The following is a 288,358-nucleotide window of genomic DNA, read 5'->3' on the forward strand; positions in this document are numbered from 1 at the left end:
ACCAAGCGGATGTTGTTGACTCGTTCCGGTTTTGGGCGCGCGCGTCTTGAACACCAGTTGGTACACGCCGCGCCGGCTCCGCTGCTCGGCGCGGCATTCATTTTTCTTTTTCGCTTCTGCTGAACCTCGCGTGGCCTTGGCGTCGAATCGTTTCATCATTAAGTAGAAATGATGGCGATTGACCTCTACAAGACTGCAACCAATCTGTCAGGTGCAATTTCATAAAGAAAACGAAAGAAGTCTTTGAAATTATGAAATGTTTATTTTGCTCTATATAAATGCTCGTTCCGGGCTTCTGCATTCATTCAAAGTTGTGGCACCAGGTAAGCAGCAGTCGTTGCCGTACGATGCTCCAGCGGATGCCATCAGCTGAAAGAAAGTAAATTACAAGCATGTATCATTTTGGTATATTGACCTAACAGGAGTATTTCGTGTAGAGGCGAAACGTGCGTAAGTGGTGAATGAGCGGCATTACAGATAAATTCACTTTTACGTACATTTCACAGCAAAGACTCCTCCCAAACAATGCCATAAAATCTGAACATCCGATTTTCAAGCACCCCTCCTTTCCCGGGCATTATTTCCTGCACTTTAAGTGCACAAATACACGGGTGACTGCGCGTTTCCAAAACAACTTGGCCTCAGTCGACACAATGGTACGCCAAGTACACAAAAGTGGCTACAACACAGGCTCAGCGAGACCATGTTACACGCTCGCAGAATGCCTTCTAATCGCACTCAAGTCAGACTCGTGGGTGCAAAGCCTGTTTTCAGTCGCTCAGAATACGTAAATGTCTTGTTCTTGAGCTCCTCCGTGTTATCTTTTACGCGTCCTGCCGGCGCATGCAACACTCCCGTGTTTTCACTCTCGGCAATCGCTCGTCGCGTTTTCGAGAAGCGTGAGGACCGAAATAAGGTATACGTTGTTGCAGGGCTATAAAATGCGTCACAAACTTGTCCCACTAAAGTTCAGTACACGTAAAACTAACTCACTATGGCCGGCTTGCTTTTTTGCTAACACCTTCACAACCCCGGGCGCGGCGAGCAAGCCTCAAGATATTCCAAAATGTTACCAAATAAATTACAATACTTCTTCGGGTCAGAGAATGCGTCACGAACTTCTAGCAGTAAGATTCAGTACACGCGAAACTAACTGCCGCACACAGCCGAGCTGCTTTTCGCTAACTGCGTCAATAAGCCGGGCGCGGCAACCGTGCTTCTAAACTACCCCAAATATAACGACGTTAGTTACAATAATGTTGGGGGCCACAGAATGCTCGAAAACTTGTCTGTCTTAGGCGCTACGACGTAGTACACGCATGTAGTACACGCGCAAATGCGTCACACGGCCGAACCGGTTTTCGCTTACTGCGTCAATAAGCCGGGCGCGGCAAGCGTGCCCAAAAACTACCGGAATAAGTTACAGTAATGTTGGGGCTCATAGAAAGCGTCGCAAACATCTCCCAGGACGAGGCATTAACTCAAATTAACTGCGCCAGGACGGCGGAGCTATTTTTCGCTAACTGCGCCACTCGAACTAAGCCTAACTGTGCTTAAAATGCGCCGCACACTGTCAAACACAATATCTCACCTTGCCGTAGTCCAGTAGTGCGGTGGTGCCGTGTCGAAATGCAGACGATACGCAAGAAAAGCATAGAGAAGGCCAGGAGCCCAAAAACATGGGCTATATCCTAAACAGACGGGTCGCCGAGCACGCGAGCTTCGCACGTATACCCTGCCTCGCTCACTCCTTCGGCTTGTCTGGCGCATGACGTATGCACGCGCCTCTGGCGTGCCGCTAGCTTGTTGCTAGGCAACGCAACAAAAAGTTGCAACGTATAAGTTCATTTACACGCAAAACTTTTTCACTTTTAGTGTGAAGGAATAAAAAAAATAAAAGGTTGTCTGGAAGTTTATTTCACATTCTTTTTTTTTTCTGATGCTCGCGTCAACTAACGGATGTTGTTGAAACTAGGCGTGACGTGTTTCCTGTTGCCAGTTTTTGAAGAGTGTCCCCTCTTGTTGAATTTCTTTCTCTATGGCAACACTGTGAACGACAAAACTAACTTTTATTGGGCGAACCTGTGCCCACAAAACAGGCTACACTTATAGCGCAACGATAGCGGCGAACACGCTCGGCGATCGTCGAAAATCTGATAAGCGGGTCAAGCGCGTCGGCTTTTATAGATCAGTCATTGAATGTTCCAGATTAACCGTTGGGACCCGCATGCCTTCTACAAAGTTCTACACCATTCGTGTCAAGCGATGAAATCAGATAACACAAGGTTCGGCGACAACAGACAGCGGATAGAAGCATCGATAACTTTCCAGAAACTTCGGATACATGCAGGCGCGTCCCGCACTGTGCGATAACATTTGTTAGGCGGCAAAACGTGTTGCCCGATAAAGACAAGTACACGTGTCAATATCACTATCTCTTGTCTTATTTTCATGAGCTCTATTTCATGCTGCCTCTTCCTGTTTTCGTCCTGGTGCTTCTTCTCTACCACTCTTTCTTTCCTTTCGTGCTCCATTACCTCGCGCTTGTTCTCTTCCTCCCTTTCTTCCCTCTCCCGACATGTCTTTTCCTAGGCGTCCGTGAGCTCGTCTTCATCGAAACCCAATTTGTCAATCGCCGTAGGAATTTCGGGCTTCCTCAAATTATGGTCAATATCCATACCAAGCTCTACAGCCAAGAGCAACAGCTCCTCTTTTCTTAACACTGTAATATCTATGCTTTTCGAGAGCTGACCACAACTACCCCTCATTTGCCGCACACCCGGTGCCGATCAACCACAGCTAATTGCCTGATATAACCCTGCCCTTATCGTCGGGCAAAACATCGTCGCTCAAGCACTCACCCAAACTCGAGCTTGCGAAGGTTGTGTCTTCCGAAACCACGTTTCCAGGTCCGGCTATCCCCGATCATGGAAGTGCCTTCTGCTGCTCTTCCTCCCAGGTTCCTAGAGTCCTCCCATCGTCCAAGACTCCACGGCATTATTACCACGGTTGTGCCTCCCTGAGCCACGAAGAGGAAGTCTGCAAATCCCAGATCCGCAGAAGTCACTCTCCTGTCCGCAATTTCCCTGGATCTTGTGAAGTTCGTGTCTTCCGCAACCACTTACACAGGTCCGCCGATCCCAGATCGTGAGGACTGCCTTCTTGATCCGCCCGCTGCCACTAGTTGATTGTGGATTAGGGTGGCGTTAGCGCAAGGAATTCACCAAGTCCATCGACTGCTACGTCAAGTTGTAAGAATGAAGGAAAATTTGTTTGTTGGCTTAGTAACACGGCTCCAGTTACGGAAGCTCACTACACGCAGGAGTAAATGAAACGTATGAGTTTCCATCAGGACCATCTGTCCACAGCTCTAAATGTCTGCCCTTTTAATACCATCGTTTTCCTTAGGAGAGTCGACTAGGGAATCGGTCAAGACTATTCCACAGACAATCACAATTGTTGACTCCGTTGCGATACCGCGCCCATGCTCCCAACACTCCGCAGTAACTCCGCCTCCGAAGCTCGGTGGTATAGATATGCGGTAGGATCGCAACCTCAGAATCCAGGCTTTCCATCGTTGTTTGGTAGCATTGGATGGGGCCCCCTTTCATCCTTAGTTCAGGCTGTCAGGTAATGGTTAAGGTTGGTGGCCTCTTGTTGACACGTCAAGAGTCGGTCTCCACGCTGCGTTGACGTCTGTTTAGGCGCTGGGCGGATGGGCGGGAGTTTCCCTTGTGACAAACGTCCAATTAACGCATTTGTGGTCTTGAGACATAACACCGATTTCTGTATTATTTTGCTGCAGCAATACACGTGTGAATACTTTGAGAGTGGGGCAACCTTGGGCACCACTCCGAAGAAAATCTCAAGCGCGCATACACATCTGAAAGCCTTCAAGAAAATCTCTGTGACGAAAGAGGCAGTAGCAATTTCTTGACGTGAAACGTCTTTAAAATCGGTTAGAGGGAGTCCCTTGCTCAAACCGATGTAACGAAAACATGTTATACCATTATTGTTTATATCTTTGCAATCATCCTACCCGTGCACCCACCTTACGTTGGTGTTGTGTAGAGGATAGAAAACATTACTCAATGGCGTATGTGTCGCGCGCGCAGATTACGCCCTTGTCGCGCCACGCATGATGCAATCGTAGCTAAATTGGGCTCGGAGCTCATAGAGGCATAGCTCGGCAGGACGTTTTTCGATCCCAGCTTAAGGACTCGCTTTTGAGAAAGCTGTTAAGAACGGCCAGCTGCAGTGCAAGTTTCGCCAACCAGTTGCCACTGTGGAAGCAACATCTCGGGAGCATCGCCGCCAACCTCTAGCCACGGCGTGGCGAAGTCGCCTTTGTGTCGATATCAATACGCGCATCCTCCACTCTCCGTCGGTTCAGCTAGGATGCGTTGTGACTGAAGGAGTTCGACGAAGCAGGCTTTGTGCGCAACACGACAAAGCGGACCTGATCTCCTACGGGCGGGGAAGCTGCCGCGGGAACGCCTACGGACACTCCTTCTCACGCACCGACCGAGACGCAAGACAACGCGCTACCCGGAACGGCTCCGAGTTCTATGAAATTCGTGTGGTGTCGGTTTCGGACCCTAAACACCTGTGTGTATGCGTGTGTGCGTGTGCGTGTGTGTGTAAACCATGCCGCGGAGAGGCGGCTAGTTTGCGATGACTAAACGAACGTTCGCATCACCTTGTATCGGGAGAGGACCGAGTGTTTAAAAACCGCTGTTGTGCGGCTGCTCAGGTCACTCTCTCTCAAGTAGTCATGTTAGACTGATGTACTTTCCCAAACAGTCATGTTAGACTGATATAAATACCGTAAATAAACCCATATTCCTCGTTCTCGATGAGAAGTAGTCCTTCCCTTCATCAACGTCCTCAGCGTGGAGAAGTTGGACGTCGGAATGGACCAGCTACCTTCTAATTCATGCCCGACTCCAACCTTGACAACGGATCACGAGCGATGGGATTGAGCCCCCAGTCATAACAACTGGTGGCAGCGGTGGGATGGACTTTGCGACGTGGTGCTGTGACTGCGGTGAGTGCTTGGTTCTTGCTTTGACTCTCTAGGCTTCATTTTGTGGTTGTTCTGTTTAGAACAGTAAAGAGGCTAGATAGTTGAGTGTTAGCTAGGTTGTGTTTTCCTAGCTAGAGTTAGAGAGCAGGGTCAAGGCAGCAAAGCAGCAATCATGGAGTTAAGGACACTGCTGAGAGACGAGTTGTTGATTGTTGGGGAGGAACTGGGCCTAGATATACGCAAGGAAATGCTAAAATCGGAATTATTGCAGCTAATTTCCGAACAGGCCAGTGAGGAAGAAATTGAAATGGGGTTTGAACTTCTGAAAAAGAGAGAAGAACGAGAGAGAAAAGAACAAGAGAGAGAGGAACGCGATAGAGATCGCGAGCTAAGAAAAATGCAACTTGAACTTGAAAGCAACTGTTTGGAGTTGTCTGAAGGAAGTGAAGGCGCTCTGGGACGATCAAGTGAGGCAGAATTATACCGCATGGACAGGCTATTAAAGCCATTTGAGGTCGGGACCGACATAGGCTTGTTCCTATGCAATTTTGAAAGGACTTGCGAGAAGATAAACTTCGGTCTGAGTACATGGCCACAGCGGTTGCTGTCTATGTTGCCGTGTGAGGCGGCGGAAGTAATCACCAGACTGAGTGCACAGGATGCATATGATTATGCAAAAGTTAATGCTAGTCTCCTGAAGAAATACCGCCTTTCAGCCGAAGCTTTTCGGCAAAGGTTTAGGAGCACAGGCAAAAAATATAGCGAGGGGTATCCGGAGTTTGCATATAGCTTAAAGCCCAACCTAGTCGAGTGGCTGAAAAGCGCGGAAGCGTACGACAGCAGAGACATGATCATAGAATGCATGTGTCTAGAGCAGTTTTACAAAACCATACCCCAAGCTGTGAAACTGTGGGGGCAAGACAGAGGGAATGTAAACACTGTGGAAAGGGCTGCTGAATTAGCCGAAGAGTACGCAACCCGTAGAAAGTTGAACGCCGAGGACGGAAATTGGGACGGTCGAAATGGACCGCGGAAACCATTTCCGTTCAAAAGGGGTTCTCAGACTAGACGATCGGAGCCTGTAGACGTGGAGGAAAAGCCCACAGAAAAGAGCGAGGAGAAACTTAACGGGGAAACCGCACAAAAGAAACAGAAAAGAAAATTCGAATCTTTTAGGCCGATCCGCTGTTATAAATGCCACAAACTGTGACATATAGCTGTAAACTGCGGGAAGCCTAGCGTAGTTTTTTCCTGCGTAGAGGAAAAAGACGAGAATATGGAACTTTAAGCCCCTATCTTCACCACCTGCAAGTTAATGGCAAACCATGCCGAGTGCTAAGAGACAGTGCCGCCACGATGGACATTGTCCATCCGTCTTACGTGACGGTAGATGACTTCACCGGAGAAGTAGCATGGATCAAACAGGTTGTAGAAGAACACAGCGTATGTCTGCCCACGGCCAAAGTAAAAATCTGTGGACCATTCGGGGACCTAGAGACCGAGGCTGCAGTTTCCAAATTTTTGTCACTGCAGTACCCTTACATCTTTTCGAATCGCTCAAATCAGTTACTGCTTGAAAAAGGGCTTAAACTGGGAGAGGGCGTAGTACAGGCATTGACCCGAGGCCAAGTTCGTAAAATCGCGTCGCTTTCGGCTGAAAATGCACAAGCTGCTCCAGCGGAAGCTGAAAAGGCGATAACTTCAATACCCGAATCCGAGCTAGGCTTGAGGGATGAAAAATCAGTCGAAGAGAGCTTGCCAGCTGACCAGCTCAATGAGAGCGTATCACTAGAGTGTCAAAGTTCAAGCCTGCAGGAAGAGCGAGCTGACGCAAACGTAAGCGAGACAGGGTCTTTATTATCACCGACCTCAAAGAACTTTGATCAGCTCTTACGTGTGGATAGAGAGTCCTTGGCAGCCGAGCAAAAGAATGATGAGAGCTTCGCTAAATTACATGACAGAGCCAAAGAAGGCATTGCTAGGCGCAACGTGACGATACATGAGAGAGGAGGATCGTTGTATCGGAACTACAGAGATTGAAAGGGTAGGATTTCAGATCAGTTAGTTGTACCTACTAAGGGGAGGACCTTTTGAGTCTCTCTCAAGGAAATGGGTGGTCCGGCCACCTAGGCATAAACAAATCAAAGGAAAGATTGCTTATGGAATACTACTGGTCTGGCTGTTTCAAAGACGTAGAAAACTTTGTAAGATCATGCGACGCCTGGCAGCGTTCTGGTAAACCAGGAGAGACATGGAAAGCTCCACTGAAGGTAGTGTCCTTAATAACAGAGCCTTTCAGACGACTTGTAATAGACAATGTAGGGCATCTTCCAAAAACAAAATCGGGCTACAGGTACTTGTTTACCATGCTGTGTCCCGCTACAAAGTTTCCAGAAGCAATCCCTCTGAAAGAGCTCAGCTCCACCGAAGTAGTAGACGCGCTTTTGACAGTGTTTGCCCGAGTTGGGTTTCCAGCCGAAATTCAGGCAGATCAAGGGTCAGTATTCACGAGCGCACTGACTTCCACATTCTTGCAGAAGTGCAGGGTAAAGTTAATACACCGTTCTGTCTATCACCCTCAGTCAAACAGTGTAGAGAGGTGGCATTCGGTGCTTAAGCGAGTTTTGCGTGCGCTCTGTTACGAGCACAAGGAGAACTGGGAGAACTGTCTGCCGGCAACTTTGTTCGCTTTGGGAACGGTTCCACATGAAGCGACAGGGTTCTCGCCAGCAGAACTAGTGTATGGAAGGACACTCCGTTCTCCACTAAGAATGTTAAGAGAGATGTGGGAGGAAAGAGGGGAGAGTCCAACAGTGGTTGAATACGTGCTAAAATTGCTGGAACGGCTAAGTGCAACCCATGAACTAGTTGGAAAGAACATGGGAGTAGCTCGAAAGAACGACAAATTCTATTACGACAAGAATGTGAGGCTTCGTACGTTTAACGCCGGAGACCAGGTAATGATCTCAAACCTTCAAGAAAGAACAAGCTTGAAGTTCACTGGGACGGACCCGTTAAAGTGTTGCACAAACTTTCAGATACTAACTATGCTCTGAAAATGCCCGGTCGCAGGAAGGAAGTGAAAATATATCACTGTAATTTGATGAAGCCGTATGTAGAGCGAAGCGGAGTCGTTAACTATACCATCAAAGAGCAGGATGACACTAGTACCAAGTTTAAGGAGTATAGCGCGACCTCCAACTCTGAAATCGGCCTAGAAGAAGTAGTAGAACACAAGGTAAGGTCGCACGCTCTATGACACGAGCAGCTAGATGAACTAAAAGAGGCGTTAGGGGAATATATCGACACGTTCAGCGATCGGCCAGGTAGAACCAAACTAATAACGCATAAAATAGAGCTGACATCAACCGAACCAATAAGATCAAAGCCTTACATGGTGTCTCCAAGACAGAGAGAGATTATGGAGGTAGAGATACAGCACATGCTAGAGTTGGGAGTTATTGAGCCCGCTAAGGGTGACTACACGTCAACGCTAATACTGGTAGAAACCCCTAACAAGCACCCTCGTCCGTGTGTTGACTACAGGAAGTTAAATGCCATCACTAGGGATCAGCTGTACCCGATACCCAACATTGAGGAACGAGTTGAAAGAGTTAGCGCTGCTAAATACATTTCAACTATAGATCTCGTAGGGGGGTACTGGCAAGTTCTCCTTTCAGAAAGTGCCAGCCGCTATGCCGCATTCATCTCCCCTGTAGGCACTTTTCGCCCTCTCGCACTCAGCTTCGGGCTGAAGAACGTGCCGTTTAGCTTCTCTAAGTTAATGGATATTGTCCTAAAAGACTTGCAGGAGTTCGCCTTGCCCTATCTTGATGATATACCAATTTTTTCGGACAGCTGGGAACAACACGTATCGCACCTCAAACAGGTGTTCTCACGGTTGAGGAAAGCCGGCTTAACGATGAAAGCGGAAAAGTGTAGATTTGGTTGTTCATAGGTTACTTATCTGGGCCATGTTGTCGGCCAAGGCACGAGACGGCCGGCCGAGCAGAAAACAGCTACGATTGGACAATTTTCTCAGCCGCGCACGAAAACAGGCCTTCGTTCATTTTTGGGACTTGTGGGGTACTATCAACGGTACATTCCAAATTACTCGAAAATGGCAAGTCCATTAACGGACGCCCTCCGAAAGGGAACACCGAGTAACGTACACTGGGATAAGGACAAAGAGGACGCTTTCCAAAGTTGGAAAATGCTATTGGTTTCTCGTCCTGTGCTTCGCGCGCCAGACTACACAAGGAGGAGGAGGAGGAGAAACTTTATTATTGCAGAAACCGTTGCGCGGTTTATTCCTGGGTGGTTCCGTCTGACAGGGCTCCACTGGCGATCGCGGCTCGCCGGGCCTGGTCGAGGGTCGCCAGTTGGCTTCCCAGGTCCAGTTCGGAGAGTCTCGCCTCCCAAGACCACGTAGTGAGTGTGTGTGTTGTGACTCGTGGCGAAATTGCGTCGCCCGGACGGTCGGTGCATTCGTGTGTTATGTGCGCGAGTGTCGCTGTGTGGTTGCTACACCAGGGACATGTTCGGGACGTATAACTGTCTGGGTAGATTGCGTGTAGACGAGACAAGTGTGGGTATGTGTTAGTTTGCAGGCGGCGCCAGTCCCTTGCCTGGAGTTTATTGAGAGCTTTGTGTGGGGGAGCGTATTGCGTTCTTCCGAGCCGTTGGTCCTGTAGTATTTGTTGACCTGTCGTTAATAACTCGTGGGTCGCTCGTCGGTCTGTCGGGGGCTGAAGAACGGTGTGGTCTGCCGCTCGGCTAGTGAGACCTCGAGCTGCGCAGTCCGCTTCTTCGTTGCCCCGCAGGCCTTCGTGCCCGGGGCACCAGACGATACCATGGGTCCATTGTAGTGTGCGACCCAGGATTCGAATGGCTTGTATAGGGAGTGTTCCATTCAGGTATAAACCACAAGCCGCTTGTGAGTCAGTAAGGACACGGGCGGACCTTCCCTTGCTCTCGGCGTCGCGAAGTGCGAGAGCGATTGCTGCTGCTTCTGCTGCTGCGCTGCATGTGGCGCGGATGGAGGCTGAGGCTACCAGGTTCCCCTGATTGACAACGACGATTGTGTATTTGAGCCCGCAACGAGGCGACGAGGGATACGGGCTAGCGTCCGTGTAGTACGTATCCGGGTCTCTGAAATAACGTTCATGCAACATGCGGGCACGCGCTGCTCTTCTCTCCTGATTGTGGGTGGGGTGCATGTTCTTGGGGATAGGGTCTACTACAATGTTCTCTCTAATGTGGTTAGGCAAGAGTTGTGTTTCTTCTTTGCAGTACTGAGGTGTCAGCGGGTACCCTAGCCGTTGAAGAAGGTGTCTTCCCTGTTGAGTCTTGTTGAGGCGCTCCCTCTGCGCTATGAGCGTGGCACTTGCTAGCTCCTCAAAGGTGTTGTATACGCCTAGCGCTAGTAATTTCTTTGTGCTTGTGCTTGACGGTAGCTGTAAGGCCGTTTTGTACGCGGTTCTTATAAGAGTGTCCATGCGTTCTGTCTCGCTTTTGCGCTTGACTTGATACGGTAGCGCGTACGTGACACGGCTGATGACGAGGGCTTGTACCAGTCTTAAGGTTTCGTCCTCTGTGAAACCATCTTTGCTGCGCGCTACTCTGGCGATGAGTGATGCGGTGCTTCTTATAACGTGATTTAATTTCTCTGAGGCTAGCTTTATGCCGTTGTTCTCCTGGATGTGCATACCTAGTATGCGTGCGGTCGGGACGCGCTTTATAGGTTGGCCGGCAATCTCGAGATGTATTGGCGGGGCTCGATGTTCCTTAGTTTGCTTAGGCCGGACTTGAAGGTACTCCGACTTGTTTGGGGCACACCTCATTCCTGCTGTGGTTAGGTATGACTCGATGTATCCGATAGCTGCGAGTAACGTGTTTTCTCTGTCGCCGTATGAACCCTTGGTTGCCCATAGAGTGATATCGTCGGCATAGAAGGCACATCCGAGTTTTGGGATGTTTTCCAGTTGTAAAGCAAGTTTTCTAAGTCCGATGTTGAAGAGGAAAGGAGATAATATTGACCCTTGTGGAGTACCCTTCTGCGGTAGATCATATATGTCCGATTGTACGCCTGCTATGCCGATGCGAGCTTTGCGGTGGCTGAGAAAAGCCACGACATAATGGTATACTGGCTCTCCGCATCCTATGGCGGCGAGGCCATCTAGGATGGTTTCGTGTGCTATATTATCAAATGCTTTTTCTACGTCGAGGGCTAGGAGTATGTTGTTGTTGCTGCCCGGTTGTGGGTTGAGGACCTCTTCCTTGAGGAGGAGGAAGACATCCTGTGATGACACGCCTTTCCGAAATCCGTACATGCAATTGGGGTGTAGACCATGTTCTTCCATGTGTTGTTCCATTCGAGTGAGTACAATTCGTTCAAGAAGCTTGCCTAGGCAAGACGTAAGCGAGATCGGTCGTAATTGATCGAGCCTGCGCGGTTTTCCAGGTTTGGGTATAAGGACTATGTGAGCTGTAGTCCATTCCTCGGGTAATGTTCCGCCCGGTGCCCATATTTCTTGGTTCAGCTGCTTTGTAAGGGCTCGCAGGGTTTCATCGCTTAGGTTTCTCAAGACGGCGTTGGTGATTCCGTCGGGACCCGGTGCCGTGTTTTTCTTGAAGCTCTGTGCTGCCGCGTATACCTCCGCATACGTGATGGGTGCATCAAGTATCTCGTTCGGATCTCCCGGATATTGAGGGTATGGTTTCGGATGCCCGGTCCGGATTCCCGTGTACGTTTGCTGGAGTTCCTGTATGAGTTCATCCTCGGTTCCCGGATATTCGCCAACGAGTTTTTGTAGGGTTGTGTTTGTTTCTGTTTTGGTATTTGAAGGATCGATGATGCTGCGGAGTATGTTCCATGTCTTTTTGGTGCTTAGCGTGCCTTTAAGCGAATCGCAGAACGTGCGCCAATTGTCCCTGTGAACCTTCAGGGCATAATTGTTGGCCTGTTTAGTGACGTTTGAAATCCTAAGTCTAAGTTTGCGATTTAGCTTCTGTTTTCGCCATCTTCTTGTGAGGCCTCTGCATGCTTCCCATAAGTGTATTAGATGGTTGTCGATTGCCGGCGTGTCGGTATCGGTTTGGTACACTTTAGTGTTGGCGTCATATAGTTCTTTGATGCGTTTGGCCCACTCCTTGATCGTGGTTAAGCGGCCTTGATGTTCCGGGAAGGGCAGACTTGTATCTAAATCGAGCTGTTGCCTCTCCCTAAACTTAGGCCAATTTGTAATTTTGGCCTGCCCTAGTGGTCGGCGTAGTTTGGCCGAGGCGTTGGTGATTTCGATAATGTAGTGATCGCTACCCAGTGAGTCGTCTAGGACCCTCCAGCTTGTTCCCACGGTATCGTTGGTGATGGTGAGATCAGGAGTCGTGTCCCTGCTGGCACTGTTTCCTATTCGAGTAGGCGTACCTGGTACTGTAATTAGTGTGTATTCGTGGCGCTCTATGGCTTCTAAGAGCTTGGCGCCCTTGGTGTCTGCTTTCGAGTAGCCCCACGTGTTGTGCTTTGCATTGAAATCTCCGGTTATAATTAGGCGATCGCGGTGCTCCAGCATTCCCTGTAGGTGCCGGAACAATGACGCGAAGTCAGCCTTTCTGTCGCGGGGGGGAGTGTATACGTTGCATACGACTTGTTTAGGGCTTCCCTTCTTGACAGGCCATATCGTGGTGATGAGATGTGGGATCTCCTCACCGGGGCGCACTGTGAGGGTTGTTGCCAAATCTTTGCGGACGAGCGTGGCCACCCTACGGTAGCTGGGGTTGTACTGTATTTTATACCCCATAATTGGCTTCGGTTGCTCTCCCGCCTCTTGCAAGCGGATAATATCCGGGGGTACTAGCGCCGCCTGTACGTATAGCGAGAGGGATGCGTGCTTGCTTTTAATGTACCTACAGTTCCAAGACCAGATCGTGATGCTTTCGGTTTCTATTTGAGGTTTACGGGCCATGATGGGACTTAGAGGGTATTGTGCTGTCTGTGTCGGAAGTTAGCATGCTACCGTCATCTGTCTGAGAGGGTATTTTGCTACTTTTTCGTTTACGCTTGGGTTCCTTGGTTAGGGATTCGTTAACGTATTTCTTTTCTTCTTGGAATTCCTTAAAGAACTGTTGAAATTGTTGCTGTATTTGTTGTATTATTTGTTGTTGTGATTGTTGCAGTGCTTGTTGCATTTGGTCCTGGGTTACCAGGTTGCTCTCAGACGGTGAGTGCGCCTGAGGCTGCTTTGGCTGTGTTGTTTGGGGGGAGGGGAGCAGTTGTGTTTGTAGTGGCGGATGTCCGGTGAGAGTGCTTAGCTGTGGTAATTGAGATTGTGGCGATCGCTCACAGGTCGCAGCGTGTGCCGATTCAAGCATGGCTACTCTTTTCATTAAAGTTTCGATTTTGTGCTCGTAGTCGATTAGACGCTGTTTTTGCTGTGTATTTTCCTCAATGACTCTCTGGTAATCTGGATTTTGTGCGATCGGTGTGGATGTGTTTCGTGGCTTGGGAGAGACGACTTCCGCCCAGCTTACCTCGTGTGAAGGCTTCTGCTTCCTTGCCAGAGGCGACGGGTTCCTTTTGGGTGTCGGTGGTGCCCGATGCTCGCGGCTCGCTGACCGGGAACGGGAGCGGGATTGGGAGCGGGAGCGTTCCTCAGTATTGACCGGCCGGCCGCGAGTGTCCGCCCTGTAGGTCTCTTCTTCGTCTTCCGAGGCGAACCATCGTGGGGCTTTCGACTTCATCGGGGCTGATGGTGGTGTGGGTCGGGGTCGAACCGGTTTGAGTCGCTGCTTGCACGAATGGACACCGGTTGGGTGGGCCTCCCCGCACGAGGCGCAGTTTATCTCGCATTTGTGTCCGTCGGTTGGGTTAAGCAGTCCGCACAATCTACAGATGGGTCTGTCTGGGTTTGGGCACACGTCGGTACGGTGGCCTTTTTCCCTGCAGATCTTGCAGACTTGGAGCGTCGGTCTAAATGGGTAGCAACGGAGTTCACCTCCGTAGTAGTACACAAATCGTGGTAGATGGGGACCAATAAAGGTAAGCGCGGCACTTTGAGTGACACCGATCATCCTGGCTGTAAAGATTTCCACGCCTTGTGTTCTCACTCTGAGGTGGGCCATGAGGGTTTCAGTGGTTGTGTGTAACGGTATTCCATGTACCACTCCTCTGAAGGCGCCTTCTCCTTGAGCGGTGTATGCACGCACTGCATGATTTCTGCCACTAAGCGTTAAGGTGTGGATGTGCCTTGCTTTTTCGGCGACCTCTTCGTACTGGGTCGATAGGATGGCTATGTTGGATCCCGGGTTGATTCTCAGTATGAATTTGTCATTCCTGAACTCGTTGTGGCATGCGTCGATGATCGCTCGTGCAAGTGTATGAGTGAGCACGTTTCTTAATGGCAGACCTTGGTTTGGACGAATGATTATTTTGTAGTCATTTTTCGGAAGCGGCGGAGGTCTAGCGACTCTCCGCGTTGTTGATGTCTTAGTGGTAGTTTCGGGGTCTTGGGGCTTCACACTACCGCGTCCTCCTGGGGCCCTCGGTGGTCGGATTTCCACGGGGGTGGCGTCGATGCGGTCCTTATAACGTTAGGAAGCTGGTGAAAGCGTTTCGTGTCGTTTTCTGTTGAAAACACCATAGAAAACTCACGAAACTACGGAGCCCGACGCGAGCCGGTGTTGACACTGTGGTCTTCCTACACAAAGGAATTCATAGTTCAATGCGACGCAAGCGATAGAGGTATGGGCGTGGTACATAGTCAGGTCGGCGGGGATAACGAGGAGCATCCTATCCTCTGTGCCAGCCGTAAACTAAATGTTATAGAGGAAGCCTACAGCTCTTCAGAGAAGGAATGCTCTTGTTTAGTTTGGGCCGCCCAGAAGTTGTGTTACTTGTACGGAGCGAAGTTCTTCTTCGAGACTGACCATTGTCCTCTGACGTGGCTCAATCAAATGTCACACAAAAATGGCCGCTTGCTCCGATGGAGCCTCACTCTCCAAGAGTACAACTTCTCCGTTAGATATAAGAAGGGAAAGTTTCATAGCAATGCGGATGGTTTGAGCAGGCTAATTTGAATTCTGCGTTTGAGGGTCCCGCCTAAATTTTAGGGTTACTAGTGTTAATTTTGTTAAGCCAAGAAGATCCCCTCTCATTTAGCAGGATTCGCCCCATGATTGCTGAATTTGTCAGCACGAAATTGCTTCAGAAATTGGCATAGCGAAATGCAGCATTTTTTTCTGCACCTATGTTTTCTTTTTTGAAGGCTAGCGGGACTAAAGTGGGGGCCAATGTACGTCATCTCGGCGCAGTGCCGTGTTGTGGGGATCATATTGCAGTTGCCTGTCCTTGTTGGATGTTTGGGGCGGTGACATCAATACACAAGTGGTCGCTGCGAGCCAAGGCATCAATCATCCCCTGGCCACCAACCGTTCTCTTCCTGCCCAGCGGTTGTCAGCGCTAGACAGTCGAGATTTTCCGGGCCATGGAGGCGCTGTTAAGAACGGCCAGCTGCAGCACAAGTTTTGCCAACCAGTTGCGACTGTGGAAGCAACATGTCGGGAGCATCGCCGCCAACCTCTAGCCACGGCGTGGCGAAGTCGACTTTGTGTCGATATCAATACGCTCATCCTAATGAATCCTTACCAACTAGCTCAGCTTTCTGTCGTTCTAAGCTCCACTCTCCGTCGGTTCAGCTAGGACGCGTTGTGACTGAAAGGATTTGACGAAGCAGGCTTTGTGCGCAACACGACAACGCGGACCTGATCTCCTACGGGCGGGGAAGCTGCCGCGGGAACGCCTACGGACACTCCTTCTCACGCACCGACCGAGACGCAAGACAACGCGCTACCCGGAACGGCTCCGAGTTCTATGAAATTCGTGTGGTGTCGGTTTCGGACCCTAAACATCTGTGTGTGTGCGTGTGTGTGTGTAAACCGTGCCGCGGAGAGGCGGCTAGTTTGCGATGACTAAACGAACGTTCGCATCACCTTGTATCGAGAGAGGAGCGAGTGTTTAAAAACCGCTGTTGTGCGGCTGCACGGGTCACTCTCTCGCAAGCAGTCATGTTAGACTGATGTACTTTCCCAAACAGTTATGTTAGACTGATATAAATACTGTCCATAAACCCATATTCCTCGTTCTCGATGAGAAGCAGTCCTTCCCTTCATCAACGTCCTCAGCGTGGATAAGTTGAACGACGGCATGGGCCAGTTACCTTCTAATTCATGCCTGACTTCAACCTTGACAACGGATCACGAGCGATGGGATTGAGCCCCCAATCATAAGAGAGCTCATTCAGCCATAGCAGAGGCATAATCCAGCAAACTCACACCTGCGCTCACCAAGAATTATAAGGCCTCTATGGATGTGGCCGTTCTTGAAGGAATTTCGTGCTTGCTCGGCTATGGCCTCCGTGCGTTCGGCCCGTATGGTCCACAATTAGCAAGAATACACTTGGGCAGCAAAACAGAAGGATATTCAGCCCTCTTGACCACTGCCGAATGTGCCCTAAAAGCGCAGGAGCCCGGATCATCTACGAGTGTGGTGAGCTCGAGCGGCGTCCAGTGATGCCACCAGCACGTGAGTCACCTTTTATTTTTTACCTTGTTAACACTCGGCACAACAACGGATCCGCTACGAATAAGGGGTGAGCACGTTTACAAAATTAGACCGTAAGACATTTCCTGGTTGTAACGTAAGTTAGGCATGTCACATTTCCAATGCGTGAATAAATGCAACTTGTGTATTTGGTTACGTTGTTTCTGCACCCTATTGCCCATACGCAGTCTATAGCACACACAAGACGTTTCACGCACGCCACTGGGGCTGCGTCCCTAATACCTGCTTACCCGATATTTTTTCCCTTCCAGTCGCCTCGCGTGAAACAGCCTATTGGTACGGGCAACAGAGTTAAATGCAGAAATAAAATTTCACTTGAACTCTGTTCATTATACGGAGCAAACTAAAAAAAGCTCGTTAAAACACAACTTGTATTTCTGTAAGGGTTCGTGCGTAAATAGGTGCCATGCTTCTTCTCCATTTTATATACGCCGGCACGCCACAACATCCTATCGCCACAAGTGTTAAAGCTTAAGCGAACTCGTAGCGATTCGTTTTCATGATGTTCACAGCGCTCACATATTAGAGAAAAAAAAGGACAGGCAGAGGGAACGAGTGTTGACTTCTAAATTCACTCTACTTCCAACTAACTTTATTTTTATTAAGAAATAGATATATACACTAGTTGAAACAAACCAAGGCAAGATACGCGTCTCATATTATACATGAAATGACCTGATTAAGGCTTAAGCGTAATTTAGTCGAGTTACATCCGTAGCTTCAATATACTCTGTAATGAAGTAAAAATTTTAGCTTATGCAGGTAATGTAGCGTTCTCCTGTACGCATAAGTCCAGTGTTGAAAAGGTAGTATCGACAATAGAAGATCTTGGCAGCGTATCAGGAGCACGAATGATCTCCTCAAAAAGTTTAGGCTTACGGTTTGGCTCATGGCGATATACACCAGAACAGTTTGCAGGCATTAAGTCGACTGATGTCCCGCCAAAGTATCTTGGCGTGCCGCTAGACGCGTATAAATTAAGCGCACACTATTGGAAAGAACGGGATTCAGCCCTACAAAGTTACGCCCAGACATTTGTTCCACAACGACTTTCTATTTTTGGGAAAGCCGAAGCCTGCAGTAAGTTCTTGGCAACAAAAATGTACTATGTATTGCAAGTTATTCATTGTGCAAGTCTATACATCCAACGCTTTCACCGTATCTTTGCAATCTTCGTATGGTCTTCAACTTTTGAGCCAATGAAGCGAGACAATATATTTAGGCCTGTTAGTGAAGGTTGGCTGGGCTCAGTACATCTTTATGTGTGGCAAATAGTGTCTCGTTTCTTCTTTTTTCGCAATACTTCGCATCCTATAATTGGGTCATACAGGCAAGTCACACTTGTTAATGCGTCACCTGATTTAGTTGTTTCTTCAAATTTTTCTCCGCGTTTATGCTTCTGGGGGTTCGTGCAAGAAGTTTACTTGGTGGTTCGCTTACTGACAGTTCGGTTTTCCACTGAATACTTGTACTCTGTGTCGCGCAAAACGTTGTACAAATATTTACTGTCCATGCTATTTCCGCCTGCATTTTACCGATCACTATACACTAAATGTCCAAGCCACGATTTACTAAAGCGAGTTCTCAAAATGTATATATGTCCCCTTGCTGCAAAACATTCTTTTATAAACTTCATAGTGAAACCATACCGGTAAAAACATGCCTACAAAAAAGGGTATCTTTGTCTCTTCTGTTAACTGTCGCCTTTGTGACGTCCCAGAGACAATTCAACATTGTTTTATTAGCTGCACCGACGCCATCCTATTTTGGGATGTCCTCCAATGGTCTTTAAAGAAAGACTTTGAGATAAACGCTCATACTGTGCGATACCTGCTGCCAACCTCTGATAATAGTGCACCTTTCGATATGTTTGTTTTTTTTTCTCATGGGAAAGCACAGTTTGTGGAAAACGCGAATGATGGACCGAAACGCCGTAACGGTGGTACCTACAAGGCTACATTTTATCCAAATGACCCTACACCTAAAACATGTTAATGATGGACTCTATATACAACGGGACTGGTACCCTATTTTGGTGAGGTGCTTATCCTTACCACCCTTCTAAAATGAAACCAACGTTTCTATTCACAGTATGAACGCTGTCTTTTCTGTGTGTGACTTTCATTGTGCCCTCCGTTCTCTGACTATGCTGAACTGGTGAATGTCGGGTTGAACGCTGCTATAATAAATACCGTGAAAGAAAAAAAAAAGACACGTCCTCAGAATTCCTTCCAAACCACCCACGTTATTCAAATTCATGTTTCGACAGCGCAACGGAAAGGGCGTTATAATATACAACGTGGATGCCGCAATTACTTGCAGTCTAACCGTAGCCGTTATCACCGAGGAGGCAGAGGGGGCACTGTCCCAACCTCCCCACTGTCAGAAGTGGAGGAGCAATGCGTGCCATTTCCATCCCTACGCCCTCCCGCCTTTCTTTCGCAAGCGGGAATTTTCAGCTTCCCGCTGGAAAAATCCAACAAAACAACAGCTGAGGCCAATATTTTTTTCTGAATGCATTATCCACGTGTTCAATGCTTTTCATTATTAAGTATTCCCTGTTTGGGGATCGAGTATTGCCTTTCGTACTTCATCGCGAAGAGTAGATTTTAATGAAGAAAAAGGAGGAGAGGTTGGCCTGGAGAGCGTGTCTCTAGCCTGATACTCTTCACTGGGGAAAGGGGAAGTGGGAAATACAGGGAAAGGTAGGCGGCCGGTGATTATGTTATGACACAATGAGCTACTATATACAGGTTGTCCAATATGTGGATGTGCACTGTAGAAGCAATACACGCAAGAGTAATCTTGTCCACACAAAAAGTTATCGCGCAAACACATATCTCACTGACTGCACGTCTCACAGGTTCTAGAGGCGATTGTCTAAACCAGTCTCACTTTAAAAATTCAACAGTGACTTCATGGCACGTTGGGCACAGTCAACTCTTTTCCACGTGCCCAAAAGCTTTTCTTCCGAAAAGCGGCGGGAGTCCAAGCAGTCAACAGTAGACTTGAATGTTCTCCGATCGGCCGCATATTGAGGGTGCGTGCAAAGTACGTGAGCTATTGTCTCGGGAGTGTGGCAGGCGCTACAGTCAGGGTCCCGTGCTTGTCCAATCTTGTGAAGGTATCGGTGAGTGTATGCCACACCCAGCTGTAATCGATGAATGAGGGTTTCCTGCCCTCTCCGCAACCGAAGTGGAAGATCGTAAACCAGTGTCAAGTCTATGGAGGTGATCTTGCTGATGTTCGAGGTTGTCCCAATGTCGCGCCATAGAAGCTTTGATGGAGTTATGAATCAAGGCGTTAATGGCATAAAGGGAAAAATGATTTTCTATAATGTTTCCGTCAGTGTGCGCCTTTTTTGCTTCCGCGTCAGCCTGTTCATTTCCAGCTATTCCACAGTGGCTTGGAATCCACTGCAGTAAGATGGTATGCCTGGAATGAGACGCCTCAGCAAGCAGAGACTTGATATCATAAACCAGAGGACTATATGCGGTTCTGTCATTCATATAACTACTGATGAGTTGCAGTGCTGGTTTGGAGTCACAGAACACTGCCCACTTCTCGAAGCTTTGTTGCACTATGCAGTGAATTGCTTCTCGAACTCCGGTCAACTCAGCTGCTGCAGACGACGTTCTGTGTCCTATCTTGAACCGCTGTGCGATCCCCATTCCAGGCACCGTGTAAGCCATCGCTGGAGAGGTCTGTGTCACGGAACAATCCATACATGTAAGCATTGTATTATAACGCGAAGTGCTTGAGCCCAGCAAGCGGCATTTTTGACTTCTCCGTTATTCGATGGGCTGAGAGTCTAACCGCTGGCTTTGCCATCGTCCAGAGTGGAACTTCGGTTATGTCATGCGGTTTGAAGTCCGACGGCAATAAGCCTTGCTGCGACGACACGGCTTCTAAGTAGGCGGTGACAGGCCGTATGCTTGTGACGTTCGTCAGTGAATGATTCCTGTGTCTAGTCAGCAGACTTAGATGCACTCGCAATGGCTCATGTTGCAGATAAACTCCAGCTGGGCACGCACGTGCCTCTGCAATAGTGCCCCAAGTAGACGCACATCGTGGCAGTTCTAGGCAAATTCACAGTGCGCGAGCCTTGGCGCTTTCAAGTGTGCCTACAGCAGTTTTACTAAACTGAGAAAGTACAGGCGCACTGTAGCGGAGGTAGCCAACAAAAAGTGCCTGGTAGAGCTGCAGAAGAGATGATTTGGATGGCCCACATGATTTTCCAGACATATGTCGAATGATTTGAGTAAAGTTGCCCAGCTTTTTCTTTATGAAGATGTGCTTCGACCAAGATAAGTCACGGTCGATGATGACTCCGAGAAACTTGTAGTGGGTTACCGAAGGTATAATCTTCCCATCAATCATGACGGGGTAGCAGGCCATTGACCTCCGTGTAAATGCCGTGGTTACACTTTTTTTCGGTGAGAGCTGCAGTCCGCGAGTGTTTAGGTATGTCTATGTTATTGACACCACGCGCTGCAGCTTCGTTAGCGCTTGCAAGCGCGTTAAGCTCGTGGTCCATATAGAGATGGTATCTCCGTACACAGAGACCGAGACTGTGCCTGCGTGCTTTGACCAGTCCCCCCCCCCCCCACCAATGAGAACGACATTAAATAAAGTTGAGCTCAGCACACCTCCTTGCGGCACCCCACGATAGACGGGGTGGTTCCTTGTTTCACCGTCTGGAGTTGTCATGGATATCGTTCTCTCCTGAAGTTAGCTGGATATCTACTGATGCATACGGCCACCAATGCCACATTCTTCAAGGGCACTTAAAATTGCATCATGTAGAACATTGTCAAACGCACCCTTAATATCAAGAAAGACAGCAGCTGTCAATCGACGGCGACGTTTCTGACGTTGAACGGTTGTTGCTAGGTCAATGACGGTGTCGATTGACGACTTACCCTTTCGGAAATATGTCATTGTGTCTGGTTATATATTACGCTTCTCCAAAAACCACCTCAGGCGCGTCAAAACCATGCGTTCAATGGTTTTACCTATGCAACTGGCAAGTGTCACAGGTCTGAAGCAAAGCATGGCATGGGGTTTCTTGCCTGGTTTCAAAATTGCCACGATCTTGCTTGTCTTTCAGTGTGCAGGGACAGTTCCCGAGGACCAAAAGAGATTCTATAAAGCCAGAAACCCTTCAGTCGCTCGAGGGGCTAGATGGCGCAAGGTAGAATAGGTAATGTCATCAGGCCCAGGCGCACTTGAGTGTCTTGAAGAGGAAATGGCTGCAAGTAGCTCTTGCAGCCTGAATAGGAGGTCGAGACGATCGTCTATTGTTGGAGGAGCGCACCTGAGTAGCGAAGCTACCGCTGTTGTAGATCCGGAGAGGTGCATGCAGAAATCCTCCACGATTTCCTTCTCACTGCACGTCTGGATGATAGCCAAAGCTCGGAAGTGACGTAGTTGTTGTGGAGAAGATGGTAGTGCTCGTACAACTTGCTATATTGTGGACAACGGGCTTCTTGGGTCTAGGCTGGTGCAAAAGGGCCCTCAATGTTGTCTGTCGAGCTCATCTGAGTATCTTGGAATTTTCTTTTGTACACGTCGCGACGTCCTCAAGTCTGATATCGATTTATTCGCCTGTATTTCCTCTCGGCACGACGTCGGACTGCCCGCAGCTCTTGATATATAATGTCAACGGATGTTCTTGAATTTGATGTTTGGATGATGCATGTTTTTGCATGCATTGCTGCTGTACTGCGCCATTCGATCTCTTTAGGAGAAATTAAACAGTTGCAGGATTCTTCTAGCTTGTTTTGAAAAGCTTTCCAGACAGTGCATCGCGTATGACAACTTGGGAGTCCTGTAAACCATCTCACTTATACATAAGTGGGTAGGTGCTCACCACCATATGTTTCAGCATCTGTGCACCAGGCAGCAGAAGACGAAAGGCATCGTGACGCGATAGCTAAAACGAGACATCTGCTGTACGTTGTGCCGCGAAAAAATGTTGGTGAGCCGTCGCTCAAGATGTCAAGACCTTTGATTCTTGTGAAGTTAAGAAGTTGTCTTTCTGTACTATTTGTGACCCTACTACCCCAAAGATGGTGGTGGGCGTTGAAGTCTCCTACAATAATGTGAGGCCCTTGGCTGGAGTCAAGAACAAGTTTTAGGTGTCCAGAATCAAATCTTGCCCTAGGAGAAATATAACCACTGATGATCGAGATTGTCCGGCGCCTTAGCTTCAATGTCATAGAAACGTAGTCGTTGTTGTTATGCACCGGAACTTGGTTTAGCGAATACGTGAGGTCACATCGCTCTTAGTAAAACTTTTCTAGGATTTCTACATGTCTCAGACGCGAATCGTTCGTATCCAGAGAGTCTAAATGGCGATGTGACATTCGGCTCGCATATCACGATAACTGGAAATTTATGTTTGTGCACTCTCTGTTTAAAATCTCCAAGGCGACCCCGTAGACCTCGTGCATTCCACTGAAATATTGCAGAATGGCTTACCCTTTCTTGAAGTGATAACCTTGAAGTTGATGATGCCATGGCGTTTGTTAGTTTTTATATAGCAGCAAGTGCTGGTTCTAGTGCGCCAAGAATATGGACCGCAGCCTTGGCAACGGGCGTCTTAACTCCTATAAGCAGCATTCGCAAGGAACGAATCAACTGTGCGAACATTGCCTTGATTTTCCCCATCTGACGATGAAGGTTCATGTTCACGCTGGCGTTCCGGCTGCGCTTCTGTACTCCGAAATGGCAGGGAAGGCCATATAGTAGTGTCTTTGGTGTTCAGAAGAGTAGACGTAGTTAAAGGTGGCCCTGGCGTTTGAGGAATAGCAGGAGCGCACGACAGCTTTTCAGGGAGCACAGGTTGTCCTGACCTCGATGATGATCTCCTTCTGTGATTACGTGAGCGCCTCTGGCGGCTGTGTACCTTGCTGGCCGCTTCTCTGTATGTAGATGTATCTCGCACCATTTTCCTTAGCACGGACCTTTCAGTCTTTAATTTTGGACAGACCTTTGAGGCCGCCTCGTGTGGCCCATCGCAGTTAGGACACTTCAAGTCCGAGCCAGCACACGTCAGCTCATCGTGATCACCACCCCAGCGGGGACATGTCATCTTGTTCACGCACACAGCACTTACATGGTCAATTTTCTGGCATTTGCGGCACTGCAATGGCATATGGATGTATGGACGGACAGGATGCCTCACATTAATTTTTCTGTTGTGCTTGATAAATCAGGCCAGATTGGTGTACTTACTTTAAATTTCCGCAAGGCATTTGACACAGTTCCCCACAGTAAACTTATTTATAAACTGGAAAGTATTGGCGTGCCTATTTACCTTGTTAATTGGATTAATGCTTATTTAAAACACAGGACACAGTACATAGAGGTTAGTGGTTGTAGATCTGAAGTCCTTCCAGTGACGCCAGGTGTACCCCAAGGAAGCGTTTTAGGCCCGCTGCTCTTTTTAATTTATATTATAGATTTGCCGGCTGCTATTTCCGAAGATGTCTCTGTCAGGCTTTTTGCAGATGACTGCATTCTTTTTAAGAGCATTAACGAGCGTAACGATCATTACCTCTTGCAAAACTGGATATTAGCCGTTCATATCAATGGTGGCTTAAATATAATATGCAACTTAACCTAGATAGAACTGTCATCTTGCGAATTTTGCACAAAAAGCAGGTTCTTCCCGTTCTCTTACAGCCTTCTAAATCATTCGATTATGGAGGTCACACATCATAAATACTTAGGGGTTACAATAACAAACCACTTAACTTGGTCTGCGCATATTGAAGACATTTGTTCCTCATCATTTTCCAAGCTGTGCTTTCTGAGGCGGAAGCTTAGAGGCGCTCCAAGTAAGCTTAAGCGTCTTGCATACATAACATTTGTTAGATCAAAATTAGAGTACGCGCTGGTCTTCTGTGGCCCGTTCATAAAGAAGGACATTTACCAGCTTCAGATGGTGCAAAAGAAAGCGATTAGGTTTATTTATAACAAATACAGGAGGCTTGATTCATCTACGACACTAATAAAAACAAATGACATCCAACTACTTCAAGTACGTAGGAAAATGTCCCGTTTGTTGTTCATGCATAACCTTTTAGCACATAAACTAAACATTTCGCATCCCACAGTACTTAAACAGCTGTCGTCTAGACGAACACACCACACAGGAAGTCATTTACTGGAGCCAATTTTTGCAAGAACTGAAACCTTCAAACACAGTTTTTTCCCGAGGATCATTTCAGACTGGAACTATCTTCATGGGGCCATTTTCCAGTCTCCGAATTTTGTTAAAGCTGAAGAAGAGCATTTGTTTGAGTGAATGAGTGCTGTATATGTGCCTATATATGTGTATATGTATAAATATTCTTAGGTAGGAAGACGCAGACGAAAAGCTATATACAAGTATATTAACAAGGGAATACGCCGCACTTGCCCTAGAGGCAACAGCCCGCGTTAGCCTCCAATCGTCGTCGTCGTCTTCTCACTGCTCGCCTCTTCGTCATTGTAAACACTGTTCCGTAGCGCTACCCCGGCGGCAAAAGCGCCGTCCCGGAGTGACTATAGACCGGACTCGGAGGCAGTGTAGTAGGCCTTGAGCCTCCTGACGTGCACGACATCACTAGATGCCAGAGTAGAGGACGAGGTTGAACACACAGGAGCGATTTCGTACGTCACAGGCGTCACCTGGTGCAGCACATGGTAAGGCCCTGTGTATCGCGCAAGGAGCTTTTCTGAAAGTCCGACGTGACGAGAGGGCAACCACAGGACCACGAGCGCACCAAGCGAAAACTGTACGTCACGGTGGCGGGCGTTGTACGGACGTTGCTGAGTGGTTTGCGACGCCGTCAGTCGAGAACGGGCAACCTGGCGGGCATGGTCGGCGAGGGCGATGGCGTCGCGCGCATACTCGCTTGTTGAGATCGCAGCAGGAGGAAGTGCCGTGTCAAGGGGCAAGGTCGGTTCGCGACCGTAAAATAGGTAAAATGGAAAAAATCCGGCGGTGTCATGCCGGGACGAATTCTACGCAAATGTGACGTAAGGAAGGGCAACGTCCCAGTCGTGGTGGTCCTTCGTAACGTACTTGGACAGCATGTCGGTAAGAGTATGGTTTAACCGCTCTGTCAGGCCATTGGTTTGAGGATGGTATGAGGTAGTCAGCTTGTGTTGAATAGAGCAGGAATGCACAATGTCGGCGATAACTTTCGAGAGGAAGTTACGACCACGGTCAGTAAACAGCTGTAGCGGGGCGCCATGCACTAAGATAATGTCACGCAAGAGAAAGTCCGCGACGTCAGTGGCACAACTGGTAGGGAGAGCCCGCGTAATAGCGTATCGGGTGGCGTAATCAGTTGCGACGGCGACCCATTTGTTCCCAGAGGATGACGTGGGAAAGGGACCGAGGAGGTCTAATCCAACACGAAAGAACGGTTCCACAGGGACGGTGATCGGCTGGAGATGACCGGAAGTTAGCACCTGAGGTGTTTTCCGACGCTGGCAGGGATCACAGGCAGCAACATAGCGTCGGACGGAGCGAGCGAGACCAGCCCAATAGAAGTGGCGGCGGACGCGGTCGTACGTGCGGGTTACCCCAAGATGTCCTGCAGTGGGTGCGTCATGCATCTCAAAGAGCACAGTCTGTCGTAGTTGTTTTGGCACGACAAGAAGAAGATCAGGGCCATCAGGGAGGAAGTTCCTTCGGTACAGAATCCCGCCCTGGAGGACATATCGGCGTACGGATGCGTCGGTAGGTGTAGAGCGCAGACGCTCGATGAGTACTCGCAGCGATAGGTCTCGGTACTGCTCATCGGTGATGTTAGCGAAGGCAGACACAGAGAAAATGCCCTCGGTGGTACTACTGTCGGCGTCGTCAGGCTTGTCTACCGGGTAGCGAGACAGGCAGTCAGCGTCCTTGTCTAGTAGGCCAGATTTGTAGGTGACAGAGAACGAATATTCTTGGAGGCGTAAGGCCCAGCGGCCAAGTCTTCCTGCAGGATCTTTCAGTGAGCATAACCAGCAAAGCGCGGGATGTTCTGTGACAACGGAAAAGGGTCGGCCATATAAGTACGGGCGGAACTTCGCAACCGCGCAAACTAGGGCCACACACTCACGCTCAGTCATGGAATAGTTGCGCTCCGAGGGTGAGAGGAGCCTGCTGGCGTAAGCGATAACACGGTCGTGGCCGTGCTGGCGTTGTGCCAGTACTGCGCCATTTCTGTGACCGCTGGAATCAGTACGTACTTCGGTAGGCGCAGAAGGATTGAAATGGGCCAGAACGGGAGGCGTTGTGAGAAGGTCGATTAGATGCCAGAATGCAGAGGCCTCGCTATCAACCCACTGGAAAGGGGCGTCTTTTTTCAAAAGCTTGGTTAGTGGTCGTGCTATGGCGGCGAAATTTTTCACTAAACGGCGGAAGTACGAACAAAGGCCGATGAAGCTGCGCACATCCTTGATACACTTCGGAACAGGGAAGTGCGTAACAGCATGGATCTTGCCTGGGTCCGGTTGCACTCCGTTCGCGTCAACGAGATGCCCAAGGACAGTAATCTGGCGACGGCCGAATTGGCACTTAGATGTGTTGAGTTACAGATCGGCTCGACGAAAAACGTCCAGGACAGCTGAGAGGCGCTCGAGGTGCGTAGCGAAGGTTGGGAAGAATACTATAACGCCGTCCAAGTAGCGCAAGCATGTGGACCATTTGAAACCGTGAATAAGGGAGTCCATCATGCGTTGAAAAGTGGCAGGAGTGTTACATGGACCGAACAGCAACACTTTTAACTGATAAAAACCGTCGGGCGTTACAAAAGCAGCCTTCTCGCGGTCGAGATCGTCCACGGCAATCTGCCAGTAGCCGGAGCCGACTGGTCAATATAGGAGAAGTAGCGAGCACCATGGAGGCAGACAAGGGCGTAATCAATCCGAGGTAGGTGACACACGTCCTTTTTGGTAACCCTGTTAAGGTGCCGATAATCCACGCAAAAGTGCCATGAGCCATCCTTATTTTTTACCAGTACAACAGGTGACCCCATGGACTACATGACGGTTCAATAATGTTCTTGGCAAGCATTTTGCGAACTTCGGCGTGAATAACTTGACGCTCAGCCGGTGACACTCGATACGGGCGGCGATGAATAGGAGGGGCATCGCCGGTATTAATGCGATGTTTAACAGCTGTAGTTTGAGCGAAAGGACGATCGTTAAAGTAAAAGATATCGTGGTAGGAAAATGGAACGCGGTAGAGCTCACGAGCATGCTCGGACGGCATGCCGGGCGCAATCATTTTCTGTAAGTCGGCGATGGTACAAGTTGCCGATTGCGATGGTAGAGGAGGATCAGCTGAATTGTCATCTACTGCAATAGAAGCTACTGAGTGATCCTCGAGTGAGCAAAACTGGGCAAGAGACATCCCGCGTAGCAGCAGTTGTGTCGTCAAGCCAAAATTGACCACTGGCAGGCAGACGCAATTCGCCGTAATAGATAAAACTGTATGAGATGCTGTGATTCCGTGTGTAAGTAGAACGTCTTGCATTGGAGCCGCGATGTAGTGAGCGTCGGGCACTGGTAGGTATGACACTAAGTCAACGTAAGTCAGTGCGGAATGTGGCAAGCGAAGAAGTCGACGGAACTGAGGCGAGTAGGGTGTTGTTCAGCGGGATCCGGAAAAGGCAGGTCGAGGCGGAGAGTACTGGCGGAAAAATCGATGAGAGCAGAATGTGCGGAGAGGAAGTCTAAGCCGAGGATGATGTCGTGGGGACAGTGGGCGATGACTGTAAATAGCACGATAGTGGAGCGATCGGCGAAGGAGACGCGGGCGGCACACATACCAATTACGGGGGCTGTTCCGCCATCGGCGACACGGACGGCAGGTGTCGTGGCGGGCGTGATTATTTTCTTCAGGCGGTTGCGAAGGTCAGCGCTCATGACCGACAAATGCACCGTCGACTTGCACGTCAAGAAGATTCAGATGAGTGGGCAACGTCAGTAGAAGATTTGGCGGCGTATGGAGCAATGCAGCGTCACCTCGAGGCGCTGCATCGTACAGTTTTCCGGCTGGGAGCAGCGCCTAAGGGAGTCGGCGAAGAGGAGCGACGGGGCTGGGGAAAGCGAGATTGTCGTCGTTCGGGCGAAGGCGGACGAGAATAGGGGCGGTTCGGCGCAGGAGAATCAGTGGCGGCGTTATCGGCGCGTGCGACATAGGGACGAGAAGGGCCACCTGGGGGGCGAGAGTAGTCAGTACAAGTAGACCGGGTCGGGGAACTCCAACGACTGCGACAGTGCCGAGAAATGAGCCTGATTCGACGGCAGTGAAAACAAACGGGCTCGTCGTCAGCAGTGCGCCATTCATATGGGTTGCGGAAACGTGGTGGGTAATAAGATGTGGGACAGGGCGGAATCGATGAAGCCAGGTGGTTATCAGGGTTATTGCCCGAGCAGATGGTGTAAAGACCCATGTTTGCGAATTCCTGGTGGACAACTGCCTGGATCAGGGTAACCGTGACTGCAGGTGCTATTGGAGGGGCTGGAGTCGAAGGCAGCCGGATAGGCGGCCTCGATCTCACGCCGGACGATCCGGGTAACATCGCCAGTGTTGGTGGGACGAGGAGCGTCGGCGCAGGAAGATGTCGTTGGGGTGTTCGGCAGACGGGCAAACTGCTGCTCAATACATCGGCATTTAGCGAGTTCCAGGCGGCGGCACTCTTTTATAACTGCATTCACCGTCGCCACGTTGTTGAAAACGAGCAAGTTAAAGGCGTCATCGGCAATGCCTTTGAGTATTTGGGAGACCTTGTCGGACTCAGTCGTATGGGCGTCAACTTTGCGGCACAGAGCCAAGACGTCCTGAATGTACGTGACGTAGGTCTCCGTTGACGTCTGCACGCGGCCGGATAACGCCTTCTGCGCGACAAATTGGTGACCGTATGAGTTGCCGAACAAGTCGCGAAACTTTTGCTTAAGCGAATCCCAACTGGTGAGCTCATCTTCGTGCGTCCGAAACCAAACTCGAGGTGTGCCACCGAGGTAAAAAACCTCGTTGGCTAGCATGATAGCAGGGTCCCACCGGTTATTGCGGCTGACGTGTTCGTACAGGCTGATCCAGTCATCGACGTCTTCCCCATCTTTTCCAGAGAATACGCCAGAATCTGGGGAGCGCGGAGAGCGATGTAGGTCGTCGAAGTGGCCGCAGGTGTCGGAGTCTGCGGAGTCGAGTTGTCGTGGCCGGAAGCCATGAAGGAAATGTCGACGTACCGTCGACTGCAAACCTCCGTGACGAGGTACAGGGAACGTCCACCTCCACTAGATATGTTTCGTAGGAAGACGCAGACGAAAAGCTAGGTACAAGTGTATTTACAAGGGAATTCGCCGCACTTGGCCATGAGGCAAGAGCCCGCGCTAGCCTCCAATCGTCGTCGTCGCCTTCTCACTGCTCGCCTCTTCATCATCGTAAACACTGTTCCGTAGCAATATGTATATGTGTATGTGTATACATTTTTTCTGCTTGTTCATTAGCGGCAATCTCTTAAACTGCTGTTCTTTTCTTGTTCTTTTTATGTCACAGTGCATTTCCATGCCTTCTATAGCCTCTCCTGCATGGGCCATAACTGTTGGCCTGCAGTACTTTGAAATAAATAAATAAATAAATAACCCGCTTTTACATGTGTTTATAAGGTCTCTCCCTCAAAAATAAGCTTTATGCATCTCGACCGTAAAAAAAATTGTATATCTGTGATATGGACAGTTGAGGAGATGAGTGTTGGTGTAGCGCCCTTATCAATATCTGCATCCACATCGTAGATAGCACCGGCGGTGGTGCTGCATCCATGTACGATGAATAAGTGGACAAGTATATTTCCTAGCTGAGTTACAGCTTTCAAATTGTCGAGTATGGTTCGTGTAGTCACATCAACCGTAAGTATATTTCTTCTTGGATTAATTCGGACCTCTCCGATTTGCCCTGGAGCCAGCCTCTCGAGATAGGCAGAGAAAGTTTGCCTATTGATGGAAGGGAGGTTGCCCGTATAGCAGCGATTGGGATGTAGGCGATTGTGTGCGCTTGCTGTGAGGTCTGCTTATTGTAGCTAAGCTCAATCACGCTTGATGTCCTAAGAAATTTCCTCTTCAACCGGCGATTTGTGGCCTCGGTATATCCACCGTCAGAATCCATATCACGTCGACGTCTGAGCAGCTCGATGACCTTGGCAGAGTCACGTTCACGTGGTCGGGCGCCGCAGACCGACTTACAGCTTGGAGGCCCGCCCCCAACCATGGCGGCTGAGGATGCGGAACGTCCGTCATTGCTTTAGATACTGTACCAGCCACGGGGGCGTCGGTACGCACAAATTTAACTGAAAAACCAGAGCTGGCAGTGCGCAAAAGACTGGCGCAGGGCAGTTCCCGCCGTAACAACTTTCATGTTGCGCATCTTGCATCGTGCCCAGATTTTCATTTGTCTTATAAACTTATACATCAAGTAATATTAGTTCTTTAATTATTAAAATTGTAGCAAATGGCCTGTTTTTATATGCGCTGTACTACTGATATTGTGTGGGGTCAGGGACGTTTGTCAGACAGTCATGGCCTTTTCTCAGTGTATCTTCTTGAGATCTTATATAATTTTGTACGCCGTGGATCACTATGGCGGACAAAAGAAAGGTACCACGTATGTGAGTGATACCTCGGTCATGTTGTACGCTACGTAAGTGCACTTGTTTGAAGCACAGACGTATCTGCAGAGACCATATTTCAGTGACATGCTGTTCGCGTTGCGCGGGCGCGGGAATTTCATCATGCGCCATCCTTTCAATAAATCATTTGCCAGTTGGCGCTTTGTGTGCCTGAGTGTTTCTGCCTAGCGTTTGTCTCTTTGGCACACTAAAATCATGTTTTCCAAATCGCACCAACTTGCCCAAAAAGCACTTTCATTGTGGGTCGCCATGTGTGACTAATGTGGTTTGCTCCCCTCCCCCTCCACACACACATTCGAGAAATAATTGTTACGCCACTGAGACTAACGCAACGTTTTTCCAGCGTTGTAGGAATCATTACGAGTAGAGTTGTATGTACAGGGAAGAATGATACATCGCGAATCGTGTTTAACTGTTCGCTACTGGTGGCCAGCACGCGATTACACGATGATCCCCACCTCGCAGCAGCCGGGAACTCAGTCTGAGTCCATCTGGCAAAAAGTCATTTCAAACATGCTTTTTTCCAGCAAATGTTCTTCGTGTTTCTTTTGTTTTGTTTTGTTTTTAACCTCTCCGCGGCGCAGATGTGTACTCCCTGCCCTGCTAAGTCTACTCGGCAAGACTCCAACGCCAAACTCGGGGGAAACCAGACAAGGAGGCTAGGTTCGCGTTGTACGCCTTAGCGACTGTGTAGCTAGATAATATTGTCAGGGCTCTCAGGAACCCGCAGTCTGCAGGACTATCCCACATTGCAAACCAAATTATAGCCATTGCGAGGGCACTGCTGTAAGGATCGGCGCACCAAGCCGCCACCCACGATTAAACGGTATCTGGCTTCGGCCCCGTTTACCCTTACGCTGCCTACGAAATCTGTTCCCTTTATTGAGCGCGAAACTCACCAATAGAAACGTGGGAATGGGCGAAGTAATCTTCGCTTGAAAGTAAGGTGCTCTCTACGCAACAACTAACGCGCGCTTTCTCACACTCTTTGGCGCCGGTTTCCTACGCGCGTGGCGTGTACAAAGGGCGACGGGCCGGGGAGGACAGTGAAGGCATTTCCAGGCGACAGCGCAACATTTCGCGTCCCAGTGAAAAACTGTTCAGAGCACATTTATAGCCCGTATGTTTTCCTATTATTTATGCACATGAAGTTCAAGTAGCACATGGCAGTCACGCAAGTGCAAAAATATCGATAATGAGATAAACCACTGCCCGTTCTCCTGCTTCCATGACAGCCGAAATTTTCCCACTGATGATTAGCCTCAAGCATTGCTTGTGGCGATGAACCAGCATACTAATGTTTCTTATAATTAGACGGAACACGGACAATGGCAGCACGGTATCGTTAGCTGGATTATAACTTGTGAGCGTCTGGCGTCCCTGCAGGCACAAAAAACAGTAAAGTGCAAGCACAAGTTCCCCTTCCCGCTTTACATTTTGACCATAGTGCCAGCGGCGATCGACCGTGAAAGGCTCGAAAACACTCGCGTTCGCGCTTCAGCGCTCAGGTATTGCCTTTTGAGAGAAAGCTATATCTGTACGGACTGACAATTATGCGTTGACCTTCATCATGGCATGTGGACGCGGCGAAATATTATAAGGATAAAAACGACTCCAAACGGCAAAAAAGAAGAAAGTACTGGCTTCGCGGTTGACGTCTCGTTTGGCGCAGCGAACGCTTATTATTCACCGCCGTGATGTGCATAGCGAAGGAGATTGAAGCATTCGCCGCATGGCAAGAGGTGCTTAGCGGCGCCCAACTGTACCCCAGCGTCGAGCCTGATATCGGCGCTCGATGAGGAAATTATGCAGAGCAAGTCATTCAGGCGTGAAAGCGGGGTGTCTGACAGTCGTTTCTGGCCTTTCAAGACCACGCGTGATTGCGCCGGGGCTTAAAGAACACCCTTGGCTGACCGTCAAGACGAGCGCTGCAGTCGGCAAACCCACACCACCGTCACTTGGGGCGGATCTAGGGAAAAAAGCTAACATTGACACGTGTACTTTTTCACCTTTCTCGGGTGATCGCTTTTTTACCGGCTAAACAAGGTTAACTGTTATCGCTCAGCGCAGACGCGCCTGCATGTATCGGAAATCACTGGAATGTTATAGATAGTACTATCCGCTGTCTGTATTCACCGAACCTGGTGTAATCTGACTGTATGCACGACGCAAATTGTGTAGTACTTTCTGGGAGACACGCGAGCGCCAGTGATTACCCTGGAAACTTATGCCTCGTGCATAAAAGCCGATGCGATTGCCCCACAGGTCAGATTTTAGACGATCGCGGACTGTGTTCTCCGCTATCGTCGCGCTTTGAGTGTAGCCTGTTTTTCTGGGCACAAGTTCGCCCAATAAACAGCTAGTTTGGCCATTTACAGTTTCCCTACTGTGTTCTTGACCGTCACTACGCCGTGACAATATTAGGATAAGCAGTTTCTTTTTTTACATCGGAGTTGTCTGAAGCTAGCTTCCAGCGTTTCGTAATGTGCGTAGGCAAAAACGATGGCGGCGTCTATAGAGCTAAAATAGATTAAGCACAATGTGAAATCGTACAGCTGCGTTTGGGGAGTCCAGCTGTGCCAAAGCGGTGATGGATGATGGTTTGATGCGTTGCGATCTACGCAAACAACCACAGCGCTGCCGTCGCACCCTATGCCTTGCCGATGACGGGCAAGAGCCTTGCCGTGGAATGTGTCGACGCATGGGCCGTACAGATTGGGGAATGGATCATTGTTGCCACCGTATACGTTCATCTCGCAACATCAAACAGGGAGCTTGAAGAATTTATGATCCGACACATTTGGGTGGATCCCACCGATGTATACTCCTATCCCATCGTCATTGTGGGTGGGTTTTACGTCAATGTGTCTCGTGCCGACGGAAAATGATTCTTGGCGCTTTTCGTCGAATAGTTTGGCCTTCAAGGTTACATTCATGCTTCTCAGGTTGTCCGAAGAATTGACGGGAACATATAGTATAGTGTGCCGCGGCGGGCCACCTGAAGCCTTCACTGTTCACGCACTTCCTGAGATGACCCGCCAAGGATCCTCCTTTGTGCATTGCGCTTCGCCGAAGGCATGAAATCGTCGTCACTGTCATCGCTACTCGTCGTATATAGTTCAATGCGACCATTGGCGGTGTCATCATTTTGGCTGTTCCGCTTCCTTGAGGCCGACGTTGAAGGCAATGCCATGTCGGGATTACGTAGAACTGGGTGCTGCAGGTTAGTACATAGGTAAGCACTGCAGCTTCTGCAATGCTTGTGTGGGATGCTCATGAATAAATACAGCAGTCGAGAGGTCATTGTGGCGGCGTGGTAGAAAAGTTCAAGCGAGTTTCTCATGCCACCTTTCCTCGCCTACGCGCTCCTATGTATACACACTGTCTGAACAACGCCCCGATGCAGCGTGCCAGACAGCAGCCACAGCAGCAGCAATTCAAAAGTCGAATTGGCAATGAAAGGTACTCTTTGAACCACGCCCCAAATAAATAAGGCTGAGCCAATGAGAGGGCGACAAAAGGATGACTGCACATCCACTTGTTGGCCTTCTGTGCCCAAGCTCCGGAACTCTCACACCTGCAGACCCGAACACGTCAAATGCGAAACTCTTGCAAATCAACGGCTCCTTTATTTGTGGTATGTCAACCAGATAAAAGCAGAGCAGAGTCAAAAATGTACGTACCGCTGCCTACGGACCGCGTATATCCATATTTTCCGCCATTCTAGCTGGCGAAGCCGCAATGGAAACGAATAGTACCGGCCTCACCAATTTATTTCATGCTTGAATCCAAAACACTATATGCATCTTCGGATTTGGTAGCCCATCATACTTTGTCAATACAAGACAGAAGAAGCAATGGATCATAATCAACCAATGTAGCTGGTGGATGTGCCTGCTGCGCCCGCCCCAGCGGACAGATGCCATTGCATCTCGGCGCGGCGCCACCATCGCGGCGCCACCAGCCCTTCGACTCATTACGAATAATCAGAACTTCCGCTCTGCATCTGTAGATAAATTATCATTTCCTAAGAAGCACCCCCTCATGATTCCTACAATTAACCCATGGCCCTCAGTCCCCAGCAGCCGCGCAGCACCTGGCCAAGGCGGCGGTCAGACTTGTAACACAGCAAAGGGTGCTAAAAATCTCTGGATCCGGACAGGCCACAAATGGAAACTGACCTTGTCAACCTTCAACACCCGAACTCTGCCGAGTGAGGCTAGCTTAGCAGGACTCATTGAGGAACTATCAGACATTGTTTTGGATATTATCGGCCTTAGTGAGAAGAACGGCCATGTCCTCTGCTACAGAGGTTTTCCAGATAAGAAGCAATGCGGGTAAAATTCTTAATCGATAAGGACATAGCGAGCAACATTAACGAATTCTACAGCATTAGTGAGAGGGTAGCAGTAGTCGTAATTAACCTAATAAGAGGTATAGAATAATGATAGTACATGGCTAGCTCCAACATCCACTCGCGATGATGATGAGGTCGATCAGTTTTATGAAGGTGCTGAATTAGCGATACGAAAAGTGTAAACTCTGCATACTGCAGTAAGGGGCGACTTCAATGTCAAAGTGGGGGAAAAGCAGGCTGTTAGACCAGCAATTGGCAACTACGGTGGGGATTCGAGGAACAATAGAGGAGAGGTGCTGGTATAGTTCGCAGAAAGGAATAAACTGAGCATACTGAACACCTTCTTCAGGAAGCATAGCAGCAGTATGTGGACCTGTAAACACCCTAATGGTGAAACAAGAAATGCTTTCTACCAATCCGAGCACATTGCAGGATGTAGAAGTATTAGGTAGGGTAAAGTGCAGTGATCATAGGTTATTGAGCGCTAGGATTGACCTCAATTTGAAGAGAGAAAAAGAAAAAATTGGTCAAGAACAAACAGGCCAACGTAAATGCACTAAGACAAATTCAGGCTGGTATTTGCAAACAAATGCGCAACCTTAGAACAGAGAGATCAAGATCGCATACAGGTAATGAATCAAACCGTAACTAGGATTGCTTCAGAGGCAGCAATTGAAGTGGGAGGCAAGGCACCAAGGCAACCAGTAGGCCAGCTCTCCCAAGTAAAAAAGGACCTAATAAAGAAGCGACAAAGAATGAAAGTGCCCAACTCAAGAGATAAGATAGAATTTGCGGAACTGTCAAAACTGATCAACAAAGTGAAAATAAGGAATATTCGAAATTATAACGTGAGAAGGACTGAGGAAGCTGTAAGAAATGGATGCAGCCTGAAATCAGTGAGAACGAAACTTGGTATACTACGAACCAAGATGTATGTGCTAAACGATAAGCAAGGTAATATCATCAGCAATCTCGAAGATATAGAAAAAGCAGCGGAACAGTTCAATACTGAGCTGTGCAGTACCTAGAAGAGCCACATTACCTCTATTCGAAGCGGTAATGAACAGGTTGCAGAGACTTCTCCTATAAATGGGATGAGGACAGAACGGCCTTGCAAGACATGAAACGGGGAAAAGTGGTAGGAGAAGATGAAATAACAGTCGATTTAACCAAAAATAGAGGAGCCATAATTATTGAAAAACTGGTGGCTCTATACGAAGTTTCTATCGACTTCAATGCCTCTAGAAAACCTGAAGGAGGCAAAAATTACACTAATCCAAAAAAAGGGAGGCGTTAATGAATTGAAAAATTATAGGCCTATTAGCGCACTTCCCGTATTATATAAAATTTTCACGAAGATAACCATGAGAAGGAAATTCACAGAAGAATAAAAAATGGGATGGAGTGCATACGGCATTGTCAGCTCCTGACCGGAAGCTTACCATTATCATTGAAGAGGAACGTATACAATCCGTGCATTTTACCGGTGTTGACATGTGGGGTAGAGAGTTGGAGCAGCTTGAGAACAAGTTAAGGAGTGCGCAAAGAGCGATGGAGCGAGGAGTGCTAGGCATAAGGTTAAGAGACAGAAAGAGCGGTTTCGATCATTGAGCTAACGGGTATAGACGATATTCTAATTGACATTAAGAGAAAAAAAATGGAGCTGTGGAGGTCCTGTAATGCGCAGGTTAGATAACCGGCGGTTGATTAGGATTACAGAATGGGTGCCAAGAGAAGGTAAGAGCAGTCGAGGACGGCAGAAGACTAGGTGGGGCGATTGAATTAGGAAACTCGCGGGGGCTAGTTGGAATAGGTTGGCGCAGGAAAGGGGTATTTGGAGGTCGCAGGATAAAGACCTTCGTCCTACAGTGGACATAAAATAGGCTGACGATTGTTATGATGATGATGATGATGAAGAAGCACTGACCAGTGAACACCTGTATTCTGAAATTCATTTTATTTGTCCTATAGAACGAAAGGAGAAAAGTTGCCTAGGTGAAAAGATTTATCAAAATCTTGTGTTACTAGACACCGCCGGAAAAGTTGTGAAAGCAGCTAGAAAGAACCACCACCTTAAAATTTCCCTATATTGTGTTGCGCCTTCTTTCACTGTGCATTAGTTTGCGAGCATAAAATTAACGCTGGGCTTCCACCGAAGTTAGCGGCACATATTTGTACTTGGAACGTCCGATGGTCTGATGTCCCCTGGAATTGCAGAATGTTCGCCAGCCAGGACCATTGACACTTCTTTCAATAGCGAAAACGTGATATTTATGCCCGAGACAGATTGACGTTTTGACGTAACGCTGTCAGCAACAGGTCCATTGAGGATGGCAGTGAAAATTTTCTGAACAGCTGAAATGAGCCTCACATTTCGGCTCAGAATTGCGTCCAGGGTCGTAGCCGCGCGAAAGAGGGGGGAGGGGAACTGCCCCCTTTCCACCTTGAAATTACTTTGTACCAAGATCTTGCCTGCGCAGAGCACCCTCTATTGGTTATTCCCCATCCACGTCCCCACTCAAGATTACCCCCCTTCTTTAAAAAAATCCTCGGGTGCACCCAAGGATTCCAGTTTCTCGATGTCGGCTAAAACGTGAAGTGAGCACACAAGCATACTAAATCACCTTCAAGTTAACTACGCGACGAGCAGTTCGCGCCCACCCCCCTCACAGTGAGGCTCTAGTGTGCTTCAAAGCTGTTAATAACAGCATTTACCCAGGCAAAGTCTTTTTGGTATTAATTGGCTGTCTTTACAAGTTCCTCCACTGGATTATAACATTATATAAAAAGGAGACTAGGGAAAAAAACGTGAAAAGGCACTTTAGGCCATGGAAACTTAATATAGGCCGCCAACATCAAGATACGTTTTTATAGGCATGATAAAGGTGCCACTAAGCGCTTGTTGACCCACAATGTGTGCTTACCTGTTAAATGGGCAGAATAAGGACGTAAGGAAAAAGTAGGCATGCAATTTAAAGTCCTGGTCCCTAGACGTGACCGTGCTCTACAAGTCTGGACTAAAGCACGCAGATATATGTTCCGTGCCCCTATTTATCGGCCACCGCAGACCAATTGACGTTATCTTTCTAGAAGTAATATGCGCAGACGATTACGCTGATAAAAAGCGAGAAGACGCGTAACTATGAAGTTTAATCAAGTATTTGATCATAAGAGCGGGGCGACAGGCGTTGCCATGAGGCATTTGCGTGCGCAAGCAAAATGACAATGCACGCACAGCCAAAATGTCGTACATCTTAGTAATAAAAACTTAATTTCCCTTTAACCTCTCGTTTCATTCATAATTTATCATGAAACATTCATGTCAATGAGTTCATTACAAGCCGAACTTTATGCTAAGGAACTCGTCACCACATGTGTTGCATTTCATTTTAATCCTTCAAGACGCTCGTTTAGCAGGTCTATGCCTTGGTTATTAATTTCATCGAAGTAAGGAAGCGTTGTCTTCACGCTTGTGTAGAACGCTCGAAGCCTAGGAAATCGGTCCCTCCGAAGCACAGGCAGCTGAAATAAGGCAAGAAAAAGCCATGTCATTTCATAAAACTTTCTATCGTGCTAGCTGGTTCAATAAAAGACATAAGTTAATTGCGCCAAGTACAAAGTCTACGTCCTTATTTGCTTTGCGCAGTCTATTTTACTGCGACAGCAGTTAAGTGCTCGAAATTGGGCTTGTCTTATCCGTTCCGTTTGTCTGTCGGTCCATTCCGCTGCGCTGACAATGATCGTTGTCGTCAGCGACGACACGCAAGGACAATTTCTGTCGTCGTTAGGCGACCTCATCATCTTCAAGTTTGCCAATGCCACAGCGCAAAGAAAAAGAAAACTTCTGCGCAACCCACGCCTTGAAGCAGTGTGCGTTTGGGAGTCGAACGCGCTCACCATTGAGCACTCGCACTTGTTTGTTTCCCACTTGAATACCAATCAAGATAAGCTTTAGTGACTACAAAACGCTCGTTTTATATGTGTCAGAAACATGTAACACTGATATCGGGCGCAGATCGCGCACCAACGGTGCTATGCCCCTGTAATGCAAGGTTTCCACTTCGCACAGACTCTGAGAGCTGTCATTTCTGTGCATGCATTTCGGAGGCCAGAACCAGTGCTGTAGTGGACGAGGATTACATTATGTGGTACCACACCGAAAATTTCATTGACAAGATTTCGATGTGTATCCGTGCAGTTCTTCGCTGTCATGCTCGTGAAAACAGCGTCGGCAGCACAAAGGAGGAGTACATGGAACTTATCATGCGACTTGAACCGCCTCGAACAAAAAGAAAAGGAATAGCCTTTTTTTAGACTAAAATAAGCGTTTGGCCAAACAGCTGAGAATAAAAGGTTCCACGAATCTATACATTTCACCTACATAAACAGAGCCTGTTCAAACTGTAAAAGTCTGAGAGTACCAATTCTATCCGTGTGCGTAGTTCAAATTCAACAACTACTCAGAAAGAAACGAAGTTTCAGGGCTCATCAGGGTTCCCTATTATTAATTGACATAGGTAAACGTACTCCTTCATAGACTTCATAGACTCTCTCTGTTAAGGTCCTCGATCATTTGTTGTAACCCGTTTGCAGTGTTGCTGAATAGAACAATGTCATCTGGCAACCGAAGGTCGCTGAGATATTCGCCGTCGATCCTTACTCCTAAACCTTCCCCGTTTAATAGCTTGAATACTTCTTCCAAGCACGCAGCGAATAGCATTGGAGAGTTTGCCCCTCCTTGATTGACCCCTTTGTTTCTTTCTTTCTGCACAGGAACAGAAACAGGAGCAAAAGCAAAAGGCTTATAGCCTGACAAAGGCCTTTGCACCAGATACATTGCGGCACGCAGGCCAGCATGCACACTATGAAGAAAAAGCAAACACACATACGCAAATATATTTGAACACACGAGAAAAAGACGCTCTCAAAAATATTTTTTCAAATTTGTACTTGTTTAGCAAACGTGAAAATGATAAAATGTACACAATATAACGACCTTAATTACAGATACACATACTATTACAGTACAACACTTGTGCTGTCAAACCATTCATGTCAAGGTATAGTTGCTTAACACACGTAATTTGAATAAAAATAACAACATGCATGGCACGCCAGATAACAAATATATATATATATATATATATATATATATATATATATATATATATAGAGAGAGAGAGAGAGAGAGAGAGAGAGAGAGAGATGTCTTGCTACTTTTCTTGTGTAGAATTAAGGTAGCTGTGGAATCTCTGTAGATGTTTTCCATGACATTTACGTAAACTGTCTGTACTCCTTGATTAGGTAATGCCTTTATGACTGCTGGTATCTCTACTGAATCAAATGTCCTTTCGTAATCTATGAAAGCCATTACCTGATTTATGACGCGAATGGGATCCTTTGTAGAGTATCCCTTTCTGAAGCCCGCCTTTACCCTTGGTTAACTAAAGTCCAGTGTTGCCCCGATTCTATTGCAGATTAGCTCGGTGAATATTTTATATTATACTGAAAGTACGCTAATGAACCTAAAATTTTTCAATTCTTTAACGCCTCCCTTTTTGTGGATTTGTATAATCTTTGCATTCTTCCAGCTTTCTGGGACCCTTGAAGTCTATAGACACTTCGTATTGATATCCGCCAATTCTTTAGTCATTATGCCTTCTCCAACTTTGATTAAATCGACTGTTATTCCATCTTGTCCAGCCACTTTTCCCCGTTTCATGTCCTGCAAGGCCCTTCTGACTTCATTGCTAATTATAGGAGTAGTTTTTGCAACCTGTTATTGCTGCTTCGAATGGAGATATCGTGGCTCCTCTGGGTCCTATACTGTCAGTAGAGACCGTTTTATCGGTGAGGAGGAGCGTAGCCTCGAACCAGCGCACCACGCCGCTCTCCTTCTCCCACTGGTATGTGCGGATTGCGTTTTCTCCCAGCGGCAGCTTGGAAAGGTAGCGGTTTAATTGCGAATTAGTGCGATTCTTACGTGTTCTGTCTGGGATTTCTGCGATGTCAGATGACTCAAGGTCGACGGACTACAACTCTGCTGCATTCGGCTGCAAAAAGAACTTTCAGGAGCAAAGCTGAAGTGCACCTTCAGCAGCAGTGACGTCGGGGACACCGTTGCTGCAACAGCAGAGAAGCGTCCGCTTTGTGCTGCCAGCATAAGCAGACAGTACTTGACGTCATCGCGTGTATGTTAAGAAGGTTTTGTTCCCAGTGCGCACTCGGCGACGAACTCTGAATTCGGCACCCATGATGAAATTGGGATATGGAAGAAAGGTGCGCATTCGAGTCGGTCAACTATTGCGAATTGATGAAGTTAACTATATATTCGTACACGTACATTAAACTTATTCTGTTTAAATGTGTTCTAATATTGTCGTGCTTTGCAATCAAGGATGATGATAAGTGCAACCAAGTTAAGGATGATAGCTCTCGCTTGGGGTCGATTGCCAAGCAGCTGGCGGAGAGTTTGGAGAGGCTTCGCGCGCTCGCTCCTAGAGAACCGGAAGTCGACGACACGATGTGCCATCATGACGTAGAGCGAGTGAAGGCGGAGCTTAGCCCCGATCACTCGGCGAACGAGATCAGGAGAAAATGCATGACTATGGAGGACAGTAACTTGTAATCGTCCGTAGCTCTCTTAATATGAGACGTTTCACACAGGTTGTGGTGCGAATGATTAGCTTTAGCTGTACCCTGCGCGTCTACAAAATATGTCCAAACCATTTCAGGGGCCCTTTAATGCGTAAGCATTATTTGGCGAGTACCGCAGCTCTGTCACAAGAAATGATTAATGCCTTGTATCTGCACAAAAACGCCTAATTTGCGAAGTTAAGCCATTTAATTGTTTATAATAGTGTAAATTCAGACGATTGGTAACTTTATAAGGGATTAGAAACAATTAAAACTAATAAAAAATTAGAGATAATAGGGCTCCATGGAAAATGCATGGGGAAGCTTTCCGTAGGGGTAGGCCAACAGGAATTCGGCGCTTCAATTCGGCAACTTCAAATTTGAGGGTGGGCTAACTACAATTTTGGGACAAGCCAACTTGAAATTTGGGGGTGGACCAACCTAAAATTTGGGTGTGGGCCACCCCCGAATTTCCAAGTTGGCCCACCTGCAAATTTCAAGTTCGCCCATCCCCAGATTTCATTTGGCCCATCCCCAAGCTTGAAGCTGACGCGCACCCAAAATTTAAGTTGGTCCACTCCCAAACATCAATTAGCCCACCCCCAAATTTAAGTTTGCCCACCCCTACTTAAGCTTGCCCCTGTATTTTCTATGGGCCCTATGTATCCATATGTGCATTCTCTCCAGTAATTTATTTTGTTGCTTGAAATTGTTTCTAGTCGCTTATAAAGCTACCAATCATCTACATTTACACTATTATAATGATTAGATGTTATCAAAAATGACGCGTTGTTGTGCACGTACCGGGCATTACACTTTTCGTGTGAAGGATCTGGGGTAGTCGTCAAGATAAGCTTATGCATACAGCGAAGTTCATCATTAAAACGATTTCATGCTCACAAAAAATTAATGCGTCACATATTATTGTAGCTAAATTGCCTCATCGCAAGCAAAATAGTTATGTAAGAAAAACAAATATTTTTGTGCAATTTTTCATCGTATAACCGAAAATGCACTCGAGTTCCATGCATATTCCGCGGCTGCCTATATGCTGGGTCCGCACTCTGCCCCGGCAATATGGCCGTCGGTGGCTTCACTCGCTCCTGTAGGCGGCCGCTGCGGTTGCCACTCCAGAAGTTTTAGTACATAACCTCATAGAGTTTCCTACAAAAACGTTTGTAGGAAACTCTATGCATAACCTCCTTGGGCTTAGCGCCATCTTTGTAACGAGGGAACAATTCGGGCGGAAAAAAAAACAATATGACGACTTATTCGTTAAAAACAAGTGATGTCATTTTGTTGTCAAAGGCGCGAAATTTGTTTTGGTGGTCTGCCATTAGAGCTGTATATTCAAATGCCTCATCATTCTGTTTGATGGGCGTTTCGAGCTTTCAGCGTGGAAAGCGATGCAGCAAGTGGTCAGCCGCACGGGTGTCGAAATCGAACCCCTTCACAGCGGATACTTTCTTTGGAGGCGGACCAAAGCTTTGCGCGTAGAGTGCTGGTCCCCGTCAGACGCCAAGCCCACGAAAACAGCGCAGCCTGACGAAAACAGCTAAAGTAAATTCATATGGCGGTTGAAACTCCCTAATTTTGACTTAACTCAAATTCATGCAAACGTCGACAAGCAAAACAACAGAGCGTGTGACAGGGGCGTACTCGTCGAACAGGCGAATTTTAACAGCTCGCCCTTCTGCACACTTCAAGAGCTACATCATTGCAAATGATGTGTTGGGCACTGGAGCCAGCTATGCTGAATTGGAATAGGGGGGAGAAAAATAAATTGGAAGCATTAATCAGAAACGCCATCAGGGCTGCGCTTGGTCTGCCTATGACTACGTCAAACGATATGTTGTTACGACTGGGTTAATTTGCATAATAATTTAGATAAAATTACCGAGGCTCAACGTACCGCACAGAGGGAGCGGTTGCTAGGTACACCAGCGGGTAGGTATATCTTAGAGTCAATTGAAGAATCGGTGGCTGTGCCGCACGATAGAGCGCCCCTACACGAGTTGAACGTGAACCTTAGGGCAAATATCATGGTTCTTCCGTTTCCGCGGAATGTGCACACCGTGCACAATGTAGGGAGGCGGGTCGCGAGAGCTACGGCTTTGTTGCGAGAGGCAAAGGAACATGAGGAGCAGTCTGCGTTTGTTGACGCCGCATGAGTTAATGTTAAAAGTGCTTATTCGGTGGTGGTGGTAGATGGCAAAGGGAGCGTTAAAAATGCTGCTTACATTTATACCAAAGATCCGGGGGTTGCGGAACAGGTGGCTATTGCTCTAGCACTAATTGATTCAAGAAGAGTTTTGGTGTTTAGTGGCTCGCGATCTGCGATTAAAGCCTTCTCGAGAGGACTTGTTGCGGAACCGGCTAACAGACTGCTGCAGGGTAGGGATAGCACTTCACATACAGTTACTTGGTTCCCGGCGCACATGGGGACAGTGGAGGGAGCCCCGCGTAACCTCAACGAGGTGGCGCACAGGGAGTCACGAGGATTAGTGTGCCATGTACTCCCTGAAGGGGCTGGATCTCCCGCTCCTGAGTACAGGGACCAGCTGTTAACCTACAACGAAATCAGCAAGCACTATTACCTAGGGCGCAGGGCATTCCCCCTGCCACATTCTAAATTAAATAGGCCACAGGCGGTTACATTAAGGCTTCTGCAGACACGTACGTACCCTAACCCGGTCATCATGAATAAAATTAATCCGGACTGCGGGGTTTCCGTCTATTGTAGTAAGTGTTGGGGTTTGCTCGATTTAGAACACATGCTGTGGCGCTGCTTGGCGTTGGCCGGTGATGGTTCTCGAGGTGAACAGTGGTGGCAGCATATGCTGCACAGTGAAGTGCTGGCGGACCAACTCAGGGCTGTCCAGAGGGCCCGTGTGACGGCAGAGGGGCTCGGCCTCTCTGTACCGACGTGGGAGCGGCCCGCATCAGTCCCAGACTGATCCCTCAGGACATAAACAATGTTATTCATACCATACTGGAAAAGGGGATTTATTTTAAGTATAAAGTAAAATCGAGTTGTCTTCTCTTTTCTCGCCATGCTTGTATAAAATTGGTTCGATATTTATTTTCTTTGAATGAATCAAACTGTGTCTCGCTCTACTTGAGCAACGCTTTTGTGTTTTTATTTCCCATTGGGTGTTCCCTCCTGACATAGCCGCGCTGCAATCGCTGCTCCCATAACCAACCTTGCTGATGTCGGTGACAACTTGTTAAAAAAATTAAATTAAGGGGTTTTAAGTGCCAAAACAACGATCTCCTTATGAGGCATGCAGTAGTGGGGGACTCCGGAAATTCGGACTACCCGGGGTTCTTTAATGTGCTCATAAATCTAAGTACACGGCTGTTTTCGCATTTCGCCCGCATTTAAATGCGGCCGCCGTGGCCGGGATTTCACGACCTCGTGCTCAGCCGCCCAACACCATAGTCACTAAGCAACCACAGCTGGTTTGTCTGCTGATAGCAGTTGTTTAGTGCGAGTGACAAATGTGGTTAATAAGGTTTTCGACCGCGAAATATGCGAAATGGGATTTATTCCATTAGTAAGCAAGAGGTAGAGGATTGTTAAATGTTTGTCACAATTCACCGAGTTGAAAGAAAATCGCCGTCGACTCGCAGCTCTTAATTGGCTGTTTAAGTTCTTCATTTTTCCAGAGAATTGCACAGCGCTGTCGCATGACAAACTTTCAAGTCTGTCATTCGGAGTCAGCATAGGTAATAATATCGTTGACCTCGGGACGACGTCCTTATAACGTGAGAATGACGCTGACAAAAACACCACCGGCGACGGAGTATAAACACACATTAATACGGCCCAAAGTCTGAGCCCTTTATATGTACACCATCACTGCCAGTGCATGTTGAAATCTCACCTCCTGGCACAGAGTGAGGTGCGCCAACAATGTGAGGTCCGCTAGAGTGAGCGAGTCGCCTACGGCGTAGCCGCCGTCCTTGCCCACGTGATTCTGCAGGCCACCCAGGACGTTTTCTTCGAAAGCTGCGAATTCCTCTGGCGTTGGATGCTTGAGGTCGAAAAACCTTGGCTTCTGCATGAAAACAAACGATGATATACGGCGTCTGGCACACGGTGTCAACCTTTATTATCCATCCTCCATGCATCTTGTACAAAAACGAGGACGAACAAAATTCATCGACGCACATGCGCCAGTTACGACGACAGTCAATTCTTTGAGGAGAATCACTTTATTATTTACACGTTAACACGATTTCACACGTGGCTAAGCAACAGGAGCGGAACAGCATTAGTAACAACATCAAAATTTTGGCATGCACGGAGTAAAGTGTGCGAACATGACCTTCGAACACAGCAAGTGGACACGCCGTCACGTTCCGCTCAATCGGCTATGCAGTGAAGCAGGGGCAGCGTGTGCACCTTCTGCTGCAGGCATGAGCGCACAAACTGCTGCATTTGCCGGCTTGTTCAGCTAGTTGTACAAGCGTAACCGTGTCGTTCGCACACGGTGGTGAGTAGAGCGGGCTGGGGGCAACGGACATCAAACTTGAACCTGCAAAGGCCGACTTGCTCATCTCGCGCAACATCGAGGTGCGCCGCCTGCGACGCTATGCTGGCAGCGCCATGTCGGCCCGTGTAGTGGGACACCTGTCTGCAAGGACACAGTTTCTGGGACGAAGCAATAGCTGCCTCGCGTGCTGAGTCACGCCTACATGCCGTCCCGCGTAAAAGCAAAATTTTACAAGTTTCCAACCATCAAGAAAACGACCCGTCTTTTCTTTTGTTCTTGGCTATCTGCTGCTGATTTTCTATTTCAGTTATAACAACATAAATACGTGACGTCATTCACACGAAAGATCAAAAGAACTTACGAAGAAAGCGAAGTAGTGGGGCTGTATGGTGCTGGTCACGGTTGCCAGCACTTGGTCCACCTGTGCTCGAAGCTTGGGGCATGATGGGCACAGAGTTGATGACGGTGCATACTTGTTGATCAGGTAGTAAGCGATCGCAGAGCTGCGTTGTTAAATAACGATATAAATGCAACACGTGGGGCGTGGCCCTGAAGCATATAACATGGAAGATGAGTTGAAATGGCTGGGTGATCCGAACAATTTCAACAACTCTCCGAGACCTTCTTATTTCGATGGCAATTATACGAACACTCCGAGCGCATTTCTGCCGTCGGCGTCGCCATGAGGTTCGTATAAAGTCCAAGGACGATGAAATCTTCGCCGAGCGCCGTACACTGTATGTGCGAGGGAAAGCGTGCGAGGGTGAGCCGGTGAACGCGGCTCATTCGCGTGTGTGCGAGTGAGGAAGGCGCACCGGATAAGGCCCCTTAAACTAGGCCGGAAGCGCGCCGTCTCCTGTCGCGCGCGAGGCACGGGGCTTCGCCACTTCTGCGAAGTGGCGAAGTGCGCGTCCGCACGGGCCTCATCTTCAAAGCGATCTGCGATTTTTGCAGGGTGCGCGTAGTGCCGGTATCTTCGTAAACGCTGTGCTTTCGACGTTTCTTTCGCATTGAAGTGAGAGATACAAGAAGGTCAATTTGATCGCTGCTGCTTCCGCGATTCCTCATTCCAGGATTCTGACAGCGAGTTTTCGCGCTCATCGAGCGAGATGTGTTCACGTTTACCTGTGCGCGCGTGACACCGTGCTTGTTAACTTAGAACACGTTAGCGGGCTAGTTCGTTCGAATCCATGATAGAATGTGTAAGCGCGACTGGACGACAAAGTAGAAAAAAAAAACAGACACAGAGAGACACCGCTGTCTCTGTATGTCCGATTCTGTATACGCCTTCGTTCAGTCGCGCTTACATATTATATCTTTGTTAATTTAGTTAGTAAGCGAATGTTCACAAGTTTATACGGTCGATAAATCTACTATCCTTACTTCGTATAGCTATCTACTAAAATGCTATCGCAATCGGTGCTTTGCCTTTCGGGAGAAACTTCGATTTTTTTATTTGTGAACTCTAAGCATTAGGCACGGTACACTGTAACCAGTGCAAGGATGAAACTTTCATCTAAATAAATAAGCTATCTGTACGATAACCCCGTGTCTTTTGGCATGCAACTTTTCATTGAGGTCACCTTTTGGTACTTCATCCATAAATGAAGCAGCTCAAGCTAAGTAGGGACCTTCCTCCCAGCAGCGTGATCAGCATAATGTAAAGCTGGCTTCATTTTATTGAGTTTATTCTACGCATGAAGCTCAGCCCGTTGTCCAACAATACATTATCATTTATTTCCTCATACGCTGTTCTGAAATAGGGCTCTACGATCCACAAAACTCGCCGTAAAAAAGCGTGTTTTCGTTCCTTTTGATTGCCGATTAAAGGGTATCCACACTAACGGCAGTGCTAAGTTTATGAAGCTATAGTGGATGCTATGTTATTTTAAACCCGGTAACACTGCCCTGATTCAACGGAGCAGCTTCACAGGTGAAATCTGCAATCCACAGATAGACATTCTGAATTAAGCGAAAGTCATTCTAAATGAGACTCCAACGCACGCCATGTGTTCCACCGTAGTGCGAAGACAATTGCTTTCTTTACCACCGGCCGAAACTAATTTTCTCGTGTAGCGCTTAGCATGCCTGGCAGTGTGCGCAGGAAAATTACAGTCTGGGGTTTTACGTGCCAAAACCGCCATATGATTAAGGTGCACGCAAGTGGGGGACTCTGGATTAATTTCAACTCCTTGGGTTCTTTAACAGGCCCGCAATGCACGGCACTCGGGTGTTTTTTTTTTTTTCATTTCGGCCCCACCTAAGTGCGGCCGTCGCGGCCAGCATTCAAACCCTCAGACTAGGAAGCGCAACGCTCAAGCCACTGCACCATCAGATCCTGCGTCTGCGGAGACCTGCGCGCACTTAGAAGGCCACCGGAAATTCTTCATCAGAAAGAAAACGTAAGACGCTTCCTGCCTTTGCGCTGCTCCTAACGTTCATTTCAGATCCATTTTAGACCGGTGACATGGAAGTCAACATCAAATACCGTGCGCTCACCCTCGTAGATAGCGTAGCATTGAACGTGTGAAATCGGTGTGACTACTGTCTGTATGTGCTTCGCCGTGGAGCGACAAGATCAACCAAGGTTGTCATGAAGCATATGAACTTTGACAGGGCTTTCTTATTCACTCGCTCATATTTGTAAAGGCGTCGAGAATGCGATCACCTGCGCCACGCTCCATGTAGAAAATGATAATACGTGCGGGCATGGCAACGTCAACTGCGCGCTGTTGGCAGCAACGCAAGTGGCACAGCGAGCGTGTGCCCACGAAGAGTTCACAGGGACAGTGCAAAGTACTCTGACAGTAGAACCAACTGCGAAGTTACCGGAATCATGTGGGTACGAACAGTTGTAGAACGAGATGATGCTAAGGTAATGTATTCTGAGGAAGTGAAGCACCTAAAAACACAGTAACAGAACTCGACCACTGCAGCGACACACAAATGACCCGAGTTCGTGGTGGAACTAAGTAGCCACGAATAGGAAGCACTAAAAAAAATGTTCATGAGCATCTTTATGAGCATCGAGAGCGAGGCATGTAACCATGCACAGAGTAACCGGCACATCTTAGGATCAGAAAGACAAGCAAGTGCTTGCTTTGCTTGGCTTCAGTTTATCGTACAAATTAATCGTGTGCGCATAGAAAATACGCAAACGTTCATATGTGGCACGTGTAGTAAAGTTGCTGATTACAAAAGAAAATGCACGATATAACTTATACCAAAAATTCCCATGACTCGCCCATGACTCACCTTTCGTACAGGATGAATCCATTGTCGTCTATGGTCGGCGCCTTGTGGTAAGGGTTCAGCTGAAAGCAAAAGAAATTCCGCTTGTTTCTTGTGCAGTCCCATTTACGAAAGCACAGCAAAAGCACTCGCCCCCGGATTCGTGAGTCGTGACTCGCCTTGAAGGCATGCGCGCTTCTCATTTTTTCCGATGTAGACAAGTCGTAGAGTCGATCTTATATTATTAGGGACAAAGGGGCTAACGCCCACAGGGCGCGTTTACAGAGTTCGTTTGTATCTACTTCTATTGGAGGACAGTTAGACAAATCGCTGTTGCCTGGGTGACAGCGGTGTGGCAACTCGCTCTAAAATTTCTACCTCATTTGTTACTGTCTCAACCTTGCCGCTACGCAAGCATGAAGTTTCCTCATCATCAGATTATCAGTTCATCTCTAAACATAGTTACAAAACGTTGCTGAAAATCTCCTAGGCCCTAAGCAATACTGCTAGTTCTGGGCCAATGCAAATTCATAAAGAACACCATTGCAACTTAACAGGTAATGTGATAGTATTGTTATAGTAGGATACAACTTAAAGAAACAGCAGTTGGCAGCCAAGGCACACGGACCGCACGGTATTGTTACTCCACCAGCCAATCACAGTAGCAAACAAAATCGTCGTAATGCGACCATTTCAAAATGGCGTCGTATTTAATATCTCCGGAGCCTCTGCTGTTCTTGAAGTATTTTCATCGGCAGGTGCTATGAGGTGTACAACAGACACGGACAAAGTGCATGAAGTCTGAGCCTTTCACTCTTCAAAAGTCGGCGGCAGAGTACATTACGCTGCTGACCCCGTTTTACTGATGAAAGTTCACTGCCAACGGAAGTTAAATTTGACAATAAATAGTTGCAGCGAAGCATGCGTTTCATTAAGTTCAATAAAGAATTATTCTTTCATCATTGCACTATAATAGACGAGTGGAAACCTACAAAATAATGCGCTTATAATTTTATTTTTGTGGTTACCGCCTTATTTAGGTAACAGAGAAAGTTTGAAGTCCAAACTATTTGCAGCCTCGCGGAGGAAGAGTAGCTCGCGGTTATGAGGGCGTAGGCGGGGCTTCACTGCAGACCTCAGTTCTATCCAACTATAGCAATGTTAACACGATATCAATAAAATTGTTAAAGCACAAGAGTAATACCTAGAATAGCAAAAATTAGTTAACATTACACTATTGAAACACACTCATTATGAAATATAACTTGTTTAAGAACTTACGAAAATCTTGGACTATCTTTTATCGTCTTCAAAAGGTTATTCCGTATTTTTGTTCCAATGTAGGCTTCTCTGCGCCTTGCCTACAAGTTGGTAACAGGTGGTCCTTTAAAATTTCTGTTATTGTGTTATTGTGTCTGTGTGGCCTTAGAAAATGGTACTTGGAAGGGGATTATTGTCGAAACGTGTGGCATGAACTGAGCACGCTGTTTTGAAGTTCCTAACTATGAGGAACACCATAATAATAATTTTTTTTCATATTAGTTCTGTGTATTCCGTATAACCAGAGAAGGACATAATTCAGAGCGCTCTTTTCCCAATCTTGATCATCGGATCTACGTAAGATGAATACGTATGCTCCCATGTCTCAATACAAGACGTTAAATGACTATGCAAAATACGAAAATAAATCATTCGCACTGTACATGTGGGGAAACGCCGAAGCACCTGATACGAAGTAAAACATGTGTGACTGAGGTGGCTGCAAACATTTGCTATATGAGCCCTGTAACAAAGGGATGGATCTAACGTTAAACCGGGATATTTGTATTCTCGAGCTTCTGTAATTGTTATCGCTGTCTTCGAAGTTATTGGTGGTATTTTACCTCTATTGGACGAAACTATAATTTACATTGTTTTGGATGTATTTACATGCATTGACATCCAGATGAGAATAAAATATTGGTAAAATTATGTTAGCGTGTATGAAATATGCCTATAATGGCTGGTCAAATACTTTTTCACTATGGTAACTGGCGCATCAGTTCTGAGGAATCTGCAAAGGAAACACGTGCTGGCTTCTCGGAAGGGAAACTCAGAGTCCTCCCATTCTGTGAAGAGAGAAGTCCAGCGAAGCTGGCGCTATGGTTGGTTTTGCTATGTTGAGGTTTCCGTATGTTCGGGATTTGCAAAGTTGAATTTCACTATTATTAGTTTAGTATTGGGCGAACAAAGAGATACTTAAAGATCCCGGGTGCCATGACCATTGTAATCACAGCCTTGCGATCATTGTGATACACGGCAAGTGGTTGCGCCTTCACTGTGTTAACGTTCTTTCCGAAGGTTGCGTCAATGCGCGATCGGTGACGAGGGGTGAGTACGGTGGCATCGGTGAAACACTTGAGGCCAAAGCGCTCCAACGTACAGGTATCCACGCCCCGTCTGGTCTCATCGACATTGAAATCTCCCACGGTGACGATGGATGTATGGTCGGCGGGCCTAATCTTCTCGAAGACATGCACCGTAAATGTTTCGATCGCGATAAGTCACACACCGTATCTTGTTCCACGTCTTCGGAGGACATGCACTCCCGCACCCGCGGCCGCTTCGTGCTGTTGCGCATAACGTACGCCGCCGATCGTGGCCGAGTCTCCGGCGAACCAAAAACGGTCACACACACGACTGTTTTATTTTAGCGCGGCTACGCCAATCACGGTGCGCGCTTTAGTGCGCCGCACAGGCCGAAGAGCGCGCGCCGCGGTATTGTGCAATGTCGGGGGAGAGACTGCGCTCGTGGCGAGGAGAATACAAACCTTGGAAAAGAGGCGTCTGCGGTGGAGAAGAGTCAAAATTGCTGGCCTATGCCCACAGACACGAGATTCGCCAGAACTTAGCCATAAAGAGCTTCGCTGTGAAAACTTAGCAGTTGAGGAAAAAATTCGTCCAGGAATTTTTCCTCATCTGTGAAGCTTTTATTCTAACAAGCCCGTGCGGGTTTCCTTTGTAGGTTGCTGCTACGTTCGGCTGCGTGACACTTGTTTAGTTCATGTGAAAAGCAGCACGGAAAGCGACGGAACGTAGCCGGCGGGTAGCGGCAGATCAAAGAACGCTTTATTGCTTGGTGTTGTTAGTTTCATAAGTTTCATAACAGAAAAGGGTCACGTGACTGGACATGATAGCAAGAGTGCGACACATGTAATCTGTCTTGCTTATGCTATACATCAGCACGCGGGCTTGATAACGTTACATCACGCGTACTTGATAACGCTACATCCCTTCCCCCTAAGCTGGAGTAAGCGAGACAATCTGGGGGCTTCCGTAGGCGAGTCGAACGATGTGGTGACTGTTGGTCTTCGGCGGCTTGAGAGCCGACATCCCGTGCGTCCGAACCATCATGAGCTGCGGCCTGCTCGGCACTACACTGAGCTTCGTCGCCGGTCTGGACTTCGCTCGGCTTGCTAGGTGACGACCCTGTGCAGAACCGTGGCCGGAGTTGGTCTACGTGGCGCCGCTGCGGTCCCTCCGGTGTTTCCAGTGTAACCATGCGTACTCCCGTCCTGGACACTACTGTCGCCGGCATCCACTTCCGAGCAGACTGAAACTGGCGTGACCATACTTGACTGCCAGGTTGATATCGTGTTGGTTCTTTTGCTGCTCCTTGAACAGGTTCGCCGGAACCATCATTTTCTGTCACCTTTGTCAGTGAAGCTGTCAGCCTGGTTCGGGGACGGAAGCCCAACAGCAGTTCTGCGGGCGATTTTCCTCCTTCCAATGGTGTCGTTCTATAACGAAATAAAAACTTGATTAGTCGCTCCTGCAATGTACCTGCCGGATTCTTTCGAAGGCCTTCCTTTACTGTCCGTACAGCCCATTCCGCCAACCCATTTGACTGAGGATGGTATGGGGCTGTTCTGATGTGGTTCACTTGGCTTTCCTTCAAGAAACTGGACATTGTGGCACTTGAAAACTGTGGTCCGTTATCGGATACTAAGCAGTAGGGCAGGCCAAAACATGCGAAAACACCTTGAAGTACTTGAATGCTTGTCTCCGCTGTGCCGGTCTTCAAAGGTATGGCCTCAATCCACTTCGTCTCGGCATCCACCAACACTAAAACTTGGCAGCCACTGATGGGGCCCGCGAAGTTCATATGCAACCTGTACCATGGTTTGTTGCTCGCCGGCCATGGAGACGGAACTTCAGCAGCCGGCATGGGCCAACATTGTATACACTGAAGGCAGCTTTTAGCCAACACTTCCATGTCCCTATCTAGTCCAGGATACCAAAATAACGCTCGCGCTTCATGGCACTGATACCGGGGTAACTTTCGTGCAGTTCTTTTAGCATGCACCGTCGCGCCGCCTCTGGCAGCACTACTCGATGGCACCAGTAAAGCAGATCCTGACAGGCCGTGAGCTCGTTACGGCGAGAAAAGTACGGCATCAGGTGTTGCTGTGCTACCGATAACTGCCGCGGCCAGCCATGTGTGATCCACCCCCTGATCTGATGAAGCGTATCGTCCGATCGGCTCAGGCCCGCTAATTGCTGAGCGGAAAGGGTCATGCAATTTAGGCTCCGCATATAAAGTACGTATTCCATGGGTTCTTGCCCTCCTCGGTCACCTAAGCACGGCATTGGTAGGCGACTGAGAGCGTCTGAGTTGAGCGTCTGCGTTGAGCAATCCCAAAAAGGATTTTAGCTGGCTTACCGTCTCCGGTCTTGGTGCGTCGGTGATGGCTTCCATATTCTCAGGAGGGTGTAGGCCAGTTGCGTCGATCTTGTGGCCCAAGAACGAAACTTGCTTCTCGAGGAACCTGCATTTGTCACGGTTCAACTTGAGTCCATTGTCGCGCGGCCGCCCGAGGACATGCCGGAGAATTGAGTTCTGCTTTTCGGCTATAATGATGTCATCCAAGTACACCTTGACGCGAGAGAGGCCTTGCCGAACGGATTCGAGGCGGCGCTGGAACAAAGCCGGAGCCGATGCAATGCCGGACGCGAGGCGGTTGTATGCAAACGAACCTTTGTGTGTGTGTTCAACACGGCCATTTCTCGTGCCTCGTCGTCCAGTGGAAGTTGATTATACGCATGCCGCAAATCCAAAGTGCTGAACAACTCCCCCTCGTACGAAGATGTCCTCAATTTTCGGCAATGGCTACTCTTCCAGATGTGCCGCCTGATTAACGGTTAGTTTGAAGTCGCCACACAGTCTAATATCACCGTTTTGCTTCACTACGGGCACGAAGGGCGTAGCCCACTCGGAAACTCTCACTAGTGAAAGCACTCCCTCCTGTACATGGCGGTCAATTTCTGCAGACACCATTTCCCGAAGCGCGTACGGCACTGGTCGAGCCTTGAGAAAGCGTGATACAGCGGCCTCCTTTTTGTGTAGTTTCACGGGCGGCCCCTTGCAACACCCCAACTTCTCCTCGAAAATTTCTGGAAATTTGGCCAAAAGTTTCGCTGTCGCTGCGTCGCAGTGAACCACATTTACGCTCTGCGGCGCGCATTCTTCCAGTAGCGCCATGCCAGCATTCCGGAAGGCTTGGATGGTGTTTCGGCCGCACAACAGAGGCCCGTCGCAATCCACTAGCACCAGCGAGCTGTCTACTTGCGTATTATCGCATTCGACTTTCATGGCCACTCGGCCAAGGACCGGCAGAGACCCCAGGAAGCATGTCAGCCGCAGTGAAGTCTTCTCCAGTGTCGGCAACCATTCGCGATGGTTTTCGAATACCGTCCTTGGAATTACGCTGATAGCGGATCCTGTATCCACCAACATGCACAGTTTCCGGCCTTCCCAGATGAAATCCCTTTCGAATGGCCGTGCGGACTCGTTACTACTGTAGCTGTGAGCACCAAAGCGTAGAGCATTTCTTCTCCACTTTCGTCACTGCTGTCTAGCTCTTTCACAGCGTACGTTCCTGGGGGGTTAGCGCGACCACTAGAGCACATCCTTGCCAGGTGTCCCTTCCTGCCGCACTTGTAGCACGTCGCTTTCTTGTGTCTGCACACTTCCGAAACATGGTTCGAGCCACATCTCCGGCATTGAGTAGCCTCGGTCATGGATCCAAGCCCACGTCCGGACTTCTGCGGATTTATCCTACGCTTCCGTATGAAGTTCGCAGCACCGTTATCGTTGAAGCTCCTGTCTTGCATTGCCCGGACATTTGCTTCTGTGGTTTCCGCTGCTAGAGCGAAAGCTTCTGCCTCCGCCAAAGTCAACTTCTTCTGAGACAACATGTGTCGTCGAGCTTGTTCGTCATGGATTCCGCAGACAATCCGATCCTGCAACATGCGATCCAAAAACTTATCGAAACTGCAATCTTTTGCAAGACGTCTCAGGTTGGTTATGTAGTCCCGTACCTTTTCGCCTTCTGCTTGGTTCCGCGTGAAAAAAAGCATAGCTCGCTGCTATCTCATTGACTTGGGGATCGAAGTGGTTGTCCAGGTGCTGTACGACGGCCTCATAGCTCAGGTGGTTCACAGATTCTGACTGGCACTGGCCTTGAAGTACGCGAACCACGTTGTCACTTAGTGCTGACACAAGAAGCGCACGCTGTTTCCCTGGATCTTTGATGCTGTGGCCCTCAAAAAAGGCCTCCAAACGGACTCGGTAAGTGTTCCAGCTACTGGTCGTGTCGTCGAACTCAGGGGGCCTGGCTGTCATCGTGCAGCCAGTCCTATCCCATCCTCGTCGCCACTGAAGTGACGGAACGTAGCCGGCGGGTAGTGGCAGATCAAAGAACGCTTTATTGCTTGGTGTTGCTAGTTTTATAACGAAACAGAAAAGGGTCACATGACTGGACATGATAGCAAGAGTGCGACACGTGTAATCTGTCTTACTTATGCTATACATCAGCACGCGGGCTTGATAACGTTACATCACGCGTGCCTGATAACACTACAAGCACGACATATTCAAGAGCCACAAAACTTGCAGAACAACATTTGAATATTAGTTTTGCAATGTAATCATTTATGTACCGAAACACAATGTATATATATTATACCTTTAAATATTCTCACGATGTAGTGACGGTGGAGAAGCAGACAATAGCAAAAGTTTGTAGCAATGAGATGTTCATAGGGCGAACCTACATGTGCCCAGAAAAACAAGTGACATTCAATGCGCAATGATAACGGCGAGCACGATCGGCGATCGTCGAAAATCCGATCAGCGGGTCAAACGCGTCGGCTTGTATGCATATATCGTTGAAGGTTCCAGCGTAATAGCTGATTCCCGCGTACCTTCCAGAAAGCACTACACAATTCGCGTCGGGCTTACAATCAGATTACACGAGGTTCTACTGCAACAGGCAGCGGATAGAACCATCGACTACATTCAAGAAACTTCCAATACATGCAGGCGCGTCCTGCACCAAGCGATAAAGTTTAACCTTTGTTAGCCGGCGAAAAGCGTTCACTTGAGAAAGATAATTCAGTACACCTGTCAGTGCCCTCTAAAAGGGCATCGTCCCAAAGCTGCAAACACAAAAGCGACAAACAAAAGTACCTGTAGTAAAGAAAAAACATCAATGAAAAAAATTAAATTATGGGGTTTTACGTGCCAAAACCACCATCTGATCATGAGGCACGCCGTAGCGGATGACTCTAGAAATTTGGACCACCTGGGATTGTTTAACGTGCACCTAAATCTAAGTACACAAGTGTCTTCGCATTTCGCCCCCATCGAAATGCGGCCGCCGTGGCTTGGATTCGATCCCGCGATTTCGTAATTAGCAGCCTAACAGCATAGCCACTAAGCAACCGCAGCGGTTAAAGCAACAAAAAAACAGTCACTGAAGTTTGTCAGCGGGCGTAGAAAGGCTCAAGTGCACCATGTGGAGGACCTCGGGTCATGTGCGACGCCGCTGTGATTGCGAAATGCCGTCTGGCACGACTTCATATTCAAGTGCACCAATAAATCTGGAGATCTTGTAGGGCCCGAAACAGTGTCGCAAAAGTTTCCCATTAAGTTCTCTTTCGCGTATCGGGGTCAAAACCAAACACATTCACCGGGCTGGTATTCCACATAGTGTTGTCAAAGATTATGTTGTCCGTATTTTACTGGCCCTTGACGCACAACGGTGGACGAGTTGTCGTGCTTCTTCGGCGCTCTGCAGATAGGCGGCTACATCGAGACATCTCTTCGTCAATAACGTGTGGCAACACGGCGCTAAGAGTCGTCGTCGCGTTCCTTCCGTAAAAGAGCTTGAACGGCGTGGTCTGCGTTCTTTCTTGCACTGCCGTGTTCAAAACGAAAGTTACGCACGGAAGGACGGGATCTCTGGTCTCTTGTTCGACGTCCACGTACATGCATATCGTGTAAGCGAGGGTCTTATTGCGGGGCTCTGTAAGACCATTTGTCTGCGGGGGATAGGCTAGGCGGTTCTCCTCCGGTGGTTTGTCTGGCTGTATTGCAGGATGGTTTGAGTAAGCTGCGCCGTAAAAGCTGCTCCTCTGTCGGTGATCAGGACTTCAGGGACACTATTTTGTAATATGATGTCTTTGGCCGTGGTACTTTTGTAGGGCTTTTGTTTCAGTGTAACGGGTAACGTAGTTGGTAACCACAACGATTCACTTATTGCCAGATCTTGACGTCGGAAATGGGGGCACGCCGTAGGCAGTCAGCATCAAAGTGCTTCCGTCCGGACTTGTGGATGACGGTGATGTCCCTTTCCTTGAGCCTGGGACTCCATCTTGCGAGTTGCCTTGAAGGGTCCTTAAGTTTCCCAGCCAACATAAGAAATGGTCGTCGGTTACGAATTTGAAAAGACTCCCGTATAGGTAAGCGTGCACTTTCGTGTAAGCCCAAATGATGGCAAGATATTATTTTCCCATCGTGGAATAACTGGTTTCTCCTTTCGACAGCAACCGACATGCGTAAGCAATGACCCTTTCAAATTCATCCTTCATTTGGACTAGGACGGCGCCGAGGCTAGACTATTTGAGCTTGTGTGGATTTCGGTATCGGTGTTTTCATCGAAGTGGGCGAACACTGGAGGTGACTACAGGCATCGTTTGAGCTCTTGGAATGCTTCGATTTGCGGAATTTGCCACTTGCACTCGACAACAGGTTTTGTAAGATATGTCAATGGTTTGGCAATGCGTCAAAAGGTTGACGAAGCGTCTATAAGGGATACACAGGTCAACGAATATGCACACTCCATTCTTGTAGACGGGCTGTAGAAAGCCAGCGATGGCAGATGTCTTCATCGGATCGGATCAACCTTCTGATTTGCTGATAACGTGACCAAAGAATATTAGCTTATCGTAAACGCAGTTACACTTGAGGGAGCCCTGATGACTTCATGACCTTTAGTACTGTCCAAGCCACCTGAGGTGATCGTTTAAATGCCCGGCAACGACAATGACGTCATCCAAGTAAACGATACATGTCTGCCACTTCAACCCTGCTCACACCTTGTCCATCACGCGCTGGACTGTTCCAGGCGGCGAGCACAGCCCGAATGGCACTACCTTGCACCCGTAGAGGCCGTCCGGCGTGACGAAGGTTTGTTCCCTCTCATGGACTTCTATTTGCCAGTAGCCCGTCTTGAGATCCATTGATGAGAAATACTTCGCGTTGCAGAGCTGGTCCAATGCGTCGTGCATCCGTGGGAGGGGGTACACGTCCTTCTTCGTAATCTTGTTCAGGCAACAATAATCCAGGCAGAAACACAGGCTTCTGTCCTCTTTCCTCACCAATTCTACAAGAGACGCCCACAGGCTCGTTGAAGACTGGATGGCTTCGTCGCGTAGCACTTCATCGACTTGTTTTATGGCTTCTTGTTCACACGCCGAAATTCGGTACGGCCTCTGACATAGTGAGTGAGCGCATTCTTTGGTTATTATGCGATGCTTAGCAACTGGTGTTTGTGGAATGCTCGATGACACCGAAAAGCAGTATTTGTATTGTCGCAGGAGATTTTTGAGCTGTTGCTGCGTACTCATGGCGAGACTCGAATTCATGTCAAAGACTGGTTCGGGAACTATGGCCGTGGGGTAGATATGGCGGAAATATGGCCGCGGGGGTAGATGTGGCAGAACCCGAGAGGACAAACGCATTGCTGGTTTTCTCAATTTCCTCCATGCGTGCGACCATCGTGCCTTTCAGAGGTGTGTATACTCCTGGCTGAAGTTTGACAGCATTACTTTCGCTTATCCTCTTTCCAATCGAGCTATTCTTCTTGCGACGAAAATTTCGGCGTCTACCAATTTATGTTTCTCGCCCTAGATGGCGCCTTCTACGTCTCCCGGTGTTTTAGTGCCTACGGAGATGATGATACGTGAGCGAATTGGCATGCTGACTTGACCTTCGAGCCCGCTGAAGCCATTGTGACTGCGAGAGCTCTCCAAAGGTGCCTTGATGTTCGGATAGTGTTATTGCTTTCGACTTCAGGTCGATGATTGCGCCGTATTAGCTCCGTAAGTTCAGGCCGAGAATTACGTCTCGCGAGCATTGTTGGAGGACAGCGAATGTCACAGGGTAGGTCCGGTCATTAACTTTAATTCCTGTAGTGTAGATTCTAGTCACCGCTATCAGGCGTCCTCCAGTTGTTCGAATTTGAGGGCCGTCCTATGCAGTCTTGACTTTCTTCAACTTGGCGGTGAATTAGTCGAATTAGGCGGAAGGGGGCAGAGCACCACGTCTTGAATGGACAGCTCAGCGATGTTGTTCTTCCAGCTGGCCCTTTTCTTGACCGCGACACCGGACGCACAATCCACGGAACCGCAGCAGTGCCTTACTTGGATCGACCGGCCCGAAAATTGGACACAGCGGCCACGTCTGGAATGCTGCCGCCACGTCTGCTGGTGACTGGGTTGGTCTGCACGTGACGAAGCTATCACGAAGGAACGCCACAATATCTACCGCCACTTCATCGTGCCCTACTGAGGCAAAGCACCAAGTCTGCAATGGAGAGCTCACCGATTCCAGGTTGGTTACCTTGACTGCTATATAGCCGCGTAAAAACCGACAACCATTTTCTTGTCGTAGTGTTGTGCCCAAGTGAGTGGTATGTTACTTGTAAAAGCTGCAAAAGCTTATGAAATAGTTCTTTTGTGGAATTTTGTTGCTTCTGTCGGGGGTGGTTGAGTCGAATCCTGGGCCTGATAATGAATAGGTCCTGACAAATGTCTTGCATACTGTCCAAAGAATTGAGTCAGGCCAGGGCGATATTTGTAATGAACTTCGTGCTTAAGAAGTTGGCAGGTGCCCATTGACGTGGAGCTGAGACAACTATCGGCTCGAATTCGCATGCTAGAGGTCAACTCTGCTGCTCAAAAAAATAGCAAGGTTTCGCCCGTCGAGATGCCCGAAGCTGTTCTCGGCATTTCCGACAAACTGAAGTCGATTGAATCGTGCTGCGACGATGCCGAAAATCGCCTCCGCTGCTCTAATATGCTTTTCTTCTGCCTACCTGATGCCACTGACGAAACATGGGTATCTGCAGAGGAAAAAAATAATAAAGTTATGGACGGAAACCATGGGAGTAGCTATCGAAGCGTCTCAAACAGAGCGTGCACACCGTCTCGGGAAGTACCGCGAAAATAAATGCAGGCCTATCATTTTGAAATTCGTGCTATTTAAGGACAAACAGCGCATTTTGGAAAAGGGGCAAGAATTCAAGGGCACTGCTTACGCTGTACGTGAACATTTTTCATTCAAAACTCTGGTAGCTACAACAAACCTGCTTGAGTACACTAATTCTCGGACTGGGACTTATAATCTAAACGTAGACAAACTGCGAGTAGGCGATATTACCTACGTGTTTGATGCGTTATCAGGGGAGATTGTTCGATCTTCAAGATAGCTCATTCTTAAGGAGGCAGCTAGCACAAACAAAGATTTCAACTCTGCACATAGTAAACATGTATCATCACGATTATGTTTTTCACGCACTAACATCCGTAGTATACTGTCAAAACGCACTCAACTAAGCTCATACCTTGATAATTGTGGTTGTGATATATTAGCACTCACATAAACGTGGCTAAACCCTAATATTACTGACCCTGAAGATCTGCCTGGTGATAACGACTACGTCATCTACCGCAAAGATAGAGAGCACAAAAGAGGAGGCGGTGTCCTAATAGCCATCAGAAAGCGTATAGCTCCCCGTCTTGTTAACGTACCCAGTGCTTCAGAAAAATTCTGGATCTGCATTTAGTCGCCGTCAGCTAATTTATTAGTAGGTATTGGTTGCACACCTCCAGAAAACTCCGATTTCTTCATCTCTCATTTGCACGATAACCTCAGGGCCATTAGTGTCAAAATTCCAAAAGAAGCTAATATACTTTTGATGGGCGACTTCAACTATCTGGATATTGACTGGTCGAACCTGACATCTAGCTCTCGCTGCTGCAAAGAATTCATCTAACTTTGGATTCCTCGCTCACGCAGTTAGCAAACCAACCCACCAACCCGTGAAACAAATATTCTTGACCTTGTTTTGACGTCAAGCCCCGAGACCTTAAGTGCCATTTCTACTAGCGAGGCATTCAACTCCTTAATTTAACAGTCAACATACCATCACATGCACGGCACCTTGCATCCACCTTCAACTATAAAAAGCTAATTGGAATGCCAATAACATTGGTCTTCAAGAATTATCCTCTTCATTCGTTCCTACTTTCTCTTCCAGAACAGTGAATGGAAACTGAACATTGTTTAAAGAAAAGCTTCTGAAACGAATTCATGATCACATACCTCAAATTTCATTCCGGGTTAGCATATACAAACCGTGGTAACATAGATGACTGCACGAACTAAAGAATAAAAAGAAGCGCTTGTTCAAAGCAGCGCAAAACTCGAGCTCCGCCTCGTTGGCATTGAAGCAAAAGTGCCGTGAAAAACAATACTGCCACGCCATTCGTAAAGCGAAACATCAATTTTATCCCATGACCTTCAATCTCTTATACATAAAACCCGAAAAAATTCTGGCGCACAATCTCCCCACATTACACGAAGGCCCGTATAGCTCTACAGGATGACGGCGGAATTTTAATTTCTGACGAAAAAAGTGCTACCATTTTTAAAAATTATTTCACTTCAGTGCTCACCTACAAAGATCATTCTAGTCATCATCCCACCGCTGAAATTGGCTACAGATATATGACCTGTATCAAACTAACCGTTGAAGGCATCACGTCTTTAATCAGCAACATTAAAATGTCCACTAGCCCTAGTGCTGGCGGAATTAACGCCGAAATTCTTTAACTCACGATAGCCTCAAGCAGCTTAATACTCTGACACATTTTTCAGCAGTCTCATTCGACAGGCGAACTTCCATTCGATTGGAAAATTGGCAAAGTCATTCCAGTGCTCAAATATGGCGACAAGAATAATATCAGTATCTACCGGTCCATACCTCTAACAAGTATTGCATGTAAGATACTAAAACATATCATTGCATCAAATGTCGCGCAGCATCTTGAAGAAAACAGATTCTTTTACGCTCAGCATCATGGTTTTAGAAAAGGGCTATCCTGCGATACGCAACTTTTGGAATTTACTCATGTAGTTTTATCTAATATGAACGATGATCATCAGGCGCATTGTGTTTTCATTGACTTTTCAAAGGCCTTTGATCGCGTACCATATTTTTGTTTAATTTCCAAACTCTCCTCGTTAAACGTCGATTCTTTAACACTATCAGGGATTATAATTTTTTTTTTCATTTCGCAAACAGTTCACTTGTATAAATGATTGCTCGTCATCCCTCTCTGAGGTATCGTCTGGTGTTCCCCAGGTCAGTGTCTTAGGCCCTATACTATTTCTAATATATATTGTTACGTGTGGGAAAACACAGATGAAAGAGGCTATATACACGGTATTTACACTGGAGCCAGATCACCAGGCCGACACTCGCCCGCGCCAAGGGCACAGACCCACTTCGTCGTCGTTCTCGCGGCGGCTCGTCCCTTGAGCATCGCTCGATGATATCGTAATACCACCCCCCGGCGGCAAAAGCGCCGTCACGGTGCTGTTAAATATCCAAGGCGCGTCGAGAGTTGTAGGGTTTGAGTCGGGCGACGTGGACAATGTCACTGGTTGTCACAGCGGAGGACGTAGTGGGCGTGGCTAGAGCAATTTCGTAGGTGACATCGGTTACATGGCGAAGCACGCGATATGGGCCTGTGTAGCAGGAAAGCAGTTTTTCATAAGGGCCAACTTTACGCGATGGTGACCAAAGCAACACGAGGGTGCCGGGCACAAAACGGACATCACGGTGAGGGAGGTCGTAGCGTTGCTTCTGCTTGTCTTGAGACACTTGTAGACGAGCGCGCGCAAGTTGACGAGCATGGTCAGCATGGGCGATTGCATCCCGGGCATAATCGCTATTTGAAGCTGTGGTGGACGGAAGCACAGTGTCCAGTGGTAGCGTCGGTTCACGGCCATACATGACGTAAAAAGGCGAAAAGCCAGCAGTTTAGAGACGGGAAGAGTTATACGCAAATGTAATGTAAGGTAGAGCCTGGTCCCAGTCACGGTGGTCGTCTGAAACGTATTGGGATAGCATGTCTGTAAGGGTGCGGTTCAAACGCTCAGTGAGGCCGTTCGTTTGGGGGTGGCAGGAGGTAGTAAATCTGTTCTGTATTGAGCAGGCACGCATGATGTCGTCAATGACTTTGGCCAAAAAGGTGTGGCCGCGGTCTGTAAGCAGTTGACGCAGAGCACCACGCATCAAAATGATATCATGTAGAAGGAAGTCCGCAACATCAGTTGCGCAACTGGTCGGAAGAGCAGGGGTTACGGCGTAGCGGGTCGCGTAGTCCGCCGCGACTGCAACCCACTTGTTTCCTGATGTGGATTCCAGAAATGGGCGGTCTAAGCCGACACGATGGAAGGGCTCGGCAGGGATGTCGAGCGGCTGCAGGTAACCACCTGGGGGCTTGGAAGGCTTCTTACGTCGTTGGCAAAGTTCACAAGCGGCGACGTAACGTCGTACGGAATGGGCAAAGCCCGGCCAGAAAAAACGGCGACGTACACGGTCATATGTTCGAGATACGCCGATGTGTCCTGCCGTTGGTGCGTCGTGGAGCTCTTCTAGAACGGTTGAGCGGAGGTGTTTAGGTATGACAAGTAGGAACTCAGAGCCGTCCAGATGAGGGTTACGACGGTACAGAGTACCGTCGCGGAGGACGAAGAGGCGTACAGTGGCGTCGGCCGGAGAGTGTTCAAAACGGTCGATGAGTGCTCTGATGTAGGCGTCACGACGTTGCTCGTCGGCGAAATGAAGCAGCTGCGACACAGAGCAAGCAGCACTGGTAATATTGGAGGAGTCAGGGTTGTCAACAGGGTAATGCGAAAAACTGTCAGCGTCTTGGTGCAGGCGGCCAGATTTCTAGACCACGGAATATGAAAATTCTTGTAGTCTCAAAGCCCATCGACCAAGCCGGCCTGTAGGATCTTTTAGGGATGAGAGCCAGCAGAGAGCATGATGGTCAGTGACTACGGAAAAAGGACGACCGTAGAGGTAAGGACAGAACTTCGCAACCGCCCAGACTACAGCAAGGCATCCTCGTTTCGTAATGGAATAGTTGCGCTCCGATGGCGTGAGGAGGCGGCTTGCATAAGCAATAACGCGATCCTGGCCACGCTGACATTGGGCTAAGCGGCACCTACGCCATGACCGCTGGCATCTGTACGCAATTCTGTAGGCGCATCAGGGTCGAAGTGGGCGAGAATGGGTGGTGAGGAGAGATGAGTGACGAGACGAGAGAAGGCGGCGGCTTCTGCAGTTCCCCACGAGAATTGTACGCCTTTCTTCAAAAGATTAGTGAGGGGCCTAGCAATTGCCGCAAAATCTTGAACAAAACGACGAAATTACGAGCATAGCCCGACAAAACTTCGAACGTCTGCGGCTGTCTTCGGAACCGGAAAGTCTCGGACAGCACGAGTTTTGTCGGAATCGGGTTGTACTCCAGAAGCGTCTACGAGATGGCCCAGAACAGTAATTTGGCGGCGGCCGAAACGACATTTGGACGAGTTAAAGGGAAGTTGAAACACTTTTCGAAAAAAATGAGTTCTCTGCGGCATTCTACAGTTTTGAGTCCCCTGAACATGAATATCTGGTTCAAAAACGGTGGAAACAAACGCAAGCGGCTGTTTTTTCAAGAAAACGCGCACCAGCGCCTCAGGACAGCGCGCGAACGACGCTGTTGCCCGTGATTGGTCGGGGCCGCTGTGACGTCAATCGCGGCAGTCGCCGGTCGGCGCCGCCGCATGCCGCCGTTTCAGAGCGTAGCACGCTGTTCTGTTCTGGCTTCATAGCTGAGTTGTAAGCATTATGAAACGTTCTCGCTGTCTCGGACAGCTTGTATATTCGCCGTACATGTTCGAACCGACAACCGATACGGAAAACGATGGCGGCAATGGCGGTAACGGCGGCAACGACGATCTTGAGTGTGCCAACAGCGAGAGTTATTTGTGCACCTTCTCGCGCGTTAGAATTCTTAGCTGGTACAAATGTTTTTTTTTTCATGTAGCTGCACGTTCCAATGACGGGAGAGAAAATGCGCTAAAGTGACACTGAGAACTTGCTGCTGGAAGAATGCCGAAGCACTAACTTCTTAGATTGTAAGCACGGGTGCAATTCCGCGATGTCAAGCACCTTGCCACTGCTTGTCTAAAGTCCCGTGGTTTTCTTAGTGTTGATACACGATTGCGAACATAAGTGCCGCGTTTCAAACAGCGCACATGCAGTTCTGCGAGGTACAGTCACGGAAGTTGCTTATCATACACATCCAGAGATGGCCAGAGGTATTATATGTGCAATATTCATACTATGGTTCGACTACTTTGCGATTGTGGCTCGATCAAGAATCGGTATGCGTGCTCCATGCTAGTGTCGACATAAAAATATTAGGCTGTTTTAGCACCGCCGTGTGGTAAACACGATAACTAAAACCGTACGTCGAATGTCACTAGGCAAGGCTGTACTCCATTTCATACCTCAGGTGCAACGCTGTGGAAGCTACGCACGAAGACCGCTCACCAAAATTTATTACTGCGCGCGTTTCCGTCTATGCTTCGCAGAGTGCCAGCGGCGTTTGCTCGCGCGAGCATGCACGTGAACCTGCCGCGACGGGCAGCTTCACGAAAGAACATTTTACGAAAATCGCAAAAGAAAACAAACGTGAGCGGCGGCGGCGGCAGATCTCTTGTAGCGTCGTTCAGTAAAGCGCAGGACGGAAAAAGGCATGTCAGTACATGCCAGCACGCCGGTCCGGCAGCTCGGTCGCCGCGAATGACGTCACTCTCGCCGGTTCTCTCCTCTGGCAGCCACCTCACCGGGCGCTCCGGGAAGCGATGGGGGCGTGTCCGCGGGGGTGATTTAGAAAGCGATTTCCGCCCCTTATATTAACAAAACGAAGGGAAAAAATTCGGAACCGTAAATTATTAGGTCTGTTCTTCCCAATCCCAGTAATTCATGGAAATTGAAAACCGTTTCAGCTTCCCTTTAAGTTGCAGCTTCGCCTTTCGAAATACATCAAGCATAGCTGTTAGACGCTCGAGGTGAGTGCCGAACGTGGGCGAGAAGACGATGACGACGTCGAGGTAGCAGAGACGTGTGTACCATTTGAAACCACGGAGCAAGGAGTCCATCATACGCTCAAAGGTGGCAGGGGCGTAGCATAATCCAAACGGCATTACTTTCAATTGGTATAGGCCATCAGGTGTCATGAACGCGGTTTTTTCTCTGTCCATATCGTCAACAGCGAGCTGCCAGTATCCAGAACGAAGATTAATAGAAGAGAAATAGCTGGAACCGTGGAGGCAGTCAAGGGCGTCGTCTATACGTGGGAGCGGGTAGACGTCCTTCTTAGTAATGTTGTTCAGATGGCGGCAGTCTACACAGAAGCGCCACGTACCATCCTTCTTCTTAACCAACACTGCAGGTGACGCCCAGGGACTCGAAGAAGGCTTAATGATGTTTTTGTCTAGCATTTTGTTGACTTCACTTTGAATTACTCGGCGTTCCGACGCAGAAACTCGATATGGTCGTCGGTGAATAGGAGTAGCATCGCCAGTAAGAATGCGATGCTTGACCGCGAGCGTCTGGCCTAAAGGGCGATCGTCGAAGTCGAAAATATCTCTGTAGGACGATAATACTTGGTAAAGGTCTTCAGCCTGCGCAGAAGACAGATCCGTCGCAACCATTTTCTGTATCTTGGGATTGGCGGCCGAGGCTAGCACGATGGGCCTGCTAAGCTCGCAAAAAGCATCGGTCGATAAAGTTGCCACGTGATGGTCGCCGAGACAATCAACGTTGGCAAGGCAAATACCTTCCGGTAGAATATGCTTTGCCAATCCAAAGTTAAAGATAGGCATGAAAGTGCGGTTCGCAGTAAAAGTAAGTATACTGTGAGGCACGGTAAGGTCATACTGTTGTGGAATGTCGGGCAGAGGAGTGACGAGGTACTCGCCATCAGGAATTGGTGGGAAAGACAACAGTTAAATGTAGGCTATGGACTTTGGTGGCACGCGAATAAAGCCGGTGGGGCGTAGGCGGCACTGAGGTGTGTCAGAAGGTTCTGCGAGAATCGGCAACTCAAGGCGAAGGGTACTGGAAGAGCAGTCAACAAGAGCAGAATGGGCGGAGAGAAAATCGAGGCCGAGAATGAGGTCGTGGGGGCAATGAGTAATCACGGTGAAGAGGACAGGAGTGTAGCGACCGGCGATGCTGACACGTGCCGTACACAAGCCGATTATAAGCACAGTACCGCCATCCGCAACGCGGACGACGCGTGCCGACGCTGGGGTGAGGAGCTTGTTCAGTCGTCGTCGGAAGGCAGCACTCATAATAGAAAGATGCGCACCTGTATCGATGAGTGCCGTGACAGGATAGCCATCAACGTCAACGTCAAGAAGGTTTTGGTTCGTGTATAACGTGAGCAGAGGATTTGAGGGCAGGGTGGACAAGGCAGCTTCACCTCCAAAAGCTGCAGTGCCTAGTTTTCCGGCTGGACCCGGGAGGCGATAGGCGACGGAGAGAAGCGACGGGGTTGGGGCGAACGAGACTGATGGCGTCGAGGTGAGGGAGAGCGGCTGTAGCGAAGGCTCGGGGCAGGAGCATCAGCAGCAATGGGTACATTGCGGGTGGCATAGGGAACAGAAGGTCCAAAGGGGCCGTAATGAGCGGCGGTGTATATCCGAGGAGGTGGTGGCCATCGGTTGCGGCAGTGACGAGCGACGTGGCCGATGCGACAGCAGTGGAAGCAGATCGGCCTGTCATCAGGGGTACGCCATCCGGACGGGTTGCGGCGAGATGTGGCAGAAAAGGACTGCCGGGGACGAGGACGGCTGCTAGAGAACTGCGGAACCGTGGGTGGAGACGATGAAGACATGGAGTTGAGACCCATGTTCTCAAATTCTTGCCTGACGACGGCCTAAATCAGCGCAATCGTGGTTGCTGGTGGATCGGGAGGCGTCGTGGAGAAGGCTGGCGAACAGGCGGCCTCGAGTTCGCGGCGAACAATACGGATGACGTCGTCACAGGGTGTGGTCTGACGCGGTCGACCCTCACATGTCGACGTAGCAGCAGTGTTGGGTAGCCGCGTGACGTGATGTGTGATACGGCGGCTCTTAGCTTGTTCATGACGACGGCATTCTTTGATGACGGCGTCGATAGTCGAGACGTGACCGAAAACAAGCAAATTTAAAGCATCGTCGGCGATGCCTTTTAGCACATGCGACACTTTATCTGCTTCAGACATCGTATCGTCAGCTTTGCGGCAGAGAGCCAAGAGGTCGAGGATGTATGAAACTTACGGCTGTGTAGATGTCTGAACGCGAGACGCAAGAGCCTTTCTCGCGGCAGCCTTGCGCCCAATGTGGTCGCCGAACAGTTCCCTGAGCTTTTCTTTGAAACTGTCCCAACTGTTTATCTCGTCGTCATGCGTTTGGTGCCACACGCGTGGGGTGCCGCCGAGATGAAAGATGACATTGGCGAGCACGATCGTTGGATCCCACCTGTTATTAGCACTGGCGTGTTCGTAGAGCTTGATTCATTCGTCAACGTCCTCTACCTCAAGGCCAGCGAACACACCAGGGTAGCGATGTTGGGCAACCGTGACTATTGGAGCAGTCGAACAAGCCGAAGCCATTGCAGAGGCTGTCTCGTCACCGGGAGGCATGGTGACAAGCTCAATGTACCGACCACTCCGGAGTTAATTGGTGAGGACGGGGATCGCTGACCTCCATCAGAATGTTACGTGTGGGAAAACACAGATGAAAGAGGCTATATACAGGGTATTTTCACTGGAGCCAGACCACCAGGCCGACACTCGCCCGCGCCAAGGGCACAGACCCACTTCGTCGTCGTTCTCGCGGCGGCTCGTCCCTTGAGCATCGCTCGATGATATCGTAATAATATTAACGACCTACCTACAGATATTACATCTACCATTCGTAGGTTTGTTTGCAGATGATTGAGTTATTTACCGTATTTCTGATCCAACTGATCATTTTGCGCTACAGAAAGGTCTAGATCGTGTAACAAAATGGTGCGCTAAATGGCTATTGGCAGTACACACTGACAAATGTAAACTAGTAACTTTCAGCCGAACACTATCAAACTCCGCGTTCACCTACTCGCTTAACAATCACCCAGTCTCAGCGGCATCTTCATACAAATACCTCGGTATCCACTTTACTCCTAAGCTTTCCTGGACGACACACATAAATAAAACCGTAGCTAAGGCTTCACATACTCTCGGATATCTAAAACGAAATCTTCATGGTGCGCCACCTGAGGCATGAAAACTAGCTTACTTAACGTTTGTTCACCCGCAACTTGAATTTGCATCGCCTCTCTGGTTACCCTACCAAGCATACTTAACACACTCCCTTGAATCCGTTAAAAACCGTGCTGCGCGCTTCATCGCTCGCGATTATAGCCGACATTCCAGCGTGACTAACATCAAGATGACGCTATAATTTCCACCTTTAGAATCACGTCGAACGGTTTTACTGATTTGATTATTTCATAAAATGGTGTCCAGCTGTCATAGAAACACGCTGCCCTTGTCTCAGCCATGCCGTGCATCACATCGTCTTCATAATCACAGTAGCTTTCTGCGCATTATTGGTTATACTAAAGCATTTACCATGTCGGCTGTCCTGCGTGCAATAAACCATTGGAATGGCCTTCCTGATGACGTCACAAACACCAGAGACGCTAACGCATTTAGAGACAGGATAACCGCCATACTTACATAATATCTTTGGTTTTGTGTGCTGTTGCCAAAACAAAATGTTTTCTAATGTTGCATTACACGTATTAAAATGTGCTCTTGTTTAGTTCTGAGCGACATTGTGTTCCGTCTTTGCACCACTGAATCGCTATGCACCACTGAATGTTGTTTTTTTCCCTGTCACGTTTGCTTCCGCTCATACGGTGTATATACACCGATGCGTGCGAAAATAAAATGTATAGTTGAAAGTGAAGCGCTGTCTCTGTGTGTCTGTTTCTTTCTACGTCCTCGTTCAGTCGCGCTTATACACTCTATCAAGGGGTATATAGCCTCGTTCTAAAACCTAAAATTTGCATAACTGCTATCCTTTATTTTCGGAGTATATTGTCTGGTGTTTGTCGCTAACAGATGTATAACGTTTTTCTTCAATCGTTGTATTTGCTCTTATGCTTTTGCGATTTCAAAGTATATTGTCCTACTCACACAATACTCCCTTGTAAAGGAGCCTGTGAGTTATTTGAACAAAATAAATCTTGTGTTTACAAGAGCGGTGACTTCGTGGCCGTCGAGAAGCACGTTAAGGTCAGTGGTTTTTTGTCTGGCGCTGCAGTTAGGGTGAGGCATCGGGTCAGGGCTGCGTCGCGTTGTCCCAGTGATGCCACCTCGTGTCGTCAAGTCCCCATTAGAAAGCGTTTTCTTGTCCTTGAGGCTTCGTTTATGTGGCGCCGTGTCATCGCTACGTCGGAGGGAGGGCGCTTGCGGCGTCTTCATCGGCGGCGGAGCACCTTCGGCATTTTGACGAACAACAACCATACCTCCATTTGTTGCCGCTTTTAGTTTCACAAATATGGGCCAGCGGACCGGCTACGGGTAGAGCCCGTGTATGATCGGTGCTGCGGCGAGTGGTAACGACCTGGCGACGGCGAGCGGGAAGTTTGTCAAGGTCTCCACTGAGTGGCTGCGAGGTAGTCGGCGATGTCTCGTGGTGGTTCTCGCAGCTGTAGACGCTGCGCGTTGGCAGCAAACCCTCGTAGTCCCATCTCGCGCTACGGACACCGGCGGCATACGAGGGCAGCTTCTCCGCTGTGGTCGATGGTCCGGAGCGGACGGAGGTCCGGAGCGCGCCATACGTCCGTCTTCCTTGGGACGTTGCCCAGATTCACAGGCGGGCAGGCTGCCGCCTCCAGCCTGGTGACATGTCCCTGGCATGGGCGGCGTGGAGGCGGATCTTGGCGGCGAGCAACGGCGGCGAAGGTCATCGCTCCAGGCTGGGAATGTGTTGATTCCGGATAGACTTGGGGAACTTCCAATGACCGCTGGATTTGGGACCCAATGACCCCACTAAGTCAGCAATTCAGGTCACCTGAGGCTGCGACCTTGGGAGCATCCTATGTTGATCCTCGCGCACAATTGCTCGGATGGACTCACGCAAATCATTGCTGCCAAATGCTTGGACCTCGTATTTCGGCGTAACCATTTGGCGATCATATATTGTCTGCTGAGCATTTCCAGCGCTTTCTCGTTGGCCGTGGTTTCCGATGAAAATTTCGCGACAGTCTTCGGTGGGTTACGAATTACTCCCGCGAACAGGTATTGCTTCACGACCCTCATCGGGGATGAATTTTCTTTTCTCCTGACATGCCAGGGTCTGCCTGACGAAACAAGCGGCTTACCCTTCAGTGAAGATAGCGACTTTTTCGTTAGGTAGCTGCGTCCGAAGTTCTGAGAAGACTTTAGCCTATTCTCTCCGCACTACGCTCGCCTGAAGAAAGCTGCTGCGAAACAGGTCCCTTGACGTTAAGGTTCACTGTCGATTTTCAAACCATATGTTTGAGCAGAGTCATCCTTGCAGTTCCAGTTGTAGAATGTCGCGACTCTTTCGTAGGTCTCTAGCGAGATTTCTGGGCCTTCAGCCGCGAAAGGTCGCTGGCCCCCGATGTTGTCGCAGCAGAACAGGCAACGATAGAGTTGTCATCGCGCCTACTCACTTGGTGTTGGTCTTTCTGGCCGGCTCGGGTGGAAGTCCGTGCTCCGGGGTGGATTTAATAGCCAGCGGCTAGCTCGATGGTCCACGCCGACGTTAGTGATGTCTTCCCGGTTAGGGCTTCTTCACGCATCTCCGTGGGTGTCCGGAACGTGAACGATGATACACCTCCACCATATTTTATGTTGTAGTGACGGGGAACAAATAAGCAGTAGTGAAACCTTTGAGCAATGAAAACTGCTTATTGGGCGAACCTGTGCCCAGAAACACAAGTAACACAAGTGCAATGATAGTGGCGAGCACAGCTGGCGATTGTCGAAAATCTGATGAGTGGGTCAAGTGCGTCGACTTTTATACATGAATCGTCGAAGGTTCCGGCGTAATCGCTGGTGTCCGCGTGCCTTCCCGAAAGCACTACACAATGCGCGTCGTGTAAACAATCAGATTACACAAGGTTCGGCGACAGTAGAAACGGATGAACCATCGATAACATTCGAGAAACTTCCAATGCATGCAGGCGCTTCCTGTACCGAGCGGTAAGGTTTAACATTTGTTAGCCGGTGAAAAGCGGTCACAGGAGAAATATAATCAATGTCACGTGTCAATGGGCAAGTGCCAATTTCATTGACCACGTGTTGGTTTTCTGCTTTCAAGTGACAAGGTTTATGCTTTCTTTTAATGCGAAGCATTCTTGTCGAATGTAGCGTACCTCTTTTTTTTTGTCATCTGCCATCCGTTTTACGAATTTAATGGGCCGATCCCGAAGGCTATACAGTACAACGAGCTAGTGCAGTCCTTGGGCCGATTCCCAAGGGTAGTGTCAAGCGCAGTCTTAAAATGTGAGCCAATCCCGAAGATAGCGGCCGCAGTGCCGAAGGGCCCCGAAAGGCAAACGCTTATCGCTTGACACATCCGCTCTCTACTTCCCGGAAAGCGCGCCAGGCTTCTTCCACAAGTGGCGTGGAATCCCTACGCATCTAGAAATCGAAGTGACGATATATGCCAGACGCCGTAGTGACGTCAGGACTCTTCGTGAGAGAGGCGCTCACTTCTTCCCGCTTCATTGCACCTTGGGAACTGCGTCTCCACGCCGCTATACTGGACCGTCTCCCGCCAGGATGCCAAGTCCCAAGAAGTTTCTTAGCCAAGCCTAGCTTCAGGAATGTAAGCCTAAGCGCGCCGAGCCCGTAGAAACGGCTCGGACGCTTGAGGACCGCGCTGCCCTGGTGGAACTAAGGCGGATCGCCGAAAATGCACGCGATGCCACCAAAGCAGGGAAAATGGAGTTGACCATGGTGATGATGATGATGACGTTATGGTGGGGGTGGTCCTCTTTTATCGCGCGTACTCACTAAGACCAAGGATCAGGCGTCAGGAAGTTGCTTAAGACGATTCTATTTGAAAAAGAGAAACTGAAATTAAAAGGAAAAACAAAAGGAAATATTATGCACATCCCGCGTACTGTGAAAATCAGAGACGATGAGCAGAACAAGAACAAGTTAAAGCGGGAGCCAACGTTTCTACATATTGACTTGTCTTTTTTCACGCGCGACTGCCACTCGAGGCACTTTGCGTGTATTCGCGGGCTTGTTTCCCGCCTAGAAAAACTCTTTTATGTAGCACGTATTCAGCAACACAAAGCTGTATCGGGAGTTTTTCGTGTTGCTCTACAATTTTCTCATTGACGCTTTTCATCTAATTATAATATTGCAGAAGTGCATTAACAAACTAGGGCTAATTATTTAATTAGGTAGAATGAAAAAAACTATTCCGAGTATCTGCACGCGACGGCAAGCAACATTACCGTTGTTCTGTGCAGCTGCGGGGCATTCGCTTATTTATTTATTTATTTATTTATTTATTTATTTATTTATTTATTTATTTACCTCAAAATACCTCTGTTGCGGGGTTTTACATGAGCAATGGTTAACCGTAAGTAGAAACAATTCAACAACAGAAAAGAAACACTAAATACAAGAATGCAACACTATGAATAACAAATACAGACAAGTAGTACATACAACACATCCAGCAGTAAAATAACTAAATGTATATATAAGTAATGTTCAGCACATTAAAAAAATTTAGTTCACTTGATGTATACGTATAAAGCTTTCGATGCAGCGTTTTACAACCTGGAGAGAGAGAGCAGTGCATAACACTATTTAATAATGTCAGCCAGAAGAGCTTTACATTTATCGGGGTCGGTATTGTTTACAGCATCGACGGGTAACTGGTTCCAATCCTTTGCCGTTTGGACGAAAAATGAAGTCATATGCGCAATAGTATGGGCTTGTGAGGGATGAACAGCTTTTTGGTGACTTATGCGAAGTGATAGTCGATGAGCGGGAGTGATGACGGCGGAGTTAATCGACGGGTGATAAAATTTGTGAAAAGTCGAAAGCCTCTCAATTTTGCGGCGGCATTCAAAACTGAGAAGGTTGGCCCGGGATTTTAGTGCTGTGACGTTAGTTAGATAAGAGCAATCTGAACCTTGCAGCGCGATTTTGGACCGATTCGAACATGTTTGAAAAGTTAATCTGATGGGGGTCCCAAACTGCTCTGGCGTACTCGAGTTTAGGTTGTACTAGCGTTTGGTAAGCAAGTATTTTCAGAGAGGACGGGGAGTGATGCAACTTCCGACGTAAATAAGCGAGGGTGCGGTTAGCATCGTTTGTGATGTTAACTATGTGAGCCGACCGTGTAAGATCACCAAATAGGCAGATGCCAAGATATTTATTTGAGTTTAGGGAAGATATTTGGGAACCGTAAATTGTGCAACATATTGTGGAATACGACGACTGACGGTGGAAGGGAATGAGTGCAGATTTCTTTGTGTCGAGGAACATCAACCACATGCCGCACCATTTTTCGACGTGATGCAGATCATTTTGGAGCTTGGTAGAGTCAAGTTTGTTGTTGATGCTGCGGTAGATAACAGCCATCGGCGAATAATCGAATGTTACAGGAGATATTATTGGGAAGATCATTTATATAAATTAGGAAAAGTGAAAGGCCCTGAACCGTGCCCTGGGGCACGCCCAAGACAACCGGTGCGTTACGAGGCGCACGGTTGTTAGCCCACACAAACTGTTGATGATTAGTAAGGAAGTCACGCACCCAGTTTAGGACAAGCGGGTTAAATGCGACAGTTTAACTAGAAGGCGTTGATGAGCAACTTTGTCAAAAGCTTTCTCAAAATCTAAAAAGAGTCCGTCGACGGGCACGTTAACGTCTAGGCTGGAGCTGATATTGTTAATGAACAGGGCTAGTTCGGTAGAGCGTGAGCGATCTTATAGAAATCCATGTTGGCAGGGATGAAAAAATTTACGGTTGTTAGAAATTTCATAATGTGTGAATAAATTATGCGCTCCATTATTTTTGAAGGGGCACTTGTAATCGCTATGGGGCGATAGTTCTCTTGCGATGGTTTAGGGCCGTTCTTGTGCATAGGAATTATTTTGCCAACCTTCCAGTCATGAGGTGCAATGCCGGTCACGGGGCATGGCTGGAAAACCTGCGATAAAAGAGCGCTGGAAATGCACTTTGTATGTTTTAGGATATCTGCACTGATGCAATCGATTCCAACTGACGATGTAAGTCTCAGGCGCTCGATTATTTTTATTATTCCGTTAGCTTCAATTTTTATGCCACGCATGTCATGGTGATCAGAGTAGGGATAATCTGGGAGATCGCCTACAGGCTCCCCGGTAAACACTGAAGAGAAGGTAGAGTTTAGTATTACAGCGACGTCCTCGTGTCGCACGGGAAAGTTGAGGTCATCACTGAGTGATATAAGCGGACAAGGCTTAGGGTTGATAACTTGACAGGACTGTTTCGTAGGATAGCCGGTAAAGTGGATGATAGGAAGGAACGTTTAGTTTTGGTTTTGGTTTTGGTAGCGAGAGAGTCGAATTCCTTTTCAGTGATGTGGTACCTATTCCATGCGGAAAGTGTGTTAGATTGTTTTGCCGAACGAAATTGTCTTTTCATCTTGTTCTTCAGTCGCTATAACGCGTTGTTAAACCACGGTAAAGCTCGTTCTGTTACGGTGATTGTGTTGACATATGAATCAACTAATTCTTTTATTTTATTTTTGAACTCGACTGAACGTTGAGAAAAGTTGTTGATAAAAATCTATAGAAAACTCGTTTAATTCCTTGTTAATGGCGCCATAGTCACCTTTATCATAAAGTGTTAATGTCTTTGTTTGCTTTTTAATGTGTGTTTGGTCACAAGAATATGTACCGTGAAGTACTGCGTGATCACTGAGACCACGTAAGTGCTTGAGTGGCGGAATTTGATCGGGGTGGGTTGTGAGCACGAGGTCTAGTATGTGGGTGAATGTGCGCTTTCTCTTGTAGTCTTTGTGCCAAGCTGAAATAGGTTAAAAATGAGGCATGTGTTAATAAAATCGCTTTCGATGAAACGTTCCGACGCCGCGAGGGCGAGATCGTTCCACGTTATTGATGGAAAATTGAAATCGCCAAGTAATATTAACACTGAGCGGGGGTACAGTACAAGCAGACAATATAGCGCATCATGGAATTTGTTGAAGAAGGCACAGTCAGCGTCTGGAGGTCGGTAACACGGGCCGATAATCAGAGGTGAGTGGAAAACTTCGAACGTATGAAAATGATTTCTAGGTCACTATGGTTAACAAGTTGATAACAGCGTAAGCTACGGTGAGTTGCAATTAGGACGCCCCCACTTCGCCTGTTAACGCAGTCGCGCCGAAAGATGTTGAAGACTGGTAAGCAAGAAGCGATTTCGGATTCGATAACGGAATAATGCAACCATGTTTAAGTTAGTGCAATTATTTTGTTTCTGTAGTGTCAATTATGTTACGCAAAGAATCAAGCTTCGGTAATATACTCCGAATATTAATGTAAAGGAAAGCAAAGAGTTACGGTTGTTTTCTTGCAAGAGTGACGGCCTTTAGCTACGAGTGACAAGCAACAACTTTCCAAGAAGCGTGGTCGTACAACAACGTCGAAATTCCCATGCTTAGCTTGCTGTAGCGTATACTTGAAGAGTTTGCCCTGTGCGCTTGCGAACTCGAGTATTTGCTCAAGGACCAACCGAATGGCTGGAGAAGTCTTTGGAAACGCTGTATGAAGAACCCTTCAGTTTTCTGGCACTTGATAGAAGAGTCTCCTTAAGCTTGAAGTGCGTAAATTTCACGACGATAGGTATGTTCGCATTTGGCTGGAAAGACCCAAGCTGATGTGCCCGGTCAATATCCGCTGGCTGCACGTGAATTTCGAGCTTCTCAGCGCACAGCTTAGTTACTAGTTTTTCGTATCGCTCCCTCGTCTCCCGAGTCGAGTCATCAAAGCCAAAGAAAACGAGGTTCAACCGACGTGCCCTGTCTTCGTGATCATCCGTTCCTGCAGCTAGGCTAGCGATTTTCGACGCGCTCCCTTCCGAGAGGGCCCGGTATTAGTTACTTGTTCTTTCATTGTTGTGATGGATGAGCAATCGTCTTCAGTTTTAGTGAGTCTTTTATTGATTTCGACAAAACGTTTATCGAGTTCCGAAAGCTTAGAGCGAACGGATTTCAATATCGCGCTTAAGTAAATTTGAGTGCGCTGATGAAAATGGAAGACGGCGCTTGTGAGACCGAGAAACATAATGCCAACATACATGCTTGCTTGAGAACGAGCGCTCCAAGTCTAAGAAATGCAGTTGGGGTTATGTCTCCTCCATCTCACAAGAACCTTCTTCCATTTTCATCAGCGCACTCAAAGTTACTTAAGCGCGGTATTGCAAGATCTTGCATGAAGGCGACCCTCAGGAGGTCTTGTGACCACCAAGTAGATGTAAGCTTCGAATTGCAAGCAGCCAGGCTGAAGCGCGCAGGCTTCCCGTTACCACTTTTGTCTAGAATCGCTGAAAGCCTCGCAACAAGCCTTCAAAGAAAGCAGTCGGCAGCTTCTCAATCTGAGAATCACTCACGACAAATGGTTGCGGTTATCCCACAGGTGCACCAGGTTGCGCATAATCTCAAGAAGATAGTCAGCAAGGCCGGCGTTAGGCTGTCGTTCCCTGCCAGAAATAAGTTAGGTAGTCCGTGCCACCAAGTCAATCGGGTGACCGAGAACAGTAAAATAAGTTGTAAAAAGCAGCGCAGACAGAGGTTTGTTGTTGAGTGTTGTGACTGTGTGGTCTATGAGATTCTTCTTTCATGCAAGCGTTTCTACATCGGTCAAACGGGGTGGTGCATCAATGATTGCATGCGCGAACACTCAAACAAGGTTCAAAAACAAGCTAGAGATAGTCGATTATCACTGCATCGCAATGAATGCGGCTACAAGCCATCTTTGAAAGATGTGACCTATTTGTCAAAATACCGCGGTGACCACGCACGTCTTATTTCCGAAACCTAAATTTCACATTGATAATAGTGGCGAAACATGTGTTAGCCCTCCTCCATTTCTCTCCTTCCGTAGGAGATAGCCTTCCTATCTCATGGATTGCAATTTCTGCCCAGCACATGATGGATTCCTGTTGTTTTTGCGCTTTGAGATAGTGGCAGAGAACATATATGCTGACTGAAAGAATAAAGACACTTGGTTGTTAGCGCTGTGGTCTGTGTCTCTCTCTTCGTCCAGTTGTTCAGCGCTGTTTACTGCTCGTAATCAAGAACCAAGCAACCCAAATGCGTGCTCTTCCACTTTCTCTCACCTTTAAATACTCCGGTGTCACGTGGTCCCCTTTGAACATATCCAGGTTCCGTAGCTCCAGGTCAACTCCGACGTGTCTGGCCACCATGCGCACGAATGCGCAGGGCGGGCTGCCGTACTGGTTGTACAGAGCCACGGGCATGCCGGAGACCGAGAGCGCGCGACACTCGACAATCCGCTCTTCTATATATAGGCTCAGATAAATAATATCCTGGCAACGTATTGCGAATACTGCGGCACAGCGGAGCGTCTCTCTGCACCGTGCTACGAGCAACGACGTTTCTGCGACCGCTGGTGCAAAAGAAATGCACCGGAGCGAAAGCGGTCGGTGAGGGCGACAGACGGGTATCCGCTACCGTTCGCCCTGAGAAACCAGTTCACTGAGTGCGGCACGTGTATGTCGCGCTTTCCGGCAGTGTGTGCACCGGCGATTACGGCGAGCAGAGGCCGTGAATAGCGTGGTATCGCGGTCAGCGACCTCTCTTATTTCGCAAGCAAATAAAGCAGCGCGGGTCGCGCTTTCCAAGTGATTGCCGCCACCGCGTTGCTTTTGTGGAACGGCGAGGTCATTTTCTGTTAATTGTGCTATCCATTTTGTGCGTTTATAGTTGAGAGCTTTTAGTAAAAATGTCAGTGCGTGTGGCCTCTCGTTTTTTCGTTTCTCTTTGTTTTGCGTCCCTAGAATCGATTTCTCTTAGCTGCAAGAAGTAGCCATATTAAAAAGTGCGGCTTCGATAATAAAATTTCGGTGCTGTAGATAAAATCTCCGACGCTCGGAATCCCACATGCGCGAACAGGAACCGAGGTACTCGAATATAGGTCCGCGAGGAATGTTCAAAGGATCCCCAACACCTCGACAAATCGCAGTTCCTCTCCTACTGTCTCAAGAAAGCAATCTTGACGGGACGACGGTCCTCACCACTGCAACAACATTGGATCGGCCCTGCAAAGTGTTGATAGGACGCCCCCTCCCCCTCCCCCCGTTTATTAGGCTCAAACTCTGTGCCCGTTTCTTCGTTGTTGTTGTTGTTCAAGAAAGTTCACGTCTGTTGTTAACACAGAAGGAGAGAATAAAACGCGACTATTCCTGAATTTATCTACAATGAGATGGAAGCCACCGAAACCGGTGCTTCACAAGCGCAACAAAGCCTAGCTGGCCCCATGTACTGGCTCTCGCGATCCCCAGATCAGCCCGGCGCCACACTTCGCTCCGTTCGCAGAGTACCTCACTAGACCGATTGTCCACTTGAATATGACTATAGATCTGGGCTCAAATTTTTCATTAGGGAGTATCAGGATCGTCGGTGACTTTTTTTTTTCTTTTTTGTCAGCAGAGAGCTTTCCTTGGTTCTTTCACCCATGCCCTATATATAAATATATATATATATATATATATATATATATATATATATATATATATATATATATATATATATATATATATATATATATATATATAGCTTAACATACAGCATGTATACATTTCACAGCATGCCCTTGTTTAATATACCATGTTTATGTAGTTGCAGGATGCCCTATTCGCAGTTTCGACTTTTGGGCCTCTTTCTGTAATTATACTATTCACGATGTACTGTAAATACGAAGTAAAAACTTTGAAAACTTCGGAATCCGTTCTCGTGGTAGGACCCTCATCCCGGTCATTTGCTTGTTCTAAGTGGTCCCGCGTGCTCCCTAGTAGTAGTAGTGAAAACTTTATTGAAAATGTCCGGCGATTTGGGCGGGGTGGGGCCATAAGCACCCCAGCCTAGGTGACGGCCTCGAGTCCTTGGACTCGGGCGGCATCCTCGGCGTGCCGGACGGCCCACAGTTGATCGGCGAGGTCGTGGCTGAGCAGGGCCGCCTCCCAACGCGCCCCTCGGTTCGAGACTGCCATTTCTATCCCGTTCATCGGGGATTCCTGCTGCTGGCTACCGGCGCATGCCCACAGCATGTGCTGCAGCGTCGCTCTGGCTCCGCACGCTTTACAGTCGTCGGACGGATAAATGTCGGGGTATGTCGCCGGATTAGGATATGTGTGTGTCTGCAATTGCCTCCAGGCAACCGCCTGTTTCTTGTTTAGTTTGGCGTGCGGTGGTGGGTATTTACATCTGTTCAATCTGTAGTGTTGCTTGATGTCTCTGAAAGTGGTCATGCGATCCCCCCACGTCCACTCCCGCATCGCTCTCGCGGTGGGCGCGACGTCGGGATTGCGTGCTCCCTCTCCAGGAAAAAATTTCTAGCCAGGTCACTATAGGCCAATTGGTGGTTGGAATTTCGCCGCCCATACGAGGGCGCCGATGCCACAGCACGTGCCCAGAATATATACCAGAATAAAAGACATTCGCTGCGGATGTAGTTCCCTCAAGCTAAGACTTCTAGATATCGCATTTGCAAACTTAAAATAAATATTTAGTCAAAGCTTAAAACGTTCATGGCTGTGGGGGACGTGGCGAAAAAATGCAATGGGTGACAAAGCGAATGCATCTCTCGGGTCGATTACGAGCCTTCGTGAAATCGTCTTAAGCGTTACAGGAGTTGTGCGCATGAGCGAGCAGCCGCACGATGCAGTCGCGCGAGAGCGTCGAGGTGTCTAAATATTTTCACGTGGTTGTTACGGTCGAGAACACAGAAGCAAAACTGTAAATGACGAAACTAACTCCTTATTGCGCGAACCTGTGCCCAGAAAAAGAGGCTACATTCAAAGCACAGCGATAGCGGCGAACAGAGTCAGCGATCATCGAAAATCTGATCTGCCGGTAAAGCGCGTCGGCTTTTATACAACAGTCATCGAACTTTCCACAACAATCACTGGTGTCCGCTTATGTTCCAGAAAGTACTACAGAATTCGCGTCACGCATACAGTCAGATTACACAAGCTTTGATGGCTGCAGACACCGGATAGAACCATCAATAACATTCGAGAAACTTTCCATACATGCAGGCGCGTTTTGCGCTAAGCGATAATTTGGTAGGTGAAATGCGGTCCCCGAGAAAAGGATAAGTACACGTGTCAATGGCCCCCTCTTAAGAAGCACCGTCCCGATGCAACAATCAAGAGCGCAAAAAAATAAAGCTCATGCAGTGATCAATGATCGTACACCAGTGGAACCCCACCGCGTTGGAGGTGCGTCGCATCAAGACCACCACCTCCATCGTCCTGTTCGACGCAATGAGGGTGCCGAACGTTGTCATGTGTGGAGCGGGCATGCTGCCCTGCTCTCTATACAAAAGGCAAGTTGATGTGTGCAACGGTTGTGAGGAACTGGGCCGTAGGGCCGATGTATGTCCGACCCCGAGTGTGAAGAAGTGCAGAGGATGCGGAGCCGCGTCCCCCACTGAAGGCCACCAGTGTGAGGCGAAATGCGGCATATGCGGAGGCCCTCACCCAACGGCTAATCGTAAGTGCGAGCAACGCTTCCAAACGCAGGAGAGATATCACGACACAGGACACTACTACGCGCGCTCCTGACATTCGCCGAGGCTGTCGGCCTCGCCGACCGCCTTTAGCTCCATCGCATTTTCGCGGCGTGCTGCTGTTTCTGGTGCACTTTCTCTCCCTCTACTTTCATTCCCTACCCCCTGTGCAGCGCGGTTGAGGTGTCCTCGGCTGAGAGACAGTTACTGCGCTGCACTTTACCCCAACCTTTCCTTCCCATCAACAAGAATCTCATTCTCTCTCCAAACGCAGTATGTCGTCATGCAGAGACGCCGAAGGCGCCGGCGGAAGAAAACTGGCGACGCCAAGGGCGGCAACACCTGTGGCGGCAACGCGGCACGCGAGATAAGCCAGGCACTGACGTCAGCGCTACGAAGAGGAGCTCTTCGAGGGGGCGCTCCCGCTCACGCGGTCTTTCCCGCTCTAGAGCGCGCTCCCGCTCACGTGGGCGCTCCATGCAACGAGGGCGCTCTCAATCTAGGGGCCGCTCCAAGTCCAAGGTGCGCATCGCAGGAGGTCCCACCTGGGCCGACAAAGTGAAACAGACGAAGCAGACGGGCCGGACGCAACACGCCGCCGCACAGGAGAGCGAGCGGGCGCACGATCCCAGGATCGCGCAGTTGATGAACGAAAACGCCAGTCTCAAGGAGGAAATCCGGAGAATGAAGGCCGACTTTGAGGCCTTCCGAAACGCCAGCGCCATCCAAGCGGCCGCGCCAAGGCAAACATCTACGGAAGAAGGGGTCACAGCAAGAGCAGTCAACCGCAGAGCCACCTCCTCCCGGGGTACTGTTGAGGACGTGAGCACAGCGGAGGTCCTTGGACCGCATTCAAATATCCTTTACCGAGCTGGTACAGAGTAAACAGGCCCTTCTACTCAGAGTGCAACTGCTTTAGAACGAGCTTGCCAAGCGATGTGAACTACACTACCGCGACGCGGCCAGGACGGAGGTGGTGTCCAGTGAAATGCTACAAGACAACCAGCAGTCGTGGGCTGACGAGCAAGATGGCATCTCAGCCCAGCTCCGGTCCAACATGCCCAACCGTGGCCAGACCGGATAGTAAGCTCATCGTGTGGCAGTGGAACTGCGCCAGCTTCCGGAGGCGCAGGCCTCAACTGGTGCAGTTCATCAAGACCCAGTAGCCGCAAGAGAGGCCCCACGTCATTTTGCTACAGGAAACGGGAATGGAAACGATTTCCCTCCAGGGGTACCGAGCTGTCTCCTCGTTGTCGGAGAACGGGCTCGGCATCGCGATACTTATTGCAAATAAGTGCGCCTTCAAGGAGCACGATCTCCGTCTTGGCAACACCAAGCTGGAAGCGTTGCCCGTCGAGATCATACCAAACAGTTGGCTCACGAAAAGTGTCTACGTTATCAATGTGTACTGCTCTCCTAGGGACATATATTATTTGGGAGCTCAAAGAGAAATATAAAAGAAAGGTGCTCCAGCCTGTGCCACTGAGTATAACAGGCTTAAACCGATAGTAAAATAAATGATGAGGGCGTATGCCAAATGGAATTTATTTTTTTTTAAAAAAGGGGGAGGGAGCACTACCACAAGGCGAAACCAGAACCAGGGAACGGACGGCACAGCGGGATTTATTGGGTGAATACAGCTGTTACAGTAGTATTTTAAGTCTTGGTCTTGACTTACAAATGTGATGGTTTCAAAATTGTGTTGTCACTGGTGGTTGGGCTTGTATAGCAGTGGGCTTTTTCATAGGTTATGATGGCACCTGGGTCTTTAGGTGAGTCTGGGTTGAGTTGGCTGGATCTTCTCTGAAGGAGGGCTGGAATGGAAGAACTGGGCAGAAATAATTAGTAGATTGAAAAACATATAATAAAAGATAGAGAAGAGGAAAAGAAATAAGTAATGAATGTGATTTTTTTCTTTTTTTAATATATATATAAGGCTTAACATTATCGTCGGGAGGGGAGACTCCACATCGCTTGGTCAGTGGCCCTTTGACAAGTAGTCAACCCTTTTTTTTCTTTTTTTTTCTCCATCGAGTGTGAGATGGACGTTAGTACTTTTAATGGAATTGGAGTGGATGACGAGTCCAGCCCGAGGTGCAATGCAGACGCACTACCCAGGTGACCCCGTCTACCTTCTACAGCCTAACAACCAAGGCATCGTCCAAGGCTAGGGAGACGCCGCTTGTTATGGCTGGAGATTTCAACGCGCCGCACGAAGCCTGGGGCTATATGAGAAGCATTCCCAAAGGCTGCAGACTCCTGCAGGCAGCGACTGACAGCTCCCTAGAACTAATAACCGACCCCCATTACCCCACGCGCATGGGAAACTCGGTCTCGAGAGACACCACCCCAGACCTGGCCTTCGTCAAGAACGCGCCGGGAGCGGAGTGGCACAACTTACAAGAGAACCTGAGAAGTGACAACTACATCGTGTAAATCTCCCTACCGGTCAGCGCGGCCCCGCAGAGGGCCTTCGAAATAGTCGACTGGGACGCCTTCCGAAAGGGAAGGAAGGACGACCACGAAAAATACGAGTCGTTTGCGGACCTCGTAGCGCAGCTCAAGAAGGATGTAGCTGCGGTCACCAGGACCATCGAAACGGACCTCTAGCTCGACCGCATGGACGCTCGATTGGCGCACCTGCTCGAAGCCAAGAATTCCCTCACGGCCAGATGGAAGACGCAGAAGCTGAATCGCAACCTCCGGAGGAGGATCGCGGCCCTCAACCGCGAGATCGAATCGCACTGCAAAGAGCTGGGCCAGCAGCAATGGAACGAAGTATGCGCGTTCGTCGACGGCCAGATGCGTGCGGGAGGCAAGTGGAACCTCGTCAAGCAGTTATTGGACAACACGCAGTTCAAGAGAAACCACACTCTGGCCATCGATAGGCTGGTCCACAAGCTCAATAGGGAAGGCGCATCTATGAACGAACTGATGGCCGAAGTCGCGCGTCGCTACCTCCCCATGGGACAGTCCGTGCCAGAAGATTACACGGCCTATGGCGGCAAGGCGGACGAGGAGCTCGACGCCCCCTTCTCCGTCTCGGAAGTCAGAGCGGCCCTTCAAGGCCTCAACGGAAGATCGGCGCCCGGGCCGGATGGAATCTCGAACAGACTCCTTCAAAATTTAGACGACGGCTTGATCGAACTGCTCACCATGGAAATTAACGATGTCTGGGAGGCCGGCATCGTACCGGATACCTGGAAGGAAGCCACGGTGATCCTAATTCCGAAGCCAGGCAAGACGCCAGCCATAGACAGTCTGCGACCCATTTCGCTCACGTCCTGCGTGGGCAAGGTGGCGGAACATGTCATCCACAGCAGAATATCGAGCCATGTCGAGGAACGACACCTCCTCCCGCCAAATATGGTCGGCTTCAGACCCTCGCTGTCCACTCAAGAGGTCATGTTGCTGATCAAGAGGCAGATAGTCGACATGGTCACTAGAGACGTCCGAGGCATCTTGGCGCTGGACATCGCCAAGGCCTTCGACACGGTCAAGCACAAGCACCTCCTCGACTCTGTCACGAGATTGAGCCTCGGCGAACGCTTTCACACGTACGTGAATTCTTTCCTAAGGGATCGCAAGACCACGATCAAATTGGGCCAGATCAAGTCGGACGGATACGCGCTGGGAGCCTGCGGCACGCCGCAGGGTGCGGTGTTATCTCCACTGCTCTTCAACATCTCCATGAGAGATCTATCAGTCCGACTTGACCGAATCGGGGCCGTCAATCTCAATCACGCTATCTACGCAGACGACATCACCGTCTGGTGTGGCGGTGGGTCGGACGCAGCGGTGGAGCGGGCCCTGCAAGAGGCCTTGCACGTCACGGAAGAATTCCTCGAGGGCACGGGACTGGTCCTCTCGCCGACTAAGTCGGAACTCTTGCTGTATCGACCCGACAGAAAAGGCCGCAAGTTCGACACGACGCTGGACCAAGTACCGATCGAACTCAGAACGAAGACGGGTCAGCGCATCCAGAGGGTGGATTCTCTCAGGGTGCTCGGACTGGTCCTCAATGCAAAGGGCAGCAACGCGCAAACGATCGCGCGCCTGAGTGCGAAGACGGAGAACATGCTCAGACTCGTTTCGCGCGTGACGAGCAGGAGGGGGGGCATCAGCGAAGCCAACCTCATAAGGATCCACCACGCCTTCCTCATGAGCCATATCAACTACGTGGCTTCTGCGCTAAACTGGTCACGGTCGGAGGAGAACAAGATCGACGCACTCATGAGGAAGAGTATTAAACAAGTCCTCGGCATCCCCATGACGACCAACACGGAGAAGTTGATGCAACTCGGGGTCCACAACACCCTGAGCGAAGTCATCGAAGCGCAGAAAGCGGCACAGATCGTTCTCCTCTCTACCACCAAGGCCGGCCGCCGAATACTCGAGATGGCGGGTGTGGCAGCCATGGCGGAGGAGTCGTGCACCGTCCTGCTATGCCAGGGTGAAAGGGAAGCCTTTCGAGTCTCCCCCTTCCCGAGGAACGTTCATCCACAACACAACGAGGCCCGGCGCGCAGCCAGAGCCCGAGCACTCATCAAGACTGCCCTGCAGAAACCAGACCTCGCGTCCTTTGTCGACGCGGTGCGGTATCCCGGATCAAACTCGTACGTGGCCACGGTGGTTGACCCCCAGGGCAAGATCCTGAATGTGGCGTCTATCCAACGCTCGACGGCGTCCGTCGCAGAGCAAGTCGCACTGGCGGTGGCTATGTGTGAACCTGGGCGCACGCAGATCTTCACGGACTCCAGGTCGGCGGTGATGGCCTTTCTCGCCGGCTCGGTCTCGGCCGAGGCTGCGGTGGTGCTGAGGACCCGCAAGACAGGCACGGCCCGTCATGTCATCACTTGGTTCCCGGCTCACATGGGCAGGAACGTCTCCCCCGGCTCGATCAACCCTAATGAGCTGGCCCACGACCAGGCGCGAGGTCTCATCAACCAAGCCAGTCCGAGAGGCCCGGCTTCGCAGGGGATCGACCGAACCACGGACCCGCTGCTTACTTTCCACGAGACCACTACTCACTACCAGCTGGGACGCAGGCAGTATCCGGCTCCTCACCCGAAGCTAGGCAGACCCCAGGCCTCGGTGCTGATAATGCAGCAGACGGGCTCCTTTCTGTCTCGCTCAAGGCTGAGCCACTACACTCCGGGTGTGGATCCCCGCTGCCCAGACTGCGGCGAGGAACGGTCCACCTTGAACCACATGCTGTGGCAATGTCCTGCGTTTCGCCACTCGCCTTTCAACAGGCAAGAAGACTGGGATGAAGCCGTCAAGAGCGACGACCTTCAAGTCCAGCTTCGGGCTGTCCAAAGGGCCTGCGACAGGGCTGAAGATCACGGTCTTCCGACCCCGGTGCGGGTGTGGCCCGCGACTACGACAACGTAGTCCCTTAGGACCAATTAAAGTTTCTTGTCTGTCTGTCTGTCTGTCTGTCTGTCTGTCTGTCTGTCATGCAGTGAAGAGAAATAACAAGCAAACAGAGAAACAAAGTCCCAGAGTTAGCGTTGGTAGGAGGGCCTAAGGCGCACAACATGGACTATTTCAGGCCGTGAGCGGCGCCGCTGTGATTTCGAAATGCCGCCTGGCACAACCTCATAGTCCAGTGCGCCAATGCGTCGGATGATTTTATAGGGTCCGAAATAGCGTCGCAAAAGTGTCTTGCTAAGTCCTCATCGGGGTATTGGGGTCCAAACCCAAACACGGTCACCGGGCTCGTACTCGACGTAGCGTCGTCGGAGGTTGTAGTGCCGGCTGTTGGTCCTCTGCTGATTCTTGATGCGCAGGCGGTCGAGCTGACGGGCTTCTTCAGCGCGCTAGACATAGGTGGTGATGTCAAGACTCTCTTTGTCGGTGACGTGCGGCGGTGTGGCGTCACCGACGAGGTCGACGATCATGTGCTCGAGGTCGACGTACATTGCTAGCATGTCGGCGAGGGTCCTGTTCAGCCGCTCCGTTAAGCCATTCGTCTGCGGGTGGTAGGCAGTTGTCCTCCTGTACCTTGTCTGGTTGTATCACCAATGGCGCAGTAACGGGTGGGGGTGGAGGGGGGTCATGAACTCCGGGTACCAGTTGCCAGGTGGCGGAGGGGGGTGCCATATATGTCCGAAAACCCTCTCTTTCCGCCTGCTTGATTAGGCGTGAATGGTGAAGAATGCTCCCGTAACCAGCAGCCCGAGATCATGTACCCGATGTACCAGATGTTTAGCGCAGCAGAATTGTCGGCTGCAGCTTCATCAACATACTACGTAATAATTGCACGAATGTGCGGACTAAAAAATGTAATTCGCTAAGTGGTCGCTAAACTACTCACCTTAGCGCAACGTTTCATGTGCGGTGCGCTCGTACGGTGCTCTCAATGCCCACCATGGTTTGTGTGTGATCAGTATGTATACAGTGTTCCATTTATCAGCTTTGTATCATTTGTATAAGTTTTGTATCAGTTTCGCGGTGTTGAATAAAAACACTGTCTCCTAAACCTAGCTAACCGTCTCTTTGTCATTTTGTTGTTGTTACGGTGGCATGTCCCACAGGGCGGGGTATTCAGCTCTATTCTCTATGCCCTAACTATGATTGTCTTTGCTGAAATATTGCCCATGACAATTCACCTACCCATGTACGCTGATGATATTTGTCTTTGGTATTCTGCGGTGACTCCTCTTCAAGTACGCGCAAGAATTCAGCGGGCTTGCTCGTACCTCCGCAAACAAGGCCTAGCGTGTCCATCGAAATATGCGCGTTAATCGTGTTTACGCGCAAACCCATGACACCATACCCTGTTTCTCTCAATAGACAGGGTATCAAATACAAGAAGTCTCACCGCTTCGTAGGTGTGTTTATTCACAGGGAGATTTCACGGTGCCCCCACTGCACTTACCTGAAGCGGAGCCTAACTTCTATTGTACATATAGTGAGGTTCCAGTGCGGAAAAACCCGGGGCACGTCGGTGCGGTCCATGCTGCAGCTGTACAGAGCACTGTTTCTGGGCGTCTTACGGTACAGCTTGTGGGTTTTGGCGAACACATGTAAAATAAACATTCGTACCCTCGAAAGTTTGCAAGTTCAGGCTCTACGGAAATGTCTTGAGTTTCCACGACGGTACCTCGACTTAATCCACTATCATGATTGCTAGAGGCTGCTTGGTTCCAAGGTATATAACGATTGACAACCTTAGAGCACACATTCGACATCTGTGTCACGTACCTAGTCACTATGTTGCTGTTTTGCCAGGACAAAGACCTCCAGCCACATCATTTTCCCTACTTGTTGCGACGCTCCAAGGCTGCCTTCCATCCGGCTTTACACCAGCAGCAAGACCACTGTATACCCCTCCGGTGCCTACGACAGCCACAAGTACGCCTCACGATTCCGGGAATTACGAAGATGGCCCGTCAATAAACAGTGGCTCTACGTCAGTTCACACTGTCATTAGTGAACGAGGCATATTAACAAAGAACGCACATTTACACCGACGTATCTGTCTCAGCCACCAGCTCCACAGGCACTGCCATCATCCCTGCCGTACAAGTCACAATTACGTTCAAAGTGTCCCATATAACGACCTGTACGGCAACAGAACTTGCCTCTTTACGTGTTCCTGAGATATTCGCAGTCGATCCCTACGCCTAAGCCTTCCCAGTTTAATAGCTTGAATACTTCTTCCAACTGCGCAGTGAATAGCATAGGAGAGATCGTTTCTCCCTGTCTGACCCCTTTCTTTATAGGTATCTTCCTGCTTTTCTTGTGTAGAATTAAGGTAGCTGTAGAACCTCTGCAGATATTTTCCAGGGTATTTACGTAAGCGTTCTGTACTCCTTGATTACGTAATGCCTCTATGACTACTGATATCTCTACTGAATCAAATGCCTTTTCGTAATCTATGAAAGCCATATAGAGAGGCTTATTGTACTCTGCGGATTTCTCGATAACTTGATTAATGGCATGGATGTGATCCATTGCAGAGTATCCCTTCTTGAAGCCGGCCTGTTCCCTTGGTTTACTAAAGTCCAATGTTGCCCTTATTCTATGGGAGAATATTTTGCTAAATGTTTTATATAGTACTGGGAGTAAGGTACTGGGCCTATAATTTTTCAATTCTTTAACGTCTCCCTTTTTGTGGATTAGTATAATGTTTGCATTCTTCCAGTTTTCTGGGACTCTTGCAGTCGACAGACACTTTGTATAAAGAGCCGCCAGTTTTGCAAGCATTATGTCTCCTCCATCTTTGATGAAAAAGAATGTTATTCCATCTTCTCCTGCCGCTCTTCCTCATTTCATGCCTTGCAAGGCCCTTCTGACCTCATCGCTAGTTATAGGAGGAGCTTCTGTATCCTGTCCATTACTGTTTCTAATGGAGGTATCCCGACACCTCTGGTTATTGTACAGGTCAGTATAGAATTCTTCCGCTTCTTTCACTATATCTTCGAGATTGCTGATGATATTACCCTGCTTATCTTTCAGTGCATACATCTTGGCTGGTCCTATGCCAAGTTTCTTTCTCACTGATTTCAGGCTGCGTCCATCTTTTACGGCTTCTTCAGTCTTTCTCACGTTATAGCATCGTATATCACTTATTTCGCCTTGTGATCAGTTTTGACAGTCCCGCGAATTCTATCTAATCTCTTAAGTTGGACACTTTCATTCTTTGTGCTTTCTTTATTAGGTCCTTTGTTACTTGGGAGAGCTTTCTGCCTACTGGTTGCCTTGATTCCCACTTCAATTGCTGCCTCTGAAGCCAGCCTAGTTACGGTTTCATTCATTAGCTCTATGTCATCATCATCTCTCTAATCTAAGACTGTAAATTTGTTTGCAAGTACCAGCCCGAATTTGTCTGCTTTTACCCTTACTGCCTCAAGGTTGACCTGTTTCTTCTTGAGCAATTTTGCTCTTTCTCTCTTCAAATTGAGGTGAATCCTCGCCCTCACTAACCTATGATCACTGCACTTTACCTTATCTATCACTTCTACATCCTGCACTATGTTGGGATCAGCAGAAAGTATGAAATCAATTTCATTTCTTGTTTCACCATTAGGGCTTTTCCAGGTCCACTTTCTGCTGCTGCGCTTCGGCGAAAACGTGCGTCTTTTTGCGATGACGGCCTGGAGTGCTGGAGCACGCCGGTCTACTGCAGCGCCATCTGTCGCTGCAGCCTGGAGTGGTTGCTGGCAAAAGGAAAAGTAATGGTGCAACACAGGGCCTCCGGTATTTGCAGTTATGGTTGTCGCGGAGGTCATGCATGCACTTTTGGAGCTAGCGGATTGCTTGCTGTGGTTTTTTCCTGCCGCGTTCGCAGATCCCTTATGTGCACGGCAAGCTATGGGTTTTCAAATGTACTGTGTGTGCGTGTGTGTGTGCATTGAGGTTCCTGCATAACGATCACACTACTCCGGGCTGCTTCAGATGGGGCACATTCAGAACATTGGCTGTATTCATGCCCTTCGGCGCCCTTTTACCGATCCCTTTTACGGAGCCAAATATGTAAACGTCAGCGGCAGTATTCGTCGCAGATCAGGTTTTTTCATTATTATTATTATTCAGTGCAACCTGGGGGGCGACCGCTTTTCAGGCTGATACAAAATGAAAAGAATCCCGTGAAACCAACCAGGCACAGTGCAGGTGCTCTTTCTGGGCTTTTCATCCTTGTGTCTTTAGAAATACTAATAACATATGCGTGCTTACCGAACGGAACGAGCAGACGAGTGTGGTTTGTCTTCTGCAACCGAAACGCTGAGCAGACGACCAGGAACACTGCATGATCTGTGGTCGGAAATGTGCAAGCATAGACAGCGTTATCAATGCATCTTAACAGTTTCTATTAGTTTTTTTTTAATTATAAGAATTTCGGTTGTGTTTTGAGAGCGCTTTAGTTTATAAATGCGGAGTTTTTGCACAACATGTTTAAATTTAGCGCGCTGGGCACGCTGGTCGATCGCAGCGCCGAACTGGTGGCGTCATCGCAGAAGTGTCCCCAGTTCTCTCATTGTTTTTCCGCCGTTTATCGGTACCGACGACCATACTAGTGAGAAACTCTATGCCGACGACACACTTCCCCATTCCAGACACCATAGTAGTAGTGCTTTCATTGCCAAACGACTCGAACGGCGCGCGCTCGCTCGGAGGCAGTCACATGACTAGATCATTTTCACACGCCAAAATGTGCCAAGACGAGATGTGCGGTCGACCAGCGGATCGCCATCGCCAACAGCGCTGTTTTGGTCGCTTCGCGATGGTTTCGTGTTTTTGACTGCGTAGGTCGTAGCAGAAGTTCTGTGGCAGAAGCTGCAGAAGAGGATTGTCGTTCCACGAACGCCTCAAACGACGCGACATTCGAGGTGATCGCGGCCGTTTAATCGCCTGCTATGAGGCTGATATCTGCCTGGAAACCTTTGGGCAGCGCTTGGGTGCAGAAGTCGCGCCGCTGCTACTCGGTCACCGCTAATGGCGAGTACCTGCGCGGCTACGTGAGCGACATGATGGTGCGCTTTCGCGTCGCCCTGCGGACCCTGTGGCCCCGTGGTCGAGTGGCCGTCCGCCGGGGCCAGGGTCCGCCCGTTCTATCCCGTTACCTCCAGCGCTGGGCGAAGCACACGCGAGCGGCCGACCTGCGGAGACACGCCGCCCGTCAGCTGTTCGCCGGCGCTCGCCTGCCGCTGATGGGACTCACAGGCGTCTGTCTCATCAACAAACCGTCGCTGGTCACTAGCGAAGAGGAGCTAGAGAGCGTCTGCGTCGCCCTGCGGGTAAGTTGCCTAGCTGTCAAGCACAGATCGCAACTGCCCGTGACGTAGTTTCGGTTCCGTGTGTAAAACCGTAGGTGCCCTCGTCGAGACACGGCGAGATTCACGCTAGTTTTTGCGTGACAGCTCAAGAACGCTGCACCAGCTGCATATTCTTGATCGTGCAGCGTCAATTTCGTCGCGGAAGTCAGGTTTGGGACTCATCGCGATGAGGCTGAACAAAGGCGTAGTTATAGGCAACATCATCACTGAAGCAAAATTGGCAAGACCATGTAGGCGCTCATCGCTTTCGTGCATGTTGCAGAGATCGGGGTCAGTTTCACTAGCTTAGTGCGCTGAAGCTAATGCAAACGTGCGAATACATTGTGCTGCACACATTGTAGCGTACATCTTGAAACATTTTTATTAGATCGACTTTTATGAAAAGTTTGAATATTAGGTGCAAAATATTGCAGTTAAACGAGTTGTAAAGTAGAAGGCTAGGTGTTTGCTCACAGTGTATTTCTCAAATGGCTGGATCAAGTATGCTAGACTTGAAGTCATTGATGTGTTCATATCTGACCTACTATATTCATTTTTTCTGCAGCTCAGACTTATTCATGATTCTGACAAGGCAAGAAATGTGTTGAAACGAAATTTTCAAAGAACCTAATTCATTCATTAATAAATCCTGAAGGAGTTAGATCCAATGGCCATTGCAACAACTTAACCATTACGCTTTTGTAATGAAACCGTTGAGTATCGTGCGGTTTTATATTGAATTAATGAATGCTATATTTAGACAATATATTGTCTGGAATGTAGGGGCTAAAGCCAGATGCAACTGCCTGACAAAGGCCGCCCTACCCGTAGATTACTCAGAGGGTGGAACATCATGAAAATACAGTGCAACAAAGAAACAAGAAAAAGAACAAAATGTATGCAGCAAGCAATCAAGTATACAAAGAAGTAAGATAGTTACACTTTATACATAATATATCATAACAAGCGAATAATACTGATCAGTGTTACAAAACATTATATAGCAAATAGGAGAAAAAATGTAAGAAAAAACAACTAAAATGAAAAGTTATCGAGACCGCAAGGACAGTTAAGTACCATTAGGGACTTAACAAAAAATAATGCCTAACCTTTTTCTTTTTGGATGAGCAGATCTGCATTCCTGAATCATAGTAGCGATTTCTGGATTATTATTGAAGAAATGAGGTACTAAATAGGGCGAGTGTCTGGGTACCATATATTTGGTTTTAAAAATAGGTGTTCTAAGTCTGTTATGCCTAAGGGTATATTTTGAGTTGTCGGATGACAAAAATGTGAACAGGGTATTTGGGTCATGCAGAATTTCCCTATGTGTATATACATAGCAAGCCTTAGTTGGAATAGATGATCTGTTGCGAATATGTTTAGCTTGGAAAAGTATGGTGCAGTGTGGTCACTACGTTGAAGGTCTTCTATGCAATGCACAGCTCTTTTTTTTGTAGGATTATTAACTTATCTAAATTTGTCTTTGTAGTTGTACCCCAGATTAGTAGACAATAGTGTATACGTGAATGAACAAGGGCATAGTATAGCTGTAGTTTTAAACATTTTGGCACCAAGGTTCTGGTATTATACAATATAGAAATTAACCTGCACATATTTGCCTGTACCTTGTTTACATGTGGTGTCCAGCTCAAGTTTTCTTCAAGGACGACACCTAGAAACTTATACATAGAAACACGTTCGATAGCACAATTTTTAAATCTAATACAGGTACTATAGTCATCAGGCTTATTACAGCTTTTGAAAATAGTATACTTAGTCTTTTTTGCATTTAGTTGAAGTTGATTACAATGCTACCAGTTTGAAAGATTAGTTAACCATCTATTAGCTGCCTTTTCAAGTTCAAATAAGTGTTTACCTGTAAAAAAAATACTTGTGTCGTCTGCATAGAGAATTATATCAGGAGTTCGCGGTATGCTCACGAGATTATTTATATAAAGAATAAAGAATAATGGTCCAAGGATGGAGCCTTGCGGTACGTCATATTTTATCGGCTGTAATTGGGAATGGTAACCATTTAGGCTAGTAAGTTGCACCCTGTCGGATAGATAACTGCATATCAGGTTTAATACCAAACCTCTAACACCGTAGTGTGGGAGTTTGTAAAACAAAATGGGATGCTTAATAGAATCGAACACCTTTTTAAAGTCTAGAAATAATCCAAGAATGTATTGCTTATTATCAATATTATTAACAAATTTTTTTTAATATCTAAGAGCGCCGCTTCGGTTTATCTTTTCACAGAAGCCAAATTGCTGCTTGGAAAGCGTTTGGTGGTTGCCAATAAACTTCATTAATCATGATTTTAATGTATACTTTAGCACATTAGAAAATAAAGGTAGCACATATATAGACCAATAGTTATTCAAGTCATTATGAGAGCCACCTTTGTGAATGACGACTACTCTGGCTATCTTCATGCCTTCAGGAAAGGTACCCGTGGTGAAAGCTTGATTGCAGATGTGCTGAAGTGGGCCACATGGTAATTCAGCAACATGTTTAACTGGGTCAGCCTTAACATCATTATAGCGAGCGGCAGCATTTTTATTTAACGATTTCAGGTATGTAACTTTGTCTAATTCACTACATGAAGTCAAGAAAACAGATTGCGAGCAGGAAGAAGAAATGTATTGTTGGCAGTCATTTGTTGTATTATTTGTCTGACCTGCTGCACCAGAAGTTAGGAAATGATTATTGAATTTGTCCGCTAGCTCGGCTTCAGTGAACTCAACACCGTCAATGGTTAGTGTCGTAGAAAGGCTAGCCTTTGTTTTCCCTATGAGCAGACATGCCAAGTTCCAAGCTTTTCTGGGATTATAGGAGACCCCAGGAAATCTTACCTGATAATATTGAATACGAGCTCTCTTCAAATCTGAGTTTAATTTGTTGCAAACTTTTTTGTATGATGACTCAACAATTGATTTTCGTCAATAAACTCTATTACATGCCCATGAAGCCCTCTTTCAATAAGTTATGTTTGATGTCGACGCAATTAGTCTGATGTTGTCGATTGTATACCCTGCCCCTTGCTTTTTAAGTAATGGAATAATTTTGGCGATCTTCCATTTTTGTGGAATCCATTCATTCCTAATAGAGTAGTTTGGCAACTTCAGAAGCTCACTTGGAGCTTCTTGGAAGAAAATCTTTAACATTGCATTTGTTATTCCGTCCGGGCCAAGCGCAGTAGTTGGCAACCGTAACATGACCTGAGCTACTTCCAAATAGGATCTCTTTGTAGTCCGAGAATGCAGGAGTAAAAACAGAAGTTTGAAGGCACGCTGTGAACCGGCTCTCCAATCCTTTAGCCAATAGCTCTAAGGACTCCTGCATTTCCCGTGAGGTATAGACGATGGAGTCTACATTAACGCTCATTGGGAGTCTGTTTCTATAACGAAGGTAATTAAATAAAGCATGTATGTTTTTGGATTTAGATAGACAATCTAAATGTTTTTTATTGTACTCATCTTTTGCGTGTTTAACGGTATGTTTGAAGGTTGCCGAAATAAATTGATAATCTTTTCAATTTTGTGGGCTCTGATTTTGTAGGGTTTTTTTCCAAGCAGCTTTCCTTTGATAAAATCGTGTGCATTCACTGTTCCACCAAGGACTAGATGAGGTACGCTTAGCTGTATCAACATCATACAGTTCCTCCAGAGTCTCATTTAGGCGCAGTTGAGCGTCTACACCCCGGACAATGCCTTTAGTGCATGCTAGATAAGGAGGAATAAACTCACTCACCAGGACAGATGCAAAAGTTGTACACTTTAGGAGGTCTGCAACACAAGTTGAATCTGATGGCCTATAAGCTATCCCACCTCTTCCAAGTTGTTTGACATCACTTATCATCTGGAAGTGACACGTCATGGCTTGGAGCTCGGCCTGGACAGCCTGTGGGTTGTTCAGTCAGATGTATCCACTGCTCGAGGGTATCAGTGTGACAGGGATGCTGCTAACACCACTGCAGAAGAAAGATTGCAAAGGCAAATCATCAGGAGAAAGGGAGGCTGACCAAGGGCTGGGCCCTTGCCCAGGAGAGCTTTTAGACATCAGTACTGCTTCAATCACTAGGTCAGTCCTACAATAATAAGTAAGATAACTATGTCAAATCCACCCAAAACACAGCCAAACCACCAAGCAAGCTCCAGCTTGGGCGCACCGCACCGGGGAACGAGGTTCTGTCAGAATGCTGCTGTTAGGCATGCTAACCCAGCGAGAGATCCTGGACAGCAGCCTTGGAAGCTTCGATTCTTCTTCTCTAGCTGTGGAAGACAACGATGATGCCCGAGCCATTGCTGATGATGATAGTTGTTGATTATTATAGTTTCCTCCTGCTAATGAATAGCTCATACCCCTTTAAGCAAAGTGCGGCAAAGGAGCCAGCTGTGGAAGGAGACGAGGACGACCGACATGTGAACAGTGGCACAAGCGCATTTGTGCTGAGGGGCACCATTGAGCTAGTTTATGGGCTGTTCGTGGGCGATGGAAATTCCCTCGCCATATACAGCTTCGCTGTAGAAACAATGTGTTATACCTTAAAAATTAGCTATACTAACAAATTAGATATACCATCAAATTAATCTTGGCAACGCCGCGGGGCTGGTAAGCATCTAATTTTCTTGCTAGAAGTCTTTACATAGTTCCTAAGCAGACGACGCAAGCACCTGGCAGTGGTCGGTAGTGATGCAGATATGAAAAAAGTCCCAGACCCTTACACAACTGCTGATCTTTTATTGTGCCATGTTGGGCCTAGGCAGAAAGGTGCAGCGCTCACTCAACAATGGCTAGTTCATTGGCAGACTCTCTACCTGCCTTGTCGCTCTTGCTCGCATGATTTGAGCAATTGCAAGAATGCCAACGTGTTGCGTGGCCATTGGGTGTTAGAACACATACTCAAACATGAGTGATAGTGGTGCAGTGCACAATGCTGCGTGGACAAAGGCAGAACACATACTTCCTGTCCCAGCTTTCAGGGGGCTGCATGCACTGTGCTGGAGCAGGTAAGCACAAGGCAGACCAGCCAACCTGCACAAAGCATGTGAACTGCTCTTGACGAAGCTGCACAGGCTACATTTAGCGAACATAGACACATACCCATGTAAGATCTGGTTGCCAAATTCTTTCTCTGGATGACTGTGAGCTCAGTTTTGTGAAAGTGCATTGTTTGTTATAGAATACCATGCATTCGACAGATCAGATCGCTAGAAATATAAACAAATGCATTCATACTGCTTTCATAGCGCACATTCATAGAGGGCTTATTTTCACTGCTACTTTTCGTTTGTTGCCAGTAAAATGATGAAACGAGAACTCCAGATAAAAAAAAAGATTCCCAGATTTTAAATACAGTAATCGAATGCAAAACATAATGTGAGTCAGTGCACATGAGATGCTGATGCTGGTGATGCCCAATAGGCTGAGGCGTGCTTTGTCGTTTTGCTATTGCCTACTGTTCTAAGGCCAGCTGTGACTGCACACAAAAAACAATGATAAGTTGTACTTAGGGCCGATTTTCTCTAGTAATCATTTTTAAATGGAGGATCATCTTCGAGCCATTTTGTGTCTCTGCATTGGACACCTCGAAGTAGATGAATGGAAGCCTTTCTGACACAGCTCCAAAAATGCTGTCAGCAGGAACCGCATGCTGCATTTGTCAGGAAGGAGAATCATGATGCAGCTATGGCATAGATGTGATGGCAAGCAATGCTAGAATGTGATGCCGCCAAAGAAAAATGGGCAGAACTTTACATGCGCTCTGTGCCGAGCATCAGCTACTTCCCATCTTTTACGACAGATGGCAATAGTTACCTGCTCAGTCTAGATTACCTAAGGTCCCTTAACATGGTCACCTCGATGCTCTCCTCATCTCTGAGCAGAGATGGAACGCATTGAAGCTCTGCTCGTTGGACAGCCAGATACAGGAAACCGGCTTGACTCTTGACAAGAATGCTTCACATTAAAATAAGATTGCGGGCGTGCATGGCCTCAGCACAGGCCACAAAGCATCTGGCAGTATACTAACTGTATGGCTGGCATATATGCAAGACCTGTTCGTTTATACGCAAGAATGGTACAGGCAAGGGAAGCAGACGACCCAATCGCTGGTTCTCTACACTCTAAGTCGTGTGTCACTTTCAGCGAGCGGTAGTGGCCGCATTGTTTTAAGTTTTGGTATGACAAACATAGATTTTTTAGAGCGTTTTGCGATGCATCCACTTCAAGGTTAAAATTTTTACCAAAAGCTACTGTATGTTTTAGTTATTTGAAACTGAGCTTTTCACGCAACCAAAAATTTCATTGCAGTTGTCCTTTAAGAGCTGGTTTGCAAGAGCTAACATTGCAGCGTGAGCAATGTTTGCACGTGGATGTTTTTGCTTCTTAGTGGTGCAGTGTATACTTCATTGGTGCAAAGTAAGCAAGATAAGTGCTGGCCTGACTTGTGTGAAAAAAGAAGCCAGCAAAAGGCTGTGTGTCTGTACCAACTGGCAGATTCAAGCACACATAGTTGCCATGGCAAGTTATCCTATTATTTCAGTTGCCTGCATGCACCACCATTTACTATGTCAGCTAGCAATGATTGTACATCACTGAATGCCATGTGTGCAGGAGATACGGGTTCCTGCCGTACCATTCTGATGAGTTCACATGGTGTCAGTTATTTATCAAAAGATAGGGTCATGGGCTTTAAAGAAAAAAAAAAAAGCTGAATAATCTAGTTTGTTTACCTGTCCTATATAAGAAGCAAAATTGGGGCTGTAAAGGTGTTTATTAGCCACCAGCGGTTGGGCCGACCATGAGCACTGGGGACGGGTTTCCAGCACGAGCAGTGTTTCACGAGAACAGCACTGAAAGGATGGCCCACTGTAGTGTTCCTCTTCTTTGCTACAGGACAGTTATTCATGAGACAAGGTTAGTACAGGCATTGTGGAGCCAACATACAGTGCCATCATGTGGTAATCGATACTATATTTATGGCATGTGAAGCAGATGGCAGCTGGGAGAAAAATTGTATTGTCAGCCAGCATCTTTAGCTGCCGTCTTAAAAAACTCTACATTTAAGTGGCCTTTCAAGCTTTAAACATCTGAGAGGCTTGTGCATAAATTTGATGGAACTAAGGCAAAGGAACGAGACACTGAGTCCACTGTCACGGGAACATTCAAAGTACAAGCAAACATAACCTCCTGTGTTGTGAATTGCTCACGCCGAGCATCACATGTTCTATTTGTCGCTCGCCCCTATCATGTTAATTTTTCGAATAGGGATTTTCACACATGCTGTAAAAACACAGGTGGTGCCAAGGTGCATACAGGAAGTGCCGAAGTGCAATCCTGGTCCCAAATTCTCGCCTTGCATAAGCAGTTTTAATTGTGTACGTCTAACGGTACAGCTTTTTAAAAAATGTCTATATATTTCATTTAGTTTCTTGACTCTCTTATTACAGAAACTGCAAATTTGTATGAAATTGGCTGAATTTGGAACTAGCACACATGCATTATGTGGGGTTAGTGTCATATGCACTGACAAATAAAATGCATAGCATACATTAAAGCAGCTTGATGTCAAGTATATTCATTTATACTGAATTTACCTGTTTGCCAGTGGAATGAAATGTGACTTATGTTTGGAGCTAACGGTACTGGACATAACCTTCAAAGGGTGGTTGCTCACATGAATGCCATCAAGAGTGGGCAGGCCCATTCGACTCCCAAGTGCATCAGGTTTGTCCTCCCATTTGTGGAATGCTGTTCAGCTTACCTTGCATTTATTTCGAAAATTGTCACATTGTAGTGATGGTGAAGAACACAGTAGCAACAACTTTGAATCATGTAACCAACCCTTTATTGGGTGAACTTGTGCCCGGCAAAACAAGTAACACTCAGGCATCATGATAGCGGTGAGCAAAGTCTGCAGTCATTGAAAATCTGATCAGTGGGTCAAGTGCATCGGCTTTTATACAAGACTCAGCGAAGGTTCCAGCGTAATCGCTGGTGCCCACCTGCGTTTCAGAAATTATTGCCTAATTTGCGTTGCGCGTACAGTCAGATTACAGGTGACAGCAAACAATGGATAGAACTATCAATAGCACTTGAGAAACTTCCGATACATGCAGCTGCGTCCTGTGCCCAGCGATAATGTTTTAAAATTAAAAAGGTTTGCGGCCACTGACCAAGTGAAACGAAAAAAAAGACGTTTCGGAACCCGTACGGGTTCCTTGTTCACTACTATACCACTACTCGTCTTGTCCGCCTCATTGTTCGCCTCATTGGCTTCATTGTAAAAAGTGTGGTAAAGCTCATTTCTGTAAGTGGGACTGGTAGCAACATTGTCATAGCAACCATGCCTAGTCTGGCATTGTGCACAGAGTTGACGCGTGGAACGCTGACAGCATATGTTTACGCAACTTCTTGTTTGATGCTGAATCATGACAACCCAGCAACGCCAACTCATTTGCATGGTACACGAGTGCTGCAGAGGCAAGGCAAGAATAAGAAAGCCCTGGGGACTGGATGCGACAGAAACAGTAGAAGGAGCGTGGTCCAGCAGTGTTCTCATCTAGCCTTCAAGGGACACTAAAGCGAAAAAAGATTTCTTCTGTATTGGTATATAATAAACAAGTTTTGCACCATGACCACACAAGAAAGGAGACAACATTGGCACCCGTGTTGTCTCCTTATGTGTGTGGTCTTAGCGCAAAACTCGTTTATTATGTTGGATAACCAACTAGCCCAGCAGTTCACTCTTCTGTATTAGTAAATTACCCTTCTGCAACACTAAAACACCACTCTTGTCATGAAGAAGATAAGCCAGGAAGGATGCAACAAAGGAATGACGGGTGGCAACGGCTGCTTTGAAGTTCCCGCTCCAGCTCACTATGATGTCATGGATTTTGATGGTGTCTGCTAGAGCCTAGTTAATTATCAGTAAACATAGACTACATTGTGTTCTAAAGGAGCCAAAAATTGAATATAGAAAGCTTCAGGAACTTTTACTGAGACAACGTGGCCCAACTACAAAAAAAAATATGCGTGAAATTTAGGACTTCACATTGACGCAGTGGTGTTGCGCTTTGGCATAAAATTAAAGAAACATAACTTTGACCGTCATTTTCTCTCCTGATAATCAACCTGCTATGAAAAAAAAGCAAGTAGTTTTCAAAGTATTCTTTTTGATTCTAAATTGATTTATCGTTTCTCCTTAGTGTCTCATTAAAAAAGAGAAGGAGACGTCATAGCCTCTCCTGTTTTGTTTCATTCTTCCATGTTTGTAGCACTGGTTCAAATAGCCTATGATTGTTGTGCATTCGTGTTGACTGACAGAGAAGAGGTTGGACATGCAGGAGTTGGCCGTGACAATGAGCCAGCAGCAGGTGGTGGCTGAGGTGCCAGACAAGGCACCAGTCAAGCTAAGTGACCTGGAGCTAGGCGCAGTACTGGGCAAAGGCGCCAATGCTGTTGTGTACAGTGGCCGCTGGAGGGCGCCTGTCAGCAGCCAGCCGCTTCCAGTGACAACCAATGACGGCAAAGCTGCCAGTGCTCCTGTGCTCGCAGCTGCTACCAAAGAGGCAGACTCAGGTAATTGAAGAAACCTGCAATTCAAGTGCTCCGTAGTGTGGTGATACATATATGGTTGCCGTATATAGCTAGTTTTCTGCTAGACTTTGTTAAGGAGAACAAAATCTTATGTGTAGACTAGCTAGCTAGGCAAGTTGTTATATATTAACATGAAAGTGAAAGGCACGAATAACACAGTACATATATATAGCGAAACCTCATTAAACCATAGTGGGTCGGAGCGTGGAAAAAGTACATACTAAACGGTAGTACTGCTTAACCAAAATAGCATGAGATCGCCCACTTACCTGTCAAAAATGGAACTCGGAAAGAGTGCAATGAAAGGGCAGAAACATGTAGTATTTATTCACTTAGTGCAACAAAAGTCTGCTGTTTTCATTTTCGTTTGATGCTGTGGCGATCTAGCAGCGGCCTCTAACTTGCTGAAGCTGCTAGCCACCCTTTTCAGCCAGCCCCCTCTTCTCAGCAAACACTCACATGGCAGATTTCTCGTTGGTGCTGCATATTCTCCGTGCATGATTGCGGCAGTGCTGCAGAAGTCACAGGGTGCATTTTCCATTGCGGGGTGCTGTTCTTGCTACTGTTGGGCCTAAATTGCTCGTGCTGTCGTTTTTCGTGTCGTCCTCATCACTGTCGTTGGCGACATTTCGGCAACAACAGAGACAATGATGGCAAAAGGCCGAACCTCGTAGCCGACATCTTCTCGCGGTCACAGCAGCATCGCCGAGCAACTCCTTCGCATTCCAAAAGTCACATACTGTAGTCAACAGTAGATGCCTGGCATGTGCCAGCGCCGACTTCTTCGTGCCACATTTGATAGCCCGAACGATGTCCAATTTTTCTTCTATGCTGAGCACCCGGTGCTTTTTTTCCAAGTTTCGGCATGATGTGAGTCCTTGCTTGCACGACGCCGAAATGATGTTGATGCGTATTCACGCACAAATGCACAGGATGCTTGGAGGTCGTTGTTCTGATCTCTGAGGCTTGTTGTTCTGAGGGGCCGCCCGATGGGGACGACGCACCGCCTTGATTGCGCGACGAAAAGTGGAAACACTATGCCATAACCAGTACGTACGTAATAAGCTGGCACAGTTTATGCGGATACAAAACATATTACGTTCAATGGCCGTGAGTCAGGGATTTCACTTTACTACTTTTAAAATGAAACTACTGTTTAAGTGGGTACGGTTTAACGAGGTTTTACTGTAGTAATAATATCCTGTGTGGCTTAGCCATTGTACTTCTGAAATTAACTTTACTTGTGAGTCTGCACTTGTCTTCTTCCGCTGTCCCTTGCCATTCAAGCTGCTCACCTTCATGTAAACTCTTATTTATGTATAAGCTGCTTCCCCCATTTTATACCGTAAAGCAAACTTTCAAATGAAAAAAGAAAGCTTCCTAAAGCCAACAATGCACCTCCTCGGACAGCCCAGCGGCGCCAACAAGGCTAGTTACGTTCGGCGGACCGAGAATTGTTAGTTGCTTCGCTGTCGCCTTCACGGTCTACTAGGAGCAAGAGAACTCCTGGAAAAGGGTGTTTTGTGGTGCTTTCTCACTGGCCCCAGAAGTTGTCACAGTCAATTGACAGACGCGGCAGCTAGTTGCAGGGTCGGCTCTGGAATTAAGAGACGCCTGCTTGGGTCAAGCGTGTCAACCCCTGTCTATGAGGACCTGCTCACCTCGGTGTGTGAACCCCCCCCCCCCCCCTCCCAAAGGCGGGTCGACTACAATGACTTTAGACGCTCCCATTGGACGAAGGTTGAATGGCAGTCTTCCCTCACCTAGGGATCTAGAGAGGACACAGGGTTTTTAAGCAGCCATTTGCAGCTGTTTGGTGTGCTTTCTTTTTCAGTCATGCTAGAATGATGCACACTCCATATGAAAATATATAGTCTTTGTATTCCAGGAAAAAAATGTTGAAGCTTGTCCATATGTACTGCAAAAAAATGGGAGAAAAAGCGTATTAACCGAAAGAAATCTGACCCGAAATTACAAAAAAAATTTGGCAGACTCAAATGTAGTTGACATCTACGGAAGGGAAAGCGCAGCGCGAATTATTACAGCACAAAATACTAATGCCTAGCGAGCTGGCTGAGCTTAAGCAGCCCTGAGAAATGCGTTGTCATTTTTGCAGCTTCCGTTCACGCTTCTCGAATTCAGCCTGGGTCAGTAGATTCTTCAGGCGGGGCATTCGGGTGATAAGTTCTCACATGCCCACTGAGTGAGAATCAAGAATCGTTCTGGCTATGCCAACACACATCAAATTGGTTGGGCCCAAGCAACCCAAAAGGTGCTTTGTTGTTTTCCTATAGCACAGTGTTTTAAGACAGCGATGGGAAACCAAAACAAAATTGAGCTAGTGGCTGAGGCCAGAGTATGATGCCTCCAGAGTGAAACATGACTCTCAGTTCATGCTGCCTGCAGCAGGGAACGGCAGTGTCTTTGAATTATTGCCTGTTAAAAGCATGCAGTAGGCTACCAATGGCACTATGCCACATGCACTGTGAAACCAGTTGGTGAAGATGCATATCACAATAGTTTGGCGGCGGGGATAGCTGTGAAAATGACATTTCATCACCTGCGATGAGATTTGTGGGTACTGGAAGAGAAAACAGAGTGTATTACAGCAGTTTTTCGTCGACACGGGTAGTTAACACAGGTAAAAAGCTATTGTGGTGGGTGCACGCTGCTCTCAATCACACGTCTCGCACTTTTTGTTGTTCACATGGGATCTAGTGTCCAGAAAATGCATCATACGATCCCAGTTTGGTGTTGTAATGAAGGTTGTTGCCAAAAGATTGTCAAAAAAGAAGCATAACTGAATGGGTAATTTTTTGTGTTCTTGATCTCAAACGTTGACGCTGGGAAATCGTACGGGATGGGATCGTGTACACGAGGTTCTACTGTATTTGCATTTGTATTGCAGTTAAAAGTATTTTATATAATTTGTCGTAGAATAGGTCGTTTTGGGGCCAACCAGCAATTTCAAAGAACTCTCATGCAATAAAAATAATTTTATGGCAATGCCATTTTGGGAATTCACTATCCACATCACTGCAATTATTCTTGATTTTTCTTGCTGACATTGCCTTTGAGGCAAAGGCTACTGGCCTGGTTCACCACGTGGTTATGATTGCAAGAGGACTGCTTGAATTCCAAAACAGCTGGCATCAGCCGAGACTGTTGTGGCATAAGATGGGTGATACTTGGCCAAGCAGTGGTTGGACGTCGTAAGTTCCTTGATCTTTGTGAATGCTGCTTCCTGTTCGTGCTGCCAAGTCCAGCTAGTATTCTTATTTAGAAGAGTGCGTATCGGTGCTGTAGTTTCCAAGACTTGTGGTATAAACCTGGAAAGATGATTTATCATCCCAAGTAGATGTCTGACACCTGCAAGGTCTGTGGGAGGTGCCATTGCATGAACTGCATAAATCTTACCAGGATCTGGCTCGATGCCTGGTGCTGAGACAATGGCACCTAGAAATGAAACTTCTTGAAGCAACAGCAGCATGAAGCAACACTTCTTTTGGTTTAAAGTGATACCTGTAGATGCAAGACAAGTCAACACTTGCTCAAGCCTTGCATCATGTTTCTGCTTGGTATGTCCAAACACAAAAACATCATCAATCATATTAACGACGCCGTTCTGACCTTCGAGAATCTGTGCCATTTGTTTTTGAAAATACTCCGAGGCTGACGTGATGCCGAAAGGCAATCGGCAGAAACAATAGCGACTGATAGGTGTGATGAAAGTTGTCAGTTCATGAGAATCTACTGACAACTTGACTTGGTGAAAGCCTGCAGTCACATGCAGCTTCGAAAAAACAGCTGCACCGCCAGGAAGACCAAGTACTTGTTCAACTGTAGGCAGAATGTGATGCTCTCTGAGAACCACTTGGTTCAGTCGAGTGAGGTCAACACACAGACTGTACTTTCCATTCTTCTTACGTACCACTACCAAACCGGCACACCACGGAGTTGGTTCATGAATACGACAAATGGCGCCATCGCCTTCAAGTTTCTTCATTTCTTGCCGAACGATTTCACGCAGCGAGATAGGTAACCGTCGAGGGCACTGAGTAAGAATGGTACAGCTTCTTGCTTCAAGTGAATTGTGTACTCATCTCGAAGTGTGCCGAGGCAACGGAACAGTTCGGCATGAAGCGTTGGCTCAGGTGTGTTCATAGCACCAAGGAATTTGACGACCTCAAGGGCCTGGATAACCGGTAGACCCAGTAATGGTACAGAAAGGGATTCAATTATGTAAAGATACTGAGAGCTTGTCTTCCCTTGCCAAAATAGACGTGCCAGATATCAGCCATGTACATGAAGAGGTCGTGCTCCGGGTCCTGTCAAGACTGCATCAACGTTGTCGAGCTCGGCCGGGACTCCAGGCAAGTCACTTGGGTCTGCAGAAACCTCAGCTCCTGAGTCTACTTTGAATTTAGTTGGGTAATTGTTGACTGTGACATTCACGAACTTGGCTTTGGCAGGTGACACCAGAGCATGCAGCTTTATAGCACTGAGTTCGCCGTGCTTCGACTTTGTGGAACCACACACTTCAGTGAAAGCAAAAGTTTCAGACCAAGTTCCGTGCTGGGCACTCTGAGCACATGTGAAATGCGCGACCGCAGAAGGGACAAACTGCGGCTTTGCGGTAGCTCCATTCCAACTTTGCGTCCATTGAGTGAGCTGTTTTGGCATCAAGACACTGTCGCGAAGTGAACTTTCAAGCTTTTGCGGCATCAATATTGACAACGGCTTGCCAGGTAGCTATGCGAGTGAGCGTTTCTTATCAGCGTCCTCGGATGACAAGCTTGTGTCCAAGCTTCTTTGAGAGAGAGCTTCGGGGAGCGGCACAGCTGGTCTGAGAGACACGCATCCCGCAAGCCAACAACGAACCTGCCGCGAACCAAGCCTTCTTCCACTGCCGATGATGGGTAGTTGCATCGTTTTACTAACTTGCAGAGTTCGGCATAAAATGTGTTAAGGGTTCACAAGTACACTTCATGTGATCAATTGTGGCTGAATAAGGGAAGCTGGCTTCTGCGAGGGAAGTTGCCAGAGCAATGACCACTTCCTTTATCAGCTGGCTGCTGGGAACAAGGAGTCTGGAAGTGTTCAAAAGGAGGGACTAGCGAGTTCTTAGATATAGTGGTGATGAAAATAAAAGGATGGTAAAGAACTCTCACGTTAAGTGGGTGGTGTCATTCCTGTAGGCCTATTTTGTCTAGGAAACCGGAAGCATGCAGAAAAAGGCCTTGGGCAGTGAAAAAACAAGTTACGAATAAAAACTAATAAAAGAAGTTGTATCAAAAGAGTAAAATCCGTCAATAGAAAAACAGTTATCAGTGCAAGAATATGCTTTGTACAATGTTGAGATAAAGAAAAGGAAGATTGACTAAGATAAAGCTAACAAAGAAAAATATTCTAAAATCAGTGAAGGCTGATGATGAAATGAAGGTAAGGAATTAGTAAAAATAACATGCCTTGCAAGTACCCCTTAAGGCACTACACACAATTGTGCATTACAAGATAGTGCTCAAAACATCTGATTGGACAAGTTTGTGTAATATGAATGAAATGTTTAACTGAAGTAAGCTGGAAGGTAGGCAGCCGAAGGAGGGGGAGGGGGGGAGGTTGTTTGCCCTTGGTGTTAGTATGTCATTGTGTAGCAGGTTTTCCTCTTTCATTCTTTTCACAATGTTTTACTGTGGGCATATTTTTTTAAGTGGCTAAGTAGGCGCTTTTCATTCATACTATACAGGAAAAAGTTCATGTTCTTATACCTGACATTCCTGAGAGTCTTTATGTCAAGTCTGCATTCTGTAAACATGACAGAACTCGCTGAAGAACTGAAAATTCCTAAATCATTCTGTGACTCTACACTTTTCATGATTCTCTCCTTACTTCGTATAACTGTCTATGCATTCACTATCGCAATCGATGGTTCGCCTTTCGGGCGAAACTGCGACTTTTTGTTCAGTGGATGCATGAGCCAGGCGTCTACGGCATCATGTTCAATGAAGCAATCGGATGTATCTCACTCATTGCAGCCATGTCTTGTCCTGTGGTGCATGCACTAGAATGCAGCATGAGAAGACCTCGTTCAATTTGTCGACTCGCGCAGGGACAGCGATGCTGTCGATGCCAATGTAACTGAGCCCATCCTGACATGGAAAGTACTCGGTGAACGGGTTATAAAAATGCGGAGAGGCCTAGAACGCGACCTCGGCTGGTGCGTTGCCATAGTGAAAGATGGCTGTAGCCACATAGTGTCAGAGATATGTGGTGCTGTGCCTGAAATTAAGTGGTGTGCCCCAAACACAGTTCACTCTCCGTGCACACTCAATTTATATTTATGCAAGTCATCGCACATTTGAGGTGTAAGGAATGCAGTAGAGATTATGAAGGAGATAACTTCCTTTTCCACAAAGACAAATTGGTTTTCAAATTGTAGTGATGAAAGTGTAGTGATCTAATGAAGCCAACAGACAATGAAACCAAGGAAAGCAGGGACTAATTTGGTAAACTTTTAAACTTAAACGTAGAAGTAATGATCAGGAGAGAAAAGAAAGTTCATAATATTTTATACCCCATTTAGTTTTCGTGGTTTATCCTCTCCGGCTGCCAAATATTCCTGTTCATCAAATATTGATTTTGACCACATTTGTTGACCTCTCCGATTGGCGAGGGCGTAGAGGGCTTTAGTCACGTAGCCAAGCGAGTGTCGAAACTGGATGACACTGCCGGGCCGTTCGACCCATCTCGTCTCGCAAAGGCCGTTAAGTTGGTGGTCAAGTCTGCTTTTCAGCTATTTTGGTGACATGGTGAAAAGGGAACCTAATTTTCAAGGACAATATTAATTGACAAAGACAATTTTCAATGAACAGGAATATTTGGCTGCCAGAGAGGATAAACCATGAAAAATAAATGGGCTGTAAAAAATTATGAACTTTCTTTTCTCTCCTGATCATTACTTCTACATTTAAGTTTAAAAGTTTACCCAATTTCCCCTTGCTTTCCTTGGTTTCATTGTCTGGTGGCTTCATTACATCACTACACTTTCACCATCACAATTTGAAAACCAAGCACCTCATTTCCGAATTCTTCTAGCTCATTTTTAGTTTATACAACACCATGATTGTTGCGTTTTTGTACAGTCTTCCAAGAGCCTTATAAATGTGGCTCTACTGTATTCGGTTATATTATATGTTTTATGCTGCCGTATACCTTTCTCACTTGTACGGTAGATCTTGTTCGTTACACTTGCATAACTAATTTTCCATCCTTTTGAAATCAAGGGCTATCAACATCAATTAAAATGCAAATTGAAAGTGTCTTGCATGCATTGTTGCTTGTTCACGTTTGCCTATGTTTCTCCAAAATGTACATTTGGGACTTCAAAACGCTTGGGAACTGGCTATGGAGCGATATCCCATTCCACTCCTACGTAACTACGCAAAATATGAGGGGCATTCAATAGAGATTCCCCCTGACCCACTTCCATTTCTCACAGGAAAGTTGAAACTGCACATGTGTAGTGATATAAGTCTCTATAGGTTACGTGCCAATATGCAACCCTTAACTAATAGGGGTCTCTCTTTTACGGGCACTGAAGAGGTGCAAGGTGTGATAATGAACCCAGTGGAACGCAGAGCAGCCATCAGTTTCCTTTACTTGAGAGGCCACACACGGAGGGATGCGTTCATTGAGATGAAAGAGGTTCATGGGGAGTATTCACCACCATAATGGTATAGTAAAAAACTGGCATCATCAATTCAAACGTGGTTGGACTTGGTGGAAGCAGCTCCAATTGCATGGTGACCTCACTCTGCTATCAATCAACACGCCATCCAGCACTAACCAACACGCCAAGCGTTCTAGAAAATCATCGTGCAACAGTCGAGACCTAGCTCAAAATGTCAGGATTCCAAGGAAAAAAATCATTCAAGACCATCTTCATACATGCAAGACATCTGCTTGCTGTGTCCTGTGGCTGCTGACACCCTTCCAGAAGCAGGAATGAATCGAATGCCCCCAGGCTCTTTTGACAATGTGCAATGAAAACCAGGAGTTCTTTTTCAAGCGTCTGATCGCACAGGAAGAAAGCAAGGCCCATCACTGTGATCCAGAAACTGATGTTTAATCGATGCAATGGAAGCATCTGGGCTCACGGACCCCAAAGATGGCACACGCTCATCCCTCGGCAGGCAAGGTCACGCTTACAATCTTTTCGGACCAGCATGGTGTAGTCGTGATGCATTTGCTAGTAAGGGTGTGCGAAGGGTGGTTTTTGAGACTGATTCGAATACAAATCGAATAGTACCGGAAGCAAATCGAATCGAATATCGAATACTTTTCAAATAGTTGTTGAATAATGAATAAACATTATCTCAAATAATATAAAACGACATTCACATCCCAGTATTGTTAAAGTTAGCAAGTTTTGAACATCCATAGCATGTTATGAAGCATTCTTTAGCAAAAGCACAAATGGGGCATTAGGAACAAAAGTAGTTTCTTTGCATGCACAGTGCCCTTCAGAGAGCACGAATGACCACTGAAAAGCGTCTAAAGTATAGCTACCTAAGTGATGTACCTACCCGGCTCTACTACGGAAGTTGATGTTTTATATCTGTAGTATGACCACCGAGGAAAGAACGTGCCTTACTTTTGCTCCAATTTTACATTTATTGTTTATTTGGTCGCGGTTCACATTTTGAAATATTAGAAAATTATTCGCATTTACGACTAGTGACTACTCGATTGAAGGTCTGAATCAAATAGGACACTATTCAATTTGTTATTTGAAAGTCTGGAACATTTGCACACTTCTATTTACTAGCAAAGGGTACCATGATTACTGGTGCATACTACGTTTCACTGCAGAGGAGGCTACCAAAGACAACAGGCAAGCTCGCCAAAGGTGCCCACATTTTGCAAGACAATGCTCCAGTTCACAACTCACATGTTGTCTAGATTGAAGCATGCTGCAGCGGGTTTTAAATTATGTTGCATCCCCCTTACTCACCCAATCTTGCACTATCAAACTTCCACCTGTTTCCAATAGTGAAGTCATTTTTGAAGGGCAAGCATTTCCCAGATAGTGAGACTCTGATTTCCAAAGTCACAATGTTGATTTTAGAGCAACCTGTCACCTTCTACAAGGCGAGGTAATTAAAGTTGCGTAAAGAAATGGAAGAAGCGTGTGTCCCTACGTAGCACTTATGTAGAGGAGGACTAATAACTTTCCCAAGTTCCGTTGCTTTCAGTCCGCAGGTAGTGGGTAGGCGGAAATCTTGAATGAACGCCCCTCGCAGGTGTTCGAATTACTTCTTTCTTGCTCCTATTTCAACTTATGCTGATGGTACAAGCTACACAACAAATGTTGTTACAGATATTTGTTATAAAATGCACAAAAGAAGGCTGGATTTGCCGAGAAACTCTGTTAGTGTATGACACATTGCTGCAGTGGCCTTAGTTTTTGAATTGTTGCTCTTGTATCGTACAATCTTTTGCTCATTGCTTCATGTATATTGTACTAGAATGGGTCAGTGTGTTGTACTTATAGTGAAACAAGGGGAGAAACGTGGTCGCTTCTGTGGTGGCGCCACCAGGCAGCCACTGCAATTGACCGGTGTGCCTAGCGGGCGAAATTTATATATGTATTGGAAAAATTTCCGCATTTATAAACTAAAACACACTCAAAACACAATTGAAATTATTATGATGTGCAAAAATAAATAATAAAACTGTTATGATACATCAAGACGCCGTCTAAGCTTGCACGTTTCCAATCACAGATCATGCTGTGTTCTTGATCCCAGTGTTTGGTTGCAGAAGACAAACAAACACCCTTCTGCTCGTTCCGTTTGGTAAGCATGCACATGTTTTTGTTATCAAAGTATTTCGAAACATACGAGGATGAGAAGCCCGGAAGGAGCACCTGCACTGTGCCAGGTGGGTTGCACAAGATCCCCTTCATGCTGCATCAGCCTGATGTGCAGTCGCCAGGTTTTGCTGAGGAAAAAACAATAATGCTCTGTGACAAATGCTGCCACCATCGTTTAGACGTTTCGCTCTGCAAGAGGGCACCGAAGGGCAAACATGCAGCCCGTGTGGCCCATCAGAAGAAGCCCGGAGTTGTTCTAATCAGTATGCTGGAACTGCAGTGCATACGTACACAAACACACGCATGCACACACACTTTCAAACCCGGCACTTGCTGCACACAAATGTGCAAATGTGTCAGGAAAAACCACAGCAAGCAATCGATGAGCTCCGCATGGACATGCATGACCTCCACGACAGCCATAACCACTGATCCCAAAAGCCCTTTGTTGCACCATTATGGCTCCGCTTGCCAGTAATGGCTCCAGGCTGCAGCGACAGACAATGCTGCAGTAGAGTGGAGTGCTCAAGTGCCCCCCAGTCTGGCATTGCTAAAAGAGCCTGGTTTTGACCGCCGGACAGCACGCTGCTTAATTTCAGTGCACCATACATACTTCATGCTGCTATAACTTGGTGCAATTTCTGTTTGACTGGTGGAGCATTAGAATGGGGAAAATATGCTCTGCTAAGGGAAAGCATAAGCTGTTACTAATATTGTCCTCTGTTCTATGCATTGGCTTGCTTTTCTCATGGGCACTGAAATGTAACCTTGCGTACATTTTGCGCAGATATTGAGCAGACACAGAAAAAGGCATCAACAGCAGTGGACTCTGTAGAACCCGTGAAGCACATGCAAGGTGGGTGAAATATCCTCTTTATTTTAATGAATATTTTGTCCTTATTTAAATAATAATATTGTTGCTTAGTGATGGAGGAAAAAGACAATGCTGAAGGAAGACGACGATTGGGGGCATGGCCATGTGCATGCATGTTTAGTCAGCCAGCTTGACTATCTGTATACAGTTTGTAATACAATGTGCCTATATTTACTGCATTCTACCAGTGCTAACATACGGGGCAGAAACTTGGAGGTCAACAACGAAGCTCGAGAACAAGTGAAGGACCGTGGAAAGAGCAATGGAACGAAAAATGTCAGGGGTGACATTAAGAAAGATGAGAGCAGCAGTGTGGTTGAGAGAGCAAACCGGGATAGCCGATATTGTAGTTGACATTCAGAGAAAAAAATGGAGCTGGCCAGGCCATGTAATGCGTAGTGTAGATAACTGGTGGACCATTAGAGTTTCAGAATGGGTGCCATGGGAGGGGAGTGCAGTCAAGAACAGCGTAATGCTAGGCAGGGCTATGAAATTGTGAAATTTGCAGGCGCAAGTCGGAATTGCCTAACGCAAGACAGGGGTAATTGAAGATTGCAGGGAGAGGCCTTCGTCCTGCAGTGGACTTGAAGATAGCCTGCTGCTGATGATGCTATTTACTGCATTCCTTAATATATTGTTATGTAGGAAGACACCGACGAAAAGCTATTTACAAGTATATTTACAAGGCAATACGCCGCAGTTGGCCTAGAGGCAGCAGCCCGCACTAGCTTCCAATCGTCGTCGTCGTCTTCTTACTGCTCGGCTCTTCGTCACTGGAAATACTATCCTGTAGCACTACCCCCGGCGGCAAAAGCGCCGTCCCGGAGTGACTAAAGGCCGGACTCTGAAGCAGTGTAGTAGCTCTTGAGCCTACTGACGTGCACGACATCACTAGATGCCAGAGTAGATGACGAGGTTGAGCTCACAGGAGCAATTTCGTACGTCACAGGCGTCACCTGGCGCAGCACGCGGTAGGGCCCTGTGTATCGCGAAAGGAGCTTTTCTGAAAGTCCGACGTGACGAGAGGGCGACCACAGGAGCACGAGTGCACCAGGCGAAAACTGTATGTCACGGTGGCGGGCGTTGTACTGGCGCTGCTGCATGGTTTGCGAGTCCGTCAGTCGAGCACGGGCCAACTGGCGTGCATGGTCGGTGAGGGCGATGATGTCGCGCGCATACTTGGTTGTTGAGGTCGCAGCAGGAGGAAGTACCGTGTCTAGGGGCAAGGTCGGTTCGCGACCGTAGAGTAGATAAAATGGAGAAAATCCGGCGGTGTCGTGCCGGGAAGAATTATAAGCAAATGTGACGTAAGGAAGGGCAACGTCCCAGTCTTGGTGGTCCTTCGAAACGTACTTGGACAGCATGTCGGTAAGAGTACGGTTTAACCGCTCTGTCAGGCCATTGGTTTGAGGATGGTATGAAGTAGTCAGCTTGTGTTGAATAGAGCAGGAACGCACAATGTCGGCGATAACTTTCGAGAGGAAGTTACAACCATGGTCAGTAAGCAGCTGTCGCGGGGCGCCATGGACTAAGATAATGTCACGCAAGAGAAAATCCGCGACGTCAGTGGCGCAACTGCTAGGGAGAGCCCGCGTGATAGCTTATCGGGTGGCGTAATCAGTTGCGACGGCTACCCATTTGTTCCCAGAGGATGACGTGGGAAAGGGACCGAGGAAGTCTAATCCAACACGAAAGAACGGTTCCACAGGGACGGTGATCGGCTGGAGATGACCGGAAGGTAGCACCTGAGGTGTTTTCCGACGCTGGCAGGGATCACAGGCAGCAACATAGCGTCAGACGGAGCGAGCGAGACCAGGCCAATAGAAGCGGCGGCGGACGCGGTCGTTCGTGCGGGTTACCCCAAGATGTCCTGCAGTGGGTGCGTCATGCATCTCAAAGAGCACAGTCTGTCGTAGATGTTTTGGCACAACAAGAAGAAGATCAGGGCCATCAGGGAGGAAGTTCCTTCGGTACAGAATCCCGCCCTGGAGGACATATCGGCGAACGGATGCGTCGGTAGGTGTAGAGCGCAGACGCTCGATGAGTACTCGCAGTGATAGGTCTCGGTACTGCTCATCGGCGATGTTAGCGAAGGCAGACACAGAGAAAATGCCGTCGGCGGTACTACTGTCGGCGGCGTCAGGCTCGTCTACCGGGTAGCGAGACAGGCAGTCAGCGTCCTTGTATAGTTGGCCGGATTTGTAGGTGACAAAGAACGAATATTCTTGGAGGCGTAAGGCCCAGCGACCAAGTCTTCCTGTAGGGTCTTTCAATGAGCATAACCAACAAAGCGCGTGATGGTCTGTGATAATGGAAAAGGGTCGGCCATATAAGTATGGGCGGAACTTCGCAACCGCCCAAACTAGGGCCAGACACTCACACTCAGTGATGGAATAGTTGCGCATCTGCGAGCGAGAGGAGCCTGCTGGCGTAAGCGATAACACGGTCGTGGCCACGCTGGCATTGTGCCAGTACTGCGCCAATTCCGTGACCGCTGGCATCAGTACAGACTTCGGTAGGCGCAGAAGGACCGAAATGGGCCAGAACGGGAGGCGTTGTGAGAAGGTCGATTAGAAGCGAGAATGCAGAAGCCTCGTTATCGCCCCACTGGAAAGGGGCGTCCTTTTTCAAAAGCTCGGTTAGTGGTCGTGCTATGGCCGCGAAATTTTCCACGAAACGGCGGAAGTACGAGCAATGGCCGATGAAGCTGCGCACATCCTTGACACACTTCGGAACAGGGAAGTGCGTAACAGCATGGATCTTGCCTGGGTCTGGTTGCACTCCGTTCGCGTCAACGAGATGTCCAAGGACGGTAATCTGGCGACGGCCGAATTGGCACTTCGATGCGTTGAGTTGCAGACCGGCTCGCCGAAAAACGTCCAGGACTGCTGAGAGGCGCTCGAGGTGCGTAGCGAATGTTGGGGAGAATACTATAACGTCGTCCAAGTAGCACAGGCATGTGGACCATTTGAAACCATGAAGAAGGGAGTCCATCATTCGTTTAAAAGTGGCAGGAGTGTTACATAGGCCGAACGGCATCACCTTGAATTGATAAAGACCGTCGGGTGTTACAAAGGCAGTCTTGTCGCGGTCGAGATCGACCACGGCAATCTGCCAATAGCCAGAGCGAAGGTCAATAGAGGAGAAATAGCGAGCACCGTGGAGGCAGTCAAGGGCGTCATCAATTCGAGGTAGGGGATACACGTCCTTTTTGGTAACCCTGTTAAGGTGCCGATAATCCACGCAACAGCGCCATGAGCCATCCTTCTTTTTTACCAGCACAACAGGTGATGCCCATGGACTACATGACGGTTCAATAATGTTCTTGGCAAGCACTTTGCGAACTTCGGTGTGAATAACTTGACGCTCAGCTGGTGATACTCGATACGGGCGGCGATGAATAGGAGGGGCATCGCCGGTATTAATGCGATGTTTAACAGCTGTTGTTTGGGCCAAAGGACGATCGTTAAAGTCAGAAATATCTTGGTAGCAAATCAGAACGCGGTAGAGTGCACGAGCGTGCTCGGACGGCATGTCGGGTGCAATCATTTTCTGTAAGTTGGCGATGGTACAAGTTGCCGACTGCGATGGTAGAGGAGGATCGGTTGAATTGTCGTCTACTGAAATCGATGCTACAGAGTGATCCTCGAATGAACAAAGTTGGGCCAGAGACATCCCGCGTGGCAGCACTTGTGTCGTCAAGCCAAAATTGACCACTGGCAGGCAGACGCAATTCGACGTAATAGATAAAACTGTATGAGGTACTGTGATCCCATGTGTAAGGAGGACGTCTTGCACAGGAGCCGCGATGTAGTGACCGTCGGGCACTGGTGGGGATGACACGAAGTCAACGTAAGTCAGTGCCGAAGGTGGCAAGCGAACGAAGTCGACGGAACTGAGGCGAGTAGGCTGTTGTTCAGCGGGTTCCAGAACAGACAGGTCGAGGCGGAGAGTACTGGCGGAGCAATCGATGAGAGCAGAATGTGCGGAGAGGAAGTCTAGGCCGAGGATGATGTCGTGGGGACAGTGAGCAATGACTGTGAATAGCACGGTAGTGGAGCGATCGGCGAAGGAGACGCGGGCGGCACACATACCAATTACAGGGGCTGTTCCGCCATCGGCGACATGGACAACAGGCGTCGTGGCGGGCGTGATTATTTTCCTCAGCTGGTTACGAAGGTCAGCGCTCATTACTGACAAATACGCCCCAGTGTCTATGAGAGCAGATACAGGAACACCTTCGACTTGCACGTCAAGAAGGTTCTGATGAGTTCGCAACGTCAGGAGAGGATTTGGCGGCGTAGGGAGCAATGCAGCGTCACCTCGAGGCGCTGCATCGTCTAGTTTTCCGGCTGGGAGCGGCGTCCGAAGGGAGTCGGCGAATAGGAGCGACGAGGCTGGGGGGAGCGAGATTGTCGTCGTTGGGGAGAAGGCGAGCGAGAATAGGGGCGGTTCGGCGCAGGAGAATCGGTGGCGGCATTATCTGAGCGGGCAGCATAGGGACGAGAAAGGCCACCTGGGGAGCGAGAGTAGGCAGTATATGTAGACTGGTTCAGGGAACTCAAGCGACTGCGACAGTGCCGAGAAATGTGCCCAATTCGATGGCAGTGAAAACAAATGGGCTTGTCGTCTGCAGTGCGCCATTCAGAGGGGTTGCGGAAACGTGGTGGGTAAGAAGGTGCGGGACGGGGTGGAATCGAAGAAGCCGAGTGGGTATCAGGGCGATGGGCCGAGCAGATGGTGTGAATACCCATGTTGGCGAACTCCTGGCGGACAACTGCCTGGATCAGGGAAACAGTGACTGCAGGTGTATCGGAGGGGCTGGAGTCGAACGCAGCCGGATAGGCGGCCTCGATCTCACGCCAGACAATCCTGGTAACATCGCCAGTGTTGTTGGGACGAGGAGCGTCGGCACAGGAAGATGTCGCTGGGGCGTTGGGCAGACGGGCAAACTGTTGGTCGATACGTCGGCTTTTAGCGAGTTCCAGGCGGCAGCACTCTTTTATAACTGCATCCACCATCGCCACATTGTTAAATACGAGCAAATTGAAGGCATCATCGGCAATGCCTTTGAAAATGTGGGAGACCTTGTCGGACTCAGTCATGTGTGCGTCAACTTTGCGGCATAGAGCCAAGACGTCCTGAATGTACATGATGTAGGCCTCCGTTGACGTCTGCACACGACCGGAAAGCGCCTTCTGCGCGGCAAGTTGGTGACCGTAGGGGTTGCCGAACAACTCTCGAAGCTTTTGCTTAAGCGAATCCCAACTGGTCAGCTCATCTTCGTGCGTCCGATACCAAACTCGAGGTGTGCCACCGAGGTAAAAGACTACGTTGGTGAGCATGATAGTAGGGTCCCACCGGTTATTGGGGACTTGTTCGTACAGGCTGATCCAGTCCTCGACGTCTTCCCCATCTTTTGTCGAGAATACGCCAGGATCACGAGGAGCGGAGAAGGTGATGTAGGTCGTCGAAGTGGCAGCAGGTGTCGGAGTCGGGTTGTCGTCGCCGGGAGCCATGAAGGAAGGCTCGACGTACCGTCCACTGCGAAGCTCCGTGACGAGGTACAGGGAACGTCCACCTCCACCAGATATGTTACGTAGGAAGACATCGACAAAAAGCTATTTACAAGTATATTTACAAGGCAATACGCCGCAGTTGGCCAAGAGGCAACAGCCCGCGCTAGCTTCCAATCGTCGTCGTCGTCTTCTTACTGCTCGGCTCTTCGTCATTGGAAATATTATCCCGTAGCAATATTAATTGAAATGCTCGGTATTGCGGCTGGCAATGGAGCTTCAGAGAGAATGTTGCACCACAGCGTTAAGCCTCACATGCCGCAGATGTCACAGCATATTAGTCTTTATGCTGTACTTTCGCGCAGTGTCTTGCTTGGTGGGGCCTTCCTTATAAGCTTCTTTAAAGACCAACTTTCATCGCCAAGTCAAGCATGCGGTAGAAGCTGCAAGTAGCCATTATAAAATGTCGCGACTACACTCAATATCAGAAGCATGGAACTACACTTAAACCTCAATGTAACGAAATAATTAAAATTGGCAATTTGCTTTGTTATATAGAAATTTCGTTATATTGAAATTCAACCTTTTATGTAAATAAGTACAGTCGCCGATAGATTTTTCTTACACGGGAAGGAGCCACAATATTTTCCTAATTATCAGGCAATTGAAAAAAGCAAATTTGAATGAGGAAACAATTAATTTTGATAAATTTGGGAGCCAGCGACAACTGATACGGTTTTGTGCCACATACGTCAATGATATCTTCTCAGCGGTAAGAATTAAGTGAAGCCAGCCACACTTTCACGTGTGCTCTGCCCCCGGGGCTCATGGTGTCGCCCGCATTGGGACAACGCTATCAGGAAAAGCGCCAGCAGTGGGTAGCGAATGCTTCGTCTGCCTCTCGCTCCAACGGGTCACCGAAACTCGAGAGCACACAACCTCTAATAGTAAACTTGCCGTAAGACAATTTACATAGTGCCACGCCATCTCAGGACACCCACTCTTTGCATGCGCGGCAGATTACCTCTAAAACAGGGTGTGCAGCTGCATATGTGCTCAGCCATACTTACAGCCATGCGCAGCCACGGCCAAGACAGAGATGCATGCCAACTTCTCCCGCGCTCTCACACACGCTTGATCACGTTAGTGCGAGCTCGTTCCTCTCCCCCCCTTTCCCATTGCTCGCGTGAGAAGGCATCACTTGTGAAGCCATCACCTTTTCTTCTCTCACCCTTGCACATTTTCACTCGCACCTAAAGCACACAGTGTGCTGCGTGCGATAGGATCTTATCGCACTTGGATGGTCGCTTCGGTGGTCACTCTTTGTTGCGCAGCACATAATTTGAGAGGTGCATTTGCAAGCAGCCACATGTAATTCAATCATTTGACCATCTGTGTTGGCGGAAGTTTCTATTGCCTCGGCATTCCTTTTCGGCAGCAGTAAAATTTTATTACAATCAAATAGCATACAAGCACGCTTTGTTACATTGAGGTTCTAAATAGGTGGTTAAATATTTCCTTATATCAAGAATTTAATTGTATTGAAGTTTGTTGTATCAAGGTTTAACTGTACCTGTGGAATAAACCCAATGTGCGGCTGACACACACTCAGTGAAAGACAAGGAAAAAAATGCACCAACAGGCTGGCATTAACTGAACAATCTTGCTGTTTCATGAGCTGTGGCGCTGCGGACATCTGTGATGACGACCACACCAGTGTGGTATACAGGGCTGTTTTGGCAGTTGAAAAATTGCACATTTTAATGTAAAAATTACGGTCGCCTTGAGGCTGTCTATTGAAAATTAACTTCTAAAATAACCAATATTATGGACTTTTCGAATGATCAAGAAATGTTTTCTATAGGATTGCATGCAAAGCTGACAAGACCAATTATTTAGGTACTCACACGTCGTCCTTTTTACCTGTTTTAAGTGGCGTCTCACAAGGGAGCGTATTAGGCCTATTTTTGTTCAAAGTCTATATTAATGACATTGTTAATATTGATAATACCATAAAATTTGGGATACACACGGACGACACTAGTAAGCGTCTATCAAGCTCAGATGCAGATGAGTCAATTACTAGGTTCAATACTTTACTACAATTATTTCTTTGGTCCAATAAAAATTTAATAATGGTTAGCACAACAAAATCAAAAGTTATAATTTTCCAATACATAAATAAAAAAATCCATCACAGCCACTTGCATATGCCGGTCAGGAAATCAATATTGTCAGTGAACACAAAATTCTTGGTGTCACGTTTTCTTACCGCAGTTGGGATCAGCATATCAGCAACGCGTGTAAAACGGCTGCTTCTATAGTTGGTGTACTTGCTTGCTGTCGACGTCTCCTCCCGACGCAGGTTAAGATAGAGGTGTATCACGCCCTATATGTATCACGCCCTATATGTATCACGCCCTATGTGTATCACGCCCTAAGTACACGGGTGTAAACACCCGTGTACTTAGATTTAGGTGCAGGTTAAAGAACCGCAGATGGTTGAAATTTCCGGAGTCCTCCACTACGGCGTGCCTCATAGTCAGAAAGTTATTTTGGCACGTAAAACCCATAATTAAATTAATTAACGCCCTTCTCACACCAAACCTAACCTCTTGCAATCTAGAGTGGCCAACTATGACTAAAGCAAACATTGCAAAAATTCAGGTTTTACAAAACAAGAATATTCGCCGTGTAGCTAATCTCGATTATATGTCGTCAATAAGACCTGCATTAAATAAGTACCGTATTTCCACTGTTGAACACACGTATGCGATTCATACTTTGCGTTCCTTTTATTTTGCTTCTGATGTGTTTAAGAAGTTTTTAACAAATATTGCATGCTTAACACCTTGAATTCGTACTGCATGTGCAAGAAACATTGATATCTGGTATGTTGCAAAGTTTCGAAATACACTATAAACACCAAACATTGAACTACAGTTGAACCATACTTAACCGGTATAAGCATGCTATGAATTTGCTGTTGCATGAACTATGCATGTACTTTGTAAACACAGGTTAATAGTATTGCTGTGTTCATGTTCTATCGTACTTGAAGGGTTATTGGCCAGGTGCTTAGTTATTTTTATTTTGTTACTTTACTTTATTCACACATTATCTGAAAATTGAAAATTTTATGTTGTACTAGAAGTGTTTTCCTAAAGTCAAGAACCAATGTATGCAATAGTCAGTTAATGGTTTATGTTTTTTTAATTAATGTACAATTATCTCTGTTGCCATCTGCCTTGTAGGGGTTTCCTGGCCTTGTCAAGCTGCTACTAGCAGCTTTTAGCCGGCAAACTTCTCCAGAACGTTATTTATTTTTTCTTTGTTTTCTCTCCTCACTTTCTCGGAAATAAAGTGAATTGAATTCACTTTTGAATAACCATAAATTCCAATTAGGCAGCTGAATTATTGGGAGTCGACTTAACATGGATTTATCCAATCTTTACGTTTGTGGCTTGTTTACTGCACTTTATTGGCCTTAATGGGCCTAAGTTTCTCGGCAATCTTTTTGGTCTAAATGCACAAGGCAATAACGTCCTGCAAACCTGAATAATCAGTTCGAGTTCAGTCACTTATAATAAAATATTTTGTTAAAAATTATCAGTTTGTAAAGGCACAAAGCTGTTTGAAGTTAGAAGGGTGAAGTTTATTGCAAATCCATGCAGACTAATCATTATTCCCATACTGGTTGTTTGCCGCATACGACAAGCGCCAGAGTTCCGTCTGGTGAATTCTGTTGGAAACTGTGATGGATCCTGAAAGATGGACCTCGTCTAGCAGTGCTATGAAGATTGAGTGTTTGGTTGGTTGAGCTTGACCCTCCAAAGCAACACGGGGTCAGGCAGGAAATGCATGACATTGTAAACCAGAATAGTGCACTGAAAGCGGAAAACGAAAGGCTCGTTCAGAAGTGTGAAGAATTGGGGCAATACCAGCACTTCAATAATGTATAAATGAAAGAAGCACTGGTGGGAGATGATCCTGTGTACACGATAAAAGAAATTGGGGAAAGTGTGGGCGAGATTGTCGAAGAAGCCCATCTTCACACGTGTCACTGGGTATGTGGCTCGCAACATTATAGCTCGTTTTGTGCGATGGAGCAAACGCAATGCATTCTTGTCAAAAGGAAGAAAACAAAGGATGGACAGCTCAGTGCTTGGAAGTAAGGCGAGGATGCCCGTTTGCGTAAACGGGAATCTCACGCAAGTTTAAGGGGCTGCTTTCAGCCGCAATCCAAAAAAAGAAAGCTGCAAACTGGAAATTGTTTTTTCTTCCGATATTAGTGACCATCTGCCAGTCTTTCTACTGACTACTAGATATGAAAATAATGCTGATGAGCAGGTATCTTTTCTATGAAACTTAAGTGATAGCTCATGCGAGGTATTCGTTAACTTAGTTTAAGGGTATGATTGGAGCGTTATATCAGAGTAGAGCGATATTGACATTGCATATGATATGTTTTTTCACATTGTTTATAGCTGTTTTGACAAACAATTCCCACTCAAGAAAAGTTTGGTGCGTAGAAATAAAAAATACAGAAAGCCTTGGATAAACAACAGTCTATATCAATGTATAAAGGTTAAGAATAAGTTATACCACGAATTCCTCAGTTGCTGGGATCCTGAAGTATCTTGTAGATACAAAAAATTCCGAAATTCTCTGAACAATGATTTAAGAAAAGTTAACAATAATTACAACACAGCAAAATTTGAGAACATTTATGACAACCCTAAGAAGGTGTGGAAAATGGTAAATGCACTAACAAATAGAAAGAAACAGTTTGGTGATATTGACACGTGTACTTCATTATCTTTGTCGGGCCACCACTTCTCACCACCCAACAAATGTTATCACACAGCGCAGGACACGCCTGCATGTAAAAGAAGTTTCTGGAATGTTATCAATGGTTCCATCCGCTGTCTTTCCCCGGAACTTGTGTAATCTGATTACATGTATGCGTGACGCGAATAGTGTAGAACTTTGTGAAAGACACGCGGGTCCCAGCGGTTACTCTGGAACATTCGACGACTGATCTAAAAGCCGACGCGCTTGACCCACTGATAAGATTTTTGACGATCGCCGAGTGTGTTCGCCGCCACTGTTGTTCTTTGAGTATAGCCTGCTTTTGAGGGCACATGTTCGCCCAATAAAATGCCAGTTTCTATAATCATAGTTTGGCTGCCTTCTTCACCTTCACTACTACGTGACAATATAAAAGAAATAACTGTAAACAGTAGAACTATTTGTGGTGAGGCTCCAACTAACTCAATGAATGCTCATTTCATATATGAAGGATGTTATGAAGAGCCTAATGCCGCTGATTGTGAGACTTATGTTACAGCTATACCCATGTTAAAACAAACAATATTCATGCAACCAACTTCTCCTACCGAAGTGGAAGCGTCCATAAGGCTGCTGAAAAGTAATATTGCCCCTGGAATTGACGAAATTGGCTCTAAAGAATTAAAAGAATATATCTCACCTTGTTTTGAGGACAATTGCTCACATTATTAATCTCATGCTAACAACCGGTGTTTTCCCACAGAAACTTAAGATAGCACGAGTACCGAATTTACATGATTGTAAGTCGACTCGAATGTAAATCGACTCCCCCATATCGCGTGAGAGGAAAAAAAAAGGGGGGGGAGCATACCCGAGGACGCGTTCGATAACGAAAAATTATTAGTAGCTGACATGGTCACTGGACTACTCGTCTTCACTAGTGCTGCCATCGTCATTGTTGCTGCGGTCCCACAGCGCGTCGTCGTCCAGCGAAATTTCACATTTGGCAAATGACCGCACCACAACATCTTGTGGAACAGCGGCCCACGCCGAATGCACCCAACCACACGCAGCCATCGGGGAGGCTCTTTTGACTGGTCCGGTTGGTGTAATTGTAATTGCTCCACCATCAGTATACTCCGTATACTGATGGTGGAGCAATCCTTAAAAGGCAAAGATCCGGGCTTGTTACATGACCATGTCACACTTCAGTGACAAGGACCGATCACGCATTTCAGTGACGTATGACGCAAGCTTACAGCTCCGGAAAGTGTCCACACTTCGGCATGTAAGAAATTCCTCACTTGCCATCACAGGTGAAAATTTCACTTCGCTGCTGTCGCCACTCTCTCACCACCCATTCAGAAACATCGCACTTGCGACCCGCTGCGCAGTGATTTGTTTCTTTGGCGTAAAGGATGGCAGCCCTCGTGAACGTTGCTGTGAACAAGTGCCGAATGATTGGTGGGTTTGGAGCACTCATGACGACTGAGGAAGCATAGAAGTAGCACGTAGCCGGCAGTCGAGTGGAACGCGTCAAACCAATGCCTTTCGTTAAACTATGGAGAAAGCTAAGCGCAACGGGGAAAGAGAAACCCACGAACGGTGTCTGCTCATCTATGAACTACTGATACTCCCTGCAAGTGCCACCGTTCTGAGGATGCCGCCGCGAATGGAACAGTGGCACTTCCATCAACTTTCGACACCCCCCAGAATGTTGTGTGCACTGTGAAACTCAAAAATGTTGAAAAACCCTCCCGAAAAGCAAACAAACACGCGGGATAGCGAAAAGCTACGGGTAGGGCCATAGAGCAAACATAAAATTGTAGCTACGTTGTAGCTCCGGTTGGTCTCGCTTTTTTGGCAGTACCATGTTTTGGTTTCGATATTAAGTCAACTTCATATTTCCAAATTTTAAAGAAGTGATCGACTTACAATCGTGTAAATACGGTAACAGCTATATTTAAAGGGACACTAAAGGTTACTATGAAGTCAAATTAAAGTGATAAAGCAATGCTCTAGAACGTCTAAGGCGTCAATATAATTGCGAACAGAGCTTTAGTAACCGAGAAAATGAGGTAAATGCATGACACGATTTGAGACCCCCCCAGCAACATTCCGGTACTAGCCCAATGACGAAGGCACTCCTCATCATAATTTATGTCACTAGTACTCAACTACTCGTATTAAAAATATCATTTCATAGGTTATAAGACGGAAGAAAATGCTATTTGTCTACTTTTGTTCGATTCTAAGAAAAAATAACATTTTGACGTTGCCCTTCAGTAGTGTGGGTGGTCGAAAGGTTTTGTTTTCACTCGACTCCACGTGTTCGATTCTGTGCCGTGTGCACTTTGGAGTTTCAGTTGTTTCATTATCGCGTCGTGCTGTGCTGGTTCTGCTGGCTCGCGAAATTTGCATTTGGAACAAGCAGTGAGAATGCCACGTCCATGTGATGTTGTGGGATGCGCGAACAGTCCGCGGAACTTGGCCAAGGGCAGTTGCAGCGGCGAATCCAATGTTACTTATCACTGTGTGCCAATGAGTGAACCTCTCTGTTCGAAGTGATTAAGTGCTGTACCTCTGCCACAGCGCGTCGGCAAAGAGCCAAAAAATCGCATGGTGTGCTCGCTGTACTTTCGTCCAGAGGATTACGAGTTCAACGCCGACTTACTGAAGTTGTGTGGAGTGCCTTTCAAAGCAATGCTTTCCCTAGCGCTGTTCCATCGGTCTTGCCTGCATTCTCCGAAGCGCAAGAACAACTGCAGGTCGAAGACGGGGCAGTGAATGCAGCATTTGGTTTTCACGAAAGAAAAGCTAGGAATGTGCAAATATATACAGCCATAACATGCAGTTGCTATCGTAGTAGTACGCAACGATGCTGGCAGTGCGAGCCCTCAGCAGCAGCTCACATTCATCAGTGCTTAAATTGCTAAAGTCGAGCCCAGCATCGTGAGCCAGTGTGTCATTGTCAGGGCCGTCCATTGCAACAAGCATCAAAGTTGGCATCATAAAATAAAGAACCAGCTTATTGTCGCGCGCTTTCCCTTCCGCTAGCCACCATAGTTCCACTTTAGCGTTGCTGTCGGCTCTGTCTTGGCTCTGTTTCTGGCCGTGCATTTGCGTTTTGCGCAGAAAAGCCGTAGTGCCGTCTGCGGGTGCCGTTTTACTCCCCGACGGCGCAACGTCACTATGAGACCATGTCATCACCACTCCTCAATCGGAAGGCGAACAATTTGAACTGTGCTAGAGGTACACGGATGCTTCCGAACGCATTTTTTCTTAAAATAAGTATCTTCTTCGCATGAAACAAGCATTTCGAGATTTCTGGGATGGTGCTTCAACAGTCCACGTTGGCTTAATATTAACCTTTAGTGTCCCTTTAAAGGAGGCGTTACAAATAATTTATCAAATTACCGACCGATATCGGTGCTCCCCATTTTCTTGAAAATTTCTGAAAGTGTGATTAACCAAAGGCTGATTTCTTTTTTTGACAAACACAAAATCTTGTCTAGTAGCCAATATGGATTTCAAAAAAACAGATCAACTGAAGAAGTGTTGTGTTGTATTAAAGATAGCATACTTATAAACACTGACGGTAAAAAGTTAACACTTGGTTTATTTCTAGACTTAAAGAAAGAATTTGACTCAATAAAGTACAATATCCTACTGCACAAACTTTCTAGATACGGGGTGCGGGGAGTTGTACTAGAGCTCGTTAAAAACTACTTGAGTGACCGCTATCAAATCAGCAAATAAAAGACACCACATCATCAAAGCTAAAGTTAACACAAAGGTCAATATTAGGGCCATTTTTATTTCTTGTTTACATTAATGGCATTGTAACTATAGCCAACTCTGCTGAACTTATTATGTATGCCGATGACACTAACATCTTTTTTAAGTCCACATATCTAACTGATTTAGAAAGAAGGGCACAACATCCCTTTCGGCCTGGCTCCGGGAAAATAGGCTGCAGCTTAATTAACATAGCGAAAACAAAGTACATACATAATTTTAGAACGACAGAAAGCTGAGCTAGTTGGTAAGGATTCATTATGCAAAAAAAGAGGTGAGATTAAGTGCCTTAACAGTTATCTCTCACGTAGACCGGCACATGTACCCGACTGACACGTGGTGATACCATTCCTGAGCTTGTGCAGATGAGTTTAGTCTCTTCTTTCTTTTTTCACCTCAGTGCTCCCTTCAGTTGATAGTCGGCGTTCGTGTTGTCCACTTCTCTACTGTTGTGTCCTGTCTGCATGCCTCACCTCTTTTTTGCATAATGAATACGTACATAATATTTCGTGCACTTAGCAAACCACTAAGTAGGGAAGTAGTTTTAACTTTTGAAGGGCAGCAGATAACCAGGGTTAAGGAGCAAAAGTTTCTTGGTGTTTGCTTCCAAGAGCACCTTTCATGGAATGTACACATTACCGTATTTACTTGCATAATTATCCCACCCCTGAATTTTGTCGTCAAAATTCTATTTTTTTCTTTCTTGTCTAATAATCGCACCCTGAACTTGTCGCCGCAATATGTTGTGCACCAAGTCTAGCTAATGATGATCGCGCTTACCATCTGTCAAATGCTACGTGAACGACTTTTGAAGACATACCAAGCGGTCTGCACGCACCCAACATTCTTAAGCAGATGCACAATTTCATTCCTCTCATCACTTTCCGCACTTCTATGAAAAAAAAATCTGCAACCAAACTTGCCTCGGCTTTAGTATTTGTAGGCTTCATAATGGTTTTGGTCAACAACAACAACAACAACATAAAGGGCACCTTTCAATTCTTCTCGTCCGCACTCTTGGGCACGCAAAAAATCGCGAGTGGCAACGATAGTGGCCACATTTACACTGATACGTTTGAAGTGTACCCTATTCATATGCTGATGCTCGTAATGCAGCTAAGATATTCGCCCACCCTTAGCAGAGCGAAACATGCTGTATTAGGACAACAGTGAAGACAAATGCTGCAGTTACCGCAGCATGCCTGCCATGTGTTTCTATGTCACTGGCAGCTAAGCGCACCCGTCTCCGTTTCTGTCCCCTCAAAGAGGACATGGCTACGTTATTGTTGCAAACTTGCCGATATTAACAGTATTGTTACGGGAAGGGAGAAGCGGGCGTCTATGCACAGACGGCTTTTAATGGCTGAACCAACAAGCATAGAGCAGCGATAACACTAAACTCTTCTTCGTCTCCAAGGCCACCATTAGCGTCCTCTTCTTTCCACATTACCGACTGTGACAACACCCCCATTGGAAAAAGCGCCTTATTGGTGCGGCTCATCAGTCTGAGAAAGGTAAGGTTTGAGACGGCTGACGTGGATGATGCACTGTGGCATCCAGCAGAGACACTTCATATGCGACAGGGGTCACCTGGTGAAGAATGCGGTAAGGGCCATAGTAGCGCGAGAGGAATTTCTCCAAAAGACCAACACACCGAGTTGGATACCAAACTAGCACAAGAGCACCTGGTTCGTAGTCCACGTCGTGATGGCACTGATCATAAAAGCACTTCTCGCGTTTCTGTGAAACATAAAGACGAATGCGGGCAATCTGTCGTGCTTGGGTCGCTGTGGCTGTGACATCCCGAGTGTACTATGTCGGCAAGTCGAGTGTGATCAAAAGGAGAGTCTCGACAGGCAAAGTCGACTCAGGGCCAAAGAAGAGATAGAAGGGTGAATAGCCAGCTGTGTCATGGCACAAGGAATTGTAGGCAAACGTGACAAATGGTGGAGCAATGTCCCAATCGCGATGATCGGAGGAAACATGAATTGCTAGCATGTCAGTTAATGTGCGGTTCAGGCATTTGGTAAGACCGTTAGTTTGAGAATGGTAAGCTTGGTGGTAAGTAAGTTTGTGTTCAGTAGCACATGATCGAAGTAGGTCGTCTATGACTTTGGCAAGAAAGTATCTTCCGCGATTTGTGCGAAGTTGACAAAGGTGCACCGAGGTGTAAAATTATGTCGTGAAGCAAGAAAGCAGCGACGTCTGTAGCGCAGCTGGTCGGTAGGGCTCTAGTAATGGCATAGCGAGTTGTATAGTCCGTAGCGACGGCAATCTACCTATTTCCGTCATTTGATATAGGGAATGGTCCGAAAAGATCAATGCTAACGCGAAAAAGATGGTCGGTCGCTATATCCAAAGGCTGCAGCAGAGCGGCAGGAGGCACAGCTGGTCTTTTCCAGCGTTGACACGACTCACACACAGCAACATAGTGCCGGACGGAGCGGTTGAGATGGGGACAGAAAAACCGTCGCCGAATTCGGTCATAGGTCCGCGTGACGCCAAGGTGTCCAGCGGTGGGAACATCGTGCAGTTGCTTCAGTACAATCTGTTGCAGATGAGACGGAATGATGGTTAGGAGCTCGGGCCCGTCAGGGTGCTGTAACGATTCATTGCGTCATTGTTCAGCACCAATGTCTTTCAAGGTGGAGAGCGAAAGAATGCAGATCGGTGCGACATCCACTAACCCGTCCGGTGCACTGACGAGATGAAGAGACAGGCAGTCGGCATCCTGATGTAGACTACCGACTTGTAGACCACAGTGTATGTGTATTCCTGCAGCCGTAGGGTCCAGCGACCAAGGCGTCCGGTGCGATCCTTGAGGAAGGAAAGCCAACAAAGGGCATGGTGATCAGTTGTAATTGTAAATGGTCGACCATATATGTAGGGTCAGAGCTTGCCCACCGCCCAAATGAGGGTGAGACACTTGCGCTCGGTGGGAGAGAGGAGGTGGCTGGCGTAGGCGATAACGCAGTTGCGCCCACACTGGCATTGAGCTAAAATTGCGCCGATGCTGTAGCCACTGGCATCAGTGCAGATTTCTGTCTGAGCGGAGGCGTCAAAATGGGCGAGAACAGGAGGTGTGGTGAGCCACGTGATGAGCTGCGAGAAAGCAGACACTTGTTCAGAGCCCCAACAGAAAGGAACGTCTTTCTTCAGGAGGTCAGTCAGGGGACGGGCAACATAGGCGAAATTTTCAACAAACCTGCAGAAGTAAGAGCAAAGGCCAATAAAGCTGCGAACATCTTTGGCACAAGTTGGTACGGAGAAATTATGCACAGCATGAACTTTAGCGGAGTCGGGGCGAATGCCTGACGAACAGATGAGATGTCCGAGCATGGCTATTTGGTGGTAACCGAAGTGGCACCTGGAAGAGTTGAGCTGCAAGCCAGCGGTGTGAAAAACAGAAAGAACAGATGAAAGTCTTTCAAGATGAGTCGGAAAAGTGGAAGAGAATACGATGACACCATCCAAGTAGCACAAACAGATGGACCATTTCAAACCACGCAAGGGCATGTCTATTATCTGTTCAAAGGTTCCCGGGACATTGCACAAGCCAAAAGGCATTACCCGGAACTGATATAGGCCGTCTGGTGTGACGAATGCAGTCTTTTCACGGTCCATTTCATCCACGGCAATTTGCCAATATCCAGAGCGAAGGTCTATAGATGAAAAATAAGTGGCGCCATGGAGACAGTCCAGAGCATCGTCAATGCGGGGAAGTGAATATGCATCCTTCTTGGTGATCGCGTTTAGATGATGATAGTCAACGCAGAATCGCCAGCTGTTATCCTTCTTTTTGACGAAAACGACAGGGGAAGCCCATAGCCTGGAAGAGTGTTCAATAATCCTTTTGGCAAGCATCTTGTCAACCTCGCCCTGGATAACTTGTCGCTCAGAGGGCGACACCCGGTATGGGCGTCAGCGAAGAGGTGCTGCATCGCCGGTATTTATACGATGCTTCATGACCATAGTTTGACACAAAGGGCGATTGTTCAGGTCGAAAATGTCGGAGTAGGACTCGAGGAGGCCATGGATCTCTGCAGCTTGTTGGGTTGAGTGGTCCGGTGCAATCATCTTTGTAAAGTCGTCAGTCGGGCAGATGCAGAAGGCGCAGAATGGGCATCGGTCAAGGACGGCGCAACAGATAGAACGGAAATGTGGCACTTGTGTGACGATGACAACGTGGCAAGAGACATGCCTCAAAGAAGTACTTGTGGGCACTGTCCAAAATCTAGGATGGGAAGACATGCCTGATTGTCCGCAACAGAAATGATGGTGTGTGGGAAGAGACATTGTAAGAAAGCAGGACTGAAGTCGCAGGAGTAAGGACATAGTCTCCATCAGGTACAGGTTGGCAGGTTAAAACAGGGATGCAGGTTGCTGCTAGAGATGGCAGGCGAATAAAATAAACGGAACAAAGCTGAGTTGGAGCTTGAGCAGGAACATCAATGGGAACAGGTAGGGGTACGTCAAGTTGTAGAACACTGGCTGAACAGTCAATCAGAGCAAAATGGGTGGCCAAAAAGTCGGGTCCGAGGATCACATTGTGAAGGCAACATTCGAGCACACTAAACAAAACGGACGTGTGGCAACCAGCGACACTGGCATGAGCTGTGCACATTCCAAGCACAGCTGGCGTTCCACCATTGGCGAGCTGGAGCAGTCAAGTCGGAGCAGGAATAAGTACTTCCTTCAAACGCGCTCGAAACATCACACGCATGATGGAAATTTCGGCTGTAGTGTCGATGAGTGCTGTAACGGGCAAACCGTCCAAGTCCAGAAGGTTCCGATCAGTAGGCAGGGTCAGCAAAGGAATTTCAGGCCGGGGTTCTAGAGCAGCGTCACCTCCAGGAGCTGCCCCAGTTAGTTGCCCATCGGAGAGCGGTGATGGTAAGCTGGGGATGGAAAGCGATGCAGCTCGGGCGAATGGGAGCGGCGACTATGTGGTGATGGCAAGCGACTAGTTGCGGTGGCTCGAGCATTGTCAGGTGCGTCTTCAACCTCGGTGGAGAGTGATGGTGGGCGAGGATTCAGTGGGGAGCGGCGGTTGGCGGGATAGCTTGTTCGAGAGTGGGCTGGCCAGGAACTTTGACAGTGGCGAGAGATGTGGCCCACATGTCCACAGTAAAAGCAGATGGGTCTATCGTCATGTGTGCGCCATTCGGCCGGGTTGCGATAGCTCGGATATGGACCGTATTGGCTCCAATGAGCAGGGGCAGAGGCAGCAGACGAAGCAAAGTCAGGACGGCTGGTGGAGCAGATGAACGGAAGGCCCACATTGGCAAGTTCTCGGTGAATGACCGACTGGATAAAAGACACAAGCGGTCAGGAATTGTCAAAGCACTGCATCACTGGCGTGGCAGGGGACGCTGCTTCGATTTCTCGCTGAACGATAGTACGACGTTCTCGAGAGGAGGTGGGCTCAAGCAGTGGACAAATGTCTTCGAATGTTGATGAAACTGCGGTATTGGGTAGACGCGTAAACTGTTGAACTAGGCTGCGACTCTTCGCTTCTTCAAAACGAAGCAATAGGGCGGTAGTTAGATGTTAGACGCTTATCTGCCTTCTTTAAAACAGGAATTATTTTGGCCTTTTTCAAAGAACTGGGATAGATTCCTGTTTTAAAGATAAGGTTCACTATGTGACAGATGATTTCAGATATTAGGTACGCTATCATTTTTATGAGAGATGGGCTGAAGTCATCAAGACCAGGCCCTGTATTTTTTAGACTGGAAATGACTGTGAATATGTCTTCAGGTTTCGCAGGATGAAGGAAAAAGCTATAAGGTACACGGGGGTAAGTCTCGGTCAATGAATCATCGCACCCTTCATTATCTGCACAGAAGAAATTAATGAAGGAGTTTGCAATGTCCAAGGAATTATCAAAAAGAAGATCCCCCGATTGTATCATAGTTATTTCGGAATTATCATTGAATCGACCTAAAAAAGTGTTTAATACTTTCCATTGCTTTTTGACATTATTGCCTGCAAACTTAATTCCATTTTCATAATACGTCATTTTGCCTGTTTGAGTAGATTTCCTAGTAAGTTAGAATATTTATTATACCTCTCGTGAAGTGCAGTGTTAAATGGCTGTTTTTTTGTTTTTCTGTAAAGGTTATCTTTTTTCCTTAAGCAATTTAGCAAACTGGTGGATAACCACAGGTTACGAGGAGCTGAAAACAGTTTTTTACAATTCATTAGTACCGTGGAATCTCAAATAGCATTAGAAATTATTTGTGAGAATGTGTTACAGGCAGTTTCAGGGTTATCACATACCATTACTGGTGACCAGTCTGAAGCGGCAATTAATTGATTAAAAATTGACGAATTAAACTTCTTTCTGGTGAAGCTTGCATCGGTAATGCCAGCAGTAGAAGTTAAGCACACGAATGTTGAGTAATGATCAGTTGTTGAAGCTTCGACAACACCACAGTGAGGGTTAGTAAGAAGATTGGATGATATGTGGTCGATAAGCGTGCCCTGTTTATTCGTGGGACGTGTTGGAACAGTAATTACGTTTTCATATCCAAACCCATTTAAGCATCTAACGTAATCATTAAGTAGTGGGTTGGATGTATCTAAAAGGTTAATATTAATATCGCCCATGATAATGACATTTTTCTGTTCGAATGTAAATTATGCAGCAAATTACCTAGGGCTAAGCAGAACACGCTTCCAGATGATGAGGGTGAATGATAGATGCAGCCAACTATTAGGTTTTTCTTATCTTGTGAAAAAAATGTATCGTCAAATTCGACCCAGACACATTCACAGTTCGCCTCGTTGAGTGTCACGTCAGATCGCCTATGAAAATGCGATTCTGAGGATACAAAAATAGCAGCACCACCATGATTACTGTCATCACGGTGCCAGTATTCAGATTACGAAGGAAAGCTGTACAAGTTATTGTGAGATGCGGAGAGCCTGGTGTCAGTAATGCAAATGACAGACAAATTATGGCGGGTAGAGGATAATAATTTGGCAGTGTGAGGAAAAATAAGCCTCAAGTTCTTCAGGTAAAAAGTACGAAGCCATTGGACACAACTTAAAAATTGAAAGTTGGAAGGCTTATGCAGAGTTAGGTAATGATAGATAGATCAGAATCGATGCGAAATACCCGACTATCTGGATATTTCTGTACTTTGATCTGACAATTTTTCGTCCAGATGAACTACCAACCTTTTTCCTTTAAGGCAAGCGTCCTGGAGAACAAATGCTTATTGTCTGGCAATAGATGCTCATTGACAAATATCGCCCGCAAGTGCTCTCCTGAAAACCCTATTCTTCGGGTATTCAGTAGAGCTCTTCACGCCTTCTTCATGAATTCAGTTTTTTTTGCTCAAGAGCAAAACTGCATGATTATATTCTTTGGACCAGACTTTGCTGATACGCGATGTGGGTTTCTCCTCCCATACTCTTGGGACAAAGGATCGACAGCACAGTAGTGCAAACAATCACAAGGGCATTTATTGCACCTTTCATAGATCAATGCCTGCTAGCCGAGTTGCTATCCCCAAAACATGCCGATGGGCGCGCGACAAATCTAGAAGTCCGACTCACCGCGACCGGATAGCGAGCGAATATGTTCACCCCATGCTGGATCCCAACACCTGGTTGTTCGCACGTACGGTCACGCGAACAGAGGCGCATTCCAAGGCGGCCACGCGAGACGGTCTCGCAGAAGCATGGATCGGCGCACGCGCGGCACGGCACGTCCATGCTGCTTGCTGTTCCGAACCCAACAGAGAGCGCCTTGTCTTTCGACGCCCAAGTAACCCGCCTCTCGGCGGCGTGAGCAGCGCTACACTCGCGCCATCTCTCGTACTGCGCCTCAACCACTCCGATCGTGGCAAGCGCCAGGCCACGCCGCGAAGCCGGATTACAGGAGACACGCTATGCAGGAAAAATATCAGGGGACGCGCGAGAGTCGCGCATGCCCACAGCGATGAACTGTGTCGACATCAGTGGCTGAGACTGTACAGTTGGTTTTGTTGCTGATGGCAGTCAGTATTGCAGTACTATCCTCCCCCTAGGTACAGGGCACCCCCTTTATTTTCAAGATATTTAATCTTGAGTTTTGCTCAAGGTCAGCGACTTTCCTATGAAGGGCCTCGTTTTCTGCTTTCAGAGATCGATTTGCCGCAGGTAACTCAAGCTGTTGAAATCGGGTTGACTCGACTACTTCGTTTAGGAGCTTTAGGCTATCATCCATGCGAGCAACTTCAGTTCTCATTGCACCAACGTCTAAGCCTGTGTCCTGAAGCTTAGTTTGTATGCTAATAACAAGCCGGTCGACTAATTCATTCAACCAATGTTTGAATATAGCTTCTAGATCGCCCATTCGCTTACAAAGTTCAGCATTTGTCGGCATTACGAGGATGGCTAAATAGTGAACACAATGTGAGCACAGAAGCAGGGAAAAATGATAGCAACAACAATAGTAGCAGCAGCACTTGCAGGAATTGACAAATTCTAAAAATTATCGAGAATAAAAGCAACCGACCTGTGAAACCAAGGAAGTTTGCTTAGATGCGTGCTTGAGAATGCAACTGCAGTGATGCTCTCGCTGGAATGGCTTTTATGGCAGGAATCCGGACTGTGTAGAGTGCAGCTTGGGGGTGGTTTCAGCGGAGTGCGCGTCGAGACCAGCAGGGTAGTCGGTGCCACGCAGTCACATGTAGATGCAAGGATGACCAGCCAGGTAGTCACCGCAGCTATCCAAGGGACAGCCGACGCAGCTAGCCTGTGAAACCAAGGAAGTTTGCTTAGATGCGTGCTTGAGAATGCAACTGCTGCTGCTACAACAGTGATGCTCTCGCTGGGATGGCTTTTAACACAGCGTTTGAGAGAGTGATTAGTGTAACATAAATATATTATAAATTGTTTTTTTTCCTTTTCTTTCTATTTGACTTGCATGCATGCACGCTCATGGTCATATGCTGCATTTTAGTGTACTATGGTAATTTACATGTACAACCTTTACTTTACTGCTTGTTGACAGGGAGAGGAAAGGGGAAGAGGGAGAAAAGGGGAACAGTTATTATTTCACCGTCTATATTAGTAAACCAACTGTAACCCAATAATTTGTCAATTTCTATTGATCTAAGTTCCTGTGTAAACTCATGTTTAATGTGTGAAAATATGTAACGTTATGTGTGTTCACTCACTGCCAATGAACTGCCACTAAATAATGCATAATACACGCATATTTTACGGGTACAGGGGCCCCTGTCAGGCACTGTGTGCCCTTTGCTCTGGCACCTTTCTTGAGATTGTACTCAAGATTCATTCACTCATTCATTCCTGATGCAAATTGGCCTGTGTGTGTGCGTGGGTGTTGCAGAGTTTTCCCCTGCGGCTGCCATGAAGGAGTTGGCAAGTGATGGGCCCCCCTTTGACCTGGCCGTCAAGGTCCTCTTCAACTACTATGCAGCCTCCAATGCAGCCTCCATCTGGGACTCGCTGCAGAAGGAGTGCCTGCCCGTGCTGGTCAACCAGCTGCTGCCCGCAGGCTCGTGAGTGTCTGGACAGAGCCGCACCTGTTCCTCGTGCAGTGCCAGTTGTGCCAGTATCACTTGTGTACATTTGCTAGAGTGAATGCCTGTAAGTGCTCTTTCTCCAGGAGCAGGGACAGTGTGGAATTCTATCACCACAGGATATTTTCACTTCCAGTGGTATTGTGCAAAAACTTGACTATTTCTTTGGTATTTAATGTTATAGTGCATTATACTATTTTTGTGTTGTTTTGACTAAGTGCTTTTTCTTCCTTGACTTTGCAGAAAGGCTGTAGATATTTTTTCAATGTTCTTTAATGTTTTGTAGTTTCCTTTTATGTTGTCATTTATATAGTGCTTTCTTTTACCTCCTGGCTGGACCGCTGTATTGGTCTGCTGTAATATATAAATAAAATAAGATAGACAGTTGTAGTAACTGTTTATTTCGTACATCTTATGCATTCACTCTCTAATCGTCTCTAGTAATCCTTAGAAAGAATATGGACAGCATCATGCTCATTTGCATGGAAAATCGGCACCTCCCAAGCACCATGTTTATTTGACTGTAAACCGACTAAAAAAAAAAAACGGTGGGATAAAGCTCGTGGGTTGGCTTAGATTCGAGGATTTGGCCCGTACGGCTGTCCGGTCACATCAAGCGCACATTGCTAGGGCAGGTGGCAAGCTAGATTCCATCTGCATGGGAGGACATCCTGGCTGCTGTCATCATGTGCATGTTTAGGAAGTGTTGTATCACTACTCATTGCTCTCCTCCATTGTGGGAGGAGGAGATCAATGAGGAATCCAATGATTTTGACATGGATGATGATAAGTTACTGGTTGCATGCAGTAAGCTATAGCATATTCATTGCTAGTGTCACGTGTCCGAAATAAACATTGTTTGAGACTTCAAAAGGCTAGTCCTTTTTTTTTTGGTTGGCTTACACTGTAGGATTTTTTATTCTTTTAGGCTTTTAGATTTCCAGGTATCGGCTTAGACCCGAGTAAATATGGTAGTTGCAGTGCCTATTTGCACGAAAAGTAATAGTGACCACGGATATAATGTTAGGGGGCAACTTTTCGTCTCTCAAAAAAAGAAAAATTTGTATTACGATTATAATTGTGAAGTGGTACTGCAGAGAAATGGGAAACAACGCATAAAAGCGGGCATTTTATTCATCGCTACTATGAGTTGCTGTCACAATATGCAGTGTAAAGACATGTGCATGCACAATTTACTCGTTGTCATTGCTGACGTCACTCTTGTGAATGGCGTTGTCCGCCATGGCACCAAGGTTATTGGGCAGGCAGTACTTCAGAAGTGCTTGCGGCACATTCAGTACGGCAAAGCTGTGTTTGAATTTTTGTTGGAACACAGCTTCGTACACAGTAGTGATGGTGCCTAGTGGTTTAACTCACTGCAGTTTGAAGTTAGTTCAGTGAGCTTTTCTCACTGCAGCTATACAAGTTACTGGAGATCGACAAACCCCACTAAATGGCTTGTATTCTCAGATAAGCATTGCACATTGTGGTTTTCACACGAAATTCGATCAAATTTACACCGTGTGACACCCATATCAGCTCTGCCAAATTCAGCACCTCGGCTTGTACACCTTAAGACTCCATATCCTTGTCAAGAGGTACAAAACAAACAACTGTTGCTGCTTCACTTTGCATGCATATTGTCAATATAATTATGCCTGAATCATGCTTGCCTGTCAGTATAATTATGCCTATAATCATGCCATGACAAACATTTCACAACAACATCCACTGACGGCTCCTTTGACTGCCAATTACAGGGCCAGTAGGCCTAGCTCAGCAGACATTGTGGCCAGTGATGCTTGCATTCCAGCCTAAGTCGTTAAAAGAGTGCCTATTTCACCAACATGATTAAGTATTGGACACTTATGTCTTGCAAAAATAAATCCTATTGGTTTACTCGGTGCCATCAATGCAAAGAACAAACATGCAAGCTAAGTGAGCAGCCTCGCTGAGACGGTTGGTGTGTGCTGTCACCTGCGGAAGGCCTTCGCATCGCGGCTGCCCATGTTGCCAGTGGCTTAGTACCGGGCACTGCTTTGCAGAACAGGTGCACTTTCAAGGTAATTTTATTCCATTAGTAGTTGTTTCAGGTCAGAAACAAATCGTACCCTATTTTTGTGACACCATGATCAGCAATGCAGGTGAACACCTGAACCGGGGGGATCAGAGCGGCGAGAAACTGCCTTACTAATGCTACCTCTTTGGAGGGAACGTCGGAGAACATCACACGCTAGCTGCGCTGTCATTGGCTGCGACCAAATGATGGTGTGGTTGTCGGATGAGTCGAACGATGAAAATCTGCCCAGTTTGTTGCATGCTGAACATCCAGCCCAGCACTATGGCACGGCTAAACGCTTCGGATCTGGTCGCGCCATATCGGAAGCTGAACTATATCGTATGTCTTCTACTTTAGAAGTGGCCACGGGAAAAAAAATTTTCTAAATTTTACCCTGCATAACGAACACATCCTCCAACTTCGCGTAAATTTTTCTGCGAAGAAAGTGCGCTCATTAGGTGAGTAAATATATGGCACATCTTATGAAAAATAAAAGGTGGAAATACTGATGAAGAGGTGGAAGTTGCGAAGATGTTTTTAATTGATGTGATACTGGCTGTGCAATTGTAATTGTTAAGAATGAAATGTGCACTGTTATCCTATAAAAGTTCAAGACACACCGTATTTACTTGCATAATGATAGCAGTCACGTAATGATCGCACCCCTGAATTTTGTCGGCAAAATTCTATTTTTTTTTTTTCTTTCCCACGTAATGATCACACCCAGAACTAGTCACAGCGATATGTCGGTGCAAAGTCTAGCTGATGGTGATCGTGCTTACCATCTGTCGAATGCTATGCGAACGACTATTCAAGATTTACCAAGTGGTCTGCACGCACTGAACAGATTCTTAAGCAGATGCCCCGTTTCGTTCCTTTCATCACTTTCTGCACTTCCAAGAACAAAAAATCTACAACCAAACTTGCCTTGGCTTTATTATTTGTAAGCTTTATAATGGTTGTGGTCAACAACAACAGCAAAAAAACGTCTTTTGGTTCCTCTCGTCTGCACTCTTAGGCACGCAACAAATCACGGGCACCAACGACAGTAGCCACATTTGCATTGATACGTTAGAAGTGTACCCTATCCATACGCTAGCACTTGTAACACAGCTAAGACATTCGCCAACCCTTAGCAGAAACGTCCCATATTAGGATTGTAGTGAAGACAAATGCTGCAGTTTTCGCAGCATGCCCGCCACGTGTTTTTGTCACTGGCAGCTAAACGTGCCCATCTCTGTTTCTGTCCCCTCAAAGTGGACATGGCTACATTATTGCTGCAAACTTGCCAATATTAATGGTATTGTTCATTACTAATATGGCAGAAACTGTTTCAGTGCACGTAATGTACTCACGAGAAAAAAATATTGTGTTCGGTGTGTTTGGCTTGCTCTGTCTTTTGTTTTGATGTCCCACACGTATCGGCAAAGTATCGGTTGTCTTTACACATTAAGGCTATGGGGCTATTGGCGGTGATGTGAAGCTGTCAGAATTACCGAGTATGTCCGTATTATCGCTGTCGAATTTATCGGTTGGTGACTGTATGTGAAACAGACAACAAAAGCATGCCTGTGTAAGCATCTTTTTTCACTTTTACTTTTCTACATTAAAAGGGTTGAATGTTTCTAGAGCAATCTGTGCTGCTGCTTGGTGAACAACAGGTGGCGCTGCCGTTTGCCCCCCCACGCAAATGTAGTGGAGATGCCAGTGGCATTTGCGGACTCGGTGTCCCTGCTGCCTGGTGCCACCGTGCTCTGGCCCAGCGCACTGTCTCCTCGCCTGCACCCCCAAGGCTGCGGGCGCAATGCCACCCTCTACCTGGTGATGCGCAGGTGAGGCCCCTCCCTTCATGACAGATGATAATTGACCTCTTCGAAAAAAAAAAAAAAATCTGTGCGAAGCTGACAAGATGGACACTGACCCTCTACTAAATGATTTATTGAGCTGACAAGATTACTATATGTATTTGAATAAGCGAGGTTATTTCCCCAGAATCCTTAGCCTCAAAGTTACCCGCGCTTTATGTGCGAGGCTGATAGATTCAATTGCAGTTTCAATATGGCGGCAGCAGCATCATATTTCCGGTGGTCTACATTTAACACCATAGCACAGATTGTAGCAACTAATAAATTCTGGCAGGTGAGGCATATCATATTTTTGTGCATATAATCCTGCACTAAGACTTAGAAAAATTTAACAGCAATGGACCATGCTGCCATGAAGACACGCCACAAGCCAAAATTTATGCTGCCATAAAGTAGCACCTGAAGACAAAATTCACTTATACAATAGAACCTCGTTAAAACGATCTCGTTCCTTAGAATTTCTCAGCGCTAACGTTGGCATTTGAGAACACAAAAAAATGGCTGGATACAGTTATGCTTTAGTTTTACGATTTCATATATTCCTCGAAAACACGATTTTTCAGCACCAACGTTCAGCACATCGCCGAACTGCAATCTCGTATGTTTTCTGGCCACTACATCCCATGTAAACAAGAGAATGCACAAGGCACGCTTGATTGAAAGCAGTAGGTGCCCTCCGCGGCAGCTGGCATCGCTTCCTCTAGCACAGCCGTGGCTGTGCAGGGCTGTCAGTACGCCTTACCTTGAAGATAAATCTGCGGCGCACGTAATGGTTAGACAAGCCAAGGTAGTTGTGGTTTTATTTGCGCTGTCTTTCCGCTCCTTCAGTAGTGGAGTTCGCTTAATCTCAAGCTTCAGAGATGCGTTAAAGGGAGAGGCAGTTGAAGCATTCGCTTTCCCCTGCCAGTGCTCTTCATGAAAGTGTCATCCCACTGCAGGCAGCACTATCAGCCACAGCGGTGGAGTGAACATGAAAGCTTCGCAGTCTTTCTCGCTTCTTGCCACCAATGCGAAGATATTGTCTATATGGCATGGAACCATATATTTTTGGTCGCCGACTCTCAAGTTCAGCAAAATAAGATTTCTTTTCTCATTGAAATTCCTTTTTATTTTCTGATTTCCCAACAACAATAAAAATTTTACTTTCCTTCTGTTTAAGAAAAATCTATCAGTGACTGCACTTATTTATAAGCATGAAAGATAAAATTTAAGTACAGTCAGAACTTGGGATAACGAAATTCTGCAACAATGCAGTTCTTGTGACAACAAAATAGAGTTAAACCTCCATATAACAAACTTCAATATAACAATATTTTGCTGCAGCAGTAAAGAAATATCAAGAGAGTAAATGAAAGCTTCTGCGGACTCAGATGGTCGAATGGTTAAATTACAAGTGGCTGCTTGTGAACACACCTCTCAAATTGCGTACTGCGCGACCAAGAGCGACCGCCAAAGCGGAGCAGAGTCATGTTCCGTATAAAGTCCAAGTGCAGCAAGATAGATCCTATTGATCTCCGCGCGCTGTAGGCTTTGAGTGCGAGTGAGTGTGAGTCTAGGAGGATGGTAACTTGACAAGTGCCATCTTCCTGCCAGCAAGGAGAAAGGTGGGAGTGGAGCGAGCTCACAGCAATGCGATCAAGCATGTAAGAGGAGGGTGGGAGGAGGGAGTGGTGGGCGGGAGTGGTACTCCTGCGCCAATTGCGCCATTTTGATACAAATGCCAATTCTTGTGCCAAACTGTTCCAAACACAGAAAATTGACCGAAATTGCACCATGCTGCACCAGAATGGCTTTGGCGTGTGTGCCTCTGGCAGTGGCTGCAAACAGCGAGCGGATTCGTTCTTCGAAAAAGGGTGCAGTTGTTCGCATTCCGGACACCGTGCAGTGGCGGCTCCCGCACAGTTTCTCATAATTTTCCCACTTATAACACTGGACATTTCGATGCTTCCGGTAAGTGGTCGGTGCATGCACTGCCAGTCCCTGCTGTCGTCGCTGCTGTCAGAAAAGCCAGGGCGGCTGTATTTAATGGCGCGGCACTCCCTAGCTGAGGCGCAACACAAAGGAAAGTAGACTGAGGATGCTGTGAGCGCAGCTCTTGGACTACGTTCACACTTGCTCTTGAAGCAGCTGGAAGTAGAGACAACCTTAAATATTCGCCTGCCTAAGTGGCAAAATGGGTGGAAAACTAGGTGGCGAGCTCAATCGGCCTCAGACCTATTTTTTTGCTACGTCGAAGTGGAAAGTCGTTCCACTTCACCTAAAGCTGCACTAACACGTAAACAGCCGATCGTAAATTTTAACATGACACTAAACGTGTCGGCTGTGATGCTGATCGACGCAATCAAATACTACCCTGTGCTCTATGACAAGAGTCACCCACTTTACAAGAACAAGTCTTTCAGCATTACTTACTCGCGATAGTGCTCAACGTTGCGGGGCTGGAGGAGTGCCAACATAGCGCTAGCGTGACCGAAATTTTTTGCGAAGCCGGTTGAATCCACCACAGCTGCCACTTCCCAGTTGTATGCTTCTTTCGTTGTTCATTGTCCTCTTCTAGGAAACAACTAGCTAAAAGTATCAAAACTATTCCTTCTTTCTTTTCCATAGCAGAAGAAAGTTAGACTGCATGCGAAGTTGCGTGAAATGATCGCTATTAATGATGGATGGGTCAGCGAATCAACATACTGCTTGAAATGTTAGGACGAAGGGTGATCATTCCAGTCTCTCGCTGTACGTGGAAAAAACGAATGAAGATGGGATGATGTGCGCGCATGCGGAGGGTACACTGACTTTGAATGATTGGTCCGGGATGAATGGTGGTGATCTGGCAATATGATGCTGTTACCAATCGGGGCATGATAAAACTTGTGATATAGAATGAGCCTGGACACTTGATGTCTCACTCCTGGTCTAGGAAGATTCGCATTAGATTTTAGCACTGTGACACTAGTATATGAAGAATAATTATAGAAGATAAATCGGGCTGCGTGGTTTTGGATAGATTCAAGCATGTTAGAAAGATTAGTATGATGAGGGTCCCAAATTGAGCATGCGTATTCAAGTTTGGGCCTTACCACAGATTTGTAGGCAAGAGTTTTTAGCGGAGGAGGGGCAAATTTCAGATGTTGCTGGAGAAAGCCTAAGGTGCGGTTAGCCTCGTTAGTTATTTTAGCAATGTGAGAGGACCATGAAAGATCTTGCGTTAAGATAAGCCCTAAGTATTTATAACAGGTCACAGATGATATTATTGAATTACCTAAGAGATATGAGGGTGCTACATAAGAATGCTGATGATTGACAGAGATTAATGAGGTTTTATTTACATTTAAGGACATTAACCATGTCTTACACCATTTTTCAACTGTTTGTAAGTCACGCTGCGGGACAGAGATATCTGAGCTAATGTTAATGGGTCGGTAAATAACACAGTCGTCTGCAAATAGGCGTATGTTAGAAGATATGTCATTAGGAAGGTCATTAATGTAGATTAAAAAGAGGAGGGGGCCAAAAACAGAACCTTGAGGAACCCCAGAAAGCACAGGAGACAGAGGGGATGAAAAGTTATTTGCAAAAACGAACTGTTGCCGGCCGGTCAGAAAGCTGCGCAACCAATTATAAATTAGGCGATTGAGATTCAGGACTGAAAGTTCCAAGAAAAGATGGTTGTGGGGTACCTTAGCAAAAGCTTTCTCAAAGTCTAAAAACAATGAGTCTATGGGTACATTAAGGTCTAATTGGGAACTGGTGTCATTTATAAAGAGTGCAAGTTGAGTATCACAAGATAAATTCTTAAGAAATCCGTGCTGACTATGATGAAAAAAGTTGTTAGAAATTAGAAATCTCATGATGTGGGAAAAGATGACATGCTCCATCAGTTTGGAACAAACGCTGGTAATGGAAATTGGCCGGTAGTCAAGACATGACGTTGAAGAAGGTATTTCGGGGACTGGAATGATCTCACCTGTCTTCCAGTCCTGCGGCACCACTCCAGACGAGAGTGACTGTTGAAAAGTGTGTGATAAGATGACACTAGTGACATCTTCTGTATTTTTAAGCACTTTCACGTTAATTTCGTCAATGCCAGCCGATGTAGTTAGCTTCAAAGATTCTATTAGTCTGCAAATGCCATCAGGTTCAAATGTGATGGCTGGCATGAGAGGATATTGAGGGTTAGGGAAATAAGGAAGATTGCCTTCAGATTCTTTTGTAAAAACTGAACAGAATGTTGAATTAAGTGTTGTTGCAAGTTCAGTATCAGGGATAGGGACGCCGTTTTGGTGAAGTATTTTTATCGATTTCTTTGGGCATGGATTGACAACCTTCCAGAATTGACAAGGATTATTACGTAGCATATCAGGAAGTGAGGTTGAAAAGAATGATCGCTTAGTTTTGTTAGCTTGTGACTGAAACATTTTGTTAATGCAGCGGTACTTTTTCCATGCGCATGACACGTTAGCTTGCTTGGCGATACGATAAAGCTTTTTCTTTTTATTGTTCAGGCGTTTTAATGCGTTATTAAACCAAGGGGATGAGGGCCGTTCAGTTACAGTGATGGTAGGAATATGGGCTTTCGTTAGTTCTTGCATTTTGGATTTAAACATTAACCAGTTATCTTCAACAGAACGACAATTAAATGTTTCAAGAAAGGAGTAACTGAACTGAGTTAACTTTTCATTGAACGCGACATAATCCCCTCTGTCGTAGAGCGTTATGATCTTTCTATTTTGGGGGGTATGCTATATGCTAAATGTGAACATCTTTGAGATGCCGGAAAAGATTTTCCGCCCCACTTTGGTCTTTCCACCTTCTTTCTGCTTACCTAGTGTGAACGTAGCCTTAGGAGTCCGTGTGACGAGAGTCGGCGTCCCTCGTGACTGAGCGAATGAGCACAATCAAGAATGAAGGAGTGAACGCAGAGAGCAGTGGGAGATGCAAGACAGTGATAGCGAAGAAAGTGCGAGGAGGAAAGCAGAGGAGGAGGAGGGTGCAGTGGAACCATGAGGCGGAATAGAGGAGGAGGGTATGGCGAAAGCGTGAGAAGAAAAAGTTGCAGTTTTGCCAGCCATACAAAGTAAGGATAGTAGTTTTATCAGCCATATAGACTTGTAAATATAAGCATACTAAGTAAATGAAGCACGGTGTCACGCATGTCCAAGCAAACATGAACACAGCTCACTCGATGACCACGAAAACTCGCTGTCAGAACGCTGCAGTTAGGAAACATGGCAACAGCATCAAGCGATTCGACGCTCGTGCTGCCGGTCCCACCTGCGCGAACTAACCTGCAAAAACACAGTGCAGCATGGACTCTATACCCGTCGCAGATGGTTTTCAAGATACAGCAGCCCAGCCGGGCGTGTGCGGCTGCCCGAGCCGCCCAGAGCAGAATGCGTCCCCTTCCTTTCGAAGCCTTGCGCGCGACGGAAGACGGTGCACTTGCTTCCCGCTTTGTTGTGTGTGCAAGATTGAGCCGCAATTGCCAGCTGACCCTCGCATGCTTTCACTCGCACATACGGCATACGGCGCACTGCATCAGTTTTATCGCCCTTGGGCTTTATACGGAACTTCACACTGATGCCGATGGCAGAAATGCGCCTGGAGCACCCGTGTAATTCCTATCGCAATACCGTATTTATTCGCATAATGATCGTGCTCGCGTAATGATCGCACCACTGAATTTTGTCGTCAAAATTAAATTTATTTCTTTCCCATGTAATGATCGCACCCTACACTTGTTGCAGCAATATGTCGTGTGCCAAGTCTAGCTAATGATGATTGCGCTTACCATCTGTCGAATGCTATGCGAATGGCTCTTGAAGGCATACCAAGCGGTCTGCACACACCCAACATTCTTAAGCAGATGCCCCATTTCATTCCTTTCATCACTTTCCGCACTTCCATGAAAAAAAAAAAAGCTACAACCAAACTTGCCTCGGCTTTATTATTTGTAGGCTTCATAATGGTTTTGGTCAACAACAACATAAAGGGCGCTTTTCGATTCTTCTCATGTGCACTCGTGGGCACGCAACAAATCGCGAGCGGCAACGATAGTGGCCACGTTTACACTGATATGTTAGAAGTGTACCCTATTCATATGCCAACGCTTGTAACGCAGCCAAAATATTCGCCCACCCTTAGTGGAAACGTGTCGTATTAGGATAGCAGTGAAGACAAATGCCGCAGTTTCCACAGCATGCCTGCCATGTGTTTCTATGTCACTGGCAGCTAAGCATGCCCATCTCTGTTTCTGTCCCCTCAAAGTGGACATGGCTACGTTATTGTCCCAAACTTGCCGATATTAACGACATTATTCATCACTTATGCGGAAGAAACTGTCAATGTGCGTAATGTACTCACGAGAAGAAAATAATTGCGTTCGGCGCGTTCAGCTTGCTCCGCCGGCCGCCATTTTTGTTTTGGTGTCCCACTCTGACAGCGGCAGCCGCCTGTTTGTCATCCCGCAGCAAATGCGGGATGAAAAAAGGAAATGTTTCTTTTCGTGGGAAATTTAACCCGTGTTAATGATCGCACCCCTGAATTTGCATCAATTTTTTTTACAGAAAAGTGCGACCATTATGCGAGTAAATACGGTAAATGCTTAGCACCGCACAAGATGGGCTCTGCTGCGATGATGGCTACGAGGTGGTGCCAGATTAGCGCACTTCGTCAGGTCATCGATGACGCCACCGATACTGTATATGCAAACAAAGCGCTGCATGAGTAGAGGTTTGTTTGCAGTGGCTGCTGTGCATTGCGCTCATGTGTCACCCATGCGCTGCCTCTCGCGATCTCCTGATTAGCGAGGTAGTCGCATCACATTTCACTCCATTTGCAACGTGCCACATGAGACAAATTATCTGCGCCAGCCAGTATATCATGAAATGAAAACAGATATGCAGCTGTGCTCAAATTTTGCATTAGGGAGTATCGTAATCGTCCTTGAATTTTTTTGGTTTTTCTCTCACATCCACTGCTTCATTATCTTGTTGCCACTGTGGCCTCTGGTTTTGCTCTGGTACCATTGGTATAACTAGAAACGCGTACTATAACGAACACCTTTTATAGGCAGTTACAGTCAACAACTGATTTTTTGGACATGCCCTATGATTCGGACGCCTTCATGGAACAGTCACGTACCCCATAGAACCAATGTATAAGAACATCTGGAATTTCAGATGCAAAACTTTTCGCCATCTGATTTTCCAGACTTTCTCGCTGTTTATGCAGGTCCGAAACAGTATTAATTGAAGCCACTTGCATTTGGATTATATCATAGCCTCAAACTGGTGATCTCGCACGCCAAAATGTGTAGAAATCATCATATTCCTTGTACACATCTGTTAGCCATGTGTCCGCTGTGGTACAAATCTGTGAGTGTGGAACAATTGTTTGAGATCACATTTCTATGTTTGCTTAATTTTCTTATAATTTGTTATGGCAAAGGTGAGTGCTGTGCCCTGTTTTCACTGCTGATGGGGATGTCGGGGCTCTGTCAAGCTGCGATTAGGCAGGTTTTGTTTCCCGGTCACCTTTCTTTATTTTTTTTCACTGTGACTTTATTGTTTTGGTGTAAATGAATCGATTGATTGATTTTCTTTGAGAGCTGTTCGAATGGCTGTTTATCCTGGCGCTCAGGTACCACTGCAGCCTGGCAGAGTACGTGCGGACTGGGGCAGCTGGCAAGGATCCCCAGGTACGGCTGAGCCTCCTCTGCCAACTGCTTGAGGCTGTCTGCCACCTAAGACAGCATGGCGTGGCCCACCGTGATCTCAAGGCTGACAACCTGCTACTTGACCTTTCTAAGGGTAGGTGGTCATTTCTGGATGCTGTGTCTGGTCATGTGTCATGTCAGTGGTCCCATTGCTTGTGTCACGACAGGCAAGCATGGAACACTCCTGCAGCCTCGACCTTTACAAAAAGTTTAGATTGTAGGTCAACAGTGAGAAGCCTATTAAACTAGCTTTAAACTAATTTTCTGTGCTGTTAGGCTGCAAAAAAGTGTTGAACACCTTTTTGCATGAACATATAAAACTAAATGGCTGCTGTCATGCATATGTACAGCTGGATAAATGTACTGCAGGTACAGCATGTCCGAAGCTGGTCCTGTCAGACTTCGGCAGCTGCCTTGCCGACACCAACCTGCGACTTCACTTTGTCTCGCCCGAGGTCAACCGGGGCGGCAACCCAGCTCTCATGCCCCCTGAGGCAAGTGTTGTCTTTGTGAATGCTTCGAGAGAACCGGCTTTGCGCCACCGAGGTGTTGTGCTCCAAGTAAAGGATAGCAGGGGAGACAGCCTGAATCAAAATTCTTTGTTAACAATGAAGCTTGCAAGCTAGAAAAAGCTTATATTCTTGGGCCTACATTTAGTTAAAAGGGTAGGTTCAAGCATGGCATGTTATTGCTGAGTAGATATGCAAGGAGATGGGAAGCATGGAAACCAAAGGTTTTTGCTTTCATGCATGCGGGCACGTTGGTCATCGGCACAGCGTCTATGCAATCTAGATATTGTGATGGTTATAAAAGCAGGAGCTAAACAATTCTTTATGAGATGTTTGAGCGAGAGAGGAAGGAAAAAAAAATGTGTGCAGGCTTAAATGTTAAAGCGGTAAATTAAATGCTGGGAAAGTGTGAAAGACGCAGCAGGGCTAGGCTATAGTGTCAGCCATCATTCTTTATTTCGAACCCTGTGGCACTTCGTTGTCTTCATTCAGACCCTCTCCAACTTCTTCGCAACGTCGATGTACAAATGGTATGGAGAATGAAGGACCGTGCATAATGAGATGTACTGCATGGGATGCATTTCATTGCCAAGAATTCATTGGCGGTCCACTTACTTTTGGGCTGCGATGCATGGAATGGTGTTTCATGAGAGAAGTGGAACAACCGCGCATTTTTATGACAAGTTCAACAATGCATACAGTCGATGACCGATAATTCGGATTCCACGGGGAACATAAATAAGTGCGAACTATCGCATGTCAGAAAAAACAGATGCATCCAAAGAAGATAATTTTATTTACATATTAAGGCCCATGTGCAAGGAATAAGTGGTCTATTCATTGCTGCACGCACTTCCGCTTAGGTGCAGCAAAGTATGTCTGTATCTCTGCAAGTTTTGTGCACTTGCTGTACGCCAGTCCAAGGACTGCAAATGCTTGAGTCTGCATGTGAAGGCTCCGGAGCACACGGCACATCATCATCATCCGAGTTAGAATCGCTGTTTGATGGTGGGAGAACTTGCTAATTTATTTCGTCATCGTTTAGTTCGGCACACAACAACACCGTGCTGTTGACATTTGCAAAGTCTTCAAATGTAATGGCAACAGAAATCGGCACACCGCAGCCTAGCAGGTTATCAGTGATGTCTGCATTTGAGCACATTGTTGTAGGTGGCAAGTTCAGGATCTTCATTTGTGGAGTCATTTGGACTGTGACTCAAGGTCATTCCAAGTCGAACTACGAGGCCTGTCGATAAATTCATGAGAAAGACTTCTTGGAGCCAGCAAAGAGCTGTCTGAAATGCAAACTATACAAACAAGCACAGAATAGTGGAACGTTGTCCAAAAAGTAAACTCAAACAGAATGGCGAGAGCAGGCCATGCACGGGATTGCTGGGATACGATATGATAATCGCGATGTTGATGCAAGCTATAATTCAAGCAAAGCCTCCAAGATTGGCATTGAAGTTAAATCTCCGAGGCGTAGTGCTGCGACCAAGGTAAGGCCTCAGGGATTACCGTGTAACATGTAATCTCTGAGGCCATACTTGATGCCTTGTCAAGGTTGCCAAAGGAAATCATAGCGGCAGAGTCGGCGTACGCTATAGCCACGGTTAGAGTGCGGATAAACGAATGTAGAGCTGGCGGCTGTCCGAAATATTGCTTGTCTTTATGCATTCAGTCTGTGGGGCCATTGGCGGTGCCACAAAGCTGTTCGAATTACCAAACATGTCCAGCTTATATTGGCATCCAAATTATCCGTCGGCAACTGTATCTTGAAATTGGTGCCATCCTTAGAATTCGTTTCAATTGTATATGCCTTGCTAACGTTGTATATGCCTTGCCAGCATTTCTGGTGGCATGGCGTGACTAAAGTTGAGAGACGAGTTTTCTTTTGTTTTGCCTTCAGTTGTGGTTCCCTTTTTGGTTGCGGTTCACACATTCCCATACACTGGGGCATGCACAGCTGTGATGTGGGTATGGCCACGCGTGGTGCTTCTTTTCACGCTAACTGCTCAGCCATTTCTTCTTCTGATGAAACGTGTTTTCAAGACAGCATATTGATAGCCATAAATTTCGCTATGCATTTTTCTTGATCTCTTACTGTGTAACGTATTTGTGTGCATACTGTTGGTGTTGGAAGTAAAGTGTTCTTTAGACAAAATATTGCTGGCAATAAGTTTTTGCTGTATTTATGCGTTTTTAGTCATCTCGTACTGTACTTATTTACCAAATTGATGAGATGTGATTGAAAATGTTGTGAATGACGTTGATAAATGACCGATAACAGCATTTGAAACAACCTTGGATTCGTGAAGACCTGTTTTAACAAGGAAGAGAGCCTTAAAATAAATTTTTAAAAAATGAAGAAAGAAAGGTTGTGACCATGACAACGCTTCTGCACACCAAAGATTGCATCAACCTTTATGCCAACCCTATCAAACAGTGGCACTGGGAACGAGCAGCTGTGCCTTTTTCTCACTGCGTCAGCAGTTTCTGGCATACATCTTCGGTCCCTGTCACACGGGCAGTGGCACAATCTTGTAACGCTGCCCTCTCTGAGCCGTTACCAAGACTCTGACCCAGGTTTACACGTTCATGTAATATACATAATGCAATGATGATGTTTAATGTTACAGGTGTGGGGACGCGTTATCATGTCGATTAAAAAAATGTTTGCAGGCTTTTCCTGTTTTTGTCGGAGAAAAAGGACCACACGAGACCTATTTTGCTATACAGTCGAACCCGGCTATATCGAACTCGCAAAAAAACGCCTATCAGTTCGATATAGAGCATAATTCGATATAAGCCTGCTAAATAATTGGATGTCATAAAAGCACATACCATTTATAAAATCACTTTATTGATGAAACTAGCTTAGTTTCGCACGAAATAGTCCTGCATTTTCTTCTGCTTGGGCAATTTCGCTGCGTGCGAGGCACGCACTTCCCCACGTTGTCTAAGGAGTCGGAGCAGCTGAGGCCGCAACATTCCGCATTCGCGCAGAAGCACCGGACAGTGCGAGCGCACCAATCACTTCGGAGGATGTGGGCCAAAGACGGTCGTTGCTTTCCTCGTAGTGCCCATTTTCACTTGTGCTCGGCACGATTTCGGCAATGTAGTCTTCGTTTCCGGGCTCTCCCGTGGTCGCGACACCATCATTTGCGCTCACAAACTCGTCCACCGTTGATTCGTCAACAGCTTCCGGAAATTCTGACAGCTCGCTCCAAACTTCGGCAACAACGACAACGGCTTCGTCGCATTAATCAGAATTTACAGTCATCACCGAGCACGCGGAAGTCGGTACGGCTGAAGCTATTTTGGATGAACCACTCGTACACGGCCGTGCACGGACGGGCACTACGGGCACCGGGTCGCGAGTTAGGTCGCTTTAGCCCTAATTTCCCCCTTCAAGATCGAGCCGAGAGTGCACCTCGGAATCTTGTACGTTGCGGGGACATCCGACTTGTCACCGCGTTCGACCCGGTTTATGATTTCGAGCTTCCCGACGAAAGGCGAATTCTGCCGCTTCATGACGGCAACACTGCGGGAGAAGGCGCACACAATGAATCAGATAAGCAGCGAGACAACTCGCACTTTCGCCATCTTGCACGACGAGGGCACAAGAGCTTCTGATTGGCTGTCTGAGCAAGCGCTGCGGGCGGGCGGGCCAGGATCATTTTTTGTAGGGGGGTGTCGGCGGCTCCGAGGTAGCGCGGTCACGTAGGGAGAGCGGTTGGATGGAGCCGCGCCGCCGGGTTTTTCCCGTCACGGCGAGGGAAAGCCAACTTCCGGGGGCACTTTCCGCCGCTTGACGTTCGATATATCGGGAGTCGCTACTAGTTTTGTTCGATGTATGCGTAATTTTTGCTATATATACTCATTGTAACTATACCGTGTCCAGAAATTGTTCGATATATGGAATAATTCGATGTAAACGGGTTCGATATAGTCGGGTTCGACTGTATATGTTATCAGTCATTTTTTGACGTATCTACAACATCTTTATGGACATCTTATTGAATAAGTAAGGTAATAAATGTTTGTTCACTAAAATTAAATGTTACAGTAAAAGCTCATTCATTCTAATTCCGTGGGGATGCTATGAAAATTCGAATTATGCAAAATTCGAACTAATGAAAGTCGGAGAAAAAAATGGCTCAGTGAAGGCGCATATATAGTCCGAGCGTGCTTGGCGCGCGCGTGCACGCACACACGCTACGTCACGTTGGCGAGGCAACAACGTCTATAGTTCGAAGCACTGGCACAGCCACTGTAACCGGACACGGTCAACGCGGTCTGACGTGCCCGACGTTGAGATGGCTTTTGCACCATCCACGCATTCATCGCGCCGACACTCAAAGACAACCGTTCAAAGCGGTGCGCAGGTTGGGGGATCACACTATGCATGCCAACAGCGCGTGTGTTGAAGTCTAGAGGGGACGGCATTTCCGCTGGCGCAGTGCAAGTGGCGTAGTGTCACTGGCCGCAATGCGTGCGCCGGAAACGTCGGACTGTGACACACGCCTTTGCACCTCCGACACTCGCTACAGGAACAAGAGCTGCACTTTAAAGTGCACTTGCGAAATGCACCACAACCAGTTCCGACGTTGGACTTCATTATACTTTCGTAGCTGCACTGTCCAAACACGTATCCCAGCGATGCTTTCCTTTGAGTAACAGCCATGAATCTCAAAGGCTATGCCTTTTGGTACTGCGAGCGCCCATAAACGTCATGGCTGCTATGTTTTAATCGTTACCTGATGCCACTTTTCGGCAGAACACTTCGTAAAGAAAGTGCATAGCCTCCAAGATGTAACATGAAAAAAATAAAGAAAATATAAATAAATAAAAGCATGCAGTGCCGTGTTCAAGCTTTTATTCTGAATATCTTGAGAGAGGGAGAGAACCAACCTGCAACAGAGGCATTGGCCATGCCTGGCCATTACCCCCTGAACAGCTTTCAGGCGTGTGTGTCACGTGATGTGACGTCGACGACGTCGCTATGCGCCGGCTGGGAGGGCCGCAAGCGCTTGCTGCACGCTCACCTTGCAAGAACTGATGTCACATACAGGTTCCTCGACCGCCACGTCCGCATGATTTATCAGGGTAATTGTAATAATGAATACTATTAAGGGAATTATACATATTTATTGATCACAGCAGACGCTGTCTGTAAACATATTTACCGCTACACAATGTCCACGGCTAAAATGGTAGACAGCAAACGATATTGCGCTGTAATATAGACACATGTTGCCTTTAATACTGTGTACTATAAAATCATAACTGGCAGCCACAAGAAGTCATTGCACTGATAAGAGGCATGCACAGTAACAATACCCGAAAATACCCCGCAGGGGTATCTGTGTCAGCAGGCATTTGGTGTGTTGCGACACCACGTACCCGAGCACACGAGGTTTGGACCCCCCCACATGTAGCCGTGTGCGGCTTAGCCGTGTCCGGGGAAAGGGGATCCTGGGGGTTGAGCCGATGCCGGGTGTTCGGACGTTTAAGGCCCCCCGGTGGAGGTAATATACCTCTTTGGCCTCTGCTTCACGTAGACGGCACTCCCGGACTGACCCACCCGGGGGGAATCGGCAGGCGCCTCTTCCTGTCTCTCTCTCCTCAAATCTTCATCTTTCTCTCTCACTTTCTGGCCTTTCCTGTCTTCTTCTCTCTTCTATTTACTTCCTTTCTCCTTGGTGGCAAGGATTAACCTTGTGTGGCTATCCTACCTTGGGTACACCATATTTGGTTATAGTGACGGCGTACGACTGGCATCGTGCAGACTTGTACATAAGCTCTGCCGCGTCCCCTCGTTGGGCTCCATGGTGGGCGGTCGGCACTGTTGCCTAAGTTTTATGTATTTTCATGGCAACTTCTTTCCCCCTACTTCCGGATCGCCCTTAGAAACGAGGCCGCACCGAAGATGTCTTTCAGTTTTTCGGATGCCAAATCCAGAACTTCCGCCGCTTCCATGTTATTCACTCTGAAAAGTCAGATAAACCAGTGCGAACCATTTCACCATTCCTTGTTTCAAAGTCCTTGACTGATGTCTTTGGTTCAGGTTACAAGGCGTCGAGGATGGCAAGCGGTGACCTCCTTTTGGAGCTCCATGATCAGAAGCAATATGAGAAACTACCGAAACAAGTGTCATTTTGGGAGACCCACGTAACAGTAACCCCACACCGTACAATGAATACCACCCTCGGTGTGGTGTCGGACGATGATTTGCTTGAGCTGACTGAAGCGGAACGCCTGGAGGGCTTCAGTGAGCAAAATATGATCAATGTCAGAAGAATTAAGATAAGGCCGGATGGCAAAGAGATTCAGACAAAGCACCTAATAATCACCTTTGGTTCAAGTGTCCTGCCCGAGTCAATCGAGGCCGGGTACATCAAGCTCCGTGTTAGGCCATACGTGCCAAATCCCCTTCGATGTTTCAAATGCCAGCGTTTCGGCCACAGTTCGCAGAGTTGCCGAGGTCTGAAGCTTGCGAGAACTCTTTGCATTGTGTAAATTGCGATGGGGAGCACACCGCGTGCTCACACTTGTGCCCGTCTTGGTAAAAAGAAATTGTCATGATCAAAGTAAAAGAAAATATATCTTTCAAGGAGGCACGTAGGCGGACTTCATACCTGCCTAAGAGCAGCTTTGCCGATGTGACGCGTCAGGGGGCAGTGACACAACGGCTTCCGGCGGCTCTCTAACCCACAAGCAGTAAGTTGGCAGTTACGCCAGCTGCCCCCGCGGTGGTCACAGCTAGGCCTGCTCCACCACCCCAGCAAAAGGGGCCATCCACTTCCGGGCAGGTGGTCTCAAAGGTCTCATCCAGTGTTCCGAGACCTTCACGTCCAGCAGATGCTCGGAAGAGCGTGCGTCCAGCCCTTCGCAAAAGGCGATGGACACAACCACCAGCAAGACGGTGCCACCAGCGCCTAAGGAGCAGTGAGGCTCTCTCGATCACTCAAAAAAAGACAAAACTCGCGTCGCGGCACCTTCAAAGGGCCCATGAACTAATCTCAACCTCTTAAACACACAGCACCAAATCCAGAACTCCAAGAATTTATCATAATGGAAACACAAATACTACAGTGGAATGTACGAGGACGTCTACATAACCTCGATGACATTAGAGAGGTACTACACAAACATAATGCAAGGTTGCTGTATGTTCAAGAGACACATCTTAAACCCACACAGACAAACTTTCTACGTCAGTACATAATCTATCGCAAAGACCGCAACGAGGCCAATGCCTCCGGCGGTGTTGCAATAGTCGTGGACAAGTCTGTAGCTTGTCAACAGGTCGCCCTCCAGACACCCCTTGAGGCAATGTCAGTTCGGGCAATCTTTTTTAACAAACTGGTGACTGTGTGATCGATATACATACCGTCCAACTGTCATCTGAGAAAAACTGATTTCTATAACCTAATTAATCAGCTTCCAGACCCCTGCATACTCGTGGAAGATTTTAATGCCCACAACACGATGTGGGGAGATTCGCGATGCAATGTTAAAGGTTGATTCATTGAAAATTTTCTTCTGACCTATAGTGCCTGCTTGTTTAATAAGAAAGAGCTGACGTATTACCATGTCCAACACAATGCGTATTCAGTAATAGATATAGCAGTCGGTTCTTCTTCTCTTCTGCCTCACCTAGAATGGTCCATGATCAATAAATTGTATGGAAGTGACCACTTTGCTGTAACTTTAAACCTGATAACTCTGCATGAGAAACCTCTGCATATTCCTCGATGGAAATTAGCATTGGCGGATTTGGAGCATCTTAAAGAATAGTCTTATTTACCACAAGATTTTATAAATGATTTTACTATAGGTGATGCTGTTGCATATTTTACCGCTTTTATTATCGATGCAGCCGAAAGTTTGTCCTGCAGACGAATGGTGGTTCACTTACAAGACGTGTTTCCTGGTGAACGAAGGCTGTAGATAGGCATGAAAGAGACAGAACAAGGCATGGGGCGTATTGTGCAGATTGCCTAATGCTGAAAATCTAACTCATTTTAAAGAAATTAAATCACAGGGGAGGCGGACACGACGTCAGGCAAAGAAAGAAAGTTGGGTGAGGTTCCTCCCCGGCATTAATTCATACATACAGGAGGCAAAAGTGTGGAATGGCTTAAGAAAGCAAAAAGGGCAACAAATCCATCCATTACCTCTGGTGATCGACCAGGCAGATTGCAAGACCAGGCAGACTCTCTCGGGGAACAATTTGAGCGTGTATCGAGCTCAATCTACTATTCTCAATGTTTCCTTAAATACAAAGAAATAGAACTTAAGCCATTTGTACGTAAATGCAGGCACGTCGAAGTGTATAACCGGCCATTGAGTATTGCCGAGTTGAGAGCTGCCTTGATCTCATGCAAGAGCACTGCACCAGGACTTCACTGAGTCATGTATGACATGATCAAAAACACACACACTGCTCACACTCTTCAACACTATTTGGGCTGCCAGATACCTTCCACACACTTGGAAAGAAGCAATTGTGGTCCCTGTTTTGAAGCAGGGGAAAGACACATCCATGGCAACAAGTTATCACCCGATAGCTCTTACAAGCTGCCTGTGTAAGCTTTTTGAAAAAATGATTAATCGCAGACTTATACATTTCCTTGAACTCAACAATATACTTGATCCCTATCAGTGGTGCTTCAGAGAAGGCCGGTCGACAACAGATCATCTTGTGCGCATTGGAGTATATATCCACGATGCATTTGTACGTAAACAGTTTTTCCTATCAATATTCCTCGATATGGAGAATGCGTATGACACAACATGTTATGGGATCTTGAAAGACTTGTCGAGAATGGGCATCTGTGGAAATATGCTGAAAATAGTTGAAAGCTATTTGTTAAATAGTTGCTTCCACATGAAAATCGGCAATGTGTTGTTGTGACCTTTTACACAAAAAACTGGTGTACCCCAGGGAGGCGTGCTTGGTTGCACGCACTTTATTGTGAAGATGCACACGTTTCGTGCTTCATTACCACCTGTCATTTTTATTCTGCCTATGTGGACGACATTCATATCGGCTTGAAATCCTGTAACCTCGCAGTATGCAAGAGACAGGTACAGCAGGGCTTGAACAAGATGTCCAAGTGGACATACAAAAACGGATTTAAAATCAACCCCCACAAAAGTTCTTGTGTTCGTTTTAAAAGAAAGAGAGGTTTGGTTCCAGATCCTTGTGTTCAACTGTGTGGACATCAAATACCTATCAACAAAGAATATAAATTTCTATGTATTATACTTGACTATAAGCTCACTTTCGTTTCACACATTAAATATCTTAAAGAAAAATGTCTAAGGACAATGAACTTACTTAAAATTCTATCCCACACAACATGGGGTAGCGACAGGAAGTGTCTGATGAATGTTTATCAGAGCCTAATTCGATCACGATTGCACTATGGTGCTGCCGTATATAACTCTGCCGCTCCAAGCACACTAAAGGTTCTGGATCCTGTCCATCATCTAGGTATCCGCATAGCCACTGGCGCTTTCAGGACAAGCCCTATTGAAAGCTTATACGCAGAATCAAATGAGTGGTCACTCCATCTGCAGAGAACTTACATCAGCCTCACATATTTCCTGAAACTACAGTGAAATCGTCAACATCCATGTTTTAATACCACTAATGATATGACACTTTTCCATAATCGTCCCTCTGTAAGACGGCCTTTCTTGCTGCGTGTGAGGGAGCTTAGTGATGAAATGCATGTCCCACTCCCCGAGCTTTGCTTAATGCATCCAACCAAGCTGTTACCACCTTGGGAGTGGCAGGTGGTAGAATGTGACATATCCCTAGAATACAGATTGACGTTTCGGTGCCCAATACGGGTGCCTTGTTCACTGAACAAGGCACCCGTGAACAAGGCGCCCGTATTGGACGCCGAAACGTCAATCTGTATTTTGAATTTTTTCAGTTGGCTAGTGTACGTATATTCAGCCATGTTCTTTCCTCGCCAGACGAGTTTTCGTCAAACCCTAGACATCCTTTCTAGAAGTTACAAAGCACGCACCAGAGATCGAAATCCGAATGCATTTCCTAGAACTCCAGCACAAGCACTCCTGCACAGTGTTCTGCACAAATGCTTCGAAGTCAAATGCCGGCTTGTCCTATGCAGCTGTCAGCCCATCCTTCTTGGAATCTGATGTACTGCATCCCGAAACAAGTATCTTTACGGTCGAGGCCTACGCACTGTTGTCTGCTGTGAAGCATATAAGAAAATAAAAGCTTCTGAAAGCAGCTATATATACAGACTCCCTAAGCGTCGTGAAGGCCCTGATGTCACTCTATACACACAAAAATCCAGTATTTAATGAACTCTATTCCATCTTGCGCAAAGCATACATATCTAACCCGTATATCATTATATGCTGGGTGCCTGGCCATAGGGGCATCGAGGGTAACATTCTGGTGGATGAGATGGCCACGTCCATCGCATCGCAAGCTGTTAACCCTACTGCTGCAGTCCCTGTCACAGATCTAAAATCCTTCTTACAAAGGAAACTTCGAAACCACTGGCAACGCGTGTGGGACGCAGAAATAAATAATAAACTGCAATATGTAAAGCCACAGTTAGGTTCTTGGCCCTCCTCAACGAAATCACGGTGAACAAATGTCCTATTCTGTTGTCTCAGAATAGCATACACCTTTGGCACTCATAATTTTCTACTTACTGGAAATGAACCTCCAACCTATGGTAGATGCGGGGAGAGGCTGACCATCCTCCACGTCCTCCTGGAGTGTTGGGAGGCCGAAGCTGAGAGAAAGGAATATTTTCCACTGGCATACCGTTATTACATCCCCCTTCACCCGGCCATGTTTCTTGGCCAAGAACCGCTATTTAACATCAAAGCAGTCCTCGGTTTCTTGAATGATGTTGTCTTACATGTTATAAGCCCATTAAATTCGTGGAGCATCCTTGTTCCGCTGCAATAATTGTTTTGCATAGCACATGCCTCCAGGCCCTTGCGTTTCAAGGGCTATAAGGAGGCATTAATGCTCTAGCCAACTTTAGAATCTGATATATGTTATACATTGTATCATTCTTTTGAAATGCATCTTAATGTTCATAGTACACCTCATATGTCCTTGCCATAATCTCATTATGCAGATATTACGCACTTTAGAGTGACTATTTTTATGGCGCCTTTACAGCCACATCACACTGATTTCATAGAACTGATAACTACACTGCGAACTCATTACCATGGGCATCGCGCTCTTTGGCCATACTTGGCCCTGTGCCATTAAACATCAAACATTAATTCATACAATACCCGAAAATAGCCATTTGTTTTTAAAGTGCGCATTAGAAGCCGCAGTATAATGACAGAAAGCAGAACATAGCACACTGCAATGCCAAAGCCATGCCAAAAGTTAGAACACGAGAACCATACTGCCATTTTAATTGTAGGTTAGACAAAAATATTATTTCACTCATTTATCAGATTGAAAAATGCTGCACTTCAAAGGCATCAAACAGAACACACTGCATTTCAGAGTCAAAAACATGCAAGAAAACCACTGTCCATTAAACACACTGGTAGCCAAATTGTGCACTATAGTAGAATAAATAAGTGACGCAAAGAACCACTTATTGCACTGCTACAGGTAGGGGCATCCACTAGAAATCCCAATGCACAAACCAAATTACACAATATCTGTGCATGCACTCTGCACAAGAAAAGCACACACAGCCACAAGTTATCGCAAATAAGTCATTCACCAACCACAGCAAGAACTGTCTGAGGTTTAGTTCAATGAGAAAAAAGGAAATGCCGAAAACACTACGATTTCTAATTACAAGACAGCGAACTGCCGTTTAAATCTAAGCTAGAAAATATGCATGACACAAACAAAAGAAGGCTTATTGTACTGCAACAGACAGAAGTTGGCCGAAGAAATCACATCAGAAAACTGCAATGAAATACCCGCAGTGCAATTTAACACAATTAAATGTGCAGAGTACAAGGTACGGAAAATTACTTTTCAAGAAAGGTTTGAGCTTTTCGGTTTTTTGCCCTCTGTTATTTTCTAATATTTAGATGATCATTCCTTTGTTTGCACAAGTTGTTCAGCATTATTTTTGCTGTAAAGTTTGCAACCAGTGCGACAAGGAGCTCGTAGGCGTGTCCATTTTCACATGCATCGATGTCCTCAAGCCTCGGCAGAGAGTCTAGAGTCAGTTGCCGAACGACGCTCCTTTGGTTGGGCCCATGGAGAAACTGTGTGCAGGCGCTTTGTGTCACAAGCTTTGTAACTACAACCTCCGTGTTCATGACTACTGTAATCACAAAGGCAGAGGGAAATTGGAGGCCACCTCGGTCCAGTTGTCCGATTAAGGAATGGGTGTCTTCATCCATTTCGGTCTCATTTCCAGAAACAACCAAGTGCTCTCGGTAGCTTTCACACTTTAGTACTCTCATTGTAGCATGCCCACAATACCCACCAACATAACCAATAACTGGCTTTCGTGCTTTCAGCGTGTCAAGGTCACCTTTGCTAACATGAGCACTAAAGGAGGTGCCTACATCTCTCACATCTCTGTGTTTCTTCTATGCCTCTGAGGTCATCAGTCCTCATCCTTGGGAGGGCAGTTTGAAGGCGAATTCAGCCCTCTGTTTCACAGAGTTGTCAAACAGATACGTGGTACTGCCCATCAGCCATCTGCTGGTTCCTTCCATAACGACTCTCGAGAGGGTCTGTTTGGACATCCCATATTAGGACGTACTTGAAGTGAAGCTCACTTATGCAGTACTTTACCAATTCCAACAAGAATTGAGCAGAGAGCCTTAGGCCACTCAATGTCTCCTTGGTAAGGACTCCAGTGTCGTGCCCATAAAATTCCCAGACGTCGAGCCATGTAATGAAAGCATTTAGAGAAGCTACTTCTGGGTCACCTGTATGGTACGACATAAGTTCTTCGTAAACATTACGATGATGGAAGCCTTTATTCGGTGTCTTTACATTGACAGTACTGCACCAGTGAATGATTTTGATGAAATCTGCTGTTGCTGGCGCATGCTGAAAATTGGCTTCACCACTGCGAGCTTGCAGTGATCAAGTGCGGATTAAAAACCTGCAGTACCAGCTTAACATTCTGCCGTTCCAAGTTGCTTGGATAAAGTGCCTTTGTCGTCAAGCCATAGCCAGACTTTAGCAGCAGAGATGACTCGTCTTTATGTAAATCTCAAATGCCTAAATAAGGCAGTCAGTTTGAATTCAGGATGAACATCATTGTTGAAAAGCTCGAAGCATGGGTAGTAAAAGCAAGTGCCTGCATTTTTCTGGTTCAGCCAATTATTTCTTATGCACTTAAAGAGATGCACAGCATCTACCACATAAAATAGCGGTCGACCTGGGTCTGCCGCATGTGGGTAAACATGACAAAGCATCGGCTTTGGCAGAAACATCTATATTGCCTTCCTGTTTAGTGAGTTATTGTCACAGACAACAGCTATGACCCTGTACCCAGTCTCTTCTAAGCGTAAGATTACCTTCTTCAGTATGGCATGAAGTTGGTTACCCTGTATGGTTTTTACCGGAAGAATGTGTGCTACCTCCCTGAATGTACCCAGCAGACTTTGAACCATAAATAAGTGTACTGATGTGGCTGCCTCGAAATTCACTGCAACACCACATATGTTTCCACCCTTGTAATCAAAACAAGGCTGGATATGAATTTTGTCAAGCATCAACGTCACGGTGTGTTGATGTGGCTGCAGATGTTTAAATCTCTGGGAAGCATACTGAAGGAAAGTTGCATCACAAGAATCGATTTCTGGGCACATTTGAACAGATGAGCACACTTTCCTGATGGTGCTCAGTTGAGGCAAGGTTAGTGCACTTGTTCTTCTCAAAGACATATAGGCATGCGACGATATTGTGTGGAAAATGCATGCAAACACCATTACCTGTGTGCTGTACTGAATACGCTCTGTAGAAAGCAGTGGTAGCTGTTCCTTCATAAACTTTACAGCCCCTTTCTTGTCTTCATTAGTGCTTCCTTCCACTATGTCTAGAAGGGAATCTATTGTAAGCGACAGGTGGCGAGAACTACAGCGCTCCTCAGACAGCATGCACAGGTTGTCCAAAATTTCCAACACGGAGCTTACTTTGCGAACTGAGTCCGTACAACAGCGTTACCAAGGTTCTTGATCACGAAGCCTTGATAGCAGGCGGACACTTGAAGGTTTCCAAACATCGTCAATGACGCCTTTAACCAAGGTTCACGATCGTCGGTGATGTTCGAAAGCATTGTGCACTTTTCTTTATGGATCACAGTCCACTTCACTGCCACTGATGCCACTTGCAAGTGCGCCTTGAGTTCTTTGAGGGACGAAAAGTGGTCTCTCTCCTGCTCCGCTTCATGTGAAGCCAGTGACTCTTCGACAGCACAGGCCAGTTGGGAAGCTTCTAGTCGGCTCTTTTTGGCATCAGGTGCTTATCTCGTGCTGTTGTCTGGTGCAGAAACGTACGAAGGACGGCCCAAAAAAACAGTAGGCACAGATCCACGGCGCAACCGCAGTACTGGCAGTGCAACTGTAAGAACGTTTCTTGCTCTTGAACCTGTGTATGAAGTCGTGCTCTCGATGCATGAAGCGTGGAAACGATCTGCGCAAATCTGCAGCAACGTACTAACATCTTGTAAATGCCTGAGAAGCCATTTATTAAAATAATGTAATGCTCTCCCCTTTGTGTAAGCGTGTCTACAGTCCGGGCATGATAAGTCTATCTGGCCATTGGAAATATCACAGTAAAAGTGCTTAACAAGTACGAGCAACTAGGAGCACACAACAGGACCATCAAGAATTCTTACCTTAGTCTACGAAGTGGGCGCGAAGTCCTTCCTAGGAATGGCGCATAGCCACTTCTTGAAAGTAGGGAAAGAAAACACTTGTATCCTCTTCCTGTATCATAGTTGCCCGTGCACCCTGGCACAAAACACTCATTTGGCGGTTTAGCACCCACTGCACATCGCGCACGGAAACAAAATTGCTGCAAAACAACAAAGGGAAACAATAAGCACGACCACGCCGCTCCAACCAATCGGTCCGCGCGCTGGCTAAATTCATGTCGCTGACGCTGTGGCTTCTGGAAGTGTCAGTCTGCTGAATATGATGTCAAAATTTGGGGCGCAGGCCTGAAAAATGTTCAGGGGGTAATGGCGTGGCCGGGCACAACCGTGTCTCTTCGTCTCTCTCTCCAGTCAGGCCAAACGAAGGGCCGCAGATGGAAAGAGCAAAGATGCATGGCTGGCGCAGCGACTCCAGCGTCGTCAATGTGCTCCGATGCACTAGCACTCTCCCCACCCACGATGGTGCGGTGTTCTCCTGGTTAGATGCCAGTGCGCACTCACTCCTGGTTAGATGCCTAGACAGACTTCACTACATAATGAGTTATTGATCATGCTTCAAAATGTGCCAGCTGGATGTGGCTACTGTTGATCAGTCAAGCTGGTGCAGGACAAAGCCGGTCTGCACCACGTAACGTGGCCAGACGAGTACACTGGCTGAGCTTTCTTCGGTTCACTGAGGACAACCGTGTTTGGCTTACGTTTTGCGCGACATAGGTAAAGCCCCTGAAACTTCATATAGTAGTGACACGCTTTGAAAAATGCTGCCTCCTCCTCACGTGCCCTTGCTGAGGCCACTGCTGAATCGCTATTTAGTCTTTGATTAAATCGACTGTCATTCCATGTTCTCCTGCCATTTTTCCCCTGGGACATGTCTTGCAAGCTCCTTTTAAGTTCATAGCTAGTTATAAAAGGAGCCTGTCTATCCTGTTCATCACTACTTCCAGTGAAGGTTGCATGGCTGCTCTGCATGGTTACTCAAGCATATTTCTATTTAATAATGCCAACTGTTATATTTACCCCCACCAGCTGGTATTAGGTAATGATATGTGGCTTATATGATCCACATCCTCTACTAATTAAACAATTCCCAATAGGGCACACAGTTGCATAACAGGGTGGACTGAAAGAAAGATGGACAGAAGAAACCTTGTTTCAACCCGCCACTCATGCAGCTGCGATGTTCCATACAGGTCTCATGCATGTGTGCGTTTATGGTATGCTGGGTTCAGAATTCTTTGTGTGCAATATGACTTGCAAAAGGTGCCGCCTCTAAAAAAAATAAACTGCAGAAGTAAGCGAAAAGGGCGAGCTCCTATCTGCGGCCTCGGTAGGCGCTGTGACGGCCGACGTGGCAGAACAGGTGGCGGTGGCGCTGGCGATGCAGGATTCAAAAAGGCCGTATATCTACACTGACTCACGCACGGCCGTCAGGGCATTCGCTACGGGAATGGTTGCGAAACAGGTGGAGGTGATTCTGAAAAACAAGTCCAGAACTACCGTATTTACCCGCGTATAACCCGCCCCTGCGTATAACCCGCACCCCTAACTTTGAACTCGGCGGAAAAAAAAAAAAAAAACTCGCGTATAACCCGCACGTTTACCTGAAAAAAAAAAAAAAATGAGCGCTAGAAAGATGCAACTCACACTCAGTGATCATTTCGTTTTCAGAACATTTATTCAAACGACCGCCACCACGTCACTGGTTATCCGATTCTTAATCGTCGCCGCTCTCACTACTGCCATCCGAGGCTTCATCGCCACTCTCAAAGACGTAGTCGTCCTCGGAACCATCCAGACTAATACTGATCGCACATTTTTTAAAGCTTTTGCACACCAAATCGGCCGGTATCGCTTTCCACGCATCCACGATCCACTGGCACAGCAATGGAATATCAGGCCTTCGCACGCGTCCCGTCGGTGTGAGGGCGTACATGCCGTCGGCCATCCACTGGGCATACAGCCACTTCACGTGTGCTTGAACGGCTTGTTCAGGCACACGTCGAGTGGCTGTAGCATGGACGTCATGCCGCCAGGTATTATGACGAGGTCGGTGCTGGTCTCGGCAAGGCGAGCCTTCACCGCATCAGTGCAGTGGCCTCTGAAGGAATCTAGTACGAGCATCGACCGGCGTGCCAGCAAGGCACCTGGTCTTCGCTCCCAGATTACTCGAAGCCAGTCACAGACTAGGCCACTGTTCATCCACGAATTTTCTTCCGCACGCACAACGATTCCTGGGGGCAGTGGAATGCTAGGTAGCGTCTTGCGTTTGAAAATCACATACGGGCGCAGTTTCGTGCCGTCAGCCAAAGCGCATAGCATGACTGTGCAGCGCAGCTTGGCATTTCCGCCGGTCAGCACGCTGACTGATTTGGAGCCCTTTTTTTCCATGGTCGTGTCCATCGGCATCTCAAAGTACACAGGTGTTTGATCAGCATTTCCCACCTGAGACAGCAAATAGCTGTGCTCCTTCCGAAGTGCGATCACATATCGTTGAAAGTTCAACAACTTTTCCTCGTAGGCTTCAGGAAGCCGCTGGCACATGGTTGTTCGCCGCCGCATAGAAAATCCATGTCTTCGCATGAAGCGCTGAAGCCATCCACGGCTTGCACGAAACTCACGTGGAATGTTCAATTCCCGGGCCAACTTCAGGGCTTCCATTTGCGCCATCTCAGTCGAAACAGCGTGGCCACGACTTCTCTGCTCCTCAATGAACTTCGCAAGCTGCGTCTCGAGGTGGGGGTACGCGCCAGTCTTCGGACCCCGAAACGCTCGCCTGTTCCGGTTCGTTGCTTCGAGACTCTCTTTTTTCTTCCTCCAGTCGCGAATGCACGACTCGTCGACGTCATGCTGTCTTGCAGCAGCTCTGTTGCCGATTTCTTCGGCAGCGGCTATAATCTTTAGCTTCTCTTTCGCTGTGAAACACTGCCGTCGAGTCGCACTCATGATGCCAAAACAAAGCAGGCAAACAGTGCAAACTGGGGTAAGTACACTAAACAGCGCCTAACGCGAGGCTCAACAATGCTGGCCTTTCGTTGGCCCTTTATCGGCTTGACAAGCGTCGATGACGATGGGGATGGCGGACTACACGGGGAGGCTGCCGCACATTGCGGTGAAGCCGACCCCCCCCCCCCTCCCAAGGAAAAAATTCGCAGATAACCCGCACCCCCACTTTTTAAACGCGTTTTTTCACATTTTGGTGCGGGTTATACGCGAATAAATACGGTAATTGTGACCCCGTGCATTATATTATATGGTTCCCAGCTCACATGGGCGACAACGTGCTGCCGGGCCACCCGAACCCCAATGAAATTGCTCACCGCCGTGCGCGAGAATTAACGCGCCGCGACGGCGATGGGGCTACATTGGATCCGGAGGAGCTCGGCCACAGCGACCCGTTATTAACATTTCACGAGATCATCTCCCATTATAAAGAGGAACGCAGGCGCTTCCCGCCTCCGCATCCAAATCTATGCAGATCACAATCGATCACGCTTAGGATGCTTCAGACGAGGTCATATCCCTCGCGAAGTTTCTTAAGCAGGATTTATCCAGAAATTGACCGACAGTGCCCGGATTGTGGGGAGGTTAGCACTCTACCTCATATGCTCTGGCAGTGTCCTGCGTTACGTGATACGTCCCTCACCAGCGAACGGGACTGGGACGAGGCCATATCTAGCACGCAACTTAAGCTCCAGTCCATGGCCGTCCAGAGGGCCCGTGAAAGAGCGAAGAGGCTTGGCCTCCCGATTCCGACATGGGAGCAGCCAGCGGCGAGCCAGGGGCCCCAACGGGTCTCCACCGGCTAGTCCCTCAGGACCTGAATAAAAGTTCATTGTCTGTCTGTTTGCAGAAGTCTGACGTGTGTCACAGTGCAAGAACTACATTACCCCTTTGCCCTGGACAGGTTGCAGGAGCCGAGCCAGGTCTGCTTTCGGTGATAGATTACCAGCGAGCCGACCTGTGGGCAGCGGGAACGCTGGCCTATGAGTTGTATGGGGCGCCAAACCCCTTTTACCACCTTGACAGCCGAACTTATGCTGAATCGGACTTGCCCCAGCCACCAGACGCCATGCCTCCTGTGGTGCGAGCCTTGGTCCAGGATATGCTGCGTAGGGACCCAAGACAGGTGAGAAGGGCTTCTCCTACAGGCTGTCTTGGTGAAATGTTTCGGACTAGCATGTGACCAATTGCTGCACAAAAGAGCCATACAACATATTGCTGCTGTACATTACACTTCTTCTACAAAACTTCTTTTTACAAAGTACGAAATTCTTCCAGTGTTCTGTTTATATAATCATAGGCTGATGCTGTGTTATAAAGCTTTTGTTAAATATGGTACCAATACCATAATTAATCTTGCTAAGGTAAAAGTAAACACAAGTGTTCGTTCAACCATGCACAAAGAAATGTGTACTGTACCCACCCCTAGAACTTCTTATCATGAACAAAATTTGTCCTATAAGCTACCTTCCCTTCTGAACCTATTAAACCATGAAGATATTGATCCTTCGTGTAATCAAAATTCTCTCATTAAATGTTTCGCCCAGTCCATTTATTTTCAGGAATAGTACACCCTTTCGAATTTTTTCCCTCTACTTGTCGATCGCTGTTTGTCATGTTCATGCCATTTTAAGCCTATGCAATTGGGTTGTATTGTTCTTGTGCTTTGTTACAAAACTGTTTGGTTGCTTGATGTTATGTAATATTCGATTTATTTGAACTCTTTGTGCTTGACTGACCGCCATCCTGCTGTTTTGCCAACTGTAAAGGGGTTGGGACCTCGTCATGCTGCTCAAGCTTTTAGTCCCATACTCCTCCTATTCCAAGGGAAATCAAGTTGATTGATTGATTGATTGATTGATTGATTGATTGATTGATTGATTGATTGATTGATTGATTGATTGATTGATTGATTGATTAGATGTCAACCGCAGTTGAGCCTGTCAAGTTTTTTTACAATTTGTATCACGCATTTCCTAGTTGGTTTTTTTTTTTTCACTAAACATATGAACGAAGTACTGCTGCGTATAACCTAAACTAAGGATGCGAAACATTCATGTACCTGTATACAGCTCAATTCAGTTTTATTAACGTTCTTTGAAAGTGCAAAAAATATTCAAAGCCTTGTTTGGACCCGTAGCCAACAAGGCTAGTACCAAGTAAAGCAACAGTATGGCCATTTGAAATACCTAACATCCTGTAGCAGCAGACCTATAAATTTCACTGAACATACTTCGTCCATAGAAATAGAAAACAATATTAGTGTTTAAAAGTGCTTTAAACATGAAATAATTTATAAAAATAAAACAAAAATTCCCCAGAATCAGTATCAGAATAAAATTTTCCTACATATATTAATATAAATTCATTTAGGCATAAAATATATAGAGAACAATGTCTCAAAGTCAGACTGGAAGGACAAGGCCTGCTGTTAATTCCTACAAACAATAAAAATTTCAATTGTTATTACAGCAGTCAGCAATTTACTCTTATTGCACAAGTATGCCTTGTGGCATAATTTAAATGAACATATAAAGGCCTAATTGTTTGTTGCATACGTGATTGAAATTTGAGCAGGAATACCAGTTACATATAACTTTCAGTTTATTCGAACTGACACTGAGTTCTTGTGAAAATTGTACATATTTCAATGTACAATAATGCCCAGTAATTTCAATGCATAAGTATTTGCAACAGTTAATTCAAATATGTTGCACCTCTGACCCGTCACTTTGGCTACGTGCCGGCTGCTGCTCCTGTCTCACGTTGCAAGTATGCTATTGTGGTGCACCAAAGACTAGAAAAAAAAGAAATACCGGTAATGTCAGGGTAAGACTTATATGCAAATTTCGCCTTGAGGTGGTGGCAGTATGCGTCGTGCTGCCGTGAGGCCACACTTAGGGCATTCGTTGCTTGTGTGTTAGCTCGGTGCCTATGCACCACCTAATGCGATGCTCCACGTGAGCTTCCATTAATTTAATGAGTTTCCTTTGATGTGAACTTCGTCTAATTCTAAGAAATTTTTGGTCTTGGAGTTATCGAGATTCGACTATACATAATAAACAACGTAACACAATTATAAAAATTACCAGATATCTGTGTGAGATTTTGTGTTCTTAGAATGGTGCGTTATAGCAGTTCCTAGTAGCATAGTGCAATGTGCGCACAGGCATCGTGGTAGCAACCATTTCACATCGCCCACTGGCCCGCGTGGGTCAGCCCATTGGACCTAGTACACTGCTTAGAAGAGCATTCTTATTGCAACTCGCCTGCCTAACCGCTTCCATTCTTTTTCATTGCACTAAATTGCGCCCTGCCAAACGTCCTGAATTTTTTACAAAGCTTTACTACTTTTGGCTCATTCTTTGATCTTACAAATGTTGCATAAAGTTTCACAAAATATCAATTCCATTCCTGAAAGAAGCTCTGAAGGTATCAAACCATGGAGTGGCACAAGATTGCAAAAAAGAAAAAAAATTCAAACATGAAAGAAATTAGCACGTGTGTCAACCCTTTAGAGGCAGCACTGGTTGTGATATTGTGGAGGGGTACATTGTTCACGTTCAAGCAGGTCTGTTTGTTGGAAGTTCCTAAAGCAGGTGAAATTAGCAATACGCGAAGTCACCAAATGAGTCACTGTGATAAAAATAATGTGTTGCTTGTCATTCTCTGCAAACCAAATTTGTTGCTGCTTGTGTGCTGCCTTTATGAGGAAGCTGCCGCCCAACTCTGATGCTGCCTATTCAAATGCAAGTAAATTGCAGAAATGTTTTTTGCAAGATAACTCCTAAACCTATTTTAATCAGGCTTTTCGCATTTCAGAGAAAATGCTGATTTCTAGCAACTGTGTGACGCGGAATGTTGAATTAAAGCTTGAATTTTTTACACAAATTGCCAAAAGTTGTGAACTTTGAGAAACGTAAGAAGCACGAAGTTTACAAATTAGTAAATCTGCGCCAAGAGTAGATATTGCAGATCTCTAAGCTGCAGTCAATGGAGCATCTAAAGTGGACAAATTTGGTATTATTATTGCCAGCCTACGTGAATTTGTTACAATGTTTACAATGGTTTTGCAAAGTTGTTATTAACAAATTAGCCTTAGTGGCTATGGTGTTGGGATGCTAAGCACGAGGTCGCGGGATTGGATCTCGGCCACAGCGGCCGTGTTTTGATGGTGGTGAAATACGAAAACATTCGTACACTTAGATTTAGCTGCACGTTAAGAACCCCAGGTGGTCCAAATAATTCCAGAGTCCCCAACTATGGCGTGCCTCATAATCAGATCGTGGTTTTGATACGAAAACCACATAATTTAATTTTTCTTTAACAAATTAGCAATGTCTTTCACAGAGGTGTATAATATATCAGTTTTGTCCACATTACACATATTATTAAATGCAGTTTACAGAATTCTTTATATTCCTTTTCATTGCTGAGCAAGAGTTGTAAACTGAATAGCCTCGCTTTCTTAAATTATGTAATTTTAAATAATTTTTATAAAAAGTTCAGTCTAACCCCCGAATGCAGAGATCTAACTTGGCTCGAACTTGACTTCTGGCAGTCTCAAGACAGCTTCGCCGCGCGTCTTAAATCGTGCTTGACTTTGCGGATGACTTGCGAACGACTTGGCTGGGTCGAAGTTCACTCAAGTTTCAAGTTCTCCTGGGCTAGCTTGAAACTGACTTCATGCGTTATTCCAACGTGGCAGCCGCCCGAACGGACGTCGTGCAGAGGTTAGCTGCTTTCGAGTTTGCTTGCCACGCCATGGATACAGGATCTTCAGAGGCGCATTCCTTGCTGAAAATTCCGCGACCCGCCCTACGTGACCGAGGGAATCCGATGGAGCTGTACGACGACGAACACTTTTTCGGTCGCTACAGATTCAAGAAGAACGCCGTGCGACAGCTTCTCGCTATGTTTCTCGCTTCGCTTCTCGCTAAGTGGGGACACGCTGCAGTTGCGGATGGCTCTGATGTTCTACGGCGCTGGTACGTTTCAAACAGTCACTGGGGGGCTGGTCCGCATTCCTCAGTCAACAGTGTGCCACGTAGTTGGAAAGATGACTCATCGCAAAGCTCCTGCACCCGATGCTGGTGCGCTTCCCGCAGTCACGGAAAGATTGATTGCAAGCATATTTTCTTATCTCCAATGACTACACATGCCATCACAAGTTATTAGCGCTCACGACCATATTTACGCTCAGCATGCCGAACTGTCATGCACTCATCCACTGAATACAAAACATGTGCATGACCATAATAAAAAGTAGCCCAAATGAGCCAGTCATGCAGAACATGTGCGCTTACCAGTTTTGTGGCACTCTCACTTTTCTTTTGCAGCTTCCGCTTTTGCTTCAGGTTGCTCCAGCATTTTCTCAGTTGCAGGTGATCGTGCCGGGTAATCCCGTGGTTGGCACTGTATTGTTTTGCTATTTCTTTCCATGTCTCATTCTTCTTGGTCAACGACGCGACATCAGTTTTCTTGCATTCCACAATATGCTTGTAATCGTTCACGAGTGCCGTCAGCAGGCTCTTTTCGTCTTCTGTAAAACAGGGTGCCGTCTTGCGTAGCGGTGCATTCTCTTCGGAGGAGAGCGTACGTGAGTGCGACATTTCAGCATCAAAGCCTGTTGACAGGACAGCGATTTCATGCCAGATGCAGCGCGCGGCCGTCGCGCGAGCCCCACAACTTGTTTTCCTAACAGACGACACTTTCCTAGCAGACGACACGTGCTGCCAATTTGCGATGTCTGTGACTGTGCCACACTCTCCCTCTCATTGTTCTCGACAAAGGTTCCATGCGAAGTAGACAAATCATTTGCATGTGTCATTTTATTTATTTATTTATTTTGTTTGTTATCGGGTGTTGTCATCCATATGGGCCCGGACAGGGACTCTAAGGCGCTCGGTACTCCTCGTTCGCAGCACATGTTGCAGTTTTTTTCTTGTTTATGACTCCGGCCTAGTGCATTCGGATGGGTTGGCCTTTTCTTCAAAGGGTCACGTAGCCCGACCAGAACAAGGGCCGTCGTCTTCCTGCTCAAATGCCTATAGGCGAAAAGGGATGCACGAGCTTCCTCAGAAACCGACCATATGCCTCGTCTCGGCCTCTTGCATCCGGTTGCCGGCCCAGATGGCGCATGAACGCCTTGTAACAATCAAAAACAAAAGCCGTTGAAAGACCACTATATGAACCAACCATTTTGTTCGCTGCTGAGCTAGCTTGAACTAGTTTTTCAGCCAGTCCCCTCTTCTCTGCAAACACTTGCATGGCAGATTCCTTGTTGGCGTTGCATATTCTCCATACACGCGGGCTGTAGTGCTGCAGAAGTTGCAGGGTGCCTTTTTCATTGCGGGGTGCTGTTCTCGTCACGACGATTGCATTCATGAGGCTAACGTTACGCGCAGCTTCTGCCACTGTTGGGCATGAATCACCCGTGCTGTTGCTTTCCATGTCGTCCTCATCACCATTGTTAGGTGACACTTAGCAACAACAGAGGCAACAATGGCGAAAAGTTGAACCTCGTAGCCGACATCTCTTTTCTTTCTTTTCTTCTATGCTGAGCACCCGCTGTTTTTTTATCAGAGCTTTGGCATGATGTGAGTCCTAGCTTGCACAATGCCACAACGCGCTCTGACATGACGGCATCGTGTCGAAATGATCTTGATGTTGCTTCACGCACAAATGCACAGGGCGCTTGGAGGCCATTGTTCTGATCTCTGAGGCTAGTTGTTCTGCCAGGCCACCCGATGGGGATGACGCACCGCCATAATTGTTCGACAAAGAGTGGAAACGTTACATGTTAACCGATACGTACGCAGTAAGCTGGTACAGTTTATGCGGATACAAATCGCATTATGTTCAATGGCCACTCAGTCGGGGATTTGACTTGCTGTGAGCACATGCACCCATGTTTCCCAGTGTCGTTTCGGTCGCGTCGAGAGCCGGCGTAGACACGGGAGTGGTGCACTACACCCTCTCCCAGTTCTCGCGACGCGCGCAACCTTTCTCCCCGGCTCGCTGGAGGGTATCTGACAGGTGAGGAGTACATTCCCCTCGCAAAGGTAAAAAGGTATAAAACAGCACCACCAGGGGAGACCCTCTCTCTCTCTAATACCGGTTTGATATTTAGTGTTAGAAAATCAGGTGTTATGGTATTCAGTGAAAACAGTGAACAGACAGCGGAAATACAGGGCCAAGAAATACCTCGGGTAACAGAATATAAATACCTTGGTATATGGATAAACGAAGGCAATAGATATATGGAAACACAGGAAAAAAAACCATAACAGTAAAGGGAAAGAGAAATGCAGCCATAATGAAGCACAGAGCGCTATGGAGATACAATAGGTATGAGGTCCTCCGAGGTATTTGGAAAGGTGTAATGGTTCCAGGACTTACTTTTGGAAATGCAGTTGTTTGCTTTAAATCAGGGGTACAATCAGGACTCGACGGGAACCAAAGGTCAGTGGGTCGCTTCACATTGGGCGCTCACGGGAAGACTACAAATGAAGCTGTGCAGGGTGATATGGGCTGGACTAGTTTTGAAATGAGGGAAGCTCGCAGTAAAATTGAGTATGAAGAACGGCTGAGGAATATGGAAGAAAATAAATGGGCTGGGAGAGTGTTCAGGTATCTGTACAGGAAAAACATTGATTCACAGTGGAGGAAAAGAACTAGAAAGCTTACCAGCAAGTGTGTAGCCTGTAGGGTGGGCAACACAGCAACAAAGAAGGTCAAGTGGAAAGTCAGAGAGGCCGAAATAATCTCACGGGTGGCGGCAATGGAAAAGAAACCAGCCATGAGTAACTACTTAAGAGAAAAAAATGAAATCAGGAAAGAAACCATTTATGATAACTCAAAGGGAAGCTCATTACTTTTCGAAGCGAGATCGGGATGCCTTAGAACATGCACGTATAAAGCAAGATATAAGAAGGTAGAAGAAGCATGTGCTTGCTGCGGTAAAGTTAGGGAAACGATGGAGAATGTTTTATTAGAATGTGAGGACGTCTACCCAGCAGTCGATTTAGGCACCACTGGCCTCCTTGAAGCCCTTGTGTTCAGCGGGAGCCGTGGTAAAGCAAATATGTCTGCAATAGGCAAAAGTAAGAGGCGATTGGAGGTTTGGTGGAAGAAAAGTAGGGAAATGACGAAAGACGGAGACATACAAAAGCACCGTTCGCAATAGGGGATCAGAAAATTTGGGCGTGGCAGTTCATAGTGTTTTTTTTTTTCATTGTTTAACCTAGGTAGGACATTAGGCAGTATAATAGCAAGAGCTTGGTGGCACAGCCCACTAACCCGTTCCAAAGGGGATGCTCATAAAATCCATCCATCCATCCACCGGACCCCTAACCTGCTCGACTGGAGTACCTGCCGCAACCCGGGAGTGACTTCGTTTGCCTGACTATCCCAGGCAACGAGGCCAGCCTATTGTTACTCTTTACAGAGAGGACTTCCCTCTGCCATGCCTCTGCCAGTATTCTTTATTGCTTGTAGCAGTAAACGTTGTTACAGTTGACACCACTGGTTGCCTTATTCGCTCGAATCCGACATAGCTGCGATTCCCGCGTTACGGGTTGGGGAGTACCACGAAGCGACTGTGTGGGGCTAGATCAGGAGCTCGCCTTCAGCCCTAGCTGCACGCACAGTGGAACCCCCACATCTGGCTGCCCAACGTGGACCTCTTGGGGCATCAAACGATAGTTTTAACAGTTTTGCTTCGTTCGAGACCTTTGTTTGAACCGAAGCGTAGGGGTAGCGTGGATTTTGATTGCTGGCGTCAGCGGCATGCTTTCTTGAACGAGACGATGGTGGCTGTAGTGGGTTTTAACTGTTCAACATGCTAAGCCTTTTTGCAAGTTTTTTTTTTGTGTGACATTCGATGGTACAAAAGCCACGTGGTCTACATCCTGGAAGAGCGAGGCTTAGCGCCCGCGGAGCATTGGCAAGCCTGAAGCGACTGAGTACGGATGCCTCGTGGGTGTTCCGAATTTCTTATGTTTGTTTGTTTGTTTGTTTGTTTATTGGTTTCTTTCCAATACAAGGAAAAAGCGAAGGGAGAGCTAAAGGCTACTAGCCTGACGAGGCCCTCCCTCCGCATACAGTTTCGACAATATTACAAAAGAGATTTGAGAAAAACAGCACACACATTTGTAGTTACACTCTACACAGTTCTATGTCATAGAGGATCTAGTTCATATCACTGCACACAAATATATAAAACAGATTTCTTGTCATAGATGTGACAGAACGGGAAAAAAAAAACATATGAACGCAAATGCAAAATGTCAATCATCGTAGCGAACATATGAAAAAAGAGAAAAAAGGCGACATCCAACACACAGTAAAAGAGCACTGTTTTACAGACAAACGCTACATATGGTTTTAAATGAGATGTCACTGGTAGCGAATTTCTTTCTCGATAACCATTGTTTTGAATGTTTTTTTCTTAATCGATTTGTTGAGGTCGACATCATCTGGAAGTTTATTTAGAAGCACCGGAATTTGGTAATTTAAATGTTGTTTTCCATAATTCGTGCGTGTTCGAGGCTTTCTGCGCTCTTGCCTTCGAAGGGCGAGCGTGTGTGTTTCAGCGGGATTGCTAAATGCGTGTAGTTTATGTTTTTGTACATACTGCAATAACTTGAAGCAATAAATTTCATCAGCTCTTAGCAGAGAATACTTTACAAACAGTGGACCTGTTGGCAAGTCTTGTGGGTGTCCTGCATATCTTTCGAGTAGGCGAAGTACACGCTTCTGAAACTTTAGTATTCGGAGGTAGTTTCTACTAGAGGTTGTACCCCAAACCAAAATACAGTAGGAAAGTCTGGAATAAAAGAGAGTATAATAAAGAGAAACTTTAAGCCACAAAGGTATAAGTGAGCTTATTCTATACAAGCAGCCGAGCGATCTACTGAGCTCCAAAGCAAGATTATCAATGTGGGTGTTCCAAGACAAATTTTCTTGGAACCATACTCCCAGAAATTTTTGCTTCACCTCTTGTTTTAACGGAGTGCCCCGAAAGGTAATATGAATATCATTCTTCATTGGCTTGTTAATCGGAGCGAATATAATATATTTGGTTTTATTAGTATTCAACTGTAACCTGTTGGCATGTAACCAGTCAGAAAGTGACTCCATATACTTATTAACAATCTCCTGAAGCTCTGTAAGGGTACGTGCAGTGAAGAAAAAATTCGTGTCATCTGCGTACATTATTAGTTTAGGGGAATTATAGATGCTACAGAGATCATTAATATAGACTAAGAATAATAGCGGTCCAAGAATAGAGCCTTGAGGAACACCTTGTTTAATTACTATTTTTGTAGTCGTTCCTTGGTGGACACTTACATATTGAAGCCTATTGCTTAAGTAACTCTCTATCAGTTTAAGGACGACGCCGCGAACACCGTATCTTTTTAGTTTAATTAATAGCACATCATGACACACTGAGTCAAAAGCTTTTCGTAGATCTATGAACAGTCCTAGCGTGTAAAGCCTGTGCTCAAAGTTATGTATAATATCATGCTTGATACTGAGAAGTGCGTCCTCGGTAGATTTTCCTTTTTGAAATCCGAACTGCATGTCACTTATTACCCCATATTTCGCAAAGAATTTTTCTAGTCTTATATTTATGGCCCCTTCAAATACTTTCGATAGAACAGGCAGGACCGAGATTGGCCTATAGTTGCTTATGTCTCCTTCAGCACCACCCTTGTGAATAGGACAGATGCGGGCTATCTTGAGCGAGTCAGGGAAGATTCCAGTCTCAAACATTTTATTTATTATGTCTGCTAGGATGGGGGATAGGATTTCAGACACATGTTTAATTGGCATTGCTTTAATTTCATCAGAACCAGAAGCAACATCATTTCTAATCCCATTGATAAGTTTGTTGATTTCGTGAGGAGTTACTGGTGCGAGAACCATAGAGTTCACTATCGTAACGCTGTTATCAACCAAGTTATGCTCTTCATCATTTTCCTGCTCGTACACTGCGCTCGTGGCAAAATAGGCGTTAAGGGCGGTGGCCGCTTCAAGACCGGTTAGTGTGCCTGTAGGTGTGACTATTTTTAGTACGGTACATTGTTCTTTCTTCCCAGTTAGATTTTTTACTTCATTCCATATTTTCCTAGGATCCTTACCTATTTTGGCAAAAACCTGTTCATAATATTCTACCTTAGCATTTTTAATTTCACTGCTCAGTTTATTTCTATACTGTTTGAAAGTGATTAGGGCATCTTCTCCTCGCGTTTTTAAAAACATATGGAACAAACGGTTCTTTTTTGTTATTTTCTTTAATAAGGAGTTGTTAATCCAGGGCTTCCGTATTCTTTTACATCTTGGCCTACTCAGTTCCGTTGGAAATGCTTGATTGTAGCATGCAATAAGTTTATCAAGAAAAATATTGTACGCCTTACTAGGGTCGTCTTCTTTTAGTACGCATGCCCAATCAACGGTAGCAACCAGAACGTAAAAGAGTTTCAATGACTGATCATTTATCCTGCGGATGATCTTCTTTGGTACATGACTACGTTTACCACACAAAGAGGGGATAAGACAAAAAGCTGGAAGGTGATCACTAATTCCTAGCGTCAGCAATCCAGCAGCACAATTCGGTGGGTGTATGTTCGTAATACATACATCAAGCAAAGTTGCAATATTGGGTGTCACTCTTGTTGCTTCGACGATAGTGTTTACGCATGCGTAAGATGTGACTAATTCTGTCAGTTGTCTTGAAGGGGCATCATGCGATAGCATATCTATGTTGACGTCACCCATTATCACGAAAGACAGACCAGTACAAGTAAGGTGTCGCAGTAGATTGTCTAGGAACTCGAAGAAATTTGTTTTGTTACCTGCGGGTGGCCTATAGATAACGGCAGCTACATTATTTTCCACATGTATGGTAAGGCACTCAACATCATTGTTAACGACCGAAAAATCACGCAAAACTTCATGAGACATAGGTCGTTTGATGTACGCGGCTACGCCACCGCCCCTTCCATGCGACCTAACAGCACCTTGATAAGCATAGTTTTGAAAGAATGGGGGTTGTTCTTCAACTCTTAACCACGTTTCTGTGAATAACATCAAATTAAATTCAACGGTCAATGAAGTGAAGAAGTCGCGTAATTCTTCTTGTTTGTTTCTTATACTGCGCACGTTCAAGTGGAACACTCGCAATTGGTTCTGAGTAGTCTCTGCCAAAGAATTGAAGGCGTTTATAGTATAGTAGTGAGAAGAGTTTAAAGCTGCCATATTCTTGCTTGTTGCTATTTCTGGCATGTGGTTAATCACTTCACTTAGTTTCGCGGGACATTTTTTCCAGGTCACTCGTAGCGTTTATCCGCAAAGTTGCAGACTGTTCGTCCCTTCGAGCAAAGATTTTGCCACCGTTTGTCCACACAAACTTCCAGCCTACTTCACGCTTTTTCTTTGTCGCCGCACCGAGAAGCTGCTTACCATGACGGGTAAGATGCTCATTCACGTAGACTGGCTTAGATTCTTCAAAACCCAGTTTTGTAGTGTTAATCCGGATTTTTCTGGCCTTCTGAAGGACAGCATTGCGTTTTGTGCGTCGGACAAAACGAACGATGATATTTGTCTCATCATGTCTTGCAGTCGGCACTCTGTGGCATGCATCAATGTCGGCATCGGTAATTTCTTCATCCACAAGCGCACCAATCTTTTTAATTATGATCACTGGCTCGCCATCAAGTGGCACTCCCTTAATTTCGAGGTTATTTCCCCTCTGGTATTGCTCCAGCTCCTCGATGCGGCGTGACAGTCTCGTGTTGTCAGCTTTAAGATCTTTATTTTCTTGAAGCAAATTATGAATGTCATCTCTTAGTGTCCTTAGGTCCTGAATGTCTTCTTTCAGTGTCTTTACATCTTGCAAGCTATCTTTGATTGCCCTGAGCTCAGCTCTCAGCTCCCGCCGCAAGTCCTCAATCGCTTTAGCCGTTTCCCCTGGCATAATAAATCGATGCAAAAGTAAACAAAGATTTACAACAAGTAAATCAGCAGCAGACTAGGCCACATGTACATTCGGCAGGTGCGTTCGGCAGCGGTGCACTGGTATTGTTTTGGAATAGCAAAGGACAATGCTTACCTGCAAAGAGCAGATATGAATCTCAGTGACGTTGAACACAGGTGCACCGCTGCCGAACTGCCGTGAGGAAGGATTCGGCGATCCCTTTTAAGCCCAGCAGAAGATGCTTGCAGCCCTCTGTCGTCGCAAAACCAATGCTTGCGGTTAACAGCCGATGTCTGGGGGGCGTCAGTCTTGCCTTCACGTCGATCCCAGCAGTGCGGTCTGTGCTGGCCGATAGCAATCTTCTACGGCTTCTGCGATGAAAGAACTGCAAAGAGCAGATATGAATCTCAGTGACGTTGAACACAGGTGCACCGCTGCCGAACTGCCGTGAGGAAGGATTCGGCGATCCCTTTTAAGCCCAGCAGAAGATGCTTGCAGCCCTCTGTCGTCGCAAAACCAATGCTTGCGGTTAACAGCCGATGTCTGGGGGGCGTCAGTCTTGCCTTCACGTCGATCCCAGCAGTGCGGTCTGTGCTGGCCGATAGCAATCTTCTACGGCTTCTGCGATGAAAGAACTGCAAAGAGCAGATATGAATCTCAGTGACGTTGAACACAGGTGCACCGCTGCCGAACTGTAAATGTAAATAGCTTCTTCTATCTTTTTGGTTGCGGGTCGGCAAGCGGCGTGGATGTTGCGCACGTGCACCGATCCATGCTTCTGCGAGACCCATCTCACAAGGCCCATACCGGAATGGACGAATATGATCGTTCGAACGTGCCACCGTTCGCGTGACCGTATGCACGAATGACCAGGCGTTGGTGTCCAGCATGGAGCGAACATATTCGCTCGCTATCCGGTCGCAGTGAGTCGGACTTTCTCGATTTGTCGCTCGCCCATCGGCATATATTGTGGATAGCAACTCGGCTAGCAGGCATTGGTCTATGAAAGGTGCAATAAATGCCCTTGTGATTGTTTGCACTACTGTGTTGTCGTTCCTTTGTCCCAGTAGCCAGGGTGAGAACCCCACAGACTTTACTACTTTAAAACGAAACTACTGTTTAAATGGGTGCAGTTTAACGAGGTTTTACTGTATGTTCACATCTCTACAGGAGAAACTATGTGCATAAGTAAGTCACCTGCTCTGTAACGGATTTGTAGCCTTTGGCATCTGTCTACACATACAAGTATTGCCTAGTAGAGTAGAACCTCGTTCATACATTTCAGGAAAAAGTGTGAGAAAAAGTGTAGTAACTGGGGAATGATCCAATGTAACTGACACATTCAACTGTAGTTGACACCTACCTAATGCGAAGCGTCATGTGAATTGTTCTGGCACGAGACACCGACGCCCGACAAACTGGTGGGGCTCGGCTGCCCTAGGCGCGTTTTGTTTTCCTATTGCTTCCCTGTTGTTTTAAGACAGTGAATGTAAATCGAAACGAAATCGAGCTGCATTGTGGACCACACCAGATGCCACTGGAGCGAAACGTGACACTCGCATTGTGCCACCTGCAGCAGGGAACGGTGGCATGTCAGGGTTGCCGCCTACTAAAAGCATGCAGTACTCTTCCAAAGGCACTGCGCCCCACGTGCTGTGAAACAGACCGTTGAAGATGCTTGTCGCAATAGGGTCGGCAGAAATAGCTGTGAATGCAACGTGTGATGACCCAGCAGGGGATTTGCTGGTACTGGAATAAGAAACTGAATGCGTGCCAACGTTTTCACATCAGATGGGCAAGTGAGCATTGCGTGGAGGCTGATGCTTAGGGTGACTACTGTTTTCGATCACGCGTGCCTCGCGCATTTTCTTGTTGTCATGGGATCTAGTGGCTAGAAGACCCATCATATGATCGCACTTTGGCGATGTCCTGAACGTTGGTGCTGAAAGATTATGCTTACCATGAACTTATGGCCCAGTAAAATATAAGCATACGTCAGTCGGGTCATTTGTTGTGTTCTCAACCACAAACATTTGTGCCAGGAAACTGTACGTAATGGGATCTCATCAACAAGGTTCTACTGTAGTTTGTAATTGCTTTTATGTACAAGATTAATTGGTACAAATTTTCTGCAGCCTGGCACAAGGAATGCAGGCAGCTCAGGGCCCTCAACATGACAGCCTTACACTGTACACTGTGTATAATCTGTGCTGTTCAGAGTGGCGTTTATTTAAATAATTCGAAATTAAATTGCTGTACTTTTGGTACGTAGTGTGGGGTGATATCGAACATTTTCCTGTTTCTGACTGTCCAGCGTCCCAGTCCTGCCGTAGCCGCAACCATCTGCCAGATGCTCCTTCTAGCTCCGAAAGACCTCCTTGGTGGTCCTAATGACTGCACAGATGCACGACGAGTGCTGCGTTGGCTGTGCAGCCTCGCAGCTGACACCTTGCCCCACTGGGATTGCAGGAAAGGGGGGAGAGTTTCTCGAGCAGCTCTGCAAAGTATTCCACAGCCATCTCCTGGAGCTTCCACTCTGGCAACAGAGTGTGCCCTTGCCAAGGACCACGCAGATGTGGACCGCAGAGCTGCGATTCACAGCAAGGATTTTCCAGAGGAGACTAGGAACAAGGGACTAGGTGAAAGGATGATGGGCATCCCAGAGGCCATTCACACTGTCGTCACATCGGATCACACAGCCTCACATTTTGGCAAACCCAAGCTTAATTCAGTGTCTCTTGAGCTTGCAAAGGTCCTGCTGTCTAGAGTCAGCTTGCCACAAGTGCTCGAAGCACTCCATTATATCTGGGCCCACCAGACCTGCAACTAACATTAAACTAGCAAGTGTTTTGGAGAAAAATTCAGACCCTTTTGTTGCCGCATGCACTGCTATGTGCTGAGCATTTATATTTTTTCCTCTTGAGTACCTGTAGCCAAATTCCTGGCTGGAATGTTTTGAAGCTAGCACTTAAATGGCGCATCAGCTTAACATGCAAGCACATATAGTGTTGGACAAGTACACAACAAAACAAAAAGAGCATTTTCTTGCAGAGCTTAATAAACATGCAGATGCAGTGGCAAACTAGTGTTCCAAACATTGTTAAGAATCAACAATGTAGAGAGAGTGTGCAATAAAGATATCAATCTAACTACGTGTTTTTTTGTTTTTTTTTCACAAGACATTTTGCAGCTACTGCATGGAGCTGTGGTGTGAAGAAAGTATGAAAGCCTGACATCGCATGGCTGAAAAATACACTTTTACAGTTTGCAGAGCACCTACAGGGACACCTGAAGAATTATTTATTGCCTATTCTCTTTTCACACAAGTGTCTTCCTTCCTTGCACTTGGCACTTTTACACATCACATACACCTCCATTCCTTGCAAGGCTGAGCAGGTCAGTTTAGGTAGGTCAGTTTATTACAGTGCAGTCTACTTATAACGATGTCAAGAAGAACGAGAAATCCGGTCGTTGTAACCGAGTATCGCTATCTGGACGGCCGTAAAAAAAAATGAAAAAAAAAAAGCTGCCAAACATGCCTTCGTAGCTTTAAAACCAAACTTGCCATTTACGATAATGAATTGACGTTGAGAAGGAAAGTTGTGCAAATGAAACGTTTATTTATACCTCCAAACAGCGTCGTTAGGCGCGCTGAAGTAGTCGGAAATCTGCAATTGCTTTCGCGGAAGTTTCCGGCTCACAACCGCAGTGTGCATCGCGTCCAGCGGCTGGGCGAACACTGCCTATAATTTAGCGTACATGATATCAATGAGCAACCTTATCGACGACAGTGCACTTTGGGTGAACATTGGGGTCGGTTTCAATGTCAATCTCGCCGCCGTCTGTCGCGACAACAATCGCCCTGCAGAATCGTCGCAGAACGAGGCAGCGCTATGTGCACTCAGAAACTCCTCGAAGCACCACCTATTTTATCGCCCGTAGCGATGTGCTCCTAAAATCCCTTGAAAATTTGAAAGTAGCGACACTGAACTCTGCCGCCGCCGCGCGACCTCCTCGCTTCCTCCTCGCCCCTTGCGCATTCCCCCGCGGCAACAAGTTTTGCCCCCGTCGGGCACGGCTGGCTCGGCGCTTTAGCTCGGGGTCATGAACGTTGTACGCTGTGTTTCCTGCTCTATGTGCTAGCGCTATGCCGGGCAGTTGCGCATATAACTGCCGCAAGAAGCCTAAAGATGGTTATGCCGTTTTTATGATACCACAAGGAAAGCGTGACGGCTTGCGCAGGAAGCAGTGGCTGCACGACATTGGCCAAAAGAACTGTTCCGACAAAGAACAGCGTTGTTTGCGAGCTGAGGCGTCTTTCTTATAGCTCGTAGCAAAGCATCCCGTAATGCTGCATTTTTTTTTTCATTCTTCCGGCCTGCTCACCAGCGTTTTGTTGCGGTTGTCCTCAGTATGCTTAATATTCTGGGGCGGCTCGATCACCTCGCACGTCGCTAACTGTTGTTATTCAGTCGAAAGTGCAGCATTATAGATTCTGCTTCGCGCCCTGAAAAAAATTAGCGGCAAGTATATACCCGTGGTATTGCAGGTGATGAGCGTTAGCTAGTCAACATTGAGATTTTTTTTTTTTTAAGTTTTAAGGCGAAAGCCTATAGATCTCTGTTTCAAGGTTGCGTTGTAAACTGGAAGTATTATCCAAAGCATGTCCACCCCTGTATAAGAGAATGATTACCCAAGTTAATGAATCATTAGTGATTCACATAAGGTGGATTAGGGAGGATTAAGGTTGATTAGAGGGTATTAAAGAAGAATAAGGTGGATTAGAGTGCATTAAGGATTAAGATGCATGAATAAAGGTTAAGGTGGGTGGAGGAGGATTATGGTGAAGGGTTGATGAAAGGGTATTAAGACTGATTAGGGTGCATGAACAAGGATTATGGTGGATAAAAGAATATTAAGGTCGATTAAGGTGAATTAGAGTTGATAAAGGAGGATTAAGACCGATTAGGGTAGATTAAGGCGGATTAGGGTGTAGTAAAGTAGATTGGGACTATTAAGCAGGATTAAGTTGGATTAATGTGCATGAATGAGGATTAAGGTAGATGAAGGTGGATTATGATGGATTAGGGTTGATAAAGGAGTATTAAGACCGTATTGGGTAGGCTAAGGTGCATTAGGGGCGATGTAGGTTGATTAGGTTGTATTAAGGTGGATTGGGAGTATTAAGCTGGATGAAGGAGCATTATATAGGTGGACTAAGGTGAATTAGGGTTCATTGAGTATTAAGACCGGTTAGTCTACCATAATCCTCCTAATGCACATTAATCCACCGAATCCCCTTTCATCGATCTTAATCTACCTTCATTCACTTTAATCCACGAAAGTCCTCCTTAATGCACCCTAATCCACCTTCATCGACCTTAAACTACTCTAACCATCCTTAATGTACTTTAATCCCCCTTAATCAACCCTAATGCTTCCTCGTTCACTTTAATCCACCCTACTCCACTATAATCGTCCTTAATTCACCTTAATCCATCCGAATCCACATTCATCTACCTTTATCCACCTTAATCCTCCTCCATTCACATTAATTCACCCTAGCCGACCATAATCCTCCTTAATGCACCTTAATCCGTGTTAATCCACCCTTATCCATCTTCATGCACTTTAATCCACCCTGATCCTCTATAATCGTCTTTAATGCACATCAACGCACCTTCATCCACCCTAGTGTACCTTCATTGACCTTAATCCAACCTAGTCCTCCTTTATGCACCTTAATCCACCTTCATTCACCCTAATGCACCTTCATCGACTTTAATCCACCTTAACCCTCCTTAATACACCCGAATTCATCTTAATCCAATCACTAATCAATCATTACTTTGTTAAGCATCTCTTATACGCGGCTGCACATGCTTTGGTTCGCTTCCCGCCTTCGGTCACGTGATATTTTCTGTAGCTCACAACGCGGGATGTTGAAACAGAGGTCTATGGCGTTCGCTTAATAAGCCACACACAAAGGGATGTGTCACAAGCAATACTAGATCAGACGCACGAAGTAAAGCATCTGATCATGAGGCAGAAAAGTTGTCTGGAGTGTAGAACTCGCCTCAAAGCTCCGTTTACATCGGTATACCCCGTTCATACGGCTTTAAGAAAAAACCAACCTCCTCATAAACGTTGCCTCCAGCATTATCGATGCTGTTATTAGCATTTCTCAAAATTTTCAACCCCATTGGGGCGCGCAACTGGCCCAAAATAACACGCCTCCATAGAATCCTGCGGCCCGCCCTCGGAAGCCCAGGAGGAAAAGCGCACCGTGCGCAGCCGGCGGGCGAGGAGAATCGAGGAGGAAACGCCGTGAGGAGGAGAGTGTCACTACTTTCAAATTATCAAGGGGTTTTACGTGCTCCCAGAGTTCGGCAATGTCAACGGCTGCCACCGTCTTGGTTTCATACATGGAAGTTTTGCCCAAGCGCACAAAACCCGCCGTTTCCGTTCATCGGCATGGCCACTGGTTCTAGACTTCATGATCGTGGCGCTCACGGTTTTCAGAATAGATATGATCGACTGCGCGAGCTGCTGCTTTGAGTATTGTAAAATTTGCAGCTTCGTCTCAAGCGGCACAGCTTTACGCATTGTCGGGGCATCTACCGCTGCTTCCGCGGCGCATTTCCGCCCTCGCTGAGGAAGAGAAGGAGATGGTAGAAAGGGAGCGCAGATGATGTTCACTTTTGGTTCTTGCTTTCTTTTTCTTTCTTTTTTTCGTTTCCCTCTGGACGCCCTCCGGTGACGCGGACGCGTAAAACCCCTCAATCTACAAAAGTAGCGCCAACCACTTCCCTCCTCCGCTCGGCCAACGATTGTTTTCAGTTGTCAAACTCCGCCGCGGCACCTGGCCCCTTTCTGTCGCGCCCGCGGGGTGGCGCGCGTGACACTGTTGCTGGGAAGCTCATTACTTTTCGAAGCGAGATCGGGATGCCTTAGAACACGCCCCTATAAAGCGAGATATAAGAAGGAAGAAGAAGCATGTGCTTGCTGCGGTAAAGCTAGGGAAACGACGGAGCATATTTTATTAGAATGTGAAGACGTCTATCCAGCGGTCGATTTAGGCACCACTGGCCTCCTTGAAGCCCTTGGGTTCAGCGGGAGCAGTGGTAAAGCAAACAGGTCCGCAATAGACATCAGTAAGAGGCGATTGGAGGATTGGTGGAAGAAAAGTAGGGAAACGACAAAAGACGGAGACGTACAAAAGCACAGTTCGCAATAGGGTATCAGAAAATTTGGACGTGGTAGTTCATAGTGTCTTTTTTTTTGTTTCTCATTGATTAACCAAGGTAGGATATTAGGCAGCATAGTAGCAAGAGTTTGGTGGCGCAAGCCACCGCCCCGTTCCAAAGGGGACGCTCATAACATCCATCCATCCATCCAGCCTAGAGTTACTGTATGTGCTACCGCAGGTAGCATATACAGTAACTCTATGTTGGCCTAAAGATGTTGGCCTAGTGTTCCTGTATATGCTCCCGCAGGGCATAGAGTTTCCTACAAAATTACTAGAGGGAGCTCTGGCGCTGCAGCCGTTGTCCTACCATGGGAATGATGGGAAGTACATGGATTTGTCTGATCTTCGTGCTTGTGGCTTTAAACGTACTTGTGGCTTCGTTTATAGCTCTTTCTGGGCTTTTCATCGTAGAGTTAGCATACTGACTATACTGCTCTATGCTCTAGACGCCGGTAGCGTCTGCATAGACCTGCGGTAGCGTCTGCGCTTCCATGCAGACGCTACCGCGGGTTACATTCAAAACGTCACACCGGACACAGTGTCCAATACAATTAAAGACATTACAAAGATATTTCATTTGGAAATTATTTTTTTAATGCAAGCTGCTTTGTGCAACGGGACACGCTGGTTAACGAATGACATACACGCAAAGAGCATGTTAATATATAGGGCGCAATCGCACGCGCTTGTATAGTGTTTTAAGCGTGGACAAAAAATAAAACATGGACACATGTAATTTTTCGCGTAATTGCAGCTTATTGCGCTAACTGATTCCTTACTCTGTCAGATGCTACAGTAGAATTTTTTGTAGGAAACTCTATGACAGTAGACGCAACGGCACGTAGCACGACGCACGGCCTATGCGGTAGCAGACGATGTTTGTAGCAGACGAAGTCGTTTTTTTCCCCCGCTCTGACGGCACAAGAAATAGTTGGCAGAATTCGTATGCGTTATTTTAACGCGTAGTAGCTGTAGTCGCAACCTACACATAATGCCATTTATCGGTGTGTCCTGTTGTGCATGCTACATATCAAAGTATTTCTAAACCGACAGACATTATAAAATTGGGAGTGGGGGGGAGGGAAAGACTATTGCACTTCACGCAGCCTTTCAGCATAATTTATTAAATGCATCTCGTGTGACTCACACCACTGCATAATAGCAGAGGTGCTCACTTCACAACTTTATTAGCACAATCTTTTATACGTCGAACTAAACTAGCGAAACGGAAATATTGCCTATTCCCATTATTTCCATCGTCCCTTTCCACACCTCCTTTACCCCAAAGCTGTGAGCCATAGTCCATAAATATGTAGTAGCCCACTTGGCCTGCGCAAAAATAAGCAAACGCGTACTCATTAGTTACTAATGATGTGTTTATGCTCTCTTACCTGCTTAAGCACACTAGTACGGCACCATCACTTACAAAAATGAAGCGTCATATCTGAAAAATAATTTCTATCTGGCACTGCATTTTTCAAATTCTTGCTAAATCTAGTTACCAGTCACAAAGGCAACACTGGTACTACAAGCTTTTTTTCTCCTAATCTTTTGGCGTTCGCATTTTTCTAAGCGCGTGCTGTCAATTAATTTCAGTATTTTTACATAATAATTGTGAATTGTCGCATTCACTAAGCAATATGTTGCTCAATACGATCAATTTGCAAAGCTACAAAGCCGTTTGAAGCCGGAAGGACGAAGTTTAGGCAAATCCATGCACTTCCCATAATTCCCATGCTAGGACAACCGCTCCCATTGTAGCTCACGTAGACACTAGCGCCACAGTTCCCTCTAGTAATTTTGTAGGAAACTCTATGCCGCAGGGTATAGACCGTTTTTTCGTAGGCGCCGCCATATTGCGAACGCAGTGGCGCCGCCTATGAGCAGCGCCATACTGGCTTGGGTGAAAGCGGTCTTTTGCATGGCAGGTATACGCTTGGCGGCAGTTTCTGGCGTTTGTTTTCACGGTCGTGCGGTCTGTTTAGTATGACGTGCGTCTTCTACGTAGTAAACGGTTCTGTGAGACGTGCTGAAGTGGTTTAAGGCATCATGGCCGGAATTTCTGCTGGCGTTGAGGTGGACAGAACAAGCAACGCGATGTGTGCGCGCATATTCGAGTCTACAATCAGCCTCGGAGATGAATTGTGTATTTCTGAATGTTCCAGTCACTAATGTGACCTTATTGCAGTATTATCCTCTATTTCTAAGCTGCGGAAACATACGCGACGATCATAACAGCGTGATCGTGGGTACCGTTCTGCTACTATAGGAGCTGTGATGTTATACTTCGGCAAGCGTTCAAACTGTTCGCTGCAGGTTACATTGCGTGACTACTTAGTTCGATGGGTGAGGTTTCCGCACCTGAATAAAATAGTTTTGGCAAGTGATAGCAGCATACCTTACAGTCTGAATTACGCTTGTCCAGCAAAGGGACTGTTTACTAACTGCACGAGCGTCCTAAGTATACAGTGGTAAGTGCTGGATTACATATATCTTTGTTCTATATACCGCATGGTCCAAGCATACCGCATCAGCGGTTATATATTTATAAACGTTGTGCGGCGTGACTATGCGAGGCCCTATTGCGGCGTTAGCCCGTTTTCTCTTGCTTTTTCGAGAAAGAGGATTATAACCGAATTTCTTTTTCGGTTGTGTTTGTTCCGTTCACTACGACGCACTCACACGCATTACGGAAATTTTCTCCTCAGAAATAGGCATCGCATTCTTTTTATGCGATCCCTCTCATATATTATGGCTGTATGCAGGCAAAAAAGGCAATGCCGAAGCGCACAGCTTACATATGTACCGTGCTGGTTCACAAACCGCAGTGATCGCTGTGTTGAGCAGCGCCATCGGCCTCATGCAGGAAGGCTAGCGTAGACATATGGTAATTTGAAGCCTACTAGACTTGAAATGCGCGAGAACGATGCCGGTGCATCACAAATATTTGATTGCGCCTGCCGCTTAGATGTTTCGTGGTTGCCTTAGGTTGGCCGCGCACGAGCACGCGCTCTTATGTTTATGCTTTGCTCCCTACGCCAAGCGATCAGATATTGAGCAGATTTACCGTTTCATGCTGCTAATACAGAGACACCGGGTTTCTTTGTTGAATTAAAACCGATATAAGTAAAATGGTTCACAACACATACACACACCGCGACTGATAATGTGCGTACACCGCGGCTTATAAAACGCGTCACATTTCTGCGCTCCCAAAAAATATGTCCGCCTATTGTAGTTACCGATGCACCGAAAGGCTTCCCTGACGACCTTATATGAACGAACATGGCGTAAATTTCCCAAAGTAAGATCTAAAACATCTCGAAATCTTTCCGCAGCACGCGACAGCAATACTTTCAAGCAGCGCCGCGCCGGATCGCCCAAGCCAGAGAGGAGGAAAGGCTCTCCGCGCGCCCTATCCTCCTCGCCCGATGAAACGGTCTTATGTCGGCCTAAAATCCCTTGATAATTTGAAAGTAGCGACACTCTTTGAACTCTGCCGCCGCCGCGCGACCTCCTCGCCTCCTCCTCGCCCCCTTGCGCGTTCCCCCGCGGCAACCGGTTCTGCCCCCGTTTTTCTGCACGACGATTGGTTTCCCCGTCATTGCCCTTGGAAACGCGTGGATCTTGAGTTTTGCTTGTGTTTTTCTTTTTCGTTCGCGCCATTTTCCTCCTGAGGACGGCTGGCTCGGCGCTTTAGCTCGGCGTAGCGAACGTTGTACGCTGCGTTTCCTGCTCTATGTGCTAGCGCTATGGCGGGCTGTTGCGCATATAACTGCAGCAAGAAGTCTGAAGATGGTTATGCCGTTTTTATGATACCACAAGGAAAGCGTGACGGCTTGCTCTGGACGCAGTGGCTGCATGACATTGGCCGGAAGGACTTTGTTCCGACAAAGAACAGCGTTATTTGCGAGCTGAGGCCTCTTTCTTATAGCTCGTAGCAAAACATCCCGTAATGGTGAATTTTTTTTTTTCATTCTACCGGCCTGCTCACCAGCGCTTCTGTTGCGGTTGTCATCAGTGTGCTTAATATTCTGGGGCCGCTCCATCACCTCGCACGTCGCTAACTGTTGTTATTCAGTCGGAAGTGCAGCATTATAGATTCTGCTTTGCGCCCTGAAAAAAATTAGAGGCAAATATACCCGTGGTATTGCAGGTGATGAGCGTTAGCTAGTCAACATTAAGTTCTTTTTTACGGTTTAAGGCGAAAGCCTTTAGATATCTGTGTTTCAAGGTCGCGTTGTAAACTGGAAATATCGCGTGACCCATGGAAAGCCAGAGGTGACCCAAAGCATGTCCGCCCCTGTATAAGAGAATGATTACCCAAGTTAATTAATAAATCATTAGTGATTGACATAAGGTGAATCAGGGAGGATTAAGGTTGATTATAGTGTATTAAAGAAGATTAAGGTGGATTAGAGTGTATTCAGAAGGATTAAGATGTATGAATAAAGATTAAGGTGGGTGGAGGAGGATTAAGGCGGATTATGGTGGATTAAGGTGAAGGGTTGATAAAAGGGTATTAAGACCGATTAGGGTGGATTAGGGTGCATGAACAAGGATTAGGGAGGATTAAGGTGGATAAAGGAAGATTAAGGTCGATTAATATGTATTAAGGTGAATTAGGGTTGATAAAGGAGGATTAAGACCGATTGGGATGGGTTGGGTTAGATTAGGGTGGATTAGGGACCGTGGAGATGGATTAGGTTTGATAGAGGTGGATTAGGGTGTATTAAGGTAGATTGGGACTATTATGCAGGATTAAGTTGGATTAAGGTGGATGAAGGAGGATTAAGGCGCATTGTGATGGATTATGGTTGATAAAGGAGGATTAAGACCGTATAGGGTAGGCTAAAGTGCATTAGGGGCGATATAGGTTGATTAGGTTGTATTAAGGTGGATTAGGAGTATTAGGCTGGATTAAGGGGGATGAAGAAGCATTAAGGTGGATTAGGGTGGACTAAGGTGAATTAGGGTTCATTGAGTATTAAGACCGATTAGTCTACCATAATCGTAGTAATGCACATTAATCCACCGAATCTACATACATCGACCTTAGTCCTCCTTCATTCACTATAATACACGAAAGTCCTGCTTAATGCACCATAATCCACCTTCATCGACCTTAATCTACTCCAACCCTCTTTAATGCACTTTAATCCTCCTTAATGAACCCTAATGCTTCCTCGTTCATTTAAATCCACCCTAATAAACTATAATCGTCTTTAATTCACCTTAATTCACCCGAATCCACATTCATCTACCTTAGTCCACCGTAATACCATAATCCTCACTAATGTACCTTAATCCTTCTTAATCCACCCTTATCCTTCTTCATGTACTTTAATCCACCCTAATTCACTTTAATCGTACTTAATGCACCTCAACTCACCTTCATCCACCCTATTGCACCTTCATCGACCTTAATCCAACCTAGTCCTCCTTTATGCACCTTCATCAAATTTAATCCACCTTAATACTCCTTAATACACCCGAATTCATCTGAATCCAATCAATAATCAATCATTACTTTGCTAATCATTAATCATCTGTTATACACGGCTGCACATGCTTTGGTTCGCTTGCCGCCTTCCTTTCGTCACGTGATATTTTCTGTAGCTCACAACGGGACCTTGAAACAGAGGTCTAAAGCTTTCGCTCAATGAGCCACACACAAAGGGATGTGTCACAAGCAATACTAGATCAGACGCACGAAGTAAAGCATCTGATCATGTGGCAGAAAAATTGTCTGGAGTATAGAACTCACCTCAAAGCTCCCTTTACATCGGTATACCCAGTTCATACGGCTTTAAGAGAGAGAGAGAGAGAAACTTTATTGCAATTGTAAAGATTTGAAGGAGGGGTGGTCGGAGCCTCTCAGTCCAGGGCCCCACTGGCCTCTGCCGCCTGCCTGACCTGGCTAATTAAGGACTTTTTTCCTGCCAGGTCGGAGCGGGCGAGCTGTGCCTCCCACTGCTCCATTGTCCTACTGGTATTTAGCCTATGAGGGTGCTTAGTGCACTCCCAGGTTATGTGTATTAGGGTAGGTATGCCACCGCACCAAGGACAGTTGGCCCTATAACGAGTGGGATACATGGCGTTTAGCAATTTTAAATGGGGGAACACCCCGGTTTGTATTTTACGCCAATCGGCGGCCTCTTCCCCGTTAAGTTGTGGGTGGGGCGGCGGGTATTTTCTGCGGACTCCACGCTGATGAGCAAGTATGTCGTTGGCATTTAAATTGGTGGAATTTTGTGAGGGATAGTGCGGGTGGTTGGGGTTAGAAGAGGACGCCGTCGCTCAGTTAGTGAACCCTCGAGCTAACGCGTTAGCCTTTTCGTTCCCCTGTACCCCCGCGTGGCCCGGGCACCAGAGTAGGCGATGATGGTGGTTGAAGGATTTGGGAATTATCGCGAGGCTAGCCGCAGTCACGTGCCCCTTAAGAAACATGCGACATGTCTCCTGGGAGTCCGTGACCACGACCGAGTCCCTTTGCGAACGCTCCGCGTGGGCGAGTGCGATCGCCACTGCTAATATTTCAGCCGAGGTGGGAGATCCTGCCGTGGCCGACGCGGTAATTTGCTGTTGGCTGATAGTGTTCACGACTGCCAGGGCGTACCTCCTTTGGTAGCGCTGCCCGGTCGCCTCTGCATACAGAGCTGCGTCCGTGTAGTACGTGTTGTACCTATGGTTATTAGAGTACGCTGATTGAATGTGTTGTGCGCGTGCTTTGCGCCTTTCTTTGTTGTACTGGGGATGCATATTCTTAGGAATTGGGGCTACTGTAATTTTGGATCTCATCGAAAGAGGGAGAGGCACGGCCTGCTCTGTGAGATAAATGGGGTATGCTGGGATATTCAGTCTAGCCAATATTGCCCTACCAGTTTTTGTGAAGCTGAGGCGCTCCCTCTGTCGCATCAGGGTGGCTTGCCTCAGTTCGTCGAAAGTATTGTGCACTCCCAAAGCTAACATGCGCTCCGTTGAAGTACATTTAGGCAGGCCCAGAGCAGCTTTGAAAGCGGTTCGGATTATTGTGTTAGCATGCTTTTCCTCCTCCCTGTTCAGGATTTGGTACGGTAAGCCATACGTTATTCGACTAACCACTAAGGCCTGTACGAGCCTTAGGGTATCGTCTTCTCGCATTCCCGCTTTTCGATACGTCACGCGACGTATCATTTGGGCTATGTTGTTGGCTGTGGATTTGAGGGTCTTGAGTGTCTGTACTGCTCTCCCGTCGCTCTGAAGCCACAAACCCAGGACTCGCATCGTGGGTACCTCTCGGACTGATTGGCCCTCAACCACGATGTTAATGGATCCTCTGGATTTGTAGCCTTTCGCGTGTATCCGGATAACCTCAGATTTTTCGGGTGCGCACTTCAGGCCACTCCATCTAGAAAACTTCTCCACCGCTAATACTGCGCTTTGGATCGTATATTCCTTATCCCCTAGTGAACCTCTGCTCGTCCACAGCGTGATGTCGTCCGCGTAGAGCGTGTAACCTAGGTCGGGTATCCGATCCAGATCGCGCGCGAGGCGACACATCGCTATGTTGAAGAGAAGAGGAGATAAAATAGCTCCTTGAGGTGTTCCTTTGTCAGGCATTTTAAATAAATCCGAAGTTATTTGGCCTATACTGATGCTCGCCTCGCGGTTGGAAAGAAACGCTCTTAAGTAATTGTATGTGCGCTCACCACAACCCGCGAGTTCGAGTTCCTCCAATATTGCGGCGTGAGAGACGTTGTCGAAGGCTCCTTTCAGGTCTAGTGCTAGGACTAGTCTCTCGTCGCCGTACGGTATATTAGTTAGAATTTCGTCTCTAAGTAGGAGGAACGCGTCCTGGCAAGATAAACCCGTGCGAAATCCTATCATGGAGTCCGGGAACCAGCTTCGCTCTTCCAGGTATATCGCTGCAATCTGCTATGGATAACCCTTTCATAGAGCTTACCTAGGCAGGACGTGAGCGACACCGGCCGTAGTGTATCAATCGAGGGATTCTTTTTTGGTTTGGGGATCATGATTATTTTAGCCAATTTCCACTCTTGGGGCAAGTCTCCCTTGGCCCAGCACTCGCTATTAAATGTCTTTGTGATTTTCGCTAGGGCTACCGAATCCATGTTTCGAATCATTGCATTTGTGATCGAGTCTGGGCCCGGTGCCGAGTTTTTAACCGCGGATTGTGCCGCCTCATACACTTCCGCGTACGTTATATCTTCGTCTAATTTAGGGTTCGCTTCCCCCGCGTATTGTCTCCTCGCGTACGACGATCCCGTGGCAGGTGAGGGTCCTATGTACTTTTTCTGAAGCGCATGGACGAGATCTTGGTCTGTACCCTCGAAGTTGTCTGCTATAATTTGGAGCTTCTTGTTATTCTCAGTACGCGTGCTCATCGGGTCTAGCATGCTTCGTAGTATTCGCCACGTACTGGTCGTTCCAAGAGTTCCTGACAGGGTTCCACAGAACGTCGCCCACTCGTTTTTAGCGAGCTCACTGGCATGGCCTTGGGCTTGCTCTGCCAAGAGAGCGATGCGTTGTCTCAGGTGTTTGTTTAGACGTTGCCTTTTCCACCTCTTGGCCAGTTTCCGCCTCTCTTCCCATAGGCTGACCAGGTGAGAGTCTATCACCGGCACCTCCGCTGTACGCTCAATGGCTTTAGTGGTGTCCCCGTGTGCTCGTCGAAGGAATGCAGTCCATTCTCGCATGTTGGTCGGGGCTGTATCCGACTCCTCCAGCGCCCTCTGGAGTTGTCTATAACGAGACCAGTCAGTTAATTTAGTCATCCCTAATCTTCTCCGTATGTTGGGCGTGGAGAGCGCTATTCGGATTATGTCGTGATCGCTTCCCAAATTTTCGTCAAAGGAAACCCATTGTGCGTCTCTGATGTTAACGGTAAAGGCACGGTCGGGCGCCGTGTCTCTGCTGACGCTGTTACCTGTGCGCGTCGGTTTGCCGATCTGATTGATTGCCCGTAAGCCCAAGGCCTTTGCGGTGCGCTCGAGTAGGAACCCTTTGGGCGACGTTTTCGCGTATCCCCATAGTATGTGGGGTGCATTGAAGTCACCCACTATCACCGCCTTATCCCTGGTGCCCGCTAAATCTTTTGTTGCTGAGAGAATGTGGGGTAGGTCGTCCCCTTTGCTTTTGGGAGGACTGTACAGATTTGTGATTAGTGTGTGTGCTTTACTTCGTTTCCTTGGCATCACACTGATAACAATGGAATGAGTCTCTCCCTCAGTTTGCGGAAGTGTTAATAATTGAGCGTTTATCGACTTGCTCACCAGCGTGGCGACCTTCGAATTTTGAGGATCGCTCAGAGTGTAGTATCCCTGCAGTTTGGCCGGCTTGGCCCCCACCTCCTGCAGACATATTACATCCGGAGCGATTCCGGAGTTTTTGATAAACTGGTGGAACACTGCTGCTTTCCTGGAGAAGGAGCGGCAGTTCCATTGCCATATCTCTAATTGGTCTGAATTTTGTATTCGTTGTGATTTCTTAGCGTGATTAGCCATGTTGCCCACTCTTATTTTAAGCCCGTGACGTTTCCGTGTCTGAGCCGTCGGATTCTGTTACGCAGTGGCTTATTTTAGTTTTTGCCGAACCCGCTCCTATCGCAATTGCGCGTTTTTTGGTTGGAACAGCCTTCGAGACTGCCTTAAGCTGTTCCGCCACGAATACCTTGTGTTTCTCGAAGTCCTTCGTGCATAGTTGTTGAAATTCCGTTAACCTTTGGGTAACTAACGTCATCATTTCATGCATAAATATTTTCAAGTTTTCCGCGATCATTGTCTGGATCTGCGCTGCCGTTATCTGCGTGTTTTGTGAGATTTGGGTTGTCGGAGACTGCGTGGAGACGGAGTTTATACCTGCCGCCGCTTTCGCTTTGGTTATCTCTTCAGACTGACGCGGTGTTTCCAGCTGCTGTAGTGTGCTATTGAAGCGCGCCTCTAACTCTGATATTTGTTTCTCAAGTGATTGTCGTTTGCGTTCTTCTCCTGAGAGCTGTTCTCTTAGCCGCGCATTTTCCTTTTCCAATTTTTGAATACGCTTATCGTTTTCGCCAGTATTCTGTTTTGGAGCAGTGGGAGAAACAACCCTCGCCCAGCTCACCTGCTGTTTTTTAGGCAGTGGCGAATTTGACCGCTGCGAAGCCCTGGAGCTGGAGGGGTCCCTCGAGGGGGTAGTGCTCTACGCTCTGCTTCCGTGTGGAGATCTGGATCTCGATCGGTGCCGGTAGAAGTCCTCCTCTTCCATGGACTCGAACCAGCGCCCCGGTGCCTAAGAAAAAAACAACCTGCTCATAAACGTTGCCTCCAGCATTATCGATGCTGTCATTAGCATTTCTCAAAATTTTCTACCCCACTGGGGCGCGCAACTGGCCCAAAATAACACGCCTCCATAGAATCCTGCGGCCCGCCCTCGGAAGCACAGGAGGAAAAGCGCGCCGTGCGCAGCCGGCGGGCGAGGAGAATCGAGGAGGAAACGCCGTGAGGAGGAGAGTGTCGCTACGTTGAAGTTATCAAGGGGCTTTATGTCGGCCCGAAGGCGGGTGGTGCGAGCAACGTTTGTGCGAGTGGACAGAGACGCCGATGCGTGCAGAAGCGTGCCACGTTTTGCTCGTGTTTCTTATTTGTGTGCCAGGAAAATGCTGCTCGCCTTGTGAGCAAACATGCCTGCAATGGAACAATGAAACGGCAATGAAACAAGAAAAAACACGAGAAAGAGACAAAGTGATACCTAGGGAGGGTGCAGCGCCCTTCCTATCACTTTGTCTGTTTTCACTCCTGTTTTTTTTTGTGTTATTAAATACTTGCGAGCATTCTACGTCAAAATAATGTATCAGACCACCGCCTTTCAACTTCGTGCGCATTTCCTAAGGGATATAAAGTTGTTACACTAATCATGTCAGGTCATCAAAGATTTTTTGGAACTGCTGAACTTGGCAGAACAGAATGCAATTCAAAAGAACCTGAAGCTTTTTGCATCACAACAAACGACAAAGTCGCTGCGAGTAACTCTGATGTCGACTTTAGACATTGTCGATGATCTGCCGCGTCCAGGTGCGCTCTATGTTTCGACAGCCAAGTTACATCAAGATCCACTGGAGGTAAGGCACACTGTTCACATTTGTTGTGACTGCATTCACATTGCACTGTTTGCTAGGAAACTCCCTCACTCATGTTTTTTTCAGCAATACATTAGACTAGTGCGTTCCTTCGGTTGAGATGAGTCCCATCCTACTATAACCAACTTCACGTGGATATTGCGCCTTTTAAGCCTGTATACACCTGTTAAAACAGCGCTACGTGGTAGTGTGGAAGGTGTGTCAGGCCCTGTGCTCATCGGCATCAACGACACATTCAAGCAGACGAGAGAAGCCTGCAAGTAAAAAAAAGTAGTCTTCGCAATGCCATTGAGGCGACGTTGATAAGTTGCCTGGAGCGAAGCAGCTCACCAGAATGTGCTTGCAATGAGCATAGCAATGAGCAATGAACATAGGGGACAATGTTGTTTATTATCTGTGTGGATATGTTATTCGTAAGGTCACTAAGGGCGCCCCATGTGATCTATGTATAACGGACATAAGCTTTGAACCCCGTGCAGTTGGCTGCGACAGTTACTTGAGTGCAGAAGTCTCAAGCAAGCTTGCTTAAAGCACCCGACGCCAAAGATGCTGGGCTTTATGAAGACTGCTAAAAAAAGTGTGTCGGCTTCCCTGGATGAGGCAGGCCTTTGCGGAGAGATATTTTGGAAGGTTTTAGATTATCTAGAGGGGTGCTGCCTCCCTCTTCTTGGTTGTGCAGCGCATATGTTCGCGTTCGCGTGCGAAATACTGAATTTCTTCATTGTTATGCGGATGCAGTTTTACTCCAGGGATACAAACTGTCAACTAGAAAGCAGTCACAAGGTAGCTGTAACAACCAAGAAAGCGCGTCTTTTGTGAATATCGATGCATCATGCTTAGATTCATCAATCCGGCGTTGTACTGGTCCTATTCTTTTTTTCATGTGTACATAAAACATGCCACCAACGAAAAGCCTCACTGTCCTCTTCATTCGCCTATTAGCTGTTTTTTACAGAGTGCACAATGTAAAAAGGCTATTCTTGGAATATTTAGCGCCACGAAGTGCAGCAAAAAAAATATATATATGTGGCATTGAGTCGGCGGCGCGCTGCTGCTTTGGGAAGCTTCCGCAGCCAACCGGGCCAACCTAAAGGGGCTTTAGGCCAACCTAGAGTTACTGTATGTGCTACCGCAGGAAGCAGAGTTGCGCGTCTGTTTTATCACGCCGCTAGCGCCTCTATTGGCAGAACGTCATCACGTGGTAGCCAAGCAACCGTGCATTGCGGAGAAGCAAATGTTCGGGCCAATTTTTGTATTTCCCGACGCTGCAGCGAACTGGATTGACACAAGTTATCGCCAGTCAAATTCAAATCCAATCCGGTCGATCTTGCCGTTCGCTGTTCACGTGCGTGATAGCTGCGTAGCAACAACGCAACGTGCGCAGCGCATCTCACGTTTGTTTCGTCGGCCTGCCTCGTTACACCTTACTGCAGTAATTGTTTTTCTTCCTTTGTAAAACTATTGTGAAGGGTGTTCAGGTAAAGACACCTGAACAAACAAATTTTCAGTCAACTGCCTATTGCGTCAAGTGTGTATGAGATGAAATTGCTTGACTAACAGCTACGTGCTTTTTTGGGCTGTGCTAAAAAATTAACAGCTGGAATATTAAACGCTACTGCAAGTCTGCATTTTTTTAAACATAATGGAAGCACGTAGAGTTATACAGGAGATTTAGCTGGAATTACCAGTTTTCTGCATGTGATGCACCACACTGCTTTCACAGAAGTGTCGTAAAAAAGCCAGCTCACATTTTCATGATTATGCACTGCTTGGGTTGTTTCTGAATATGAAAGAGGTTACTACTAAGTAAATATATTTAATCTACTACAGCTTATGTGAAGCAGGATGCAAGAGGAATGAATGTCGTCATTTAACATACGGTAAGGGCCTAACTGTGTTTTGAATTATTCCCTATAATGTAGCTATGTCAATCCTGTGAGAAAAACTCGCTACACTCCCACAGAAGGCTACTTTTGGAATCCCTGCAGTGAAAAGGCAACCCTAGCAAAAATTCTAATACAAAAACTAATAGCCTATGAGGTTATTCACACTAATACAGTCTATTATGTCTATTAGTGTATTAGTCTAATAGATCTATTGGTGTATTGGCCTATTAGTCTGATAGGTCTATTGGTGCATTAGTCTAATAGCTATATCGGCGTATTACTCTAATAGGTATATCGGCGTATTCGTCTAACAGGTCTATTGGTGTGAAAGAAAAGGTTTCAATGCACCAGTTACAGAATGAAAAACAGGCATAATTGCTAGGAGCGTTTATTATCACACAAATATTTTTACAGATTTCTCTTTCGAGATCTTCGTCAGGTCAGCAATCTTGATTGCCAGAGCTTTTACTCCACCACTTCGACCAGAGAACGTCCTTTTGTAGTGGTCAAAGAAACCTGGGTAGAAACATAGACACACATAGAAACATTTAAAAGCAGGGTGCTTGTTCTACCACTAAATGTTTAAGCAGGCAATATTTGCTTCTAAATTGGAATAATATGGCCCCGTAATTTCCAAACTAATTTTAGGACAAAGTGTGATATGCTTAGTTCGACATGTTTATCATAAAGAAAAATGACCCCATCTGATATGACAGAACAACTAGACAGCACATAAAATGCACCAAAGGTGTTCTGTGTGTTACATCGAAACTGTAGGCAGATAAGGAACAACTCTAGACAGAAATCTTGCACAGCATTGTCGGAAACATGCATGCATGCCACTGCTGCTATGCGCACAACAATCGGCCCAATCACACTGTACTGAAGTGCATCCACCATTGGGATAAAAAGAAACAACTTTATACTATACCATAGAAGCATAAATAAGTACAATAGTTACCTCCAAATGGAAAGGAATCGGCGCCGGCGAACACATCACATCGATGCACGCTGATAGATCCACGAAGCACAGGGGTAAAAACAGTTGCCTTCCGTTGTTTTGAAGTCACACAACACTCATATCCAAGTATTATACTGCAGGAATAAGATCGCGCAGACGCCAGCACCTCGGGTTCCTTAAAAACACATCGTTCATTCACTAAAAATCGCGCACACCTCGCCTTGACATGGCTACAGTACACTGCAACATGGCAGCCGCCAATGCACACGTGCTGTGCGCAACTACGGCTGACTACGGTTGTACTTTTGCGATCTTCCCGCCTGCTGTGTTCCCTTCTCTGCGATACTGCTCATTGATGTCAATAAAGATCACGGCCTTTTATATGCCGTATTAAGTTATCAATTTAGGTTACAAGTTTAACACTGCTTTATGCGCACTTCAACAGGAGATACGGGACTAACGAAACTTCAGTGGCAAACAACTATGGTTGCTGCGATTGCACCATCGTTCGTAAACCCACCGGGCATCGCGACTCTGCCTTGCAGGTCACGGCTGGTTGTTCGTTGTGCTTTTTTTTTTCGTGGCGAAGTATTTGCTGTGTTGTAAACACTAGCTGTTTCCTCACGACTCATCGCGACGAGGCGCAACAGAGGCCTAGTTATGAGACGTCTCCAGTGAAACAAAATTGGCAAGACCATCTAGGCGCGCGTCCATCGCTTTCGTGTATATCGCTGAGAGATAAGCTTAGTGCGATGAAACTAATACAAACGTGCGAATGCTGTGTGCTGCACATTTTGTACAGCAAAATTCTTAATTATTCAGCGAATAATCAGAGACCTCTCTGCAAATGGTCCCCAATACAGACTTAATTTTTCATAAACTTTCACCCTCGCATTAAACAAGCAGCAAAAAGGGGCAAGATAATTCAAAAATGCATGTTGCATAACAGACCAGCAACAATCTGTATAAAGTCAATAGGACCTATCAGTCTAATAACGAAACTAGCAGACATGCGACACTGTTTGTATAAGACTAATACGCCTAATACATAGGCTCTATTGGTCTTATAGGTCAATCAGTACAACTAATAGAAATTTCTATTGGTCTAATACAAAACTTATACAACTAATACAAAACTGTATTAGACTAATACAAACTTCTATTAGAATTTTTGCTAGGGACATAATGAAATCACACTTGCAGGTGTAGCTGATATCCATTGCTTGCTGGTAGATGGATATGTTCCTACACAAGATCTAATGGGGTACCAGAGTCGAAATATCAATGGTTGGTCATTGATTGACCAGTAATATTTTAGACTGGCTACATGTTGAGAGCTATGGCACATAAGCAAGTATGGGCCTCATTATATTTAGTACAGTTCCCTTTGTGAAAGAGCACCACTTGATAAAGCTCACTACATCAAAATATTTGCACGCACATACACTAGTGTTTTCGTTTTTTTCTCTGAAATTCGCATTGTGATTTTATTGCCAAAAAAAGAGGCAGTTGCGGCTCGGTGCTTTTTGTTACTGTTTACATGCTAAAAGAGCACTGCACTGCGCTTAGTAGCGTATTTATGTCTGTTGAAACAAAACCTGAGTGCCAAGCAGTATTCAAGCGAATGTTAAGTTATTAACGTATCTGATTGTTCACCTCATTTACTAACGTTTGTCCAGTTTTTAATACGCTATGTTATTTCGAACCTTATACTACTTTGTGAAGTAGCTTTTTCGCACAAAACTTTTTGTAGCATTTCCGGAATCTATAAAATAACATCACCATATTCCCTAAGTTTATTCGGTGCGATCTAATCGTTACCGTCGCGGTTCACGAATGCTGCATCTGATCGGCCTATATAGAATACACAATCTATTCTAGATACGCGAGTGCCCATGCGATTTGTTTGCGATTAGGCGGAAAAGCGGTGCACAGCGTTGCAAAAGCGACCACGGTCGATCGACGATACGCTAGGCATGTCGCCTGCAAAAACGGAGTGTGGCTTCGCCGCATAGACTTGGTTGCTTCTCAGGCAAGATGGCGGACCTACGCGCAACTCTGCTACCTACGGTAGCATATGCAGTAATTCTAGGCCAACCATGGCGGCAGCGCCACCTCACGAGAGGAGACGGCAGAGGGTCACCTTCTCGCGCCGCTCCCAGGCGGAGTTATACAACTGAAAAGTATCTATATATAGTAGCGATGCGCTCGGCACCGCCCGTGCTGGCCCTGCCGTAGCAGACGACGGCTAACACGCTACCGGAGGAAATTCGCGGAGAAGTCCGTCCGAGCACTGCGGAGCAGTTTTTTCAATCGAGATCTTACTTCGTCAGTCGGTAACTGGCCTCAAGAATGTCGTGTTGGAATTGCGGAAAAAATAGAGAAAATGACCATAATTTAGGCGTACTGCACACGCACGTTGAACGTTCGTGTTGCTGAAACAACGCATGCACGCGGTATGCTCAAACGCGCGTAATTACCAGAGTTTCAGGTTTTGACAGCGTGCAAGTATGTGTACGTGGTTTCGTAGGTTCATATACAGTACAATGACGCATGTGATACCGATTTACTTAATCGGACGCATAAAAATGTTAATCCTTATCAGTGGGCCTGTGGTCCTTTGCGGCCTTTCTCGGCCTTATAATCCTGCACACAAATCGTGCGAGTAGCCGCTGCTCATGTCTCCAATATTGACGATGCGTCCGGCAGCAGCCAGGATGGAGGCGAAATGCAAGATGCCCGTGGAGAGATTCCTCGTTGGCGTTCCGTAATTCTCCTCGCACGGACGCGGTATGTTGCAGCTGTCGCGGGGCGCCTTTTTTCTTTGCGGGGTGCTTCGGTAATTGCGACTATAGATTTTTTTTTTTTTACAGGTAGTGCTCCAGGAGGGCACATGTAACGGCTAACAGAGGCCTCTGGAGAGCACGTGACATTACAAGTGTTCCATTTGGTGCCCTGGAGGCGGCGTCAATAATACGAAACAATGACACGTTGTTACAACTAGTAAATAAAATCTAATAAAGATATACAATCAGGCAGAGGCGCCAACTTCTGGCGCAGCGCTACCGCGCCCGCGCGGGAATTACGAAACGCCAACGAGGAATTTACCGACCCACGTACAAGTATATACGATCAGAGTGCACGTTAAACATCCTCAGGCGACCTAAATAAAGTTATCCGGAGCCATCGACTACGACCTACGACATAGCTTTAGTCGCTTCGGGACGTTAAAAACGTTAATTACCACAAACCAAATCAATACATGCGGGCGTACATTCGAAGCTAAACGACTGCATCCGTAAGCCATATTGAGCCTTGCAAATGCGTCGAGAATGTGCTAACTCCTGGGGGAGCTCAAAACATAGCATGAATAAAGTCGCTTTTATGTCACAGGCCAACTGCAGATGCGTACACTTTCACCGCAAGACGAAACTACATGAAACAAAGGGGGCGCATTCGAAAAAAAGTCAACTTAAACGCGTTAAAAGCACGCACAGCATGAACGCGTACACTTTTTCGAAGCGGCAGGCTTGAACTAGGCTCAAAAGAAGAGGTTGTGAGGAACCGTGGCACTTCACAAAGCCGTACGTGCGTATTTTGCCACTTCCCCGAAGTCAGCCCGCCCGATCCTATGCATCCACACTTTTCTTTGTGCTATGCGCTCGCCGGATGGTTTAGCCGTCGCTGTGTCGGTTGCGGCAACCGAAGGCGCAGTAGCACGGCATCACAATTAATTTCTCGTCCCTAACACACTCGATCAGTCCGTTTGCGTGTACTGTCGTCGCGCAGGGCCAACTATGGCGGTCGGAACGCGTCAGAAAGATAAAATATACAAAAAGCGCGGCGCCTGCTTCCGCGCTGGAAAGAAAAAAATATACAAGAGCGCGGCGTCTGCTCTTACGTGACACAGATTGGCCAATGGGGGAGCAGAGGCTGGGGCGACGGGAGGCGCGCAGGAGGAAACGTGAGGAGAGCGGGGTGGCGGAAAGATCTAAGAATGGCGCTACTTTTCGAAAATTGAGAGGTATTAGCGCGGCCTAAATCCCTTTAAACTTCGTGAAGTAGCGGTACGCTTTGAAGAATGCCGCCTCCTCCTCGCGCGCTCTGGCCGAAGCCGTCGCCGCGTGGCTATTGGCCTTAGCATCACGTGGGCCCTCCCGCCGTGATACACCGCCATTTTTGCTCGAGAAGCGTCTGCAGAGTGGCGAGGAGCGCATGTTGGCGCCGTTGCTGCGCTCGATTGTTGTAGGTGGCGCCATGGTCGAGGAGGGAGCGTGAAAGAGAGGAGAAACGAAGAGGAGGAGAATATCGCTATACTTTACGAAGTTTAAGAGGTTTCAGCGCGGCCTCGACAGCGGCGCCACCTATGCTGGCTCTGCCGTAGCAGACGGCGGCTAAAGGAAATTCGCGGAAAAGTTCGTTCGAGCCCTGCGGAGCAGTTTCTGAGGCGAGGTTTTGCTTCGTCGTTCGGTAACTGGCCTTAATAATGTCGTGTTTAAATTGCGCAAGAAGATAGAGAAAATGACCACTATTTAAGGCTTAAAGAAAAAAAATTATTTTTGGGCTTTACGTGCCAGAACCACCATCTGATTATAGGCACGCCTTAATGGGGGACACCGAATAAATTTTGACCTGTTGAGGTCCTCTAAGGTGCCCCAATAGACTGTACACGGGCGTGTTTGCATATCGCCCCCATAGAAATGCGGCCGCGATTTGATCCACCGACCTCCCGAAACCCGAAATCGATCCATCTGCGCGTACTTTCGTCGCACATGGTGAGCAATGGCGGTCGGAGCGCGCTGGAAAGAAAGAATATACAAAAGCGCGCCGCCTGCTTCCAGGTGACACAGATTGTCCAATGGAGATGCGGAGGAAGCTGGGGCGACAGGAGGCGTGGATCAGGAAACACCGGAAAGAGCGGGGTGGCGGAAAGATCTAAGAATGGCGCTACTTTACGAAAATTGATGGAGGTTACGGACGCGCAGCAGCTGGCGCAGTCTTGTGGCAAACTGCGCTAACTTGCGATGCTCTCCGTGGCTTTCGCAATGGGCGCACTGGTGGGACGTGCTGCGCGGTAATGGCGGCAGATACTAACTCGCGTAGGCAAACTTTTCGCCCCGTCCCTCACCAGAGCAGGATTCCACCCTGGTGCAGTGCTTGGCCACAACCTCCTATATGAATACAAAAATCAAACCCCGGCCCTCAGTCCCCAGCAACTGCGAAGCAACTGACCACGGCGGCGGTCAGACCTGTGACGCAACAGCGGGTGCTAAGAATCTCTGGATCCGGACAGGCCGCCATTGGAATCTGAACCTGGCAACGTTTAACGCTAGAACGTTATCTAGTGAGGCGAATCTAGCAGTGCTATTGGAGGAATTAGCCGGCAGTGAATGGGATATAATAGGGCTCGGTGAGGTTAGGAAGACAAAAGCATATACAGTGCTAAAAAGCGGGCACGTCCTGTGCTACCGGAGCTTAGCGGAGAGACGAGAACTAGGAGTCGGATTCCTGAATAATAAGGATATAGCTGGTAACATACAGGAATTCTATAGCATTAACGAGAATGTGACAGGTACTGTTGTGAAACTTAAATAAGAGGCACAAATTGAAGGTCGTACAGGTCTACGCCCCTACATCCAGTCATGATGACCAGGAAGTCGAAAGCTTCTATGATGACGTGGAATCGGCGATGAGTAAAGTCAAAACAAAATGCACTATACTGATGGGCGACCTCAATGGCAGGGTAGGCAAGAAGCAGGCTGGAGACAAGTCAGTGGGGGAATATGGGATAGCTTATAGGAATAGCAGCGGAGAGTTTTTAGTACAGTTTGCAGAACAGAATAATATGCGGATAATGAATACCTTCTTCCGCAAGCGGGATAGCTGAAAGTGGACGTGGAGCAGCCCGAATGGCGAGACTAGAAATGAAATAGACCTAATACTCTGCACTAACCCTGGCATCATACAAGATGTGGACGTGCTCAGCAAGGCGCACTGCAGCGACCATAGGATGGTAAGAACTCGAATTAGCCTGGACTTGAGGAGGGAACGGAAGAAACTCATGCATAAGAAGCCGATCAATGATTTAGCGGTAAGAGTGAAAACAGAGGAATTCCGGATCAAGCAACAGATCCGGTATTCGACTTTAGCTCAGGAAGAGCACCTTAGTGTAGAAGCAATGAACGACAATCCTATGGGCATAATTAAGAAGTGTGCAATAGAAGTCTGTGGTAACTTCGTTAAACAGGATACCAGTAAAATATCGCAGGAGACGAAAGATCTGATTAAGAAACGCCAATATATGAAAGCCTCTAACCCTACAGCTAGAATAGAAATGGCAGAACTTTCGAAGTTAATCAACAAGCGTAAGGCAGCTGACATAAGGAAGTGTAATATAGATATAATTGAACATGCTCTCAGGAACGGAGGAAGCCTAAAAACAATCAAGAAGAAACTAGGAATAGGCAATAATCAGATGTATTCGTTAAGAGACAAAGCCGGCAATATCATTACTAATATGGATGAGATAGTTCAAGTGGCTGAGGAGTTCTATAGAGATCTCTACAGTACCAGTGGCACCCACGACACTAATGGAAGAGAGAATAGTCTAGAGGAATTTGACATCCCACAAGTAACGCCGGAAGAAGTAAAGAAAGCCTTAGGAGCTATGCAAAGGGGGAAGGCAGCTGGGGAGAATCAGGTAACAGCAGATTTGTTGAAGGATGGTGGGCACATTGTGATACAAAACCGGCCAACCTGTATACGCAATTGCTTATGACCTGTAGCGCACCGGCATCTTGGAAGAACGCAAACATAATCTTAATCCATAAGAAAGGGGACGCCAAAGACTTGAAAAATTATAGACCGATCAGCTTACTGTCCGTTACCTACAAAATAATCGCAAATAGAATCAGGAACACCTTAGACTTCTGTCAACCAAAGGACCAGGCAGGATTTCGTAAAGGCTACTCAACAATAGACCATATTCACACTACCAATCAGGTGATAGAGAAATGTGCGGAATATAACCAACCCTTATATATAGCTTTCATTTATTACGAGAAACCGTTTGATTAAGTCAAAACCTCTGCAGTCATGCAGGCATTACGGAATCAGGGTGTAGACGAGCCGCATGTAAAACTACTGAAAGATATTTATAGCGGCTTCACAGCCACCGTAGTCCTCCACAAAGAAAGCAACAAAATCCAAATAAAGGGAGCCAGGCAGGGAGATACGATTCCTCCAATGCTATTCACAGCGTGTTTACAGGAAGTATTCAGAGACCTGGATTGGGAAGAATTGGGGATAAGAGTTAATGGAGAATACCTTAGTAACTTGCGATTCGCTGATGATATTTCCTTGCTTAGTAACTCAGGGGACCAATTGCTATGCATGCTCACTGACCTGGAGAGGCAAAGCGGAAGGGTGGGTCTGAAAATTAATCTGCAGAAAACTAATGTTTAACAGTCTCGGAAGAGAACAGCAGTTTACGATAGGTAGCGAGGAAATGGAAGTGGTAAAGGAATACGTCTACTTAGGGCAGGTAGTGACCGCAGATCTGGATCATGACACTGAAATAATCAGAAGAATAAGTATGAGCTAGGGTAGTTTGGCAGGCATTCTCAGATCCTGAACAGCAAGTTGCCATTATCCCTCAAGAGAAAAGTGTATAACAGCTGTGTCTTACCAGTACTCACCTACGGGGCAGAAATCTGGAGGCTTACGAAAAGGGTTCTACTTAAATTGAGGACGACGCAACGAGCTATGGAAAGAAGATTGATGGGTGTAACGTTAACGGATAAGAAAAGAGCAGATTGGGTGAGGGAACAAACTGAAGGTAATGACATCTTAGTTGAAATCAAGAAAAAGAAATGTGCATGGGCAGGACATGTAATGAGGAGGGAAGATAACCGATCGCCATTAAGGATTACGGACTGGATTCCAAGAGAAGGGAATCGTAGCAGGGGGCCGCAGAAAGTTAGGTAGGCGGATGAATTAAGTTTGCAGGGACAACATGGCCACAATCAGCACATATCCGGGGTAGTTGGAGAAGTATAGGAGAGGCCTTTGCCCTGCAGTGGGCGTAGCCAGGCTGATGTTGATGAGCAAAGGAAATTTTCATGATTATTACGCATGGAAAACGCTGCCCAAAAGGCAGCATTTTGATCGTTATATCCGTTATGCAGTGAACAACATATCGTTATATATGGGGGTTTTTCTCATAGCTCTAATGCATAATTTGATACTCTGAAGTCGACACATCGTTATAAGTGATATATCGTTATTATACGCGGTATCGTTATAAGTGAACTGCGCTGCATATGGGCTTGAGTGAGGTAGCATTTGGTAGCATTGAATGCAATGATGTGGCCTTGCAAACATCAACTGGGCTTTCGCCAGAATGTCTAGTGGCTGGGACATGTCAGCGAATTTCTAATCTCCTGGTAAAGTCGTGTAAATGTTCGGGAAAACTTTTTATCAAATGAGTGGACTGTTGATAATGCAAATTTCTCTAGGTCGGCTGCACTGCTTAATGTCAGGGGGAGGGGGCTTCATCCTCCTTCCACTATCACCAGGTGAACTGTAGCACGGCGGCACCGGCGCCCATTTTACAGGCGCTAGAGGTGATTTTATTGCCAGTAGTGTCTTAGTGCGGAGCAATTCTTGGATGGATATATATATATATATATATATATATATATATATATATATATATATATATATATATATATATATATATATATATATATATATATATATATATATATTGTGACACAGCTGTTACCACGACATTTATTCCGCGTCAAAGATGCGGCGAACCGACCACGCCCACAGCACGGATCACACTCGAGAGCCAGCCCCACAAGCGATGATGAATAAGAACCCCATATGAACCCCACATGATGATGATCATGTACAAATGACAAAGAATAGCTTATTAATTCCCACACTTATGTCCCCTCGCGCGAGAGCGGCCATCCTGGCCGCAATTCAAAGAGGCAGCAAACGCATCGTGAAAGGCTTCACACGGGAAACGTGGACAATCTCAGTGGCGCGACAGCGGCAGTCATTCGGAACAATAACTGGTACCGCGTGATAGTTAACCGGAGAAGTCTGCTCCAAGACTTTGCAAGGGCCGACGAACCGAAGCTGAAACTTGTCACACAAGCCAGGAGTACGAACTGGTGTCCGGAGTAGCACTTCCTCGCCAGGGCGGAAGCACACGACGCGATGAGAGGCGTCGTAATGCTGCTTGCGGTCCTGTTGCCGTGCTTCGGTGTTGATGTGGGCGAGCTGGCGACAACGCAGAATGCGGGACACATGTTCTTCACAGGAGGATGGACAATGATGGACAGTTGGCGCGAAGAAAGAGACGCCAAGACAGGAAGAGGGCGAACGACCATAGACAAGGTAGAATGGCGAGTAACCGGTCGTGCGTTGAACGGCGGTATTATATGCAAAAGTCACAAATGGCAAAATTGCGTCCCAGTTTCTGTGATCCGGATCGATGTATATACATGGCTAGCATGTCTGACAGCGTGCGATGAAATCGCTCTGTGAGGCCGTTGGTTTGCGGATGGGAACTGGAGGTAGTCTTGTGGGTGGTTCCGGAGGCTCTGAGTACTTCGTCTAGTAGTTGCGAGAGGAATGCTTTTCCACGGTCGCTCAGGAGGACGCGAGGAGCGCCGTGACGCAGTATTAAGGATTGAAGTATGAATGCAGCAACTTCAGAGGCTGAGGCAGAACTCACACAAGTTGTTTCGGCGTAAAGTGTCAAGTGATGAACGGCTGTAACAATCCATCGTTTACCGGTGAGAGTCACCGGAAGAGGACCATACAGGTCAATGCCAACGACCTCAAATGGTTGCGACGGACAAGGAACCGGTTGCAGTTGTCCGCTTGGAGCTGATGTAGGGAGCTTTCGACGCTGACATAGGGCGCAGGAAGCGACGTACCTCGCTACACTGGCGGACAATCCAGGCCAGTAGAAGCGACCTTTGATGCGGTCATAGGTTTTCTGGAAACCAAGGTGACCAGCAGTCATGTCGTCGTGAGAAGCCTGCAGGACATAAGCACGTAGAGAGCGTGGCAGGACAGGAACCCAGCGTTGACCATCAGGGTGATAGACATGACGGTACAGGACGCGGTTGTCAATCTTAAATTGCGTCAAATGACGACGAAGGCGGGCGTTAGGCGGGCGCGAAGCTCCTTGAAGGTGGTATATGATGTGCCGACAGTAAGAGTCGGCAAGTTGATGAGATTGGAAGGATTTGTTGTCGTGTGGAGGTAACTCGTCGGCAGTGCCCAACAAGAAAGCATGTGAGGAGGGATCGTGCGAAAGCTTGTCACGGATGGTAGTTTGAGGTCCATTGCATGGTGTCGTAGGAAGCGGACAGCGAGAAAGCGCGTCTGCATCTTGGTGTTTTTTTCCTCACTTGTAGGTAATAGTAAAGTTGCATTCTTGCAGACGAAGAATCCACCGACCAAGTCGTCCAGACGAGTTCAGCGTTGAAAGCCAGCATAATGCATGGTGGTCTGTAACGATCGTAAAATGGCGGCCGTGAAGATAAGGTCGAAACTTCTGCATAGACCAAATGATAGCTAGGCATTCCTGCTCCGTGATGGTGTAATTCTTTTCGGCGTTTGTCAGAACGCGACTTGCGTATGCGACGACCCTCTCACCTAAAGTGTCGTCTCGCTGTAGGAGAATGCCACCAATGCCGGGACCACTAGCATCCGTATGCAGGAGGGTAGGAGCAGCTTCATCAAAATGGCGTAGTACTGGTTCAGATGTGAGAGCGCGCTTCAGATGGGCGAACGCAGATTCACATTCAGGAGACCACACAAAGGGAACATTAGAACCCAGTAATTTGCACAGAGGTGACGCTATTGAGGCGAAGCCTCGTATGAATCGGCGAAAATAGGATGCGACGCCTAACAAACTACGCAAAGCTTTGGTGTTTTCGGGACGAGGGAAGTGCTGAACTGCCGAAACCTTGTGAGGATCAGGGCGAATGCCATCTTTGCCCACAGTGTGACCTAGTACCTTGATCGTCTTGCTCGCAAAATGGCATTTCTTGGTGTTTAGCTGAAGTCCATCGTTGGCAAGGCACGTGAGAACTTCATTCAGTCGTTTCAGGTGCTGAGAGAAGGTTGACGAGAAAACAACAAGATCGCCCACGTAGCACAAGCAAGTCTTCCACTTCAGGCCGCGAAGAACGGTGTCAATCAAGCGCTCGAACGTTGCGGGCGCATTGCAGAGGCCGAATGGCATGACATTAAACTCGTAGAGCCCATCTGGTGTTGAAAACGCTGTTTTCTCTTTATCGTCCTCATGCATAGGTATCTGCCAGTAGCCAGAACGCAGATCGATGCTGCAGAAGTACTCGGCACCCTGTAGGGAATCCAAGGCATTGTCTATTCGCGGCATAGGGTATACATCCTTGCGTATGATCTTGTTAAGTGCTCGGTAGTCGACACAAAATCGAACAGAGCCGTCTTTTTTTCGAAGCAAAACAACGGGGGAAGACCAAGAGCTAGCAGAGGGGCGTATTATGTTCCGTTGAAGCATGTCGGTGACGTTCTCGTCAATAACTTTCCTCTCGGCTAGCGATACGCGATATGGTCTACGGCGCCCGATGGATGTACCATCTGTCTTTATCCGATGCGTCGTAATCGAAGTCTTTCGCAACGAAGCTGAGTGCGCGTCAAACGAAGCTTCATGTTTTGGGAGCAAAGCAAGCAATTATTGTGACTGCGAGTCACAACAATTGCAGCGAGTAGCGAGTAGCGTAGATCCGTCATAGGGGGTCGTAACTTTCCGTCGCGAACACAATTCACGGTGAATAACTGAAACACTAGCACCAGTGTCTATCAAAGCTTCTTCTTGTACACCTTCTACTACAACCAATATCATATTGCACGGACACTATGGAGGAATTTCTGTCCTGCCGTTCGATGCAACTTTTCCTACAAAAGCTGCATAATTCAGTTTTCCGGACGACGCTCGGCAATTGAGAAGCAGGTCTCAGTAGGGACGTAGAGCGGCGAAGGGGTGACGGCGAGCGGCGTCTTGCAGGACGGTACTTCTGAGCCGTCTCGGAGGCTACAGTAGGCGATGGAGAGCGGCCGCGCGGTGGACCATAAGGACGGCGTTGGTCATGGAAGCTCCCTAGACGTTGGAAAGTAGCTCCGGGCGAAAAGTCATCCCGTTCGTATACGTCATATCCGCGACGCTTGTCTTGCTGGCACTTGCGGCAAAAGCGTGCTATGTGGCCACGACAGCCGCAGTAGTAGCAGATGGGACGAGGAGGACGCCATGCACTGCGGATAGCTGGTTTGGGTAGATGCGCTGGTAGTCATGGAAGCCATGTGGGCCGGTGTTGGTTTTGGAGGCATCGGTGGGACGATGACTGGATTAACTGCAGCTACTTGTGCGCACGTTGGTGGGGCCGTAGTGGTTAGAGGGTCCGTGTACGCTGCACCAGCCATGGACGCCAATTCCTCCTTGATAACGTCTCGCAGATTGGTAGCCGAGGCATGAGAAGGCATAGGCCCTGCGGCTAAGCCAAGATACTGGAGCTCTTCTCGAATTATTGCGCGTATCATTGCTCGTAACGTAGGGTCGTCGGCCGTAGTGTTTGCAGTAGTGTCTGGCTGCAACCATACTGATTTGAGTTCGTCAAGGCACTGGCAAGTAGCGATGATATCAGCGACGGTAGCGGGGTTCTTGATGGCTAAAGCATTGAAAGCAATAGCTTTGATGCCTTTGAGGATGTGGCAAACCCTGTCAGATTCGGTCATGGCCATGTTGACGCGTCGACAAAAAGCAAGCACATCCTCGATGTACGACGTATAAGATTCCCCGAGTTGTTGCTTGCGGGTGTCGAGCGTCTTTATTGCGAGGGGGGAACGAACAGCCGGTGTGCCGAATATTTGGCGTAGCTGCTGTTTGAAAGCGCCCCAGTTCGTGAAATCAACCTTATGGTTGAAAAAGCAAGTCTTCGCTATATATCCTGTCAGATAAAAGGCGACGTGACGTAGCTTGGACGCATCGTCCCAACGGTTAGCTGCACTCACTCGGTCATAGTCATACAGCCAGTCCTCGACGTCTTCACCTCGAAGTCCAGCAAACAGATGGGGATCACGCTGGTGTCCACTGACAACCCAATACGCAGAGGCTGGGGTAGCCGAGGCCGAGATGGTGGAAGTAGAAGTGCCTGTTGGCTCGTCCTGCGACATGCTGGAGGACAGCTGGCACAATCGGCGACCCGATCGAAGCACCAGTAGGTTGAGCGGGAAGTCAGAGGACGGAGGACCGAAGAGCACACTCCACCACTTGTGACGCAGCAGTTACCACGACGTTTATTCCGCGTCAAAGATTTCGCGAACCGACCACGCCCACAGCACGGATCACACTCGAGAGCCAGCCCCACAAGCGATGATGAAGAGGAACCCCATATGAACCCCACATGATGATGATCATGCACAGATGACAAATAATATCTGATAAATTCCCACAGTATATATATTGAAATACCACGGTCGAGACGACGCTTTATTCCCAGAAAAAATGGCGCCGATGCAAAAACGTACACGAACCGATGATTGATGATGACTTTGTACAGATGAAGATAAAGCCCGCATAAATGCTTACACTAATTTCCCCCGTGGACGGAAGCGGCCAGCCTGGCTGCACATTAGACAGTGGAACGGAGATGAAAGGCTTCAGGCGGGAAACGTGCACGATCTCTGTTCCGCAGCAGCGTCGGTCAGTTGGGGCATCAACAGGTGTAACGCGATATAGTTCACCGGCGAGGTCTGCTCTATGACTTTGTAGGGGCCAATATATCGAGACTCAAGCTTCTCACAAAGACCGCGTGTTCGTGCAGGTGTCCGTAGGAGCACAGCGTCACCAGGGCGGTAGGAAACGACGCGATGAGAGGCATCGTACCGATGTTTGCGATCGTCTTGGCTGGCTTCAGTGTTCATACGGGCACGACGACGACACATATCCAGCTTTTCTGGATAGATGAATGGATGGATGAATGGATGGATGAATGGATGGATGGATGGATGGATGGATGGATGGATGGATGAATGGATGGATGGATGGAAGGTAGGAGCGTCCCCCTTGAAACGGGGTGATCGCAGATGCCACCATGCTCACCTTTTTATTTTTGTTTACTTGTGTTGTGTGTTATTAGAATTCGTCATTTTCTTTAAATACGTCTTCCTACCCTTTTAACCTTATGTCACCTCTCTGCTTTTGAGCCACCAATCCTCCTATCGCCTTTTGCTAATTTCCACCGCATATTTATTTAAATGACTATTGTTATCTCTAAACCCTAGGCCCTCAGAAAGCGTGACTGTGCCCGCATCGACATCGGGATGGATACCATCGCATTTTAGTATGAGGTGTTCTATTGTTTCTACGTATTTACCACACACAGTACATGTGTCTTCTTCGTTAAATTTCTTTTTATATCTGTGCATTCTAAGACATCCTGATCTAGCTTCAAAGAGTAGGGCACTGCCTCTTGAGTTATCATAAAACGCTTAATTCCTTCCTGATCTGCTGTTTCCAGTATCCGTATAGTTCCACATATATGCTTCTTTTCCATTGAATTTATCCAATTTTTACCTTCGACGTTTTTAACCTGTCGTTTATTGCTCTGTCTTTCTTCGTCCTCGTGTTTGGCATACTTACTGGTTAGCTTCCTAGTTCTTTTCCGCCATTGTGAGTCAACGCTCTTTCTGTATACGTATTTAAATACCTTAGCTGCCCGCCTGTTATCATCCAATTTCCTCAGGCGTTTTTCGTATAGGATTTTACTATGAGCTTCCCGTGCTTCGAACGATGTCCAGCCCATGCATATGCCCCTGTACTGCTTCGTTTGTGGTTTTCCCTTGGGCACCTAGTGCTAATCTTCCCTGAGGCAGGCAAATGCTGAGTGTAAACTATGTGAAATATGTACTTGTAGTGGGCGGTCTGTATAACCAAATGGGGCATAGCAGAATGAAGCCTCAATGCAGCGATCGCATTGGTTCGCGGCGACCGACTGCGCGTCTGCATGCATGTCCGCGCATAATGTTTTGCTTTTGCTGTGAGCGCGTTTTTGCACCGTGCCGTGAGCTTTAGGCCGCACAATATGAGCATTTGACAGTACACTAGCAACCATTGTTGTGTGGACGCTATCAGAACTGTTCAAAAATGATTTCGTTATAGAGACTTCGACGCCTACGGCGATTGTGATGTGTTGTCGCAACGATTCAATATTTTCTGTCTTCTAAATTCTTGGACATCTCAATATTATTTCTCAAGTTGCGTCGCACTGTATGTTTATCGGTCTTCTCAAGCGTGCGATTTCCCTCCGCTTCTTTTTCGTAATCCAGTGCATTAATTCATAACACAAACGTGAACATATGACATGCCTTTTTTTAATGTGCATCGTACCGCTCCCTTTCCGTTCCATTGAACTTGTCAGTATCTGGCATCAACAAGTTCATAGACCAAAGCGTCATGACATTAGCCGGGCAGCGGGCGCAGGCGAGCGTCTCAGTGCGCGTTTTCTGCTACTCACCGAACATCGCGCAATCCCGGCGCCGTAGCAGAAAGATTCCTCGCGACTGTGCTTGCTGTATACCCGAGTTGTAGCCGATGGCTGTCTGCCGGTTCTAAGTTTCACCAGCCAAGCTTCACGCAGCTCCTTGCCCTGCGGCTACGTGTGAATAAGGCTGACACAGGGCTCTGTTGCGTACGTCCGGCACTGCGTCACCGAGCAGTATCCTACCATATATCATTTACTCTGGCCGTGCTCGCAAGCTCACATAAACTCCGAACCGGACAAGCGCAAGTTTGAAAAAGCAATCTGGAGCGAAGAACTCGCTCCCCAACTCTGGGCCGTCCAGCACGTCCACGACGCCGCCAGGAAACTCAACCTCCCGGTTCCGTCGTGGGAGACGCCCACTCCATGAGAGCCCAAAACTCTCGTGGCCTGCAGGACCTGAATAAAGTTTGTTTCCTTTCTTCCTAACATGCTGCACGCCTCCAAAAGCAGCCACTACCTATTATAGTACTTTCAAATGTTGTCAAGCAGGCACCCAAGGCGGTAAAGCCTCACCACTTAATCAGAACCGCGGCGCAGGTGGGACTTTAAACGTTCGTTTTCAGCGCGCTTCGGCGCTTCCGAAGCAGCCGACACGGCCGCTGTGTCCACGTGAACCCTCATGCATCGTCACGCCGACTGTGACCCCAGCTTTTCCAGCGGTGGAGCTCGCCCCCAATAGCCAAGCCCGTTTTGAGCTCAGCATGCTCATTAAGCGGGCATCCAAGGACGCGTGCTTGTTTTGTATACTTTCACAGCGCGGCGACTTGCCCACGTGTTACGTGCGCGGGGCAGGGGCCCACCCCCTACGCGTCCGATTGGCAGCCGCTTGTGTTTTCTGTATTTTTTTGTGTGGCCCTAATGCCCGTTGGAAGAGTTGCAGGTCGCAGGGAGGAACTTGGGAGAAACTAGGCGTACAGGATTTATTGACATAATTTTACATTCATACAGGGGATGCATTCGACAGTCTAGCGTGGCTCCCAAATGGAGCACGCAAGACGAAGCATACAGCATACGCGCACGAAGCTCCAAACACGCAGCACACCGCTCACGACCACACTGCTCACGAGCACACTGCTCACAAGCACGATCACGAGCTCACAGCTCACGAGCACGAGCACACCTAGCAGCCGACAAACAGCTGCTTATAAACACTCCGTCGTCCCTAGATTCCTAGGTGAGGGAAAAACGGCAGTTCACTGCCGATTCGTAGCGTCCAACGTATCGTAATTGACCCACCCTTTTGGAGGAGGAGGGCTCACACACACACGTACGCACTGGTTTCACTGCCCCCACCGAGACGAGACGGTCTTCGCATAACTGTGTCTTGCCCAAAGGAGGCGCCTCTTATTCCCCGAGTTGACCCCCGCAGCGTGGCCGCCGTGGTTCTCCATTGTCTTGCGTCTTGAAAGGCACGTGGGACGGTGCCGCCAAATACATTCCCTCGGGAACTCCCTCGCTCCCAAAAGACAGGGTCGGTGGTGGCGAGTTCCCTAACAAAGCCTGGTTCGCCTACCTCGGCTTGGCATTCCGGCGACGAAGAGGTGTTGACGCGGCACCTCGTGGTCCCTACGAAACGAGTCACCGCAGCGGGTGTTGAAGGCTTCTATGGCCTCTTCGGGGAAGCTCGCCACGCTCGCAGCTGCAGCGGGCTGAGAAAACTTTGCATGTTGGCACCTCTGCAGGCCGTTCGTAACACCGTGTGGTGTCCGGTGGCGATTCAAGGTGCGCACCGTGGGATCGCGGTGCGGTTGCGAAGAATGCGGTCTTGTAAGGACGGCGGTCATATTCCGCTCACGGTCATAATTTGTCCACGCAAGCAAATCTTGAGTGGAGTGCTGTACGTGGTGTTGCGGCGCTGGGGGTGTCGCGAAGTCTCTGCTGGATGGGACGCCGCTGAGGTTCGAAGTGGCATAGCAATAATGACCACATCTTATGTGTAGCGGCAGGGGTCCTCTCTTTTACGCGTCTGGGCGGCAACCGCTTGCATTTTCTTTTCATTTTTTAGTGGTAAGAAAAGGCTGCGTGGTGTTGAGTGACGAGATTGAAATGGCTAGGCACGCAGAACAAATCCTGCGTGCCCAGCGTTTCTCGCTCATACCGTGACTGACTAAATGGGAAAGGAAACTTAGATGTAGAAAGAAAGAAAACAGTTCTGTTTTCCAACAGCTGTACTTCTAAGAGTAAGCCCATCCCTGTGGCTTGTGGCCTACCAAATCTTATTGGCAACTGCATCTGTGGGACGGGCCAACGGCCTACCGCACGTCTTTCGTCTGTTTGAGCTATATTAATCGGGACGATACCCTGCCCCTCAGTCTTTGAAGTCAGGATTGCTTCGAGATAAGTGAGGCTCCGTACAATGTACGTTAAAAGGTGTATGGGGCTAAAATCAGATTTGGTGATCGCACCGTACAGCAATCTGAGCTCTAACAAACACTGAGCCAGTTTAAGAGTGAGACACTGCTTGCTCTGTTGTTCAAGTTGTACTCAATTTGTATTGCATGTAATGTATTTACATGTAAACGTTTAGCTATATATATTCGTCATCCATCTGGTGCACATCGCTTCCTGTCTGCGTTTGGTCATCACTGCCGACCACCACACAAGAGACTTCCCGTTCCAAGGAAGAACGGAGAAGCAAGAACAAGAACCGACGCAAAAAACGTTAATAATACTTTTAGTGTTACAAAAATGAGCCGTAGCAACATAGCAGTGCCTTTGCAGTAGCCACTTTTCTCGTTCGGCTTTTGCTCGACAGTTAGGAAGTCTACAAGGTCAGCCTGTCGCTATAAAATCGCGTGCACGTGGTCGCCTCTCAAGAGCTAGTTCCATGGAATTCCGCGGTCCAGCCACGAAAACGTGCGAAAGATTCGCTGCAAAACGAAAGAAAGGTTGCGACGGGGTAAATGCTACGGGAGCTTTAATCGACGCCGTCTACCAGAAGGCGCAGCGCTGCGCGGGCCGCATGGCCGATCCCTCGGCGCATTGAAAGGCCTCCGCGAACTCCTCCATGTTCTTGAGCGGCACGTTGCAGCGGTCCCACCAGGGCGCGTAGCGCTTCGAGTATCCGGCACGATCGACGGCACACCACTTGACGCACGACGAGATGAAGAAGAGCTGCTCGGCGTCGTACGGCAGCTCCTTGAGCTTCTGCTTGTTGCCTAGGTTCGCGTAGGCGTTGTATGACGACACCAGGCCGGCGAAGTCGGCCATGTTCTCCGAGTCAGCATCGCTCTGCAAAGCACCCGAACTCCTCAGGCGTGACCACAGAGTTTGAAGTACAAGATAACGCTAGGCGCGCTGGTATTCCATGCTGACGAAGAATAGCGTAAAAAAGAAAAAAACGAGGGCGAGAGAGAAACGCGGCCCGAGCGCAGACTAATAGCTCGAGTTCCTTGTCAAAAACACGTGCGGGTGATCATTTTTAAGTCCTATGGCATTTTTAAAAATCACTAGAGTCAGCATAACTGTTGTCTTTAAGAGGGGGACTTAACTAAAAGAAATCAAAACGCGTATTCAACTAATTAACAAAAATCACTAATTAACTTCTTAATTATATTACGACACATATTGCAATTTACGAATTGTAGCCGTTGATCTTGCAGGATGTATTCACTTGAAATCAATACCTAGGTTGACACCTAGGTCAACCTGGTGTCAACTAGGTTGATACCTAGGTTGACACCACTTTCGAGATATTTCCCAAAGTGTGGAAGGAGATACATGGGCGTCCCCGTTACTTTTGGGCTTTATTGCATAAACGAGCGCTTTGTTTAAAAATTCAGTTGAATAGCCGTGCATGTTTACGGCAAGTATGATGGCGCATATCTCCAAACTGGCGTCATTCTGGAAATTCATTCCAAGCGGGTACGCCTTGCAAACTCACCCGCTACAATTCGTAAATTCTAATCTGTGGGGTAAATTTAATTAAGAGCCTAATTAGTATTTCTTAATATTAGTTTAATCGGTGTTCTGAGTTCTCGTGCAAGTAGTGCTCGCCTCTATGAATAATCCAGCTCAAGGAAGAGAATAATCTGCAACAGGCCATATTTCAAGATTCCGTAAAACCTAAAAATGATCACCCTGTATATTGCATTGCACACAGACGTGTGCGGGAACTCATATATTACTGGCCAATTGATAAATCTCCAACTTATGCAGCATCACAGACGGCCCCACGACGCCAATGTCACCTGTCCCGTGAACAAAGAAAGCTTCGGCGCTCTCCCGCACATTCGAATCTGACAGCAACTACTTGCATTTGCACTGTTCGCATTGTAGGCAGAGAGCAGAGGATGGCTCCCCTTTCAGATAAGCTCTGTCGTCAATTAAATGGTTATTTAAACATTGTCCGGTCTGGCCATGTTCGACGTCCTGCAGGGCAGAGGAAGGTGGTACACCGCAATATTCCCACAATCAACATGTCACGGTGCTTAACATTGGATTCTTGCCAATATTGCGTGGCGCCTTCAGCTTTTCTTTGTGCTGCTACGCAGATGCGACCCAAGTTATCTTTTGCCGGAAAGACAACATTTACGCCATATCGAGTTCCTACCTTCCGCATGCGGTGTGAAGTAGTGGGCAATATAAAATACTAGCGACAGACTTTTTATTTGCATTGACCTCACTTATAATGGCACCCTTCGCTTCCAATTTTAACTTTCGGAGTATTCCTTCAATGGCAGAATAAGCTACTGTACTTCCCGGATTGTTTGACTACCTATACTATATTTCAAAAGTCATTTGCACCGCTGCCTAAGATACGAGGAACACGCAGACCATATCTTTTCGCACCGTGATGGAGGTTCCGGGTGTAATAGTCTGAATAACAGCAGGATTAGATTCTTGATGCATGATACGTTACAACGATACATGACATGTTAGGACTTTTGCTCATGGACGCCGTATACCGCGAATTCAGCAGTCGCTGAGCAGACAACGCGGCACGGATGAAGATATGTCGAAGGAATTCGGCCCTCCTATAGGCTAAGTAGTCCTACATCTTCCACTGCAAACGACTTGTGAGATGGAATATCGTCAGCTACCGACCGTGGCGTGTTTCATTATCGTACCTCGCTATTCTGTCTCGTCAATGCGCGCACTGTGGTGGCTTGCTTGCCGTATACACAAATGTAACGCCAGAAACTGGGCTGGTTAGCGCGACTTCTTGATCGGTGGACGCACTCCCATCCATGAACAAACGAAGATCGTCGGCAGACATTCGGGTCAGCGCATAAGCCAAATTATTGGAGCTGCTCACATGGCGCATGAAGGCACATCATGCGTTAGTAAACTGTCCCTCAGTTTATTACAGAAAGAGCTGTCATATTGCGGGGGACTACCAAAACGCAGAATAGGTGATAGCAAGTCATGTTTTTAGAGGGCAGCTGTTAGGCGCCTGTTCCTGCCTTGAGCGTCGTCGTAACCGAGCGAACGAGCATAGCGAAGGATAAAAGAGCAAATGCACAGAGCACTGGTGGATGACAACTGGCGATAGTAAAAAGAGCGCGAGGAGGAAAGCGGAGGAGGGTGTAGCGTTACCATTAGGAGGGAAGCGCAGGTGGAGGGTACGGTGAAAGCATGAGGAAAGCGTAGTGCCGCGTAATACGGGCTCCGTGGCGACGACCGCCACGAGGTGACGCCACAGTATACCGCGCCGTCGTCTGTTCACCGATGAGCCCCATAGTAAAGGCATGCGGCGAGCACGTCCACCGATACCACATATGCAAACAATGCGCCGCATCAGCGGAGGTCTGTTTGCGGCTGCTGCTGTGAATGGCGCCCACGCGCTGCCTCTCGCGATCTCCAGATTAGTGAGGCATTCGCCTGCACACTTCGTTCCGTTCGCAACGTGCCGCACGAGACAGATTGTCGGCGCCAGCTACACTACTCACAGCGTTCTCTTCCTAATATAAACCGTGTCAAATATAATGAGAATACAAAATATCGACACGCGAAATGAGAACACGTATAGAGCTGCGCTCAAATTTCGCATAAGGGAGTATCGTAATCGTCGGTGAATTGTTTCGCTGTCATTTTATCCTGTGTGGCTTATCTCGCTTATTTTATTATTTTATTTTTGCATTGGAAAACATGATTTTAGGGTGCTAAAAAGATACACGCAAGGAAGAAACACACACCAGAATAGCGCTCTCTGTGTTTGTGTGTGTTTCTTCCTTGCCTGTCTCTCTTTATCGCACTAATACAATCTTTTCCGAATTGCAGAAATTGGCCAAGAAGCTTTATCGGTCTTTTGTTTGTTGTTTGCACTTTACAAAACGAATGTATCTTTAGTGTGCAACAAAGACTCCCATTCGAAAGCCTGCGCTCGACTGCGCTCTTTGTGCTCGCTCGAGAAGAGCGCCCACCTGCGCCGTTCCGTGCGAGAGGCGCAGGCAGCCGAGGCGGCCGTCGTACAGCTGCCTGGAGCTGGCCGTCCACCAGTCCCGCTTGCGGCCTCGGGCGTCCCACATGCTGCCCACGGGGTCGAATGCGTGCGTCATCTCGTGTCCCAAGACGGCGCCTAGTCCGCCGTAGGTGAACGCCTTGGGTGCGTCCGACGAGAACATGGGCAGCCGCAGCACCGTGGCCGGGATCACGATGCGGTTGCGCATCGGCAAGTACAGCGCGTTAGTGCTGGCCACCGAGAACCTTCGAGTGGTCAACGCGCCAGGCAATTATGCAGACATATCGAGTAAAGCCATGTTGCATAAATTAGGCATACCCTCGCCAACAAAAATAACGAAATAACAATGAAAGCATTTTAGACGTTTGTTTTACAAATGATAGCATTGGCAATATTCTGCTAGGCGAAATAGCTCTACGCTTGGGCGATCACGGGCAAGTTTTCTCACTACTTCCAGGTTACGCAAAATGCAATCCACAAAGCTATCCGCCTACTTCAGAAAGATCGATGAGAAAAACCTAACTTCATTTCCATATCTTTCATACAGCACTGTCGAACGCATAGTAGACGACAAACGGGAAGGCGTGTCCCCCTCGCGCACCAACAGAAGCGTCGCCATGGCAGCATGCTTGATTTTTAATGCGAGGGCCCCGTGGCCCCGTGCCGCAGAAAATCCGGCGTCGGACGACGTACCGGAAAACACACTTTCTAACCACGCATACCCAGGCCCTCTATATGGCACAAGGAAGTTACTAAAATAATTCAGTTTCTCAAAGTAAAATGCGTAAAGAAATTGTAAAGTACGACTTGCCCACAACCTACAGGCATGATAGCTCTCGAATTGTATTTTGGCTATACGAGAAAACAATTTTGTTACGCGAACACTCAAACAAACCCGTTTTCCAGCGTTTCTGCCATACATAGACCGACCTCGGCGTCCGCCATTTGCGCGCGCCGGCGCGCGAATACCTTGGAGGCCACGGAGCGGTGCGCCCGCTTCCTTGCAACATCTTCAGATGGCGCTCGCCTCCGCCGCATCGCTGCCCATGCAATAGGCGGCGTTTCTACGAGAAAACCTAGGGTGCCTCGATGTCCTCTTCCCCTGCTGCTGTGGGAGAGGAGGACATCGAGGCACCCTAAGAACGCCGGCCTTCGTGCATAGCGTTCGCCGCCAGCGTTTCTCGGTAAACATTACGGTTACGTATGCTGCAGTTGCCGGGAAGCGTGAGAAGTACTCAGAGATCTTTGAATGTTATCGCGTTCCAGTCTTAAAGGCGAAGCTTAAGTCCTTAAAATTTGTTTTCTTTTTCTCCCGGAACTTGGCCTACCAAGCACCAGGGGAGAATTTGGCGCTCGTGATGTGGCGCTCGTGACCCGCGGGAGGGGGGGGAGCTATACCACCTGACATAGCCGTGGCCCAACGATCGTGGTGGCGAGTGCGCCCAGACGGGGAAATATAGAGAAAAGGGCGCAAGAAATGCGGCGTGACCGCACTCAACCAACTGGGAGACACCTGCATTCTATTCTGCCACCTTCTCCTCATGCTCTTCGCCGCAGCTGCGGCGGCAAGATAAACGTATGTCGTTACCTTTGGTTTTATTTAGGGGGCTTAGCGCGAAGTCGGGAGGTCTGTCGGTGGCAGCTGCTGCGAATCGTGTCCACGCATCACCCACGCGCTGACTCTCGTCATCTGCAGATTAGCAAGGCAGTGGCCCCACACTTCGCTCCGTTCGCAAAGTGCCGCACGAGACAGATCGCCCACGCCAGCGAATAAAATCGCGAAATGAAAACACGTATAGAGCTGCGCTCACATTTCGCATTCGGGAGTATCGTAGTCGTCGGTGAATTTTAAGCATGAAATGGTTTTAGCTCCCGTTGTCAGCGACCTTCAAGAGACCTTGAGCCAAAAGCCAGCGCCGTTATCCGGGCACTGAAGACGAGAAGGGAACCAGAACGAAACTAGAACATCCGGGCATCGTTGCGAGAACAAAACAATATCATCCGGGCAACCAGTCAAAGCGTTAGGAAATGCGGTTCCCCTAACCGTTTTTACAGGAACGCATTACATACGCTTGTTGCTGCCCAAACAAGTTACAAAAAATATTGCTTCCGATTTCTTCCTAACGTTTGTTCACAACATTACTCAAGCTGTAACTTATAGAACGCTGAAGTTTTGCGTTTCCAATAGCGACGTTCAAAAGGCAGGGTTGCATGCGCTTTTTCGCCGATGATTGCGTTATTTATTACTCAGCGACTAACCTTTCTGACCAAGAATCTCTTCAGGCTTCAGGCACCATGTGCTAAACTGGTGTTCGCAGTGGATGATGACACTCAACCGTAAACAAATGTAAGTTCATCTCTTTTCGCCGCAGTCGCAAACCCTTTGTTTTCAAATATGCCATTTCTAGCTCCCCTGTTGGTCTCGTCCAGTATCACCACTTCTGAAGACTTATCTTGGCGTCTACACGTGACTAACCTGATATCATCGGCTGATAAAACACTAGGTTTCTTAAAACGTCATCTGTGGGAATCTCTACAACACGTCAGACTGTGGCACATTTACATTTCGCTCATCTTTTAGCTTACATTTCACTCATCATTTAGCTTGCATTTCACTCATCAGAACTAAACTGAAATAAGCATCGGCCATCTGGAATCCTCGTCAAGCATATTCAACAAATGCCATCGAAGCTGTACAAAACCAGGCTACGAGGTTCACCCACTCTTCATACTCGTACGACGTTAGCATATTACACGTAGTAGTGATGGCAAACAACGCAGTAGCAATACTGTGAATGACGAAACTAACTTTTATTGGGCGAACATGCGTCCACAAAAACAGGCTGCACTTAAAGCACAACGACAGCGACAAACACAGTCCGCGATCGTCGAAATCTGATCTGCCGGTCAAGCGTATCGGCTTTTATACATTTGCCATAGAAGGTTGTAGAGTAATCACTGGTGCCGGCCTGTCTTCCAGAAAGTTCTACATAATTCGCGTCGCACATGCAATCAGATTACACAAGCTTCGGTGACAACAGGCAGCAGCGAGAACTATGGACAACATTCGAGAAACTTCTGATATATGAGGGCGCGTCCCGGGTTTAGCAATAACATGTTTTAGACGGTGAAAAGCGGCCACATGAAAAGATATACAAGTACAGTACCCACGGATTGAAATAGGACATAGGGAGCGCGTGGCCGTCGTTACATGCAGCGCCGCTCGTGGGTGCCCATAGAACCAAAGTGCTGCATTGTGGCACAGCGCGAGGGGGAGAACATCTACGGAGCAGACTTACTCCTTCCGGTCGCCAACGAGCCGGCCTGCGGTTTAACATATTGCCAGTGTGGCGCTGCAAGGCTTGCGCGCCTTCGCGTGCCGACTGAAATGGCTCGACGGTGCGCACCTGCGCGAGCACGCATGCTGTGCAAGACACGGGATTCAGCTGCGAGATTGCGCCTTGTGTGCGTTCGTAGATATGATAAACATCTGCACAAAAGAATAGCTTATTTCATGCGAACACCTGTGGAGTAGCCGACGAGAAACTGCCTTCTTTATTCAGCCTCGAAATGATAACACCCGACATTGTTGGTCGTACTGACGTCAGCAGAAGCCGCGCCACAGGTAGTTATATATGGCGAACACAAGACGCGCCTCCGTTTCAGACACGAGCAGCAATGCTAGGCCATCTCGGAACGGAGGCAGATTGTGACTGTCTGCAGCAGGTTTACCGCAGCAACAAATCGCCGATATGACCGTACGCCCCCGCTCGTCGGTGAGCAGGATTGCGCGGGCTTTCAGGACGCATGCTTGCTTCACAAATCTGCCCAGAGGACACCGACCGAATGTGACGACCGACTCTCACGACGAGCGTATAGTTGAAGCAGCGAGACGAAACCCGAAGATGACGGCGAAAGAAATACGAAACGACCTGGGGCTAGCAGCCAGCACACAAGTAGTACGCGAGAACTTTCACACAAGTGGCCTTCGTAGTTGTGTGGCGGCGATTAGGCCCTTCATCTCATCAGAAAACAGGACCAAAAGGCTGCTGTTTGCACAGGAGCATCGGTCTTAGACAGTGGAAGAGTGGCAGAACGTCCTTTTTACGGACGAGAGCACGTTTACATCAAAATGGTATCAGCAGCAGCGAGCGTGGAGGACACGAAGCACGAGGCAGGTGGACTCCTTCACAAATTCGGGGGTTACACAGCTTCACTAAAAAAAAATCCGCCAAAGTTTATCTTTCTTTACATTCCCGTAGCGCATGATAGACGGGATAGACGGTATGTGGCGGCTAGGTATGCGTTTTCATCAAAAACTAGGTTTTATATTCCTTGCACTCCGCTACCGCGAGGAGAGAGCGCACGCCAATAAACTTTTCACCAGCGCCTTATTTCGTGGGTTGGACACAAGCAGTTCGTAGAAATAGTCACTAAAGGTAGTGCATTCTGCCAACATTCAAGAGCCGGACCCCTGTCGTCGCGCTTATCAATAGCAGTGAAGTAAAATAATGTCTTGTGTTCTTTCCGCTTCCTTCAGCCAGGTTCGACACCCCAAATCTGCATTGTGTTGCAAGCAGCGGTCGATGTAGCGTCAACGTGTGGGGGTGTATTCACAAAGACGGCTTGGGCCCGCTTGTACGCCTGGAGTCGCTTTAATGCCGCAGCATACTTAGACCTCCTCGACGCCGTCCTTAGGCCGTACGCCCTGGTTGGCCCATTTAAGGACGCCTTGTTTTACTTCCAGCACGACCGGAGCCCAGTTGACACCGCAGCATCCGTGACTAGTCTGCTGGAAGTCAAGTGTGTGATGGTGTTGAACTGGCCTCCGCAAGGTGCGGAAATTAATATTATTGAGAATGCATGGGCTGAAATAAAGAAGGCCCTGTCTCATCGGCCGCTCCACAGGTGTTCTTCGGACAACCTGTGGGCGGCTCTTCAAGAAGAATGGGAGAAGCTAGCGCCTTCTTCCTTGGGCGATAGCCTCTACGAAAGCTTGCCACGCAGAATGGCAGCCGTATTCGCTGCTAGGGGCGCACCAACAAAATACTGAGACTTCGTTTAAATGTTGCACGAGGACAGGCCTGTGACTGCTTCTTTTCTTTTTTGTCGTTACAAAGCGGATGAAATAAACTTTCTTTTCTTTTGTGCAAGTGTTGATCATGTCAACGAAGGCACATACGGCGCTATCACGTAGCTGAATCCTGTGTCTTAATTGCACAGCACGCGTGCCGCATCGCCAAAACGCTCAAGCAAGATGCGCAAGCAGACGCCGCCGAAAAACGGGCAATGCGCGCCGCCGAACCATTTCGGTCGGCACACGAAGGCACGCAAGCCTTGCAGCGCCACGCAGGCAGTGTGGTAAACCACAGGCCGGCCCGTTGGCGACCGGAAGGAGCAATTCTGCTTTGTAGATGTTCTCCCCCTCGCGCTATATCACAATGCAGCACCTTGGTTCTATGAGCATCCATGGGGGGCGCTGCATGCAGCGACGGCCACGCGCTCCGAATGTCTTATTTCAATCCGTGAGTACTGTACATGTGTCAATGCCCCCCTCTCAAAAATCATCGTCCCGATGCTACAAACATAACAGTTATAGCGAAAAACAAAAACAGGACACTCATGAAACAGTAACAAAACAAAAACAAAGTCGAAAGTAATACGGTCAAAAAAAAAAAAAGTCCAATGTTCAGCTATGCAAAGTCCCAAAGTACATTAGCGCTGGTAGAACTGCTTAAGTCGCACAACATGGACTATTTCAGGTCGCCGTTGTGATAGCGAAATGTCGTCTGGCACGACCTCATAGCCGAGTGCGCCAACGCGTCGGATGATCTTGTAGGGTCCGAGATAGCGGCGTAAAAGCTTCTCGCTAAGTCTTCATCGGCGTACTGTGGTCCAAACCCAAACACGGTCGCCGGGCTGGTACTCGAGGTAGCAAATCCCTACCTAATCATGTCATGGCTTAAATAATAAAATTCAATTCTAGAGTTTTACGTGCCAAAACCACAATTTGATTATAAGACATGCCGTAGTGATGGACTGCAGAATAATTTTGACCATCTGGGGTTCTTTAGCCTGCACCCAATGCACGGTACACAGGCAATTTGCATTTCGCCCTCATTAAAATGCAGCGGCGGCCGTGGCTGGGATTCAAGCCCTTGGGCTTAGTAGCGCCGCACCATAGCCACTATGCCGCCACAGCTGGTATGTCATGGCTGGTCACTTGCCATTTCTCCATGTGCATTCTGCTAACTGCTAAAAGTCAAAAGCCAACAAGGGGACCCTTCGTGTGCTGAAAACGTTCCTCAGGTGATCGAAAGAGAGTCAGTTGAAAAGAAATCAATGCATGGTGTAAATACTGCGGCTTGACACTGTGCCCTGTTCCTTGCTTTGAAATCCTCAGAACGGTCAAAGCCAAGTTACACGGGCGTTCATCAAAATTATAGTATTGCTGTTTTAGAGCAAGGAACAGATCTTTTCAGGTAAGCTATTTACTTCTCTTCTAGTAACCCACCCGAAACAGTAGAATTGCACTATATGCGACAAAGATAAAGAATATAAAAGGTACAACAAACTTGTATGTCCCCGTTTTATAGCTCGCATTGTATTACCAGTATTGTTTGCGTTCATAAAATTACAGTGGATAACGTATATTGTAACAGAGCTTCTGCTTAAGCTTATCGGTCAGACATACTAGTAGACACATAATAGCACGAAGAAACGGGCAGAAAGAAATACATTGACAGTACTGGCAATTCTAACCACATTCAGTATTTTTGGGCTAGTGATGAGTCTGACTCGTCCAGTGATTTCATTTTACCTCCTGAGTGCCATATACAAGCGGCAACGTTTTCATCACTTCGGTGTGAATGATTCCAGTTTCTGAGCAAACTGGTATTTGAGGGCGCAGTGGGCAGAAATTACGCAGAAGTTGGCTTCGCTGGGTTTTAAAAATGAGACTGCAAAATAAGGTGGCTCCAGTAACAAAGGTTGCATGTCCAGTGCCAGAATACATGTTTCTTCATCTAAAGTAAAGAATTGAGGCTGCAAAGCTGGAAAACTATAATAATTCACCTTTGGAGCTTCAACTTAGTACTAATAATTGGGAGGAAAATTTCGGCTACTGGCAACCTGTTCAGAAAAAAAAAACACCTTTTTTGCTTACTCCTCCACAGTTTTCTTTTCGTGCCGCACCTGCAATGACGCGTTTCATGTAAGATAACAAAAGCATGTTTGACTTTTTTCCAAAAAATATCATGCTTTATGTAGACTATTGCTGTTTCCTAGTGTGTTAGAAACGTAAAACATGAAAAAAACTTGTAAAAGACAGCAGAACATGATAAACGAATTGCTGATATTGCAGTAATCAAAACTGTTAGCAAAGAATAGCTCGTAAAATTGTTTTTTTTAGAAATTTCGGTGGTTTTCAGAAAATAAAATTGGCATGGAAAAGCTTAATCTTGTATGGAGTACTAAGAACAGTAGCGAAGCAAACTATGCGCTCAACGGAATGTGCGCAAGGAATCGCTCTATAAAATGTACTCCATAAAAATTACATGTTTTTGACGAGAGATGGTGATTATTTTCTGACGTATGTCGATCCTTGTTTTGCAATGTGGAAAACCTCAATCACTTCTCTCTCAGCTCAGTCATTGCTCTTTGCAACATACCTCGTGTGTTGGAAGATAGGGAATAACCCACAACTAAACATTGATAATGATTACGGTTAATAATACTCGTTTCCATCCAGAAGCAAAATCAGGTTGTAGGTTCTAGTCCTGCTGATAAGTCTTTCTCCTTGTTTTTCTTGCTGCCACACTTCCAAATACTTCTTCATAAATGATATTGCATACTATTGCTGAAAACTGGGAGATTTGGTTATTTACATTGAGAAACATAGTTGCTACACTATTATATAAAACACATGAAATGCCCAGGAGGAGCACTGCACATGACCTTCTTTTACTGCAATAGTGTGATTATGCGCACGCATGAAAGACTCACATTTGCGGCAAAATTTGACTCTAGGTGATATATAAGTTACATCACTCATTCTATTTCGCATGGGCCATAGATTTTCTTCAAGTAATCAATTTTCCTATTCGAGATTTCAATAGAAGGTTTGCTATTGCATTTATCAGTTTGTTTGGGAAGGGCCTTATTTATCAGTGTGCACTTTTATCCTTACATTTTCTGAGTATTCGTGTGGTGTCACATTTTGCCATGCGTTGACATCTTTTACAATTTTCTCCAATTTTTCCAGACCTTGCTCACACGCTAACCTGCGCGGAATGATCAGCCTGTCTTTGAGGCACCTTTGGGTGCCTTTAATACCTTTCTTCAGCAGCAAGTGTTACGTTGGACAGACCAGGATTTTCCGTAATAACAGGCTGCAGGAGGACCGTGCGCTGATGTAGGTGCTAACATCATATGGATATTTCACACAACATTGTAAAAGATGCCAAACTGTGCCAAAATTTTACTGTACACATGCAATTTGCAAATATAGGCTGGGAAGTGCAGATTAATATACTAGGCCTTTTCCGTGCAAGAAACCAATAACAGCATTAACACACTTTCTACAGGGGCCTTGATTAAAAAGAATGGTTACTTCAACAATATGATGCAAGACATGCGTGCACCATGAATCACATAGGTTATATGTCATGTATTGTGAAATTTTCGGCGAATGTGTGGTTTTTATGTATGTAACCATTGTTTAGTGAGGTCACTTGATGTCCAGCACCCATTCTCTGCATATCATGTTGGTGTTTTGTTTTGTCTTAGAACTATAATTATGTTTCATAAAACCTGACATACATTGCTAAAATTAAGCGTCGGGGCAGTTTGATCTTTTCATCCACATTTTTGTTCTTGTCATTTCCTTTACCGTGTAAGCATTTTTCCGGAGCACTTGCAGTATTTCACCGTTATTTCACTGTGATCTTGCATTTACGAGCCAGATGTGTCTCTGAACAGCTCAAAGTACTTGTAGCATGAAAATTTGGTGCATGCTCAACTGAACTCAGTAGTGAACATATTGCTAAAAAATTTTTGCACGGGATAAAGCACTTCTGTAACTGCTGAGTTTCGCAGCAATAAAGAAGCAGAATGCTTGCATCCGTGTAATCTACATGTCACTTTCTTTCTTTGTGTCATATGTTATCTGACTGTGCTATGTCAGCATGGTAACATTGTGTATTATCTTCTTTCTTAACATTCATAGGTTCCAAATACTCCTATAAAGTTTTTGCCCTCACTTTTTCACCAATGTGCCCTTCACTGTAGGGACAGAACTAGTAGTTCACCTGATTTACTAAATTTACAGGCAACAAATGAACCACAACATTAGTTGCATGCGCATTGCTTAAAAATTTCTAAACTTTGCACATCTCAATGTTTCTTGAATTCAGGAAAGCAAGAAGTGCTGCATTAATAAGATTGGACGAATGCTCATGTGATTGGTTTTTAGGCCAATGTGAAAAAAAGCCCAGTACCCATGTGCTGATTTATGATGTTGGCCTGTATTGATAATTGTTATGTCAGTGAACTTTGTGTGCACCCTGAAGATATGTATATTACTGCTAGTACTTATGTATAATCTGTTAACTTATGAAATAACATATTATATTATCAACACATTAATTTTATTAGTGTTTGTAATGCGTTGTCATGATAAATTTCTTTCATTGCCAATGCTGCTAGGCATCCTAATACCTAATAAAAGAGCTTCTGCAGATATAAAGAGTCCATTCGAAATTTCAGAACGTTTTATACCTGCAGCTATACATTCTTTTAATGATAAGCTCTGTCTTCCCTACAAAATAGGGGTTCCTAAATTGATTATTGCCACCTATAAACCACGCTAGCTAGATGTAAACCATGTTAAGAAATTGCTCAAAGGTCCATTATATTTAATCAAGTTAAAATAAAAAATACACCCTTTGCAGATGAGAAACAACAATGGCTCATATCAATTAATCAAATATTCTGGAAAAGTTTGTGGTCATTCATTAAAAGCTTATTCGTAGCTTTCTCTGTGCCATGACGTTTCAACCTTAGCCTAAAATATAACGATGCTCACAAAATGTGAAATTTTGTGTGTACATTCTGCAACCGTAGCATGGGCTATCATTTTTTCTTAAACTCTGAGGTGGCGAAGATACACTTGGCATGGTGGCACTGAATGGCCCAGTGATGTCAAATCATTCATGATGTTACGTTTAAATATTCATGTTGTGTCAGTTTGCAATACAATAGTACATTATATATTTTCGTTTGGTTTTTCAGAATCCTCCCTATCATGCACTGCATCTCAACAGTGCCATGGCTTTTTGTGTGGATTCCTTCCCTTTTCAAGGCCGGCACTGTTCAGTCAATAAATAAATAATTAATCAATTGATCAATAAATGAATCAATCAATCAACTTTTATTTTCGCTGCAGACAATACATTGTTACTGTGAAAATAGGGGGCCAGAGAAAAAAGGTGCATCTGTGCAGCTTGACTAAGCTCTAGCCACCCGTACAGCAGCAGTGACACGACGTTTTGTTATCTGGATTCAGTTTTATAAATATATCAGCAAATAAAGGAATCATCAGACAATCCCATCACAAATGACAATTACAAGAACAATTAGAAGCATAAGCAGTTTCAATACAGTCAAACAAGCAGGTCAAATAAGATTTTGTTAGTACGAGCCAGAACTTCCATATCTTTCCAGTCTAGCTCATTAGTGTAGCTGCTAGAGCGTAGTCAAGTTTTTCTTTCCCATAATGGGTGTGCGAGAAGGGAACGTAGTATGGCGGTTGATGTCGGAAAGGGTAGGAAATTGTACTTTTCCTGAGATTTGATAATTCTTGGAATAGTTCCGCCCTACTAATGTGGCGTGTGTCTAGATAATGACGAGCATGTTTTCACAGCATCGCCAGCCCGCCTGCCTGGATCTTTATTTTCCATGCGGCAGAATAAAATAAAGAATGCCTACTTTTTGAAATGCATGCATGGATCAATGCAACACCACCTGCCGTCAGGGTGTTAAGGCTGTTTGCAGAGAAAATGTTTTTAATGACGCCTCATGTGTACCTCCTTGTGTAAAAATTTCGCGCTTATGGATTAAAAATAAATTATGGTGTTTTACGTGCCAAAACCACTTTCTGATTATGAGGCACGCCCTAATGGAGGACTCCAGAAATTTCGACCACCTGGGGTCCTTTAACGTGCACCTGAATCAAAGTACACGGGAGTTTTCGCATTTCGCCAACATCGAAATGCGGTCGCCGTTGCCGGGATTCGATCCCGCGACCTCGTGCTCAGCATCCTAACACCATAGCCTTTGAGCAACCATGGCGCATCACTTATGGATACTGTTAAGGGTTCCTGTATTATAGTTTCTTTCACATCCTATTGAAATTTTTGTTTAACTTTAACCTAAAGATATTGTTGAATTTTTACTTTTTGTAATCTGCAATCTTCAGGTAAATGTGATCAACAGAGGTCGAATAAGTGCTATATCAGGTGGAGAAATTCTTTTGAAAACGGGGCTTACCTTCGTTAGCGTAACAACTGTTTTCCTTGGCAGCATTTATATACTTCACTTTTCTCCACTTCATGGACATCTAGCAAAATGAGTCGGTGCATAGAGTAGGGCGGGGGAAGTTATAGGGGAGTTTATCAGGTTGCTGACACATTTCTAAGAGCGGTCTTTGTGTTTGTGCCTACTTTGGTTATATAATGCGAGGCGTCTTTTCAGGCCAGAACTTCGAAAAAAGGACTCCTTATAGTAGTGTAAATGCAGTACGTCCCCCTGGGGCTACCATAGGCGTGTGTCATCGCGGCCATTGGTTATGTGCGCCTGGGGCTACTGGGTATGTGCAGCCCTTCAATGAACTTCTTTGGCACGAACTTGTGTATGCGCCACTGGGTGTGTGCGACTGCATATGTGTGACTCCTTAATGAGCCTCTTTGATGCCGACTTAGGTCAAGGGGCATCACAACAAGCACCTACGTAGGGACATCTGCGTATGCATTGTAAGTGTGAACTGAAATTGTGTCTGCATAGATTTTCTTTCCCCGACGACAGTCTGAGACACCACCTGGTTGACTACTGTTATCACATTATGCCCATCTTGCTGGGAACTTGTCATGACCTCTCGCTGGCAAGCTTGAATTTCAGGCACTGCACAGTGCTAAGGAAATTGATTCAGAGTGGGTGGCTTATTACCTTGGCTTCTTTTTCTTTGCAGCTGCCTGTCACACGAGAGCACGACATGTGGCAGTAAGTTGCATCTAGATGTGGATTGGAGATATCATAAGTATTCAAAAGTACTTTCACTATGTTTTCCTCTCGGTCATTGGTGCTGTCTAGCCTACTTTGCATCATTATTCGTAGCATGCTCCTTTACATGCAAAATCAAGTGTAGCCTATTCTAATGCATGAGAGGACTGCCCAATAGCTCATGGTGATGTTTTGAGCCACTAAATTTCAGTCTTCACTGCATTTGTGGATTACCAAGCGTACTGAAGCTTGTAAAATGCTTGAATTTCCTGTCAAACTTATTTGCTTGTTTCTATCCACGTTATTCAATTATTTCACATTCATTATGCTAATAGTCGTTGATTGTACTGTCACGCTGGCACACTTGCTTGTGGAACTGCAATTTCCAGACATTTTATTGCTTTGTCATGGCCTTCGCACCTCGTTAGACCCAATCTACTAAACACACACACGAACAAAAACTCCCTTCAACCTAATAAAATTCCCAATAGGAGCATAATAAACTCCCAGACCTACCTGTAAAAGCTCCGTTAAAGAGCTAAAATACACTCCCAAAACAATTTTTCAAACTCCTTTGATAAAACAAAGCTCCCTAAAGGTGTATGCATTACCTTCCAAACATTCTTCTATATACTCCCAGAAAAAGAAAAAACTGAACTCCCCAAACTATCTATCAGCTTTCTTAAGCAGAGCTCCCAAAATATGGAAACAGTTGCTCCCAGGTTTACACATAGCACTCCCACAAGGAGGAAAAATAATTTCCCAAAGGTCTTCAAAACTCCCTCAAGAAGCCAAACGTTTCCGAAAATAGATACGTAATCCCTCCCATCGCTTCTCCTATAAATTACCGAAAGAAGCAAAATAAAATACCCAAGTCCACCTGCAAAAGCTCCTCTGGTACCTCATAAAAACTCCCGCAGTCATGGTGTTTAGATGAGGAATAAACTACTCCTAATGTTCCAAAGAAACGCCTGCAGTTCTGATGTTCAAAGAAGCAAGAAAAAGCTCATCATAAAAACTTCCACAGTGCTGCCGTTCGAAAGAGGAATAAGAAACTCCCAACGTTCCCCATTAAGACTCCTGCAAACCCTCAAGGGTTGGTGTTATAAAGAGAATTACAAAACTTCCAAAATTCGCCATAAAACCACCAAACACGAGTGTGTGAAAAAGAAAATCCGTTCGAATGGAGTATATTGTCATCCTGTTAGGGCGTGAGTTATGCAATGAGCCCAAAACTCCCTAAAAGGATAAAAGTTGTTAACAGTGATTGGCGAAGTAAGTTGCGAGTTTCTCATATGTGTCGAGGCATGCGCGTAATTTGCTGCGGGCCATAAGGTATTAGATATGACCGTTCACTGAGTATGTTGCCACTAATAGCACCTTTATACACAATTTCTACGCGACGTGTGCTTTGTTTATTTAACCACTGCGTGGTAGTATTTTGTGTGTTTAATCGCTATCTACGCCAACAGGCTTGAATTGGTGGGCATGCAGGTGAGCCTGCATGAGGAAAATTGATTACGAAACTTTTACATTCAGCACAGTGCCTTTCAGAAAATATGAGACTAGAGCGTGAAAACTCATCTTAGGAAAACAACGCTTTGCTTTCGTGGTTAATATCGTTCCTTAGAGCTTTGTTTGCCTATTTCGTTCGTGTTCATCGTAGTCGGTCGGCCGGCGCATTTGCGATGGAAAGTCACCAATGAAAAGCATGCATGCTCTCCCGGAGCCGATTTACGCGGCGTGTTCTTCACCGAACGGCAGCATCAGAGGTCTTTGAGACGTCAGCGCGAATTCGCGTGAGCTTTAAAGTGCGTGAAGGTTTAGATGCAGCAGCGGAGCACGCGCAAAGAAAACGCCCACTCGTTCGCTGGCACGGTTAGTAGTCGCCTGTTTAGCTGGTCACTCGCTTTAGTCGTTCGCTTGGTCATAACTTTACTAAAGTCATATTTCGCAAATATTATTTCGGAGCGAGCGCAACCGTCCTCAATGCATGCACCTCTAAATTACTGATGGTCGAACTTGGTTCGCAAGGAAAATACGTCACTTCGTGGACGGACGAGCTAAACCGTGACCAAATGTTACTCGTCATCAGTGACCAACCTGAAATGCTCAAAGTTGCTCACTCAGCGTAAGCTAACTGTGATCTTGTTTGAGCCGGAGTGAAGCGCTAATACCGCGTTCCTTCTTCGCGAACGAATGCTGAAAACTGATTTCGCTTCCTATGTACGCAAGATCCCCGACTCGATGATCGGCCGCGCGTATTTCTGTCCACTTTAAGGAGCGGGATACATAATAGCACCACCGTCTATCTCCGAGCCTTTGCGCGTGCTTAGAAGATTGGCAAGTACGCACGAAGGCTAGAACGTTGGCGGCACTGAAGCTTGTTATACTCTATGAAACCTTCAGAGCAGCGATCGTTCGTGTCCTCCGCCACCCTTTGTGCGTCATAGCTGGTATGCTCCGCGAATTCACCTGGTGAGGACCGCATAAATTATTTGTGTTACTGAAGGCCTGCTGAGGCCGGGATGTTAGCGTTAGATCGTGAACGTGTTATTTATTACCATTCGCAACGAGATCTTGCGACGCGTGCTTGACAAATCTTCGGCACCTAGTTGTAGCGTACGCGATACATTCGGAGTCGTCATGGGATGGCGTTAGCGCCTGCTTAGATGCTTTTTAGAACTAACAGTTATGTACACATGAAAAAATCTGCAGTTACTGAATTTGTATAACCATCCATATAGAAATTCTATGTTTGTTCTATGCTTGTATAGAAATTGTGTTGTTCATTGTTGACTCAAGAAAAAGCGATGACATGAACTTTACACACCGCTTACTGCATCCGGGAGAATGCTCTGCTGGCCAGCAAACCACCGCACGCACTACTCAACAACAGTGAACAAAAACTGGCCGCAAAGCGCGTTTGACTCTGAACAAAGCTCGCAAAATCAGACGGACCTGCTAACGTCCCACAGCCAAACACGACAGCGAAGCCGTATACCAGCTGACGGGACGGAGTTTCGGCGGGGACGGCTTTCGGCGCCACTTACGGCAACCTCAAGAACTGTGTGGCGGAATGTCAACGCTGGGGAACCCCCTCATAACAGGCCTTAAAAGTGCTAACGTTCCGGTGCGGCCGTTGGTTGACACGCCTTTTCTTTTTTTTTTGATCAAGATGCCAGGTGGGACAATGCCATAGGTACTGCAGCCTATGGTGCAATGCGGTTCATTTTCGACTATATTGGTGCTAATTACACCCGTGACGTTAATACTATCTACTCGGAGAATAATTCTCGCTTCTTGATTTTATCGTTTATACCTACATTTTCATACCTTCTGCGGCTCGCTTTGACTTGGGAGACCCAGAAGCCAGGTAGACACCTAGATCCCACGTATGCCATACCCGTGTGAAGTCGCCAAAGAAGACCTTGCCTTCAAAATTAGCGCAGCGCCAGTAAATACGTGCCACAGAGGGCTGTACCACTTGCAAAATGACGCGCATGCGCAAGAAAGACTGTTTTGAAACCGATATGCAAGCCTCATTCAACTCCCCCACGTCCTATTCTCTGCCGCGGTTCGACAGTGGTAGGCTGTCGAATGGAAACGCTACATTCCCACTGGGTTGCGATCTAGAATACGTCTGGCGCAATGCAACCATGAAAATTTTTTTCAGTAGTCTCGGAAAGCCTCCGTGTTCGTCCCTCGTCCCTGGGAGACCGCACAGTCTTGGTTGGTAAAATTGCCTCGCAGGGCAGATCACTTGCAGCAGAAATTTCCAAATGCTGCGTAGGCGCGCTTTTGCAATTCATGTGCTATGGAATATTATCGGCGTGCACGAGCGCTGCGCTTTGTGCAGGGCGACCATGCAGGAGCGCAACGTACACTCTAATGTTCTATGCTCTGGGAGGTGACTCACCAGAAGCTGCTGTTGTCGGTGGTCATCCATTGAACGGTTTTCTTCATGGCCTCCTGCCAGGGCTGGAGGAAGCGATCCTCGACGTCCGGGTAGGAGCTGTAGAAGCGCTCGATGTCCTCGCTGCTAGCGAAGTGCGAGGGGTAGCCGACGTGCAGCCGCATGGAGTACACCTTGTTGATAGCCGTCCGCTTGGTCGTGCCGTCCAACCAGGTGGACGAGTCGATTTCCTCCAGAATGGACTTGCGGATGTAGTCGGCCATCTCCTTGGCCTTGGCCACTGTGCCCGGCGGCACCTCCTTGAACAGGTACCACGAGAGGAGTGGCACCTCCATGGCTCGCGCGACGGCCCGCAGGCACATGTGGCTGGCCATCTCGTCCTTGTAATGCATGGCCACGCCAGGGGACGAGAGCGGCATCAGTGTGCGCAGAAGCTCCCAGCCGACGAGCAGACTGAGCCGCGCACTTCCCAGGTACCGGCAAAGATTGGCGAAGCGAACAATGTCTGGCTTCTGGACCTGCGCGACGTTGAACATGAGTGTGGCAGGGAAGCTAATTGAGAATACTCGTGCATTCAAGTAACTCAGTTACATCGGTGTCGCAGGCGTCGCCTTCGTGTGCGTATGAAGCAATATGAAGTCATCAAAGCCATGGAAAGAACCATTTATTTTGTATTCGGTTGTAGATTTCGTTAAAGACTGATGGAGGCGCGGCTACGCTGGGCGCTGCTGCCACCGTGCTTGGGCGATACTCACACCGTTCACCGCCTGTCATCCAGTCTACCACCACCACCACCACCACCACCACCACCACCACTACCACTACTACTACCACTACTACCACTACTACCACTACTACTACTACTACTACTACTACTACTACTACTACTACTACTACTACTACTACTACTACTACCACTACCACTACCACTACTACTACTACTACTACTACTACTACTACTACTACTACTACTACTACTACTACTACTACTACTACTACTACTACTACTACTGCTACTGCTACTGCTACTACTACTACTACTACTGTGCACCACCAGTATCTGCATTATGCTGAAACACACACGCTGTCGAAGAGCGGGTGTCTTACCAGGGTCCAAAAAAGTGAACACGTGCCCAAGCAGGACGGCGCAACGTAGTTATGCGGCCTCCCGGGTGTTTAATAGTGTCGCTCGAGCACCGGACATAAGGCACGTCCGCTGTAGAGAAGCGTCGTGATTGGTGATAGTGCGCACAACACACTGAAGCATGAATGTCGTCTGTTGGGCTGTTGATGTCAAGGGCACTGGAGACCAGCGTTAACTGTGCAGTCCTATTGACAAAAGACCGGTGTGAAGCAGAACAGGTGCATGATTTAAGATGTGTTACCTGCGATGCCCTTGTTATGTTTCTCTTGTTTTACAGGACCACGCTTGTGTCATGGAATTATCGTGAAAAGGAGAAAAATTATTAGCACATACTTGAATATTGTCTGTAAAGGGTGGAAAATCCCGGACAACTAAAGTAGGACGTGTGCACTTCTTAAGTGAACATGGTAGCAGGCGACGTTCGCTTTGGAGAATGCGCTTTGGAGAAACTCAGAGAATACCTTAGTCTTCAACCAACTCGCCCAGCCACAAATTTTACTGTACATGGTGCCACATTTCTACTTAGAAAGTATAACAAGCATGTGAAGCCCCCTCGGGCATAATCTTCGTTGGCCTGCCAGGGTCGGTGGCCTGCCATGCTCGGTAGGCAACATTGGACACCGCACCCAATAAACACCGACGAGCACAGCTGCTCGGCCGTCAGTCATCATTCGTCACGACCACGCTGCGGAGCATCTGTCTAACACAGGGTGCCTCGAGCCCTCTCTCGTTCACGAACCCGGGCGGATCACGACACTGGCGACGAGTACCCACGGATCGTCCCACGCCGCCGCGAGCGGCGAAACACCACCCCCCGTTGCTGCTGCCATGCCGTTGTACGGAAGGCTCGAGCCGTTCGAGGGAGATGGGTCCGCCTGGCAAATTTAGGAGGAAGAAGTCCACGTGTTCTCCCGGGCAAACGGCACACCCGAGGCCAAACAGCGGGAACTTTTCCTGGCCAGCTGCAGTACCCGCGTTTTCAGTCTCCTGCTCGACCTTCTCAAGCCAGCAACGCCGCATGTTAAGACACTGGGTGAGCTGCTCGCCATACTGCGCTCTCCTTTCAACCCAGCACCGTCCACACTAATGGAGCGTTTCCGCTTCAACAACCCGAGCCGCCGGGAAGGAAAGACCCTCGGGCAGTTTGTTGCTGTGCTACGAGGGTTAGAGAGTTGCTGCGCTTTCGGGGACCAGCTGGACTCGCTGCGCCGGGACCGTTTCATCTGTGGCATCAACAACACCGCCATGCAGGACTCCTGGGGCTTGCCGACCCCTCGCTGAGCAACGCCGTGAACGCAGCGCTGGCAATGGAAACTGCCGCCAAGGGCGCCGGTGACATTGCCCGTGCGACTGGCTCACCGTCGGCGGAAGCGGCGGTCAACAAGTTGGCGACAAAGGGCAGTACCTGCGGTCCCTGTGGTGGTGCCCACTTCCCCTCAATGTACCAGTTCTCTCAAGCACAATGCTTCACGTGCGGGAAAACTGGGCACCTGGCACGGGTATGCCGAAGGGGGAGGACGAACAGCGAACAGAAAACAGCAGCAGCAGCCTAGTTAAAGCCCAGGTACCACACAAGCCCGCGGCCAGGGTAGCCGTCGCAAGGGTACGCGGCAGGAGCGTGCGGCAGCAGGCTCAAGTTCTTCCTCGGCCAGGCTCCACATCGTGGCCGAGGAGCCGCCGATATTCGACATGTGGCACACAGGCCTTGTACCGTCGTCTCTGCCACCTTACATGCTGACCGTCGAAATCTGCGAGCACCGCTTTTCCATAGAGCTGGACACAGGGGCCAGCGTGTCGGCCATGGCCGGGAAACGCTTAAGGCGTACCTTCCCCGGCGTGTCCGCTAAGGCTTCGGGCATGATGCTGCGCAGCTAGTCCGGGCAGCTCTCCCAGGTCCAGGGTCAGGCACGGGTCAGCGTTCGCTTTGGCGACAGGCAGGTAACCCTTCCCCTCGACTTAACCAAGAGGTCGTCGCCGACGCTGCTGGGCCGAAACTGGATTCATGCACTGGGCGTTCGTCTGCCAGAGTGCCAAGAAGCCAGCCTGCATGTGGTGAAAGACGTCCCCTGTTTGCTAACCGAGTTCAAGTCCCTGTTCCAGCCAGGGGTGGGCACATTCGCCGGCACGACGGCTGGCGCCTATGTACCCTAGAGAGCCCGACCTCATTTTTTTCAAGCCTCGCCCACTGCCGTTCGCCCTGAAGGAGGGGTCTCCCAGGAGCGGCAACGGTTACAGCGAGAGGGCATCCTAGTGCCCTTCAAGACATCTGAATGGGCCGCTCCCATCGTACCAGTCCGCAAGCGAGATGGCAGTATCAGGATCTGCCGGGATTTCAAGGTTACCATCAACCCCATCGCTACCGTCAAGGAGTACCCGTTGCCCGGGATTGAAGATCTCTGGTCATCGTTGTCCGGCGGACAGAAGTTTACCAAGCTCGACTTCAGAGAAGCTTACCAGTAGCTGGTGCTCCAGGATGCCTCCCGGAAGAATGTCACAATATCGACAACATTGGGGCTCTTCCAGTACACGCGCTTGCCGTTTGGCGTGGCCTCAGCCCCGGCCATATTTCAGAGGGAGATGGACAACCTCTTCAGGGGCAGGAGGCACGTGGCGGTGTACTTGGATGACATCCTAGTTACTGGCAGTGACGACGGGGCCCACATGCAGAACCTGCACAACATCCTGGCACGACTGCAGGAGGCCGGTCTCAAGCTCAAGCTGGAAAAGTGCATTTTCCTGGCCCCCAGTGTTGAGTACTTGGGACATGTCATTTCCCAGGCTGGCCTAGCCCCGGCTCCCCGCAAAGTTGATGCTGTGCTCAAGGCGCCTGAGCCCCGGAACAAGAAGCTACCAAGAAAAAACTAACAAGAATCTTCAGAGCTACCTAGGCCTCATCAACTTCTACAGGAGTTTCCTGCCAAACCTGTCGGAGGATCTACAGCCGCTCCATCTTCTGCTTCGAAATGGTCAGCAATGGGTTTGGAAGAAGGAGCAGGACCGGGCCTTCCAGCGCAGTAAGAAGCTAATCACCAAGGCTCCAGTGCTGGTACACTTCGATCCTGCCAAGCCTGTCGTCTTTACCGTAGATGCGTCGCCGTACGGCGTGGGAGCCGTCCCGAAACACCGGGAGAAAGATGGCCAGGAACGCCCTGTGTCGTTTGCTTCTCGTAGGCTCCATGCTGCAGAGGAACGCTACAGCCAGCTGGACAAGGAAGGCCTGGCCCTCATTTTCGTTCTCGAACGCTTCCGCCAGTATCTGTGGGGCCGGAAGTTCGAGGCGGTCACGGACCACAAGCCGCTGTTGGGGCTACTAAGGCCTGACACGGCAGTTCCTGTGCAGGCATCACCTCGAGTGGTACGCTGGGCCTTGAGGCTGTCAGCTTTCAGTTAGCAGCTGGTTTACCGTCCGGGAAAGGACCTGGGACCTGCTGATGCCTTGAGCCGCCTGCCCCTGCCAGAGGTGCCTGATGCTGTTCCGGAACCTGCTGAAGTGTTCATGCTGGAGCACGCGTACCCGGAGGTGCTCTTCAGATCTGCGGTATCGCAAGCGACCAGCCGGGACCCATTCCTGTCACAGGTGGTCAAGGCAGTGTCCCGAGGGGAGGAATTGGTTCAGCAGGTCTATAGCCACGAGTAAGCTGAGCTGAGATTGCAGCAGGGCTGCCTACTGTGGGGTTCCATGGTGGTGATCCCACAAAGTCTCCGGTCCAGGGTGCTGCAGTTGCTGCACAGGGGTCATCTTGGCGTGGTAAAGACCAAGATGGTGGCCCGGTCCCATGTTTGGTGGCCTGGCTTGGACCAGGACATCACTCACATAGTGCAGAGTTGCCAAATCTGCCAGGAGCATCAGCAAGCCTCGCGTCATGTGGACATCACCCCCTGGCGGTTGCCACAGAGACCCTGGTCCCGCCTACATGTGGATTTTGGGGGGCCTTCAAAGGCCATTACTTCCTGGTGGTGGTGGAGGCCTTTTCAACGTGGGTGGAGGTTCTACCTCTCACTAATCGATCAACAGGTGCGACCATTGCAGCGCTATGACAGGTCTTCGCTGCCCAGGGGCTGCCAGACGTTATAGTGTCCGACAATGGTCTGGCTTTCGCCAGCACAGAGTACCTGGTCTGGCACGATATATGGCCTGGCACGATATATGGTCAAGGAGCAAGGGAGGGCGAGGACTAGGCGCAGCGAGCGCCACCTGGCGGGGTATAGCCCCCTAGCGAGTGGCACACGAAGCGCCCCTTACACGCCCTCTCCGGTGCTGACGTCACAACATTTAATGGGCAAGCGCGCGCAGCTGTTGCAAGCAAGCGAGCGGGCAAGTGTCAGGACACTGGCACCTACTGCCAGGCAGCATGCGAAGCAAATTTTTTTCATTAATTATCCGTTAAACATCAAGCCACCTTCTTGTGAGTGACGTCAATAGTGACATTATTATTTGCGTTTTCCACTTGCGGGTTTCCAGGAATTTTGTCAAAGTTGTGCTCACGTGGCAGGTCTCTAAAGGCTACGATTCTGTGCTTTGATGTGCGGTAATCGGTGATCTCTAATTGATTTTAATTATTCCATACACGTCAGTAGCTGAACTTCTTACTAAACTTATGCTCTCATCATATCTATAATGAAACAAATGAATTTTTAGTTTACTATTTTTCTATTTTTTCCTTATGTTGAATATCGTCGCTGGTCGTTTCAGGAGGTGAAACGGATGTGCTGCGGAAGAAGCAAGAGTGTCACTCGATGCTCGTGGAACTAAAGAGTCGCAGTTCTGCCCGAAAGGCGAAGCATCGATTGCGATGGCAAATTAGTGGACGGCAATACGATGTAAGGATAGTAGTTTTGTCGGCCGCATAAACTTGTAAGCATGGGCATAATAAACAAATTAACAAGCCTGGTTTCATGTGCGCACAAGCCAACATGAACACATCTCACTCGATGACCACTGAGACGCCGTCAAAAAGCTACAGTTAAGAAAGTCGGCAGCTGCAGCGAGCGTATTGCCCTTTGTGCCGCCGCTCGCATCAACGTGAACTACGCCGCAAAAACACAGTGCAGCGCGGAGTCTGTGCTCATCGCAGATGGCTTTCAACATACAGGGGACCGGCGGGCGGCGTGTTTCTATTTACGTCCAAGACCAGTGCTCGACCGCTGCGCAGCCATGCACCGCTGGCCTGCATCACGTTTCTAGGTACTTTTTTCCGCGAAGCGCTACGGCGAGCGCCCTAAGTATTCTAAGTAGATGCTATGCCTGGGCGCACAATCTGCTCAGCCAGCTGTCGCTCAAATAAAATAGGTTTTCACAAACACGCCGCCTAGACTATTTCGATATGAAAGTTGCGTGCGGAAGCTGGAGTAACACTAGACAAAATCTTACAGCGAAGCTGTTTATGCGGACCGTACGTGTGCCGTCGCTGTCGGACTTCGCTAAAAAGGGGCCACGTGACCTAGCGGGAGAGGAAAAGAGCTCAAATGGGAGAAAAGAGATGCAGCGATCCCTTTCTTCTTGTGAGAATGATAGCTTACACGCGAATCTTATACGGTTGTCACACGGTGCATTTTCGGATATCGAGCCAGAACGGCACCGAATTTATCGACGATTGATTCCGCCTTGCCGGGAAAGAAACAAATGTTATGCTGGTAGTTTGCGGCCAAAGCACGTGTCTACCGGCACTTCAGCGCCAGCAAGAAGTGCCGGCAGCCACATCAATCGTGAAACAAATCCAACTAATAGTCAGAACAATTGCAGTGCGCGCATTTCCAGGATTGGTGGTTCTGCACATTACATCCCAGCCACAACTATAGGAAGACCACGAGTAGTGCGTGCTCCTGAGGAAGAAGTTGCCTACCGCAAGCGTCACCGAGAGTTGGCTCGTGAACGCGCTCGTCGTTGTAGGGCTGACCCTGAGCTGCACGCCAGAGATGCAGAGTTTAAACGACAGCGCGTACCATCAACAAATACAATGTTACACTAGTACTCAATTGCATGGTGTAACACTCAGCGTAGCTAACATGGCTTTGCTGTTCGGCCTCTTCACAGATTGGAAGGGGCGGCGATTTTTTTCAGTCTTGATAAGGGAATAAATGGACGTTACAAGAAGTTGGTCGTGGTGTGCGAGGCGCTTCGATCTAAGCTGCGATAATCGTGAGGCGTGGAGGGTTCCTTGCACCACGAGCCATATCGCTTTAATCAATCGTACTTTCCCCTTCTTTACATCACTATTTCTCTTCCAGCCGAAACCAAGCTCGATCCAAATAGGTCTCGAAGCTTCGGGCGAAAAGCGGTCCAGAACAAATTGTCACCGACATAGGGTGGGTATGGGAGCAGCGATTAAAGGGCGACTATGTTTGGGGGGAACAAACGCTGGAAAAGAAAAACGCGTATTTTAATTAAAGCGAGACACCGTTAGAGTCATTCAACGAAAAAAAATCCTAATCAATTTTATATATGCGTGACGAGTAAAGAAAGGACAACTCTATATTGTCATTATCAATAAATACATTTTGCAGCGCCCATCCTAAGTGGGTAGGGCGGGAGGGGGGGGGGGGGTAGGCGTTGAGACCGCTATCGCTTGCAAAGCAATGCAGCTCTTGGAAGTGTGCAAAAAAGGCACGCTCGTAAATTTCACCTGCTAGAATACGCCCCCCCCCCCCCCCCCCCCACACGTTGTGCTGCTTTGCTTGGCGACGTTTGTCTGAATTTGATGACGCGGGTAGCTTGAGCGTTTCTCAACCTGTTCAGTCAAAAGTAGTGAGTTACGACGTCCAGATAATTGCTTACTTTAGTGTTTTCCTGCAACTGCGCAAGCCAACAGGCTTGGTGTCCGGTGATAGAACCAGCGTTCTACACTTAAAGCTTTCGTCGCGCTCCAAAGAAAGTATGTTCTGTTAAGGGGTGCGATTTCGACGCCAGTACGCCTGACGTTTCCTTGCATTGCTCTCCGCGCTGAAAACTCGAAACGCCCATCAAGTCGTATTCAAAATCACGTTTATTTTTCTAAAGAACATTTGGAAGGAGGCCCGAACAAAAAGTGGAAGCTAATCCACATGACGAGGGTTCGGGCCCCCTTTTACAAGGCACAGCGAAGGTGACAAGTCGACAAACGAACAGCCGAAATTGCGGGGTATTTGAATGTGTAGCCCTAATGGCAGGTCACCAAAACAAATCTCGCGCTTTTGAGAACAAAATGAGGTCACTTCTGTTTTTCGCGGATATGACGTCACATTGTTCTTTCTTCCGCCAGAAGTGGTCCCTCCTCATACAGATGGCGCTAAGCCCCATGAACCCATGCAGGCAATTAAATTAAAGCTGCAAGCATGGACAGAGTATAATGGCATATTGGGAGAACTTCAGAATGGCTTCAGAATAGGTAGGCGTTCGGAGGATAACTTATTTGTTCTTACTAAGTGTATCGAAATATCAAGAGTGGAAAGCAGGCCGTTATATGTGGCCTTTTCAGACATTACAGGAGCGTATGACAACGTAGACCGCAACATTTTGTGGAATATTCTCGATGGGGAAGGCTTACGGGACGATTGTCTACAGCTTTTGAGGGAGCTATACGTAGAAAGTACCGTTTGCGTTGAATGGGAATAGATGAGGAGCGAGGAGAGCGTTCATATCAACAAGGAACTTTATCCCCACTGTTGTTTATGGTGTACTTGTTGAGGATGGAGAGGGCGCTAAAAGGAAGTAATATCGGTTTTAATCCCTTATACAAATAGGCGGGTACGGTAGTAAAGCAACAGCCTCCGGCTTTATTTTATGCGGACGACATTGTGTTGCTAGTTAACAAGCAAAGTGATTTGCAACGTCTGGCTAATATCTGTGGACAAGAAGGCAAGAATTTCGGTTTGAAATTTAGTGTTAGAAAATCAGGTGTTATGGTATTCAATGAAAACAGTGAACAGACATTGGCAATACAGGTCCAGGAAATACATCGGGTAAGAAAATATACGTACCTTGGCATATGGATAAGCGAAGGCAATATATATATGGAAACATAAGAAAAAACAATGACAGTAAAGGGGAAGAGAAATGCAGCCATAATAAAGCAGAATGCTATGGGGATACAATAGGCACGAGGTGCTCCGGAGTATGTAGATATATGTAATGGATCCAGGACTTGCATTTGGAAATGCGGTTGTTTGCTTCCAATCAGGGGTACAACCAGGACTCGATGGGAACCAAAGGTCAGTGGGTCGCCTCGCATTGGGCACTCACGGGAAGACCGCAAATGAGACTGTGCAGGGTGATATGGGCTGGACTAGTTTTGAAGTGCGGGAAGCTCACAGTAAAATTAAATATGAAGAATGACTGAGGAATATGGAATAAATTAAATGGGATGGGAGAGTTTTGATGTATCTGTGCAGGGAAAACATGGATTCACAGTGGAGGACAAGAACTAGGAAGCTTACAAGCAAGTATGCGGCCTGTAAGGTGGGCAACACAGCAACAAAGAACGTCAAGCGGAAAGTCAGAGAGGCTGAAATAATCTCATGGGTGGCGGCAATGGAAAGGAAACCTGCCTTGAGCAACTACTGAAGAGGAAAAAATGAAATTGGGAAAGAAACAATTTATGATAACTCAAAGGGATGCTTATTACTTTTCGAAGCGAGATCGGAAAGCGTTAGAACACGCACCTATAAAGCGAGATATAAGAAGGAAGACGAAACATGTGCTTGCTGCGCTAAAGCTAGAGAAATTATGGAGCATGTTTTATTAGAATGTGAAGACGACTGCCCAGCGGTCGATTTAGGCACCACTGGCCTCCTTGAAGCCCTTGGGTTCAGCGAGAGCAGGGGAACAGTAAACATGTCCGCAATAGAGATTAGTAAGAGGCGATTGGAAGATTGGTGGAAGTAGGGAAACGGCAAAAAACGGATACGTAGAAAAGCAAAGTTCGCAATAGTGGGTCAGAAAGTTTGGTTGTGGGAGTTCATAGTGGTTATTTTTCTTTTTTCAAGTAGAATATTAGGCAGTATAATAGCAAGGGCTTGGTGGCGCAACCCACCGTCCCGTTCCAAAGGGGACGCTCATAACATCCATCCATCCATCCATCCATCCATCTGCGGAAGAACCGCCATGTTTTGAACGAATGGGCTTGTATGGAAGCTTTTCTACCAGGTATATAATGTCTACCTTGTCGAAACAGTAGCAAGGTGCAGGCGCCCCACACGAAGCATATTAACCAAACTATCAGGCGACGTCCTGGAACAAAAAAAAATATGCAAATCCCACGCGTTATGGGAATCGATTTAAGCGAAGCTTCCTGTGCTGGTTGCTTCGATTGGCGGTAATTATAGGTGATGTTGACGATGAAAGCTTAATTTATTCAATGTTTAGTCTGACACGAGACAAGCGAGTTGTTAAACCTTACCTTGTGTGCACCACTGCTGTTTGTCTGTGTAGTGCACAGAACACACAGGGAGATGTGTTTGAGGCATTTTTGTGTGCCATATTTTATAACATCTGAGAGGGTTGAGCATTGTCATCACCTCACATGGCATATCTCATCGTGGCAGAAGTAACAAACTTGTGTTGCATTACGGGGCTGTACGTGCCAAAACCACAATGGCACGCCGTAGTGGCGGATCCCGGGTTCATTTTGACACCGTGATGTTTTTTAACGTGTCGCAAAATGTAAGCGCGTTTGTTTTCTATTTCGTACCCGTGGAAATGCGGTAGCCGCGCTTTGGATAAAAAACCGCGACCTCTAGCAATATCATAGTTGCAAAGCTACCGCGGCGGGAACAGAAGTGTTAGACCGCTTCTGTGGTGTCGCCTGAACCCTGTGATGCGCTTTCATTAATGCAGATATGTTTCTACACGCCCTGTGTAATTTCTGCGCTTGACATATTTGCATGGTGTTTATTTTAGAGAAATAGCAGGAGCGTACTGTACCGTACCTTGAACTCGAGCTTATCCAGTTGCCCGCAACTTCTGTTATATAGTGGTAGAGTTTCCTTGCCTTCTCACGTAACCTTCCCTCCCGCCCATCTTGTATGGGAACTGCCTCTTCTCCTCCCTCCTCTATACAGTTCTACTTCCCCTCTCGACTCACACGTTAGTAAAAGGGGAAGGGCTGCAGTTTCTGCAATGCTTTTGAGGGGGGTCACGAATAATTGCAGCTGTCAAGAGGATAAAGTGGCGACGCCCAGGGAGGTCCAGAGCGCATTGTGAACATTCGATGGGGTCGGGTCGAAACGAGTTTCTCGCGTCACCTTTCCTCTCTGACTCGCTTCTGTCATGTGTACGCATGCTCTAAACCACCCTCTGACGCGGTGTGCCAGACAGCAGCAGCAGCAGCAGCAACAGCAATGGGAAAGTTGAAGAGGCAAAGCAAGCATCGCTTTAAAAATTCACGCCGATTACCTCTCTACCTCTCGCAACGGCGACAAAGCGGGGCCGCCTCTCGAAGTCAGTTTGTCAGCTGAAAAAGATCTAAAAACGTTGGCAGTAGCTCAATTGGTAAGAGCATAGGACGCGCAATGCGATGACGCGGGATCGTTCCGAACTAGCGGCTAGTTGTTTTTTCATCCATTTTCATTTCCATTCTGCTATGATTTCTTTAATTGAATTAGTAATTGTACAAGTGTACTCCTTGGTGTCTTTTTTGTTAACTTCATCATCATCATCACCAACCTATTTTAAGTACTTGCAGCACGATTACCCCATTACCCCTGTGCTGCGCTAACCAATTCCAACTTGCCCCTGCGAATTTAATTTCGTCGCCCCACTTTTGCGGTCCTCGACTGAGTTTCCCTTCTCTTCGCACTCATTATGTAACCCTAATGATCCACCGGTTATCTAACCTACGCATTGCATTACATGACCTGGTCAGCTCCATTTCATTCTCTTAATGTCAATTATGTCGGCTGTGCCCGTTTGCTCTCTGATCCGCACTGCACTCTTCCTGTCTCTTTACGTTACGCCTATCATTCTTCGTTCCGTCGCTTTGTGCGGTCCTTAACTTGTTTTCGAGCTTCTTTGTCAGTCACCAAGTTCCTGCCCATATGTTAGCACCAGTAGAATACACCGATTTTACACCTTTTTTACTGATAATGGTAAGCTTCCAGTAAGGATCTGACAATGTCTGTCGTATGCGCTACAACCCATTTTTATTCTTCTGTAAATTTCCTTCTTATGATCTTGCATCGACGCACGCAAGATGGCGAAGGATTTTTATTGCGTTCCACAACGGGGCTTGCAGCCAATCAGGGTTGCCAGCCGAGAGTGGTGGATGCAGCTATGTCCGACTATAGGAACACGATAAATTTTCCTTCCTTTAACATCAGCAATAAAAACCCATGATCGGCCAAGTCAGTCTCATACCCCGCACACCCGTCACGGAGGTGTCACAGGGACATCTCTATTCAGACATTGGTCTTCCCACTTCACTAAACTACATCACTGAGCACAACAGCATCGGTGTCAGGCGAGCTGCTGGACGTTTTCGTCGCAAGACACCCTTGCGGGGGGCCTTGGCCGCCTGGCTGATCTACATTCTACCACATCAGGTGACGGTGACTGCGCTGCGTGAGCCTGTTGTTGAGGCTGTGAAACTGTAGATGGTCCATTCGATGAGCAGTGGGACCTCGCTGGCGACTGGGATCCGGATTGCCTTTGTGGGTTTCCGAAACAGTCTATTGTTTGATCACAGCCGTCGGGTAAAGACGTGTTCGTACTGTTCCTCGGTTGAGAGCAGATGCTGGTTTTCAGCCAGAGCTTGGTTCCGTCTTCCGTGACCACAATGTATGACCTCGTCGCAGTCTGATGCTGTACTTTTGCCTTGATTTTCCATCCGTGGTGATCGCGAACCCGTACGACGTCCCCTTTCTTCAAGACAGGGAGCAGACGTCCTCGCTTTGGTTGGTTTCGCATCCATACGACTTGAGGGCTATCCTCTGCACAGTCCGGCAGGCGTATTCTCAAGTGGCAGCCGATGAGAAGCTCACTCGGGCACCTTCCATCTTCAAGAGGGGTGGCTCTGGAGCAGGGCCAACCAGAAGCATTTTTTCCACTCGATGTCTTTTGTAGTAGCCGCTTAACAATTTGCATATCCTTATCTGCCAGGCCATTTGACCAGGGAAATCGTGGACTGGACGTTGTGTGATGGAAGTCACTGGCTTTTGCCAATTCTCAGAAGTTGTAGCAAGCGAATTGCGGATCATTGTCAGTGACAACCCCCAATCGAATACCATGTCTTCTAAGCATGCTTCCCAGCACATCAACAACTTTCCGAGCATTAGTGCTTCGCGGACGCTCAACTTCTCGAAGGTTTGAAAATGCGTCATACGCCACAAGGTAGTGCTGCCCGTTGAATTGGCACCAGTCTACTCCCACACAATCCCACGGTAGTGCTGGTGCTTCGCGAGGCAAAAAGGGGCTCGCACGCCTGATGATATGCGAAGGTCTTGCACACGCTGCATGACCTGATTAAGGTTTCTATATCACTGGCCCGACAACGCCAAAAGACCAGTGCTTGTGCTCTAGCGTTGCACTTGTTGAGGCCTTCGTGAATCCGCTGCAACATTTCCTGTCTCGATGCTAATCGAATTACCGCTTTGGTGCCCTTAAAGAGCAGTCCGTTTATCTCCTACGGCTCTGCTTAAAACGGGCGAAAGGGGCATTTTATTGGAATACCTGCATTCAAAGATTCCATGACGTTTTGCAGCTCCTGGTCTTCTGCCGTAGCTTTGACCAATCGATGGGATGTCTGCTCGCTGACTAGGCTGTGTTGGATGGTAAGTGCGTGAAGGTCTGCTGTCAGCTGAGGCAGCACAGTCTTGAGCCCTCCTGTTACGCGAGAATGCCCTCGAAACGGCGTCCGGAATTACAATAACTTTTCGTTGTACATACTGCAAAATGCAATTGTACACTATTAGGTGCAAGAAAAACCGTTGCAGCCTTGGCCTTGGCGCCATGTCTCCTATTGCTTTGGCAGAGATGGCAATGAGCGGCTTATGGTCAGTTTCTGCAACGACCTGATGACCACACGGGAAGTCGTGCAATTTATCGAACATAATTCCCAGCGCTTCCGTTTCAATTTATGAGTAGCGTCCCTCAGCTTCTGACAGCACTCTAGAGGCGTACGCTACCGGGCGCCAGCCGCCATTATGCTTTTGCAATAGAACCCTCCAGACCGTGCGATGATGCATTTGTTGAAAGTTTGTAGCTCTTGATCGGTCATAAATGGTCAGAAGTGGTGTTTTAGTGAGAAGTTCGTTGACTTCTTTCCATTCTTTCTCGAGAGGATGACCACTCAAAGATACTGTCACTCTTGATCAGTGAACGCAGTAACGCAGCTCTATAGTCGACAAGTCCTTACCAAAACAGTTTATCAAGCCTAGAAACTTGAGGACGGCTTCTTTGTCTGCTGGCGGGGGAAAATCTCTCACGAAGCACTTCACGTGGCCTTATCCCACTTTTACTAATAAGGTCACCCAGGAATATAATTTCTGAGAGCCCAAACTGACACTTTTCCAGATTAAATGTAACATTCTCGTGCTTCAGGCGAGCTAAGACAGTGCGCAGTCATTCATCATGCTCTTGTCTGGTACATCCTTAGATTTGGATGTCGTCCATATATAGTTTTGTTGCCGCTAGGTCTTCAAGCATCTCACTGATGGTTGTCTGAAGCACCTCAGGTGCCGACCTAATTCGGAAGGGCAACCGCAGGTGCTGTTACCGACCGAATGGCGTTGCGACGGCACATATATTTGATGTGGCCTCATCCAGCGGAATTTGATGGAACCCAGAATTTGCGTCGAGTTTCGAAAAGTAAGACGCGCTAACCATTTGCACTTGGATTCCCTCGCGTTTTGGCAGTTAGAAAAGTTCACGCTTCAAGTTAGCGTTTATGTGTCGCGGATCAAGACACAATCTGAGTTGTCCATTCTTTTTAGGTAAAATGACAAGACCAGTCACCCAATCTGTCGGTTTTTGAACACGTCGCATAATCCCCGCTGCAACTAGGTGGGCCATTTCCTTTTGTAAAGGGTCTCTCGGTGGAAGAGGCACGCGTCTCGCTGACTGCATTACGGGCTGCGCTCCCTCACGTTGAACCATCTTGTACAGTCGTTTCACACATTCCATACCTTGAAACACCTTGGGGAATTCCATAAGGACTGCTGCCTTTTGCGATGGCTCTGTCGAAACCTGCAATACCCTGTTGATGATACCAAGTTTTTCGCAAGCGTCAAGGCCAAGTATCGCATTACCGTTGTGTTTCTTGACGAGGAAGAATTTGAGCAGTACCTTGCGTTCCTTCCACATAGTGCTCACTGCTACGGTATCCACGTGTTCAATGGCGTTACCACTGTAACCCCGCAGGATCGCGTTGCTCGAGTTAATCATCGCAGTTTTGAGGTTCCGACCTAACTTAGAGGAAGTAGATTCGCTTGAGCTCCAGTATCGACTGTGACATGTGTCACTTTACCTTCAAGCCGCACAGGTTCAGTCCAGTCCCGACAAGCCCCAGCTCGCGTCTTGAGATCCAGTATTTCAAGCTCCTCGACGACGGTTAACTGCGCGTTCTCTTCCTCAGAAACTTCTCGCACTTGGCGACAACCAGGTCACGAAATAATTTTTCTTGCCACCAGCTCGAGCATGTCTTTCCAAATGCTGGGCATGCGTTGTTGCGGTGTGCTAGCTTTCCACTCCTACACGATGCGCTGACGCTTTTGCCTAGAGGCGAACACTGACGTCCCTTGTCAATCCCGCACGACGCGCTGAAGTTCGTACCCCTAGACCATCCGATGAGTACACGCGTTTGTACTAAGTAGGGTCACATAGAGCCTGCCGTATCAAGAGCTCAGCCCTAGCGAAACAAAAGAAGTGAACGTGATTATACGTATGGCGTAAAAAGCGGCACTGGGACTCCTACCCAGCATATTCAACGAGAGACTACAAGCACTCGGACTTCATAATACTTCCGAGCAGCTCAGGGCAGTGACTATGCAGGGGCAAAAAGAACGCCTCGACCGCTCAAAGGCAGGGAAACGGGTCCTCGCGGATTTAAATTTCCCTATCCGGCCCCGTTACTGCGAGGAGGACCTCCTTTCTGTCCCCGAGACTTTACGAGAACAACTGATTGTTTCCCCAATTCCGAGAAATATGAATCCACTCCACCATTACTCAAGTATTATTGCGCAACAAAAAAGACACGGACGTAAGAGCAGAAGACACACCAAGCGCAAACTTTTACCTAACTTTATTGTACCACTGAATCGTTTTTATACATGTGAAGCAGCTTAGACCGCGCATGCGCGTATATGAAAACTAACTGCGCATTCTCGTAACATTGTTGTGAGTCATGTTTACTTCTCTTACGGTCGTGTCCTTTTTGTTGCGCAATAAGTTTTGGATTACCAACTTGCCCGCAATGTTCTACCATGGCGCAAGACGCGTGGCTAGAGCGTGACAATTCACTAAAAAGTTCGGCGGGTACCATGACGTCATCTACATGGACGTCGCAAAGTCCGACCATGGTCACGTTCTAACGGCAGTCAACCAATCCACACACTAAAACATCCAAATCTCAGCCTCAGTGCGCACCCTTTGCACGAGCACAGCTGAAGCATCTGCAATAGCTCTAGCAATTACACAAGCAGACGCTAGCGGGAACTTGATAGCGGTACTTACAGACGCGCAAGCGGCGTGCCGAATGTTCATAAACAGACCTCTACCGCGCATAACCCTCAAGCTACTAGGTGAAACACTCCGCGCATCACATAGCATTACATGGTGCCCGGGACACCCGGGAGTCCCAGGAAACGAACGGGCGAACGTACTCGCTCGCGAACTAGCCAACCGAGCAGGCGAGGTCCCGAGTAAAATATCAAAGAACCAGGGGCGTAGCCAGGGGGGGGGGGGGGTGCGAAATTTTTTCGTTCTGTCAATGCACCGCCGACCAAAGCAACCCGCGGCGCCGGAAATCATTCTAGATTTTGTCTAGAATGTCGAATGTCTTTTTCATGCTCGAAAAGACATTTCACCGCGAAAATTGCCTACTCGGGCTGGATTTCGTGGCAACGCCCATGCACCGGGAGTCACATAACGCAAGCAGCCCCATCCGAGCACAAAGTTTCAATGGCGTTTTGATGACAAACGGGCTAACCGCGGCATCTCGCGGAGGCCGCGGAATCTACGGAGCGCATGGATATCAATTCCGAAACTTTATGGGTATAAATCTCAAACTTTTGATGTGAAAGGTGCATTGACATATCCAAAGTAATGCTTTAAATTTTCAATTGCGGAACTTTGTGGGTCTAATGCTGTTATAAAAATTTGACGCCAAAGGTGCATTGACTTTTCTAAAGTCTTGCATTGGAACATACAACGGGAGAAGCCAAATCAACACACTATTAGACAAATTGACAAAGCACGCAGCGAGGTGTGATGAGACGAAGCGTAGTGGTGGTTCATTTGTGCCGTCATCTCACATAAAAATATTTTTTTTTCACCTATATGCCAAAGCATCCATGTTAAGACACTGGACCAGCCAAGGTCTCTACGTTCTTATTTATTTTTGTACTTTGACTTTTATTCGCGAGGACACATTGAGCGTCTTCAATTTTTTTGGTCTTGCTACCCTTCCAGCCGGCTGCCAGAGCCAGCCAGAGCGCATACGTTTTTCTCGTGTTGCCCTGACCACCGCGCGGCGTACTTCGGTGCGTGTTCGGTTTGCGCTCGCCGAGTGGATTTTTACCTGGCAGAGTTTTAGACGCTTTCTGGCTAGCAGACGAGAAAAAGAAACAATGGTCGCTCGCCGCCATCACTGTGGGGACTCAACGGATTGCATCGCGTTCGCTTGAGGACGATCTCTCCGGAAAGTCTTGGCTCGCCGGTGTAGGATACCGATCAGTATGGGCGTGGTTCTCTGTGAACCAAGCGTCTCAAGTGTTTTTCGATATTCCTTCGGTAGCCACATTAGGTGCGCAAAGTAGGCATTGGATTAAGGCCAACATACTTTCCTTGGTTTCTTTTTTTATTTCGGTGCCCCCGCCCCACAAAAGGAAAAAAATACATTGTTGCGGCGCAGCGAATTGTTGCATGGAGAAAGTTCGATTTTGTTACTTATTCCTTTGCGGAAACTAATGGGCCACGGGACGCTTTAGTTGCCGGATACTCTTATTATATTATTACGATAGCAATTATATCGACACTCCAAGCGCATTCTTGCTGTCACCATCACCCTCATGTTTCGTATAAAGTCCAAGGGCGATAACATCGTTACCCAGCGCCGCATGCTGTACGTGCGAGTGAAAGCGTACGCGAAGGGTGGGGGGGGGGGGGAGGCTGGAATGGGTGAGCCGACGATGGTGACTCAGTCTTGTGTGCGCAAAGAAGAAAAGCGGAGAACAAGCTAGTCATCTTCCGTCGCGCGCGATCCATCGGGGGGAGTGGATGGAATGGGGGCGGTATCTAGGATTCTGTGAATCCGTGATTGCACAATATGTTTATTTGCTTCGTTTGACGCATTATACACCGTGACTTTTTCTTAAATACGTACATTTATTGGATACTTATACGTATATTTAAATATCTTGTTGGGAGATTTCGTGTATATGTGCAGTGAACTTTGTTTCCAGTGACACTTTTTTGCATTTTATCAAGCTCTATCTTCGCATTTGTATATCCCATTGTATCTTCGCATTTCTAATGTACGAGGGCTAGCCAAATGAATGTGAGCCTACCCACCCCGCGCAATAATGGTTCGGTTCATTATCTGCGATGCATGTGCGTAGAAGAGAGGCATGTCTCATTTACAAAAGTGACACGCAGGTTTAAGGATAAAGGTTCTGTAATGCTCTCGTACATTCGGTTGAACATGGTTGCGTGACATATTGGAAACCCTAAAAGTTGAACAACGTGGTGTCGTGAAGTTATTGACTGCTGAAGGTATTTCGTAAAAAGAAATTAGTCGCCGTATGACTGCCGTGTACGTTGAACATCGCATTTCATTGGCCACTGCGAAGCGTTGGAGCAAACGATTTAAAGAAGGACGTGAAAGTTGCAAAGACGATCCAAGACGGGACTAATGCCATCGTGAAATCACCCTTAAAAAAATTGCAAAAGTTGATGAGGTGATGAGACAAGAACGGAGGATAAGCATCGATGAACTGGCAGAGCATCTAAACATCAGTCACGATTCGGTTCACGCCATAATTCATGAACATCTTTGCCATCGGCTTTTGTGTGCGCAATGGATGCCCAAGATTTTGAACCGCTGCCAGAGGACGGAGAAGCTCGGCGCTGCCTTGACTGATCTGATCGGGTATCACAATGAGGGTGACGGCGTTTTGTATGTAATTGTGATAGGGGAAGAAGCATGGTGCCACTACTACGAGCCTGAAACACGATGGCAAAGCTTACAGTGGAAACATTCGAATTCACCACGCCCAAAGAAAGCAAAGGTCATCATTTCCGCCGGAAAGGTGTTGTCAACTTTTTTTTCGGTCGTCAGGGACCATTACGGACAGAATTTGCTAAGTCTTGAGAGACTATCAATTGTTTCCGATACTGTGAAACGCCGGAACGGCTACGTGTTGCAATCAAGAAGAAACAATGTGAAAAATTGACGAATTGGGCCATCTTGTTCCGCGATAATGCCCGTATCCACATCGCTGATGTATTTAATACAAAACTGGCAACTTTCAAGTGGGAAACGCTGCAACATCCGCCACACAGCCCAGACCTGTCGCCTTAGGACATCCATATTTTGGGGCAACCGAAAAAAAAAGACAGCTCAAGGGAACCACATTCGAGTCGGGCGATGACGTGAAAGAGTCAGTTGCAGACTTTTTGAAGCAGCAACCCAAGGAATTTTATGGGCCCAGAATCCCGCGACTCCTTAGTCAATGGGACAAATGTCTAAAGCTCATGGAGACTACTTTTAAATAAAGTACCCCATTTGTCATATATTCGCATTGGCTCACTTTCATTTGACTCGCCTTCGTATAGTCTGCAGAACTCCTGCTTTCTATACGTGCTCTCTGTTGCGACTATAATTTCGGTGCAATTACTCACGATACATGACCGGTGACGACTGCTCCTGCGCAATACACTGGAACAAATGCCAGCGTCATTGATATTTTGCACTGGCCGTTGCACAGGTACATGAATGTAAACACGGTTCTTGAATGACAAAGTTTCAATAACATATTGTCCTCAACTTGGTCATTTCATGGCCTTTACATTTTTCATATCAGCGGCATGCACTGCTTTGCTGGTTTCGAACTGATATAGTTCTAAAGTTCGTGTGATATTTTCTTTACTTATTAAATAGACAAAAAAGATGGAAGCATTGATATCAGTTATTTTGGACACAATTTTTGGCACATACGAGTATATTCTTTCATGAATACATATCTTGTTTTTACGGTGCGCAGCGTTCAATAATTCGTTTGCAGCATCTTTGGCAATTGCAATGCAATTATTATTCATGTATTTGATCCCTCGACAAATTGTTTAAGAAGAATCTTTAGCTCGGGCCCCACTCCGGCACGGCCTATTCAAATACATGTAAAACGCAGAAACGCTTTTCTGAGATAGCCTATGGATCGCTTTTAATGAAATTTGCTGCATTTGAGAGAGGAAGTTAAATTGTAGCGTAGGTTGGAAGCGGAATTTCGATTTAGGGCCTGAATTTTGTTTAAAATATTCCGAAAAATGTGACAGTTCGAAAAAAATAGGAGCATGACGTTTACAAACTAACAGCTCTGCATCAAAAACAGATATGGCGGTTCTGTCAACGGCATCTATAGCAGTCAAAGTAGACAAATTTGGTATGTCAATTTGTATCTTACGTGAATGTACAAAGGTACATTCACGTAACAAAGGTTCTGCAAAAGCCGTGTTTCCATAATACTAAATTTTTAGATTCATGTGTAACATACCAACTTTGTCCGCTGTAGATGTGCTATTAGATGAAATTCACAGAATTGTGGTAGCAATTTTCATTGTTGAGCTACAGAGTTTTAAACTTTATATTTTCGTTTTGTGGAAATTTGCGATTTTGGCCAATTTTTAATAAAATATTTACGACCTAAATGAAAAATTCGATACCAGCAGTCACTAGAACTACCCCTCCCCCCCCACATTTTTTTGTTTTAAATGCAAGAAACTTCGTCAAATTTGGTTCAGTGGTTGCCGAGAAAAACGAATTCCCCTTCTAAATGTATTTGGATAGGCGCACACGAGCTAAAGCTTCCTTTTAAGGAGGATGCCGAGCTTCAAGGTAAGCCCCCCCCCCCCCCCGAACGAAATTTCTGGCTACGCCACTGCAAAAGACGACACCCCGCACGACATCCTGAAGCACCAGGGTCACAAACGACAAATCTACGCGTTTCCGCATCCGCAACTCGCAGTGCGAGACGCTCGGATACGTGGAAAAATTCATACTCACACCTTTCCGCACTTGTGAGTGTGGCACGCAATGTGTCCAACCGTGCATGCTGGTCAGTAACGTCCCTGGTGCGGGGCGCGGCCGTCTGTTGCCCACATTTTGTGGGAATGTATCTATGGGCCACCGAACATAAGCTCGCCCATGATACTGACCTCACTCAGGTAGTCTTGGGAGGCCGCCCTCGTTCGAGCTGACTGAAGACCCAGATGGGTCTCTTAGACCAGGCTTAGCGTGCAGCAACGGCCACTGGAGTCCTGGACTAGAGACCCACCCTTCCCGCTCCCTTATCGTTCCTATCTATTAAATAGTTTTTCAATTAATCAAAAATCGTACCCCTAGACGCGCTGTGGCGTCCCTTGTCAATCCTTGCCACTGTCTTGCGGGTTTCTTGGAGCCCTACCACTTCTTTTCACGTCTTTTGCTCCACTTTGGTCACAGTTTTCTGCGTTTCCTCGAACATTTCATCCTATTTCTTGGCCATCTTTTCCGCTCGACGCATAAGAACTGCTTGCGCCAATGACAGATCTTGCTCCCGAAGCATTCCCTGACGCAGGAAGGAATCCTGCAGGAGTCCCGCAGGAGTCAGTCCTTTAGCTGGGAGAACTGGCACGATTGGATATCTGACTGCAGGTCTTCCAAGAACTGCTCGAACGGTTCACCTTCTTGCTGAACAACCATGCGGAAAACGCAGCGTTCGTAGGTTTCGTTCTTTTTTGCCATACACTAATCTTCAAACTTTTTAAGATTGCGTCATATGTAGCTTTCAACGTGACTTCATGTGTTCTACACATCCTGAGCTTCCTCACCAGGAACAGAGAGAAGCAAGGATATCTTCTGAGCGTCCATCAGCACTTTCTCCCGCCTTGAGAAACAACTCGAATCGCTGGCGGAAGCGCCTCTAGTTCTCCGCGACGTTGTGCCCCGGGCTTATATTGTGGCCTGACTGCCGAAAAAAAAAATCACCGGACCACTTCTTACACCATGCATCGACGCGCGCAAGATGGCGAATGATCTTTATTGTCTTCCACATCATAGAGTTTCATACAATAATTACTAGAGAATACTATGGCGCTAGTGTCTACAGGAGCTGCAATGGGAGCGGTTGTACCAGCGTGGAAATCATCGGAAGCACATGGATTTGGCGAAACTTCGTCCTTCTAGCGGCTTTGTGAACGTAATTTTCAACAATGCACTGTGTCATAAGTAATGAAATTGACATTATTAAAATTGTCCGATGGCAGAATTCGAACACAGGTACTCAAGCATAGAAGCCGGATATTGAAATCATTAAGCCATGGACGCTTTTTTTTTTCTTTATTGCCAGTCCTCGACATATCAACAAAAATGCCTTAAATGATATACAAAAAGACGAAACAAAACAGGAATGAGTACAAAAATCGTACAAAAACAGTGATATCACATTCGTTGCCGTCGGCTACTATGGAATGACGTTGTCTTATTCAAATTACTTCAGTGCTGTCAGGGGTTCAACCCTGGGAAGCCACTCAGGAATATGCTGTTCCAACTTCTGCACTTCCACATACCGTTGCATGCATTCACGGAGGTATAGACGCGTCGGTCGGGCATCCGGGTCACAATGGTAGCCCGCCATTCTTGCGCGCCATAAACAGTGGAGGCCCGTAATCATGATGACGTCGTACGGGAAACCTTCGTCGTCATTTACTGGCAGAAACCTGATTCCGTGGGGATCTATCGGTAACTCCTTTTTTAGAGTCCTTTGCAACACGTCCCAGAAAAAGACCGCTTCCCAACAGTGGATGAAGACATGTTCTATGGTTTCTGGTTTTTTACAAATAAGGCAATGTGTTCCCCATGGCATGTAGAACCCACGTTGTTCCAGGAAGATTTTAACAGGTAAAGTGCCGGTATGTAATTTGAAAAAGAACGATTTCGTGGCTGGCTCAATTGGCATCATCTTCACTCTTTTCAATACGTCTAGGCCTGGGCCTCCACTGCACACGGCTCTGTACATGGGTACAAGCAAGACACTGTCACACAAATCACGATGTAGCTTTTTCCGTATTGCACTCCACAAATATGCACTTGAAAAACGAACACGCAAAAAACAAACACTTTGAACTTTTTCCCGAAAGAAACCGCGGACTGGTCCTGGCATTATTTCTGTACCTACAACGAATTCGGGAAGTGATCTTGACAGCCTCGTTTGGATCACCGTGCGCAGAAATGGGTCGTTTGTAGCCCGAAAGAAGAAGAATCTATTCACCAGTTGACGCAAGAAGAGGTGCGCCGACCCCAGACCACCATCCTTCACACATCGGAAGAGATTATCTCGGCTGCATCGCTCCCAGCTCGATGCCCACACGAATACAGAGAACACGCGGTGCAGTTTCTGCACATTAATACGAGAGCACTGTAGGACCTGCATTACGTATCAGATCTTTGTCACGAGAAACATGTTGCACGCTGTAGCTCTCGCGAATATTGACAAGTGACAGGCGTTCCATCGGTCGGCTTTTTCGTTTAGTTCTTTTGTCTGCTCCTTCCAGTACTCGCTACTGTCCCTGTAGGCATCAAGGGGTGCGCCAAGGTACTGAACTGGCGTCGTGACCCAGTTTACGTTAGAAAAGTAGTCTGGTGTGGACGCCCATCTCCCATGCCAAAACCCCAAACATTTCTGCCAATTCACGAAGCTATTAGTGGCGTTATCAAACTGTCTGACGATGCTCACAGTGTTCAATACACTTGCTTATCTTTACAGCACACAGCCACATCGTCAGCGTATGCCAATAGCTTCACCTCTGCTGATTGAAGACAATATCCCTTAATGCATTCATTTTCGATGATGGCCTGACACAGCGTTTCTATGTAAACACAAAACAGGAGTGGACTGAGTGGACAACCCCGGCTAACGGAGCGCTTTACGTTAATAGGGGCCCCCAACGTCTGATTAATTATAAGTCTGGTATTGCAGCTCCGGTACGCCATGGTCACCCCCTCAGTGATTATGTGGCCAAAATGAACGTGTTCAAGAATGGTGAGCAATATCTCGTGAGAAACAGAATCAAACGCTTTCTCCAAGCCAAGCTGGAGGATCGCTACTGCATCTCACATGGCGTCACAACACTCCCAGCACACACTTCATCTTATGAATGTTAGTAAAAATGGTTGTGCCGCGGATGCCACACGTCTGGTGTGGGCCGACTACTTCCTTAATAACTGACTGAACACGCCGTGCCAGCACCTTCATCAATAATTTGTAGTCGCAGTTAGTAAGCGCTATGGGTCTGTAGGAGGAAAGTTGTTTGAGCTTTTCGGTCTCTTCTGTTTTCGGTATTAGTACTGTATGGGACTGGCCAAAGGATGGTGGAAGTATTTTCAGTTCGTAAGCTTCATTGAAAATTGCGGTTAAGATAGGAGCTAGGTGGCCTGTAAACGATTTGTACCAAGCGGTACAAAGACCGTTTGGACCTGGTGACTTGCCAGGGTTCAGGTCTTCGATGGCCTTCATAACTTCATGTTCTGTTATTGGTCGTTCTAACGTTTCCTTAACTTCGCTCGACAGCTATGGCATTCGCTGCAGAAATCGATGCTTGAAATCAGGCATGTTGACATGCCTGAAGGCAAAAAGCTTTGGTAATGTTCAAAGAACGCATGCCCTATGTTATTGTTATCGGTTAATACCACCCCTTCGTATTCAGTGGCCTCAATCTGATTACGTCTGGAATGTTTTTTTTTCTGGTCCCAGTGCTCTTTTCGTTGGCGTTTCCCCGCATGTTAGTCTTTCTGCTCTAGCACGCACGAATGCGCCTCGATAGCGCTCTTAGTCGAACACTTCGAGCTTTTTTCTTAACTGCGCGCATATCGTCTTGATAAGGGCCCGGTTGCTTGCATTCCAGCGTCGCAAGCAATTTTTCCAGCAATGTTTTTAAATCCTTTTCTCTGGCCTTTTCTACATAACGCAGCACGCTACTTCTTTCATTTGCTTTCATTTTAATGGTTTGCTTCAACAACTCCCATTCCTCGCCAAACTTTATAGAACTGTCTGTTGCAAAAGAATTCAGAGCAGCCACTAGCATTTCATTAAAAGTTTCATCCCGTATCAGCTCAGCATTCATTTTCCACAGTTCCCAGACGAATTTGTTTCGTTCTTTCTTGCTACCCGCCGTGGTTGCTCAGTGGCTATGGTGTTGAGCTGCTGAGCACGAGGTCGCGGGATCGAATCCCGGCCACGGCGGCCGCATTTCGATGGGGGCGAAATGCGAAAACACCCGTGTGCTTAGATTTAGGTGCACGTTAAAGAACCCCAGGTGGTCGAAATTTCCGGAGTCCACCACTACGGCGTGCCTCATAATCAGAAAGTGGTTTTGGCACGTAAAACCCCAAATATTATTGTTCTTTCTTGCTGCCTACCCTGCATTTTACCAGGCAGTGGTCCGAGAATGATATGGCCGTAACTGCATAGCACTGGCACTTTTCTACTAAATCGTATGAAAGATAGATCCGGTCTAATCGTGCATGACTTGTGCCCTGAAAGTGAGTGTACATTACGTCTCGGTCAGCCAGAAAACACTCAGCGACATCTTCTAATTCGAATTCATGTATAATCTGTGCCAGGATATCGTTGCTTTTGTCATAAACAACGCGTCGCGTAGACCTATCCTCGGCAATCAATACGCAGTTGAAATCCCCTACACAGGCTATCATTTTGTGCACATGGAAATGATGCTTTAAACTGGAAAATAAATTTGCCTCCTCTTGCACAGTATTAGGCGCATAAATGCAAAATACGGGCCATTGAACATTGATATAGCTGAAGTCACAATAGACAAGTCGACCAGACGTGCACGAGAAGTAACCATCTATGACAAGACCAGGGAGCTTCCTCACGAACAGCACACACCCTGCCGAAGTCCCTAAGGCGTGGCTCACTACCGTATAATAGTTATACGCGAACCTTTGCACCATGCTCCCAGTCTCCTCCTCGACGTCCACTTTGGTTTCTTGCACGGCTAAAACGTCGAGGTCGTGGTCCACTAGTAGTCTGTAAACCTGACTGTTTCCTTTTGGCGGCCAGACCTCGAACGTTTAGCGTGCCGAGGCTAAGCGATGGGTTGGCAGCCATTATTAATGAAAACCGGAGGGGAGAAGGCCCGGAGCATGGTGCTCACCTTAACGTCTAGCTGACCGCTAGACGCCTCCGTGGCCATCCGGTAGCCGTCGCCCGAGTTCGTCTTTGGTCGGCTTCGGGGTGAGCCTACGGTCAGTCTCTAGGTTCGGCTTATGCTTGAGGGTGGAGCGCCTTCCGGGTAGCGTCTTAGCGGGCGGTGCCTCGGAGTTACCGCCGGCCTTTCCGTCGACTTTCTCCTCCTGCTGCAGGGACCTCTTCACCGGTGCCGAGACGCTTTCGACGCGGGCGCTAGCAGGGGTCGCGTTGTCGTTTTCCGCTGCCTCCGCAGTATCAGTAGCCGGCTGGCGGCTCATGTTCTTTCTGGGCTGCCCTGACGCTGGTTAGGGTGGTTTCTGTCTCTTCGGGAGGAGGGACATTATTCGGTCCTGCTTCAGTCGGCATGGTCGTCCTGCTCATTTCTGCCGCCACGTTGCTGTTTCCAGCTCCCTTGGCCACTTCCTCGGCCTCGGTCACGTCCGTCATGTGGTCTGATGCCAACGGCTCGCTCTCCGCCGACCCCGCGGCTACTGCGTATGAACGTACACAGTCCGCGTCGTTGTGTCCGAAAAGCCTGCACTGGGTGCAACGGGGAACCTTCCATTCTCGACGAATACGACCAGATCCCCGGCAGCGCAGGCACTGCATGGGACGACCTGGGGCTACGACAAGCTCAAGCTCGCCGGCGACGCGGATCTGCTGGGGCCCAGGTCGTCAACTTTCATTCCAGCCTTCAGCTGCAGCAGCACTGCTCGGGTCGTCGAGCCCTTGTCGGAAACGCCATCCACTCGCCAGCGCTCCCGGGTTACTTCCGTCACTTTGCCAAAGGAAGCCAGCGCAGACTTTACGTCTTTATCATCCACGCCATGAAGAAGCCAGTGGAGACGAAGCTTCACCTGCTGTTCTTTTAGGGTGGATGACCAGGCAGCGACGCCCCTTGACCTGAAACTCCTTCAGTGCAGCCAGCTTTTGGGCTGCCTCGGCTGTCTTCATTGTTACCGCCCATACGTGGTTGATTTGGTACGCTCCAAGGGCGACGACGCCACAGAGCATACCAAGAGCTTGAAGCGCGTCCCGAAAATCCTCTACGCGAAACGGGCGAACACGAGTGTCACCGTGCAAAAAAAAAACTTTGTTTAACACGATGCGTCCTGTAGGTAGCCGAGGCAAAAAAATTGGAGGACGCTTAAGCTTCGCCTTCAAGAGTGGAACGCGACAGCGTTCCCGTAGACCCCCCAAGGGGTGTAAGACATTGGGCTACGGCGCAGCGACTACGCGCCCCGCATCGGACGCGGTGAGCGTCGAGGAACGCAGTGTTCGGCGCGACAACGAAATGTGCGCCTGAGCAAGCGACGCACGCCTGAGCCTGAGAAACAGCTCGTTTCTAAGGCAACACCGCGTTCACTAGAGGCGCTTTTGTACCGCTTTGAAGCATCGAACTCGTGGCTCAGTGGTAACGTCTCCGTCTCACACTCCGGAGACCCTGGTTCGATTCCCACCCAGCCCATCTTGGAAGTTGCTTTTTATTTATGAAGTGCCTGCCGTGATTTATCGCTCACGGCCAACGCCGCGGACGCCGACACCGACACCGACGCCGACGACACCGGCTTTTCTGCGACACGAGCTCCTTAACGCTATCGCGTTAATAATCTGGAAATTATCTTCCTCCGTCCAAAGCCTGTTGCCGCGGCTAACAGCCGCATATGCCGCTGCATTGGAGCCCATGACCCCGCGATCCGTTTAGCTCGGGAGCCGGAAGCAGAATGATTAAGCCATGGACGCACGTATCGACAAGCGATGTGAAACGCCCTCATGAATTTATCGCGGACGTGCCAGTGCCCTGTGACGCTTGGCGCGTGTCGATTTGGCCACCTCAACAACCTCCATCATTGAAATTAGTTGCTATTGTGCGTGTTCGCCGCTTCCTCTGCACTTCTAAGAGTATAGATTTCTCTGAAATTTACGACAACAAGATTTGTATAGAGTAATATACAAAGCCACGAGAACGTCTGAATCCACAGTCACGAAGATCAGACAAAACCATGTACTTCCCATCATTCCCATGGTAGGACAACGACTGCAGCGTCAGAGTTCTCTCTAGAATATTGTAGGAAGCACTATGTTCCACATGCGGGCTCGCAGGCAACCAGGGCTGCCAGCCGAGATTGGCGGATACAGCTTTGTCCAACTTTATGCACACGATACAGGTTCCCCTGTGAGTAATTGACCTAGGCAAACGTATTTCTTCGCAGACGCCAGAGGCTGACTAGGCGATCTTGTTCTCTTGCCAGCCTATGGATCATTATCTTTGTCTTCTGCATATTAATCTTGAACCCCACTCTTACGCTCTCTACGTTAAGGTCATCAGTCATTTGTTGTAACTCCTCCCTAGCGTTGTTGAACAAGGCAATAAGAAAGGGGGTTAACCGAGGGGCCATATTTTTATTAATCATATCATGAGAAGCCAACAAACAAAGACACCAAGGACAACGTGGGATCGTTCCCCACCTGTGGCAAGTTGTTTTTTCATCCTCTTTCATTGCCACTATAAATAATTTCTTCCCAAGAAAGTGGATGGGGAACGGCGCCGCGGTAGCTCAATCGGTTAGAACGTCGCAGGCGAAATGCGAAGACGTGGTATCGTTCCTTACCTGCGGCAAGTGGTTCTTTCATCCACTTTCATTGCCATTTTTTACAATTTCTTTAATTCTATTAGTAAATACAAGCAATTTCCCTTATGTTGTCCTTGGTACCTTTATTGGCTTATCGAGATATGAACAGGACAATGTCATCTACAAACCAATGGTTGCTGAGCTATTCCCCGTCTGTCCTTACTCATATGCCTTCCCAATTTAGTAACTTCAATACTTCTTCCAAGCACGCAGTGAGTAGCATTGGACAGATTGCTTGTCCTTGTCTGAACCCTTTCTCTATAGGTATCTTCCTACTTTTCTTGCGGAGAATTAGGGTAGCTGTAGAATCTTTGTAGATATTGTCGCGATTCAGAACAGGGCATGCAAGCAAGAGACGATGACGAAGAAATATTGTTGCTGGGGGCGCTCCGGCCGCCATGTTCTAGTGTCAGCTGGTGCCTTCAGCATTCGCCTTGCACATACAACATTCATGCTTGTCTCCGCCTCACAACATTTTGGTGGACGGGCGGGGTACCAACATGGAGATTCGCAGTAGTCGCCGCCTGGGCCCTGAAACGAAGATCGGCAGTGAAAGCTCCACCATGACCGTCAAAGCCGACTGCTCAACTCCGATGCCGCACATTCTGACTTCCGTCGTGTTGTCACAGCCACGAGACCCAGGGACCTGAAATGGCATCGATTGTACGGACGTTGAAGACTGAATTTCCTGGTATGAGCGTGGAAGTGAAAATAATCGGTGGGACCCAAAGCTAATGCTAGGAAATGGGATATTCTACCTCCGAGACACAGCGCTAGCATGGTACGACATCCACGAACATGACATAACGAGTTTGGACGTCTGCAAGTAGAAGCTTGTAGACCTCTTTGGCCGTCAGCTGGCAGCGAAAGAGCTATTGACCCGTCGTCAAACGTCAACAGAATCTTACGTGGCATATTGTCACGTTAAACGACATGAGGCGTGGCTATTTACAGAGTATTTACAACCAGTCACACAGCAGCAAACAAGATCGTGGACAACCTGCACACCAGACAGACCCGCCTTCGTCTTCTGCTCTAAGCAGAATGTCCCTCTCGGAATGAGTTGGCTTCGTAACATTACCCATGGCGGTAGGAGTGCCGTCTCGGTGTACTTTAAACAGCGATGTTAGAAGGAGGGCGGTATGCTCCGTCTACTGACGCGAACTATGTCACTGGGAGCGATCGTAGGTGGCATAGTCGAGGAGACGGGAACAATCTCGTAGGTGAGTCCGAGACCTGGCGGACGACCCGGTAAGGGCCAGTGTACCGAGATAACTTCTCTGACAGGCCAACTCGACGGAATGGAAACCATACTGCACCGGGTGAGAAACGAACGTCGTGATGCCGGCTGTCATAACGGCGGTTTTGGGTCGCTTGCAAGACCAACAGCTTAGTGCGGGCGTTCTGACGCCCGTGATCGGCACGAGCGATGGCATCACGTGCATATTCGCTAGGCCGTGCTGCAGCACCCGGAAGTACGGTACCCAGTGGTAACGTCGGCTCACGGCCAAAGAGCACATAAAAGGGTGACTAACCGGCCTTGTCGTGAAGCGACGAAGTGTAGGCGAAGGTCACGGAAGGTAGCGCCAGGTCCCACTCACGATGGTCGGATGAAACATACATTGAGATCATGTGCGTGAGGCTGCGATTTAGGGGCTCGGTGAGGACATTTGTTTGTGGATGGTAAGAAGTGCTCAACGTTTTCTGCGTTCAGGAGAAGGGCAAAAGATCATCGATTACACGAGACAAAAATGTGCTGCCTCGATGTGTGAGCAATTGCGTGGTGTAGAATAACATCATGTGGTGAAAAATCGGCAACGTCAGTAGCAGTGCTGGTAGGGAGCGCCCGAGTGATTGTATACCTGGTGGCATGATCCATAGCAACGGTGACCAACTTGTTGCCGGATTTGGACTCAGGAAAAGGACCGAGAAGGTTTAAACCAACACGAAATAATGGTGCGGTCGCGATGGAGTGCTTGAAGCAGTGCAACAGAGGGTTCGGCAGGTCGTTTGCGACGTTGACATTTATCGCAGGAGGCCACGTAACATCGGAAAGACCGGGCGAGAACGCGCCAAAAGAAGCGGCGCCGGACACGGTCGTACGTGCGCGATAAACCAAGGTGACCAGCAGTAGGTTCGTCGTGAGGCCCATGCAGGACCGTGGAACGCGCAGATGCTTAGGTGCAACGAGAAGCAGTTCAGTGCCATCTGGCTGGATGTTACGAGGGTAAACTGTGCCATTCAAGAAGACCAACATGTGCAGTGACGCGTCGTTAGGTGTAGATTTGAAACGGTCAATGAGCGACCGCAAGGAAACCATACGACGCTGTTAATCACCAATCTCGAGAAACTTAGACCTAGACATGATGCAGGGACTAGACTCAGTGTATGATACATCTTGTGGGTCAACAGGGTCGCGGGATAAGCAGTCTGCGTCCAGATGGAGGCGGCCAGACTTGTAGGCAACTGAATAAGAATACTCCTGAAGGCTCAGCGCCCAACGACCCAGACGTCCAGTAGGGTCCTTCAGTGAAGAAAACCAACAGAGAGCGTGATGGTCAGTGACCACAAGGAAAGGTCCGCCATACAAGCAGGGATGAAATTTCGAAACTGCCATGACAAGGACAAGGCATTCCCGTTCTGTGATAGAGTATTTGCGTTCATATTTCGAAAGACGACTGGCGTACACAATAACACGATCAACGCCTCGTTGGTTCTGGGACATAACTGCACCGATGCCGCTACCACTAGTGTCCGCGCGCACTTCAGTGGGAGCAGCTGGGTCAAAATGTGCAATAGGTGGAGTAGTTAGAGCGGCGATTAGCCGAGAGAAGGCGTCAGCTTGTCGAAGACCCCAAGGAAGCGGGATGCCTTGTTTGAGAAGGTCAATGAGTGGACGAGTGAGTGCCGCAAAGTTTTTCACGAAACGGCGAAAGTAGGAGCACAGCCCCACAAAACTACGAACCTCATGAACAGAGCGTGGAACGGGGAAGATCGTGAGAGCACGTACTTTAGCTGGGTCTGGTCGGACACTGGAAGCCTCAGCAAGGTGGCCCAGCCCAGAAATTTGACGAAGAGCGAAGTGGCATTTCGAGGAATTTAGCTGAAGGCCAGCTCGTTGGAATATTGCTAGAATGGTCGAAAGCCACTCAAGGTATTTTGTGAAAGTGGGCGAGAAGATCATCATGGTCGTCTAGCTAACATAAACACGTCGACTATTTAAATCCTTGAAGCAGTGTATCCATCATTCTCTCAAAGGTAGCTGGCGCGTTGTAGAGTCCGAAAGACATGACCTTGAATTGGTAAAGGCCGTCAGGGGTCACGAAGGCGGTCTTCTCGCGATCCATGCCATCTGCAGCAATTTGCCAGCAGCCTGAGCGAAGGTCCAGAGATGAAAAGAAGGTGGCACCATAGAGGCAGTCAGGCCGTAATCGATACGTGGAAGAGGGTACACGTGTTTAGTGGTGATTTCGTTAAGGTGCCGGTTATCAACGTAGAAAAGCCAGGAGCCGTCTTTCATATGTACTAAGACGACGGGGGAGGCCCAAGGACTAGAAGATGGCTCGATGGTGCCCTTCGAAAGCATCTTGGTTAATTTTTTGTGAATCACTTCGCGCTCTAATGCGGACACACGATAAGGCCGACGGTGAATGGGTAAAGCGTCACCAGTGTTCATGCGTTGGGTGACAACTTAGTCTGGCCCAAGGGTCGATGAAGGATGTCAAAATGTCGCTGTATGAGGCCAAAACCCGGAAGAGAACGTCGGTTTGGTCAGGGGAAAGGTCTGATGCAATCATTTTTTGAAAACGGTGTAGTCAGAATCTGGTGGCCGGGAAACAGCTTCATCAGGAGCAGTTATGGCGACAACTTTCACGTCATTGTCTCTTATGGCGGTGAGTTGGGCAAGTGACATCTTGTGGGGCAACACTTGAGGAGTCGGACCAAAATTTAGGAGCGGGAGGAACACAGAATTATCTGCTACCTTGGGGATGGTATGTGGCACAGTAACAATACGCGTAAGTCGTAAGCCCCGGCACGACAGGGGACGCCCAGGGACTTGACGATGGCTCTATGATGTCTTTCGCTAGCATCTTGTGTACTCCTTATTTGTTGATGTGACGCTCTGAAGCTGAAACTCGGTAGGGTCTCCGATGGATGGGTGCATTATCCCCTGTATCTATACTGACACTTGTACTTATCTTTATCGGGCGACCGCGTTTAGCCGCCTAACAAATGTTATCGCGCAGCGCAGGACGCGCCTGCATGTAAAAGAAGTTTCTGGAATGTTATCGATAGTTCCGTCCACTGTCTTTCACCGCAACTTGTGTGATCTCATTGCATGTATGCGCGACGCGAATAGTGTAGAACTTTGTGGAAGACACGCGGGTCCCATCGGTTAATCTGGAACATTCGACGACTGATCTATAAAAGCCGACGCGTTTAACCCGCTGATCACATTTTCGACGATCGCCGACTGTGTTCGCCGCTGTCGCCATTCTTTGAGTGTAGCCTGTTTTTGAGGGCACAAGTTCGCCCAATAAGACGCTAGTTTCGTCTTTCGCAGTTGGGCTGCTTTCTTCACCGTCACTACCACGTGACATCTGGTGGAAGTGCTAGTGCGTTCATGTACCGAACTCCCCCGCAAAGCCGCGATCCGAGCCCGAAGAACGAGGACAAAACCAACATCGCCCAAGACCAGCGTGCTAGCCGCAGACTGCAAGGACCAAAAAGATCGTGGTCAAGACAACTCCAATGGCTGCCCCAGCGTCCCCCGTTACCCTACAACAACCTCGGGACCCACCAACCTTCCATGGAGCAGTGAATGAAGACCCGGAATCCTGGCTGGAGACCTACGAACGAATCGGAACTTTCAACAACTGGGACTCCGACGACAAGCTGCGGCATATATACTTCGCCTTAGAAGACGCCGTAAGAACATGGTTTGAGAACAGGGAGTCGACTTTGACAACATGGGACCTGTTCCCGGGGCGGCTTGCTGCACACCTTTACAAGCGTCGTGCGAAAGGAAAGGGCCGAAGCTATGCTGGACGCCCGAGCGCAGCTACCCAACGAGAACGTTGCCATCTTTACGGAAGAAATGAGCCGCCTGTTCCACCACGCCGACCCGGATATGCCCGAGAAGACAGTCCACCTACTTATGCGTGGTGTGAAGGAAGAACTTTTCGGCGCAATGAGACGAAGCCTACCGAAGACCGTAGAAGAATTCCTTCGCGAGGCCACCAGCATCGAGAAGACACTCGAAATGCGGAACCGGCGATTCAACCGCCGCACGAACTCTGCCAACTACACAGGACTTCAATCTCTGGCCACCGACGATCTGCGCGAGACTATCAGAGCGGTCGTGCGGGGGGAGCTACAGAAGCTGTTCCCGTCATCACAGCCTCAAGGGGCTTCGATTGCCGACGCCGTACGTGAGGAACTCCAACAACAACTCGCAGTAGCCCCTGAATCGCCGCAACCTGACGCCGCAGCGCCGACCATACACCGGCCCAGCCCGGGGCCGCTCTGCGAGCCCATATCCGGAAAACTAAAAGCAGCAACCGATGGAGGTGCGGTTGCTGTTCGTCGAACTGACGAAGATCCTCCGCCGCCGACGAAGACGACGAAGAGACCATCTCGACGACATAATAACGACACGCCGCCGTCCCGACGAAGTCAGGCAGCCAAGACTACACCGACGAAAGACGACTTGATGACGCGACGTTCCAGCTTCAGTTCAACCCGACGCAGCCGTGATCCGACGCCAAGACCTAACTGCAAAGCCAGACAAAGAACCACCGACCTCGACGTGCTTCTCGACGGCCGCGCAGTCACCGCCTTAGTAGACACAGGAGCCGATTACTCCGTCATAAGTGGACCCATCGCAGCCCAGTTGACGAAAGTTAAGACTGCATGGGAAGGCCCGTTAATTAGGACCGCTGGAGGACACCTCATCACGCCGACTGAAATCTGCACGGCAAGAACTACCATTCATGACCGGACTTACCCTGCCACCTTCGTTATCCTGCAATGGTGTTCACGAGACGTCATTCTCGGCATGGACTTCCTGAACCAACACGGCGCAATCATCGACCTGAAGTCGAAGTCAATAACGCTGTCGGAAGATAAAGCGATACCGCCGGAGAGCCCTCGTAGTCACCACGCCTTGAGTGTGCTCGAAGATCAAGTGAGCATCCCGCCTCGCTCCAGTAGTGTTACCTCGGTCGGCACCGAAACGCCCGCTGACGTAGAAGGCGTCATCGAGGGCGACCAACGTCTACTGCTCGACCGTGAAATTTGTGTCGCAAGAGGGATCGCTCGACTGCATGGAGGGAAAACTGAAGTGTTGCTGACAAACTTCAGCCAGGAGTTCAAGCACGTCAACAAGGGCACGACGATCGCGTACATCGAGGAAATTCTGGAAACCTGTAATGCGTTTCTCCTCTCGGATTCCGCCGCATCTACCCCTACGACAATGGTTCCCGAGCCAGACTACGACATTAATCCAAGTCTCCCCGTGATTAAGCAACAGCAGCTCAGAAGTCTGCTCCGACAATACAAAGGCTGCTTTTCGGAATCATCGAAGATTCGACAAGCACCAGTCGCCAAGCATCGCATAATCATCTGGGAGTGAGCTCGACCACTCCGCCAGAGCCCTTACCGAGTTTCGCCGCGAGAACGTGAGGCTATAAGAGAACAAGTCGACCATATGCTGCGCGACGACATCATCCAGCCGGCAAAAAGCCCGTGGGCATCCCCTGTTGTCCTGGTGAAGAAAAAGGACGGAACCTTACGTTTCTGTGTCGATTATCGTCGACTGAACAAGATCACAAAGAAGGATGTATACCCCCTAACACGTATAGACGACGCACTAGATCGGCTCTGCAACGCAAAATACTTCTCGTCGATGGTCTCAAGTCAGGCTACTGGCAAATAGAAGTCGACGAGAGGGATCGCGAAAAGACCGCCTTCATCACGCCAGACGGCCTCTACGAGTTCAAGGTTATGCCATTCGGACTGTGCTCGGCGCCTGCAACATTCCAGCGCGTGATGGACACGGTTTTAGCAGGATTGAAGTGGCAGACCTGTCTCCTTTACTTGGATGACGTCGTCGTCTTCGCCGGAAATTTCGACGATCACCTCAGGCGGCTTGCGACAGTACTAGAGGCCATCAAGTCGTCAGGGCTTACTCTGAAGCCGGAAAAATGCCGCTTCGCTTACGATGGGCTTCTGTTCTTAGGTCACGTAATCAGCAAATCTGGTGTCCGTCCAGACCCGCAAAAGACAGCTGCCATCGCACAGTTCCCGCAACCCATCAACAAGACGGCAGTGCGTAGATTCCTTGGCATGTGTGCCAACTACAGGCGCTTTGTCAAGGACTTTTCACGCATCGCGGAGCCGTTGACACGTCTAACTAAATGTGATGTTGAGTTCAAGAGGGAAACGCCGCAGGCCGACGCATTTGAAGAACTCAAACGACGCATGCAGTGGCCGCCGGTAGTTGCGCACTTCGACGAGTACGCCGACACAGAAATCCCTACTGACGCCAGTAGCCTAGGCCTCGGTGTCGTTCTAGTCCAGAGGAGAAACGAAGTCGAACAGGTGATAGCTTACGCTAGCCGGTCACTGTCAAAAGCGGAAGGCAACTATTCTACGACCGAAAAGGAATGCCTCGCCATCGTTTGGGCTACAGCTAAATTTCGCCCTTATCTTTTTGGCAGGCCATTCAAAGTCGTCAGTGACCATCACGCATTGTGTTGGCTAGCGAATATAAAGGATCCTTCAGGACGACTGGCGCGGTGGAGCCTCAGACTACAAGAATACGACATCACTGTAACCTACAAGTCCGCACGAAAACACTCCGATGCCGATTGCCTATCACGCGCCCTCATTCACCCGCCGCCACAAGATGACGAGAATGACGACGCCTTCCTTGGAATGATAAGCGCGGAAGACTTCGCTGAACGGCAACGGGCAGAGCCGGAGTTAAAAGGCCTCGTCGAATATTTGGAAGGGCACACCGACGTTGTCCCCAGGGCATTTAAGCGCGGATTATCTTCCTTCACGCTTCAAAACAATCTACTCGTGAAGAACTTCTCACCAGTCCGCGCCAACTACCTTCTTGTTGTCCTGTCAGGACTTCGTCCAGAAGTATTGCACGCCCTACATGACGATCCGACCGCTGGACACCTCGGATTTTCCCGGACACTATCGAGGATACAAGAAAAGTATTATTGGCCGCGCCTGACCGCCGACGTCGCCCGTTATGTCAGAACATGCTGAGACTGTCAGCGACGCAAGACACCGCCGACAAGGCCAGCCGGATTACTACAGCCAATTGAGCCTCCTTGCCGACCATTCCAGCAGATTGGGATGGACTTGCTGGTACCCTTTCCGACGTCAATAACCGGAAATAAGTGGATCGTTGTGGCGACGGACTACCTCACCCGCTTCGCTGAAACAAAAGCACTGCCGAAAGGTAGCGCAGCCGAAGTGGCGAAATTCTTTGTCGAAAACATCCTGCTGCGACATGGCGCCCCAGAAGTCCTCATCACCGACAGAGGAACGGCCTTTACAGCGGAGCTCACACAAGTCATTCTGAAATACAGTCAGACAAGGCACAGGAGGACAACGGCTTACCACCTGCAGACGAATAGTCTTACGGAACGGCTGAATAAGACCCTCGCCGACATGCTAGCGATGTACGTCGACGTCGAACACAAGACCTGGGATGCCCTCCTGCCGTACGTAACATTCGCTTACAACACGGCGGTGCAAGAAACAACACAGATCACGCCGTTCAAGCTGGTCTACGGCAGGAACCCGACGACGAAGCTTGACGCCACGCTGCCGCGCGTCACTGACGAGGAGAACCTTGACGTCGCTACCTATCTCCAGCGCTCCGAAGAAAGCCCGACAGCTCGCCAGCCTGCGGATCAAGAACCAGCAGAGGACCGACAGCCGACAATACAACCTCCGACGACGCTTCGTCGACACCAGCCCGGCGACCGTGTTTGGGTATGGACCCCGATACGCCGACGGGGACTCAGTGAGGAACTGCTGCGACGCTATTTCGGACCCTACAAGGTTATCCGACGTATTGGCGCACTGGACTATGAGGTCGTGCCAGACGGCATTTCGCATTCACAGCGGCGCCGCGCACGATGCTGAAGTGGTCCACATGGTGCGCCTTAAACGCTTTTATGGACGCTGACGAACTTCCCTATTTTGTTGTTTTCTTTGCTACGAGTAGTTCTTTTTTTATTACTTTCGTTTGTTTGCAGCATCGGGTCGATGCTTTTTAAGAGGGGGGTAATGACATGTGTACTTATTTTTATCGGGCGACCACGTTTGGCCGCCTAACAAATGTTATAGCGCAGCGCAGGACGCGCCTGCATGTAAAAGAAGTTTCTGGAATGTTATCGATGGTTCCGTCCACTGTCTTTCACCGCAACTTGTGTAATCTGATTGCATGTATGCGTGACGCGAATAGTGTAGAACTTTGTGGAAGACACGCGGGTGCCATCGGTTCATCTGGAACATTCGACGACTGATCTATAAAAGCCGACGCGCTTGACCCGCTGATCACGTTTTCGACGATCGCCGACTGTGTTCGCCGCTGTCGCCACTCTTTGGGTGTAGCCTGTTTTTGAGGGCACAAGTTCGCCCAATAAAACGCTAGTTTCGTCTTTCGCAGTTGGGCTGCTTTCTTCACCGTCACTACCACGTGACAATACGATGTTTGACAAGTGACGTCCGGCCTAAGGATCGGTTGTTCAGGTCGAATATATCCTTGTAGGAAAGCTATAGACTGCACAGCTGTTCAGACTCCGCAGGAGTGAGATTCGGGGCGATCATTTTCCTAATGTCGTTGTCAGTACATTAGGCAGACCGGAAAGGCTCATCGGAAGCGTCGACGGCAAAAATCTCTACGCAACAACTTCTAAAGCAGTGATTGTAGCAAGGGTAATATCTTTAGGCAGAATTTGCTTAGCGAGCCCGAAATTCACCACAGGGAGGTACGTGCGATTGTCTGTGACCCGCAGTATTGCATGGGGGACAGCATTGCTGTGGGTGAGAATGATGGCAGCTATGGGAGCAGAGATGTAATCACCATCGGGAACTGGCGTAGAAGGCGACATTTTGATGTATGCAAGACCTGTGGTGGAACATCAATAAAATCAGTCGGTCAAAGGCGAATTTCGTGTGGTGTTGGAGGACCGTCCAGTAGAGGCAGGTGAAAACGCTCAGTACTTGAGAAACAATCGATGAGCGCTGAATGGGCGGAAAGGAAGTCTAGGCCTAGTATGAGGTCATGGGGGCATTGGTCAAGCACAGTGAAAAGGACGACCGTATGGCAGCCGGAAGTGCTCACAGGTGCAGTACACATTCCAACCACGTTCACCGTTCTACCGTCGGCGATTCGTACGAACCGACTAACGGCAGGCGTAACAGTTTTCTTTAAATGGCGGCGTAAGCGGCTTGTCATAATGGATATGTGTGCTCCGGTATCTATAAGGCCTGTGACGGGTGTGCTATCAACTTGGACGTCAAGAAGGTTATGTCTCGTAAACAGCGTCAAAGGAGGATTTTGCGGCGAATTCGACATTGCAGCAACACATCGAGGTGCCGCAGTGCCTAGTTTTCCTGCTGGGACGGTCGAGCGGTGAAGCTGGGGCGGACGTGGCTGGCGATGTTGAGGCGAGGGCGAGCGAGCATAGCGGCGAGTCAAGGTACTGGCGTCGGAAGCGTCGTAGAAGCGACGGGATGTTGGAACTTCGGGTCGAACATGGATTCCGGAAGGTGTTTCCGAGGTGGGGACGGCCAACGGCTCCGGCAGTGATGGGAAACGTGACCGATTCGGCCGCAGCAGAAACAGATCGGCCTGTCGTCAGGTGTGCGCCAGAATGATGGATTCCTGGTAATGTAGGGTTAACAGACACTGGGAGGTGGAGTGCGATAGGACCGAGGCATAGGATCAGGGCGGGTGTCAGGGCGACTCAAGGAGCAGGCGCTAGGAAGACTCATATTAGTGATTTCCTGGCGAACGACGGACTGGATCAGCGAAATCGTCTGAGCAGTGTTGTTCCACGACGTCTGTTGAGGCGAGGCAAGAAACGCTGTTTAGAGTTTGCGGCGTACAATTCGGGTTACGTTTTCGCTTGGCAGTGATGAGCTAGATTGGTCGGTGGGGTCGGTACAGGAAGACGTCGCTGCAGTATTTGGAAGCGGTGTAAACTGATTGTATATACGGCGACTCTTCGCCTGCTCGAAATGGCGGCATTCCTTCATGATGGCGTCAGCAGTCGACAAGTTTCTAAAGCCCAGAAGGTTGAATGCGTCGTACGCGATGCCTTTCATAATGTGTCCGACCTTGTCCGCCTCTGGCATGGATGTGTCGATTTTATGACAGACGGCTAGGACGTATTGAATGCATGAGACATACGTCTCGGTAGCAGTTTGGGCACGCGCGGCGAGTTGTTGCTTGGCCGGTAGTTGTCGACCGGTCGGATTGCCAAAAACGTCGGACAGCTTTTCTTTGAACAAGTCCCGGCTGGTTAGCTCTTCTTCGTGTGTGTAAAGCTATGTTCGCGGTTTTCCGTCGAGGTAGAACACGACATCGGCCAGCATTATGGTCGGATCCAACCTCCTCACTTTGTTGACGCGCTCATACATCTTCAACAATTCTACGTCAACACCATTCAGGCCGGTGAACTTGCCGGGGTCTTGCGGCTGAGGTAGAGCAACGTACTGGGTATGCGTAGTCAGCATTGCAGCTGCAGATACGGTGCCTTCCACTGGAAGCATATTCCCAGGCTGGGTGAGACGTCCGCTGCAGAGCTACATGGCGAAGACGCGTACCCAGCACCTCCAACAAAATTCCACGGGTATAAAACTATTTACACGATTTACTTACAAGGCGTATATAAACAGCAGCCGAGAATCCCCAGAGGCTGTTGCCACTTCGTCGTCTTCACCATCTACGACTTTGTCCTCTTTTTCCCACCGTAACAATATAGTCGCCGTCAGGAACGGGAGGAGTCGATGACAAACGTACGTGACGGCTCGAGGTGGCAGCCGAACAAAAGCGGCGGGACTTAAGCGGCTGACGGGCGTGTCACAGATATCTGATACAAGAGGAAGATCGAGGCATATTGTGTCGTAACAACAATCGGTTAATGCCGAGTGTGCCGAAAGAAAGTGAAGGCCAAGTATAAAGTCATGTGGGCTGCGAGCATGGACGGCAAAAAGAACAGTGTGACGACTGGTCATGCTGACACTAGCAGTGCACATCCCTATCACATCCCTATCACTTGAACAGCACCACCATCGGCAACGCGAATTTTCTCTGTCGTAGACGGCGTCATAATCTTCGGCAGGCGGCGGCGTAACTGAGCGCTCATACTAGATAGGTGCGCGCCAGTATCGATGAGGCTGGTTACAGGAACATTGTCAACTCTTACTTCTGGGAGGCTATGGTGAGTGGGGAGGGTCATCAGAGGATTTGCAAGGAACGATAGCATTACGCTTCCTCTCCATAAGCTGCGCGATCTAGTTTTCCGACTACGAGGGTCCAGAGAAGGTCGGTGAGGAAAAGCGACGAGGCTGCGGTGAGTGGGATTGGCGACATTGAGGCGACGGGGAACGGGAGAAGCGGCGAACCGCAGTAGCGCCAGAGGTAAGAGACGCGTCTGAAGACGACGAATAGTAAGTACCGCTCGAAGGAGTAGGGCGCATGGAGTTTGGAAGGTCTGGTGAGGAGTTTAGGTCCAACAGCGACGACAGTAACGAGCAATGTACCCGGCCTGATGACAGAAAAAGCATATGGGCTGGTCGTCGCGCGTTCTCCATTCTGTAGGAATGCGGAAGGGCAATGGAGGTGTAGGGTCGTCGAGCGGTACCTGTGGAATAAGGCCGAGGATCAGGACGAGTCAATGGGCACGCCGATGCAAGGCCGAGATTTGCGAACTCCTGCCTGACTACAACCCTGGATGAGGGACGCAGATGACGGAGATGGGTAACTGGCGGGCGTTGGGAGTACAGGCGGTTGAAAAGGTGCAGGAGATGCAGTTTCAATCTCGCGACGAACAATGTGCGTGACTTTGTCATAGGTGGGGGGCGGCTGAACGGCATCACACAATGAAGTTGCCGCCGTGTTGGGCAGCCGTGTGAATCTACGGGAAATACGGCGGCTCTTGGCTTGTTCAAACCGCTGGCACTCTTTGATGATGTTGTCGAAGGTGTCAACGTTGTCATAAACGAGCAGATTAAAAGCGTCGTCGACAATACCTTTCGGCACATGAGAAACCTTCTCGGACTCAGACATGTGCTCGTCAACCTGGCGGCCAAGAGCAATAACGTCCTGTATGTAAGTGATGTATGACTCGTTAGACGTCTGTGCACGAGTTTTCAGTTCATTCCGCGCAGCAAGCTGCTGACCAGTGCTGTCACCGAAAAGGTCTCAGCTTGTAATGTGAGCATCCTGCGTCTCGAACGTCGCTCGTGGTGGGCCATTGAGGTAAAACAGGACGTTGGCGAGCATAAGGGTCGGGTCTCACCTGTAGCTGGTGCTGATCCGCTCGTAAAGGTTGAGCCATTTGTCGACGTCAACGCCATCCTGGCCGGAAAACAGGCCAGGATCCCGAGCAGGAGGGAGAACTATGTAGGTGGGAGCCACGAGAGGGGCAGGTGGCGAACACGATGTTCTGGCACCGAGTGACATGGACGGAACTGTGATGAGGCGGCCATAGAGGAGCTCCGTGATGGGTACAGGGAACAACCACCGCCTCCACCACAAAGATGTTACGTGAAACGACACGAGGCATGACCATTTATAGTGTATTTACAACGAGGCACACAGCAGCGACCAAGATGGTGGACAGCTTGCACACCAGGCAAAGCCGTCTTCTTGGTCTTCTGCTCCAAGGAGAATGTCCCTCTCGAAATCAGTTGGCTTTGTAACAATATGTTCAAAATGTCCTCACGCTCTGTCGTAAAGCTAACAGAGACAGGAACGACGCCGACAAGATTGGCCACATCCTGAAGGGCATAGCAGATGACGCATTCAACCTGCTTGTCTGGAATAACTATGGCTCGGTGGACGCGATCATTAAAGGGTGCCGCAATTTTGAACAGAAAAGTCGCCGCATTACGCAGCAATTCAACAGGCTACCAAATACAGCTTTGACGTCTTCGTGTGAAGAACAGCCACGTGGACCTCCCCTACCTGGACAAGAAAATTTGACGCGGTTGATTCGTCGCGAGCTAGAAGCCATCTCTTCCGCCGTTCCTCGTCAGCATTTCACAGACAACGCATGTTCTACGTCGCTTATACAGGCCGTTGTCAAAGAAGAGATAGCAAATTTAGACCTCCCGTTTTTCTGCCCCATTCATGATGCCACTGTCAGCCAGGACTGGCCCCACCCAACCACTACTTCGTCGTTTTCAGCGGTTTTAACTCGCCGTCGCAACCCGGCCGACTGGAGAACACCGGACAATAGGCCGATTTGTTTCAATTTCTCGCGTGTTGGACATATCGCTCGTCACTGCCGCCGTCCTTGGTCACCGCCCCCTAGGTGGAGCTTCCCGTCCGACCGTCCACATCAAGGTGCTCCCAATTTCTCGGTGCGTCCTTCGAATACCGACAACGTACCTACGACCTTCCGAACCAGCTGGTCACTATCGCACCGAAGTTGTCGGTCTTTTTCACCGCAGGGCCACCGCTCTTCTTCCTCCGCATTCGCGCCACAGGAAAACTAGTCGGTGCACCTCCCAGAGGTGACGCTGCATCAACGATCCTGCCTGCAGACCCTCTGATCACATTACAACGAGCTCCCGGCCCACATTTCGACATTTATTCAAGAGCACCCTCAGGGTCCTCTGGAAATCATGTGGATACATGGTCATGATGGGCTGCCGGGAAATGAAAGAGCTAATCAGCTCGCCTGCGATACTTTGAACCAGGCACCCTGCATTCCACGACCAGCCCAGACGAAAAGGTGGGCTCCCCTGCTTCTGCGGCCATATCAAGAGGCAAGACGCAAGTTCCCCAAGCTCAGCAAAGTGCTCACCCGTGAACAGGGTGTACTGATTCGTCAGGCCCAGACTGAAACACTCCCTACACCAGCGCGAATGCACCTCCTCAGCGACCTCTTACCTGAAGATCCCCCACTCTGCCGATACTGTGGTGAACACCCAAACACATCCCATATCCTCTGGTCCTGTGGACCAACCCCACCTCCCCTTCCTGCCCCCACAAATCTTTCCCCTAGACCCCATGCCGGGTGGCTGACAGAAGCAGCCAGCGCCGATGACCAACGATACCTTGCGGCGTTTATCAGTGCTCACTGAAGAATGCCGCAAGCGAGGCTTTGGACTGAGGGCCTTTCCACCATACCACCCAACATGAAAATAAAGTTTTTTCTCTCTCTCTCTCTCTGATCAGATTGCCTACTCTTGGAAGTATATTAGACGTTGAGATGGATGGAGTCGCAGTTAAGTCCCTCGTCGACACTGGTGCAGTGATGTGTGTAATGAGTACCGCCCTAAGCACATGACTCATAAAGGTCAGCGCTGTCCACATGACCTGATTTTAGGACTGGACTCTCTATCGACCCATGCTGCCCTAATCAACTACGCTACGGGTGTGCAGCTGGACCTTCCTTCTGGCAGCTACTCTGTTTTTGATGCACATCATCCGTCCCTGTGTTCTACCGAATTCGCCCGGTTGCCGCCACAATCCTGCCTTTTACTATGCCTTTTACCGCCCGACCACGTGTTCCTGATGGCGACTACATCGTCTCTTCGCTTGTGGACGTTATTCTACTGCATGGCGTCGCGCTCCCAAGCACCGTTGTCACCACTGTCGATAATTCTACTTGGCTTCCTGTTCTCCACTTTGGCTCTGTTGCATATGTACTTCCCGGTAACATGACAGTGGTCCGTCTGGCACCTGTGCACGAGTACGAGATATCTCCGCTCGCGCCCACTATATCTGCCTCTGCCAAAGCCATCATCGCATGTTCCCGTTCGGCTTCGTCACCCTACCACGATGTTGATAAAATGATCGCTACCGACCTATCTCCAGCTGAAACTGAAGACCTTAGGCCATTCTGTTTAGTTACCGCGATATTTGTGATTTCGATGACCATCCGCTAGGCCAGACGTCCGTAGTCACTTATCAGATTCCCATCGGCGACGCAAGTCCCGCCCATCGTCGCCCTTACCGCGTGTCTGCAGCAGAGCGCACCATCATTCAAAGCAAAGTCGCGAAGACGCTGAAGAACATCACTGAGCCTTCCGCTAGCCCGTGGGCACTGGTCAAGAAAAAAGACAACACCTGGAGATTTTGCGTTGATTGTCGCCATTCGAACAAGGTCACCAAGAAGGAGGTGTATCTATTGTCTCGTATCGATGACGCACTCGACTGTCTATTGTTACGGTTGGCGTGTAACACCCCGGGAAGAAAGGATGTTCGGCGGACCCTGATCAACCGGAACGGAGGCTGGATTCCTAATTTGCTGTGGTTGTCTGGAGTGGTTACCGCTCTGGCAGGTGCCCCGCAGTACTTACAGGCCCCTTCGTGTGTTGCATGCCTAAGCGAAACTAAGGACGGATTTCTAATTTGCTATGGTTGTCTCGAGGGGTTGCCGCTCTGGATGACGCCCCGCAGTGCTTACAGGCCCCTTTGTGTGTGCGCAATTTTAGAAGAACCCTCTCCACGAACTGTCCAAACTCTAGGGGAGAACGCTTTCCGCGAACCAACGTCGCCTAGAAGAAAGGATAAGAGCCTACGGTCCCGGAACTGCGGGTTGCCACCTGTGGAGGCGGGCCCGTGCAAGCTCACTGGGGAGGAGGGATCCGCTGCCTATCCCCGACTAGACTCAGGTTGCCACCTGCGGAGGCAAGCTCTTGAAAGGTCAACTGGGAGAAGGAATCAGCCGCCTACGATCCCGGACCTGCGGGTTGCCACCTGTATAGTGTTTTATAAAGACTTGCGCATCATGTTCAACTCGGCATTACTGCGCATGCCCACTAACGATCGAACCAACGAACATGGCCTCGAAAGCTATCTCAAACGTGTTCCCTCTCCTACCCACAACGTATATATAGTTGAGCAAATAAAGCAACGGTGTTCTGTGTTGACTGACACTGGCTCGATCGCATTCTTTACGTGAACAACACGAAAAATGGTGTCAGAAGTGCGCCGCCACCCGTGATGGAATTCTTAAAGCCTCCTGAACCGTTACGCCTGAGTGGCGACATTGCCAAACAATGGAAGCTTTTTAAGCAAAAATTCGAGCTTTTCCTAGCAGCCTCGGTGCCAAGAGACAAGCCTCGGGATGATAGCACGAAGACTGCCCTACTGCTCAGTTTGGGAGGGGAAGATGTGTTGGAAATCTACAACAACTTCACTTTCACTGAAGACGCCGAAAGAATGGACTGTGCGACCGTCATCAAGAAATTCGATGAGTACTGCGCAGCGCAGGTGAATGAAATACATGAGCGGTACCTATTTCGACGACGAGTCCAAGCAGAAGGTGAGTCCTTTGAACCATTCGCAAGGGACCTGAGGCACCTGGCGAAATCGTGCAACTTCGGCGTAATGGAAAATTCAATGATCCGTGACCAAATTGTATTTGGAACGAGCGACGACAAAGTGCGCCAGAAGCTGCTAAGGGACAAGGAATTGACACTGGCGAAAGCTGAGCAGGTGTGCGAATCCGCCGAGTTGTCAGATGCACAAAATCAACTTTGGGCACGCGAACAGCGCCAAGTTGACCATATCCAAGCAAGGCCAAAGAAAACCGTTGCATCCCCAGTATTTAAATGCAGTAGGTGTGGTCGGGAGCACGGCTCGAGGAATTGTCCGGCGTTTGGACGCACCTGTAGACGATGCGGAGGCAAGAACCATTTTGCTGTGCAATGCAAGAGCAACAGGCAAGTGGCAGAAGTCAATGCTGACGAAGACTTCACGATTCTCGACGTATCGGTAGATACTGTCGAAAACCATCGTGACTGGGTAGCAGAAGCACTAGTCGGCAGCAAGCACATCAACTTGAAAGTGGACACCGGTGCACAAGCGAACCTTCTGCCGTATGGTATGTACCGCGCATTACAGCCCGCGGCACAAATAAGAGAAAGTAATGCAGTGCTACGCTCCTATGGGGGAGGAATCATCAAGCACTTCGGGGTAGCCAGATTGAAGGTCACAGTTGGCGAGACGGCGACTGAAGTCGACTTCTTCCTTGTAAAGAAGGGGCGCGCGATTATTGGTCTCGAAGCAAGCGAGCGGCTGGGGCTCTTCGTCAGGTCGGTTGATGCAATGACGACAAAGGGAACTACAGAGTTCATGCAGGAATACAACGACGTCTTCACCGGCACCGGATGCCTTCAGCGACTGCACAAAATGGTGTTGCGACAAGACACCGTACCGACGGTCCAGATGGCTAGACGA

At 47.6% G+C, this 288,358-nt stretch overlaps 3 protein-coding genes across 3 annotated transcripts; 1 reads left to right on the forward strand and 2 right to left on the reverse strand.

Annotated features, from left to right (window-relative positions):
* Positions 1-38,921: 38,921 nt before the first annotated feature.
* LOC142574407 (glutathione S-transferase 4-like) lies at positions 38,922-80,131 on the reverse strand. Its single transcript, XM_075683498.1, has 5 exons — positions 79,914-80,131; positions 50,066-50,124; positions 47,172-47,313; positions 46,199-46,372; positions 38,922-39,197 (listed from the first exon to the last, which is right to left on the reverse strand). The coding sequence occupies exons 1-5, from the start codon at positions 80,052-80,054 to the stop codon at positions 39,060-39,062; spliced, it is 654 nt and encodes a 217-aa protein (XP_075539613.1). The 5' UTR covers positions 80,055-80,131; the 3' UTR covers positions 38,922-39,059.
* On the reverse strand, positions 53,253-56,705 carry LOC142573853 (uncharacterized). Its single transcript, XM_075683079.1, has 4 exons — positions 56,402-56,705; positions 54,744-55,093; positions 54,453-54,580; positions 53,253-53,820 (listed from the first exon to the last, which is right to left on the reverse strand). The coding sequence occupies exons 1-4, from the start codon at positions 56,703-56,705 to the stop codon at positions 53,253-53,255; spliced, it is 1,350 nt and encodes a 449-aa protein (XP_075539194.1).
* Positions 80,132-93,511: 13,380 nt separating the features above from the next.
* On the forward strand, positions 93,512-184,262 carry LOC142576612 (serine/threonine-protein kinase Pink1, mitochondrial-like). Its single transcript, XM_075686813.1, has 9 exons — positions 93,512-94,071; positions 103,446-103,680; positions 114,360-114,428; positions 137,901-138,072; positions 141,814-141,984; positions 149,653-149,822; positions 150,098-150,222; positions 169,036-169,257; positions 183,428-184,262. The coding sequence occupies exons 1-9, from the start codon at positions 93,691-93,693 to the stop codon at positions 183,941-183,943; spliced, it is 2,061 nt and encodes a 686-aa protein (XP_075542928.1). The 5' UTR covers positions 93,512-93,690; the 3' UTR covers positions 183,944-184,262.
* The last annotated feature ends 104,096 nt before the right edge of the window (positions 184,263-288,358 follow it).

This window comes from Dermacentor variabilis, chromosome 3 (genome assembly GCF_050947875.1).
Source record: "Dermacentor variabilis isolate Ectoservices chromosome 3, ASM5094787v1, whole genome shotgun sequence".
NCBI classification, from domain to species: Eukaryota; Metazoa; Arthropoda; class Arachnida; order Ixodida; family Ixodidae; genus Dermacentor; species Dermacentor variabilis.

What these genes read in the sequence shown, in the direction of transcription:
- LOC142573853 (XM_075683079.1), bottom strand. Translation starts at nt 56,705, where the DNA reads ATGACAGCCAGGCCCCCTGAGTTCGACGACACGACCAGTAGCTGGAAC. An exon ending in ACCAAGCAGAAGGCGAAAAG is followed by an intron (nt 55,094 to 56,401) that starts GTACGGGACTAC and finishes CTGGACGACGAG; the next exon opens with GCACGAGAAATGGCCGTGTT. An exon ending in ACGCACCAAGACCGGAGACG is followed by an intron (nt 54,581 to 54,743) that starts GTAAGCCAGCTA and finishes CTTTCCGCTCAG; the next exon opens with CAATTAGCGGGCCTGAGCCG.
- LOC142574407 (XM_075683498.1), bottom strand. Translation starts at nt 80,054, where the DNA reads ATGCCCGTGGCTCTGTACAACCAGTACGGCAGCCCGCCCTGCGCATTC. An exon ending in TGACACCGGAGTATTTAAAG is followed by an intron (nt 50,125 to 79,913) that starts GTGAGAGAAAGT and finishes TTTTGCTTTCAG; the next exon opens with CTGAACCCTTACCACAAGGC. An exon ending in GGATTCATCCTGTACGAAAG is followed by an intron (nt 47,314 to 50,065) that starts GTGAGTCATGGG and finishes TTAACAACGCAG; the next exon opens with CTCTGCGATCGCTTACTACC.
- LOC142576612 (XM_075686813.1), top strand. Translation starts at nt 93,691, where the DNA reads ATGAGGCTGATATCTGCCTGGAAACCTTTGGGCAGCGCTTGGGTGCAG. An exon ending in CAGCTGCTGCCCGCAGGCTC is followed by an intron (nt 138,073 to 141,813) that starts GTGAGTGTCTGG and finishes GGTGAACAACAG; the next exon opens with GTGGCGCTGCCGTTTGCCCC. An exon ending in CTCTACCTGGTGATGCGCAG is followed by an intron (nt 141,985 to 149,652) that starts GTGAGGCCCCTC and finishes CCTGGCGCTCAG; the next exon opens with GTACCACTGCAGCCTGGCAG.